The sequence below is a fragment of the Mirounga leonina genome, unplaced genomic scaffold (assembly GCF_011800145.1).
Source record: "Mirounga leonina isolate KUSES-001 unplaced genomic scaffold, KU_Mleo_1.0 Mir_170, whole genome shotgun sequence".
Taxonomy (NCBI): domain Eukaryota; kingdom Metazoa; phylum Chordata; class Mammalia; order Carnivora; family Phocidae; genus Mirounga; species Mirounga leonina.
The window spans coordinates 32095034-32379239 of NW_023270433.1; the positions used below are offsets into that span (position 1 = coordinate 32095034).

Here is a 284206-nt window from a genome sequence, read left to right on the forward strand (position 1 = left end):
AGTTTTGTAGATCTCCTCACATAGATCTTATACATATTTTGCTAGATTTATACCTAAGAATTTTATTTAGCTTTTGGTAAAAATGCAAATGGTGGTGTATCTTTAATTTCAAATTCCAGTCACTCATTTCTGGCATATTGGAAAGCAATTGACTTTTGTATACTAACCTATGTCCTACAACGTTGCTATATAATTGCTTATTAGTTCCAAGAGGTTTTTGTGGGGTTTTTTTGTTTTTGTTTTTGGTTTTTTTTGACTCTTTGGAACTTTCTACATTGACAGTCATGTCAACTGCAAAGAGATAATTTTATTTCTTCCTTCCCAAACTGTATAACTTTTATTTCCTTTTTTGTCTAATATTTGTATTAGCTAGGGCTCCAAGTACAATCTTGAATAGGAATGGTGAGAAGGGGACATTCCAACCTTATTCCCAATCTTAGAGGGAAAGTACCCACTTTCTCACTATATTAATGATGTTAGTATATTACTTTTTTCTCAAAGAGAGTGCCTGTGTGTGTGTATGAAATAGTTTGAAATAGTTCTGCTGGCCAAAGCCAAGGGTGACTTTGGGGAGGTGACAGGAAAGACAAATGAAGATGTGGTCAGAGCCTGGTTGTTAGGGACATTATGTGCTAAACAGAGGAGTTTAAACTTCAAAATTAAAGACATTCAATCACGGAAGTGACATGATCAAGTTTGCCGTGGCTGCATGGTGAGAACAGATGGAGGGGCGAGGCTGGAGGCCCAGAGATGGCTCAGAGATGGTTTTTGCTATAATCCGGGCAGGAGCTGATGGTGACCTAAAGCAGGGCAGTTGCAGTGGGAACAGGAAGAAGTGGATGGCTTTGAGAGAGATTAAGGAAGCAGATATGACAAGACTCGGTGATTGATTGACTCTAAGGGGTGGGACAGGGAGGCAGCAAGGGCAATGCCCAGATCTCTGGGTGGTGGATGGCAGTCCTGTTCACTGAGGCAGGGTGCAGAATAAGGAGCAGGTTTGGGAGGGAATGTGAGGGTCTCACTTCTGGGCAGAGGGGCTCAAAAGATTGAATACAGAGTCCTGGAGCACAAAGGAGTAGTTTGTCCAGTGACAGAGATGGGGACGGAGGGCAGTTAACACATCAAGGATGGAAGCTGTGGGAATGAGTATAATCACCCAGGGACTGGGTGCAGTAAGAAGTGAAGATGTCCTGACTAGAGCCTGAGCAACCACAGAGCACTGATGGGGACAGAAGAAGCCTGGGAAGGGAATTTTGAAGTGGTGGTCAGGAAGGAAGGGAGTAGCCAGGAGAGAGAGGTGCCTATGCACAGTGGGCATTTGAAGGAGGGGGAGCTCTGAGACAAGTGCCACAGACCAAGGCAAGGACCGACAGGTGCACCCCCTTACTTGGCCCCGGGCTTAGTGCTCCCACACTGCATCTCAGCCCTCCCTCCCTCTGCTTTGCGGCATCTGATGGGAAGATTGGCTGTTTCTGCATTTCAGATAGAGCAGGTGTGGGTAAATCTGCCAAGGATGCTAAAAGGGGTTTTTTAACTATGATTTGTATTCTCGAGAAAAAGGGAAAACACTCATTTTTGAGTACTACTCTACTAGTGGTGATAGTGAGTAGGTGTTATATACATGGGTCTGGAGTCTGGGGAAACATGTAAGCCTGAGATGGGAACTTGGATGTGGTCAAAATATAGATGGCACTGAAAACCTTGGATGAGAGCACTAAGATGGTGCTTGGATGAGGGGTGGGGCATACAGATGGAGAAGGGAAGGGGACCAAGGACAGACCCTCAGTCACTCCAGTGTTTGGACATCAGGAAGGTGGGAGAGAAACAGCAAAGGACCTAGAAGGAGAAGCCACCGAGATAGGAAGAAAACCAGGTGAGTCTGGTGTCTAGGAGACCAAGTGAAGAAAGTGTTTCAAGAAGGAAGTTTCGATCAAGTGTGTCAAATGCTGCTTTTAGATCAAGTTAAGATGAAAACCAAGAATTGACACTGTGTATATGTATCCATACACACACACCCATATGGGATGTTTTTCTTTTCAGGAAAATAATTTGAGATAATTTCCCCCTCAAGTAAGAGCAGTGTGTACTAATGCTGTGAAGATAGCCTGTGAATCTAGTGGAAGGGTTGTTTGGGTTTTTTCCCCAAGCCTTCCTTCTACACCAGGCCACCTCTTACACTTCCACTTGACCGCTCTGAAATGGTTTGGAAGTGAAGAGAAAATGGCGGACAGCACTAAAGGTCGCTGAATGGTGAACACCCCACAGAGCCTCAGGGCAGCCACTGAGGCAACATCCTGAGACCACCTGCCCTCCCTAAAGACATCCCCCATCTGCTCCCAGGCAGGTTGCAACAAGAGGTGGAATCGTGTGCAGTCCAGGCACCCATGGGAGCCATGTGTGTGGTGTTTATTTATGGAAATGGTGAAAGGCTGTCTCCACAGGCTGCAAGCCGCCCACATCGAGAATTCCCAGCACTCTGGGTTCTGTGGCTTTCTGGCCATTTGGGCAGTAATCAAGTTAAGGGCAGTCTGGAACGGAGGGGTATTTCAAACTTCCCTCCACGTTCCATGCTTTTACCATCCTTTTTGCGGAAGCAAACCCAGGGCTTTAAAAGTCATAGACTACACTTGGCTTTGAAACTGGTGGCTTATTCCAGTATGTTTCTATGGCAACGGATATTGGAAGAGGCAAATACATAGAGTTTTAAATAATTTTAAGTCTTATCTTCTACACTCCCTCCACAGTTGCTCTGCAAAAAAAATCCAATCATAGAGCACATACTTTCTGGAAACATCTGGTATCCTTATAAAGCTTGTCCAAGTTCCATCTCACACTATTCATTTTGAAATAAAGAAATACTGGGACGCCTGGGTGGCTCAGTCTATTAAGCGTCTGCCTTCAGCTCCGGTCCTGATCCCAGGGTCCTGGGAATCGAGTCCTGCATCCGGGTCCTTGCTCAGCAGGGAGCCTGCTTCTCCCTCTGTCTGCAGCTCCCCCTGCTTGTGCTCTCTCTGACAAATAAATAAATAAAATCTTAAAAAAAAAAAAAAAAAAGAAAAAAGAAACGAAATAGATACCAGAATGGCCAGGGTGAGGGTAGTGCTAAGCATCAGGGTCCACTCTGCTCTATGGGTTGCTCACAGGTGGCCTGGTGGTCCAAAGCTTTGATGCAAAGGGTCACATTCCAAGCAATGGGTCATCACTGCCAGCCCTGGACTGTGGGACAGGTCTTTATCATCCATAGTCATCCATGGGGTCCTGGATGGCTGGGGCCCCGGCCAGATTCGAACCAACTCCAGGCAGGGGAGTGGGACCCCACGAGGACCTCTGGCAGAGTCTGCTAGCTGAGGGCTGCCCCAGTTAGCCTGACTACTCCCCGGAGACAGCTACACCACCTGAGCTTCTAGCCAGTTCGTTCTCCCGGTTCAAATCCTCCCCATCAGCTAGAGGATGAAGCCCACACTCCTTAGCAGGCCCGGAGGTCCTCAACGTTCTGACTTCATTTGCCTCCCCATCTGTGAGCCCCTCCTTACTCCTTGTGCTCAGCTACCCTGAATGATCGGCGCTCCTCCAACACATCACACTCTCTCTTCCCCCACACCTTTGTACGTGCTAGTCTTTCTACCCAGAACACTCTCCTGAGCACCCCAAAATGCCATCTTCATGCAAAAATTTCCTATTTGACCTTCAAGAGGCAGCTGGAAAGCATCTTCTCCAGGAGGCTTTGGAACATGCAGACTGCCTTGGATGTGTCTGCCTAGGCCCCTTCTCCCGTTTGCCCCCTCATTCCAGTCACAACACTGATAACTGACTGTCTGTGCACCTGGCCCCCCAGGTCTGTGACCTCCTCGGAGGGCAAGGCCATCTGTGTGTCCCCAGTACCTACTCACTGGCAGGGCCTGGCTCAGAGTAAGTAGTCAGTAAATATTTATTGAATAAATTGTTTCCTCCACCTGGAACTCTCTCCCCATTGCCTCCATATGTCCAAATTCAACCCATCTGTCTGGGCCCATTAAGCCGGCTTCTCCAAGAAATGTCTTTGCTGAGTTGCAATTTAATTTAATATTACACTCTCACCTTTTATCAAGGGCCCACTTATGGGGCTAAAGCTGCCAATTGAAGAATGATTCAGCATCTTCTCTAAAGGACTGTTGTTCAGTTTGTGACTTAGTGCCCCTGAGATGAAGATCCACAGGCTAGATCCTTACAGAATTTAGCGCCAGGAAATGGGTTGTGCTCTCCCCGTGAACTTGAATCTACTTCCTTCCTTCGATCAGGCAGTCGTAACTGAATAAGCCACTCCGTTTTCTTTTTAACCTTGGCTGCCAGAAAGTAGGAGCCAAATTCAACACTCTGGCTGCAATAACCATCTTATCTCAGGTTCCTGGAGGATTATCTCGCTTTCGATCATGTGTCTTTATTTTTAACTGTCCTGTTGTGTTGGGGCTTTTATTATGTGCTGCCTCAGGCCCTTTGGGAGAGCAGGCAAGGTGTAAATTCCAGATTAAGTTATTAAAATGAGAATGCCGAGCAAGATTTAATTGGAATAATATGCCAGAGAAGTATTGAAGGATGTCCACAGACACTCGCCTTCTGGCATGGGTCCCGGCTCAGCCCCAGTTGCAGTCAGCACTGCAGGCCCCATGTGTGGACAGACGGACTCTGCTGGCCACAGCCGCGTTTCTGGAACATCTTGTATCATCAGAAGGCATCTTAGAGGGCGCCTGGGTGGCTCAGTCGGTTAAGCGACTGCCTTTGGCTCGGGTCATGATCCCCGAGTCCTGGGATCGAGTCCCACATCGGGCTCCCTGCTCGGCGGGGAGTCTGCTTCTCCCTCTGACCCTCCCCCTTCTCATGCTCTCTCTCTATCTCATTCTCTCTCTCAACTAAATAAACAAAATCTTTAAAAAAAAAAAAAAAGAAGGCATCTTAGATAGATGAGAGATTAGTCTATCTCATCTTCCTTGTCGGCTTCCCTTTTGCCTTCGGGAGGCACTTCCAGAGGCCCCTCAGGACACAAAGCAAAAGACACAGAGCCACCAAATCAGGGCACAGCCCTGAGGCTAGAAATACTCTGGTCCCTCCCGGACCAGGTGGCGCTGCTGGGGGGGGGCGGGGGGTAATGATCTGTTTACTAGAAATTCTCAAACACCTGGAACAGAATGGCTGGAAAATTGTCTGTGATACTGGCATCTTCTGACCACTGTGTGTCTTGGTAAAACCATTCCAGTTCTTGAGCAAAAGGAGCCTTTAGATTTTGGTGATTTTTTTCCCCAACCCCACACATCCATGTCGGCAGAAACATCGGCTGTTGCACCCACAGAGACCTTCCCTCTTTTTAGTGGGGAAAATGCCAGACAACTTACTCTTCGTACTCTATGTGTCGGCGGGAGGTCTCTGCTGGGTTGGGGGGGGGGGGGGGGGTTGGGGAGCCACTGTGTGTCCTGCTCAGGCTCCCTTAAGGACCGCACAGGCCGGTGGGCAAGATTAGATACACACAGAGACATACACACGCAGGGGGTTGTCGCCAACGGTATCTCCTCTCTGACACAGGCCTCCAGATTCTCGGTTTAAAGTTTAAGTGACAGTACTGAGAGACTGGGCTTCCTTTTCTAAAGTAGGAGCCAGGACTGAGTTTGGATTTAATGGCCCCCAGAGGATAAAAAAGTAAGAGAGAACCTGTATTAGTTAGGGTGTGAGAGGTTTTGCTATGGCAGGAAAAAAACAAAAAAACAAACTCTGCACTAAAAATAATACTCTTTACTCATCTGAGTACTTGTCCATCAAGAGCCAACTACAGCTTCTCCCATAGGGTCCTAACTCCAGGACTCAGCTGGTGGGGCAGTTTCTGTGGCAAAGGGAAAGAGTACATGGTAAAGCGTGCACTGACTTTTAGAGCTCCCACTCCCGAGGATCACATGTCATTTCCGCGCATGTTTTAGTGGGAAGAGCATGTTAACAGTGCATGCCTGAGTTCAGTGGGGCAGGGAAGAGCAGTCCTACTATGTGCCTAGGGGAGAGAGAACCAGGTGCTGACATACAGGGTTCTCTGTATACAGTACAGTGGCTATAGTACATGCTATAGGAATGAGTCCAGCACATTCCATCCAACTTCCTGTTGCTGTAACAAACACTGCCCCATCCTAGAATGTGAGCTGTGCAAGGACGTGGCAGGAGGAAGTGTTGTCTTTTAGTCACTGCTGGATCCGCAGCACCTGGAAAAATGCCCAGCACATAGTACACACTCAACGAAGAATAGTAATTGAATAATTGAATGAACTCAGCCTTAGAACAACTGTATGAGGACATCAGTGGGATATTCTCTGAGAGGTTTTGTACTAATCCTGCAGACTCTACTACTGCCAAACCCTCTCCTAACCCACCGCTCTGTCCACCTCCACGGCTACCACCGAGGCCCAAAGCACCATCACCTGCTCAGTGTCTGGCCTCCCAGGAGGGGGCGCTATGAGGCAAGGCCGCTGTCGACACAGTGCCCAAGAGGTGTGATTAAGTGGAAGGCACTGAGTTGTTGTTTATTGTTGTTATCACAAGTTTCTAAGCGGGCTCCCTGCTCCCACTCGTTGTCACTTGCAAGCCATTCTCCACACAGCAGAGAGATTTATGTTTGATGGTCTATTTTGAGATGTAATTTAGATGCATAAAATTCAGTTTTAAAACGTATGCCATGGTGGCTTTTAATACATTCATAAGACTGTGTGAACATCCCCACTATCTAATTCCAGAACTATTTCATCATCCCCAGAATAAAGCCCTCTCCTTTGGCCCATCACCCCAGATTTCCCCTTCCCTCCAGCCCCTGGCAACCACTAATCTACTTTGTGTTTCATGGACTTGCCTGCTCTGGACAGGTCACATCAGTGGGATCGTACAACATGCGGCCTTTTGGGTCTGGCTTCTTTTACTTAGCATAAGGTTTTTCAGGTTCCTCCATGTTGTAGCGCCTGTCAGCTCTTCACTCCTTTTATGGCTGAAAATATTCCCTTCTATGGATAAACACATTTAGTTGTCCGTTCATCAGTTAATGGATATTTGGGTTCTTACCACATTCTGGCTGTTATGAATAATGCTGCTGTGGACATCCGTGTACAAGTTTTTGTATAAACATATGTTTTCAGTTCTCTTGGGTACACACACACGCACACGCACACGCACACGCACAGTAGAATTGCTGGGTCATATAAAATGCTGCTTAACATTTTTAGGAACACGGTGGCTGCACCATTTTTCTTTCCCAGCAGTGTATGAGGGTTTCAATGTCTCCGCATTGTTGCCAAAAATTTTATTTATCTGCCCTTTTGGTTATAGCCATCCTACTGGGTCTGAAGTGGTATCTCATTGGGGTCTTGAAGAGAATTATTACCAAATAACTAATTATGGTGAGCATCTTTTCATGTGCATGTTGGCCATTTGTATATCTTCCTTGGAGAAATAACTCTTCAAGTCCTTTGCCCATTTTTGATTATTTGTCTTTTCGTTGTTGTTTGTAGGAGTTCTTTATGTATTCTGGATATTACTAGATCCTTATCAGGTATACGATTTGTGAATATTTTCTCCCATTCTGTGGGTTGACATTTCACTTTCTTAGTATTGTCCTGTGACATGCAAAAACATTTTTAATTTTTTTTTAAGATTTTATTTATTTATTTGACAGATAGCGAGAGCAGGAACACAAGCAGGGGGAGTGGGAGAGGGAGAAGCGGGCTTCCTGCCGAGCAGGGAGCCCGATGTGGGACTCGATCCCAGGACCCTGGGATCATGACCTGAGCCGAAGGCAGACGCTTAACGACTGAGCCACCCAGGCGCCCAAAACATTTTTAATTTTGATGACGTTCAGTTTATCTATTTTTTCTTTCGCTGTTTGTACTTTAGATATCATAACTCAGAAACCATTGCCTGATCCGGGGTCATGAAGATTTATTATACTAATGTCTTCTTCTAAGAGTTTTATAGTATTAATTTTACATTTAAGCATTCTATCTGGGTTTTTCTTTTCATTCTATTTGTTTTGAGTTAACTTTTTATACAGTGTGAGGTAATGGTACAAATTATTTCTTTTGTATGTGGATATCTAGTTGTCCAAGGACAATTTGTTAAAAAGAATATTCTTTCCCCCATTGAATAGTCTTCTAACCCCTATACAAAATCAATTCACCATTGATGTATGGTTTATTTCTGGATTCTCAATTTTATTCCATCCATCTACATGTCTGTCCTTATGCCAACACCACACTGTCTTGATTATTATCGCTTATGGTAAGCTTTGAAATTGGGAAGTATAAATCCTGCAACTTCATTATTCTTTTTCAAGACTGTTTTGACTATTCAGGTCCCTTGATTCCATTAGAATTATAGGATCAGTTTTTCCACATTTGCAAAAAAGACTGTTAGGATTCTCATAAGGGTTGCTTTGAATTTGTAGATAGATTTGGGAAGTATCAACACGTTAACTAACAAACCATACATGGCCCCCAACATTCTGTCTCACCTCATCCTGTTTTTCCATCACATTATTTATCCTTCACTCCCTCCTCTGTTTTTGTCTTCCTCCACTAGAATGTGAGCTCCATGAAATCGGGTCCTTGCCTGTCTTGCTCAGTGCTCTACCCCCAAAGCCTAGCATAGGGCCTGGCAGGTACATAGTAGGTGCTTAATATATGTTGGTTAAATAGACACGTGAATGATGAGCAAAGGAATGCATGCATGCATGAATGAATGAATGAATGGCACGCCTCCCTGGCATGCTTCTTTTCAGCTTTGGCGACCTCTTGACCAGGTGATGCAGTTGCTCAGCAGCTGGCTTAAATTATTGGGTAAATATGTTGATACTGACAAGAAAAATAAGTACTATTTTAAAGGTGGGGGAGGAAGATTTTTCAATGGTCTTAAAGATAGGCTACATTTGTGGTTCTCCATCCTGGCTGCATCACCCAGAAAAGATCTTTTTTAAAATACTGGTGCTCAGGGCACACTCCCCAGAAAATCAGAATTGGCAAGGGACCTGAGCCTTAGGATTCTTTTTAAGTTGTCCTGGGTTCTAGTGTCAGCCAGGATTGAAACCTTCTGGACTAGCCCCTCACCGAGCTCTAGGAAGAGCCCAGGACGGCACTGTGAATGCCAGAGTTAGCCTTAGGACAATAAAGTTAAGGCTAAAAAGGTAAGAGAAGAAAAACCTGAATCCAGAAAACCTGAAGTCCAGCTGGTCCCCTCCCAAGCCCCACCCTGCCCCCCAGCCAGAGAATGTGATAGTGACAAAGGACATGCAGACTCAGAGGGCCACCTGGGAAGGCGCATGTGTGTGAACCCCACAGCTGAATGAGCTCCTCCAGTCTCATGATTTTCTGAAAATCCTGTATCATCATGTAAATAATTGTTTCCCCCATGGAAGAGAGAGAGCGAGGAATAGGAAAAAGGAAAAGCCACAAGATTTCTGTTTCTGCCATATTTTTCATTACAGTTGAGAGGCAGGTGGACAAGTTCCAGACCAAAACTTTAGGCAGGTTAAAAAAAAAACAAACAAAAAGTGCCCTGCAGTCACAGGGAGCCACCAACCACAGAACCCAACAGGAAGGCAAAGGCCAAGCGGACCGCAGTGTCCGGGCAACTTGGCATTCACAGTGGCTCTGAAATGGACCCATCGGCCACTCGGTGGATGTTTGTTATTTTGGGCCACTTTGGCCCTGAAGTTTCTCTCTAAAGCAACAGTGGATTAAACTTCACATGCTGAATCATTTTGACCTTGACATAGGAAGGAATATCTTACGTGACCCAAAGATGCTCAGTGTAGTTCAGAGGACCCTGACACAAACTGTGGGCGCCCCCCGCCAAGAGCTCAGGGGGGAGCAACATAATCTCAAGTCCTGCCCCATTCTCAGTGCTCAGTCCACACAATGTCCTGCCCTTCTGTGGACGGGGGCCCTGACCCTAGGCCTGTCCCACCTGGGCACAGGCACTCAACAGTTGGCAAACGCATACTGTAATGACAACAAGGCCTCACATCTCCATAGTGTGGCACAGTTCACAACACACCTGGACATCCCCATTTTAGAGATGAGGAAACCAAGGTTGGAGAGGTGAACTGTCCATAGCCTGGGCCATGTGGTGTCAGAGGACGTGGGATCTTTTCTGCTAGGATGGGCCTATTGGTCTCCGGATCTTCCTGCCTTTTTCTTTTTCTCTTCACATCAATCCTGTGTTTTACTTGTTTTGTTTTAAAGAAATATTTTCTTCATTGATGATTTCAAAATTATTAGCATCCATTGTGCATAGTGTTCTCTTATCAATGTTTAAATCTCTTTTACATCTGTGAATTGTTTCGTGCGTGTGGTGCACTTGTGAGCAGATGTTCAAACCCAGCAAATTGAGATCTGAGAGCTTTGTCTCCCAGTCCAGCCTCAGTAGCATGTGCTCCGCCTTCATGCAGGATTCCGACTCAGCTGTGTTGTCTTGATAATAACAACAGCAAAAACAGTAACACCAGCAGCTGTTGGTGAGTGCAGACTATATGCTAGGTGCTATTTCAGATGCTTTACTTTGCCAGCCCATTTAATCCTCACGACAAGCCCAGGCAGTACTCACCATGATATTCAGATGAGAAAACTGAGGCACAGAGAGGTTAAGTGACTAACCCAGAGTCACACAGCAGGTTAAGTGTATAGCATATGGCCCGTAACAGTTAAGCAGATGGACTCTGGAATTAGGCTTAGCTTCAAATCCCAGCTAAGCCACATACTGTGTGAGGTTAGGGAAGTATAGTGGGTGGAATTGTGGACCCCCAAAGATATATCAACATGCCCGCTCCCAGAATCTGTGAATGTAACCTTATTTAGAAAAAGTGTCTTTGCAGATGTAATTGAAGATCTTAAGAGACAGTCGTCTGGGATTACCTAGGTTGGCCCTAAATCCAGTGGCAAGTGTCATTATAAGAAACAAAAGAGGACAGACACAGAGAGGAGAAGGCCATGGGAAGGGGGAAGCAGAGGCGGGGGCAATGTGGTCACGAGCCAGGGACCTGCAGCCACAGAGCCTTCAGAGGGGGTGAGCCCTGCCAACGCCTTGCTTTCAGACTCCTGGCTTCCAGAAAGGTGCAAGAATCAATTTCTTTGTTTTAAGGCACCCAATTTGGGCCAATGTGTTACAGCAACCCTGGGACACTAGTACACATCGTGAGTGACAACTTCCGAGGGCCACAGTTTCTTCATCCATAATATGGGTCTCCATTATTAATAGGACCTACTGCCAAGGGCTTTGGGGAGGATTAGAAGGCCTTACCCTGTGCCCAGCACATCAAGAGTACTTGATGAAGGTTAGCTATCGCCTGGAGCAATATTGATGACCTGGCCCTTGGCCACCCTGCCCCTGAGCCCTCTGAGAACTAGTCCCGCATCTTGCCATTTTCCTGGGTCTGACTCCTTGTCGCTGGGCCCCCGGAGCCCAGACCAGCGCGTCTCCTGGCTCAGGAACCTCAGAGGAATCGAATCTGACTCCCAAACCCAGGCTGCAGAGCTGGCTCCTCTGAGCCATCATCCCCAGAGCTGCCAGAGCGAGACGATGAACATCCACGCATGGCGTTTTAATATTTCACCCAAGAAGTCATTTTCTTACATGAGTCAGACACAGAAGGCTCAGAGAATTAAATCAGAAAGGTAACTCTGGGCCAGAGTGATTTCTGCCAATGGGTATGGAGGATCTTCCTGTGTCTGCTCGGCTCTTTCTTTCTTATCTGTGTCTTACAGCAGACTGGAAGCCAGCTGACCAGAGATTGCACGTTCATACCAATTATTAAAAATATATGGCAGCCTTCTGGAAATTCATTCACATGCCAAGGAAATGGAATGCATTCACAGCCCAGGCTCCTGCACTGTGGGCTTTGGGGGAATGATGAGGTAACCATAGACGCTACAGTCCAAGGTTCTCCTCCATACTCTGCCATCTCCTAGCTGTGTGGCCTTGGGTGAGAGACTCACCCTCTCTGAGCCCCAGTGCCTACTAGGAAAAATCCATGCCTCCCTCAGGTTTACCAGGAATATTCACTGGTATAACATGTTCAAGGACCTAACACTGACCCTGACCTATAAAAGGAGTTCGATCACTGTGACTTTGTTCTCACTCCTGACTCCGTACTTCCTGACTCCATAAGGAAGTGAACACAACTCCCCTGCCAGGGGTCCCAGGGAGGTCCTGAGGAGCAGTGCTGCGTGGGAGGTAGATTAATACATTCCAGCGCACTTCTACCAAAGTGCACTCACTTAATCCTTACCGTCACCCTGAGCAGAGAGAGTCCTGCTCCCATTTTGCGGTGAGCACCTGGAGATGCCCAGAGTCAGGTGACAGGCTCTGGACCGTACAGGTGGCTGGTGGGGCTCAGAGGCACGAAGCCAGGCCTGCTGCTCCCCAAAGCCAAGCTCTCCCTCCATGCTCCATGCTGATTCTCACATGAGACCACAGATGGGAAATTACTTCAGAAGTAGCAGAGCTCCAGCCCAGGGTGAGGCCCGTCTCCAGCATTTGTCTGTCGCCGGGCATCCTAACGGCTCTCTTGTCCATGTTTACTGTCCTTATGCCTCTTCTAGGCATAAACCAGTTGGATCATCTGGCCCGTTGCATGGTTGTCTGTAAACTTCTGCACGTGTGGTCAAAACGCATCCACGCACGCACATTCCCCGCCCCGGGCCTTCTCACACACCCACACCCCGTGCCCGCCCACATGCCCTCACTCCCGCACAGGGAGGCTCTCAGCACAACCTGCCCTCGGTTGTGAGAGGCCCTTGTGATGCTCAGCTGCACCAGGAGGCTGCTAGAGAGACGGGAGCCATTCATTCATTTGCCAGAACCTCATTTGCTGGGCACCGCTGCGTGCCAGATGCCGGGGCCACGGTGATGGGGGAGGCACAGACCCTGCTCTCAGGACTGTCCCAGTCCCTGTCACCCAGGGGGACAGAAATGTTCATGGGCAATGGCAGGATAGGTAGAAATTCTGGAACAGCTTAGCCCCAAGCCCTATGGGATCACAAAGGATGGGGCTAATCATCCTGCCTTGAGAAGTATTTTCCCCAAAAAAGGAGAGAGGGGACTTTTCTCCCTGAGTCTTGAAAGAACAATTAGGACTTGGATAGTTTTGAAAAAAAATGGGAGCTGTGTGAAACAGTCCGGTTATTTCCTCAAAAAATTAAACAGTACCATGTAACCCAGCAAATCCACCCCTGGGTAGACACTCAAGAGAAATGAAAATGTGTGCATTAAAGGAAACAACCCACACATTCATCAGCTGATGAATGGATACACAAAATGTGGTCTACCCAGGCAATAGAATATTATTCGGCCATAAAGAGGAGTGAAGTTTGAATACACACAACAGGGATGAACCTCAGAAACATTATGTTCAGAGAGAGAAGCCAGACCCTACAAGGCCACATACTGTATGATTCTGTCCAGATGAAGTGTCCAAAAGAGGCAAATGCACAGAGAGAGGAAGTAGATTAGGGGCCAGGAGAGGGCGATAGGGAGTGACTGCTTATGGGGTTTCTTTTTGGAGTGATGAATATGATTTAAAATTAGATAGTAGTAATTGTTGAACAACATTGTAAATATACTAAAAACCACTGATTATACACTTGAAAATGGTTAAGAGGATGCATTTCGTTATGTGAATTTTATCTCAATTTTTTAATAAGACAGGTAAAGGTAGACAGGGGCACTCCAGGTGAAGAGCATTCCAAAGTGAGGGTAGGAAGAGTGGGAAATGCTTTTGGGGAACAGCAAGTTTCCGATCCAACTGGAGCATAATGCATTGTATTTTTCTAATGTTGCTTCACAACTTTAGACTAAGTGATTGTCAGCCCTAATCCCTACAGTAGCCATTAAGATATTTTCCATTGCAAGTAACTTAAGTTGGAGTGCATAATAGAGACCACCTACTGGCATCTTGGAAAGGTCCAGTGGCAATGTGGACCTCAGGCACAGTTTGATCAGGAATCCATTCCATTGCTCCATGATTCTTTTGTCCCCACCTTCCTCCATGTATGAAATTGATCATCACACTAGCTTCCCACATGTTATGGAGATGTGAAAAGAAAGATGCATTTCATCTAGAAAGAGCTTAGAAATCTTGGGCAAAATATAATTTTAGCTTTAAATAATGGCCAAAACCTCAAGGAATAGATCTTAGAGGCAGTGGCATTCCTGGTAGATGAAAATCCTTGAGTAGGAAAGTGTAGGCTATGTCTGGGGAAGAGTTCAAGAATCAGTTGCATCTGGCTGCTTTTTAGTTGAAAGTAGGACGGGGCTGGAGGGAGCTTGGACTTTAACCCAAGAGGCAACTGGGAGCCATTAAAGGAATTTAGCAGTGGACCAACATGATGAGCTCCTTATCCAAGTTCACTCTAGTTATCAGATTATATGATGGCATTATTATTACTTTTCTTAGGTATGATCATATTGTGACTGTGTAGGACAAGGTACATTTGTGCTGAAATGTCATGCAGTCTGAAATTTACTTTCAGATGGTCTGGGGGGTAGAAACGTGTGTGTATGTGTGTGTGTGTGTGTGTGTGTGTGTGGCGAGAGAGAAAGCAAGAGAGAGAGAAAGCTGTCATCAGGGAGTTTTGGGGGGGGTAGATTGCAGCAGGGCAGAGGGGGGGAGGGCTGTGTAACAGTAGTAACAGCTGGCCCTGATGAGCCCTTCCCCGAGGCCAGGCACTGGTCTAGGGATTTTCCACATCATCAGTCCATTTAAACCTCAGTCCCATGAGTTAGGCACCATGTTTGCACCCATTTCACAGATGGCAACAATGAGGTTAAATCACTGCTACAAGCTTCCATCATTTGCTAGTGGCAGAGTTGGGATGGGAATTCAGGCAGTCTGGCCCCAGGGCCGGCATTTTTAACCACCTGATATCGGTCTCCCGTTTTAGACTAAGGCACTTCCTCAGATTCTCAATGACTGGCTGGCTGATGGATGATTGATCTGTTTATTTTGCCAGACAGAGGGTCAACAGCAAATTTTGGTCCCAGCCTCATTGGTATTTTTGCAGTAAACCAAGACCTATTTATTACTCATAGAGTATTTTGGGGGTCCGTGGTAAAAAAGAAATGCAAAACTTAATTTCACTTCTCTGCTACACTGCTCATTCTTTTTTAAAAATGCTCTCTTATCAGCCTCCTGGCAGCTTTTGCGTTTCCTGTGCATGTTAATTTCTTTATTATTAACATTGGTATCTGTGGTTCGGCCCAGCATATCTTAGTGCTTTTTGTTTCCAGCGTGCACCCATTTTGCCTTGTTCATTGGCATATGTGGGCCCAGTTCCTGTTTCTAAAAGGGATCCTTTGAGCCTCGGTAAACACATGGCTTTCAATTAGTCGTGCAATCCTCATTCCCATTTTCATCCCAGCCACGTCACTAATAGAGTGTTCTTCACATTCCCCCAAATGCAGGCTGTCTTGTGTCAAGCTTCTGACATTGTTCCTCAACCATTGTCTTCTCTCCAGGTCACAGCTCAGAGAACCCCACAGCCTAGCATATGACAAACAGTAAGATGTCCGGAGGTTGAACCCTGGGGGAGACGGAGACAGGGGTTTGTGAGATGAGCTTGGAGGCTGATCCGGGACCAAATCAAGGGAGGACCTGAGTGTTAAATTGAGAACTTCAGACTCTATCCTAAAAGCCAACATCTTCCCAAAGTATATGACATAGAATGCTAATCCCATTAGGTGTCCCAAAATAAAAGGGAATGGTGGATTTCATGGTACAATCATTTAAGAAATCCCAGAAACTATACATCTGCTTCTTGGAAATGTACAATAGGCTTTAGCATGTTAAAGCCTCCAAAAATTCCTGCAGTTAAAAGAATTGTTTAATTATGGGGCTCCTGGGTGGCTCAGTTAGTTAAGTGTCCAACTCTTGGTTTCAGCTTGGGTCTTGATCTCAGGGTTGTGAGATGGTCAGGGTTTGAGCTCAATGCGGAGTCTGCTTAGGATTCTCTCTCTTTCTCTCCCCTTTGCCCATCCCCCTGCATACATGCTCTCTGTCTAATAAATATAATAAATAATCTTTTTTTAAAATGTATATTAAACAGGGGCGCCTGGGTGGCTCAGATGGTTAAGCGACTGCCTTCGGCTCGGGTCATGATCCCGGAGTCCTGGGATCGAGTCCCGCGTCGGGCTCCCGGCTTGGCGGGGAGCCTGCTTCTCCCTCTGACCCTCTCCCCTCTCATGCTGTTTCTCTCTCGCTGGCTCTCTAAAAAATAAATAAAATCTTAAAAAAAAAAATGTATATTAAACATTTTAATATTTAATAATAAAAAATTTAATTGGCATTTCCAAAACTTCTTTGGCCATGGAACCCTTCTTTCATGGAGCATATTTACATTTACATATTCTGCAGAATATAATTTAGGAAGTGCTGCCGGTGGGGATGAGGAGTCTTTGTGGGTTTCAAGCAGGAGGGAGCACGCTGAGGCTCAGTTTTAGAAAGGTGGCGCCGGCCGTCAGTTGCCACGGGGGAGCCCGGAGGCAAGAGGAAAGGAGGCCCCTGTGCAGTTCGAGCCAGATGAAATAAGGATCTAAAGCAAAGGTTTCAAATGTTTCAGTGTTTCTTTCTCTTTTATTTCAAGCTGTATTGTTGTCTTAAAATTGGAAAATCAGTGTTGCTATAATAAATCATAGCACAAGGATTTTACTCAGGCATAAAATCTGAATGAGAAAAGCAATCTGTGCAATCTTGCATCTTCAAAGGAAGCATTTAGCCCAACAGGGTGTTGGAACACAATAGCCATCTGCTTCTGCAGATCACAGGAGTTCATCAAGGCTTTCCAATCAGAGAGACCCAGATTCGTGTCCCAGGTCTACACCTTCATGGCTCTGTGACCAGGGGCAAGGGGCTGCACTTCTCCAGGGCTCTGTTTTCCCACACTGTAGAGGGGAGGAATAGTAACCCTTTCCTCACTGAGCAGCTTCAAGGACTGCCTGCGGTGACACGTGCAAAGTCCCTAGCACGGAGCCTGACACGTGGTCGCAGAAACACGGATGTCATCGCCCTTCTCTGTTAGCGGGGATAGGCTGAGCGGGGCTGCAGTAATAAAGAAGCCCTAAATCCCAGCAGCTAAATCCATCAGAAGTCTATTTCTCACTCATTCACAGTCCACCTGCACATCCGCGTGGTCTCCAGGGTAACTGGCTTCCCGGAGGCAGCTCAGCGATCTGGGCCCCAGCGCCGGGCGGGCGGCTTGCGGGTCCTGCAACAGGTTCGAGGCTCCAGCCCACGAGGGGCCGATGTCACGTCCCACACAGTGCACTGGCCAGAATGGGCCATGTGGCCCCCACCTACTGGTGAAGGGGCTGAGAACTGCGGACCAGCAGCCGGGGTGTCAGGGGAGCCCCTCTGGTCCGCCCACGCCACCTTTCTGAGCCTGTTGCCTCATCTGCGACACAGGGCTCACGCTTCCTGCCCTATTCTACGTGGGATTGTTAGAGGGGCATTTTCCCATAAGTACGTGGAAAATACGAAGTTAATGTGAGAGGTGGTTGTGGGCTTACTTTCCGCTGGGCCAAAGCCATGTCACTTTCTTTGGTTCACAGGAAAAGCGTACGCCTTCCACCCTCCTTATCCCTAGGCTCCTCTTATTCCCCACACCGCACCCTGTCTCTCATTGCTCACTCCCTCCTCTCATTTGGGCCTTTGAAATTATTTTTCAGTTACATCGTGAAGGTCACCTAGCAGTAGCCTTCGGTGGCTGAGTTTTGGAGTTGCACAGTAGGGCCACACATCCTGCGTGGAGAGGGACCCCGGAGTATCGTGAGGGATGACGGGGGCAGGGGGGTCAGCGGTGCATTTCTTCCGGACAGCAGAGAGAACGCTCGGGGGTTCTGCATCATGGGATCTGTGGTTTCTTAGATCCCTAAGGGAACACCAGACAGGTGTGTGTGTGTGTGTGTGTGTGTGTGTGTGTGTGACTATTTCAAGCACCAGTATTCCCTTAAACGTGGATAGTGACACAGTGGACTGCCAAGCTCCATGCTGTGCTTCAGCTGTCCAGAGCAAGCTCAGGGGACAGCCCAGGTGAATAGGGCTCTGGTATGGAGAGGGGACCACACTCTTGCCCTACTCAGATCCCCTGGGAAACTTGTGTTCTTGTAAGGGACCCAGACCCTATGCAGAGTGACAAGATGAAGGGTGGCCAGGACAGGGAGAGGGCCAAAACCTGTGCCACGTAGAAAGGATTGGCATCAAGCCAGCAAAGAGAGGTCTCAGAGGAGCTGCCACGGAAGGAGCCACGGAAGGAGCCACGGAAGGAGCCATGACCTGCAGGGCCCCAGAAGGCAGAATCCAGGACCAGCAGGGGGAGGTTCTGGGGATGCAGATCTCAGTCTAGGATGGGGAAGAACTTTCACGTTTTAAGGTGATCTATCCCAAAATGAACTGGGCTGTCTCCCGGGGTAGTGTCTCGTCACCAGAGGTGTGCAAAGAAAGGTTGGAGGAACCCTCGGCAGAGACTACACAGGCAGGCCTGGAAGGGAAAGAAAATGTTTGGGCCTCTTCAAACCTAAAAGGTGTATGAGTCCACACACTAGAACAACGTGATCTCAGAAGACTTTCTACGTGTATCTATAAAGAGGAGAGAGAGAGGGGGAAGGAGGGAGGGAGGGAGGGCGAGCGCACTGGCAAGGCAGAAGGAAAGGGGCCTAGGAAAGCGAGCAGGCTGCGGGGTGAGGAAGGGGGCGTGCCCACGTGCCAGGAGCCTGTTGCTGCCCAGGGATCCCAGACTGGTAGCAGCACCACCAATGACTACATCCTATTTTGGAACAATCTTTGCAGCATTGCACTTTGGGGGCTCCCAATCCTCCTGCCTCCCTGAATGACAACAGGAAAATGGAACGGATGCATTGTTCTCACTTACATTACCCTGGGGCCTGTGTGTCTCTGGGCTTTGTAGTCTTTTATCTTCTGTGCTCTGGCTGGATGCTCAGAGCAAGCCTCAAAGCAGGGGACTCTGGCATTTCTCAGAGGAGAACCTGGGGCTCCGAATGGGCACGTGACAGAGCTGGGGCAAGAACCCTCATTCAGAGGCAAGGCCAGTGGCTGTCCTTCATCCCAGGGCACTGTGGTCCCGCCCTCCTGCCTCTTAGCCAAGGGCAAACAGGAAAATCTGAGATGCAGCGGGGAACAGGGGAGGGAGCACTGGACGCTCTCCCAGGCAGCCACCTTCCTTTCTCCTTGATGAGCTGGGACTCCCAGAACTAGGCAGAGTTCCAGGGAGGAGCCCAGAGCACTAGAAAGGGCCCTGGGCTAGGAGTCAGGACGCAAATGTGTGCCCTGGGGTGAGTTACAGCCTGTTCCTGGGCTCTGTGTTCTCTATGCAAAATGGGAATGAGGCTGATGGCCCTACTAAATTTTTAGGGTTGTTAGGCAGATCGAATGACATTGAAAACCATAAAATTGAGTGCACGTGCACAGCAGTGGTGGAATGCTCTGTCCATGATCCCGCTTCCTCACACCTAGAGCATTCTCGCACCCTAGTTCTGTCCCCTCCCTGTTCACGCCAAACTGGGCATGGACTTGCCAGCAGGCATGGCCGTGAACCATGAGCCAGGCCATGCAGCAGACCCCCATGAGAGGGTGATGAGACACACAGCACCTGCATGGCCAGGCCAGGGCTGAGTAGGGCTGGCTTGGGGGCCTTGAGTTCTGAGCTAAACAGGAGGGATGCCAGTGCCCCCAGGGATTGGGGCTGGGAGCTCTACTCAGTTCTGGGGCCACAGACCTCTCCCCGCCCTGGCAAGGGGCAGTTACCCCCACAAAGAGACCCTTTGGCCTGAGGGGTGCGGGCCTAGAGGCAGGATGAGGGTGGGCCAGCACTTCCGCAGGCAGGCCCAGGCCAGACTGGAAAGTACAGGAGAAGGGGCTTTGGCCAACTTGGGCCAAGACCAAGTTTAGCGTAGGGCAGGGCCCCAGAGCGGCCACAGAGGCAGCTCATGGCCAGAGGTGCCTGGCCATCCGTGTGCCCCGAGGCCGGGGAGAGCACCATCTTGGGACACTTGAAACCCATTGCTGACACTGTGGCCTAGGCACACTTTGGCATAGTTCTGGATTTGGGCTTTAAAGCAAAGGTTTGGGAAGTTGGGCACACCGGGGTGCAAGTCACAGCTCCATCATTTAGTGCCTGCGAGACCTTGGGCACACCACTCAGCCTCTCCACGTCTCATTCAGCATCCCCTAAAAAGGGCTCACTAGAGCTCACTCCTGCAGTGATCTTTGGGGATGCAACGGGCAGTGCATAGGACGCGCTTAGCTCAGAGTCTGGCACACGGTGAGCAGGCAGGAAACGGGAGGGGGGGGCACAGAGGAGATACAGGTGGTGGAGGGGATGCTGGGTGGTAGTGGAGGGGGAGGAAAGGTCAAACACAGTATGTCCCACACAGGGCGGTGGTCCTCCCAGAAGAGAGGCAGGAAACACGGGGCCTCAGAGGAGCCCATGCAGGGCAGGAGCCCCTAGGAAGATTTCAGAGACAGAAGAGTGGGTACTATTCACATGGTGGTGAAGAAGGGGTGTCCCAGGACCCAGAAGGGACATTATGGGGCCTGGCCACAGATGGATGAGGCTGGTGATGGGCGTCAAGGCCCATTGCAGAGGGTCACGATGCTGGAATCATGGGTCAGGGTGTCTTTCCTGTGGTTTGAGAAGCTGTTGAAGGTCTCTGGGTTGGGAGCCGGGGTGGAATCAGAAAGGAAGGGACGCCCAGGGTTCTGGTCTCACTGGGGTGGATAGTGGAGCAGTTCTCTGAGCTAGCCAAAGTGGGAGGAGGGGCGGCTTTAAGAGAGAGAGTGATGAGTTCAGACTAGAAATGTGAGGTCGGAGGCCCAGGAACGTCGAGGAAAGGGATGCCCTCTGGAAGAGGAAGAGCAGTGAGTAGAGGAAGTGGAGAAGGCCCCAGCGGAGAAGGGCAAAGAGCCAGGAGAGGGCAAGGCCCGGAGGTGAGGGGAGAGAGCCTGTCCACAGCCCTTGAGGGGACCGCAGAGGCTAAGGGCTTGCTTGCCCCATGATGGCCAGCAGACTTGCAGCTTCTACAAAACTCAGGCGACTGTGTGACTAGTTAACCCATCCTCTTGCATACCCCACTGTCAGCTGGGCCCTCATGGGCTTTGAGATCTGGGAAGAACTGGACGAGCAGCACAGATGTGGGCGGGCGGCAGACAGACCCGGCTCACACAGGCAAGCCCCGTGCTGCCTGGTGTCTTGTTCAAGGGAAGCCAGAAATCTAGGTGTTCCTGTGAATCACCTGAGTTTTAAATCCTGACCATGAAGACAAAAAATTCTAAGCCCTGTGTAGCTTGAGTAAAACCCATCCATGGCCCGCACACCGCCCCAAGGCCACGAGTTTCTCTCTGCTCTAGAACGGCGGGAAGACTCCGCACCCTGGCGCCCAGCTGTGCCCTGGTGACTCTCTCTCGAGGATATGCTGCTGGGTCATCATTCCAGCTGGGGAGGCGTGTGTTTGGGCACCGATCTCATTACCCAGCCCCATCAGGCTTGGGGAAAAGCGCATGATGCCAGCATCCTTGTGCTGGGTGGGCACTGCAGACCATGAAGCTGACGCCCATTCACAGTGTGCCTGGTAAACCCCCCCACCCCACCCCCACTGTGATCAAGCACCTCTTGGCTTGGGGTTCTGTGAGTTCTTCCTGCTCCAGGCTTGCCCCAGAGGCCTCCGATGCAGGCCCAAGGAATATCAGGGCACCTTGGAAGGCCCCCCTCCCCAGGGAGGGGAACAGAGCCAGGCCACAAGAAAGGACAGAAGGTGCGACACCCCTGCTCTGCAGGGAAGAGGGCTGGCTTGCCTTTGCCTCTGACTTGCTATGTAACTTTAAGTAAGTCTCTTGTCCTCTCCAGGTCTCGGTTTCCTCACCTGTAACAAGGGTATAAAATTCCTGGCTCCTTCACCAGACTGCCCTGAGGTCAAAGTCAAAGAGAGATTCTCATATGAATATACATGGGCTGCAAAGGGCTAGAGATTACTTTACTTGTCCGCCCTTAGCTTCCCCAAGACGATCCTCACCCCAGCTGTGACCCTTATACAACCATGAGATTTCCCACTAATTCCAAGGTCAAACTCAGAAAGCCTCTCTGAACAGGACCAGGCAGGGGGCTTGCTGTCCTACTGGGGGCCTGATGCTGACCAGGGCTCCTTGCCCTCCTCAGCCAGGTCCCTGCCACCTACCCACCCTCTCCCTGCTACCGCATCTCCCCTCCACGAAGCAGGACTCCGTGAGGATGTGGCCAGCGGGCATCGGGTGAGCGGCTCTGGGACCCAGGCGTGTTGCTCTGGGAGCTGTTCCAGGTGCACCCGAGCAAGGGTGCATAGCACCAACAGATTGGATGCATGCAGAAGCTAGCTCCAGGGGGCTGATGGGGCACTGCCAAGCGCCCCTGAATGGTAAATCCCCATAAACGCTGGCTGGTAAGCAGCCCAAAAGGCTGGCCCCTCCCGTGCCAGCCCGCAGCATGGTCCAGTACACCGGGCGTGGGACCAGGGTCAGGATACCTTTATCTGGGTCTCCACTCAGTCACCCACTTGGTATGAGTCCTCTTCTGGGCCTCAGTTTCTCCATCTGTAAAAAGAGGAATTGGACTAGTGCATGATCCCTTTCGTGTTTGGAAATGGAGAGCCAGGGGAGGGAGATTTGGGCGGTCACAGTGACCAGGAGACACTCCTGGCATTTAGGGCCCACGGTCTAGGGGCCTGTCCCTTACAACGAAGAATCGTGCCCCCTCCAAAGAAAAAATTGCAGAAGCACCCGTGTGGAGAAACCCTGGTGGGTGATCTCACAGGTCCCTTCCAAAACTGGGATTTGGAAAAAATTCACCCAAATTCATAATCATTCTAAAAAGAAATTCTTACCTTGGAATGACAGCTTCTAGCTCTGCCGCCTCAGAGACGTGGGACTGCCGCTGTTGAGCTAAGCAGCCCAGCCTCGGAGGGATCCAGAAGGTTCCTCCTGGCTCCAGGGCTCTGTGACTCTGCAGTTGGAGATAATGACGAGGGTTTACACATAAGGAGCCGGCTTTCCAGCCTCTAAAGCCTGCTAAACACACCGTTTACTGCCTTTGATCGTCTTGCCAACCCCAGGAGGTTGCAGATGAGCCAACCACGGCTCAGAAAGGCTTAGAGATGTGTTCAAAGTCACACAGCTGGCAAGTGATGGGCCTGGGGTCTGAACCCAGTGCCCTTCCCCCTCCCTGCCCAAACTTCCTTGATGGGACTCCCTCACCATCTCCCCCAGAAAAGGCAGTGTTGACTCACCTGCCTTCCCAGGAAAAGAGAGGCATCTCGGGACTCTGAAATGCAGCCCGGAAAGGCCAGGCATCCTCCCCTCCCCTCACCACACACACTCAAACTCAAATTGACACACACACATATACTCACCTCCAGTAGGAAAACCTACCAATTTTACCACAGATTTCAAAAATCAACTTTGAAATTAAAACGAATAAAGAAGCAGCACGAAAGGCCCAGGGAGAAAGTTCTGAGAGCCAGCTTCTGGGAGCTGGTCAGAAGGTAGAAGACACCCCCTCCTTCCAAGAAGCACTGGCCAAGTGGGGCTGGGCACCTGAGCCCCTCACAGCAGCGGAGCATGAACGGTCCGAGGGACCAAGAGCCCCGTGATCCCAGGTGCGGCGTGTGACCCCCTTCGCTCCCGACACCCGGACTCCCCATCCTCCCTGCCCAGACCTGCAACGTGGCCAGCCCTAAGCGCCCTGGCCAGCCCCACGCAGGACACACAGGAACACAGTACTACCGGGGTCTGATCTGGGTTTAGAACATACAGACAAGCCATTCAAGTCTGTGCTTGTGCTGGGCTGTCACTCTGTGTCACGGGTGTGCGAGTGACAAGAGAATCTGCATTTTTAAGCAAAGATCTGCTAAGCTGAGGACCAAATGTCACTCCGTTGTTTAAGATCCTTTAAGGCCTTGCTGCCCGAATGGCAGTCCCGGGACCAGCAGCATCCTGGGCCCCACCCATCGGCGCCTTAACAAGCTCCCTGGGGGCTTGTGTGCACGATATCCAGCGGGAAGCAGGGCCGGCCCCTCACTGACTACAGGCCAGCCACACTGGCCTCTTTTGGGTTCCTAAAACACGCCAAAGCCCTTCCTACTTGCTGGGCCCTGTCTCGGGAACGCTGTCCCCCTAGGTTCTCACAAGGCTGGTCTTCCTCTGCCTTTAGGCCTCAGACTGAATGTCCCCACTTCAGAAAAGCCTTCCCAGACCACCGGCTCTGAAGCCGATGCCCCTCGTGGCCCTTCTCAGCGTGGCCTGTAGTTCTCCATTTACAGCACGGATCGCTGTTCAAGTCACAGCTGAGCTGTGTGATCTGCCCTTGCCAGAATGCCCAGTTGGCCTGACACACGTGGGCCCAGCGCGGAGCACGGTGCAGGGCACACAGCAGGCACACAAGCCTGAGTGGAGCGAGTGAGTGTAGGACCAGTACAGTCATGAAATATAGGACGACTGTCGCCATCTCACCATTATTCCGGCTCACCTTAACTACGCCGTAAGTTAACCCTCGGACTCACTTTGCAAGTGGGAAACTGAGGTCTAGAAAGAGGTGGGGCATGCCACGGTCACCCGGCCAGTCTATAGCAGAGCAAGACCAAAGCCTTTGACCTTTCAGGACTCAGCACCTGCACCCACGCCCGGACCCCCTGCCTGTCCGTGTGCGCGGCCGGACAAAGCAGGATGTGTGCAGGGGCCGCTGACCTACATTGTGAGTAATTGCATTATGCAGAGGGACTCTCAGGCCAGTTGCTCTCCTTCGGCTGCACAGACGGGGGAGGCTTGCCGGGCAGCTTCTGCAGGGCTCCCGCTGGGCCGCGGTCCGGCCAGGAGGCAGGTGTGAGCACTGCCAGCCGGCGGCCGGCACGGACCGGCGTGGCCTCCCCTCCGGGCACTGCGCCCCGTCAAGCAGGAAGAGCCTCTTACCAGCTTGCGTTCGGCTTGCGGCCCCAAAGCACGACCTTCGCAGAGCTCTGGGGGCTTCCGAGGAGGCCTCTATGGAACACGTCGCAATGAAGTCATTCCTCCCACAAGCAGCCCCTCCCAGTTTCTACAGCGGGGTTCTAGGGTTATACTCACTGTCCCCTTGGAATGTGACGCGGTGCTCGAGAGAGGCAGGGCAGGCTGGGACAAGCACCTAGTGAGGGAGGAAAGACCACTGGTTTGGGAGGCGGACAGACCTGGCTTTGAACCCTGCTCCAACATTACTGCCTGGAGATTTGGGGCAAGTTCTTTCTGTGCCTCCGTATTCTCATCTGTAAAATGGATACAACACGTTGTTGGATTCTTACGAGGCTTTGACAAGACAGCATAGGTAGAGTTAGCAGCTTCGCATCTGGTGCATTGTTGTCACCCGTGACAAGCGCCCTCGGTGTTCTTGGGGCGGCTGTTATTGGGTGAGGTCGACTCATTCGGCCTCTGAGGCTGTCTCTTGTGGAATTGTCCTGATCTTGCCAGAATGGAAAAGCCCTGAGGATGGGGCTGTGTCCATCCTGGTGATTGCTGTATTACCCCCTGCCCAGAACAGAACCTAGCAGATGGTAGTGCTTCGTGGTTACGTTGGAACGAATGAATGACTACTTAGGTAATTGCCCAGGTGGGCAACAAGTAAGGAAGAGAAATAAAGAAGAGGAAAAAAGCCGTTCGAAAGCTCTTATAGGCCAGTCGTCCATGGAGATTGATTTAGACCAGGGGAAAGTCTGTAGTCCCCAGTCATCTGGAGAGGCAGGGCTGACATCCTGGCTCAGACCCTGAGGGGAGACCACAGCATGGCATCTGCAGGGGTCTGTGCCCTGTATGTATGCTGCCGGAGCGAGCACTGGTCAGTGCCTGGGATCACTGGTCCTGGGCTGCACGTCAGGGCCACACTGAGAGCAGGATGAGGGTGGGGTCAGTAGGCCTGGGTCCTCCAGCCCCACGTTCCCCAACATCCCCTACCCTCCCACCTCACTCCCACTGTCTGGAAGGGGTGGGGCCGGTCCTCCAAGGTGCCTGGAAATCTGGCCTCCTTTAAGACCACTGGGTGCCTTCTAAAGTAGCACAGGATGCTGCTGAGGGCTTTGCGGCCCCACTGAGCCACAAAACTAGCTCTGTGTCCTCAGCAGAGGGTGATCCAGGGCCACTGGGCCAGACCCTCCGTGCAGGTCTTGGGTGCCCTCTAGTGGCTCTTTGCTGTGTGACAACGTCTCCAAGTAAGCGCTCAGGTGGCGGCGCCTTTCCCCACCCCCACGGTCCTCCCTCTCCATCCCCCCCACAACCCACCCTTTGCATCATCGAGTGCATCTCTCCCCATGTGTGTGACTGCTCAGACCACTCTGAACTCCAGTCCCAGGCATTATTAGAACAGATCAGAGAAGAAAAGCCATGGCTTTTATAGATGACTTTGAGATTCAGTACAGGGGTACTGACTGACTGGTCAGACTCCTCATCCCCAGCCCCAGGAGTACCTGAACCTCATCACTCCTAAAACCACCCCAACCCCTGCCACTCTGATCCATGCACAGTGTGCCCAGACATGGGGTTGTGTGAGGGTGATGTTAATGATCAGATTTTTGTGGCTTCTTTCTGGATCAACACCGTAGTGGGAGGATAGCGTAGAGGAGGCTCCGCCCAGCCTCGGACCACTGAGTTCTCTGAACTCTGGCCCTTGATTTTTTGCTGCCCTCCCACCTTTGCTTAAGCTTAATGAGATGGGTGGGGGTGCTAAAAGACCAGATGTACGGATTAGGATTTCAGGATGGGGGTCAGAGCATACCAAGATGGGGAGCATGGGCAGGGGGCTATTAACAAGTTAAAAGATAACCTGGTGGGCGCCTGGGTGGCTCAGATGGTTAAGCGTCTGCCTTCGGCTCAGGTCATGATCTCAGGGTCCTGGGATCGAGTCCCGCATCGGGTTCCCTGCTCAGTGCAGAGCCTGCTTCTCCCTCTCCCTCTGCCACTCCTTCTGCTTGTGCTCTTCTGTCTATCTCTCTGTCAAATAAATAAATAAAATCTTTAGGAAAAAAAAAAAAAGATAACCTGGCTACAACGTCAGCTGCAGAAGGGGGAAGACAGAGTAGCCGCAGTTGGAGGAAAACTACCTCATGGAGTCTTAGTCAACCATAAGGAACATATAAATCACCGGTGGAAGATAGTTGTTTAGAAAGCCGAGGAGATGGGGCGCCTGGGTGGCTCAGTCGGTTAAGCGTCTGCCTTCAGCTCGGGTCATGATCCCGGGGTTCTGGGATCGAGTCCCATGTCGGGCTCCTTGCAAGGAGTCTGCTTCTCCCTCTGCTGCTCCCCCCGCCCCACTCATTCTCTCACTCTCTCTCTCTCTCAAATAGATAAATAAAATCTTAAGAAAAGAGATTCTTTAAAAAAAAAAAAAGGAAAGAAAGAAAGCCGAGGAGATGTGGAACAAGGGCACAGGCAGACTCGCTCACCACCACCTGGAGTGTTGAGCTCGATTACAGGCCTATAGATCGATGGTAAACTCGAGCAGGTTGAAGGACCAGGCCGACTCGTGGCAGGAGGCGATGTGTACCTTCACTGCAGCTCTTTTCCTCCTGAGAAAGGGCGTGCAGACGCAAGGAGAGAGCTCGGGATTATTCTGAGGACCCCAGAGGAAAGGCAAGGGCTAGTGGGGTGGACGCACAGAAGGTTCTGGGTCAGTAAAAGAACTGTGCAGCCACTCACCAGGAGTGGGAGGGGGTGGGCTCCCTGTCACTGGGGATGTAAGAGCCCGACAGCCACTCTCGGCTTCCCGTGAATAGACTTTTCATAACATTGAACAATGGTGTATGACAGCATCGGTCCTTTATACACAGAGAATCTAAGAGTCCATCATAAATTATTGCCTTTCATTGTAGAACAACAGCTACTATCATCATTAATGAGTTTGCTACTCATGCATGACCGTAATGGGCTTGTGCTCCTGCATTCTGATGTCTGCTGGGTTGTCAGGCATTAGGGAAGCTCCTCCTGCTTCCGTGTGAAAGCACCATCACTCCCCAGACCACAGGAGCCCAGACCATTGTCTGCCTCAAAGGCCAGGCCAAGAGAGCAGGGCCAAGAGAAATAGGGTACCCATTCCCTCTTACCTGAGGCCTGCTTTCCACATCCCCGGATCCTACCAAAATGTCCCTTCTAACTGGTGAGTGACTCTGGGGATGCGTACCTCTTACCCTTAGGCCTGTGGCTTTACCTTAGGCCTCTGTAGGACAACTCCATCCTGGACACAGTTCTTTGATGAGATACCCTCAGTGGGTATCTGTTCTAAAGACAAATAGATTCACAAATATATCTTCAACTTGACTTTGCAAGTTTGTTATTGGTAGTGCATGGATGTAGAAATTCTAAAACCATTTTGTGTCTATTTAATATTGAGCAAATGAGTGACTATTTTGATATTGTGGAAAACCAGAGATCTCACTATGAGAGAAGGAAGATGCAAATATGGAATGGGAAGAAGCAAGAACCCTGTGGTGTAGGATTTTATCTACATCTATAAACAGATGGTAGAGAGACAAGGATAGATACATAGAATGATGATGGATGGATGGATGGATGGGTAGATTAGATAGATAGATAGATAGATAGATAGTAGATTAGATAGATGATAGATAGATAGATAGATAGATAGATAGATAGATAGATAAGGAAGGAAGGAAGGAAGGAAGGGAGGGAGGGAGGAAGGAAGGGCCTAGAAGTAATGATACCGCACATCTAGAGCCCAGATCTTGGTTTCTAAATATCATTCTCCACCAAAAAGAACCAAGACTCCTCAGAGAAATGGCTGAATCTGAGGCTGGGAAAAGGAAGCACAAAGAAGTAGAAGTACTTTTTGTGCCAAGACATAGGAAAGTGCTCCCAAAAAGTGTGAGGATGTATTGGAAAAACACATGAGACTGCACATGGGAGTTTCCAACTGACCAAATCTGGGAAAATTTGAGCATCAAAATGAATGATAGTAATGGAAATGAAAAAGGAAGCCCTAAATGCATACTGATATACATAAATAAATGGGAGGAAAAGAAAGATCTGTTTACAGTGGTGTGCCAAGTATTTAAATGAAATGATAGAGTTAAAAAAAAAAATCACCTGGGCGCCTGGGTGGCTCAGACGGTTGAGCGTCTGCCTTTGGCTCAGGTCATGATCCCAGGGTCCTGGGATCGAGTCCCGCATCGGGCTCCCTGCTCCTTGGGAGCCTGCTTCTCCCTCTGCTTCTCTCTCTCTCTCTCTCTGTCTCTCATGAATAAATAAATAAACTCTAAAAAAAAAAAATCACCATTTTTCAGCCACCAAAGGAATGTGACTCAGGTAGAAACCATCACTGGATGCTGAAACCACTGAGTTGACATTTGTGGGGAAACGGGACACTCACACAGTCTCAAAGTATCTCCCACAGAGTATTTATTAATTACAAGGGGGAAATGGTACCTTTGAAGTGGTGAGATCTGGCAGACATCACTGAACCAAATGATCACAGTTAACATCTCCAGTAATGGGACAGAGTGCCATCAAGTGCCACTGAGATGAAGCTCCAAGGAAGCAAAAACATCACTTTACATAGGATTCCCACCATGAATGCATAACCCCAATCTAATCATGAAAACACATCAGACAAACCCAAACTGAAGGACATTCTACCAAATAACTGAACCAGATTCTTCAGAAATATACATGACATAGAAGACTGAAGTAGGCTGAGGAACTGTTGAAGATTAAAGGAGACTAAAGACGTGACAAGTAAATGCAGGACATTGTCCCAGATTGGACCCTGCTTTGGAAAAACCACAGTTGTCTTAAAGGACATTATTGAGTCAATTGGCAAAATTTGAAAATTGATAGCATATTAGATACTGTATCAGTTAAATGTCCTCCATTTGGTAAGTATATGTGGTTATATAAGAGAATCTCCTCATTCTTTTTTTTTTCTTTTATCTTTTATTTATTTATTTGAGAGAGAGAGAATGAGAGACAGAGAGCATGAGAAGGAGGAAGGTCAGAGGGAGAAGCAGACTCCCTGCTGAGCAGGGAGCCCGATGCGGGACTCGATCCCGGGACTCCAGGATCATGACCTGAGCTGAAGGCAGTCGCTTAACCAACTGAGCCACCCAGGCGCCCCGAGAATCTCCTCATTCTTAAGAAATACTTGCTAGATATTTAGGAGTGAAAGGTCAGGATGTCTGCAACTTACTCTTAAATGGTTCAGAAAAAACATATGTAGAATATACTTTTTTTTTTTCATTCTCTGGGTGTGTTTTTCTCCTCTTTCCACCATGTGGCTGATTCTTGCCCAGAGTTTCCCAGCTCAAATTCCTGAGAGAGACCATGTTTGGGTAGGGTCCTCTCCACCATCCCTCTTTGAGCAGAACACCACACTAGAAAACCTCGTAAGTCTCTGACCAGACTCTGGATTGGCTACTGTGGGTCAAGTACCCACCCTCTATCCAATCAACTTTGGCCCAGGATAGGTCATGTGGAATAACACATGGCTGCCCCCATTGTTCCCTCACTGGGGGTGATGGGCAAGAAGGTCTCCTTAGAAGAGCTCGGCAGGCCCCAAGGCTGGCTCAGCCAGCAGTTATTGGAGTTAATCCCAGAGACACCTGAAGGCCTCTTGACATAACTTGTGCCTTATTCTCACCTTCATTCTTTCAACAAACATTACAGATGCATGCTCTGGACCAGGTCTCATGCTAAGTACTAGAAGCACAGGAAGTGACCCACTCTCCACCCTCAGGAGATCTGACTCATGTTTGAAAGGCATGAAGAACACAGATAACTAGAGTGCAGGGCTGAATCATGACTGACAAAGAGAAAGCAGCCTCGTGGGAACATAGGAGAGGGGTCCAAAAGGCCTCCTGGACAAGGGACTGGCTGTAGCTCACGGGAGGGCAAGTGGCCATCAGATGGGGCCCTGGCTGCTGAAAAGGTGCCCAGTGCCATCCCTGGGTTTCTGTTTTCTCTTTGCACAGCCGGACCCAGCAGGACGAGACATCTCTATCCGCCCACTCCTGGAGCACTGTGAAAACACGCACATGACCATCTGGCTTGGCATCGTCTATGCCTACAAGGGGCTTCTCATGGTAGGTGTGGAGAAGAAGGCAGAGGTTGGGGGGCCGCTTCTCTGTCAGCGCTCTCTCTCCCAGGGGCCTCTGTGAACATAAAAATAACAGAGCCCCCAGGACGAAGCACTTACTAGCTGCCAGGCCCCGTGTCTGCCACGTGTTCTCTCGATTCCCACAACAACCCTCTGAGATGGGTGCAGATAATGCCCCATTTCACTGATGAGGATGCTGAGGCTTGGTTTGCCCGAGGTCACTCAGTAGTGAGAGGCAGATTCAAGAGCTTAACCACAGAGTAACCCCAAAACCTGTGAGTGTGCCTCAGGGCAGCCACCGTAGCGCTCCCAGAACGGCAGCCTGTCAACGTCCAGCGCACGTTCACATCCCCCATCTTACTGCGTTCTCTCAAAATCTGTGGGAGGTGACTGGAATCATCCTCGTCTTACAGAAGTCAGGCTCAGAAAGGTTAAAGGGCACTCGTAACCTCCAACCTCCGAACCCAGTACTCTTTCCACTCCTCCCATCTGTTAGAATCAAAGATCACATACCAAGCCCGCCCCACACGTCTGGAAGGACTTGAAAGGGCAGCCACACCCCACCTGATCCCATGTTGACCCCTGAATCTTCTCTCCAATCCTATGCAAACTGTGCCTCCACTGAAATCCCTCCAGGGACAGGAAACCAGCCCCCATTCCCCCCTCAGGTCTTTCCGCAGGCAAGCTGAGCCGCCATTCGCTTCTGTGTGGCCTCCACTTAGAGGCCAAGAATGAAGCCTTCTCCAAAGGTCAGATAAAGAGGGATTTCTTGTACTGCTCAAATGCATCCTCACCTTCTGCTGCTTCGGAGAACTGTTTCTGAGGGGCCACACCAGAAGGGCATGTGTTGCGTTGGTGGTATAGTGGTGAGCATAGCTGCCTTCCAGAAGGGCATGTGTTAGGGGACCCTAGGCAGAGAGTGTCCCCCACTTTATACTAGTTGAGACTAGTTTCCCTAGGGATTCTATGAGGACCAGTGGGCTGCACTCTGGGCCCCACAAGGTGATGACCCTGAAGGTGTCCACAGGAGGTACCCAGAGTGGAAATGGGACTCTGAGGCCAGGCCAGTGGCCCTGGGCTTGGAGAAGGGCACTCAGGAGACATGGTCACCGGAGCTGTCAGAGACAGGTGGCATAGACCCGAAGGCAGATCCGTCGTCAGAGGGCAGCTTTGAAGTCCACATTAGAGAAGGATTTTGTACAACAGAGCAGTGGCCGCCCATGTGGTGGCGCCCCCTAGGAAGGAAGGCGCTCCCTTCGCGGGAAGCAAGCGGTACCCGTGACTCGAGGCCCCCAGCCCTTGCTGAATAAAGAGCGTGAAACCAGACTCCCCAGGACCCCTCCCGCTCCACGCTCCCTGATCTGAGACTGTGAAATTAGATTATGGGGAATCCAATTGACTATTTAAGCTGCGTTCATCTGTAATGTTTGACCCTCCGTTATCTTCGGCACTTACTTGCAAAAGTGGTTGGAGGTGACCACATCTCTTCCAGTGAAGCTAGAACCTCCAGCCCAATGGGGCAGCAAAAGCTGAATTTGGCAGCACAAGTGCCTTACTGTTTCCAGTGTGCACAAGGAATTGTCCTCCGCCCTCCTGGCTCTTAGGGTTTGTGGACTAAAACTCTAGCTCCTAGTGCCTGCCGCTCTGAAACCACAGAATTTCAAGGCTGGAGAGAGTATGCCCAGCCCTGTCGGCCCACTCCCCTGTCAGAGTTTCAGCACTTCCAGCCCCCGCTGGGCATCCCCGACAAGCATTCCGTCACTCACCGCTGCCATACCTCCAGAGATGGGGAGCCCCCCCGCCTCAGAGTGGCCTGTGGCACCCGTGGATGGTGTATCAGTGTCTGTGGCTGCAGGAACAAATCTCCACAAACTGGTATGCACAGACGGGCTTGAAACAACACACTTTTATTCTCTCACAGTTCTGGAGGCCAGGAGTCGAAAACCAAGGCTGAGCTGTGCCCCCTTCAAAGGCTCTAGGGAGAATGCCCTCTTGCCTCTGCACGGCAGCTGATGGCTCCAGGCAATCTCCAGCTCCGTCTTCACATGGCCATTTCTCCTCTCCACGTCTCTCCTCTGTGGGTCTCTTGTAAGGACACTTGTCCTTTGAATTAGGGCCCACCTGGATAATCCAGGCTGATCTCATCTCAGGACCCTTAGTTATGTCTGCAAAGACCCTTTCTCCAAATATGCAGTCCCCGTGGATTCGGATATGGACATATCTTTAGGGCCACCGTTCAACCCACTATAGTTGGGTTGCTTTTCTAGAAGGTTCTTCCTTATCCTCAACTAAAATCTGCCTTGATGTACCTTGTGCCCATGAACCCTCATTCTACTCCTTGAAGGCCTAAGAACGAGTTGCTATCCGTTTCCTCCTGACACGCTTCAGAGATTGGCAGCCAACCACCAGGTCCCCAGACTTGCCCACATTTTACGATGGGTAGAGACTCTCGTGATGGTTTGGTGTGGGCCCCTCGGCAGGGCCAGCCTCTGCCACTTCCCCTGGAAGACATGGACGGCCAGGCCCGGCTGGCACAGCCCCCACTGTGGGACTGAAGGGAACACACATGAAGAAACCAGCACAAAGCAGGCTTTCAACACCCGCTGGACTCTTTCTCTCCTAGGTATCTGCTTCCTGGGCTTCTGGCTCCCCATTTTAAAAGACATCTTTAAAAAATACATCAGTCTAGGGCGCCTGGCTGGCTCTGTCAGTGGAGCGTGTGACTCTTGATCTTGGGGTTGTAGGTTTGGACCCCACATTGGGTGTAGAGATCACTTAAAAACTTTAAAAATTTTTTTAAATAATAATAATAATAAATCTGTCTGTGAGATAATACGCTTAGAGAAAAGGAGAGGAAAGCAACCATGGTTGTATATATAATACCATTTAACAAAATAACTTTTAGCCAACTCTTATACCGGGCACTTCGGTTTACAAAATGCTTTCAGAGCCATCCTCCCATTTCATCTGGATACAAACCCTGTGAGATGGTGTTATTATTATCCCTATTCCACAGACAATGAAACTGAGGCCTTGAGAGGCGAAGTGACTTGCCCAAAGATTCCAGATCCTCCAGCCTTGTGCCAGCCACCCTTCTAGCACAGGGCATCGTGCTACCCTACTAAGTCAAACCTGAAAACAGAAGCCCTCAGTGTGCTATTAAATGGATCATGCAGCTTTGGATGCCCTGAGCTGCAGTGGTGAGGTCGGAAGGAAGAGGGGCCTTTGAGGAAAGACGTCCTAGAAGGGCTGGACTGCAGCCGATGGCCCTGCACGGTCAGTGGTCCTGGTCAGCTCCTCCCCCACCCACCCACACCACCATTCTGCCTGGCATTCCATCTGTACTTCCTCCGCAACCTGCCCTCCCCTTAGACCACCCATGAAGGCTAAACCCTCCACACCCTGCTTCAGATCACATTGGACCTCTACCTTGTCCATTTCTGTTGGGAGATGTATCAGTTAGGAGTAGAGCTACAAGTGACAGAAAACCCAAAATAGTAATGGTTAAAGAGATAGTTAACTTCCTTCTCAGATGAGCAATCTAGGGCTGGTGGGGGCTCCCAGAATCTCAGCTCCTTGGATCTTGTGGCTCCCCCCGTCTTCACCGTACAGCTCCCACATTGTAGACTCAGATGACTTTTTGGTTTAAGATGGCTGCTCAAGCTCCACCCGTCACACTCCACTCCTTCTACTAGGAAGGAGGGAAAGGAACACCGTTTCCCTTTATAGATACTTTCCAGAACTTGTACACACCACTTCCACCTACCTGGCACTGTCCTGAACCTACTCATATACCACACCTAGATTCAAGGACAGTTAGGATATGTAGTCTCTATTCTGAGTGACTTTGTGCATTGAGAGGAAATAGAAGTCCCAGACACAGGGGCTCTGCCTTATTTAGTAGTAAAAAACACTGGACTGAAGTTCTGGAAACACAATCCACTTTTGCCACTGTATGACGGTGTGGCCTTGGACAAGCCCCTTCCTCCTCTCTGGGCCTCCATGCTCTCTCTAGAGTGAGGGGAGGTGGTCCAGATCATGTCTGCCCTTCCCACCATGGCCTGCTGTACGTGAACCGGTTGTGGGACAGAGGAGAACAGACGCCATAACACCCCCAGTGTGCATTTCCTCAGCAGGACTCCCCCCAGGGCCACCAGTGGAGACCGAGGGTGACATCCAGAAGACCTGGCCCACAGCAAAGCCCCCAGCCCCCCTTCTCAGAGCAGCAGATGTGTGCCACCCCGTGATAATGTCCACCTCCCCCTTCTGCTCATCATTTCAGTTGTTCGGTTGTTTCCTGGCTTGGGAGACGCGCAACGTCAGCATCCCTGCCCTCAATGACAGCAAGTACATTGGGATGAGTGTCTACAATGTGGGGATCATGTGCATCATCGGGGCCGCCGTCTCCTTCCTGACCCGGGACCAGCCCAACGTGCAGTTCTGCATCGTTGCCCTGGTCATCATCTTCTGCAGCACCATCACCCTCTGCCTGGTGTTCGTGCCCAAGGTACGGCCCACCCCCTGCATCCTGCCCTCTGGCCTCCGGCCCTGCACAGGGGACTGCTGGTTTCCTCCGCTTTCTAGCCATTTTATGCTTTCTCTGCTTGGGATGATTACAGTTCACATCATGGAAAGTTTAGAAAATGCAAACACGTAAAAATCAAATTTTCCAGAAATCTCAGGGTCTCACCACCCAAAAACAATCACTGGTAACGTTTTTAGTTTTTTACGAAACTATGTATTTTTGATGTGTTTACTTCCAGTCTTTTTTTTTAAGATTTTATTTATTTATTTGAGAGAGAGAGAGTAGGGGAAGGAGCAGAGGGAGAGGGACAAGCAGACTCTCCACTGAGTGCAGAGCCCCAATGCAGGGCTCGATCCCAGGACCCTGAGATCATGACCTGAGCCAAAATCAGGACTGAGCCACCCAGGCACCCCCCACCCCGCGGTCTTTTTTAAATGGTTAGGCAGTGGTGCCTTCTCAGTTACAGCTGTGATTAAACCCACATATCGTTTTGTAGTTTGCCTCTTCCACTGTGAATTTCTCCTTTGTGTTTCTCAGTCATAACCACCACTGACGGGGGATGTTCCATGTTTTCTTGTCCACTCAATTCCCTTACTGATGAGCATTACAGTTGTTTCCAGATTTTTTATATTATAAATGAACTTATTTTCTCTACATAACACATGATCCCCATTTCTGGCTATACCCTTCAGATGGAGCCTCAGAAGTAGCATTAGTGGGTAAAAAGGAATAAATAACCACTTTTAACAGCCATTCATCTGAAGCCCTGACCTTCAAGACCAGCCCAAGAGGGTGTTTTTCAAACCTTATCCTTCCCAGCAGCGGGCAGGTGAACCAGAGGCCTGGGTATCTTGGGAGCCCCTGCAGTAGGCTGGTCTCAGCATCAGAGAAGAACGGGAAATAGAGAGGGTGGGAGAAATTATTGGCCCAAGTGGGGTAGGGTGTGCCTTGGAGTACGGGGGGACGAGAGATCAGTCGGGGTCCACTGTGCCCTAAACAGACGGCCCATGGCACCTCCATGCAGTGAGTCGCCAAGCGGTGACTTCCCTGGAGCACTGTTACCCTATATGCCTGCCTTCTCTGCTTGTCAGCGCGTGCCCAGGCTCCAGGCCAATGCCAAGACCTCTCTGCCTGCACTCTGACATTCTCTCACTCTGGTCAAAGATGCCGGATGCCTCCAAGCCCAGCCCTGACCCTGTCACTCTTCTCTGTCACCCTCAAGAGCTCCTCATTGCCCTCCTGGCTCCAGAATCAAGTCCCCGATACCAGGCTGCCTTTTAGGACCCTTGAGTCTCCTCCAGTCTCCCCAAAGAACCCTGCCCACCATCCAGACTGCCCTTCTCCCTAAGTGCCCTGAGCTCCAGGCCCCCTTGCTTTCCACATGCCCCTTCTTCCCCCCTAGAATTCCCTTCCCTCACCATCCTTCGGGCCCTCCACAGAGCCCAGCCCAGGCCCACAGCACCCACAGCCCAGCCTGCCCTCAGTACTTCTGGGCTCTGGACCGTGGGGTCCTGGAGGACAGGGGCCCTGCCTCACCCAGTCCCTGCTCTCCAGTCCAGGCCCAGAGCCTGCCTCAGACCAGAAGTGTTTCTTGAATAATTGAGTGAGATGAGGATCAAGTAGCAGCCTTTTCTCTTCTACAGCAATGCTTTTGTCCATGACCGAGCTAGTCACAAGTCTCCTCAACACTCACCAATGGTTCTAAGAAGCAGAAGCCTTCCCTTGCCTCCATCCATTGTCTTCCAGTGTCACCTCGGGGTTATTTTCCATGTGGAATGAGGCCCAAGGCAGAGTGAGGCTCAGCTGGAATCAGGCCCGAGAGGCGCTGGTGGGCTCCGAGGGGTGGTTGGGATACAGGTGGAGTCAGGATCAGGAGACCAGACTTCTGCTGACGAAGAAGGAAACTGAGACTCAGCATGGGGGGGGAGGGGCCTGCCCAAGGTCAGTGGCAGAGACAAGCCTGAGCCCAGGGCTCCGGGCTGCCAGCCTGGGTCCGTGTTGCCTCCAGCACAGAACCTGCTGTGGCGGAGTAGATGGGAGATTGTAGGGGGAGGACCCCGCGCTTCTCTTTTCAGCCATACCTTGTCCTTTCAGCTCATCACTCTGAGAACAAACCCAGATGCAGCAACCCAGAACAGGCGATTCCAGTTCACTCAGAATCAGAAGAAGGAAGATTCTAAAACGTCCACCTCAGTCACCAGCGTGAACCAAGCAAGCACATCCCGCCTGGAGGGCCTGCAGTCTGAAAACCATCGCCTTCGAATGAAGATCACCGAGGTAGCTCCCCCAGTACCAGCAGCCAGGGCCCCAGCCTCCCAGTTGCATCCGTCTGCCTCAGGGCAAGACTTCTCAGGGCTGCCACTCCCAACCTGGACCCCCCACCCCGGGACACCCCCTGCATCAGGCTGTGCAGTCCCATGTGCTGGGGTCACAGCCGAGAGAACAAGCGGGGCCATAAACCAGACAGAGGCAGTTCATCGGAATCCACTCACCTGGCCCAGGCTCGTGGAGGCCAGACATGCCCCGATTCCAGACATCCTCAGAAAGAAAGTTCCTGAAGATTTGTGAGCTCCCAGATTATAGGAGCTTCCTAAGTGTGCGGGGACCCCCCGCCCTTGATTTTTCACTCTCCCAACCCAAAAACCACCCTCATCCATGTGATGTACAGCAAGACAGGAGGGAGTAAAGAGAAACTTTCAGGGAAGAAAGTTTGCTGAGACCTCACTGTTGTCTTGAGGGTCCTTAACTGGTTCTTCAGCATTCCAGAGAGGCCATAACTAGATTTCTCTAAGCCAGACCTCCAATTCTGGACTTTCTATACCTGGAATGGGGGACCAAATTACCTTCCCCTTCTTCCCCTCTGTCTTTGGGTCCAGAGGTGTGACTGGCCCATGATCTGCAGGCTGCATGTTTCCCAGAGAAACCCTCATTCGACGAGTGGAATGGGGAAGACACAACGAAGAGCATGTTAGTCAGGATAACTTGCTAAGTTGCTGTAACAAAGAGACCCCAAAATGAAGTGACCCAGAGAAAATATTTCTCTCTCACCTAATGGTCCTGAGGAGATGGGTCCTGGCTGGCCAGCAGCTTTGCCTCCATGGCCATGACTGGATGAGGCTCATTCACTCCTGCTCTCTGCCACTCCCCAAGCTGCACTCCTCACCAGGACGGTTAAAGCTGGGAGGGGGAAGGCATGTCCTGTTCTCAGTCACAGGAGGGGAAGAAGAAGTCCACACAAGGGATGAGCAAGTGGTACAAAAATTGTGCACCTTTTGGGTCTGCTGCAGTCACCTTGGCAAGAACTCGCATGATCACACTTAGACACAAGGTAGGCTAGGAAATGTGCTCTCTACTGTTGAACCGGGAGGAAGAAGTGAGATACAGGGTGCCCCAGGGAAATTTGAATTTCAGGCAATCAAGCATACTTTTAGTATGAGGATGGCCCATACAGTACTTGGGATCTACTTGCACTAAAAAAAAAAAAGATTCATCGTTATCTGAAATTCAGATGGGACTGGGCATTCCATATTTGTATTTGCTAGATTCCAGTAGCCTTTTGGGGAACTCACATTAGTCTGTCACAAAGATCCACTACACAATTGTCTGTGCACCTAAACCTGATTGCTTTAGGATGGGATAGCCCCCCACTGGTCACCAGAGCAAAGTAGAAAAGGTTTCTGTCCCTCAAAGCCCATTGCTGATTTCCGTTTTAATCTCAGACCTTTCTCTGACTAGAACGACCATGACTTGACATTTGACTTCTACTTGCACACTCCAGCAATAAAGGGTTCACTCACTTCAGGAAACCTGAAACCGAAGCCATTGTCAAAATCCATAAAATGCTGGGTGGTTTTTCCTGGACTCGAATCACAATCTGGCCTCCTTTGTCCTAGTCCTGCTGTTTGAGTCACACAGAAAAAGGTCTCTCTCTCCTCCTCCACGTGAAAATGCATTTAAAAATTAATGGCTGTGCTCTTGACATCAGAACAACACTTTACAGTTTATAACTTCCTCTCCCTTATGCTATAGTAGAATGTCCACTGCTTTTCCCAGTTACCACCCCTCCCCAACACACACATGCACGCACACACACGTGCACACACACACGCACCAGGCTTCTCAAGGGCTAAACTGCCCCAGGGCCTGCACCTGACTTTTCTGTAACTGAAGGCAGCTGCAGTCCATCCTCTAGAGGAGCCCCTCCTGTGCTAAGCTTCGTTGTCCATGTGAGGCTCACAGCTGACTGGAGGACAGTCCTCCCCTGCAAGAGTGCTGCTAGGTATCAGTAACCATAATTATAGTACTTTTACTGTAGTGGCGGGTTACTCTTACAATGTGTCAAGGATTGGGCTAAACTTTCAGTGCATTGCCTCGTTTAATCTCCACAGTAACCACAAAGGTAGTTACTGTTGTTACCACATTCTGCAGATGAAGGCGTTGAGACTCAGTCTCACAAGCCAGTGCACAGACAGCAAGGGGCAGCCTGGGTTTGCCCCAAGGCCTGTCCAACTTCAGAGCCTGCGCCCTGGCACTCTCCTGCCCTGCCTGCCCCGGCTCACCCAGCTGCTCCGCCAAGGCTCCAGCCTGCCCTGAACACATCACTAGAGCGCCCAGGCCCCTCCCCTCCCGGCCCCTCCTGCACAACCGCCAGCAGGGGCCCTCCGCAGCTCTTCCCCAGCAGGCAGCAGCCTCTCTGGCTCTGGGCGCCCTCCCGAGGCCCAGTCCCGTGACCCTGTGAGCTGGGCTGAAGGAGCTGGGCCCCGGGGCTCTAACTCAGCTGGAGCCTTTGCCTTCTAGCTGGATAAAGACTTGGAAGAGGTCACTATGCAGCTGCAGGATACACCAGAAAAGACCACCTACATTAAACAGAACCACTACCAAGAACTCAACGACATCCTCAACCTTGGGAACTTCACTGAGAGCACAGGTAGGAGGAGGCGGGGTCCCTGGAACGTGGGGACCTGGGTATCAGACAGCAGCTGGCCATCTTCCACTTTACCGAGGAAGGAACTGAGGCTCAGAGAGGGGGTGGGGCTGACCTGAAGCCACACAGGCAGAGCTGGAGCACCTGGCATCCACAGTTCGGGCCCCGTTTGGGGTCCTACCCTGCCTAGAGCCGGGGCTTCTGTCCCTCGGTCTCTTGGGTTCCAGTGGCGCACGTACATGACCTGGCCAGCATTCCCGGGGTTCTGATTGGGGGTACAGTGTTCTTAGTGAAGAGTTTACCTTACTTCTCCCAGTGACATTTCACGGTTTCAGATGTGCCTTCTCGATGTATGGGAACAGAATGGTCAGTAAGCTATGACATGACACTCTATCTCACCAACCACTTGGGAAATGCAAGCCAAAATAACACAATCTGGTTTTTGCCTACATTTCAGCAAAATTTTCAAAGATCACCGGTGTTGTTAAGAGTGTGTAGAAATAGGCATTCTCCTGCAATGTTCTGGAAGTCAGTTGGGCACATCCATATGTTAGATGTTAAACCTCTTTTTTTTTTTAAAGATTTTATTTATTCATTTTGAGAGAGACAGAGCACAAGCAGAGGGAGAGGGAGAAGCAGACTCTCCGCTGAGCAGGGAGCCTGATGCGGGGCTCGACCCCAGGACCCCAAGATCACGACCCAAGCCAAAGGCCTAACCATCTGAGCCACCCAGGCGCCCCTAGATGTTAAACCTCTTAATTAACAACTCCATTAGCAAGATCTTGCCCCTGGGAAATACTCCCACGTGGGCGAAGATGTATACACGTGGTGCTCATCACCATGTTATTGTAGGGGAGAAAAACTGGAATTAATGTTCATCGTGTAGGGCAGTTTCATTCATTATGACACAATCAAATAAGGCACATAATACAGCTATTAGAAAATGGGATGGATCTGGGGCGCCTGGGTGGCTCAGTCGGTTAAGCGGCTGCCTTCAGCTCAGGTCATGATCCTAGGGTCCTGGGATCAAGCCCCACGTCGGGCTCCCTGCTCAGTGGTGAGTCTGCTTCTCCCTCTCCCTCTGCCTGCCTCTCTGCCTACTTGTGCTCTCTATCTCTCTGTCAAATAAATATATAAAATCTTTAAAAAAAAAATGGGATGGATCTATCTGTGCAAATATGGAGAGCTCTCCAAGTGAAAATAACAAGATGAAGGCTAGCATTATGATATACATAAATGCACACACACATGCACACGTCTGTGTGTGCGTGTATTAAGTGCATTTTTTTAAAGGTTTGGAAAAACAAACACCAAATTGTTAACAGTATCCACCTGTGTGAAAAGGAACACTGCAAAGTGAGAAAGGATTCCTTTGACATTTAATATACTTCTCTGCATTTTGTCAGCATTTGTTCATTAATTTGCTATAAAATTATTTTTTAAATCAATGAAAAATCTTTAGGTTTTTTTATAGTTTCTTATAGAAGTCATAAGTATTATTATAAAAGCAAATTATAAAATTCTTACTATATAAGTTGATTGCAAAAAATTTGAATTGAGATAAGTAACAAGTAAACTGAAAGAATAAAAACTATTCACAGTAATATAAGTATCTGGTAAAGATGGACATTTCAAATTAGTGGAGGGAAATGAATTATTCAATACATTTAATGGGGATAAGTGCATAGCCATCTGGAAAAGAATAAAGTTAAATCCCTATGTCACACCTTACACAAAAATAAAGTCCAGATGGATAAAAGATTTAAATGTAGAAAGTGAAACCATGAAAGAACTAAAAGAAAGCACAGAAAGCACAGGAGAATTTTTTATATATATATATAATCCAGAGAGAGGAAAGCCTCTCTCAGCTTGATGCAAAACACAGAAACCACAAAAGAAAAGGTTGATAAATTTAACTATAAAAAATTTTTTTAACAATACAAACCCATCATAAGTAGTCAAAAAATCCAACAAACCAAGCCAAAAAATATTGTAACTCAGGTAATGAGCTTATTTTCTTAGGTATAAGGAGAAATTTTATATAATTTCTATGACATATATAATTATATGCAAATTAATTTAAAAAAAAACCAACAACACAGAAGAAAAATGGGCAAAGGAGAGTTCTCACAGAAGGAAGTGCAAGAGGTTCCTATGTTTATGAAAAGATGCTCAAGCTCACTCTTTATTAAAAGAATGTAGATGAAGGGCACCTGGATGGCTCAGTTGGTTAAGCTAAGCCTCTGCCCTCAGCTCAGGTCATGACCTCAGGGTCCCTGGAATTGAGCCTCAGGTGGGCTCCCTGCTAAGCGGGGAGCCTGCTTCTCCCTCTCACCTTCCCTCTCCCGCTGACCCTCCCCCTCCCCACCACTCATTCTTTCTCTCTCTCTCTCAAATAAATAAATAAAAACTTTTTTTAAAATGCAGATGAAATCTTTAGTGAGATACCATTTTCACCAATGAGACTGGCAAAGACAGATCAGAAAGTTACAGAGAATTTGAGGACACAGTTGGGGGAATAGGCATTCTCAAACTTTGCTGGTTGAAATAGAAATTGTTCTGACCCAGCAGGTCCACTTTTGGAATTTATCCTAAGAATATGCAGTCAGCTCTCATTATTCATGGTGATTGTGTTTGATAAAGTTGCTGTGAATCATGAATTAATTAGTGACTACCGAACCACTGCTCCTGGGGGGAATACAGGGTTTGGTTCCTGCGAGGCTCTCTCGGGTTGACATTTTGGTCAGTCAATACATAACTTTGTTGTATGTGTGTTTCTGCTTGCAGACGTCTTATTTAATATATAGTGTTGATTCATTAACATTGACCTCATGGTCAACAGCACTATAACGCATGCCTAAGTGCAAGAAGGCTGTGATGTGCCCGACAGAGAAAATACACGGGTTAGGGGCACCTGAGCGGCTCAGTCGTTAAGCGTCTGCCTTCGGCTCAGGTCGTGATCCCAGGGTCCTGGGATCGAGCCCCGCATCGGGCTCCCTGCTCCGCGGGAAGCCTGCTTCTCCCTCTCCCACTCACCCTGCTTGTGTTCCCTCTTTCGCTGTGTCTCTCTCGTCAAATAAATAAATAAAATCTTTAAAAAAAAAAAAATACACGGGTTAGATGGGCTTCATTCAGGCATGCGTTATAGTGCTGTTGTTGACCATGAGGTCAATGTTAATTTTTCAACACTGTGTGTGTCAGCAAATGACCTTGAAAGCATTAGCAGTATTGATTTGGGGTTACAAATAAATTTTAGTGAGTAGGCAAGTTCACAAATACAGAACCCATGAATAAAGAGGATCCACTGTACTCACATGGGGGCAAAATGACATTCACAAAGTTACCCACTGCAGAAAAACAACTAAACAGCAATGCTCCTGCAGATCCCTCAGGTGGGGGCCAGGTTTTTATATTTAATATTTCTTTAAGTCTCCTTAGATGGTTCTGAAACTTAGAGGGTTGAAAAAGCATCCACATCATCGCATTTTGTGGCTACACAGTATTTCTTTGAATGGAGCCCCCATACATACATGAGTATGTAACTAATCTATTATTACTGGAAAAATTCAGACTAGTCCCAACTTTTTTATATTATAAACAATGCTGATTTGAACATCTTGTGTATAATTTCACACACACCCTTCATTATTTCCTTAGGATAACTCCCAGAAGTAAAAATTCTGGGTAGAAGATAAGCACTTTTTTTTTAGGGTTTGATGCCTATTGACAGTGACCCCCCAGAAAGATTATGCCAATTTATACTCCCACCAGCAGTTTACTGACTATTATTACTCTTTTCTGTCTTTGGCAGTCTTATTTTTTACCTTGGAGGGTTATTTCCTTTGTCATTACATTCCTGAGCACCCATGAAACAGGCCTTTATGTTAGAACTTTTCATTTCCAAGTTATGTGACTTACATTGGTTGACTTGATTTTCGCCCCCCCTTTTTTTCTTGGAGAAAGGGAATCCCCAGGATGCCATTTCCATCCTTGGGTGGAAGCTTTTGGGTTCACTGCCTTCGGCCCGAGAGAGGTACTACAAAAACCACAGCTCTGGAGGGATAATAGGCTCTTTTTTTTCTCCCCTAAATTTTTTTTTTTTTAATTTTATTATGTTACTCACCATACAATACATCATTAGTTTTTGATGTGGTGATCTACAATCCATTGTTTTCGTATGACACCCAGTGCTCCATGCAGTACGTGCCCTCCTTAAGGGTATTAAGGAGGACACGTGATGGGATAATAGGCTCTTTTGCATTCTCTCTCCTTGGGCAGCATCCTAGAAAGACTGCATTTTTTTTTTTTTAAATGAAGTTAACAGAATGTGTTGTGATCTTGTTATTTTGCATTCAGATGGGGGAAAGGCCATTTTAAAAAACCACCTCGATCAAAATCCCCAGCTACAGTGGAACACAACAGAGCCCTCTCGAACATGCAAAGATCCTATAGAAGATATAAACTCCCCAGAACAGTAAGTACTTTCTCCTTGAGAATTATTGCGGAAGAGCGTGTTACTCCTGCACAGCAATTTCGATCTGCACCGCGTTTTTGCGTGCATTATTTTATTTGAACCCCACTGCAACCCCATGATACAGGTCAAATTACAAGGCTCATTTTACAGATGAGAAAACGAATATTCAGAAAGGGCAGGTGACTTGTCAGTGCTCCCCCAGTTTCTAAGTGCAGGAGATAGGATTTGAACCCAGGTCTGTCCACCATCAAGCCCACTGAGGCACAGTGCCTTCATTATATATAAAATTTAACCACTCCACAACTATTCACTGACACCTACTGTGTGTCAGACAAGGAAGTGAAAAAAAACAGACAAAAATCCCTTCACAGAGCTTATATTCTATCCGGTGACACAAGAACTTCATTAAAAAAAGCAAAATCTAGTGTATTACATCATAGGTGCTTCGGAGAAAAATAAAGCAGGGCAAGGGGTGAGGGATTGTAACCTTAAATAGAGCGATCAGCAGCGATTCAGTGAGAAGGTGACATCTAAGCTCTGTTAGCTGTGTTCCCACTGGCAACTGTTAGATCTTCCTTGCTTATGGCAGCTTGGAAGCAGAGGTCAGAAATGTCAACACTGGTGGTTCCGTCGGTTAAGCGTCCAACTCTTGATTTCGGCTCAGGTCATGATCTCAGGGTCGTGGGATCAAGCCCTGCCTTGGGATTCTCTCTCTCCCTTTGCCTCTGCCCCTCTCGCTCTCTGAAATCTTAAAAAAGAAAAGAAATGTCAACACTGAAACTTGCTCCCTGGAAAGCGACAAGCAGCAAAGACAGCCAAATCACCAACTATAGTGTAATTTGGGGCCATTTAGTGTTAGAGCCAATAGCTTCTCACCCCAGTTAGCTCTAAGGCTTCATTGGCTTACACTCCAGAATAATTATTATGGTTATATGGCAGTTGTCAGTGCTTTGCTTATTAGTACCCTCCACTAGAGTGTAAGCACCTTGAGGATAAGGGGTGAGCCCCTCCCGTGTCCCTTGGACTGAATGCAGGCTCCGGCACTGATAGGTTTTTGGCAAACGTCTATTAAATGAATGACAGTGTAAACAGGACCCCACTACCAGACAGGAAAATGCCACGGCTCTGAGAGCCACAGACAGATGTCCACCTGGCCCAGGCCCATAGGCCTTCCCAGGTTAGAGTTTATTCTCCAGCCTCCCTTTACCTGGACTCTTGGCCAGCACCCTCTTGCATTAAGGAGTCAATCGTAGCTCAGGTTACACACACAGGTTCAACCTGAATTTCAAAAGGAGAGCTCCAACACGCTAACCTCATGAGCACCTGTGAGGTGTCCTTGGTAGAAACTCTCCAAGGCACAGGTCCTTTGGGGGAGGGGGACAGCATTGCGTCTGTCCCCATCCATCTTGGGATCCTTCAGTGCCATGCATACACACCAGGGGCACACCTGTTGGGATGAGGTGACCCCTGTGAGTTGATTTGCCCTCCTCACAAAGCACTGTGGTTCCCCAGAAGAAGCAGGAGACGCACCTTCCCCAGTTCTGGCTTTGTTTCCATTAGCAAGTTACTTAAACTCTGTACCCTTCCCTAGTCATTATAGTGGGACTAGCAATACTTCTTTTACCTACTGGGTTTTTGTGAAGATCTGGGGGTGGGGGGAAGGTCCTCACCTGACCGGTCAGGCACTGAGGACACAGGAGGCCTAAGGATACCGAGACTGCAGCTTCCCGGGTACAAGAGAGAACCACACAAGATGCAGCTGGGCAGAGCACAGCCCCCCCAACACACACACACTGCCAGGAGTCACACACCACTCCTGCCTCCGTCCTGCCTCAGGCTTTTCTGGCTGTGCTTCTGGAATTTACCCAGAACTCTGGGAGCTCAGAGGACGACGGAGCCCTCTCTGAGGAGTTTAAACTGGATAGTGAAGGGGAAACAGGTAGGAGGTAGAGAGAGTATTCCAGGCTGGGGGAAGAGCAGGTGCAAAGGCAAGGAAGAGTTGGCCCTGCTAAGCAGTGATTTAGGGGAAACTAGCCGCCTGAGGGTAGGTTTTGGGTGGAGAGTGGGTAGAAGTTTCACCTGGAGAATTAGGCAAAAGATCGTAGGCAGCCCTGCATGTACTGCCCCAGAGGTGGAAAGATAACACTAGTCACCAAAGAAGCTGAAAGACCAGGAAGGAGTTTCTACTGGAATCAGCCCAGCAAGAAGGGCTGAGGTCCTGGGCAAGGCAGGGGCAGAAGGGCCAATGAGGAAGGCCAGAGCAGCGAGAAGCCTCTCAGTCCATTTGGAGGCTCTCGAGAGTAGAGTGAGAACGGTCTGTGTCAGCAGCAAAGCCCCGTGAGATGAGCAAAACCTGTGCTTAGGAATGGCCACACTCTCGCTCAGGAAGACTGCGTCACCTTTGCTTAGTCCATCTCCCTGGTTATTCCCAGGGCAGTCATTGGCAGGGGTAGGCCCGCATTAAACACCTGCTAGGTGGGTGAATGGTTAGATGATGGGATGGACAGATCTTGGATTCGGGATACCCATTCTCCCACCATCAGCTTCTTAGCCAAAGCGAGTCCCAGGAACATTCTGGTGAGCAGCCAGGTAGCCTTCACTAAAACTCCTCTCGCCCCCTCCCTCCCTTGCCCTCTCTCTCTCTCTCTCTCTCCCCGTGCTACAGCATCCAGCGCCGGCTGTCCCTCCAGCTCCCCATCCTCCACCACGCCTACCTGCCGTCCATCGGAGGCGTGGATGCCAGCTGCGTCAGCCCCTGCGTCAGCCCCACCGCCAGCCCCCGCCACAGACACGTGCCACCCTCCTTCCGAGTTATGGTCTCTGGCCTGTAGGGGTGGGAGGCCTGGGGCCGGGGCCTCCCCCATGACCGAACCTCACGGAGCAGAGGCCACGGGAACACTGTCAGCTCTGGCTGCGGAGCCGCTGGGCGCCACGGCTGGCCTTGTGGGGCTGCTCGGTGGCACTCACGTGGACAGGATGGGGGCACTTGGCACCTGACCTCGCGCCTTATTTGTGAAGTTTTTATTCTTTCACAAAGAAGAGGAATGGAAATGACTTCTTCCACGATGTCTGCAAAGGAGGAGGAGCTGGGATATTTGAAACTTTGCAAAAAACAAAACAAAACAAAACAAATCCTAGACAAGGAGAGAATCACTAGAACTCCAGCTAGAAGTCACCGAGTGTCCCTGAGCAGCCTTGAGAAGAGGCGAGGGGCTTCTGGAGAAACCGCCTCTGCCTCTGCACACACATCCCTGGCTGTGCCCCTCCTCCCCCCCCAGGCCAGCCCCTCTGCCCTCTGGGGAAGGAGGTGGGCAGGGCAGCCAGGCTCCCAGCCGCCAGTGCAGCCACCCCCAGCCTTCCTGGAACAGGGAGTCTGCAGGGCAGCCAGGTGGCCCGAGGGCTGGGCTACGGGAGCAGGCTGACTCCCATGCCTCCCGGTGGGACCTTACTCTCTGATAAATGCCACACATTAACACAATAACACCCGTTCCGGGACCGTGGGGATTTAGGGCACGTCACTGCAGACCCGCGCTGCAGCATTCACCGACAGTCGGTCATGCACCCACCACGTTGGCCATGTCCTTGTGTTTGTATCAGGTGTTCCAGTAATCAGGGGGACCACCCGAGCTAATCATGGAATGTCTGTTCCCAGCAAACACGCTAAAGAAAGACTGTGCACTTTAACCTCTCATCAGGGCCCAAGGGCTGGCTGGGGTTGGTTTTTTTCCCACTGACTTTGTTTCTGACCAAAGTGAATCAGGCATTCTGCTAGAAGACATCCCTGTAGTCGTAGGGAGAGAGTTGCTAGCCGAGGGCTCTCCTTGGCTTCCCGAAGGTGGCCTTCCATCTGGACAAGCCGGGGAGCTCGCCCTTGGGGGTCACAGGGGTGACCAGTCAACACACTGGTTCTCATTCATAAGATCACTCTTCCCTCTCAACCGAACCCCAGAGAGCACTGGCCTGGGAGTCAGACGAACCTGGGCTCAAGTCCTCACTCCATGGCTGACTCCCTCCATGACCTTGGGAAAATCACTAGTGTCTCTCTGAGCCTCCGTTTCCCCTCCCCAACAAATTGGGGTTGAAAATAACCCCCGTCCTGCCTACCTCACAGGGTCGCTCTGAGGATCAAAACTTGATCTTGTCCGGGAAAGCTTCGTACCAAACCATGAAGCAGCCCTGACCCGTGAGAAATCAGGATGACCATGACCTTCGGCCCTCACGACCACCAGGGGTTTGGCTCAGAGAAGCTCCCAGCACAGCCCTCTACCAAGATAACCTGGTGGAGAGAGGCTCCCAACGACTTTTGTGACATTCCTAGACAGGTTCCTTCTTTGCTAAAGAAAGGCCTGAAGGACAGCGTCCAGGACGTCTGCACAACTGAGCGGTTGCTCACTCCCTAAAGAAACCTAATGGCAGCTTTAACAGGCAGGCAATAATCTCTTCCCCGACCACTGAAGTCAGGAATATACTGCTGTCACCACCAGACTTTGACAAAAGGGCCCACAGGAATCCCACCATCGCCAACATTTCAAAAACACCCTGTTTCACGTAGCATAGCTTCCCCCTCCCCTCCCCCCAAGAGAGGTTATGGAGGTACTGTAGCTTTTAGGGGAAAAAAAAAATGTCAACACATCACAGGTCCAATTGAAGTCATTGTCGGTTTTAGGCACTACAAATCGGTGTTGTCACTCACTGTGTATTACCAGTATTGACTTGCTTTCTTGATTTCACCAAAACCAGATTTAATTTAAAGGACCACTTAATTTTTCCAAGGGAAGGAGACAATTCATTGTACATAATGTATACACACACACACACACACACACACACACACAAATATACCTGTAGAAATATTATTCCAGCATAGCAGGAAACAGAAACAAAAAAGTATCAGACAGTCGGAGGTGAGTGTGTGTGTCCGTAACCCGTTGTGACCCCTGACCGTGCTCAGTCTTCTAGGTTCACCCACGAAGTACATTTTCTGTCTTAATGATACTGTAGGTTTTCCCATTTTTTTTTTTAATTTCCCTGCAAATAACAAGACCCACAGAAGTGACTCTAGCTATCTAACGGTTCTTTTATACGCAGCAAACACACCGTACATTTCCGAAGAGGCTTCAGCCTGAAGGCATTTTCCAGTGACGTTAGTGCACAAATGCTTTAAATTAGACCGGGACTGCCAGAATCAAATGTAAATGAGGAATTTCTCGTACCCCTATTGCATGGTATCAATTTTTAATAAATTGTTGCAAATTTGTTTTTATGAATAAAAGGGGAAAAAAAAACCCGTCCTCTTTAATGCCTCCTCGTCCCAACATGCAGATCTGAGCAGGTCTTATTCCTCTGCTCAGCAACTCGGGGGACAGTTCTGGGGTGCCTCCTCAGCATCCCTCCCTTCTGCAGACGGTAACAGAGCAGCCCCGGGACCATGTTACCCCAGCTGCTGGATCCCACGGTGGGGACCTGACCCGAGCCCGGCCAGTATGTCCCTTCCCCAGGATTCCTCCACATAAGGAAATTGAGCCGTGAAAGCGAAAAGGGAAGCCGATATGGAGAGAAATAGGATCAAGAGATGGGTCCTGATGGTGTCTGAATAGCCGGTCAGCTGTTCCTGAAGGGTCCTTCCTCTGCTGGGAAGGGTTCTCAGTTCTCCAAATAAATCACCCTTTTTGCCTAGTTAAGTTCAAGTCCAGTTCCCATCTGTTGCAAACAAGAAGTCTCTAACTAACCCAGAAGCCTCACCGCTGCCCAGGCCCAACTCCCCCTCCAGGCCTGACAGCCTGTGGCTTGGCCCCATTCTCCTTTTGAGCCTCCTCACCTAGAGAATGCATTTCCTGCACCATGATGCGCCCTCGGCCTACAGCTCCATCTCAAATCCTGCCATCCTTCAAGGTCCCATCCAAAACACCCTCCTAGATCCCTCCACATGAAATTCTCTCTTCTTTTCTGTACTCAGGACACTGTCTCCCTCTTGTGGCACTGGGCACATGCTCATGCTGGCCCCTTCTCCCCACCCCAGGCCAGGGGCTCCCTGAGGATGGGAGTCCTATCTGCCTCCTCCATGTCGCACCCAGCAGCAGGCCCTCCCAGTGGCTCAGAACAGTCTTCCTTGAGACTTTCGCAGAATTAAACATTTTGGCTGAGGCACGATAGAACCAAGGCAAGGTGGCCAAAGCACGCTGGGGAGGCCCGAGGCCATGTGAAGGCACGCAGGCCCCAGAAGAGGGGGGCCTGGCCCCACAGACTTCACTGGAAGGCTGGTCCCAGGTAGGAGCTTGCTAGTGCCGGATCCTCAATGATGAGCCTGCCGAGAATCAGACCTCTTGAATCCTGGCCTGGAGAGAACTCTGCTCCATGACATCTAGGTTATCTAAGTACCAGGCAACACTTTATCCCACAGAGCCTTAACTCTCAAAGATCCTGAATGCAAAAGTAGAAATCTTAGAAGGCGATACCAGTAGCCAGTAACACAATGGTCACCTGGATCACAAAAGCAAGTGCACGCTCAGAGCTTTGGAGGGTAGTGAACCTGGAGGAGCTGCTGGCCTGCAGACTCCGGTGGTGGTGAAGAGCTACTGGCTTGGCCCTCTTTGCTCTTGATGTCTTGGCTGCTATCTCGACTCCGGTTCCTCACATCTCTAACTGGAGAGTTCCGGCACTCATGGTGAGTTAGGGCTCTGTGTCAAAAGGAAATACCTTGGATTCCCTCCGTCTGAATTCCAATGCAAAGCCCCCAGAGCAGTGTTTCTAAAACTGACCACTGGCTTTTAAGACACAGTGTCGACTTGAATTGTTTTTAGAAAGTTACCTAAATTTGTGCAAACTAAATATAAGCTCATGCTTGCATCTTTCATATAAAGGCAAAACAAATTTATAACTTCAATGCAAATAAAATGACAAAACCAATAAAAATCATATTAACAACATTGATTTGATGGGATAGATGAGGTTTTTGCAGAAAAATAAATTGCAGCTCCCAACAACAGCACAGCACCAACCGCTCCCGGGCACACTCCTTTGAGCTCAGCCTGCCTGGTGTGATGACTCAATTGTCACACTGCTTTTCTTTATTTAAACCACTGTGAAAACGTCATTTATTCGGCACTCCATGATATCATTTGGCCTTCACTTGGCTCTCACACATCACTTCTCTCTGTTAAATCCACCTTTGTGTTTTTCTCATGAGCCATTGACAGAGATGGGGCTGCCCAGATAATACACACAAATCAAATGGTGATTGCACGCTAATGTTCGCTGAGCACTAGGCGAAGTGCTTTGCGGGCATAATCTCATTCAGATCTCACGGGGACCCCAGAGTAGGAACGATGATTGCTGTCCTTTTGCAGCTAAAGGCACTCAGGCACAGAGGATGACGAGTGCTGTCCTGAGTCACACAGCTGAGATTGGGGGTGGGGGGGGCGGGGGGAGGAATTTGAACAGGGATAGCCCCAGAACACATCCTCTTCACCACTTCCTTAAACTGCCTCATCAGAAGTAACTGGATTCCGATGACCCGGAATATGCCTATTTAATTTGTTTTAGATTATCTTGAAATAAAAGTACAATCTTGTTAAATTTTATAGATTTGCACACCTCTGGGATTCATCCATGGCATCGCCTGAGACTCTAAACCCAGCCTGAGCGCCTCTGGCTGGACAATGTGAGCATGGCGATCCTTCACTGTACTGAAATGCAGGCAAGCCAAGAGACAGAACTCTGCCCAAGTTGCCCATTGCCCAGATCCACCCCCCAGCCCCCAGCCCTGACCACTGAATCAGCGCCCTCAGGCCTCCAAGATCTAGCAAGACTGCCAGCCCAGGGCAGAGGAAGCAAGATGGAAGATGCTCACCCTTCTGGGGAGAAATGCCAGCCTTGGATATGATATTCACTGCTTTAAAATGATCAGGCTGATAAAATAAATGGAAAATAACCAAATACTATCAACAGAACAGGAAAAAAAAGTGATATATGCACAAAGTGGAATATTATTTAGCAGTGAGAATGGGGAAAAAATTATAACTATGTGTGATAATATGAATGGATCTAAAAAAACATGCAGACTGAAAGAAGCCAGACATAAAGAGGACATACTGTAAGATTCCAATAATATCAATTTCAAAAACAAGCAAAAATAATCTATTGGACATGAGAATAGTGGTAGTTACCCTTGGTGGGGATGGATAGTGGGAAAGATGGTATGAGGAGGGCTTCTGGGTGCTGGTAATGTTCAAGTTCTTAATCGGAGCACTGGTTACAGGGCTGTGTTCAGTTCACAGAAATTCTTTGTGCTGTACACTTATGCGTGATTATACACATATACATATATGCATATTCAGATAATCACACACATAATTATATATAGTCACATATGGTAAGTATATACCTCCATAAAACATGCCTTTTCCTGGGCAGGAAAAAAAAAATCAATGTAGGGCGCCTGGGTGGCTCAGTTGGTTAAGCGACTGCCTTCGGCTCAGGTCATGATCCCAGGGTCCTGGGATCAAGTCCCACATCGGGCTCCCTGCTCGGCGGGAGGCCTGCTTCTCCCTCTCCCACTCCCCCTGCTTGTGTTCCTGCTCTCGCTGTCTCTGTCTCTGTCAAATAAATAAATAAAATCTTTAAAAAAAAAAATCAATGTAGAATCTATGAAGATTCTGCAGCATAAAGACAAATAGCACACAACACGCTAAGCCTGAACGTGCTTTGGGAAAAGTTGTCCTGCAGGACACAGAAGTAAATGTCAAATCTCATTCAATCTATTGTCTCAAGAAAAAAAAAACAGTCAAACCTGGTTTCTGTGACACAGATATCGATTTATAGATACATTGGGGAGGCAGTGGGCTGAGAAGAAAAGGAGAGAATGGAGAAGGGGAAGGCAGGGAGGGAAGATTCTGGGATCACGGTGGTGTCAGAAGCCCACACATTTAACTCCTCCCCCCTTCTAATTTCTTGCTGCAGTGGCCCATCCCATGGGGGGGAAGCCATGTGACAATTCTATCTAGACCATTTCTTAAACTAGAGAAAGTGTTTCACCACCCCCCCGTCCCCCCAAAAAACTCCGTTTCCACCGCCTGGGAAAGAACCGGGGAGGAGAACACCTACAGGCCAGCCTCGACCCACCACCTGTGGAGAAGGCCACTTGGGAGTAAATTTGAAGTCCGTAGTAAGAAAGCCACTGGAATGTTACCAGTTTCTCTGGATTTGGTTTCAGAGCCTCCGCCCTGAGTTCTAAAGACCACCAGAGGTGAGGCTGTATTCTCAATGCAGGACCCGCAGGAAGTCGTGATTTCGTGTGATTTCTGCAGAATAGACCGGCGACATCCACCTTAATTCCCCTCAACCCTGTACATACAGCCTGAAGCTGGGGGCAAGGTGAGCTTTGTGGGTCAAAACTAGAGGAAGCAAGAGGATGTGGAGTCCAGAGACCAGTAGCCATCTCTTTCTCATCCCCTGGGAACAGGGTGAACATTAGACAAGTTCTCCTCCCCCATAAGATTAGGGGCACCCGAAGTATTCCTCCATACCCTCTCCCCAGCACCACATAAGGGACTGACAACGACCGTTAGCTGAAAACTTCAGAACCACCGGACTGCCTGACGCCCAGGGCTGATGCTCCTGAGGTGTGGAGGAAGGGGCCAGAAAGAGATGGCCCAGCCGAGGAGAGGAGGGGTCCATGGGTGGCCAGTGGCATTCCCAGTGTGGCTTGACAGGAGATGTGGGGTTCCCATGGGGTGACTGGATACTGAGGAAGGTGGTCGGGGGTTCAGTCAGGCTAAGGGAGTGGTCCACCTGTGGTCAGGCTGAAGAGGAAGGAGAAGCCTGAGCCTCCAGAGTAGGCTTCTGTATCTCCTTGCTGTTCTCAGAGCATCCCGAGGCCCCAGGTTAAACACAAACACAGCCTGTGTCATCTCCAAGGAAACTCCTTCCCCTGTAAAATCCTTCCACTTTTCCACCTGGCTTTGCAGAAGAGAGATCTTTCTTTTCCCCATCGTCCGCTCTCTTCAAAATAGATGTCGAAGGGGGAAGATATGACTTAGCAGGACAGATGTCCCCATTTGCTTGGCATCTTGGAGATGAAAGTTACAAGGGGTCTGCATGTATTTCCCTGCCATCATACCTTCAGTTCCAGTCATGCGGTTTCTCAGGGGCAGTTCTGGAGGAGGCGGAACTGGACAGGGACAAGCCTAGAAATCATGTCATGGGGATGCAGTTCAAGGAAGATTTGGGGGCAGTGGGAAAGCATGGCATGACAACGATTACCTTCTGTGGGAAGCCATCACATGTAAGGTGCTGTCTTACTCCTCATTGCTCCAAAGTGACAAAGGAGGACAGACTGCAGTAAATTCCAGGGAGACTATTATGTCTTGTCTCTGCAAACATAATAGTTTGCATAATGGAATAGAGTGGCCACCCCAACTCTAGAAGGGTTCAAATGGGGAGGCTGGAGAGGGACTTCCTCCACTGGGTGAAAGGTTGGAATGGATAAGCCCAAAGACCCGTATTTCAGTGGTTGCAGACTGACAACATGCATGTCATATGGGGGAATCAGATGTGTTTGCTTCGGTTAGCACAATGTTCGCCTATGAAGGGGTTTTTATCATCATCATCATTATTATTTACATAAAATCTGCATTTCTAGTTTCTTTCAAAAAGTACAATAGAGCTGATTAGAGGTACTCCTTTATATGGGTCTTAGGTTCTTTAGTTCCCCATAGCCACACCACGCCCTATTATTACCCAACATCAAGGCCAAGTGTCAATTGATATTTACCATTCTGCTTGCACTGCGGGTTTTTTTCCCCTTATACCCAGCCCACTTCACTCATGTGTATCACTACCTATCTTCTCTCTATAGGCATTTGAGTGGATGACTTTTGCTATATTCTACGGCTCTCAACCTTCATTTGAAACAATGGCATAGAGCTATGTTCATCTCAATTCCTCTCTCCCCATGCTCCCTGGAGATTTGCAGTGCATGTGAACAGCACAAGAAATCACCCAAAGTCCATCTTCACCCAGTCCTGGAGCTAGTAGGCTCCCAATAACCCAATGGAAAGAAAATAGGCAACCCCTGGTATTTGCTTCAGGCTGGTGGGTCATGAAGCCACAACACCTCTTCAGGACTACAGTCATTTTCCATTGTTAAAGGGACATTATTTCTCGTGCTCGCTTTGGCAGCACATATACTAAAAAAAGGGACATTATTTCTCATTAGAGAGAAGGAACATTACTATCTAGTCAACTTCCATTTAGGAGACTCAGGGCCCCGTGACTTAAATGAAACCAACAAGAAACAGAAAAACCTTTTTGTCTGCGAGCCTGAAATAAAAATAACAGAGTATGGGCAATGACCTGGATCAAATGCAGGTTGGGAGGTCCCTGCTAGCTCAAAGGACCTATGATTCCTAGAATTCCTTCTGATATTAGTAGCTCGCACTTCTTAAATGTTTTCTATAGCCAGACACTGTGTAAGCACTTTATGTGGTATATCTCACATAATTGTATAATAACACTACAGGAGAGGTATTATGATTATCCTCAGTTATATAGATGAAGAAACTCGGGCACAGAGAGGTTAAGTAACTTGTCTGAGGTCACACATCTGGTGATGATGGAGCCAGAATTCAAATTCAGGCCTTCTAACTCCAGAGACACTAAAAGAGTGATGAAGATACCACCAAGATTTGATACTTAATGTCCCAGTGGGATTTCTTCTACCCACCTATTAAATGATGTTGCTACACTTCTTGCCAAGCATACCAAGAACATAAAACACAGACCCCTCATTTTCTTTTCCTCTGGCTTATAAATTTGTGAAAATTAAACTAAAAATATTCTCTCATATTATTTGAGTCTTTAAAATATAAAATAATTAAAAAGCAAGTTTCCCTGGGACCAAAGTTTCTTTGGCAGAATATGATTCACATTCAAATTCCTTGAATTTGAAATGAAATATAATATAGAGTTTTCAATGTCTGCAGTGTCCAATCATTCCTTCGAGATTTTTTTTTTTTAAGATTTATTTATTTGAGAGAGAGAAAGAGAGGGAGCCCACACAGAAGCAGGGAGACAGGGGCAGAGGGAGCAGGAGAAGCAAACTCCCTGCTGAGCAGGGAGCCCTCAAGGCTTGTCATGGAGCTCATACCCAGAACCCCAAGATCATGACCTGAGCCAAAGGCAGATGCCCAGCCGACCGAGCCTCCCAGGTGCCCCTCATTCCTCCAAGATTCTATAGCTAAATGCTGTCAAATGTGTGCTTGACATGTGGAGCTAAATCTCCATTATGTCCAGGCATGCAAACTTTGACTGATGGGGTGAACATTCGTTACAGTGATCCTGCCAGGTAAGTGGGGGGCCTATTTTGACCTCTGAGATTTCATTATATGAGGAGGTATGCATGCAAAACTAAACATTTTTTCTCTAACTCAGTATTTTACAAGAAATCTGCCTGAGAATCCTATCTGCAAATGACTTACAGGTTTAAATGAACCTAACTCCCTTAAAAAATTACGTATCTGAAAATCATATGTGCCAAATAAATATGAATTCTTTGGGCTTATTATCAATTGAAAATTATATTACTCAAAAATAGATCTCTTAGAAAGGATATGATGATGTTTTGCTGACCAGAAAGCCTAAAATTTTAAAAACATATTTTCAATAAGACTGTACTCCTTCCTTAATAAGAGAACTGAAATTATCCCGTAGTAAGAGGAGGAAAAAATTTGACAAGGAAGACAACTCCAAATAATTTGAAGCATAATGTTCATTAGTGCATGTAATAAACCCTTACACTGAGCACAAAGAAATACATGATTTTGTTGATAGAAAATCCATTTCTCTTGCCCTCACTAAATAAATGGATTGAAGGGATATGTAAAATATATTGACCTCAGGATGTCAAATTATTGGAGTGCCTAGGTGGCTCAGTCGGTTGAGCGGCTGACTCTTGCTTTCAGCTCAGGTCATGATCTTGGTCCTGGGATTGAGCCCCGGGTCAGGCTCCATACTCAGCAGGAAGTCAGCTTGGGGATTCTCTCTCTCCCTCTCCCTCTGCCCTTCCCCCTGCTTGTTCTCTCTCTCTCTCTCAAATACATAAGTAAATCTTTTTTAAAAAGGATGTCAAATTATTAACCTGCCTGTTTTGGATATATTGTAGGGGAAAAGGGTATTGTTTGGTGCCTCTTTTAAGCCCTTTGACAAAACTGAGAACACCCAATATACCCAGGGGCAGTACAGAACAAAGGCCACAAGGCGTCGCTTTCTGACAATGTCTTGCTTGGCAGTTAATATTCTCACAGAAGGATGGGAGGGGAGGAGAGGGATGTTAACTATATTTTGATGTAATAAACCGAAGTGCATTTATTAGAATACACAGCAATTAATGTATCTAGATCAAAGGAAATTTCCCTAAACTGAAAACTTAAATCTTTTTTTTTTTCTTTTTCTTTTCCTCTGGAGCAAAACCAAGCCTGTTGGTATTACTACAGATTAGGAATACTGACGTGAAAATTTTCCATCATTACCTCTTGGTCTTCACAAACATTCAGTGGGATGTCCTGGAGATGGATTATGATCCCTGTATTACAGATGAAGAAACCAAAGCCCAGGAAGGTTGTAATCGGCCAGTGGAAATTCCAGTGGCCAGGTTTCCTGACACCTACCACCCCAACTGGGAACTGTATGTCCTGCCCCTCCCCACATCCTTCAGAGTGGAGGTGCTTGGGAGTACAGTGTGACTATTTTGCTTTTTGGAAATTAGTGTAAATATTTTAGACAAAAGTGTCTGATATGAATTTGTATTTGTTTATGTTTATAAAAGAAGGCTTCAGGGAGTTTTCATGGGTGCTCTAAGCCACTTTGGGCTGTGTCTTGGATGGGTTTCCAAGGAAGCTCATTTTGTTGTTAGGGATGTGTGTTTGTTGCTGGGGCTGCCAAGCAAAGTACAGATTGGGTGGTTTAAACAAGAGAAATTTATTTTCTCACAATTCTGGAGGCTAGAAATCCAAGATCAAGGAGTCGACAGAGCTGATTTCAGCTGAGGCCTGCCTCCTTTGTTTGTAGACAGATCTTCTCTTCTTATAAGTCAGATTGGAACCTCATTTTACATTAATTATATCATTTACATTAATTACGTCTTTAAGGGCCCTGTCTTCAAAAATAGTCACATTCTGTGGTACTGGGGGAGGGGGCCGTTAGGGCTTCAACATATGAATTTAGAGGAGACACAATTCAATCTGTAACAAGGTGGAAAAGTTGAGAGACCTGCATTACCCCTTCCAACTCTTTACTACCACAGTGAGAGTGTTCTAGACTGTGTCCTTAATCTACAACTCCCAAGAGTTGGATGTTATGTATTTCTTTCTCTAAGAAAGCTCCTTAGCTTAATCTGCTTTTTGTATGTGACTCTCTTGATTGTTTCCTATAGGAGTAGAGATTGGAGAAAAGGTTTATGATCTCCATTCTTTTACTTTTTTCTTTAATGCTCTCCACAATAAGTATAGTCACCATCTGTCACCATACAAAGTTATCACAACACTATTGATGATATTCCCCTTGCTGGACTTTTCATCCCCGTGACTTCTTTATTTTATACCCAGAGGTCTGTATGATCCCCATTCTTGAATTAAGGAATTATATTCAACTTTGGAGCAACTTAAAAACAGGAACAGATGTGTACTTATGAGTACATTTTTCTAAAGATTTAAATTATATTTTTTAAACTGTGGAAAATATAGAAAAGCAAATAGAAGAAAATGAAAATTATTCTTCATCTTACCTCCTAGAGAAAATGCTACCAACATTATGCATCATCTTTCCAATATTTTATACACATACATATGTAATACATATATAAATACATATTTAAATTCTATGTGCTGTTTGTTTTTAAGATTTTATTTATTTGTCAGAGAGAGAGAGAGAGAGAGAGAGCGTGCGCATGCATGAGCAAGGGAAGTGGCAGGCAGAAAGAGAAGCAGTCTCCCCACTGAGCAAGAAGCCCAGTGCAGGACTCGATCCCAGAACCCTGGAATCATGAACTGAGCCAAAGGCAGACATTTAACCAACTGAACCACCCAGGCGTCCCTGGGTGCTGTTTTTTGATGTGTTCATAAAGGTCTTTCTTCCCTTGATCCAAGATTATATAAATATTAGCCTTTACTTTCTTTGAGTATTTTATGGTTTCATTTAATTTTTTTTATCATTTTAACCATTTTTAAGTGGCAATTCAGTGCCATCAAGCACATTCATAGTATTCTACAACCATCACCACTATACATTTCTAGAAGTTTTTCATCATCTCAAACAAACTCTGTACCCATTAAATAGTAATTCCTCATCTCTCCCTCCTCCAACCCCTAGTAATTTCTATCACACTTTCTCATAAAGAAATTTGCCTATTCTAGGTAATTCATGTAAGTGGAACTATACAATATTTGTCCTTTTGGGTCTTGTCTATTTTGCTTAGCAGAAATTTTCAAAGTTCATCCATGTTATAGCATCTGTCAGAATTTTGTTCCTATTTAAGGCTGAGTAACACTCCATTTGATTGTATATTATGGTTTCATTTTTATGCATACTTTTCTAATCTACATCAATACTATTTTGATATAACGTATTAGGTGAATATCTAAACTAACTTATTAAATATTTCATCATGTCCCCCACTGATTTGAAATTCTAACTTCCTCTTACACTCCAATACCATGAATTCTCAATAGGGACATCACCCCCAAGGGTTTGAAAATTGGCTCTTGGGGTACAAAAGAAAATCCCACTCTTTTTTATGTATAAAGCACAGACAAACATGCAGTACATAAAGAGATACATATTATATCTGTGGTAAAATTTTATGGGAGGTGGTGATTAGGGGAAAAGTCTGAAAAGTTTCCTTTAGGGATAATAATGGTAAAAAGGGTTGAGAAACCCTGCCCTGTACTACATTCCTACACTTATTTATATGTTTTTCTGAATTTACTCCATTATGTGCCTGTCCCTGTACTAGAAAACACTAAATTCTTTTGTTCTTATCATTGTTCATTTCCTTCCTAGAAAGTATGAGAATCTGAGGTCACCATGATCATTTACTTGTTTACCTGTCAATGGCTTGTCTCCTTGGACTAGAATGACAGCCCAGTGGGGTCTGAGGGTTGTCCTGTTCATCACTGTGGCCCTGCATTTTAAATGGTGCCTGGCAGAAGGCGCCCACGAAATACTTTTTGGTTGAATTAAAAATCTGAATATCTAGTAGGCCAAATCCTTTTTAATTGCTTTTTTCTTCAAAGATTTGGCTACCCTAACCTGTTCACTCTTGGAAATGAACTTCTAAAAGACTGTAAAAAATCCTATCAACTGTGCCCCCACACCCGCCAGAAGGTGGAGCTTCTTGTGGTGGAGACTCAGTGACTCTATTCTGTTGAGGTAACTTTATAGCCATGAAACCTGGCAGAAACCACCTCGACTAAGTGATGGAGGTACCATCACCATATGTATATCACATAGCTGGATATTATGAGAGGGGCACTTCCCCTCTGTGGTGGTAGTCTCCCCCAAAACCTATCACCCCAGTCTATCATGAGAAAACGCCAGACAACCCCAAATTCACAGTATTCTACAAAATAGCTGACCCAGTACCCTTCAAAAATGTCAGGGTCATAAAAAAAACAACAACAAGGAAAAGCTGAAATATGTCATAGTTCGGAGGAGACTAAGGGAACATGATGACCAAATGTTGAATCCTGGATTAGATCCTGGAATATTAGTGGGAAAACTCTTGAGTTTTTCAGTCGTAGGTCGTATATTTGAAATTATTATAATTATTCTTTCAAATATCTAATATTTAGCTAGAAAAATCTAGAACAGGATGTGCTATTTGTTTTATTAAAAAACTGTGAAACATTGTGTGCCAACTATATTTCCATAATAGACATTTTTAAACTTCAGAAATAGATGTTGAATTTGATCACGTACCTTTTTAGAAAATATTAAAATGCTTGTTTTTGCGCTTCAGATGTAATTTTTTTCTAGTTATTAAAATACCCCTGCATCTCTAAAATAACTCCTTCTAGATGTACTATATAATTCTTTGTAAAACACTAGACCTGGTTTGCAAATATATTACTTAGTTTTTCAGCATCATCACTTAGCAGCAGCCGGGCCTGGGCAGATGCACGGAGTCCGCGGCGGGCAGCGAAGAGTCACCAAGGTGCTAAACAAACGCCGGACAGAAGCCTGCGGGAGGGGCCCCAGACTCGTGAGCGCCCAGAGCTGCGCCGGAAGTGGCGTCATCGAGCCGGCGTCCCTCTCAGCCAATGGCCGCGGAATGCGCCGTCCGATGGTAACCCTCACCGCACCTGCGGGTAAAGGCGGACGCAAGAAAGACCGTCCTTCTACGTTATTACGCGAGTTACCAAGGCAGCTTAGTTAGGGACAAGTGTCTCTTCCCGCTTCTCTGCCGCCAGTTAACCTAGCTCAATGACACCACGCCTTCAACCTGAGGGCCCCCTCACGCGCCGCAGCGACCCTCACTAACGATGGCTGACAGGCGTGGAGTAAAAGCCGGAAGCAGGCGGGATGGGCGGTGCTGGCAGAGGGCGTGCCGAAGGCGTGGCCTGGCTGCAGTGAGACCGGGAGGGGCGTGGCCAGCCGCCCCACCTGGGCTTTCAGTCAAAGGCGCACTTAACCGCCGCGGTCCGCGTTCTAGCCGTCTCCGGAGGGCGGGTCGCTACTGGCCCCGCCCCCGCCCACATTTCTTCCTCTTGGGAAGCACCCCCTGAGTCTCCGAGATTGGGCCGGAGCTGGCTGCTGGCTTCCAGAACGTCGGCGGTCTCTAGCGGCGATGGAGGGCGCCCACGAGAACCCCGCAGAGTCTAGCTCCTCCGTCCCCAGGTCCGAAGAGCCTGCCGGCTCGGCCGGAGGCCCCGAGCTGTTGCCTGCAGAGGAGTCGGAGGGCTGCGCCCGTCCCTTGGAGGCGGCCCCCAAGAAACTCTGTGGCTATCTAAGTAAATTTGGCGGCAAAGGGCCCATTCGGGGCTGGAAATCCCGCTGGTTCTTCTACGACGAGAAGAAATGTCACCTGTATTATTCGCGGACCGCGCAGGATGCCAGTCCCTTGGACAGCATCGACCTCTCCAGTGCGGTCTTTGACTGCAAGGCGGACGCCGAGGAGGGGACTTTTGAAATCAAGACTCCCAGCCGGATTATTACTCTGAAGGTAAATGGAGCAGTTTTTTAATTTTTCAGCCAGGGTGAGTTCCCAGGGCACGGCTGGGCACGTGTGGGTGGTCACAGTAAATTTACTGGAACAAGGATCACAGGCTCTGATCTCCCCCAGTGAACCCTGGGTGGCCAGGGTTTAGTGCATTCCAAAACGCAGTCACACCCATTTCCTCATTGGGCTCCCACGACAAAAGCTGGGATGATGTACCCATATTAGAATCAAGAAACAGAGTCTTGGAGAGGTGAAGTGACCAGCCAGAGGTCATGCATCTCCAGAGTGGTGTAGCCCACACTTGAAATCCCTGAGTCTTTCTACCTCTCAGTACTGTATCAAAACTTACTTTTTGGTGTGCCTTAACAATGCAATTACCTTAACTTTCTTACTTGGGGCTGAAATATAGTCAAAATATGAATTGTGCAATCCTCTCGTGGCCCGGATTCTGAATCACTTTTCTTGACATTTTGGCCAAGAGGAGTGAATGCTTAGCAAACATTGGCGGGGATTGGGAGATAAAATACTTTGGTTTTTCAGATCAGCCTAGAATGTTCATAGAGGCGTGTCTTAACGTGTTTTACCATCAGTAGGTTTTGTTTTATTATCACCTTTAACTGAGAAGGCCTGAAACAGTGGAAAGGCCATGTGCTTTGAACTCAGACAGGCTTGGATTCAAATTCTACATCAGCTGCTTACTAGCTGTGTCACCCTGGGCAAATTACTTAACCTCTTAGAATCTAGGTAGTTTGTGAGGTTTAAAACAAGGTGTGTAAGCATCTGGCACCTACAAATTGTTGAATTAATCCCAGCATCTAGATACAGCCTAGCACCTAGTGGGTGCTCAATAAATTCCTATTTAATGAACCCACATGGTGATAGAACCAAGGTCATAATGTTCATGTCAAGAGTGGAAAGACAGGGCGCCTGGGTGGCTCAGTTGGTTGGGCGACTGCCTTCGGCTCAGGTCATGATCCTGGAGTCCCTGGATCGAGTCCCGCATCGGGCTCCCTGCTCGGCGGGGGGTCTGCTTCTCCCTCTGACCCTCCCCCCTCTCGTGTGCTCTCTCTCATTCTCTCTCTCTCTCAAATAAATAAATAGAATCTTTAAAAAAAAAAAAAAAGAGTGGAGGGGCGCCTGTGTGGCTCAGATGGTTAAGCGTCTGCCTTCAGCTCAGGTCATGATCCCAGGGTCCTGGGATCGAGTCCCGCATCGGACTCCCTGCTGGGCGGGGAGCCTGCTTCTCCCTCTGCCTCTGCCTCTGCCTCTGCCTCTCTCTCTCTCTCTCTCTCTCTCTGACTCTCATGAATAAATAAATAAAAAACATTTAAAAAAAATTAAAAAATTTAAAAAAAAGAGTGGAAAGACAAATCTGGGCTAAGAGTTCTGGGATTCACACTCATCAGAGAAGACTGTGCCAGGAGACAGCCTCCCCGACCCCACCCCGTCTTCTGCCCCTTCACCCCCACTCCCAGCCAACTGGACATCTGTTGAGCCTCTGGATGTAGCCCATAGTTTCAGTTCCCCTTTAATGGCTGGGCTTGGGTGGTGACCAGGCTGGGAAAATCAGATAAAATAAGGCAAACCTGGAATTCCAGGCCAGGGAAGGCATTTTAGAGGTTATGGGTCATGTGTCCCCTCCCACAGAGGCTGAGTGCTGTCTACTGGATCTCCAACACATGTCTCTTACTGTTCCCTTGATCTGTTTGTGCCTGGCTCTGTGCTAAGCACTGGGGCATGGAGCCAAATCATACCTGCCCCCAGGTTCTCCAACAGCTTACTGCGGGGATAAGGGAACTGAGGGAGACTGGCACACACAGTGAAATGTTCTGTAGATACGCTAGGTCTGTACCAGCAAAGTGTGGTTCTACTGAGCGGAAGGGTCCACCCAGGAGGGAAGCACAGAGGAGGAGATGACATCTGAGGCCTGAAAAAGGGATTTGGTTTTCTACGAGCAGACAAGAGGGAGAAGGGTATTCCTGGCCACGAGAGCCCCATGGGCAAAGACAGGAAACATGATACAGCCCAGAGTGTCCTGGCCAATCACAGGAGCCTGGGGTACAGAGGGGCCCAAAAGTTGGAGTGGGAGAGCAGGGGCCGCAGCATAGGGCATTTGTGAGTTAGGCCTGGGAGCTTGGACTTTGTCCTGTGGGCTGTGGGAAATTGTCAAAGAGCTTTAAGCAAGGAAGCTCTGTGAGATTAAAATGTTTAGAAGGCTCAATGTGGCTGTGGGATAGAGAAAAACTTAGAATGCAAGGGAGGAGTCAGGGGTGGCTGACTGTCCAGCTGGGCCAGTCACGACCGAGGGAGGCCGTAGGATACCCACCCAGTAGACTCTTAAGTTCCAAGAGGATGGGACCATGACACGTACAGTAGGTGCTTAATATACACCTGTCCAGTGAATTAATAAAATGGGGCATTTGGGTATGGGCTGGAGCTTGTTAGCACAAGGTCATGGTGAAGGCCTGGGAGGGGCTGAGGGTCTCTCAGGGAGAGTGTATAGAATGAGAAGACTGGTGGGCAACATTTTATTTTATCTTACGTGGTACCTCTCTGACAGGCCTAGGGCCTCTTTCATGGAGCCCCCTGGCCTCGTGCACACCTTACCTGTGGACCACTCAGAAGGGGGAGCCTGCCCTGGTTGCCCCATAGCCTGCCGCCTGCCGCTGTTCTCACATGGCCTTGTAGGCAGCTCTGTGAGGCTTACCATCCACTCCCAGCCAGCTGCCTGGCTTCCTTGGCCCAGCTGATCCCAGGCCTTCTCTAGGTAAGCCACAGTCTGGGCCGTAAATGACCACAAAGCTCTGGTCCAAAGGGGGAGATCCACGTTCTGGGACCAGCTCCGCCACCACCTGCCTGAGCAACTTCAGAGCCTTAGTTCTCCATCTGTAGAAGGGCTGGTCCCTCCTGGAGGATCCAGCAACAGAATAGATGGGAAAGTAGGTATTTGGATCATCCAGGGAGACTAATGACCATCATCAACCATTGCCTTGTTTGGGGTACCTGAAGGGTGCCACTGTGTCGTTACTGTGTGCATATGGCTTTCCAGTCCCCAGTCATATCCATGATTTTGGTGCGTCCCCAAAACAGAGGAGGGTTTCTCTCCATTCCATAAAAAGTCAGTCTTTTAGGTTTCCTGGACCCAATTCCAACGTGGGACATGGAGGGTCCCCATACCACTGCCCCCCCACAACACCAAGCAGTTCTCTCTCTCTTTCTCTAGGTAGGCTCCATGCTCAATGTAGGGCTCAAACTCACAACTCTGAGATCAAGAGTTGTGTGCTCTACCAACTGAGCCAGTCAGGCACCCCCAACTCAATTCTAACAATGTCTACCCAGAGACAGCCTCAGATTCCACAGGTTGAGGGGCTTAGGCCTATAAGACTTCTCCCACACCTGGCTTCAGATGCCAGTGGCAAACTCCAGACTGTTACTTGTGTGTCTGACAACCGGCTACAGATTGGAGTTTCCACTGACCTCCTCCTTAAGTTCCATTAGTCTGCTAGAGCAGCTCCCAGAACTCAGGGAAACACTTACATTCACCAGTTTATTAAAGGATGTGAGAAAGGATACCAGTCAACAGGCTGATGAAGAGATGCACAGGGCAAGGTCTGGGGAAGGGCAGGAGTGTTCACACCCTCTCCGGGTACGCCACTCTCCCCACATTGCCATGTTCACCAGCCCAGAAGCTCTCCAAACCCAGTCCTTTGGGTTTTTAGGGAGGCTTCATTACATAGTTATGTTGACTAAGTCGTTGGCCATTCTCCCATTCAGCCTCCAGCCCCTCTCCCCTCCTGGGAGGGAGGCGGATGGGACTGAAAGTTCCAAGCCTAATCACATGATTGATTCTCCTGGCACCCAGCACCCCCATCATTAGGTTACCTAAGGGCTTTCTAAGAGTTACTGTATTAAAACAACAAAAGTCATCTTTATTGCCCTTATCCCAGGAAATTCTAAGGGATTTAGGAGCTGTGAGCCAGAAACCATGGACAAAGATCAAATACATATGAAAAATATGCTTTTGGTCATTTGAATGACCAGATATACGTTTCTTATAAATCACCATATCACAGTCAGTTAAGACATTGAGATGTCGCAAAGGGAGATGGTAATGGTGCCAGCCCCCCCGCCACCAGCCCAGACTTTCAAAGTTCTCTCCCTATCTCTTACCGCCCCCAAAGGCCCTTGTCCAGGGACCCCGTTTTGAGCACCTGCAGTGCGTCAGCTACTGTGCTGAACGCTTCACCTTCCTTACCTCATGGCTGTCGCCGTCCTAGCACAGATGAGGAAACTGAGCCCCAGAAAGGTTAAGGGACCTCAGGGTTTGGGACCGGTCCTGATTCTCTTCTGTGGCCAAGAAGCGGGTGGTGTTTCAGAGGTGGGCACCCATCGGCCGTGACAGTTTGTTTGTTTTTTTTTTTCTGGGAGGGAGAGAATTACCAAGCCTCCTGGGACCTTCCCGCGTCGCAGACCTAGTGCCACGTGAGGGCACAGGGCCATACCGATTAACCCTTGTGCTTCTCAGGCTGCCACCAAGCAAGTGATGCTGTATTGGCTGCAGCAGCTGCAGATGAAGCGCTGGGAGTTCCACAGCAGCCCGCCTGCGCCTCCCGCCGCCCCCGATGCCGCCCTGGCTGCCAATGGGCCCGCCCTGCGCCTCGAGCTAGGTACCCAGTGGGTTCGCCTCCTGCCCGCACCCCCAAGGCTCGTGGTGACCAAGCCTTGCCCCTCCTGCTGGGAGTGAGCGGGGGGAGCCTCTGCTAAAGAAGCAAAGAGCCGGGGGGGGGTGAGTCAGGATCAGTTAGGACACAGTGTAGCCTCGAGGGCAGGAATAGGGGCTCCGAGGCCAGGACGTCTGGCTTCAAATCCTAATCCTGTGCGCTTAGTCTTTCTGAGCTTCAGTTTCCTTCCGTATAAAATGAGCTTCATAAGCCATACCCACTTCTTAAGGTTATTATGAGAACTCAGTGAATCCATGCACCTGGAGTGGTTGAAACAAGGCCTGCACGTTGTCCGAGCTCAGGAAACGGCAGCTGCTAGTTCGATGACTGTTGCGGGAAGTTCTGGAGAGACTCGCACAGGGTTGCTGTGAGGAAGGTTAGTGAGAAATGCAGCTATTGTTGCTGTTCTGACACGTAGGCTTTTGTGCTGCGAGTTGGGTAGAGCAGTGGTTTTATCCGTGGTGGTCCCGTAAGCAGAATCCTTCACCCCCACGTGGGCCGCAAAGGAGGTTTCTCGGTCCCAAGTCCTAGGACACCCTCAGCGTGGAGGAGTCCTGGAGATCATACCCTCCCACCCCACGCTGGGGCGTGGCTGGCAGTGTGCTTGGCAGGTTGAGAATCGGGACAGAGCACCCCCGCTGCCCCCGTAAGAGCTTGGAGACTTGTCACAGCTCCGCGCTGCGGCGTGGTAACAGGGAGGCCGACGAGGCCAGGGCACGACTTGTGGCCAGGCACCTCTAGATCTCTGTACCTGGGTGTTCTACCTGTGCCGGACCGAGCTCATCTGCCCTTGACCCTCTGCTCCCCCAGTTTCCTTCCCCCCTTGAAATGGCCCTTCACTTACCCGGTTGCTGCCGAACAGGGCGCCGCCCTCCCCCCTTGCCCCTTCGGCAGTCTCGGTGGTGAGCCAAGCCGGTCTGTCACCGTGCTGGCCGTGCCTGCCCTCCGGCCCCTGCTCACTGCCAGTGCCCCGGGTCAGGCCCCAGCTCCTAGCGGGAAAGCCCCAGCAGCCTCCTCGGCCCTGGCCCGTGTCCCGTGTCGTGGCAGCCTGCCAACTCGGACCCATCCTCCCCACTGCGGCCCGAGTGGGCTTTCTGAAATGAGTGCTGGAGCCCCGTCCCCTCGCAAGGCCCCCTACCACGTCCCAGGCCCAGCTTTTCAGCACAATGCTCAGGGCTCGTCCTCTCTTGTCTCACCTCTGCCTGCTCCCCCCAATGCCCACCTCATGCCGTGAGCTTCAGCAGCACCAGAAGCGTGTCTGCCTGGCAAATTCCTGCTTGTTCTTTATAGCCACGCTCCAGTGTTGCCTCCTGCTCTTGCCAGCCTCCCCTTGGAAGCCCCCCAGCACTCTGCCAGCTGGACTCTGTATGAGCCCTCAACACTTTGTTCACATGGTTCTAACAAGGCCTGTCACGTTGTGTTCTCATTATAGCATCCTTGTCAGTCTCTGCCCCCAGGGGCGGGGGCCATGTCTTTGTCACTTATGTCCCTGGTACCGGGTGCCCTGCCTGGTACATTGGATATTTGTGAGCAAATGCATTGGATTTTATTATTAAATGAGGAAGGGAACGTAAAACCCTTAGCCTAATGCCAGGCACATAGTAATTGCTCAATGCATAGTAGCTGTCCTAATAAGGTGGTTGTTACATGTGTACACGTACATAATAACGGCTGTTGTTTAGTGTTAATAATAATTATCAGTCATTTCCTCCAAGAACCTTCTGGGTGTTTCATGCTTGTAAGGGCTTTCTTTGGGGAAGGATTTGTTTGTGCCTCTGTACTTCCATTCCACCCTCTAGTCCCCATCTGCCAGAGAGCCAGACACCCTGGCTGAGTGCAGAACTGCAGCCTGAGTGAGCACAGTTGCTGGAGATCAGCCTCAAATTAGAAGCAACGAGACACTCTCCTGATAACCGAATTCTTGTATGTCTGGAACTAAAATGGCTTTGGGATCCCACAGGTTCTTCTACTGTGCTGAACTCTTTCCAAGCTCTTGAATTCTGTGGCTTTGGTTTAGCACACCTAGTGGGCCTCTTCTGGGCCAGCCCCTGCTGGGGACATGGCGGGGAGGACGTTGTCCAAGGAGGACACTGGTGGGAGACGCAGGAAGCTGGGATGTGGGCCTCTCCTGAAGCCTTTCTCCTCCCACGGCAAGCCTTCACCCTCCCCGACCAGGTCCCTGCAAAACCTTCCCCAGCCCACCCAGAAAGACGTTTCTGGACTTGTGAGCAAGCTGGGAGGCCCTGGATTAGCTGTCTGGAGCAGGTTGCCCCACCTCCAGTCTCCACCCTTCCTGGGAGGAAGCAAAGCCTGCTTCTAGAGCAGTGAAAACCAACTGACTCACATCTGACTTTGAGTCACAGACATTTCATCTTGTAAGAAGTGCCCTATCACTGCTGTTGAGCAATCTGCAAGTCATGTTCGCTTCTCTACAGCTTTTAAACGTTTATACCTTTATTTTATGCTTTACCGAAACATTGGTCTCCACAAGAGCTGAGAAAGATCAAGGGCAAACCAATTTATAATTTATATGTTGCCCAAGTAGGACCCAATTTACATAAAATAGCACTCTTGTAAGTATATATTATCATAAAAATATGCATACCACTTACACTGTCATAACACTTTACACGCATCACGTTATCTAATCCTCACATCAATGTTATAAGGTAGTGTTGTTCCCATCTTACAGAAGAGGGAACTGAGGCCCACAGAGGCCAAGGGAGCTGTTCAAAGTCACAGAGCAAGGAAATGTCAGCACTGAAATTTGAACCCTAGTCTGCAGGCTCACAACCCTCTCCTCGTGCTGAGGAAGCACCTGCGGACAGGGCCCGGCCGGGATGTGACCTGCTGGCCCAGGCCCCTTTCACTGGGCAGTGACTTCCTACTGGTGTTAGAGCAGTGCCTGCAGCTCAGGCACAGGGAGAATTACAAATAAATGCTGCCGAGAATTCCGTGTGTGGTCTGCTCACTGAGGGTATTTCTCCTCACTGAGGGTATGCCCAGACCAGAGCCTTGGGCAGTCAGTTCTGTTTCCTGCAGGAAGTGCTGACCTTCACTGTGGCATCACCACCGTAGCTGTCCCTTGAAGACCTCCGTGCACTGGGGGCTGGTGCCTTCCGGGGGCAGCCCCTCCCTTCTTGGAACCGTCTGCCTGTCACAAAGCCTGCTCTGACAAGCCACATAGTTTTAGTGGCAAAGCAAGGAACTGTGAGTGCGCAGCTCGGCTGCCGGCTGTGTGACCCTGGCCACCAGAAGCCTTCTGAGCCACTGTTTCCTCCCTGGTGAATCCAACCAGCGGTGACATTTACCGCCAAGGCTTAGTTGGTGTGACCTCAAAGGAGATTTAGGGCCACAGGTGGAAGTTAAAACAGATGTTGGCAGTTAGGGGAAGTACTTGCCAAGACATTAAAATCTGAGACACATTGTACATGTTTTTGCTCTGAATGAGGGAGAATAAAGATGGTTAAAGTATTAATAAACCAGAAGACCTTAATTATTTTGAAACAACTCAAAGTCTGGGTTAAAGACTACTTTTGAAAGATGCAAGTCCACAGAATGGGGCTTTATGGTTTTCTAAATATGTTCATATCCTTGATCTCTGCAAGAGACAGGGTGGGGAGTATCCTTCCCATTTTAAAAATGTGGAACCTGAGGGCGCCTGGGTGGCTCAGTTGGTTAAACGACTGCCTTCGGCTCAGGTCATGATCCCGGAGTCCCGGGATCGAGTCCCGCATCGGGCTCCCGGCTCGGCGGGGAGCCTGCTTCTCCCTCTGACCCTATCCCCTCTCATGCTGTTTCTCTCTCTCTCTCTCTCTCTCTCTCTCTCAAATAAATAAATAAATAAAATCTTAAAAAATAAATAAATAAATAAAAATGTGGAACCTGAGGCTGGAAGAGAAAATGTGATTTCCAGCCTGGTCATAGCACCCTTCCAACAGAACCATGATTTGGCTTCAGGTCTTCCAACTCCACAGCTGTAGGCCAGATTCCTTGGGGCTTCTGTTGAATCCCCCAGAGGGCCCTGTGGGTCCAGCCAGATGAGCTCCCCTCTTAGCACTCCCCTGCCCATTTGTCCTTCCGAGCCTTGTCTCCTCTGGTCCCTCCCAGCATCCTCAGCTCTGGGCCTGGAACCCCTTGCTGCTGCCTGTACTTACACACCCAGAAAGATCCTCCCTCACTCCTTCGGCAGGTCAAAATCCTTTCCTGCCCTCTAGGCCCTGCTCCAGTGCCCTTCCTCCAGGATCATGGAGGATCATGCCTATTCCTTGTGTTCTTAAACATTCTTCATTAGCATCCTTTTAAACGGCTGAATAATATTCTGTTTTCTGAGGGCATCGTGATTTATTTAACCTCTCCCCAGATCTTTACTTCCAGTTTGAGGGAGTTATTTCCAGGTTGAGGCCAGACAGGGCCAGGATGAACCTCTTGGTTCATAAAGTTTTATCTGCATCAGATAACTTTTTTAGGATGGATTCTCAGAGGTAGAAGTATCTGCAGTTCTGCATATTTTAACGGAGTCTTCAGGAAGACTTTCTCAGCAAGATGCATCATTTTCCTGGGAGAACATATGATGAAAAGCCTGCCTCTTTGGCTGCTCTTAACCTACAAGGAAGGCTTGCTCGGGCAGCCCCCGACTCCAACCTAGGAGCTAAGCCTGTAGCACCTCTGTCTAGTGTGTCCAAGTGCAGTGACCCAAGTGGATGACTGCCCTTTTCTTCTTTCCCCAGAGCAAGAGGAGGCAGAGCTGGAGGACTTCCTGTGCCCTGTGCGAACACCCCCCGGGGTTGTGGGTGTGGCGGCTGCCTTGCAGCCCGTGCCTGCCATGCCCTTGGCCCTTCAGAACATTTCCCTCAAGCATCTTGGAACTGAAATACAGTAAGTACGGTGGGACTGAGGGGCTGGCCAGGCTGCACACACCCCCTTCTTTGGAGCTTACAATGATCTGGTGTGATCCCTGCAGGGAGGTGGGCCTGGGGAGAAGGTTAGGGGCTTCATTTTTAATTCATCACCTCATTACTTTAAAATATTACATTTGTTGGGCGCCTGGGTGGCTCAGTAGTTAAGCGTCTGCCTTCGGCTCAGGTCATGATCCCGGAGTCCCGGGATCGAGTCCCGCACCGGGCTCCCTGCTCGGCGAGGAGCCTGCTTCTCCCTCTCCCACTCCCCCTGCTTGTGTTCCTGCTGTTGCTGTCTCTCTCTGTCAAATAAACAAACAAACAAACAAACAAACAAATATTACATTTGTTGTTCTAGCTTTTTTTTTTTTTTAAAGATTTTATTTATTTATTTGACAGAGAGAGACACAGTGAGAGAGGGAACACAGGCAGCGGGAGTGGGAGAGGGAGAAGCAGGCTTCCCGCCGAGCAGGGAGCCCGATGCAGGGCTCGATCCCAGGACCCTGGGATCAGGACCTGAGCCGAAGGCAGACACTTAACGACTGAGCCACCCAGGCGCCCCTTGTTCTAACTTTTTAAAGTAGTGCATATTCTTTTTTTTTTTTTTTTTTAAGATTTTATTTATTTGAGGGGCACCTGGGTGGCTCAGTCGTTAAGCGCCTGCCTTCAGCTCAGCTCCTGATCCCAGGGTCCTGGATCGAGCCCCGCACTGGGCTCCCTACTCGGTGGGAAGCCTGCTTCTCCCTCTCCCACTCCCCCCTGCTTGTGTACCTGCTCTCGCCGTGTCTCTCTCTGTCAAATAAATAAATAAAATCTTTTTTTTAAAGATCTTAGTTGAGAGAGAGAGCGAGAGAGAGTGGAGTGAGGGGCAGAGGGAGAAGCAGACTCTCCGCTGAGCAGGGAGCCCAATGCGGGACTTGATCCTGGGACTCCAGGATCATGACCTGAGCCAAGGGCAGATGCTTAACCGACTGAGCCACCCAGGCACCCCAAAGTAGTGCATATTCTTTGTAGGAAATTAGAAACATCTCGAAAGGTACAGATTTTCAATTACCCATGATCCTATCACCCAGAGAGCATTCTTAGCATTTGGTATATCTCTTATCTCTGCATTTTCTATATACATATATGCATACCTGAGATCATACTGAATGTAACGTGATAATGGCATCACAAGTGTCTTCATATGGGAAACGCATTAGATTATTCACTTTTTTTTCCAGAGTGACTGTATGCAACCCACTTTTTAAAAATTTTTTTACGTAAGTTTTATTTTATTTTCATCATGTTAGGTGTACTCTTAAATCTCCATCACCTATTTCACCCATTCCCCCACCCAGCTCCCTTCTGGCAACCACCAGTTTGTTCTCTATAGTTAAGAGTCTTTTTCTTGATAGCAGGAGGGGAAGAATGAAGGGGGGGACATCGGAGGGGGAGACGAACCATGAGAGACGATGGACTCTGAAAAACAAACTGAGGGTTCTAGAGGGGAGGGGCATGGGGGGGGATGGGTTAGCCGGTGATGGGTATTAAAGAGGGCACATTCTGCATGGAGCACTGGGTGTTATGCACAAACAGTCATGGAACACTACATCAAAAACTAATGATGTAATATATGGTGATTAACATAACAATAAAAAAATTTTTTAAAAAGAGTCTTTTTCTTGGTTTGTCTCTCCTCTCTCTCTCTCTTTTTTTCCTTTGTTCATTTGTTTTGTTCCTTAAATTCCACATATGAATGAGATCATATGGTATCTGTCTTTCTCTTATGACTTAGCATTATATTCTCTAGCTCCATCCATGTTGTTGCAAATGGCAAGCTTTCATTCTTTTTATGGCTGAGTAATATTCCATTGTGTATATATACCACACCTTCTTAATCCATTCATCTGTCAATGGACACTTGGTCTGCTTCGATAATTTGGCTATTGTAAATAATGCTACAATAAACATAGAGGTGCATGTATCCCTTTGAAATAGAGTTTTTGTATTTTTTGGGTAAATACCCAGTAGTGTGATTACTAGATTGTAGGGTAGTTCTATTTTTAATTTTTTGAGGAACCTCATTACTGTTTTCCAGAGTAGCTGCACCAGATCACATTCCCACCAATGGTGCAGGAGGGTTCCATTTTCTCCACATCCTTACTGACACTTGTTGTTTCTGTGTTGTTAATTTTAGCCATTCTGACAGGTGTGAGGTGATATCTCATTGTAGTTTTGGTTTGCATTTCCCTGATGATAAGTGATGTTGAGCATCTTTTCATGTGTCTATTGGCCATCTGGATGTCTTCTTTGAAGAAATGTCTGTTCGTGTCTTCTGCCATTTTTAATAGGATTATTTGGTTTGGGGTGTTGAGTGGTATCAGTTCTTTATATATTTGGGATACTAATCCTTTACTGGATATGTCATTTGCAAATATCTTCTCCCATTCAGTTGGTTGCCTTTTAGCTTTGTTGATTGTTTCCTTCACAGTGCAGCTTTTCATCTTGATGTAGTCCCAATAGTCTATTTTTGCTCTGTTTCCCCTGCTTCAGGAGGCATATCTAGAAAAATTTGCTACAGCCAATGTAAGAGAAATTACTGCTGTGCTCTCTTCAAGGATTTTTATGGTTTAAGGTCTCACATTTAGATCTTTAATCCAGTGATCCAGTTTCACTCTTTGGCATGTAGCTGTCCAGTTTGCCCAACGCTATTTGTTGAAGAGAATGTCTTTCCCATTGCATATTCATTCCTCTTTTGTCGAAGATTAATTGACCATAAAACTGTGTGTTTATTTCTGGCTTTTCTATTCTATTCCATTGATCTATGTGTCCATTTTTTTGCCAGTATCATACTGTTTTAATTACTACCACTTTATAATATAACTTGAAACCTGGAATTGTGATGCCTCTAGTTTTGTTTTTCTTTTTTAAAATTCACTTTTAACGTGTGTAACTTACTGTACATTGATCATATCTCAGCCACTTTTTCATTTGTTTTTCATTATTTATACAATTTCCCACTAGTAAAATTTGTTTTAAATAGTTCATAAGAAGATAGCAGTATGTCCTGAGCTTTGGAGGCAGACTGCCTGGACTTGTATCAGAGGTCCACCAGTCAGCGGCTGTGCTGCCCGTGGCAACTTGTTTGATTTCTCTGTGCTTCATTTAAATTGTTAGAGATGTAAATACAGTAGTGCCTGTGGGTCAGTGCATGCAAAGTGCTTTAAAACTGTGCTTGGCAATGGTATAAGCACTTTATAAATACTGTCTGGTGCTATTGTCATTAATCTAACTGAAGAAAAGGAAGCTCTTGGGAATTCAAATGGTACCCAATACTGATCCTGTTGCGGTGCTTATTTTCTGCGTGGACTTCAGATAGACTGGGACCTCTTAAGGAGCAGCTTAGATTATTCCCTGGACTTGGATTAGAGATCCCTGGCTCTGTGTGACTCAGACACAGCATTTCCCTGCTGGCCTCAGTGTTTGAATTCCCTCAGGTAGCTAGAAGGGTGGTGATGCTGTTTCCAGGAGAGAAGCAGGTTTTAGAGAAAAGACGATGAGTGTCCTCTAAGGCCTGCTGGCCCGTGAGGCATTTGGATGGAGGGGCCTGGAACTCAGGAGATTAATCTGAGCTGGAGGGAGAGACTTGGGGGATGTCAGGCATGGGTGAGCCCCCCAGGGTGAGTGGACAAGGAGGGTGCCCTGCAGGGGATCTTCCCTCAGGGGGAGCTGGAGGGAACTGGGTGCGTTGGGAGCCTGCTGTGGGGGTGAAGGGGCTGAGAAATCCAGCCATCCAGCCAGGATATATCCAGTGTGGTCTCACCAAGCTTAAGCCAGGTTTGTGCCTGATCGGCTACAAACAGAAGTGGGAGAGAGAACATGCAGAGAGAGAAAGGAAGGAAGTTTCAGAGGATCAGTTGGTTACTTCCCTCCTGACATTTGTAATAATCCACAGAAAATGTGAGGGAAAAGTGCAAGAAGTGGGCTACTTGCCCTGGGCTGCTGAGAGCCCTGGTAGGATCGGGGGTTGTTCTTGTCTCCTGCACCCTGGGCCCTGGCTGGTCTTAGAGCCTGGGTCATACTCTGGGGAAGGGAGTAGGAGTGCTTCTAGAGCACTGTGCTAGGTTCTTTGTACCATCACAAAGTTGTCTGGACAAACCTGTAAGGTAGTGTCATAACATTTTAGCTCTTAGGGCATAGAGTCAGACGTCCGGGTCTGATGCTGTCTCCCCACTTACTAGCTCTGTGGCTTTGGCTACTTATCCTTTCTGAATCTCTGTTCTCTTCCGTGTACAATGGAGGTGATACTAAGTCTCACTTCACTGGGCTCTTGTGAGGATTGAATGAGTTGAGTGACTAGTGTCATCTTAGTGCCTGACCCATGGAAGGGCCCAGTCACTGTCTGTTGTGGACATGTTCTTCATCCTCATTGCAGATCAGGAAACCCAGGCTCAGGGAGGTTAAATGGCTTGCCCAAGGTTATCTTTCCAGAGCAAGTCTTTATGACCACTTCCCTGACACTAACCAGGCCTTTCAGACTTAGAGCTAATCCTACCCAGAAAATGACCTATGATCTGCTCCATACAAGGTCAATAAATTTATGAAGTGGAGATACCTCTTCCAGTGTAATAGTTTGGCTGGTAGTGGCCCACTGGGTTGTGTCAGTAGTGAGTGAGCACCCTGTCCCCAGAGGAGATGTGTGCTAGAGCTTAGGAGGCCCTTTGCTACCCTGGAGTTGGGGTTTCTATACCCTCCCCTACCCCAGGGATGACTGCTTGTGAGCCCCTGGCATTAGGGAGGCTGTACTTCCTGGGCAAGAGGAAGCAGAGGCAGCAAAGATGGTCACCCCATGCAGCCAGCACCTCTAGTATAAGAATGTGTTCCTCTCCAGCTGTGTGCCTGTGATTTGTGAGATCCATTAACAGGGCTCAGCACAGGATCCAGCACAAAGAGGTACTCAGTAAGTAGTGCTCTTCATGACCACCATTTTCTTTTTCATATGACCACTACCCTTTTATCTGTGGATGGGGAAAGTAAGAACTGGGAAGGGGAAGTGAGCCCGAGGAGTCCAAGGCTCCATACAGTAGGATCTTAATAATAACAGAGCAGGGGCGCCTGGGTGGCTCAGTTGGTTAAGCGACTGCCTTCGGCTCAGGTCATGATCCTGGAGTCCCTGGATCGAGTTCCGCATCGGGCTCCCGGCTCAGCAGGGAGTCTGCTTCTCCCTCTGACCATCCCCCCTCTCATGTGCTCTCTCTCACTCTCTCTCTCTCAAATAAATAAATAAAATCTTAAAAAAAAATAATAATAATGACAGAGCAAAAGGAGCCAGAAACCAAATTTCAAAGTCAAGTGTTGGAAATGCTGAGTTCTAATTTCTTCTCTGTTCTTTATTTAAGAGATCCATTTTTCCATCCATCAGTCAGCTATACTCTTCATTAAAGTACAATCTTATTTCTTATTCTGAACCCAACTATGCCAAAAAACTGGATTTTGTTTTAAAAATGAATTTCAGATCAAATCATGGTTCTTTGAAAAGATCAACAAAATTGACAACCCTCTAGTCAGACAGACCAAGACAAGACATGAGATTCACATTACTGAAGTCAGGATCAAAAGTTGGAATGTTACTACCGGCCTTACAGAAATACAGAAGATTTATAAAGGAGTACTATGAACAATTCTGTGCCAACAGATTAGATAACGTAGAGGACATGGACAAATTCCTAGAAAGACAAATTACCAAAACTGACGCAAGAAGAAAGAGAAAATCTGAGTAGACCTGTGACATGTAAAGTGATTAAATTAATAAAAAACCTACCCCCCCCCCAAAAAAAAAACCCAAACACACAAACAAAAACCTAGGACCAGCTAACTTCCCTGGTGGATTCTACCAAACATTTAAAAAAAAATTAATACCAATTCTTCACAAAATCTTCCCCCTAAAAAAGAAGACGAGGAAATACTTCCCCATTCATTCTAGAAGGCCAATGTTATCTTGACACCAAAACCAAACAAAAATATCACAAGAACCTGGAGCCTTCACCTAGAATGTCCTTGTGTGGTTTTGGCAGCAGGCCTGTTTTTTTTCCTAACTCACCTCTTCACAGGACTCCCAGCTGTATGCGAGAATTTCAATTTCAACTCTGCAGTTTGTATGGGTCCAAAATTGCTTTCTTTCCTCTCTTGCATTCTAGGTCTCTGGTATCAACTGTTGATCTATGATCACAAAATCAATCAATCAATCTTGTAGCTGTGTGTGGTGATGGATGTTAACTAGACGTAGTGTGTGATCATTTCACACTATGTTGAATAAATATGTTGTACACCTGAAATGAATATGTTATGTGTTAGTTATATCTCAATTTAAAAAAAACAGACAGTTGACCCCAGAACAAACTCATGTCCTAAGTCAACTTTCATAGTGATAATGCTGCAGACACACATTTCAAAATTCAGTGTCATATAATAAGCATTTATTTCTCACACATCTGGATTCAGCTGATATAGACTAGGTTCACTTCACATTACTGGTAAGATCTAGGTCTGCTCCTCGTATTCCTCATCTTCCATGGACCAGCAGCTGCCTGGGGCAAGTTCTTCAAGAGGGCAAGCTCTGGGGGCACCTTCTCAGTTGGTTAAGCATCTGTTTTCAGCTCAGGTCATGATCCCAGGGTCCTGGGATCGAGCCCCACATCAGACTCCCTACTCAGCAGGAAGTCTGCTTCTCCCCCTCCCCCTGCCTGCCACTCCCCCTGCTTGTGCTCACAAGCTCTCTCTCTCTGTCAAATAAATAAAATCTAAAAAAAAAAAAAAAAAAGAGGCAAGCTCTGTATGCAAGGACATTTTAAGCCTATGTTTACATCACATCTGCTAACATCGCTCTGAACAAAGCAAATCCCATGGCCATGCCCACGCCAAGAGAGGAGGTACTCTGCTCCTGAGGAGGTGGTGGGAAAGTAGTAAATATTTGCTAAGGAGTAGTCCAGTCTACACATTCACCTTCCCACTTGAAGTTCACCTTTTCATGTTTAGTCCCCAGGAATTTCCCTTCCTTTCCTGAATTCAGCTCAATACTTTTGAAACATGTTTGGTATTCATCTAGCATCTAGGTGTTTATGAATAAGGGTTTTTCAGGGTAATTTCCCACTATACTGCTAGAAGTATACATTGCACATAGGGATGATACAGCAAAGCTAGGACTCCATCACGGATCTGTAGACCTTCACGTCCCCTTCTCTTTTTTCATTTTTTTTTAAAGATTTTATTTATTTGAGAGAGAGAACACAAGCTGGGGGGAGGGACAGAGAGGGAGAAGCAGACTCCCTGCTCTGCAGGGAGTCTAATGCGGGGCTCAATCCCAGGATCCTGGGATCATGACCTGAGCTGAAGGCAGACACTTAACTGACTGAGCCACCCAGGCACCCCTCCCCTTCTCTTTTAACCACACTATTGCTGCCTCTTAAGTAAATGACCTTTGCATTTTTTTTCAAACTGTTGACCACCATCACAGTAAGAAATACATTTTATTTTATAGCTCAGTGCACATATATATAATTTAGAAAGTATTAATCCTTTCTAAGTGGAGTACATTCTGATATTTTCCATTCTATATTTTATTTTATTTATTTAAATTCAATTAGCCAACATATAGTACATCATTAGTTTCCGATGTAGTGTTCAGTAATTGATCAGTTGCTTTTAATACCCAGTGTTCATCACATCACATGCCCTCCTTAAATCCCATCACCCAATTACCCCATCCCCCCACCCACCTCCCCTCCAGCAACCCTCAGTTTGTTTCCTATAGTTAAGAGTCTCTCATGTTTTTTTTCCCTCTCTGATGACTTCCCATTCAGTTTTCCCTCTCTTCCCCTAAGATTTTTTGTGCTATTTCTTAAATTCCACGTATGTGTGAAACCATATGATAATTGCCTTTCTCAGATTGACTTATTTCATTAGCATAATACCCTACAGTTCTATCCATGTCGATGTAAATGGTAACTATTCATCCTTTCTGATGGCTGAGTATTATTCCATTGTATATATATACCACATCTTCTTTGTCCATTCATCTGTCGATGGACATCTTGGCTCTTTCCACAGTTTAGCTATTGTGGACATTGCCACTATGAACATCGGGGTGCAGGTGCCTCTTCAGATCAATATATTTGTATCTTTGGGGTAAATACCTAGTAGTGCAATTGCTGGGTTGTAGGGTAGTTCTATTTTTAACTTCTTGAGGAACCTCCATACTGTTTTCCAGAGTGGCTGTACCAGCTTGCATCCCCACCAACAGTGTAAGAGGGTTCCCCTTTCTCCACATCCTGGCCAACATTTATTGTTTCCTGTCTTGTTAATTTTAGGCATTCTGACTGGTGTGATGTGGTATCACATTGTGGTTTTGATTTGTATTTCCCTGATGCCAAGTGATGTCCAACATTTTTTCATGTGTCTGTTGGCCATTTGCATGTCTTCTTTGGAGAAATGTCTGTTCATGTCTTCTGCCCATTTCTGGACTGGATTATTTGTTTTTTGGGTGTTGAGTTTGACAAGCTCTTTATAGATCTTGGATATTATTCCTTTATCTGATATATTATTTGCAAATATCTTCTCCCATTCCATACATTGCCTTTTAGTTTTGTTACTGTTTCCTTTGCTGTGCAGAAACTTCTTATCTTGATGAATCCCAATAGTTTGTTTTTGCTTTTGTTTCCCTTGACTTTGGAGACGTGTCAAGCAAGAAGTTGCTGCAGCCAAGGTTGAAGAGGTTGCTGCCTGTGTTCCCCTCAAGGATTTTGATGGATTCCTGTCTCACATTTAGGTCTTTCATCCATTTTGAGCTTATCTCTGTGTATGGTGTAAGAAAATGGTTCCGGTTTCATTCTTCTACATTTGGCTGTCCAATTTTCCCAGCACCATTTATTGAAGAGACTGTCCTTTTTCCATTGGATATTCTTTCCTGCTTTGTCGAAGATTAGTTGACCATAAAGGGTCCATTTCTTGGTTCTCTATTCTGTTCCATTGATCTATGTGTCTGTTTTTGTGCCAGTACCATACTGTCTTGATGATGACAGCTTTGTAATAGAGCTTGAAGTCCGGCATTGTGATGCCACCAGCTTTGGTTTTCTTTTTCAACATTCCTCTGGCTATTCAGGATTTTTTCTGGTTCCATACAAATTTTAGGATTACTTGTTCTACCTCTGTGAAAAATGTCAATGGTATTTTGATATGGATTGATTGAATGTGTAAATTGCTCTGGGTAGCATAGACATTGTAACAATATTTATTCTTCCAATCCATGAGCATGGAATGTTTTTCTATCTCTTTGTGTCTTCCTCAATTTCTTTCATAAGTGTTCTGTAGTTTTTAGAGTACAAACCCTTTGCCTCTTCGGTTATTATTATTTATTATTATTCCTAGGTATCTTATGGGTTTTGGTGCATCCATTCCATATTTTAAATGCAGGTCACAGGGCACCTGGGTGGCGCAGTAGGTTAAGCGTCTGACTCTTGGTTTCAGCTCAGGTCGTGAGCTCCGCACTCAGCATGGGGTCTGCTTGAGATTCTCTCTCCCTCTCCCTCTGCCCCTCCTGCTTGTATGTGTGCGCACTCTCACTCTCTCTAAAATAAATAAATAAATAAATAAATAAATAAATAAATAAATAAATATTTTAAATAATGAAATAAGTTCTGGTCATGATACTAAACTGATTTTACAACCTACCAATGGTTCACAACCTGCAGTTTGAAAAACACTGACTTAGTGAACTCCTTTAATCATCTTCTCTTCCTCATTATTAATTCTGGAATATGTCTACTTTTATCTCTTTGCAAAGGGAAAATAAACTTTTCCTTGTCCTTTCATCCAACTCATTATGAATTTCTCTGTGGTCTGTGGTCCTAAGCCAGCCTTTGGTGCTACCTAGTTCCTTCTTACAAACCCAACATATAATGAGCCTGCACTCTGGGCATGTGTGGCCCAGTGCCAGGGGCCAAGAGGCATGCAGGCAGGTTAGTGCCCAGCTCTTGAAGAAACGATACCATTATTCAGCCTAGACAAGTACTTGGTCAAAGGGTAGCCCATTGACAAAGTTCAGTAAGCTCCTTGGAGGCCATGAGCTGATTAGTGAAGGCCTCAAGGAAAACAGATCTGAATGGGCAATGGAAGCAAGGGGAGAAGGATCCAGGGTTTGGAGCTTTCCTCAGCAGAAGTAGGGAGGCACCAATGATTTTTGAGCCAAGTAGATACAAAACCAGATGAAGGTTTCAGGAAAGTTAGTTTGGCAAGTCCACTCAGCCTTCGTTCAGCACATATACTGTAAGTGCCCTCTATGTTGCAGGTGCCGTGCTACACATTCAGAGTATTTTGGTGAACAAAACAGGCAAATATCCCTGCACTCAAGAGAACTTACACTCCAAGGGGTGCCTGGGTGGCTCAGTTCGTTAAGCATCTGCCTTCAGCTCAGGTCATGATCCCAGGGTCCTGGGATCGAGACCTATGTCAGGCTCCCTGCTCAGCGGGGAGCCTGCTTCTCCCTGCCCCTCTGCCTACCACTCCCCCTGCTTGTGCTCTCTCTCTCTGTCAAATAAATAAATAAAATATTAAAAAAAAAAAAAAAAAGAACTTACACTCCAGCAGTGGGGCTGGGGGCAGGGGAATCAAACTTGTATTGTTTATTAGCAATAGCATGTGTGGAAGGTGGTAAGTACGAGGAGAAAATGAAAAGGAGAGGGTGAGGGGGTGGGGAGTGGCTCGGGTGGGATGCATCTTGCAGGGAGCCTGGAGTCCGGCAGACTGCTCGGGGCATGGCTGGGGGTGAGGAAGTGGCCTGAGCCCCAGCAGTGGCAGCAGGGAGAGCCGAGGGGCAGGAGGGCAACCTCATGCTCCTGTTTTCCTTTCAGAAACACAATGTACAATATTCGGGGCAACAGGCAGGCCCAAGGAACAGGCCACCAACCTCCAGGGGAAGATCCTCCACTGAGCGCGGAACCTTGGAGGACGGAGCAGCCCGTACCCTCTGACCCTGGTGCCCCAGGTGAGCTCTGCTTGGGTTTGGGCTGTCTTCAGAGACCAAGTGAATGCCCTCTTTATCCTCCCCAGAGATCAGCATTTATGCTTTTTGTTTCTAACCTGAAACTCTCCAGGTCACTCCTCCTGGTTTCTATGGGTCTAGTAGCAATGGCTCCTTTTTTTACTAATATTATTGTGGTAAAATACATTTGAAATTTACCATTTTAACCAACTGTAAATGCACAATTCAGTGGCATGAAGCACGTTCACAGTGGTGTTCAACCATCACCACCATCCTCACCAGTAATTCTTTCTCGTCTTCCCAAACTGATGCTCTTAGCAATGACTCCTGAAGTAATAAAAGAAAATATATCTCACTTTTTCTTTCTTACTTTTTTTTAATTTATAAGGAAAAGATATAAAAATGCCGCCCTGGGGTGATTAAAATCAGATCTGCCTGAAGAAGCAGAGCAAGTGACCTTTAGGTGTCCATCCAGCTATTCCATAGAACTTTACTGTTTCACTAAATGTGAGTGGCCCACAACATTGGTGGGGGGATGGACTTTTTTTTTTTGGAAATTGGTATGGGTGCCCTTAGGACATTTTGTAATCTGGAAACAGTTGGAAGAAAACTGGCTGAGGCAGCACCGTGGGGTCTTCTAGCCGGGAGGACCCCTCGACTGTATAGAAGTGGCTCCAGAAAGAGCACCCCTTTGGAACAGTGCCCGGCGAGTCCCCGCGGATCACAGTGAACAATGTGCGAAGGGCTCAGTACCCCATCGAATCAGTAGTAATGGAACCAGCACTCTTATATAGCAGTTACTTTGTGTCACGGCTACTCTAAGCACTTTTTTTCCTTTTAGTAACAGTTTTATTAAGATATAATTCACATACCGAACAATTCACCCATTTGAAGTATACAATTCACCATAACCAATTTTAGAACATGCTTATTATCCCAGAAAGAAACCTCGCATCCCTCCAGCTCTAGGCAACCACTGTTCGACTTTCTGTCTCCGTGGATTTGCCTGTTCTGGATAGTTCATATAGATGGAATCTGCAATATCTGGTCCTTTAGGACTGCTCCTGTCACCGAACAGAATCTTTTCAAGTTTCTTTTATGTGTTCCAAGCACTTCACCTGATTTAACCTCTTTGACCCTTCCAAAAACCTGAGCAGTAGCTTCCATTGGTCTCATTTACTAAATCAGGGAACCGAGGATAGAAAAGTGGAGTGACTGGCTCATTGCTGCCAGGGGGTGTGGAACTAGGAACTAGGGTTCAGGCCAAGGCTTTAGAAAAGCCTCATTTTCTAAAGCAGTGATTTTTCACACAACCTTTTTATTGCCATGACACTTTGACCCCCATAAAAAAAAATCTAATATACAGTGCATATCAAAGCAGACTTGAGGCAGGGGATGGGAGTCTGGCCTCCCCTTGGCTCCTCCTACCGTCTTCCCGTCCCAGTCAGCCCTGTGGCACCCCCATTAAATCCTACAGCACTGACGGAAAACCACTCTCCTAGGCCTCGTCTTCACCAACTGTGAAATGGGTGCAGTGATCTCTACCTTGCCTGCCGTCAGGTTTAGTGGAGAGTAGTGTTATCAGAGGGCAGCAGGGCTACATGGAGCGCCCCCTGCTCTTCTATACCCCACGGCAAGAAAGAGAAAGAAGCATTGCTGTCCTTTGAGCTCTGCAGTTGGGTTTATACCCAGTGCAACTGAATTTCTTTTAAGTCTAGGACAAAACCATTCTGTTCTTGTATTCTCAAGGCCAGGGAGGTTCTGATTCCTACTAGAGTAGTTTCTTATCTGTTCTAGATGGTTTGGCTGGCCCCAGAAGAAGCATGCTAAATTATTCTACTCATCCTCTAAGTCCTGCCTGTCCCCTCACCTGGGATTCCATACCACGTCCTTATTTTTTTAACACCCTAGTCCCAAAAGGATTGGGGATAGCTTATTAAAATACATATCAGGGGGGCGCCTGGGTGGCTCAGTCGTTAAGCGTCTGCCTTCGGCTCAGGTCATGATCCCAGGGTCCTGGGATCGAGTCCCATATCGGGCTCCCTGCTCGGTGGGAAGCCTGCTTCTCCCTCTCCCACTCCCCCTGCTTGTGTTCCCTCTCTCGCTGTGTCTCTCTCTGTCAAATGAATAAATAAAATCTTTAAAAAAATAAAATAAAATACATATCAGGGGAAAGTAAATGAGTAATTTGGGCTAGGAAATTTAGATAAGACCAAGATAAGATCCTATAGAATAGCTAAGAGTGGGCAGCAGATACAGCTCTGAGCTTCTCAGTAGCCAAGGCAAAGAGGGAAATGCAAGTGTTAGATTATTTCCAGTATCTGTAAGAATAAACATGTTTTCTTAGAAAAAGCAAAGCCTTTTCTGGCACAGAGCATTGAGAAAAATTTCTTCTGCTCGTACCTTATGATGGGCATGATGTGTATGTACCATGTAGACAAGATTCTCAAGGTCTTTTGACTATATAATCAGGCCATTAAAATGTCCCTGGATGCAGGCTGATGGCAGATCCCTAAAGTATAGGCTTGGGGCAGGGCAAGACAAGGCATCGGGGGTGGGTGAGTGACTGTGATGTTGAATTTGATTTAAGAAAAAATAAAAATAAAACAAAATAAGAAATTCAGTAATGGTTGGCAAATGTTTTCTATAGAGCCAGATAGTAAATGTTGGAGGCGTTGTGGGACATACGGTCTCTGCTGCCAGTCCTCAACTCTGCCCTTGTGGAGTGAAAGCAGCACAGATAACGTACAAACAAATGTGGCCGTGTTCCAATAAAACTATTTACACAAGCAGGCTATGGGCTGGATTTGGCCTGTGGACCCGTGGTTGCTGACCCTGGCTCTAGAGGAAATAGAAGGACTGTGCAGCCTGAGGCAGTCAACTGTGGGAAATGTGTGCCCTAACTTAGCTTGTAATAAGAATCCAATGAGAGTCTGACTTACTCTCTGGGGCAAGAATGCAGAATACAGATATTCCATACTCCTGTCTATGGACAGATCTCTGTACTTTGAAAATTGCCCAGAGGGTAGAGATGGGATCCTTAAATAAGAAACAAGACATCCTGCCAGGGCTTGTGCCTGAGATGGCCCCTGGCACACAGCAGCGGTGTGACGTGAGATAGCCCATACAGATGGGGATCCGAGAGTGGGGGACAGGCACACGTCAGAGGATGGGCTGAGGGACCCAGCTAGTACAGTGTAAATAACGTTTATATAGCTCAAGGGTTCTCAAAGTATGATCCGGGACCAGCTGCAGCAGCATCACCTAGGAAAGTTTTAGAAATGCAAATTCTCAAGCCCCATCCCAGACCTATTCATGAGAAGCTCTGGGAGTAGGGTACCACAATCTGCATTTTACTGGGCCCTTCAGGTGCTTCTGCAGCAAGCTCAATTTTGAGTACCACTGAGGCCACTGATCATAACCTCTGTGTTCCTCCTTTTGAGCAGGGAAAGATCCAGCGGATTCTCCAAAGTCTACACCCAAGTCCTCTCTGACTGCCCATCTCATTCAGAAAGCCAAGCGCCAGAACAACACCTTTCCGTTCTTTGCTGAAGGACTCCCACGGACCCGAACTGCCCAGGAAAAGGTTCTGGCCTTGGAGCAGCAGGTTCTGATGCTCACCAAGGAGTTAAAGTCTCAGAAGGTGAGCTCTGGCCCCACAGAGGCCCCAAGCTCCAGTGCACCCCTCTGGGCCTAGAGCCTCTGAACAAGCTAGACATGCTACGTTAGCCCGGCCAGGCATGTGCCAGTCTCGGTCCTTAGCAGACAAACTGGTGGTGGTGGGAAATCCTGTGCTGTTGGTTACTAAGGGCCATGTGGACGCTCAGCCTGGGTGACGGAAGGCCTTCCAGGGCAGGATCTCTGGGACCTACTTTGTATTGCTCTTGGACTCCTCCTAGAAGACTGTGCCTGGCCTCCCCCCACACTGAAGAGAGGCAGCATTTGGAGGAGGGGGATCTGGATGCAGGGTCCTGGGAAGGGCCCCCGAAGGAACTGGCAGCTGGTAATGGTGCAGATCGCTGAAGGACGATCACAGGACAGAGAAAGCAGGCAGGTCTGTTGTAGCTCTGGGGCTCAGCCAGGCCCAACAGGGGATAGTGACGAGGAAGATTTAGCCTTAATAGAGAAGTTAATTATAGCGGTTAAAAAAAAGAGTGACATGGTCATTGTAGAACACAGATCACATACATATACAGGCATTAAAATCATCCCCAAATCCTACAAGCCAGGGAATAAATCATGTTCGCTTTTTTGGGGCAACTTTGTGAAGTAGTGAGAATCACATGGCAGGGAGGTGAGGGGGACTGCATCCCTGGGCACAATAAAAGTAGTTAAACTAGCACAGTTGTTACTGAAAATCCCCAGGGTGGTACCTGGTGGGGCCCCCAGGGGTGGGCCCCACTGAGAATCCAGGCTTCTTTTCCTCCGAGGGGAAGGCCCAAATCTTCATGTTTGAGGTTTGGCTGCCCTCAGTCTTTTCCTGCTTTATTTCCCAGCTCTATGTACTTCTGAATAATCTCCCTCCTCTACATTTCTTGTCCTCCTTTCTGCTGCTCTGTTTTTGAAGACAGTCCAGAAAAATGCTCTCCCTACCGAGTTTTGCCCCTTCTCTGCCTTTCTTGCCCTTAAGCAGATATTAAGGGAGACTTCTGTCCTGGCAGGTCAGGGCATACATTTGATGAAGCAGCTCGTGATTAGAGTCCTCCAAGGAGGAAGCTCATTCGTTCATAGGTTCGCACTTCAGTTGTGTATTCACCAGGTTTTTGTCGAGGGCCTGTGGTGTGCATGCAGTATTCCAGGCGCTGGGAACAGTGGGAAGAGACACGGGCCCTGCCCCTGCAGAGGCTTGCATGTCACAGCAGAGACAGGCGGTAAACACCCCGACACCCATGTACAGCATTACAGCGTGTGAAGTCCCCTCTGCTGCCACTTAGCAGCCCAGCTTCTTTTTCTTTGGTCATCTTCCCATCCTGCGGTGGAGCTGCTGGTGCTCCTGAGAGCCCAGAGGGCATCTGGCTGGACTGCAGTACCTCCCCGATCCCTGGACCAGTACAGAGTAAGGCCCAGACCCCATCTGGCCAGGAAAAGCAAGCTGGATGTGAACACCGCCTCTCCTTTGACCCCACCTTCCCCTTCTTTCTAGGAAACCTGGGCAGCCTCCCTGGGCTTGGCCTTTGCTTCCAAGGTGTCGGGAATTGTCCAATGAAGGAGAGAGGCCCGGGAGACCGAGATTTCCTTGAGGTTTGCCCCCAGTGGCTGTGCCGCCCTGGAGGATGTGGCATCCTCAATAAATGAAGGCAAGCTCGTGGAGATCAGTCAGGGCTCCCCAGGCTGCTGACAGCTTCCCTGCGATCAGAGTGAAAATGGCAGGAGGAAGTTGTCCAAGCATTACAGAACCTGGACTTTCTTACTGGTTCACTTCCCAGCAAAGCTTGGCCTGGCCTGGTACCGATGGTCAGGAGGAGAGGAAGGCCTGCGGTCCCACTTTTGCCTCACCAGATGAGTGCTGTGCGTGCTGTCCAGCCCATCTCACAAGTGTGCTTTTGTCTGGTGGGCATCTCGGAGCACAGGCCTTAAAGTGGAAGGTGCCGTCCGCAGTTCTGGCCCTGAGCAAGTTTCTTAACCCCTAAAGCCTCAGCTTCCTCCTGTCCCTGGAGTTATAGCAGTGCTTACTGCAGAGGCCTCTGTCCGGATGCATAAAGCCCAGTGCCTGGCATGCAGCAGCCGCCCGCCAGATGCAGGCTTTGGCTGCTATTATGGCATTCCCTGCCCTTCTCGTTGATTCCTTCTGGCTTTACAAGGAATGGCATGATCCTCTGAAGGGCTCTAGGAAGACAGATGGGTGCCCATAAGGGTCTCCAAGAAATGAGTGGCATAGCAGCGATGGGCAGAGGTCAAGTCTTCATCCCACATTAGGCAGGGGGAGCCCCAGCCCTACCAACTCTGGCGTTTTACCTCCAGCCCAGATACCAAAACCAAAGAGGGGAGGGAGAGAAGATTGACTCTTGGCCCAGAGGTAGGACAGAGGAGGCCTGCAAAACCTTGGGGTGCCCAGTGGTGTCCCAGATGTGCAGAAATGCTGATTGGAGGACACTAACTGTCCATCTGAGACCCTCCGAGTCCAGTTCCTCAGCTGGGCAGACAGTTTCCCGGACTTCCCTGGGCCCACACCTATATATATATGCCTTCCTGCATCTCTTCAGTGGAAGGCACTCTCTTTCTGCCTGAGGCTGCAGGAGGACATGGGAACTGGGAGGTCTTGTCCTGGCTCAGCCACCTGGGTGGTCATTGCCAATAGTGTTAATGATCCTTGAAGAATTTGTATCTCAAACTCTGTCAGATGCTGTGGAGGGCACAGAGGTACACTGGGTCCCTGCTGTCAGGTGGGGAAGAACAGATAAGAGCATACATAACTGGTGTTAGGGGTGGCCCTAGCTGTGTGCTCGGGCTTTCCATGCATTATCACTAATCCTTACAACAGTTACTAGCCCTCTTTTCTTGAGGAGCAAACTGAGGCTCTGAGAGCATGCCCAGGGTCTCCCAGGAGCCAAGACCAGTTTCAGACTCTGGTCTGTCTGCTTCTAGAGCTTCTGCCCTTTTCACTGCCATGCTCAAGGAGCTCAGAGATGGTGGGGGCCTGCCCTGAGGTCACACAGCTGGAAGAACCAGGAGAGGCCCAGGTCCAGGACTCATCCCAGCCTCACCGCCGCCTCTGTGGTCTCCCAGTACGGCCCAGCATCAGACATGGGCACATAACTGCTTTTCAGAAAATACAAATGCACTCCTGTCTGGTGTCATATTAAACCACAGGACCACTCCAGTCCCCATTGAGCCATTATTGTCCCAGGCCCTTGCAGCATGCTGGTCCCCCAGGAGATTTGGACCCCTGGGGATAGCACCAGATGGCTGCTTGGCTGGGTGACTCAGGCTCTCAGAGTTGACAAAATTGCACCCAGCCTGAAGGCTGTCTGCTCTGGCAGATGGAAGCCCGTGTTTGTAGTGATGTTGGCCATCTGTTGACTGCTGGGAATGATGAACTCCTCCCAGGCCCTATCTGGGGCCAACTTAGCTCGCTCAGGGTAATTTGTTAGGGAAACTCGTTGGGGGCAAAGTGCAGCCTCTTACTTCCCTAGAACCCCAGCCAGAGACTTCAACATACGCTCCCCTTATCCAGAGTACGGAGTACAAAGACTTCAGAGTGCACGGAGGGAGGGTTGAGAGGGGCCCTGGCTGTTTCCGCTTGGGGAGGGGCACTTGCCAGACTTCCTCGCTCATCCTTGAAGTGCCTGTGCCAAGAGTAGGGAGCATGATCTCCATTTCATCTATGACAAAGCCAGAGTTCACTTTTCTAAAACACTGTCGTTAGAAACACCCTCATGGGCCTGGAATGGCAAGCAAGGCCTCCAGGTCTCCAGAACCAGTGCTCCTTCACCTGCACCTGCTGGCGCCCAGCCTCCGAGAGGCCAGGGGCCGGGCTGCTGGACTGAGAGTCTGGTGCTCTTTCCCCAGCAACATTGGGCCCACCCACCTTGATCTGAGTGAGTGATGCAAGTATCAGCTCTTTAATAAGGGAAAGGACTAATTTTTAAAAGATGGTTCGTTGGCTTTTAGAATTTTAAATAATCAACTATACTTCAATAAAAAATATTTTTTAATAAAATGATAACGTGTGGCCAGTTAAAGTCTGAAATGGGCCAAACAATGATTTGATTAAGAAATATTAGAAGTACCACTAGATCAGCTTTCTGTTTCTAAGAATGAGTCCTAAAGCATTGCTTATAGTTGTGGGAATTGGCAATACCCCGGGCGTCCCTCCTTGAGGGTGGGACGAGGACGCTGAGGTGCGACCAGACAAGGAGGAGTCCCCTCACTCTTGCTGGTGGTGGCGGTGCTCAGGGACATGCCATCATGTCTAGTAAGGCCCCGAGCAGCTTCCCTTTTGGTTTTTAATATTTCTAGATGGTGTGTATGTGCATTCGTTGTGACCTGATGTCCTCAGGCTCACCCATGTTGTAGCATATAACAGGATTTCCTTCCTTTTTCAGGCTGAATAATATTCCATCGTGTGTATATGCTACATTCTGCTTATCCATTCACCGTCAGGGGACATGTGGGTTGGTCCCATCTCTTGGGTGTTGTGAATGATGCTGCTATGAACTTGGGTTGTTTCTATTTTTAAAGAAATGGAAAGAAGTGTTTCAGTGCAAAATCTGTTAACTACACATCATGGAGAAGTGGAGGGCCCCAGATTAGGATTGGGAGTCCTCTGTTGTGGCAGGTTTTCCCACCTGTGGGGATCCACCAGCTCCTTTTAGTCCTCTTCCTTCTCCTTTCTTGGGCTTCAGTGTCCTCCTGTGACAGCAAGTGACCTGCTTGACCAGGTGGTCTCCCCGGGCCTGCCAGCCACTGGGTTTTCTGAATCCGAGGTCCATTCGCACTCCTCATCTCGTGCTTCCTGCCCTGACTCCATCCCTTCCCTGCTTCCTTTCTCCCTGTCTCATTCTGCAGCTGGGATTCTGGGGTGGGAGGAGAGCCTCCCGGGCTGGAAGTAGGAAGGGGGAGGAGGCAGCTGGATGTAATGGAATGGGCTTCAGAGTTGACTCTGCTGAAGTTGGGGGAAAGATACCTGCCTGATGCTGGGCCTCAGGAGAGCCTGAACAGTGGTATCTGCTGGTTAATTCGCCCAGGCACTTACCAGGGTCCTCTCCAAATCTCTGCCAAGCCAGAAAATGGTCTCAGCTTCTCAGTTATCCTGGAGCCACAGGAATGATGATCTCTCTCAGCCTGAGAAGCTAGTTCATTCCAAACATTCCAGTTTGGTTCACAACCACCTCCTCACCCCACCTTCCAGCCACACCCAAGAATGCCCACAGCCCCACACAGGTTCTTTCATTCCTCTGGGCCTTTGCTGGAGCTGTTGACTCAGCTCACTTGGAAAGCCCTTCCAACCTTCATCTCCTACCTACTGCTTGACTGTCTCTGGTCCTCCTCATTCTTCACGGATCAGCTTCAACTGTTCTGCCTTTCTGTAGAATATAGTGGTCTTCCCCCACCTCCATCCCAGGTAGAAGTCATTGCTCTCTGCTCTGTATCCCCAGCAATACCCTTGCTTCCCTCTTGCAGTACATCACTCCATTATAGTAGTTCACTTTTGTTCCCATCAGCCTTGGTGGTTTTTGAAGGTGAGAACTCTGATCTCCCTCCGGGCCACTGACACCCAGCCCAGGGCCTGGCACTGAGTGGGGCTTAATAACGTTTGGATGGCTGGAGGGAAGGGAGAGAACCCAGAAGAGGGCCAGTCTGTGGTCCCCAGGTTTCAGAAGTTGCATGCTAATTCGATCCTGCCATTAATTTCTCAGATAAGGTCATGATTTGGAGCAATTCTCTTCCAAAATGGAATCATTCTTAGCAATAACCCTATCTAGCTGATTCATTTAGTTGAATACTTCGGTGTGGATACAGGTAATGTGTTTCTGGGGAACCATATTCTCTGGCATGGAGCAGAGCAATGGCCCAGAGCCCCTGCCTACCAGGTCTGAGGCTCACATGGGCCTGGCCGCTGGGCTGCCTGGCTTCTGATATTCTGATCCTGGCCTTAAGTGAACCCACATCCCTGCTTTGGGACAGGACAGGTCCTGGGGAGGTTGGGGGCTTGAAGGCGTGGAGAGCCAAGCAGACCTAGAGTTTCCATGTGCATACAGTGCCCCTGCCAAGGAATAAATGGAAGTCTGTTGCTTCTGAGCTCTCTCCGCTTTCTTGCACAGGCCTGCAGGCATTGCTTGGTGGCCCGAGGGGCTGGGCACAGTGGACAGCATGAGGCTCTGTGTGTGCTTTAGCCTGAGGATTGCCCATGCGTTTCCTCTCAGGTGCTCTCCCAGCTCCATCGGTAGCGACTACTTGATGCTATATTTGGGATTCTGAGGGCTCCACTAGGCTTAGCAGGAAGGAATATTGACATGAGTCAGTCAGGTCTGCCACAGGAGCCGGAGAGAAGGGCCACGCCGGTGTGCCACAGGCCGTCTTCATGACTGACCGAGCACAGCCTTGTGATGATTTGGGATTGAATTCCACTCTACTCTGTGGGGCTTCAGTTTTCCCATCTCTGAAATGGACACATATCAGTCAGGGTTCAGGCTCAGCTGCTGTAACAAAGAAGCCTCCGAGTACTCTGGTCTAAAACAATCTGGAAGTTATTTCTCTCCTGCCTTCTCGTGGAAGAACCCAGAGGTTCAGTGAGCAGTTCTGAGCTAGTAACGCAACTGCTGTCCTCATCATACACCTTCTGCTCATGAGCCGAGGGGCTGCTCCAGCTCTTGCCATCTCCCAGCCAGAAGGAAGGGCAGCGTGCGTGGTGGTTTTAAAGGGAGGACCCAGAAGCTACCCACATAATTTCTCACATCCCATTTAGGCAGAATAGTCACTGGGCTACCCCTTGCTGCTAGCCTGGCTGGGAAATGTGGTCTTCAGCTGGAGAAAATGAGCCGGCCTGGAGGATGACGCTAGCCACCCCTCAGGGCTGTTAGGAGAGCTGGTGAATGTAGCAAATGCCAAGTCCCTGGCACCTCACGGGCCTTCCCCGAGTTCACAAGGTGCTTCCTTTCCTCCCCCAGGAGCTGGTGAGGATCCTGCACAAGGCGCTAGAGGCTGCCCAGCAGGAGAAGAGGGCGTCCAGCGCATACCTGGCAGCAGCCGAGGACAAGGACCGGCTGGAGCTGGTGCGGCACAAGGTGCGGCAGATCGCAGAGCTGGGCAGGCGGGTGGAGGCCCTGGAGCAGGAGCGGGAGAGCCTGGTGCAGACGGCCGGCCTGCAGGAACAGCAGGTGCAGGAGCTGCGGCGGCACGTGCAGCTGCTCATGGACAAGAACCAGGCCAAACAGCAGGTCATCTGCAAGCTGTCTGAGAAGGTCACCCAGGACTTCACGCATCCCCCTACCCAGCCGCCTGGGCCCCCAGGGGCTGCCGACAGGGACTTCCTGAGCCAGCAGGAGAAGATGGAGCACCTGAAGGTAAGGGCCCCTCCCCGCAGGCCCTGGGCCCTTGGGGACATGAGCGCACTGCTCTCAACCCTAAGGGTTTCCTAGATAGAGCAGGGATAAACCTTCATACCGAAATTGATATTGGTGGAAATACTGCTACGCACTTCCTCACTGTCTTAACCAGAAGGTCCGGTGCAATTTGACCTTTTCATGATATCCTAGGCTGGAAAGGGAAGGTATCTCTAGATGATTATTAGAGGTTTAAGAGCACAAGACAAGGTCAGAACCCCTGAGTGCCTGACCAGCTAAGTGCCATGCTGATGCCCTGGGGAGTCCCCAAGGTGCCTGGTGGCCTCCCCCAGCACGCAGTCCAGGTGATGTGGGGCCAGCAGGACTCGCGGCTCCTCTGTGAGACTGTGTGCTGCCCGGTGGCCACTGTCGTGGGTGCCCCGCTCGCATCATCTCATCTGATGCTCCACCAGCCCTGTGAGGCCATCACTTGTGTGCTCCCCACTGTGGGCAGGAAGGCTGAGGCTGAGAAGGGCCCGCGCGCGGAGGGGCTGGGGAGCTGGAGCTCTCTGACTCGCGTCTGCTCTGCTGCCTTCCAGTTTCTTCGGGCCTTCCCTCCTGCCGCCGCCCCTGCCTCCCCCTGGCGCAGGCGGCGGCTCTCACCTGGGGAGACCCATTGCGGCTCGGGGAGCAGGAACTTAATTTATGTGTGATGCCTGCCGTGGTGACAGGAGCTGCTGGGCCACCTGAAGGCCTGAGGCTGGGGATCGGTGCTCATAACCCCTACTGTCCTTAAAGGCAGCTGTATAACCAGGGCCGGTCCTGCCCCGAACCCCGCCTTGCGCAGCCGCACATGTATACATATGTATGTATAACCAGGGGAGCGTCCTTGCCATGGGACCAAAGCATTGCTGCTGGAAGAGGGGAAGCAGGAGGAGAAAAAGAAAACTCCAGAAGCTTTTGAAAGACCAGTGGGCAGTGTGGTACAGTGGCCGCTGCCCCAGCTGTGAAGTCAGGCCTAGGTTTGGACCCAGGCTCTGCCTCCTCCTAGCTCCTACTAACTGTGTCACCTCGGGCAAGGCCCCTCACCTCTCTTTAAAATGGCCTCACTGTCCCTACTCATGAGGTTGACAGGGGGGTGAAGGAAGATAACATGAAACCCAGATCCCTCCTGTTTCCTTCCCCATGAAAAACCACCTAACCAGTTTTTGAATCTTTTCCCTTTAAAATCAGATTCTTTTGAGTTCAAAATGAAAATAAAATCCTTTCAAATGCAGATGGAGCGAGGCTGGGGCTGCAAAATTGCTTTCATCAGATTGCTTCCCTACCCTCCTCTGCCCTGCTAAGTAAGAGTCTTCTGTCTGCCCGTCCTGCTGGAATCCACAGGTGAAGACCCCGTAGAGCAGCTCGGGGATCAGAGAAATAGATCTGTTGGGCGCTGCCAAGAGCCGACTGGAAGCCTGGGGACTCGCCGTAGGAGACAGAGTGTGCCCCTGGCTTTGTATGTTCGGGAATTTATCAGTGAGCCCAAATAGAGGAAATTCCTATCAACCAAACTTACCTTGCTGCTGATCCTCAGAGGCCCAGTGTTTGTGCCAGAAAGAATTGCATGTGCTCGAGTTCCTCATGTGTTAGCCTTTACATGTCTGATCTAGAAAAATAGAAGACTCCTCCAAAATCCATAGTCTTTCCGTTTGAGGACAGAGCAATGTTCACATCTCCCCCTTGCCCTGGGAAGGAGGACATGCGACTTTAGGGAAATGCCCCCTTGCTGAAGCTGCCAGTTTGAGAACAGAATCATTGACCTCCTGAATATCGGAGCGGGGAAGACTCAGAGATCTAGTCTTTGACATTTTCTGGCAGGGACAGCTGAGCCCGGACAGGGGTCCAGGGTCCCACAGCACAAGCAGCAGGGTTGCAGCTAGGCCCCAGGTCTCCCCACACGCAGTCCACTGCCTTCCCTACTAGCACAAGGGCTAGTCCGTGTGGCGTTTCCCAAAGAGAATTCCCGGGCCCCTGATCCCTATGAAGACAGACAGGCAGACTCTCTCCTTCCTGTCCCCTTTCTCCAGCTGTTTTCCTCCTTTGCTTGCCGGTGACTGTCGTGTGGCTTTCCTTTCTCTGAGCTCTCTCTCTTTTTCCTCCCTACAGTCCTGAGCCACGAAGAACACTCAAGGTAGGGCGATGAGCTGAATGGAGAGGTGCTGCCCAGACGCCCCCCCACCCCACCCCCACGGCTGCTCCCAGGGGTGCTCACACATGCCCTCGCATCTGGGCTGCAGGCACGGTGCCCCCGGCCATATGTCCAAAGCCTTGGAAATGACGGAGCATCTCAGGGCCTGGGGTGAGGACGCAGGGACGGTAACAGGAGGCAGAATGGAGCGGCCGTGTAGAGCGGCAGACTCTGCTGATGCGCTTTCACCCAGCAATAGTTTTCCATTCCCCTGTGGACCGCACGCACCTGGCTTGCATCCTGCCTCTCTCGCGTTCTAGGCACGTGACTGAGGAGGACTTCCCCTCTCTGTACTTGTTTCCTCATCTGTAAAGTGGGAACGATGGTACTTTAATACGTAGCGCACAGCATGGTGGAGATAAATTAACACACAATAATGTGTGGGAGGTAAACGGCTCTGGCACATAGTAGGACCGCAGGCAACGGGTCGCTCTCTTCCTCCCTTGCCTGGAAGCGTGTTGTATTTTCTCAGGCGTTTGGGAAGAATGCACAACAGCATCATATCAGAAACAATTAACAGTAATTAACTCATAGTATGGTAGTATCCAGTCAGTGTTAAAATTTCCCAATTGATCTGTAAATGTTATAAATAGCTTTGGGGTTCTTTTATATAATCTTTTTAAATAAATAAAATAAATCCATAAAAAAAAAGAACGCACAACAGCAGCGGTGGGAAGTCTCTGGGCGGGGGCAGGAGGAGTGCGGCGGGTGACAGTAGCTCTCTAGGTGCGGGGAGAACCCAGAGAAGGACGCGACACTTGTACTCACCACGCCAGCCGCCATTCTCAGCCTTTTGCACGTATTAACTAATCACATCCTCCCAAGAGTGCCTGAGGCCATGGTGTTATTGTTCCTGCTTTCCAGGTGAGGGGAGGAGGCCCGGAAAGGGCGAGGAACTCGTGCTGGGCTCAGTGGTGAAGGCAGGATTTCTACCCAGGCAGCAGGGCCCCAGGGCCCGCTCCCTGACCACTAGGCAGCGCCAGCGTCTCTGCTGTGGTGTTACTGTACTCGAGGGTCAGAGGGGTCAGACAGGCCTGCGTGCAGCCAGCCAGACTGCCGAGCACAACCGCTGAAGTGTGGGACTAGACTTTGGCATCCAGGTGGATGCCAGCGGGGCGCCGAGCTTGGGGAGGATCTTGGCTGTAAGTGCAGTGGTTGGACATGGCTTTTGAATCAGACACATCTGGACTCGGTCACCCCCGGTCTCATAGAGCTGTGTGACCTCAGACAACGTACTTGTCCTTTCAGAGCCTCGGAGACCGCATCTGAGTTCCTTTCCCGGCTGCCGGGGAGATGGAATGGGATGATGTGCTCAGCGCAGGGCAGGGGCACAGGGTGATGGTGCAGGGGGCCCGCGCAGCTTCTGTGTTCACAAATCTGTGTCTCCAGACACCCAAACGGAAGACTATCACAGGCAGGGGGAGGGGGCCTGGAAAATCCTGATGCCCACAGGAGGTGGGTCCTCGTGTGGCAAACATGAGGGTTCACACCAGGCTCACCACGCCTCCACCTAAAGGTAAGAAAATGGGGGCTGCAGAGAGGAAGCAGGCAGATGCTTGTGCACAAGAGCGGCTGGTACGCCTTGGCAGCATTTCTGAGAAAAGGGAGCCCAGAGTTTGACCTAAGGGAGACATGGTGGGAGAGTAGGAGGAAGTCCAGGCTGGGGAGTTGGAACTACCTGGGTCCAGGCCGGTGGAGAGAGCAGAGACGAGCTCAGCCTGAGGACACGAAGCCTGGCAGTCCGCGCACAGTGAGGGATCAGAAGCAGGGGTGGCCAGGGCAGGAGACACCTCGGACAGCCCCAGTGGGGTGGTGAGAGGCCATGTGTTGAAGCCAGCCGGGGGCTTTTGTTTCTAGCTAAGGAACCCTGGGAGCCTGTGGCCCTCCCACTGGGTCAACCATCTAGGCAGAAGGCAGCAGACCCTGGGTATGAATTGGAGCTTCTGGGCTGGGAAGGATCTTGGCCAGGATGCAGGCCCACCCCGGGAGGGTCAAGACAGCCTGTGAGCTTCTGTACACGTGACCCATCCCTGATAATGAGGTGCCACAGTCATCACAGGTGTGATGCTCTTAATTTCCAGATAAATCAGGGCTATCCAAGGTCACGCCTGCAATAGTGTCTCTCTCATGCACTTACAGCCCAGTACATTTCTTGAGTGGGAGCAAAAGGGGTTGAGTTTCAGCTAGTGAATGTCCTGGAATTGCTAGGTATAGCTGTGAACGTGCATTGTCCATTGCTTCTGGAATGTCCATCCCAGCGGAATGAAGGTTGAGGGCCAATGCTGTGGTTGCTCCTTTCTGCTTCTGCTTGAGCCTCCTCAGTGCTTGGCCAGCTTCTCCTCAAATGCCCCAGCAGCAGGATCTCACTCCGTCCACTGGACAGCTTGCAAAAGAAAAGCTCTAGGTGCAGAGAGGCGCATCACAGCATTATTCATAATCAAAAACCAACCGAAAACACTCAGGGCTCAAATAAAAAATAACAGGGAAAGGATTATAACTAAGGTATAGTAAATTCACCCAACAGAATAGTCATCAGACATTAAAAGTGATCACTGGGAAGCTTATGTAACATAGAGTACAGTTGACCCTTGAACAACACGGGTTTGAACTGCACGGATCCACTTAAGGCAGATATTTTCTGATAAATACGGTATAGTACTGTTAATGTATTTTCTCTTTATGATTTTCTTAGTATTTTCTTTTCTCTAGCTTCATTGTAAGAATACAGTATATACTACACATAGCATATGAAATGTGTGCTAATTGGCTCTTTGTTCTCAGGAAGGCTTTGGTCAACAGTAGGTGATCAGCATTTAAATTTGGGGGGGATAGTCAAAAGTTATATACAGATTTTCCACTGTGCAGCGGGGGTGGGGTTCAGCACCCCTAACCCCAGTGTTGTTGAAGGGCCATTGTATTTACAAGGTGACATTAAGTAAAAAATTTTTCACCCAAAATTGTTCGGTATGATTGCAAATATGTGAAAACATATGTTTATTTTTAAAACAAACACTACTTGGATGTTTGTTTGTTTTGGTCTCTATACTTAGTGTTATGACACATGTTACCTCAGGTCATCTCCCAGCTGCCCAGTGGAGTAGTATTTGTCCCTTTTACAGATGAGAAAACAGAGGGTCAGAGTTGTTCAGTGAAACCTCCCAGCCAGGAAGTCAGAACCACAACTTGAACTCCAGGCTTGACGCCCTCTCTACTGTATCATGCTGGGATCAAGATTAGTGAAGGGGCTGTCGGTAATACTACTTCTAGACTTTCTCTTCTGTTGTCATTATTAGAGATTTCTAAAGGAAGGAAGTGTTGGCAGCTCATTTGAGGGTGAGGATGAGGGAGATGTTTATGGTGCAACTCGTCAAATGCTTTGCTCTCTTCTCCAGGATGACATGGAAGCATACCGGACCCAGAACCGCTTCCTCAACTCCGAGATCCACCAGGTCACAAAGATCTGGAGAAGGGTGGCTGAAAAGGAAAGGGCCCTCCTGATGAAGGTAAGAGGCAGAATCCATCTCCATGCCCAGCCACCCTTCGGGCCCTCACCTTCTTGCCCCATATCACTCTGTCCTTATCACCTGCTCTACCTCTGGACTGTGCCCTTTACGAGCTGCCTTTCCAGCCTCAGGCATCTGTGCTCTGATTGCTGCTTCTGATCACAGAAATGCAGAGGAGGAGGCAGGCAGTCATCTCTGCACCTCCCTTACCGGCTAGAGTAACTTCCAGAGGATTCAAAGGGCTGCCACTCTTCCCCTCCCCCCTTCATTTCTCTTTTTTTCCCTCCTGTTTGGGAGCCAGATATTAAAGACTAGATATTCCAAAACAGCTTCATATATGGGGAAATTAGAGAGTGTCCGTACACATCCAGGGAAAGACTCAGAAAAGACTTGAGAGCTTAAGTTTACATCTTAGGCTACCCTTGGCACAGAGACAGCCTATAACAATTAAAAAAACAAAAACAAATTTTTCTCAAATTGGGAGAATCTGATTTCTAGTGTTCAGATGTCCAGTTTTCAACAAAAAAATCTCAGGGGATACAAAGATACATGAAAGTGTGGTCCATTTGAAGGAAAAACATAAATCAGTAGAAAACTGCCCCTGAAAAAGATGTGGTACTGGGTAATACTAGACAAAGACTTTAAAACAGTTGTCTTAAAGATGCTCAAAGAACTAAAGGAAGATGTGGAGAGTCAAGAAAGCAATGTATGAACAAAATTGAAATATCAAAGAGTTACAAAACCTAGAACCCCCCCCCAAAAAAAAATTCTGGAGCTGAAAAGTACAATAACTGAAATGAAAGATTCACCAGAGGGATTCAAAGGCAGATTCAAGCAGACAGAAGGAATCAGTGGACTTGAAGATAGGACAGTGGAAATTATTCAGTCTGAGAAACAGAAAGAAAAAAGCTTGAAGAAAAGTGAACAGAGCCTAAGTGATCTGTGAGACCCCACTAAGCAGACCAACATACCCATTATAGTATGGTTGTCCCAGAAAGAGAAGAGAGAGAGAAAGGGGCAGAGAGAATATGAGAAGAAATAAAGGCCGAAAACGTCCCAAATTTGATGAAGACATAAATAAAAACAACCAAGAAGCTCAACAAACCTGGAGTAAGATGAACTTGAAGAACTAGAAAAAGAAGAACTAAACCCAAAGCTAGCTGATGGAAGGAAACAATAAAGATCAGAGCAGAAATCAATGAAATAGATAACAGAAAAATAATAGAAAATCAATGAAACCAAAGTTGATTTTTTAAAAAGATGATCAAAACTGACAAACCTTGAGCTAGGTGGACTAAGGAAAAAAAGAGAGAGGACTCAAAATCAGAAATGAAAGGGGCACATTACTACTGATTCTGCAGAATAAAAAGGATTATAAGAGTACTATGAACAGGGGCACCTGGGTGGCTCAGTCAGTCTGCCTTCAGCTCTGCCTTCTGCCTTCAGCTCAGGTCATGATCCCAGAGTCTTGGGATCGAGCCCCGTGTCAGGCTCCCTGCTTAGTGAGAGCCTGCTTCTCCCTCTACCTCTGCCTGCTGCTCTGCCTACCTGTGCTCTCTCTCTCTCTCTGTCAAATAAATAAATAAATTTTTTTTTTTTTAAAAAGAGTACTATGAGCAATTGTATACCAACAAATTGGATCACCAGATGAAATGGATAAATCCCTAGAAACACAAAGCCTGCCAAGACTAAATCATGAAGAAATAAAAATCTGAATAAACCTATAACTAGTAAGGAGACTGAATTAGCAATCAGAAATCTCTCAAAGAAAAGCCCTGGACCTGAAGCCTTTACTGGTGAATTCAACTGAACATTTAAAGAAGAACTAACAAGAGGTCTTCTCAGGCTTTTCAAGGAGGGTGCATGCAGACTAGTGAAGGATTCAAACACAATCAAGCTGCAGTTGGGCACACAGGATTCTTTGGGGCCCAAAGAGAGGAAGAAAGTCAGGGAGGGCTTCCTAGTGGGGGTACCTTCTTCAGCTGAGTTGTAAAAGTGAGTTAGTGTTATCCAGGCAAACAGAGTAGAGAAAGGCCTTCCAAGAAAAGAGATAGCATGGTCAAGACCTGTGGACCAAGAGGTGGGGGAAGGTGGGGAGGGAGATGTGAGGCTGGAGGGGAGGAACCTTGGGACATTCTCTGAGGAAACTGGGAGTTGTAGAAGGGTTTTGAGTGGCGAGGCCCTCAATCAGACTTATGTTTTGAGAAAGCTGGGGGCTCGGTGGGCTTGTGGAGGTGGACCGGGGAGCACAGAGACTTGGGAGTCTGTAGCAGAAATGCCTGAGAGTACTGGGAGGGGACTTGGGAAGGTGGCAGAGGGACGTAGATGTGGGAGCCAGCTGGAGGGGGAGGAGAGCAGGCTCACCCGATGGCCTGGAGTTGGTGCTCAGCCAATGTTTGAAGAGTGCAGCATAATGGCAGCCTTAGCCAGGCGGCTTGCACTCTTCCACCCCAGGATGAGACAGGAGCCAGCCTGGCCCAGAGGGCACGGCGATTCGCTGAGGCTGATTCTTTCTGTCCAGCTTCCACAGAAGGAGAGTGGGCCCAGGAAAATTACCAGACTTGCTCAGCACACCCGGCTTATGGAAAGAGAAATACAGAAGTTCAAGACAGGGGCAGGGAGTACACAGGAAGGACACCGGTGGGAGAGAGGCGGTGTGTCAAAGGAATGGAAAGAGCCGATATTGCAGAGGCAGAGGCACAGGGGCAGTGGCCAAAGTTATGTGGCCATCTCCTGGGCACTGCTCAGTGTTACCACCGACAGAGAACTGCTCTAGGCCAGGTGCCCTGGGAGGGCCTTTACACACATCTGCTCATCTAATCCCCACCAGAATCCTGGGGCAGACTCTCTGTTATTTCCATTATTCAGATGAAGAAGCTAAGGCACAGAGAGGCTAAGTAACTTGCCGTAGGTCCCCCAGCCAGCAGTGGCTGAAGCAGGATGGGACTTGCAGTCCCCAGCAAGAATGTGCACTGCCCGTGCCCACCTCTCCCCTCTTTCTTCTGAATCCGGCTGCAGCCCTGGGCCTGGCTTTCTTGCCTGGCTCTCTTGCCTGGAGCCTCTTTTACCTTGCTATAAACCCTTGGGTTCAGGGCCCATCTCCTTTCCCTTAGATGACGGGCTGGGGGTGGGAAGGGGATGGGAGATGAGGCTGGAGAAGGACTTTGCTGCCTATAGCTGTTCAGGCCTCTGGGGGGGGGGGCGGCAAACCCAAGCAGGTGGCCTGACAGCCCCACCCCTCCCTCCACAGTGTGCCTACCTCCAAGCCAAGAACTGCCAGGTGGAGAGCAAGTACCTGGCCGGGCTGCGGAGGCTACAGGAGGCCTCGGGGGGTGAGGCCACTGAGTGCTCAGAGCTGCTGAGGCAGCTCATCCAGGAGGCGCTGCAGTGGGAAGCCGGGGAGGCCTCAGCCGATGGCGTGGAGCTGAGCCCCATCAGGTGAGCCCAACAGCCAGTGAGGGTGGGTCTTGGTCTGCACGACCTGAAGGTCCCCAGCCGCCCTGGTGCTGGCTCCTGCTGACCGCGTACAAGCACTGCACGTCCCTTACTTTCTCGTATCTTCAGACAAACGAGCATGTGCTTGGGATGAACCCCATATTACAGTTGAGGTGATGCAGGCTCAGAGGAGGCCGCCCCTTGCCCAAGGCCACACAGCGTATTCATGCAGCTGACCTGGGTCTGCCTCCAGAGCTCCATTTTTTTCACTTCCCCAGGCTGCCTCCCCAAGGTGTTTGTCAGAGGGGGGAGGAGGGGAGAAAGCCAGCTGCCTTCCCTGAACCAAGTCCTTGCTGAGCACAGTGAACATGGGCAGTTAAATATAACAGAAGGGGCTGTGGCTTGGGTCCAAAGGCCCCTGGAGGCTGGGTGGCCAAGGGGAAGGAGCCCAGGCTTTGGAGCCAGACTGGGCTCTCTCACTATGTGACCTTGGACAAGTCACTTTACCTTTCTGGGCCACGTATTAGCCTCCGTCAGATGTGGGCTAAGATCCCTGCTTTGCAGGATAGTAGGACCAAATGAGAGAGCACATGCAGAGCACACAGTAAGGGCAAATAACTGGAATCAGTAAAAGGCCATCTGGACTGGACCCCTGGTTCTCCCATCTTGCTTGTCATTGATGCTGCCTGCTCCCCATCCAGCCTTGGGCTTACTCTCTGCCCAGGTGGGATTCTATATTGGCAGTGCCGACTGCTTGAGCCTAAGGCTTCATGGAGTAATAAGAGGGTCCTTTATATTTGCACTGAACACACTTACTATGCACTTACGAGGCACCAGGCACTGTCTAGGCCCCCAGCATTTTACAACAGAGGAGGTCAATGGGTCTTCATGAGGCAGAGCAGGAATTCTTCTACCCATTGTGAAGAGCAAACTGCGGTTCAGAGAACTGACGTGACCTGCCCAAAGCTGCATGTCACCCACAGTGAAACCCAGGCAGGAACCTTGCCTGGGGTCCCCCCTCCCCCTCCCTGCCCTGCCCCTTATCCAGGGAAGGGCTCTGCGACATGCTGCTAACATAGGCTTTTGCTGGCAGTGAGTATGACGAGTATGGCTTCCTGACGGTGCCCAACTTCGAGATGGAAGACCTGAAGCTGCTGGCCAAGATCCAGGCTCTAGAGGTGCACTCCCACCACCTGCTGGCCCACGAGGCCGTGGAGCGGCCGCTGCGGGAGCGCTGGGCTGCCCTGGGTGATCTTGTACCCTCGGTCGAGCTCAAGCAGCTGCTGCGGGCAGGTGTGCCCCGGGAGCACCGGCCGCGTGTCTGGAGGTGGCTGATCCACCTCCGCGTCCGGCATCTGCAGAGCCCCGGCCACTACCAGGAGCTGCTGAACCGGGGCCGGGTCCGCGAGCATCCTGCCGCCCGCCAGATTGAGCTGGACCTGAACCGTACCTTCCCCAACAACAAGCACTTCACCTGTCCCACCTCCAGCTTCCCCGACAAGCTACGCCGGGTGCTGCTGGCCTTTTCCTGGCAGAATCCCACCATTGGCTACTGCCAGGGCCTGAACAGGTAAGCATCAGAGCCCTAGTGAGGGCACAAGGTTCTTTAGAGCCTCCCGAGAACCTAGAGAGGTGAGTCCAGGAGGCTTGATTCCCACCATACAGATGGGGACAACATGGACATGTTCAAGATGGGGACAGGACAGGTTCAAGATGGGGGGGACCTCCTCATGCTATGTTCTCTCTTTTGACTTGTGCTCAGTACCACTCATACAGAGACCCTGGTGAATGGCCCCCTGGAATTTTGTAGTGCACACCTCAGCTCACATATTGCAGAACTGCCTGGGTCAAGGATCATTTACTTTAAACAAAACCCATTCAAGGGAGCCCAAGAAAATGAGAATTGGTAAATGCCACAATAGAGGTTCATAAAGGCCAGGAAACGAAAATAGAGGACAAGACCAGATGGTCATTAGAAACCAAGGCATCTCCTCTCTCCAGCAGGGCCACAGCACTACACAACCCCAGGGGTGCCATGGGGTCAAGTCCCTGAGGCTGGGCAGCACCACGGTCCTGCTCTGCAGCCCCCTGTGGGGCCGCACCATCCCTGGCCTCTCTCGTTCTACATGTCTGCTTCCTTTTCTCAGCAGACTAGCCTCTGTCCGTCGTCATTCCTTGGACATTTAGGGCCCTCGAGGCTGTCAGAATGGAGACCTCAGTCCCTGAGTCTGGAACCTTTTCAGCAAATCTTCCCACTTGTTGACACCCTCATGTCCCAGGCAGAAATTCCCAAAGGAAGGAATGTGACTGGCCCAGCCTGGATTCATTTCTGCTTCTGGTCTAATAGCAGGACGGAGGGGACTGGGGGTGGAGGTGAGATGGGGTGACCTGCTAGGGCTACCCCCTCCACTACCTCAGGACTCTCATGGATGCCCCCCAGCTATCTCGATAGAGGTTACATAATTTCAGATAGTCCCCAAAGCAAGTTTTGACTCACTTAAATTTAAATGCACATATACTCAAGCAAAATTTACATAAGACATTCTGCTCTCTCCCCCCAGTAGGTGGTGTGTGACATTTATTTAACACAGAATAAGCATTCAGGGAGTCCCTACTCAAATTTGAATGATTCCTAAGGGTAGAGATTTTTGATACTGACTTCCAGCCTAAATTGGGTGAAACTGAGCATACATACGTGTTCAGTTACTGGAAATTCAGAGTTAAACTACAGCACAGCTAATATAAGGGGGGGGACAAGGGGAAATCCTGTAGCAGGAAGGGTCTTGAGATAAACCTCCCAGAAGGAAAGAAGCTTCTCCCTGTGTGGAAAAAGGCAGCACAAAGGCTGTGGAGGGATATGTAGGAAAAACAGACGGAGAGAGGGGGGATGACGTGACCAGGAGTATTTCTTTAACTCTTTCTCTGAATGCTTTTTTCTTTCTTTCTTTCTTTCTTTTTTACTGATAATTGATGTTTAGGCAAATATTCATATTATTGCTTAAAATCGAAAGTTACTTATAATGGGAAGAGCCCCTTCACAAGTGGAGAGTGGGGCCCTTCAACCCCACCCTGCGGGCCCCTTTCACTTGTCTGAGCGCCGCCATCTAGTGGCAGCCGGTAGAACTGCGTGCATGGTGTCAAGACAGACCCTGCTTCCGTGCAACAAATCAGCCTGTTTAAAGGGTGACAGATATCATAGTAATGATACAGTGCTAATTTAGGGCAAAAACTTTAAAGCGAATTCTCTTTAAAATATAAGGGGAGTGCATTAGGAGTAGCTGTTTCTTTCCCATATCACCACGCTACCTCCTTTGTAGACCCACTTGAGCCTGAATGCCTTAGGTTGGAGGCTGGCTGTAGCCCGGGGCAGTTGGTAAGCCCTAGTTGGTACCAGCAAACTCTCACTACTGACCTTGCAATGTGTGCAAAAATCTACGCTGGTGCCGGCAGCCAGCTTCTGGACCGAGCACGTCCTGAGGCTCCAGCGGGATAGGGTAGGGTCGAGAGAACACCAGGCTGGACTTTGGGAGCCCCGGGTTCTGTCTCCACTCTGCCACCAACTGAACGTGTGACCCTGAGCAAGTGACTTCTGCTTTCCAGGACTCGGTCTTCCTATCTGCAATAAGTTTATCTAGACCAGGGTTGACAAGTAGGAAGCACCTGCCTGGAGCCTTGTCTTGTGAGTTTCTGAGGCAGCCTCCAGAGTCAGTGGGAAAGAGCACAATGATTAATTAGTTATGTCTGCCCTGGACATAGACAAAGGGAATGTTGTCATGATTCACTAGTTATGTCTGCCCTGGCATAGGCAAAAGAGAGTGGTGGCCAGTGTTTCACACATTTGCTATCCCTGAACTAAATGACCTCAGAAGACCCCCTTCCCCAGCTTTGAGAGGGGAGAGCTTCCTATTTCCCAAGAGACCTGTGACTCTTCCTTTCATCCACTCAGCTCAGACCCAGGAGAGTTTGTACAAATATTTTAGAGTGGAAAGAAATTCCTTCCCAATCCTGGGGAGAGAAAAGGGGTTTCTTTTTTCTTCTTTAAACAGTGTGAACCTCAGAAGAGGCTGGAGATCATGAATCCAGTCTAGTAAGAGCCCAGAGAAGGATAAATAGCTGGACAATGAAATGTGTTCTTTAAGCCCATCAAGAGTGTGAGGCTTCACAATACTATAAGGTGGCATCTCCCTAAGGGTGTTCAGTGGGTGCACTGTACAAAAGGGGCTCCATAACTCCACTGGACAGCCTTGGGTTAGAGTCACTGCAGAATTTCTGCACGGGCTTTTAGTAAGTAAATTCTGCAGTCACTGTTTTGTCACTGCAGAATTTCTCAGAGGCTTTTAGTAAGATGTTGTGTATCATCAGCCTCTAAAAGGGGGCTAGAGGGGTGCCTGGGTGGCTCAGTCGTTAGGCGTCTGCCTTCGGCTCAGGTCATGGTCCCAGGGTCCCGGGATCGAGCCCCACATCGGGCTCCCTGCTCCGCGGGAAGCCTGCTTCTCTCTCTCCCACTCCCCCTGCTTGTGTTCCCTCTCTTGCTGTGTCTCTCTCCGTCAAGTAAATAAATAAAATCTTTAAAAAAAATAATAAAAGGGGGCTAGAGGATGTAGCATTTCCCAAACATTTTTGTATTTGGGACCTTGTGTTCACCTAGCATCTTTAGAGACCACTGCATTTTGGGAAATGTATTCCTGGATTGACAGTGGGTGAGACCTGCCAGGAAAGATAGGAGAAGTAGAGAAAGCAATACTTCTTCTAGGCCGACATCCCTACTCAACACTGTGGGTTTTTTCCTTTCTTACCATGATCTCATTAGAGCCCTGCGATAACTTTGGAGGGAGTTCAGGAAGCAAAGGGGAGAAAGAATTCTGTGTAGTGAGCACCTGCTGTATGCCAGATAGTTAGCAAGGCGCTGTAGGTCTGCCTTCTCGCTCAAAATGCCACACAGCCCTGGGAGGTGGAGATTGTTAATCCCACTTCACAGATGATGAAAGTAAGGCTCAGAGAGGTTAGCACACTTGTCAAGGTCTCAAAGCCTGTGGATATTAAGATGAGGATAGCTAACATTCATTAAACACTCACTACATGTCAGGTATTGTGCTCAGCATTTATCTTGTGTTAACTTCATTCATCCTCATAAGAGTCCTGTGATTATTATGAGGAGGCTGAGCCACAGAGAAGTTTAGGAACTTGCCCAGGATCATCCAGCCAGGAAGCAGCAGATCCAGAATTCATAAGACCTGAGCAACGGACCCCCAGAGCCCTTCCCTAGAGACTCAATTCTCCCCATTGCTCAGAAATCTCCTCTGTAGTCCTCCCCCAAAGCATGTTCATCTCACCCCAGGTGCCAGAACACTAGCCTGGTTTTAGGGAGTAGGGTTGGGAGCCAGGGATCTATCTCTACCACCCTTTGCCTGGCTGCAGCTTCTACACCTCACCCCAGGCCTCCTTTCCTCCCATTCCAGACTGGCGGCCATCGCTCTGCTGGTCCTGGAGGAGGAGGAGAGCGCCTTCTGGTGTCTGGTGGCCATTGTGGAGACCATCATGCCGGCTGATTACTACAGCAAGACACTGACATCATCCCAGGTGAGCAGGGCAAGGACGGACGGGACTTAGGGGCCATGCAGGGTGGTGCCCCTTGAGTGGTTCCTTCAAGCCAGTGAATCTCAGAAGAATCAGGACGCTCTCAGGCCTCCATTTCTCCCTCTGTACAAGGGGCCAGTAACCTCTCCCTGGGACTCCTGGGAAGTTCTGGTGAGCTGATGGCCTTTAGAGTTGTGGGGGCCCTGCCCCTGGGGTAGATTGCTGTTATGCCAGTGGTGACACTATGTCATGAGAAATGGTTGGGGGGGGGTTGTTTGTTTGGTTGGTTGGTTTTGGTTTTGTTCTTTTCAGAAATGGTTTCTTGGGGAGGGAAGGAGAAGAAAATCTAGAATCTCTTGCTTTTTGCCAGTAAAGAATTTCAAAACAGAGGTCAGGTGGGTGGAAGTGGGACTCAGGGTGGGAGGTGGGGACGAGTCTTCACACAAGCTGGTCACGGCCTCCGGAGAAGCACAGCTGCCTGCACCCTCACCGCCTCGCCCCCCTCTCCCTCTGAGCCCCGGCCAGCCCTAGAGTCAGGCGCAGCTAGTCCAGAGCCCACCTCTCCCCCAGCCAGCTGCCTGGCCTTGCGGCATCCCCTCTCTGAACCTCTGGTTTGTCTGCTTTGGGATGGGAGTACTTCTGCTTGGGCTTGATGACAGATGTACACGCAAAACCATTTCTGACCTCCCATCTCCTCTCTTGCTTCACCCCTCATCCGGCTCCTGGTGCATCCGTACTGTCTGCTTTATGCAGAGAGGCCATCTGGAGGGGACTTTCTCACTTCCCACCATAAACCTATCAAGTCATTTCCTGCCCACCCACTCTGTTCCTCTCCTTTCCTATCATGCCCAACACGAGAAAGATTGCCCAACACTGATGCCTCCTGTGGGACACCCACCTGGGCGGGGAGGTCAGCAGACAAGTGGGTGTCCCATGTGAAGGAGGGAGGTCAGGGCCGGAGATCAAGACTGAGGAGTCGTCAGGGAATAGGTGATGAGTCAGGAAGGGCGGCCCAACCTCACAGTGGCTCAAGGGGCGGCTCATTTTTCCCAGAGAATGACAAAGCTGAAGTCCCCTTAAGCTCTCTGCTCTGCCATCCCTCACATATTGCTGTCAGCCCCCTGCTCATGGTCACAGGACAGCCATACCACCTCCGGCACTGTGGCCGTGGTCGAGGCTGGAAGAAGCAGAGGGTGCAAGGCAGGGGCTGGCTCCGCCTCCCACAGCTTTCCCGCCCAGCAGGTGCTGCTTACACCTTATTGGTCAGAACTGTGTCACATGGCACCCCCTCACTGCAAGGCAGGCTGGGAAATGTTCCATATTTTATTGTCATGCTTTAACATCTCCGAAACTGAGGTGTGTTGTAAAACCAGTGTATTGTTGTGGGGTTGTTGGAGGGTTTTTTCCTCATTTTTTATATAGAAAATTTTGAATGTACAAAAAATAGAGAAAATAGTATTTGAACCTCCATGTATCTATCACCCAGTTTGAATTATCAACACAGGCACCCAACTGCTGTTCCATTTCTATCCCACCCACTCCTCCTGCTTTGGTGATCTTGAAATAAATCCCAGACATCACGTCAGTAAATCTGTGACTCCTTCAGTAGGTTCGGTGACATCTTAGGTTCAATGAGTTACCCTCAGTCTTGAGCTGGATGCACTGAGCATCTTTTATGTCAGGTCCAAAGTGGATATAGAGAAGTGGCCATGGTGTCGGTGGATACAAGTTGAACTCCTGCTTGGCTTCGGGTTCAGGAGGACAAATGGGCCAAAATACCACTGGCTAAGAACTTAGCCTACAGAGGCCTCCACACCAGAGCCCAGTGCTCCAGCCCAGAAGACTGCTGGTCTGTGCTGTCTCCTGGCCATGGGAGGCTTTGGCTCCTCCAGGCACTCCGTGCTCCCCGGGGCCAGGGGTGGGGGGGGTTGGGGGTTGACTCCGGGACTGTGTGTGGACGGGCTGGGTGGGAAGGGCAGGCAGGGAGGGAGGCAGCCCCTTCTCTAGGGTGGCGGCTAACAAGCCCTCTCTCCCTGGCTCCCAGGTGGACCAGCGGGTGCTCCAGGACCTCCTCTTGGAGAAGCTGCCCAGGTTGATGGCTCACCTGGGGCACTACCGTGTGGATCTCTCCTTCATCACCTTCAACTGGTTCCTCGTGGTCTTTGCAGACAGTCTCATCAGCAACATCCTTCTCCGGGTCTGGGACGCCTTCCTCTATGAGGGTACCAAGGTAGGGCACCATCAGGGGTGAGCAGGACAGTCCTGAGCAAGGCCCTGCAGCCCTCTGGGTCTCGCTTCTGCCCCTGGAGAATGGGAAGACAGTGCTCCCCTGTCAGGGCTTTGAGGACCTCTCATGGGAGCATGGCTTTGTAAACTAAAGTGCTTTGCAATGTGAGGAGAAGGGGTGGTTCTGCCTCTGAAGATGTGTCTTAAAGTTTGGGGGATTTCCTTTCCCTAGGGAAGAGGCATGACTGTGATCCAGGAAGCCCATCCCTATTCCCTCCGCTGCCCATCCAGTCACCTGGGCCCCTGCTTCTCTTCTTCCTGTTTGGACTGAGCCCCATATTGGGAGGCTGGCACATGGGTGTGTGGTCCCCCTTTGCCCCTTGCCTTTCTAGGAGACCCTGGGCAGACCTCCCTGTGACCTCCACCCCAGTTTCCCCACGGTGGTTGATAACGTACCACAGTTTGCAGAGCACCTTCGGATCTGTTATTCCATTTGATTCCTACTGATGCCTCATGTAAACAGTATTACCCCCATTAGGTCCAACATGGTAGCACCTCACCCAGGGCCCCGGGACAAGTGAGGACAGAGCCAGGACTCAGTCCCCATGCCCAGATTTCACACTGTGCTCCCTCCCCCTGGGGTTTCCCTGTCTGCCTCTGCCCCTCGGCCTCCCCACACTCAAGTTGTCAACCTCTGCAGCCTGTCCTGGGGGCATCAGGGAGTCCAACACCAAACCTGCCGAAGGATTCACAGATTTCCTGACGTGTTGTCTGGGATTTATTTCAAGATCACCAAAGCAGGAGGAGTGGGTGGGATAGAGATGGAACAGCAGTTGGGTGCCTGTGGGGGTTTTCCTCCCCCTGGGGATTACCTGCCCTGACCCCCCGTGCCCCACCTGAGCCCCCACTTTGCCCCCCAGGTGGTATTCCGCTATGCCTTGGCCATTTTCAAGTACAACGAGGAGGCGATCCTGAGACTGCAGGATGGCCTGGAGATCTACCAGTACCTGCGCTTCTTCACCAAGACCATTTGCAACAGCCAGTGAGAACCCACTTCTGCCCCTACCCTGCCTGGCCAGCACTCCCACCACCCACACATGCCCCAGGACACATAGCAGAGGATAGGCAGGTGTTTGCTGAGTGGAGATTTGTTAGTGATGCTGATCCTCCATTACAGCTTAGAAATCTTTAGGGACATTCCACTGCCCCAGTGGTCTATCTGCCCCTTACCGTGGTATTCAAGACCCCTATGCAATTTTGTTTCTTTCCCACCTTTTCCTGCCCCTAACACCCATGCCCTGTCGTCCTGCCAAATAATTATTTGAGTTCCTAGCTCAACACCAACCTCTGAGATTTTGGCCTTGCAGTTTCTTCTACTTAGAATGCCTCCCTGTCACCTCCACCACTGCCATCTTTGCCTGGCCAACCCTACTCATTCTTCAAAACTCTGCTCACATGTCACCTCTTCCAAGAAGCCTTCCATGATAAACCTTTCCTTACGGAGTTAGAGCTCCCATAGCCCTAAGCTTCTTCCTGCCTCAGTATACATCACTTTGGGTGGAAGTTGTCTTCTTATTCACTGTTTCCTTCCTGGAAGGTGAGCTGCCCATGGGCAGGGGCCAGGGCCTCAGCCACATGGACAGAATGAATGGCAGGGTGCCCCGGAAGGCCCAGTGAATGTAGACCCAGTGGGGCCCTGGCTTTGGGCTAACTGTGCTCTCCCCCCAGGAAGCTGATGAACATCGCCTTCAACGACATGAACCCCTTCCCTATGAAGCAGCTGCGGCAGCTGCGGACGGCCCACCGGGAGCGGCTGCAGGCTGAGCTGCGTGAGCTAGAGCAGCTGAAGGCTGAGTACTTGGAGACTCGGAACTCCCAAGGCCCAGCGGTGCCAGAGGGTTGCACCAGTGAGGACGAGGGGGAGGGGGATGCCTGACTTGGCCACCTGCCCTCCCCAAAGCCCTTTCTCCCCTTTGGCTGTCAGGCCCCCGGGATGGCGGCCGTGGAACAGTGGTCCAGCCAGTGAGCCACAGCACCGCGTGTCGCTGGGCAAGTCCCTTCCCCTCTCTGGGCCTCAGTCTCCCCATCAGAACATTGTCTGCTGTGAAGCCCTTGTTTGGGACTCATAAGCACATACCCAGGGATGCCACCCCTTTCTCACTTCTCCCACAGAGCACTTTAGCACACAGACAAGCAAGAATGCTGGCTTACTGGGTAACCTGAACATTCTTTAAGTTTTATCTGTATAAAACAATGTAAATATTGGAAATAGTTGACAGGCTTTGGAACTTGAATGATTCCCAGTAACCAACTCCTCCTGGGTGGGCCCAGGGCTCCAGGGTGTCCCATCACTGGGGCCTTCCCAGCCTGGGACATCCCTGGGTTCTGCTTCTGTGGGCGTCTCTGCAGGGCCTGCCGCCCTCCTGGTTTCCTGAGGAGCGAGGGCCCTGTGCATTTGGGGTGTGTCTTCCTGGGCCACAGCACCTCTCCAGCGCTGGTTCTGCTTCCGTCCCAGGCCCAGCTCCCATCTACTGAGGCCTGTTTCCTGAGCCTTGCACCTATGCCCGCCTTTCCATTCACAGCCCGTTTGGGGGAAGGGGTTCCAAGGAAAAGCCCTGCCCACACCAAGAGAGCCCTGGGTCAGCCGCCCGACGCCTGATCTCGCTCTGCCAGCCTCATGGGCCCAGGCAAGAAGAGTCCCCTCCTCTCTGAAAAATGGGCAGCTGGAGGGTGAGGAAAAGGTGGTGAGAGGGACACAGCTCCAGCCTGTCGCCAAGTCAGGGCCAGCTCTTCTGGCACCCACTGTGTGCAGGAGCTCAGTTTCAGTTCTTCTGGGCTCTTCTGGGCCCTTCCTCAGCAGTCAGAGCCGCCTGCCCCCACTCCCCCAAACGCAGGGGGTCAAGGCTGCGTAAGTGATTTTGGTCGCTCATTTCTCAGCGAGCCCTTGACTGTCGGTATAGGCTCACGCTGGGTAGTCTTTGGTAGGCAGGACTAGGGGTGCGGGATTCAGGCACGGAGACTTCCCGCTCTGATCTGAGGTTCCTGTCCAGGGCTGGGAAGGAAGCCACACCTGTCACTGGGGACTGGCCTGCTCGCCCACAAGTGTGAACTCTGAGGGGTTGGCACCCCAGGCACCCAGTTCCCTGACACTGTGCCCCCTACACAGCTCTGGGGAAGAGACGTGCAGAGTTCTTTCTTCCCACGTGACAGGGGCTGCTGGCTGGCCCCAGGGCCCCGGGTCTGCTGTGAGCACCCCACATAGGGTCTTGACGACCTTCCTCATTTTTGCCAAACTTACATCTGCTGAGATCCTTTCACCACTAAATGGCATCTGTGAGGCGTGATGGTGGCCTGCGGGGGTCCTAGCTGCACCTCCAACAGGCTGGGTGCTGCACCCCTAAGGGCATCATTGAGGAGACAAGGGGGCCAGCCTCCTGGAGCTCCCAGGAGGGCTAAAGGACAGGACGCTGGTGCCTGGCACAAAGTGAAGCACCACCACTGGCCAGGAATGGCCTTTTTATGGAGAAAAGTCACCCAGAGGGCTTCGAAAAGGCCCAAGGCTCCAGGACAGATGACGGAGCTGGACCTTCAGCTCCAGCCTTGAAATTCAAATTCCCTCCTCAGCAAAAAATAAACAATCCCAGATCAGACAGAGGCTGTCAAGATACATGACACCCCCCTCTCCCTTCTTCCCTTCCTATCTCTCCCCTGCTTCCTCTCCTCGTCCTGCTTCTTTCCTCTCCTTGTCCTGCTTCTTTCCTCTCTTTCCTCCCTCTCCTCCTTCCCTCATCCTTCCCCTCCTCCTCCTGCCCGTTCTCCTCACCCTTCTTCCTTTCTCCCTCTTCCCTCTTCCTCATCTCCCCTCCCCACCCCCAGGCTGAGAAGAAGCTCTGCCCACAGCTCGGTGCCTCCACCTTGCCCCTCCTGGACCAGGGGAAAGGGGTGGTGCTTTGCCGTTGACCCAGCAATGTAACCTCTGCTTTGTACCTGGCTGCACCACAGAATCACCTAAGCAGCTTTTAAAGAATATCGGTGCTGTGTGCCACACAGAGCCTGTTGTGGGGCATGGGCATTCTGATACACCAGGAGGGCTGGAGACCACAGGACTGACCCTGGTCTGGCTTCCTCCAGCCCTGAAATGAAATGCTGGAGCTGGAGCCAGGAATGAGAATGGCCTGTCCTAGAGCACTGCTCACTCCATGGCGCGCTCAATTTAGAAACAAGAAGATGAAGCCTCAGAGAGGTTAACTAACTTGCCCAAAGCCATACAGCCGCTGAGTGGTTAAGCCATGCTTAAGCCTTAGAGATGCTAACGATAAGACCAGGGAGGGTTCATTCCAGCTCACCTCAACTTCTCGGGAGCCTAAAACACCAAAGGATCCAGGGGAAAGAACAAGCCTGGCCTATAGCTTCCTGAGTGATGTAGGGCCCCATGGGAGAGCTCCCGGCAAAGGAAAATAGAAGAACCATCCACCTGACAGGGAGGCTGTAACAGGGACTGATGGAAGTGGGGGTGTCACACCTCAAGAAGGTCTGTAGCTGCTGCTGCCTTCCCTCCCTCCCCCTTCTTCCCCAAAGGCGTTGGGAGCCCACCCCTGGTGTCAGATTCCTGGCCCTGCACCACAGCTGTTGCCCCCCATCCCTAGGGGCTGCTGCCTTCTAGGGCTGGAGGATCTGATCCCTCACAGCCCCACCCTCCTACCCCAGGGGATGGGACCTCTCAGCTCAAAGCGTCTCTCTCTCTCTCAGACACTGGGCCCCCAGCAAGCTGCCATCCCTGCTGCACTGGATAGGGGAGGGGACAGGAGTTGCCCAGGGAACCTCCCTGGGGCAATATCCCCAAGAATAAAGGGACTCCTCAAAGGAGGAGGAAGGACCTGGAGGGAAGACTCCCCCATCTCCACCCCAAAGTGGGAGGTGCACACTGACTTCTACAGAATGCCTGTACTTGGCTAACGTCCCCCACGCTCCGAACCTCACCCCCCAGGCACTGCCGTTCCCTCATTCTTAGTTCAGTCTCCCAGCGCACGGCCATATTGCCCAGAAAGCTCCATGTTGGGCAGGTAGATGAAGAATTTGCCACCCTTTCTCGCACACATTCTGGTCCTGCACAAGGCATTGGCCCACACGTGGCAGATTAAACAAAGCTGGCCATGTTGACACATAGGGAAGGAAGGGGATGGTGGTTTCCTGGCCTGTCCCAATCAACCAAGACCCAATATAAGATGCTGGCAGATGGGCCCAACTTTGAGGCCACACCGATTTTGTGGTTTTCTAACTAGGGACCCCCGGGCAGGTCATCCCTGCTCTGGCCTCAGAATCTGTGTGCAATTCATAGGATGGTTATGGGGGGTGGACCGGTATTAGGAGGAGAGATTAGGGTCCTTGTTCTAATCTCAAAAGGACCTTCCTCAAAAGGATCAGGATTAGGAGGAGAGATTAGGGTCCTTGTTCTAATCTCCCCCCCCCACACACACACACAGGTGTACAGGCATGCACATATGCAGCATCCCCAGAAAGGGTCCTGGATTGTGTCTACTGCAGAGGCCTCCAGTGACCTCCCAATAGTCCATATACCCATGGCCCCCAGAGGTCCCTGCCAAACCCGTCTTTCCCCAACACAGTCCCAGCCACCCACCACCATGGTGCAGGGGGGCAAAGATGCAGACACAAGGCTGAGAAGGCACATCCTCGGGGCATGTAGGAAGGCTTCCTGGGGAGGTGATGAACCTGGAAGGAAGGACACCTTGGTTTAGAAAGACGGAGATGCTGTAGGAAGAGACTTCCTGGCAGAGCAGAGCATGTGCACAAAGGCACAGAGGTGCGAGTGTGTGGGGGTTGGGGGGACACCCCCGAGATACTGGCCCAAGCCCTAGGTGAATTAGGGCATTCAGATGCCTTAGCCTTGGAAAGGTGGTGGTGTCCACCCCCAGGAGTAATTAAAAATAAAGGCAATATTAAGCCATAAGTATAAGGAACTCCCACAACATTCTGATTTCTCCATATGCTTTTCTGAAACATCAAATATCCGACTCATGTTGATATCTGAAGCTCAAATTCAGTCTGAGCAGTGTGTGGGGGGGGTGAAGGGGGCTTTGAAGGCCACACAAAGTGGGGATGGGGAGTGGGGAGCGGACTCTGAGTGGGGAGTGGCCCAGTGAACAGTGAATGAGTTGCAGGCTTTGGCCCTGGCTATTCTTTCCAAGGAGATACTCAAGAGCCCCCACTTACTTAGCCACTCTAAGTCTCAATCTTCTAACCTGTAAAACGGGGGTAATAATAGCTAAATAAAAGGGCCACTAGAATTAAATGAAATAATACATATGAAGTACATAGTATGCTCTGTTATTCACTCAGAATTGAGCTGGCTAGTGTTCTAGGTGCTCTGAGATACACAACTGAGCAAAACAAAGAGCTCTTCTCAAGAGGGGTGGTGTGGTGAAGTGGCTCCGAGCTTGGGCTTGGGAGCCGTGCTGCTTGGGGTTGATGACTAGCTGTGTGATCTTAAGCGAGGTGCTTAAACTGTGTGTGCCTCAGCTTTCTTATTTGTAAAATACGTAATAGTGTAACCTCACAGGCTTGTGTGACGGTAAAGTGAGTTAATGCATTTAAGGTGCCTAGAACAGTGCCTGGCTCACTAAGTGTGAGGTGGTAGTTTTATTAAAAGGAGGGGCCTCCGCATCTCCTCCCATTGCCTAGTGTGCTCAGGACCCCAGAGCCGGCGAGACCGGGCGGCAGCGCCCCCTCCTGGCTGCCGAGAGAACGGAGTCCTCCCGTTCCTGAGCCGCCCTCCCTGCTCTTTTCCTCCCCGCCGACTAGAAGCCTCAAGAATTTGTCTACCAGCCGGGTTTACCAGGCGCCACCCCCGTGGTGGGCTCTGCGCGCGCACTTTGCCGGGCCGGTAAATTAAGTCGTCTCCTCCAATTCTCAAACAGCTCTCGGGCGCAGAAACAGTTACTGTTTCCATTTCGCCAAGGGGGCAACGGAGGCTCGGGAGGTCGAGTTCCTTGCCCCGTGGCACGCAGCGAGGGAGCGGCGGGTCCGCCTGTCCCCAGCCTCCGCTCGGTCGCCGGGCAGCCCGCCCCAATCACTGCGGCGTGTGCGCGCCGGTGTGCGCGCCTGTTCTGTGCGCGTGCGCGCGCCCGGAGACGGGTCCCGGGGGCCAGGAGCGCGGTCGGGAGGGTGGGGAAGGAGGGGTGGCCCTCGGACCCGGGGCGCGCGGGCGGGGCTCGTGCCCGGCCCCAGCCCCAGCCCCGCCCCTCGGCCCCGCCCTCCCGGCTGCGGGGCGGGGAGGAGGCGGCGGCACTGCGCGCGGGCCCTCGGCTGGCGGTGAGGAGCGCGGAGCCGGAGCCGGACGCCGCGGCCGCCACCGCCACCTGCGCGGTCGTCATCAAGGTAGGGCGGCCCGGCGCCGTCGGCCGTGCCTTCCCGGTGCGCGCGAGGTGTGCGCGCTGCGCCTCCCGGCTGCAGCGCCCTGGGAGGGATGCTGGGCTCGGCGCGCCGCGGGGGACCCGGCGGGGCGCTGGGGGACGAGGCTTCCGGCACCCCCGCGTGACCTTACAAAGCACCGCCCCTCCCCAGGCCTCAGTTTCCCCATTGGGATAGCCCCTTCCGCTCCGCGCTGTTGGGGGAGGCCGCGCTGAGGTCCAGGCTCCCGACGGCTCGGGGCTGGGATCGGCACTGTCTGCACCGCCCACCCCTCCTGCCCGCAGGGAGGGCCGCTCACGCTGGGTGTGGCGAGCCGGTCCCGACAGGGCCCCCCTGGCGGCCTGGGTGCCCCCGCGGGACCCGTCTGGACCCTCCCCCTCCTGACTGGGTGACGGGCAGGGCCTCAGCTTCCAGGTACGGGAAACAGGAGGGGGCGACAGCCCGAGGTCCCCATTGAGCCCGCCTGGGCATGCAGGGTGGGGCCGTCGGAGCTGGCCAGCCAAGTCAGCCTTGCCGGGGGAGCCCTGAGTTGGGGGTGATGGGACCATCAGCTGCAGACTGGCCTGGACCAGACCCATGAACCCACCAGGGTTTAGAGAATGGTATGGAACGTCCTCTTCCCCGTCCCTGCCCCGCCAGGAATGATAGGGCTGGATCAGGTTCGTGTGTGTAGACCTCCAAGGAGGGACAGTGCCAAGAGAGCTGTGTCTGGGTGGGGTTGGGTCTGGGACAGAGCACGTGTCTGAGGGACTGTGGCTCCAGGCTCTCAGGGTAAAACAAAACAAAACAAAACAAAAGACCTCTGGCATCTGGCCCAGTGGCTCTGTAAAATCCCCTCTGGAAGGTCTTGCTGCCCCCATTACACACCTCCTATGATGGGGATCTTATTAACTCTAAACAGTTGGAAGCTGCTGGTCCTGCTCTGGGCACACAGACATCTTCCTCCTCTTCCTCCACCGTGGGGCAATCATCTGGTCCCTTCAGTCTGCTCACTTCCAGGCCCAGCAGCCCCAGGCCCAGCACTTCTCCTGCCAGAGCCAAAGGGAGCGAAGGGCAGAGGCTGGAGCTGAGGTGTCTGCCCCAGGGCAAGCAGCAGTAGGCCCGGGGCTGGTTCAGAACCTACCGGCATCAGGGCTGGAATGTGGGCTCTGCACTTCCCGCACCTGTGGAGCGCCTTTGGGTTAGCAGCGCCTTAGAGGTCTGGGGGGAGGGGAGGAGCCAGAGGAGCCCCTCTCCAGGCCCTTCGTCCTGCCTCCAGTGCCTCTTCCTCCTCTTCTGTTGCCTGCCCTGATGGAGGAAGTATTTCTGAGAACCACGTCTGGGCCTTCTCGTCACTCTTGTCCACTTCATGACCTGCCCTCACCCAAGAGCTTTCTTACTGCCTGGGCCAGTGGTGGAATGTGAACAGAGGCTGGATGAGCACTTGGCTGGGGGTGAACTACCTTTGACTGCAAGTCTGGGATTCTCCGTCTGACTAACAGTGTGACCATGACCATGCCCGCTGGTTATGGTGGAGCCTCACAGAACCTGGAGCTAGACCACAAATGAGTACTGTTACCCCCTTGTAAAAGCAGCCCAAGTATATGTGCTGTCCCTCGAACGGAGCTCCAACACACACGCTTAAGTGCTACCTAAGTTTCTTGTCGTCTCTACATATGTATAATCTGGGCTCTGTTTTCCTGCTCAGCATTTTGGCCTGATTTAGGGGCATGGCAGATTCTGGCTATTACAAAGTCATCCTATGCTAATAATTTAAAAATGTACTATGGAATTATGGCATGTCCAAGCTGAAAGGGATCTGAAGAAATCATCTCTTCAACCCCCTCATTGTCTAGATATGCATCCCCTAGCCCCAGAGGGGACATGATTTGTCCAAGATGACACAGCAAACCAGCAACCAAGACCAGAGTATTTGCTTATTTGTTGGAAAACACATACCACATAGTAAGTGAAAGCAGTCTGTATTTATTCCTATAAAATTAGCAAAAATAAATACAAAAGGATAAACCTCTCTGCTGGCAAGGCTGTGGGAATTCTCCAGCAGCATTTAATTTTGCAGGGCAATCTGGCAGCCTGTTATAAGAGTCCAGGGAAATGATTCTAACTGCCCTTTGCCCCTAGACTTCTTACTTTGAGGACTTTACCCTGAGGAAGTAACTATAGAGAGAGATGAATGCAATGCTGTTATTTATAACAAGTTTTCTCATAGTGAAGCTCTTGGTGTTTTATCTGAGGTTTAATAAACATTTCATTTGAAAAGTACAGCTTAAAAAATAGTAGCATTAAAGCTTCCGTTGCCGGAATCTGGCCAACATAAAAGCAACGTGGTCCAGAGGAAAGCTCACAAGATTAACGTCAGTAGGCATAGATTCCAGGATGAACTCTTCATGTACCCTGCTGTGTGAGCTTGGTTCAGTCCCTTTCCCTTTCTTTTTTTAAAGATTTTATTTATTTGAGAGAGAGAGCTGAGCACGAGCAGGGGGCAGGGGGCGCGGTGTAGGGGCAGAGGGAGAGGGAGACACAGACTCCCCACTGAGCAGGGAGCCCCTCGAGTTTCTCGATCCCAGGATCCCGGGATCATGACCTGAGCCAAAGGCAGCCGCCCAACCTTCTGAGCCCACTCAGGCGCCCCCCGCTTTCCCTTTCTGACCTCACTTTCCCCATCTGTGAAACGGGATAGGTTCAGTGATTGCTGAATTTCTTTCAGCTCCGACAACCCGCCTTGGGGATCTAACAGATCTCTGTAACTAAAGCCTATATTGGAACAGTGAACACGGTGATAACCAAAGAATGTTCTAGCCTTCCTCCCCCATCATTAAATGAATCCTCTTAGAGACAGGCAGCTAGTCTTTTTTCCCTGGGAAGGGGCTTCTTTCAGCATTAAACTTTTGTTAGTTGCAAATGGCCAGAACCTGGATTGTTATATAAGAGTGGAGTGTGGTTTTGTTTTTATTTTTCTTTGCCAGATATCAGGGGACAGAGATTTTTCAGGAAGACCAGAAAAGAGTGCAGCAGGATCTTCTGTTTGTTATTTTAAGGCTACAGGCTGTGCCCTGCCTCCTTCAGACCAGATTAGAGGTGCTTTGCAATCACACCTACTATGAAGGGCCAGGAATAGGTGACTTGACTTCTGTGAACAAACGTTTATTGGGCACCTATTGTATACTAGGCCTTGAGGTGCCTCCTAGGGTCCTGCAGGTTGCCATGAGAAATATATTAGGTTAAACTATGTGAAATGGCCAATATCTGACTGTTTTTGACTACAAGAAATGACAATTTCATTCAATTCAGTCTAAATGGAAAAAGATAGAATTAAAGAGCCCTGTGCTCTCTACCATAATTGAGAAATTGGCAGGGTGCAGTGGAGGCTAGGACAGTGTGATTATAAGCTTGGAAAAGTCAAGGAGGAAGGGCATGGGAGCCTGACCTTGAAGAATTAATAATAATAATAATAATAATAATAATAATATTGAGTACTTCCCACCTGCCCGATTCTGTCCTAAGTGCTTTACATTCATTCATTTAGTCATTTAGCTGTTCGTTTATTGAACACCTACACTGTGCTCTGTATTTTCTGGGGTGGAGGCAGGTATCTTGACAGTAAATAAAATAGACCCAAGCAATCTGTCCTAAAGAAACTTACAATCTGATAGGGGGGAAAAAGACAATAAACAATAAGTAAAGCAAATGATGATAAATGGGGTGGAAGAAATAAAAGACAGGGGTTATGTTTCGGGCATGTGAGGGGGAGTGGAAGGACTGGGTTGGGATTTTAAATTGGGTGGTTGGGGGGATCATTAAGTGGGAGACTTTTGGGCAAAGTCTTGAAGGCAGTGAGGAAGGGAGCTGGGCTGGTTTCTGGGGAAGAGCCATCCAGGTGGAGGGGACAGCCAGTGCAAAAGGCCTGAGGTAGGACCGTGCCTGACACGTTCACAGGCAAACAGGCCAAAACAGAGTGACGGAGGAGGCAGGGGAGACTGGTAAGAGGTGCCACTGGTGGTCGGGTTGTGGACCCTGCCCTGTACATCATGGCATCCTCTAAGTTTCGGGGGGGGTACTCTTTTTTTTTTTTTAAGATTTTATTTATTCATTTGACACAGAGAGAGCAAGTGAGCACAAGTGGGGGGCAGAGGGAGAGAGAGAAGCAGGCTCCCCACTGAGCAGGGAGCAAGATGCGGGGCTTCATCCCAGGACCCTGGGATCATGACCTGAGCCGAAGGCAGACGCTTAACCGACTGAGCCACCCAGGTGCCCCCTTTTTTTTTCTTTTTTTAAGTAAACTCCACGCCACACTTGGGACTCAGACTCATGACCCAAGATCAAGAGTTGTATGCTGTACTGACTGAGCCAGTCAGGTGCCCCGAGGAGGGGGCACTCATTTTACTCCTCTTTTTCAGTTAAGAAAACAAAGATACGGAGACATTAGGTAGCTTGCTGAGACACCGTGTCTCACAGAGGAGCTAGGGCTTTTAGTAGAGGGCAGGGAGGAGCTGTGGGACGGGGCCAGGGCATGGCCAGATCTGAGTGTTAGTGCGCTTCCTCTGGGGTGCAGAGAGAAGCTGTGGAAATAATCCAGGCTGGGGGATGAGGTGGACCCAGGCAGTGAACCAGTGAATGTGGGGGCAGAGGATCTGCCGAGCTTAGTGCTGGGAGTGGGGAGGGGGGTCCAGGCCAGGTGAGCAGGAGGAGGAAGAGGAGGAAGCCAGGCTGGTCTTAGGCTTATTTATTTATTTATTTATTTATTTATTTATTTATTGAAAGATTTTATTTATTTATTTGAGACAGAGAGAATGAGAGACAGAGAGCATGAGAGGGAGGAGGGTCAGAGGGAGAAGCAGACTCCCCGCCGAGCAGGGAGCCCGATGCGGGACTCGATCCCGGGACTCCAGGATCACGACCTGAGCCGAAGGCAGTCGCTCAACCGACTGAGCCACCCAGGCGCCCTTAGGCTTATTTATTGAACAGACACTTAATAGCACTTCTGCTCCAGGCACCATCTAAGATTTGACGTACATTAACCCATTCAATCCTCAAAGCATTATGGAGGATAGATACTCTCATTTATTATTACTACTTTTTAAAATGGGTGTATTCTATTGTATGTAAGTTATATCTCAATAAAGTTAATTTACAAAGAATGTTTCTTTCTATTATAAATACTTGATGGTAATGGGGAATTTAGAAAAAAAGGAAAACAGGGCGCCTGGGTGGCTCAGTTGGTTAAGCGACTGCCTTCGGCTCAGGTCATGATCCTGGAGTCCCTGGATCGAGTCCCTCATCGGGCTCCCTGCTCGGCAGGGAGTCTGCTTCTCCCTCTGACCCTCCTCCCTCTCATGCTCTCTGTCTCTCATTCTCTCTCTCTCAAATAAATAAATAAAATCTTTAAAAAAAAAAAAGGAAAACAGAAAATGAATTATCCGTATCTTCTATTTTCATCTCAGATAATCAATATAAGTATTTTGGTGTATTAACTTTGTCTTTTTTTTACTATTTTCCCCATTTTTTAAGAGATTTTGTTTATTTGACAGAGAGAGAGAGCACAAGCACGTGGAGGGCAGAGGCAGAGGGAGAAGCAGACTCCCCACTGAGCAAGGAGCCCGATGCGGGGCTCGATCCCAGGACCCTGGGATCATGACCTGAGTCAAAGGCAGACACTCAACCCACTGAGCCACCCAGGCGCCCTATTCTCCCCATTTTACAGATGAGGACACTGGGGCCCAGGGTCAGCCATTTGAAGCCATGTCATCTGGCTCCAGTGTCCAGGGTCTTCATCTCTGTGCTGTGCTACCTGGAATGTCAGTTGGTGGGTCCCATGGAGACACCCCCCCAACTCCCCCCACCCCGGCATCAGTTCACAGATCGGGCAAGTGAAGCTCAGTGAAAGGCAGGGCCTTGTGTCGCATCTCTCACCTAGTTGGGAGCAGATACGTGAGGGCTCATTCTAAGAAGAAAGAGGATGCTGAGAACTTGTGCAGGGTTGATGTGGCAAGTGCTTTTGGTCTGGCCTTGAGCCCAGAGTTTGCAGGGGGCTGGCAGGTGGCATGACCCCACCCCCAGGGAGTGCCCAGGACCGCCGGGCCGGGCTGCCGGGGCAGGCCCTGCCTCCCTGAGCTCAAGAGTCTCAGCCTTCCTGCGGGCCCTGGGTGGGAGGTGGCCAGGAGATGGGGAGGGAGAGTTTGGGGCTCTGCCAGGCCTGCAGGCCCCCTGGGAGTTGTCTCTTGTACTCTGACTGTGCATTTATTTCTGGCTCTGGGGCCAGCAAACTCCTGGGGCCGCCTGCTGCTAGGGATGCAGTCCTGGCATCTGGTCCCAGCACAGCGACCAGTTGAGCCTTGCGCCGGGGTCTTCCCCACCCCCCCACCCCGCCCCACCTGCAAAATGGCATCATAATGGTGCCAGCTGCAGGGTGCAGTGAGGTGTAGGTGGAAAGTGCAGGCCCACGGAGGTGCTCAGTAGATGGGCAGCTACTGTTGCTATCCCTGAGGCTACCCCGGGCTGTTGGCTCAGGCCGGGGGATTGAGCCTGCCCCAGCCAGAGCACCTCCACAACACTCCCCTTCACACCTGGCTGAACCAGGTAGGGCCCAGCCAGCGCCAGAGAAGACAGAAATGAACCTGGGGCAGTGGCCTGCAGTCCAGGATTGCAGACAACAAAAGACGCAGTGGAACGAAGGAAGCCACGCCTCTGAGGAGGGAGACCTGACCTGGCCAATAACGTGCTCTGTAGGCAAGTCCTGTCCCTTCTTTATGCCCCTTGTTCTCACCCATAAAGAGGGGAGAATATTTCCTGCCTTGATGATTGTAACAATCTTCATCCTAGCAGCCATCTACCGAGGCTTCCCTGTGCTTGGGGAGTATGGATGGAGAGAAACCAGACGCTTCACTGCCTGTAAGGGCACGCAGCCAGAGGGTGGGGGCGGGGGACCCCAGCTCTGATAGGGAAGCCCAGGAGCCGTGGCCCTCAAAGAGGGGCATCTAACCTAGCCTAGGGTGGGGCTGGAGGTGGGGAAGGCTCCCAGAGAAGGTGCCGTCTGAGCTGGGTTGTTAGTGGGATGGGAGTCAGCCAGACACTGGAGGGGAGGAAAGCAAAGAAGGTCATTGGGTAAATGGCCCACCTCTCTGAGCCCCAGCCTCTTCATCTGTAGGATGGCTCAAAAGTAAATACTTGCTTTGCCTAATTTATAGGGTGGTTGTGAGGCTTAAAATTGGATAAAGAGCATGGAAGCGCTTTTGAGCTATAAAATGTCAGGCACCTGTTCGTTGTTTATTGTGATGTCTGGAGCCCCTGGGGGTTTGGGAAATACAGGACCAGCATCCTTCTGGGTCTCAGAGAACATCTGGTCTGTTTTAAAAGGCCTCAAATCAAAGCCAACAGGGACAGAAAGCCTCTATTCACCTCATACCCCTGATTTAAGAGCTCAAGAGTATTTCTGTACCGGGGTGTGGCTGTGCTTAGAGGGGGCCAATCACAGCCCTGTCCCGTGGAAGAGGACAAGTGTCTGCAGAAAGCCATCGGGCCGTAAGCACAGGCCAGGCCTCAGGACCTGGGTGAGAGGGGCTAAGGGACATGCCAAGGGAAGGGCGGGGACGACGGGAGTGCCATGAGATCACTGAGGAGAAACAGTTCTGGGTCGAGGAGGTCCACGAGGTCACATTAACTGGAAAAGCAAGGCAGAGAACAGTATGTGGGCACTGAGCCTGCTAGGGTTTGGGTTTGGGAGGAGAATGTATCTACACCCTTGCGGATATGGAAAAATATGCAGAAAGACACACATCAAGCTGGTTGATTTTCACTATCACTTTTGTCTTTTCTATATTTTGAAATTTTTGCATGCATTTGACATTTGTTTCTAGAACAAGTTGTCCGTATGTAATATATGTGACAGTGTAATGAGGACGGTATAACAGTCTGACATCAGCAGGCTGGAGGGTTCCAGGAGGCACCCATAGCACAGAGCCATGGGGGGGGGGCCTGGATGATACCCCCCGGGTGGCCCTCCAGGACAGTCGAGAGCAGAGGCCAGCGATGGCTTGAGGGAGGCATCACTGAAGGAGAGGTCTCTGGGATAGGTCCTAGGACCTTTCTTGGACAGAGACTGGGGTTAGAGGTGGCGGCAAGCACCGTCAGCATGGTGGGCAGACTGTCCAGGCCAGGGACCGCAAGCTGCATCAGCAGGAGCACAGCGTCAGATCCAGAAAGATCAGAGTTCTCCTGGCATTTGGGCCACCCCCGGAGTGGGACTAGGACAGCAGGGACAGGTCCAGTGGGCCCGCTGGCTAGGGCGGGGCCTGTGCCTTCAGATTCTGTGATGCTTCAGGGTTCCGCCTCAATATGCCAGACCCCAGCAGACCCTTTTCCCTCAACCGTGCACTTTCTTGGGGCTCTCACACACCTTCCCACCTCTTTGCAATGGAAATGAAGAAACTAAGCTACTGTCATATTTTCTTGAATGCAGGGTACCATCTGTTGTGAGATACACCAGATATACTGGTGAATCCCAGTTTCAGAGATGTTAAATGTTAAAAAACTGTGTCTTAGAATCAATCCGATATAACATGCAATAGGCCCCATACTAGACTCTTAATGTACGTATACTCATTTAATCCTCTATCAACCTCCTGGCTAGATATTCTTGTCCACTTTTTATAGATCAGGAAACAAGGGCCCAGAGAGGTTAAGTGATTTTTGCAAGGTCACAGAGCCAGCAAAAGATAAAGCTGGGATTTGAACCCATCCATCACTTCTTCCTCCTCCAACCCCACAAAGAAAAGACTCCTAAGTGCTGGCCCTTAGGAAGAAGAAAGTGTTCGTGCTGCAGAGTGAACATAACGCCAGTTCAGAGTTCAGAAGTGCCCCACTGGACTGGTCATTAAACTCCCAGGACTATAAGTAATGGGGGAAGGCCTGGAGGGGAGCGGGGGAGATAATGGACAGGAAGGAGCTCTGAGAGCTTGTTGGCTGGTTCATTAGCCTCATCCTTGTTACGATCATTACCAAGAGTGGGTTGACCTATGGCCCACCCTGGAGAGAGACCACAGAGACCTGCCCCACACAGATTACCCTAGAGCCTCACCCAGAAAGGCCCATTCATTCATTTCCTACGAAGTTATTTTTCAATTTACTCTTGTGAATGAGACCTTTATCCATGTATGGGTCGCTGAGTGCCTTTGAAGCCCGGCTTGATGCTGGGGATGCAGAGCAGAACAGACCTAGGTGCTGCCCTGGTGGGATCGCAGACCACAGGAGATGGGCAGCAGTCCTAAAGTCTCACAGAACCTGCCACAGGTGCCTGAAGGAGAAGGGAGGGCCTGCAGAGCAGAGAATGTGCTTAGTTCAGGGTCGCTGCAGAAGGCTCTTCTAAGGGAAGGATTTTTTTCTTTTTCAAAGATTTTATATATTTATTTGAGAGAGAGAGAGATTGAGAGAACGAGTGGGAGGAGGGGCAAAAGGGGAAGCAGATTCCCCGCAGAGCAGGGAGCCCGATGCGGGGCTCCATCCCAGGACCCTGGGATCATGACCTGAGCTGAAGGCAGAGGCTCAACCGACTGAGCCACCCAGGCGCCCTAAGGGAAGGACTTTTGAGCTGAGATCTGAAAGACCAGTAGGGAGTGATCAGGTGAAGGGGGGAAAAGGAGCCTGTTGGACAAAAGAAACAGCCCCAAGGCTGAAGGAAATGGACCATTGAGGACTTAAAAGCACTGAGTGTCTCCAGCTCTGATTCCTGGGCAGATGAGGCTGGAGAGGCGGAGCGGGCCAGACCCTGTGGGTCCTGGAGCAGAGGCCGGGGAGTGACATGCTCAGATGGGCATCTTTGGAAGAGGTTGGGGGCAAGATGGTTGGTAGGTGTGTGCAGGTGCGAGCAGCTGGGAGCAGGGGGCATAGAGATCAGTAGATGGTTTACAAGGTGTTGGGGGGGGGCATTCATGATGGATTGGCTGTGAGTCCAAGGATGAGGGAGCCACCCAGATGACCCGGGGAGAGAAGAGCTGTAGTGGTAAAGCTGTCATCCCGTTGGTACCTCCTGTCCTGGTTTGGGTTTTGTCCATTTTCTTCCCCAGCCCTCCTTAGGTATCCTGGTTCATCCAGCACCAGAGTTTTGCTGGATAATGGGGGAAAGAAGTCAGCGGGTGAAGGTTTCGGGGTGAGGATGAGGTGACGGACCTCATGGGAGGAGAGAAGGGAGGGGCAGACGGGCAGGGATGAGGTAGAGGAGGCCAGTGATGGGCCGCCTCACAGGGGCAGAGCTGTGGGAAGGTGTCCCAGGTTACTGGACACAAGAAACAGGCCTCACAGCAGGTGGTTGTCACACAGCCCAGACGCCATCCCTGGAGTTGGCCTCTCAGAAAGGCCGGATCCAAGCTTGGCAGCAGAGTCAGGGCAGTGCCAAATGGGTTATGTCGCCCCGGAGAGCAGTCTGTGGTACCCGGGCGCTCTCCTCGGGCCTGAACCTGTTTTATTGCTCCAACAGGGGTGCCGACAAAGGCCCGGTCACATCTGGCAGATGACAGGAAGCAGAAGGTGCGGAAGGTGCAGTCAGCAAGGGGGCGCTCGAATTAGTGACTTTGGAAGCAGGTGGAACATTTTCACATGATGACAAAGTGCACGGTGTGGCCAAGGGAAGGGGGTGACTGAGGACAAGGAAAGGAGGGTCATCTGGAGATGAGTTGTCCTTGCACAGGGGAAACTGAGGCTGGAGAGGATCTGGGACTTGTCTGAGGTCACGCAGCCAGTCAGTGGCTCTGCTGGTGTGGTTTCCTGTGCTGTGGGTTCCAGATTTCGGAGGGTGGTTCCTCGGTCTTCCTTGGGAGATGAGAACCTGATGCCGCTGGGTCTGCGTACGGCCCGGGCTAGGTGTCAGGAGGCCTGGGCCGGGGGCTGTGGCCAGCCGAGGGGTGGACGTGGACGGGAGTGCTTGCGGGAAGACTGAAAGGGGGAGCAGCTGAGCGCGCAGAGTGCTGGGAGGGACTTACCGGCGAAGGAACCAATGCGAGCCGGGGCTGCTGATGGGAAGCGTACCGAGCCTCTTTGGGATGTGGCGAACATACAGGCCAGTTTTTCTCAGTCTAGGGAATAGTATCAGGTCCTGGGCGCTTGCCAAGGGCGGGGGAGGTGGGAGCAGCCTGGCCTGGCAGTGGGGAGAGTTTCTTCATTGACACTGTGGAGAGCTGCAGGCATATCATGATAATAAAAAGTCACTTTTAGTCGGTCTTATTATTGTTTTTAAGTTCTCTATAGAAAATGCACCCCCTTCTTGTCTGCACCCAGGCCTACTGCCCTTGTCCCCCCACCACCACCTCCCACGGGGCCCCAGCTCTCTTCTTGGTTTACTCCTGGGCCACACCTCAGCTTTGAATGGCCAGCGGAGAGGCCGTTGAAGGTTTTGGAAGAAGGGATGCTTCTGTCTCACGGTTGCCCAAGTGGGACTCAGCTTAGGAGAAGTCAGGGGGGGAGGTTAGGAAGACAGCCTGGAGTAAGCGAGAAGGATGTGGGAGATGAGGAGGATGAGAGCAGGGGAGAATAGAGCCGCAGAGAGACAGGAGCAGGACTTCAGGCATGCCCCAGAGGGCCCGGGACCCATAGCCACAGCTGTCCGCCACCACACCAGGCCTGGGCCGGCACATCGGGGGGACCACCAGGCTGCAGGGGCTCCAGGTCCTGCGGTGTCTAGAGCTGTGGTTGGCAGTCAAAGGCAGACTCCTTAGGCTCTAGGAGCACCCCCAGATCTCACCCCCTAAACAAAACCTTCCAGAGTGTGAGGACAGCAGTAACGGCCCTCAGGGGTTAGTTCCCAGTCCGCAGACATCAGTGGGACCTCATGGGTATCCAAACAGCAAACCCATGAGCTGGGTTTGATTAGTCCCATTTTACAGCTGAGGAACCAAGGCTTCAGAGTGAAGGAGAGTAACTCCTGGAATCGTGGCCTACTGATGGCTCCATGTCCTGCCCCCCCATCCTGATACACTTGTAACTTGACTGGGACCCACACCTCCATGCCACCCTCAGCCACCCTCAGAGCCAGTAGGTGACCTCATGACTCAGGGGATACAGCTGCAGAGGGCTGAGAGGTACAGGGACCCGAGAATGGCCCAGTAAGGGGCTGGACTGTGGCCGGGACACCAAAGAAGCAGCTGATTTTAGCATCAAGAACTAGAGATTTTCGTTCTCCCTGGGATCTGCCACTGACCAGCCAGGTGACCCTGGACCAGTTACATCCCTTCCCCACTCCTTGTTTCCTCACCTGAAAAGTAAGGGGGTTAGACTAGATGATCTCTACCATCCTGTGCAGCCTGAAAATCCTGAGAGTCTCCCCAGCTTCTATTCTGATGGCCTCCCAAGTGAGGTATGCAAGACGCTCGTTGGGGTGCAGGGAAAATATTGTCTCAGAGAGAATCATTCAGCTTTGCTCACGTTTGCAGACCCACTGACACCCACACCCAGGCCGTCAGGCAGCCTCGTGTCCCGTGTCTCCAGAAGTCTCTGGAGAGAAGGGGAGAGCACTCTGAGAAAGGATGGCAAGGACGCCCCTACTCTTTGTTTTCAGGAGTTCAGTACAGTTAATTTAACCTCGTTAGTGAATCCAGGTTCATCCAGACTAATTAATCCAGATTGGATTTGTGGATTATATTAACCAGCTTGAACTAGACTAATCCTCACAAAATGGACAAGTGGTTTTAGAAGATCCCTATCTGAACAGTGGGTTCTTAGTGCTCCTAATAATATGAGTACGAGTGGACAAGAAATTAACACTTGGGTTTCCGGGCGTGATCCCATCGGCAGCCACAAGACAAGGGGGAAAAAAAACAACAAAACCAGTGACAAGGTAATCAAGTCTGAGAAGTCAGCCCAAGATGTTTTTCAGTTGGTGGGGGGCACTGTTTGAAATACAGATGTAGAGTCACTCTGGTAAACGATGAATCTCGCCTTGTGTATATGTTGTGCCCCATAGCTCCTGATGATAGTTACTCGTATAAAATATTGGCGGGGTGGGGCTCATTTTTTTTTTCTCTTTGGAAAGAGTATAAACGATAAAGAGAAAACGTCCCCCTGCTCTAACCTGCTGGTCCTTCTCTATGTAGCTGCCATGTCGGACAAGTCACCGTGTTTGTGATCGAACTTTGTTCCAGTGGGGTGTGATTGCTCCATTTTTCTACCTGTTCCTAGGGCAGTGACCCCGTGGCTACCTCTGGGCCCACAGAGCCCAGCACAGGGGTCTGTCCGCAGCTGGAGACATGGAAAATGTAGGGTGAGGCGATGTGCCCCGATTTACCTTTCCCAGTGTGGGACTGCTGCCGAGCTGACCTTCCTGGCAGCAAAGACTCGGGGTCTGTCTCCCCTCCTGACCCTAAGGAGCCCCATCCTTCCCAGCCTAAACCACAGTCTGGAGAAATGCAGCCCACCTTTCAAAGGCCTGCGTCTCAGGAGGGTCCAGCTAGCGTGAATGATCCCCACCCCCACCCCACCGCCCGCCTCACAATTAGAAGACTTCTTCCCCCAGCCATGCTTGGAATTTGTCCCTCTGAGAACGGCAACACAGATAAGGAAAAAATATTTGGTACTGTATCCAGGCACAGGATCAAAGGAAACTTTGTTCCATGTCTTAGAGGACTCTCCCGAGCTGGGGTGCCAGAAATCCAGATCCCATTCCCGGTTCTGCCCTTTAGGGATGTCCCTGGACAAGTGGACTCAATTTCCCTTTTTGTACCCCATGAGCCCTTGAGGTCTGGCCAGCGCTACTATTCTAAGAAGTGAATCTGGGATCTTTTGGGGTACCTGCTCTGCCGAGTGGTTCTCAGCCCCCATCTGGAGGAGTTGAGTATGGTCTGGGTTCCAACCTGGGTGAGAGATGGGGTCAACTTGGAACATGATGGGGAGGCGAAGAAGATGGGGAGACGATGGGAAACTTAGTTACACAAGAAACTCCCCTGCCTGAGTGGAGCCATCGCAGGGGCAAGTGGTCGGCGGCCTCAGATCCTCTGAAAGGTTGTGTGGGGCGATGGCAGTGGATGCCGCTGGTGGGGCTCGAGGCAGGGCAGGAGGGGAAGTGTGGATTTCTGCTCAGTAGAAGAAGGAAGTCTGACAGCTGAGCTGCTCTGTCCCCGGAAGGAGTGAGCTTCCCATCACTAGAATGGTACAAGCCAAGACCCTCAGACTTTTCAGACAGCGTGGTGTGGAAGGGAGGACAGAGAGCTGGGCTGGATGTCCACCTGGATCCCTGACGCTGGGCCGTCCTGAAATATTTGTTCTGTTTTTTTGCCCCAGATGTAATAAGATCATTTGAAAGCCGGAGTTAGCCCGTCTGGCTAAGAATTAGATTAGATAAGAATTAGAGCTTTAAATCAGCACAAAGGGGGTGGGGGAGGGGCACAAGGCTTTCTCTGCTGCCAGCCTGTTAAGGGAGTTTAGGTGCCTCCCAGCACCCAGCTTGCCTTCCACCCCCAGATCTTTAGATCTTTCAGTATTGCCACTTGGAGGAGAAAGGACATGGACACTTTGTGCTTCTGGTTTAATCTGTAAGCCCTGTTTACCTTATGCATTTTTGCTAAGTGTTCGTTTCAACCCATTAATACAGTTAAATACCATAGGGCAGTGCCTAGTTCACGGTGAGTACTCAGTAGAATGCTATTATTACTTATTTTGAATTTATCTTGGATTTGCCGTGTGCCAGGCTGTGTTCTAAGTGCTTGTCATATATGAACTCATTTACTACTTTAGGATGACAAAACCTGAGGCCTGGCGAGGTTGACTAGCCTGCACAAGGCGTCCCAGCGGGCGTGTGCTAAGACCAGTGTCCGTGTCTGTAACCATCTCTGCGCCTCGCTGTGTGGTCACATCACGCAAGAAAGAAACAAAGCATGTGTGCCTTCGTTCTCCCTTCAGAGCCTCCCTAAAGCCTCAGGATGGTGGCAAGCAGAGATGCACATTCCCATTGTACACATGGGGCACTGGGGCCCAGAGACGGACAGGGACTTGAGCAGGGTCACACAGCCAGTGGGGGCTGGAGCTGGGCCCCTGGTCTCAGAACATCTGTGTACCTTCCCTGCGCAGAGCCCCATAGGAGTCCCTGTGAGCAGGCGCCGCTCCCTCAGGGGCTCTTCCTTCACCAGGAGCAGCCAGAGTCCCACAGAGGGACAGCAAGCCAGATGGAAGGGGATGGGAAGAGTCAGCCCTCTGTCCAGGCACAGATCCTCCAGGCCCTTCCTGGAAGTGCCCGGGAAAGTGGTGAGGACGCTCCCCCTACAGCAGGGCCTTCTGTCCAGGGAGGCGTGGGCAGAGAAGGCCCTGAGTAGCCCGGCTAGCCCGGAGTGAGAGGGAGAGGGAGGACCTGCCTCCCCAGGGAAAGTAGAGCACAGGCAGAGGGAGGAGCTGGCTGATGGCCCTGCGGGAGAGCCGGGCCCTGATACCTCGGTGCTGCTCGCTCTTTTCTTCCCTTTTGGGGCAGAATTTGCATAACATAAAATTTACCACTGTAACCATTTGTAGTAGTTCTGTGCCCTGGAGTATGTTCACCCTGTTTGTACAACCAGCAGCACTGTGATTTTTAAATTTTGATCTCACAATAGCCTATTCTGTTCTTTAATGGTGTTGCTGACATGTATTCGTGAAACGTGTGCGTTGAGTGCTGAAATTTTCACGCTTGACAAAAAGGACCATGTGTCGGAGCTTCCCCCATGCCAGGCATTGCCTTGAGGCATTGTAAATGAATAAACTCATTGAATCCGTACCATTTCCCTGTAAGTTAGGTTGTGTCGTTGACCCCAGTTTACAGATGAGAAAACTGAGGCGCAGAGAGGCTTAGTATCTTTCCCCACATCCCTCCCTGGCTCTTGTCCAGGCCCACCAGTTGCTGCCGTTTATTGAGGACTCACTGTGCACCAGGCTAACTGCGCTGTTCAGCCTTGGAGCCATTTAATAGCAGCCTGGCAAGAGCCAGGTGCCCATGTGGGTTGCAAGATCTAGAGAAGGAGAGTCTGGGTTTATATCTGGGTCTCCGACTCTGAAGCCTGTGTCTTGGCCTCCTGACCTCGACGCCTGCTCTTCAAGACAGGGAGGCTGGCATCTGAGCCCCCGCCTGGTTCTTGAGGGCTGGCCTGAGCCACGTTTGTGTATTGAGAATATTTGCGAGATGGAAAGGCAAAGAGTCACAGCCCCAAGTGGCCCCGAGTTAGGAAGTGGTTGTGTGCTCATGGAGCCTTTGGAGGACAGGTTCCTGCTGCCTGGTAGTGGTGTAAGCTCAGAGAAGTGACTCCATTGCTCTGAGCTGAGCACAGCTTGCCGTGCCCATGAGATGGGGTGATTCTCATGGTGGCTGTGAGGAGTAACCTGAACAGTGCACAGGAAGGACTCTCTGCAAATCACAGAGCTGCGTTGTAGAGCGGTGGCTCTGCGTGGTCCCCAGATCAACTGCATCACTGTGCCCTGGGAACTTGTTAGAAATGCACATTTTCAGGCCCCCTACTGAATTGCTAAATCAGAAACTCTAGGATGGGCCCAGCAATCTGGGAGTTAATCAGCCTTCCAGGTGATTTCTGTTGCACCCTCAGGTTGAGACCCGCTGTTGGAAAGCTGCACGCAAAATGTTCATGAGATACTGTCACCAAACCGAGCAGAGAGTCAGACTTGGGCCAGAAGGGCCTCCTCAGCCTGGGCCACTGACATCTTTCCTGTACTCTTCAGCCTCCGTGGGGCCTCCTGCCCTTCCTGGCCCACGGGCCCAGTCTGAACAAATGATTGGGGGGAAGCTCAGGGAGGCTAGAAATGGGGACACAGTGGCCTCGCCGTCCTCCCCCGGCCCCTGTTGCAGTTGCTACCTGAAGAATTGATTAGGGCTGAGCATTATGTCCGTGGTCTTAAGCTGGGGAGGGAGAAGCAGGAAGGGACCGCCCAGTGCCCTCCAGTGTGTCCGGCCGGGCTAGGATCAGAGTGCCGGGTTGCCCAGGCAGGAGGAGGAAACAGGCAGGCAGGCCCTCAGTCATATCTGGGGACTCGGAGCACAGGGAAATGGGTTGAGGGAAGAAAGGAAACCATTTTCTGATGTAAAACCCCAGCTGCTGAGATGTGGTCTAGGAGCCAGGCCTCCCGGCTCCACGGCTCTCTCGAATTGCTAGGACCTGTGGAGACAGGTCAGCCCTTGACTCCTGGTTAGCAAATCCGAGGCTCTGCCCTCCTCTAATCAGGCACACTTTTCCTCCTGAGCTCAGACAAGTAAGGCCTCAGAATCTTCCTCCTTCTCTCCCTTTTCATGCTCCACAGCTCCCCTCTCCAGCCAGCTAGAGCCGGGCCTAAAACAGAACCCACTCACCCACCTATTTCTTCCTTAGATACAAGCCCAAAGTTGAGGAAAGAAAATACTTTCTCCGGCCAAACATTCTAACTACTTAATAGCTGGGGCCACATTCCCAGCAGCCCTCACCTCACCACACCCCTGGTTTCAAACTGACATCTTCCCGTGGTCTCAAGTGCCAAGGCCTAGCCAGATTCAGAGCGCTCGCCAGTACCTGGCTGCTCCCTTGCATGTGCCCAGACCCCAGCCAGACCAGACCCTTGTGGTTCCCTGGCTGTGTCTTTTACTTCCTCCCCCTACACCACGCACCCTTACCCCCTTTGCTCTGTGCTCAGCTCACCCGACTCAGCCTTTCAGGCTGGCCTCAAACAGACCTGCCCCGAGGCTCTCACCCACTCCCCGGATTTCCACCTTCCCACTGCAGCCTGTTCAGTCCTGTTCGCCCCGAATTGAGCTCGCTGGTTCCGTGTTGGACTCTCCCATCAACCTGAGCCCCCGAGGGCAGAAGTCCCTGCCAGGTCATCCTTGCCTCTCCCCCACCAGCACCCTGCAGAGGCCAGGCTCTGGGAGGGCCCCAGGAATGCAGGTTGAAGTCACACTGGGCCCCAGGGTCCCTGCAACAGGGCAAGGTGGGAGCTGACTTGTGGGCCAGAGGTGGGGGCCCCCCCAGAACTGAGACTGGAGGGCTTCCGCTCAGTGTGGAATCCTGAGCCAGGCACTCTCCCTGTCCGGCCCCCTCTGTCCAAAGACAGACTCAGAAGCTCTGCTGGGAAATGAATGGTGAGGAGGAAATAATACCTCTAGATTTCAACCTCCTGCAGCTGGCTTCAGAAAGTCCCCAGTCACCCTTGTCTCTTGAAACTCTCAGATAAGGAGATTGTGGGGCAATAAAGTTGCATGAAGTTTTGGTCTGGGCCTGATTTAGGGGAATAAACAGGAAGAAGCTGGGTTCTGTGTCTCCAGGGAAGCAAGACAAGAAGGGCACCAGCCCTGCAAGGACGGGGACAGCCGATAGGTAGACAGCTCTGTCATCCTCACGGTCCCGGGTTTTGGTGCATGTGGGCTGCAGAGCATTCAGTGGACCACCCTAACAGTTGGGCAAGGTAAGAGTATTACCTGCCTGAGAAAACAAACCCTGAGAGGGGATGAGATTTGCCCAAGGTCATGGAGCAAACTGGTGTCCGAATCAGGACTCTCCCACCAGACCAGCACACCTGCCATGAAAATGACAGCCCTCCCCCATTCCTCGTGCCCAAAGAGCGGGTTCAGGAGAGGCTGGTGGCGTGAGTGGAAGTTAGTCCAGGAACCAGGTGGCACCCCGCCCCCCCTCCAGGTACCTGCTTGTGGGATCTGGCCTGCGTGTGGGCAAAGCAGAGGGGAGGACCATTCAGACTCGGCGGTCTGATGGGTGGATGGCTGGATGAATGGATGGAAGGAGCAGGCAGGAACACGGGCAGCAGGACTGGGGGAGGGAAGAGGGCAACCACAGCTGAGCTCTTTAAGGTATTTTGTAGCCATTATCTTGTTCAGTCCTTGGCAAGCCTCTGTGAGGTAGATAGTAGGGTACCCTTTTACAGATGCAGATGCTGAGGCCCAGAGACAGGTGGAGTTTCAGGATTTGAATCTGATTCTCCTCTTTCCCTGCCCCGGGCAGCCTCATAGCACAGAGAGAGCTCAGGCCAGTGAGCCAGGGTGGCTCCCTGGTGGTGGTTCTTTGGGGTCCAGGAAGGTGGAGGGAGACGAGGAGCATCCTAGGAGCCCAGCTAGGTACTTCCGTGGGGCTGCTTTGCTTCCAGGCAGAGAAAGGGGCATGAGCAAAGATGGCGTGCTTGGGAAAACACAATGCTTTGAGAGGAGAGCAGATAAACCATTTTGGCTGAAGGACGAGTTTGTGGAGATGAGACACGGCCAGGGGCAGTGTGGGGCCCCACACCCCAAGTCCAGCCGTGGGCTTGCTCCTGAGGACAGAGGGGACCTGGGGTGGTGGGTCTTAAAGGGAAATGACGGTGTCAGAGGGAGGTCAGGGAAGGAGCCCCTGGCTGGCGTGGGGCAGAAAGGGAGTCGCGCAGAGAAAAGGCTGCCCAGGCTTTGCAAGACTTGTGGGAAGGGGACAGGACAGTTGGGGGCCGTCGGCCAGGGGAGGTCAGGCTATCACAGGAGGTCCCCTGCCCCTCTTCGGTGCCGGGGACCTGGCTCTGGGCAGTGTCAGATGTCAGGAGGAGGCTCTCCCTCGGGCCTAATCTCATCAGGAGGAGAGAGGCATTTTCCTGGCTCTGTCTCTGACTCAATCTGTATTTCCTGTGGGCCTGCGGGGGAGGCATCTGTGCCGGACCAGAAGGACCGGAGACCTGGAAGAAGGGAGATGGGGGCAGAGGAGGGCCCCCACGGCAGAGAGAACCTGGAGATAGGGCTGTTTTTAGTTGCTGGCTGCAGGGCCCTCTGCCTTCCCTGCTGATATGGCGGGGGGGGGGGGGTGGAGGGGGGAATTGGAGGCCTGGTGGAGGGTTCCCCTGAGGCAGTATCCCTGATTTCCTGTGAGGGCTGTGCTGATGGAGAAAACCAGAGGGCTCCCCCTGTCTTGCCCAGCACGACTCCCATCCCTACCAAGAGCCCCAGTCCCCTCAGCACGGGGCTGAGCGAGGCTGCAGGCTTCTACCCTGAGGATCCCCGCCAGAGAGATGCACACATACACTCTTCGGGTTCCTCTTGACCAAGAGGGATTATTAGTTAGCTTTTCATGGGTGCTTGTCTGTTCCCTCCATCGATGTGGTGAGCACCAGGGGTCAGAACTCTGTGCCTAGCGGGGTGCTTTGCACTTTCTGGTTTGGGATTTTTACTCAGACCTCCAAAACGTTGGGCCGTCAACACATAGCTGTCACGTACGAAATCAAATCTTAGCGTGCTATAAACATCGGGACCACGACAGTCTTAACAGCAAACATTTGTTGAGCGCTAAGTATGCACCCAGCATCACTTCATGTGCTGTGTGGATTATCCTATTTAATTGTCCGGGCAGCCCTGTGAGAGAGTGTGGACCCAGGACTGAACAGCTTGGCTTCAAATGCCAGCTAGCCGCCTACTAGCTGTGTGATTTTGGACACGTTGCTTAACCTCTCTGGGCCTCCAGTTTTCTCATCTGTAAAAATGGGGTGATAATAGTACTTCGGGGATTGCTGCAAGGATTGAGTTAGTACATGGAACATACTTCATGCATAGTTAGTTGTTACTATGCCAAATTTTGCTGGTGAAGAAATAGCCACATTAAGTCACCCGCCCAAAGTCACACAGGTGTGGACATGCTCTGTAATTACACTGTTAATTGGGTATCCAGTAGCCACATGTAGTTACTGAGCACTTGGAACGTTGCTAAGGTGATGGAGAAGCTGCATTTTACGTTTTATTTCCTTTTACTTCATTTTGACTTTAATTTAGAAGCCACAGGGCCCCCGTGTCAGAGCCGGTGCGGGGGTCCCAAGGCCAGTGGTCTGATGTCAGTGATGCTCATGTGCGTTCGAAGTTGGAGCCCGCAGCCCTGTGCTTTAGCAGTTTAAGATCACGCCATCTCCAGCCTTCCTGCTCTCGGCCGTCTCCCCGAGCATGTGCAGAGCAGTGATGGAACTGCCCATCCTCGCCCCTGCACCCCAGTCCCAACACGGGGCCTGGCCCAGAAGAAGCACTAAGCCAATAGCGGATGAAACTTGCTGATTGAATTAAGCCAGATTCACTTCCCTTTACAAACCTTGTATTCTTCTGCTTTGAAATGTTCTGTGCTCTGGTTCAGGATGTTGGGCTCTTTAGGAAGTCCATTCTAGAGCCTTCTCTTTCACAGAGCACGTTGCCAGAGTCAAGGTTACAAGTGACTTAGAATCGTTGTGTGTGAATTAGATGACAGTTTTCTGGAGACCTCTGCAGTTGGTGGGGTGCCCGATTTGCCCCTGTTTGCCTGGGACTTTCCCAGGCATTTCCCGTTTTAGCATCGGGAATACGTAGTCCCCTCACTCCCCTCCCCACATCCCAGGCAAACCAGGACAGGCGGTCCCCCTGCTTCTGTGGAGAGCGACAAGGCCTCCTCTCACTCCGAAGGAGGGAAGAAGACTAAGCCAGTGGGGTGAGACCCTGAGGCCCCAGTTTCCTGCATCCCACCATGTCACTGCAGATCCTGATGCTGGCCCATGGAAGGCAAAAATAGACACCTTGTGCCAAGAAGTGACAAGTAAACCAGGGCCTGGCCTCAGATGAGCAGAAACGACTGTGGATAAAATTCTCACTAGCAGGAAGTTGCTAAGACCTGTGGTTTCTTCTTTCTGCCTGGTGAGAAGGGAAGCCTCCATGGGAAGCTGGTTAAGCAGAGATGGGTGCCATAGCAGGGCAACTTGAACTCACTTGGGCCTTCCTTCCTGAGCCAGAGGTCCTACGTCCTTCTGGGGTGGATCAGAGGCCCTCATAAGGATTCAGGACGAAAGAGAAAGAAGCTTTCCTGTCAAGTTGGGAGCCAAGGTCAGGATCAGGATAAGCCCTATGATGGATAATAGTTGGTCAAGGATTGGAGTCAAGGTGCGGGACCCGCCCATAATTAGGTGTTTGTGGTGTTAACTCTCGGTCTTTGTGGATCACCTTCAGAGTGTTCTTTACTCTTACAGTAGTCTTTTTTTTTTTCATTTTTTAAGCCTAGGAAACTATGGTTCTGATTCCCCTCTGTTAACTACCTTGACCTAAGTGTGGTAGTTTCAACCTTCTCCCGAGGCATGTAGAGGGCAGCTCACATGGCCACGAGGTCAGGTTTTAAGAGAGCAAATTAAATAAAACTGCAAATATTAGATGAGGAACCACAAACTTACAAAGGGACGATCGTAGCCAGCAGCACCAGACCCCTACCCACCCCTGAGTCTAATACCAAATTAGGCAATGTCATGCTTTCCCTGAGGCCAGGAACAGGCAATTAATGACTAATCTATTATGCTGGTTTGTACCACTCCCAGTCTGGGTTTGGTTTCTTTCACCCCGCAGCTAACCCTTGGCCTGCAATGATGCAGGGCTGGGCTGGGAAGGCAGGCCTTTGGGTGCAGGCAGAAATACATACACACACACACGTGTGTGTATATATGTATATGTATATATATGTATATGTGTGTGTGTGTTTTTCTCTCTGTGTGTCTCTCTCTCACACACACACAGACACACACACACATCAGAGGGGAGCGCATAGCAGGAAGAGGGCCATTGGCTTCTGCTTCCCACCTCCCGTTGCTCCTATTAATGTCATCTTGGTCAAGTCCCTTTCCCAGCACCTCAGTTTTGCCCTCATCAAATGGGACAGCAGTCTCCACCTACCTGGCAGGGTCACTGGAAGGGATGGGACAGGCAGCAAGCCATTCACCTGTCAGGCATTAAGAACTAACTCAATGGGATGTTAAACCCAGAGATGACTAAATCTTTTTGGGGCGCGGGGAATTTGCAGCCTGCAAAGCCTAATCCCATGGCATCAGGCCCGCTAAACACGCATGGGATAGCAGCAGGAGCCCTGCCACCCCCCACTCGGTGCCCCAGCGGGCTGGCCCGCCACCCCTAAGAAAGCATGCTGTGACTTTGATGTAGGCCCCGCTGGATGGCACCAGGCAGGACAGGACTGGTGGCCTGGGATAAACCTGGCCCAGACCGGCCTTTCTGGCCCAGCCCATGGGCGAGGGCCCTCGAGGCGCTGAGGGCCCACTGCAGTCTGCATTTCCAGGCAAGTGCCTGCTTGTGGGGGAAATAAAACTCCTGCTCTCTGAATTGCTGAGTCCTTAAACTCATGCATGCACGGATACACACATGCACGCCCAGATGCGTGCACACACCGGTGCGTATGATGAATGCAGTGCTCGGGCACAAATTTGCACACCGCGCACACACATCTGCACAGACTTCAGCCACATACATGTGTGCACGCTCCCATACTGCGGGCAGAAAGAGAGACGGCCTGCCTGGCTTGGCCCCATCCCCCACTTCTGTAAGTTTCCTTCCGTGGCAACAGGTCTGGAAGCACTTTGGCAGGGGAGATAAGGTGCCAGGGCAGGGTAGGGTGGGGAAGAGTGGGGAGTGGAGTTGGGGGCGAGGGGACAGAAGGTCACTAACACAGAGTTTTAGTTTTCTGTCACTGTTCCACAGCCGCTGGCTTTATCAGTGGAAGCAAAAAGCCCTCTTTCCAGAAGGTGTCCACTTAGTTTCCTGAGCCTTGTTTTACTTTTCTGTAAAGTGGGGGTGAGAACGGTCATGATGCCTCCCCTTCGGGGCTGAGGTGAGATCGAGCGTGTGGTGGGTAGGAAAGAGGCTTCCTCATCCTGGAGCTGGAGGCTCTGGAGGCTCCAGAGGCAGGGCTGGGGTCAGCCCCCAGCTCCAGCTGGCTAGCTGTGTAACCTCATGTGGGTTCCTTCGCTTCTCTGCCTCAACCCCCACATCTGTACTGGGGAGCAAGGTAGCACCTGCCTGTTAAGGGCATACAGGGAAAGCACTGGGAATGGCACCTGGCACGTAGCAAGCACCCAAAAACTGAGTTGTCATTGCCACGGAGGTGACTGAGCTAAAGGAGAGCCCTTGCCTCTTGGGGCCTCCTGCCCCTGCCACTGGGCTGGGAGCCATCCCTCAGGTGTGGGGCCGAGGCCCGGTGCTGTGAAGGGAGAGCACCAGGAGTGGCCGGAGGGGACAGGATGGGTGATGCCGCTCAGGTCATGGTGATTTCGGCAGCCACGACGGGCCAGCCCTCTTACCCCACAGCCCATAGCCCTTGACTCTTACCCCCCTCCCAGGTTTTCCACTGACATGTCCTCTCTTCTCTGTCCTGTCTGCCCTACTTCACCCAGGTGATCCTCACCTCTCACCTGTTCCATGCTGTCTTACTCTTGGCAATCAAGGGAATCCACCTAAAAGTGAGCTCCGCTCCTCGAGCCCCAGTTTTCATCCCTGCAGCAGCTCCCGTTGCCCTCAGAGTTCACGTTCTTTTCCGTGGCTCCTGAGGTGATCTGGGTCATGGTCCTGCCTGCCCACCTCTCCCCCGCGGGTTCCTGTGCTCCAGCCACACCGAGCACAGACAGCCATCGCCAGTCTGCCATTGGTTGGCGCTGCACGGGGCAAGGTGTTAGTCAGGATGCATAGACTAGTCTCCGTGACAAATAGCCTACGTGCTCAGCGGCTCGCTCTGCGAGTTTATGTCTCTGTCACACTGTATGTCCAACAGGTCTCTGTTAGGGGGAGGTCCTCTGTTCCACGCGGTCCCTTGGGGTCCCAGGATGATGGAAGCTGCATCATCTAGAACACTCGGCCTTCTCTCCCTTTGTCTAAGGTCAAGAGTTCTGGAGGGTCACGGGCAGGGCTTACGTGCTCCAGCCTGGAAGAGGCACACAGCATTGCTGCCCCCGATCCACTGGCTAGAACTAATACCGTGGCCGCCCAGTGGCAAGGAGGCTGGAACGTGGGGGGAGCATCACCACTGGCCACAGACAGATGTGCACCCCCCCACCGCTGCTGCTGCTGAAGGTGAGGCAGAGTTGGGGGGCCTGGATCTGAGCCTGCTGACTTGCCCCTTACTTTCCTGCCCCCAGCCCTGGCCCAAGGCAGTTCCTCAGCTGCCATCTAATGACCAAGACCCTAGGGACATCTTGGTCCTTGCTGTTCTTTTCTAAGAAAACCCCCCAGGACCCATTTCCCTGAGGACCCAGCGCAGAGAAAAGATGGGCTGCTCCTTAGCAAGTGGTGGCTTGTATCTTACACACACTGACTAAATCCCTTTCTGATTCAGTTTCCCTTATCAAACTGGCCACTAGGAGGCTCAGACTCAAGTCTGAGGTGCATCTCCACTGTGTAGAGGACCTGACAGCGCACGTTCAGTAGCTTAGCTCCCCCCGAATATCAGGTGATCTCTTTATTCCTGCATTTTTCCCTCTGCCCCCATGGCCTCGCCGTGGCTTTTCCATCTGCTTCCATCTTGTGTGCTCTCCATTTCTGTAAGGCTTCCTACCTCCTTTCTGGGATCAGACGGACATTAATTAGTCTGTCCCTGCATTCTGGGCCGCTTTCTATAGCTCTGGCAAATGCAGCTCCCAAAAGGAGAGTTGAAATGTCTGAGCTTCACAGGACAGACCTGTTCCAGGAGGCTGGTGGGCTTCCTGTAGAGGGTTTGGCTCATGTGTGGGACCCCTGATCACTGTGACTTCTTGAGGTCAACAGTCTAATCTTGTGCCTTTGAACTGATCACAGAGCAAATGCCTTCTTTGTCCTGACCCTGGGGGTGCCCAGCCAAACGTGCCTGCCCTTGGGAAGTTCTTAGGGCCTGGGGCTGGGCAGAGCTCTGTGCTGGGCACTCCTGCAGCAGAACCCCCGGCCTTTCTCTGAAGAACCTGCAAGCAGCAGAGAAGAAGAGCCCTGACACCAGAATCTGGAATCAGGGCCAGCAGTGTCAGGGGCCTGAGGGCAGGGAGAAGACGCAGCTGGTGGGGGGTAGGAGAGAGGAGAGGACAAGAGCTCTGCTACTCGGGGTGGCAAGGAAGACTCTGGAGAAGGAGCCTGGGAGCTGGGGGAGGGAGGGTTTGGATTTATGGAGATGGGTACAGGGATTACAGGGCTGGGAAGGGCAGGCCAAGCAGAGGGGAAGGCAAGGGACTGGAAATGTAAGAGCAGGTACAAGGGAAGCTGGATGTTCTTTATCTGGAAAGTACATTTTAGAAGATGAGCAAGAAAAGGTGAATCCTGGAATATTGGGGGGGGCACCCCACCGGAAGGCCTTGAATGCCAGACTGGGTTTGGCCTTCCTCCTGCAGGGCGGCAGTGAATCAAGAGCATCCAAGGGTGAACTCAGCTGGGGGAGGAGTGAGGAATACAGCCAGGCTTGGTGTCCAGAAGGCTCTCTCTGGCCCAGATGAGGAGCATGACGGGCAGGCCCGGTGGGGTCAGAGACTGGGGTTAGGGGTTTGACCCGGGCAGCGGTGGCCACATGGTGTCATGTGTTTGGCCACTCATGAAGCTGAGACCATCTTCTGCCATCCATGACCTAGCCGTGCTCCCCCTCCAGCTTGTGCTCTCTTCACTCCCATCATCCCATTTCCATGTTTATGTGTGTATATGCATATATATTTTTTTCTTTTTCACATTTCCTTGCTAATCTTACTAAACCATGTGTAATTCTCCAAACATTCCATGTTTGCTTCTCTCTCAGGGCCTTTGCTCAGGCTGTTCCATCTGCCTGGGACGTTTTCCCCCCACCTTACCTTTGTCCCGCCAACATGGCCAACTCCTACTCATCCTTCAAATCACAGCTCGCTTGTCACTTCCTCTGGGAAGCCCTCCCGGACTGCCATGTACAAACCTTTATTATTACCTATAGTACACTGGGTCCCAGTGGCCCACCTTCCCCTAGTGGCCTCACTCACAGGACTCTTCACTTCTCTAAGGTTGGGCTCCTGCTTACTCTCTCCAGACCCCCAGTGCCAGGCACAGGGCCTAGTCACACAGTGGTGCTCAGTAACTAGAGTGAACAAATATGGGGCTGGATGAGGAGCTAGGGAAGCTCAAGATGCCCAGATGATAATAGTGGTAGTAATGATGACTGTAGATCAAGGGACCTATTATTTAGTCCTGACGACAAGTCTATGAGACAGATGATTTTGTCATCCCCATTTTACAGATGAGAAAACTGAGGCCGCAGAAGTTAAGTCACATGCCCACCCAGCCGGTAAGAGGCAGAGCTGGAACTGGAGCCCAGGCAGGCTGGCTCCAGAGGACACAGTGTGACCCACACAGCTGGGCTGAGTGGGGTGGGCCGATAGGGAGGGAATCTGAATTTTCTCTCTGGTGTTTCTGCCTTTTGGGTTGACACGTGAAGAGATGACAAGCAAACAGGTCAGTGATAATCATACATCATCTCACCAGATCCATAGAAGTAGCCACAATGATGGCCTGTTCGTTCGGTTGCCCTTGATTGCGCCCTGTCCATATAGAACCGACCACTGCCCTGGTCCTGCCCTCTCCAGGGGAGCTCCCCAAGTGTCCCGCTGCCAGAGCCATGAGCCTCATGGGCCCCCCTTGTCCTGTTCGTTTCCCGCAGATGTCATGGAATCCCCAGTACCGGAGCTCCAAGTTCCGCCACGTCTTTGGCAAACCAGCCAGCAAGGAGAACTGCTACGACTCGGTGCCCATCACCCACAGCGTCCAAGACAATCATTTCTGTGCTGTGAACCCCTATTTCATTGCAGTCGTGACTGAGTGCTCCTGTGGGGGGGCCTTCTTCGTCATTCCCTTGAACCAGGTAAGGACGCCGGCTAAACCTCAGGCCCACACAGCCCTCTGGAGGCAGTGCAGACAGAGCGGAAGTAGAAAGAGCCTGGCTTTCTGGTCTCATGTGTGGGTTCAGATCCTAACCCTGCCTCTTACCAGCCATGTGACCTTGAGTCCTTTCACTTCTTTGAGCCTTGGTTTCCTCATTGGGAAAAAAAAATACGTATCCTGGGATTTCTGCTTCTAGCAGTTGCCTAGCTACTCCTAAGACCTGCCCTCCACCCCACTGCAAAATAATTCACTCCTGAATAAAATATCCATTTGTAATGCATTGCTGGGCTCACAAGACATTGGGGAAATCTCCAAAGCCACCTCCCCTCCCCAACAAAAGGAAACAAATCTTGAGCGAAGAATCTAACTGGGGGAGGTAAACAGTAAGCAAAGAGAAAGCAGCAGCTTGTCCTGCAAGCAAATGTTAACAGTATAGTTTAGACCATATGCGATTGCTGGTTATTTAACAGTTTTTTAACCCCAAAGTGGTAGTTTCATATAGCTTAACCGAATAGCAAGCCTTTTCAGGATGCCAAGCCTGAGTCAGCTCAAGGCAGAACCTCCAGAGGGGCTAGCGGCAACCTGGCTGGTCGTGCCGCTGGTTCCCAGCAGAGGCAGATAGGAGGTTTCTCCAGAGGAAAGCATCCCACATGTGGACAGGACTCCCACAGAGTAAGATCAGGCAAATTCATGATCTGAGGTCACCAGGCATGTGAGCCACCATGAAGAAGAGTCAGCAGAAACAATAAACAACAGACTTAGACACTGCTCCCCCTACCCCCGACAAAGGACTTCAGAAGTCCCAGTCATAAATATAAGATGAAATCTCACAGACCGGGTTTTCTGATCCGAATGGAATTGAATTAGAAATCAATTACAAAAGATAAATTTTAAAATCACATTCAGGAGTACCTCAGCAGTAGCCCGCAGTGAGATTCCCCCACAGCCACCAGATTGGCAAAAATGTAAAGATCTAAGAATAGTGAGTGGCAGGGGTGCCTGGGTGGCTCAGTTGTTTAGCAGCTGCCTTCGGCTTGGGTCCTGATCCCAGGGTCCTGGGATCGAGCCCCACGTCGTGCTCCCTGCTTGGCAGAGAGCCTGCTTCTCCCTCTCCCTCTCCCTCTGCCTGCCGCTCTACCTACTTGTGCTCTCTCTCTCTCTATCAAATAAATAAATAAAATCTTCAAGAAAAAAAAAGAATAGTGAGTGGCGGTGAGGATATGTGCCATGTAAACTCTCAGACACTTCTGGTGACGGTAAACTGTCGCATGTGTTTTGGAACAAAATGTGACAGTTTCTAGTAGAGAGGAAAATACACACACCCTCTGACCCAGAGATTCCATTACTGGGTATATGCATGCAATGGGTTTATGTGCACCAGAACACAATTACAACAGTGTGCATAGGACTCTTGTTCATATTGTCACCAAACTGCAAAACCTCAAATGTCCAAGAATTACATGAATAAATTATGATATATCCATACTATGGAATATACATAATCATGAAAAGGAACAACATATATATGCATACCACAACATAGATGAATCTTTTTTAAATATTTATTTATTTATTTATTTGAGAGAGAGAGCAGGGGGAGGAGCAGAGGGAGAGGGAGAGAGAATCTTAAGCAGACTCCCTGCTGAATGCAGACCCCCCAACACAGAGCCTGACCCGGGGCTCAATCTCCTGACGCTGAGATCAGACCTGAGCCAAAACCAAGAGTCGGACGCTCAACCGACTGCACTACCCAGGTGCCCCAACACGGATGAATCCTAATGACAATTTTGAGGGAAAGATACCAAACAAATTACAAACTGTCTTATTCTATTTACCTAAAGATAGATACAGACTAAATTAAACTCTGCCTTAAGGGATGTATAAGTAAGTAGAAACATTTTAAGGAAGAGCAAGCAAGGGACTATCAAGAAAACTAGGATAATTATCACCCCCTGAGGGAAAGGGGAGTTATGACTGGAAAGTGTCCCATGGTGGAGGGGTCTCCTTTGTGTTGGTAATAGTTTATGTCTTAACCTGAGAGAGTGGCAGATAAATGGGCAATTTATTTTCTAGCAATTCATTAAGCTGAACACTTACATTTTATGCTTTTTTTTTTTAATATGCTACATTTCACACCAAACACATACATAAAGATGATACTATGTTCATGTGGTTTTATAGGCAATTTCTATATAACTTCCAAGGAACTGATTATTCCAATCTTTTGAAAACATTTCTGGAGAATAGGAAAAGAGGGACTACTCCCCTCTTCGTTCTGTGAGCCAGTGTAACCTTGATTCCAAAACCAGACAAGGACAGGACAAGAAAGGAAAATGACAGGCCAGTTTCACTCAAGATGTATGTAAAATGGCTAGCAAACCAAATCTAGCAGTGAAAGACCAATATTAAAGATGACCTAAGTAAATGGAAATGAATGCCAGGATGAGAAGTGTGAACTGTATTCTAGAGCTGAGATTTTTCAAGCTGGGGAGGGACAAGTGTAAAATGGGATTTATGGAAAGACTTGAAGATCAGAGCTCAGAGGTCCCCTAGAGATGACCCATTTAACTTGTTTCTCCCAAGCTCTGGGTGCTTTCAAAAGATCCTACCCACCAAACAGACTGTATTCTCAATTAATTAAATAATTAATATATTTTTCAGATTTTTATTACTCAGCCTCTTTCAGAACTGTCACAGTTTCTAATAGAGTGAACTACTGAATATAAATAGGTACTAACAACTGATTTAAGAAAATAAGTTGCTTTGATGTGATGGAGTGGACCTGGGTGGGGAGAGTAGACCTAGTTTAGAAAGATAGGATGATCAGAGAAGGCCTTTCTGAGGAGGCAACATTTGAGCAGAGATCCCCTTGAAGTTCTAGAAGCAGTGTTCGGGAAGAATAAATAGCAAGTGCAAAGGCCCTGAGGTGGGAATGGCTTCGGTGTGGGCCCTGGGTTTGGTGTGTTTAAGACACAAATTGGTACAGGGCACCTGGGTGGCTCAGTTGGTTAAGCGACTGCCTTCGGCTCAGGTCATGATCCTGGAGTCCCTGGATCAAGTCCCGCATCAGGATCCCTGCTCGGCGGGAAGTCTGCTTCTCCCTTTGACCCTCCCCTCTGTCATGTGCTCTCTCTCATTCTCTCTCTCTCTCTCAGATAAATAAATAAAATCTTTTAAAAAAATTATAAAAAAAGACACAAATTGGTACAGATTGTCACAGGGGCAAGAGTAGTGGGAGGTAAGGTCAGAGAGGGGGGCAGGGCTGGGACTGGAAAGGCCTTGGAGGCCAGGGCAGGAGTCTATTCTGAGTCATTATAGGAGACCCTATTCTGAGTGAGAAGCCACTGGGCAGTTAAAACTCACTTGTCCTGTGCAGCCTGATCCTAAGTAAAAAGTGTGATTCCCTTTGGGCTTTTTGAAATACCATAAACAGCTCAAGGACACATGTTAATTGCTACGGTCACCGACTCCTAGGAACCCAAGCAGGACGGGAGCTGGAAGCCACTAATCAGAGCTCATACCTGAGTGTCAGAACACAGATTCTGATTCGGTGGGTCAGAAGTGGGGCTGGGCAGTTTGCATTCCAGCAAGCTCCAGAGTTGCCGGATAACACACAGGATGCCCAGTTAAACCTGAATTTCAAATAAACACCAGGGCACCTGGGTGGCTCAGTTGGTTAAGCGACTGCCTTCGGCTCAGGTCATGATCCCAGGGTCCTAGGATCGAGTCCCGCATCGGGCTCCCGGCTCAGTGGGGAGCCTGCTTCTCCCTCTGACCCTATCCCCTCTCATGCTGTTTCTCTCTCTCTCTCTCTCTCTCAAATAAATAAATTAAAAATTAAAAAAAAAACAAAAACAAATAAACACCAAATAACTTTTTTTTGGCTTATTTTTTTCTTTGTAATTAAACTTTTTTATGTTGAGCATTGTAGATTCATATGCAATTGTAAGAAACAACACATAGAGATTTTGTGTACCCTTTGCCCAGTTTCCCCCAACGATAACGTCTTGTAAGACTAGAGTACAGGATATTGACATAGGTACAGTCTAGAAGCTGAACATTGCGGTAGCCACAAAGATCCCTCCTGTTTTTCTGCCTCCTTCCACCCCCACCCTCTCCATGACCCCTGACAACCACTCATCGGTTCTCTTTTTCTATCCTTGTGCCTTTTGAGAATGCCACATAATGGAATCATACAACATGTAACCTTTTGGGCTTGACTTTTGCCACTCAGCATAATCCCCTAGAAATCCATCCAGGTTGTTGCATGGATCAATAGCTCATTCTTTTTATATTGCTGAGCAGTATTGTATGGTGTGGATGCATCAGCTGTTTAACCAGTCACCCAGTGAAAGCCAACGTGATTGTTTCCAGTTTGGGGCTGTTAGGAATAAAGCTGCTATAGACATCCATCTACAGGTTTCTGTGTGGACGTAAGTAAGTCTCCATTTCTCTGGGTAAATGCAATGCCCGTGAGTGCAATCGCTGGGTCCTAAAGTAGTTTTACATGTTTAGTTTCACAAGAAACTGCCAAGCTGTTTTTTAGTATAAGTAAAATTATTGCACGGAGCGTACTTATACTGAAAAATTTGTCATTTACCTGAAATTCAAATATCACTGGGCATCCTGTATTTTTATTCATCAATACCGGCATCCCTACTCCCAGGTGATGCTGATGCTGCTGGTCTGCAAACTATGTTTTCAGTAGCTAGGCTCTAATCTGGTTCTTTTTATAATTACAAAAGAATTTCAAACACAAAAGTAAATAAAAGCAATACTATGAGGGGCGCCTGGGTGGCTCAGTCGTTAAGCGCCTGCCTTCAGCTCAGCTCCTGATCCCAGGGTCCTGGTATTGAGCCCTGCAAAGGGCTCCCTGCTCGGCAGGAAGCCTGCTTCTCCCTCTCCCACTCCCCCCTGCTTGTGTTCCTTTTCTCGCTGTGTCTCTCTCTGTCAAATAAATAAATAAAGTCTTAAAAAAAAAACAATACTATGAACTCTTTTATACCCAGATTCTAGAATTTTCAAGGCTTTGCCACTCTTGCTTCATCCATCCTTTTTTTTTCTGAAGCATTTTTTTAAAGATTTTGTTTGTTTGTTTGTTTAGAGCACGAGAGCAGGGGGAGGGGAAGAAGGAGAGGAGGGAGAGAATCTCTCAAGCAGACTCCACGAAGAGCCCAATGTGGGGCTCGTGGGGCTCAATCCCACGACTCTGAGATCATGACCTGAGCTAAAATCAAGAGTCAGATGCTCAACCCACTGAGCCACCCAGGCGCCCCTCCCTGAAGTATTTTGAAGCAAATCCTGGACGTTTTGTCATTTTACCCCCATAACCTGCAACATGCAATTCTAAAAACTAGGGTCATTTTCTGACACACCCGCAGCGCCGGGATGGCAGCATTGACAAGAGCTCCTGTGTCACCTGATTCCTAGTGCATGTGGAAATACCCCTGATTGCCTCGTAAATGCCTCTTTGTGCTTGGTTCCTTTGAATCGGGGTCCAGAAAGGTGCACGCATTGCATTTGGTGGCTGTTTTCCTGGGTAAGCATGTGCAGTGTGCTCGAGTAGGACCGGAGGAGAGAGGGAGAGGATGTGCGTGCTGGGCCTTTGACCCAGCGCGTCCCGGCGGACAGCCCTGCAGGGTTAGCAGGAGCAGTGCTTACGTCCATGCCTTCGTTAGCCCTCTACAGGAAGTATTGCCCCATCCTGCAGATGAGGATGCTGAGGCTCAGGGAGATGACGTCAAAGGATCCCGAGCCCCGAGGGTGAGGACCAGAACGTGGCCCGGCCCTGGGTGTGGCCGTGGGGCCTCGCTCTCGATTCACTGGCCTGCGTGCGGCTTCTCGGTTTGGGCTCTGGTTTCTAGGGGCCCCTTGTCGGTTACCAGGGATTACATCCCAGCCAGGCACAGAAAGGTGTCGGTAAGCTGGTGCCGTGAGAAGGGAGGTTCAAGCTAGCTAAGTATCTAATGGAGCATATACGGGAGCATCAGTGTTGGAAGGTGCCTGGCCTCACCATGGTGTCCTGGAGGTTATTCTCAGCAGGGCCAGGCTGCCCCAGGGGCCAGGTGACTCTGCAGGCAGCCTCCTTCCTCCCACCATGACCCGGGGCCGGCCTGTTTGGAGGGAGGCTCCCACAGCCTGGGCAGTGCTCGGCAGGAAGGTCTGGGGGTGGGCGAGCCTGGGGCCCTGCCTGCAGCCGAGCCCCCCCGAGGGGGTGTGCAGGGTGGACTTTGCTGCGAGGTGTGGTGGGTGGGGAGAAATGAACGCAAAGGCAGGCAGAGCCCTGGGGATTGGCCCGGCGAGTGGACCGCGTTGAAGGGGGCCAGACTGACACTGTGGCCTCCAGGTGCGTGGGGAAGGGGGTGTTGGAGAGCCAAACTGAGTTTTTCAAGCCCGTGTCTGACCATGTCACTCCCCGGCTCAGTCCCCTCCCAGAGCTCCCCATTGCCTGCAGACAAATCCTGCCTTCCTCGTCAGGCTTCCATCTCTGGCCCAGCCAACATTTTGAACCTCAGCCTTCCATGGAGCACACTTTACTCCCTCCACACTCAGATTCTCCTTCTAGAAAGGCAGGGTGTGGGCCAGTATGGCATGTTGCTTTCTGTCTTATTTTTTTGAAAGTCTCTTCCAGTTCCAGGGAAGTCCTCTGTGAAAGTGGCGCATGACGCCAGTGGTAACTATGGCCAGAGGCAGAGCAGGCAGTGAGAGGAAATATTCCCAGGTCTCAGGGCTCTGCCGCCCTTGGCACATGACTGGGAACCCCTCTGCTCTTCAGCTGCCACATGTACGTGGGGCTTCCGCGCGGGGTGGTTGGGAGGCAAATCAAATGTGAGCGAAGCACCTGGCACAGCGTCCCTAAATTACGGTTCCTAAAGAACAGCATTTGCACACCTGTTCCTACAGGCATGAGAATGTGCTTGAGTTCCTTGATTGGAGCACGATCTAGGCGTGGCTTTATTCACAAAGGGCACCGTGGCGCGATCGCCCATCAGTTGTGTCGGGCGACATGGGAGTCCCCTGCGGAACAGTTTGGCCTCACACCGAGTACATCCCTGGGCCCCCCGAAACATTCTGAGCGACAAGAAAACCAGGTCGTTGTAATTCGCTCTAATGAACTTGCACTGGCGAATTTCCTGAGAGCTTGCCGTGTACCAGGCACCATCTTAAGTGCTTTACTTGTAGAAACTCACGTAGTCGCTCACACCCTGTGAAGTCCTACAGTAATTGCCATTTTGTAGATAGGGAAACAGGCACAGAGAGCTGAGGTCACTTGCCCAAGGTCGCAGAGTGGTAAGTGCCGCAGCCGGGACTCAAACCCAGGAAGCCGGAGTCAGCCCGCCCGCCTAACCTCTTCCACACCATGCAGCCTACCTGTGCTTGTGCCTCTCAGGCCCGCCTCCCGTGTCCAGCTGGGCGGTCGGAAGGGTCCCTGGAGGCCGTGACACTCTCGGGGGAATGGCTGCACCCCTGTGAGCGCTGGGGGTAGTGGGCAATGGCCTCACAGCTGTCCCATCCCAGCAGCTGAGGTCTGCCCCCCGCCAGAGTGTCCCCCACCTGCCCAGCTCTGCCCTCTGGGTCCCACCGTCCCGTCCACTCCATCTGCCTCAGGGCAGCCCCCCTGAGACTGGGAAGTGGCATCTCTCCAGGCCCTGCCCCCAAGCCCGGGCTCCCGGCAGTCTGCAAGGAGAACAGGTGTACCTCCCCAGCTTTAGAGCTGTGTCCCCCTTAAATCAGAGTCCTAGTGGACTGAAAGGTGGAAGTGGTCTCCTGATTATAAATGTCCCTGTCGGGGCGCCTGGTGGCTCAGTTGGTTAAGTAACTGCCTTCGGCTCAGGTCATGATCCTGGAGTCCCGGGATCGAGTCCCGCATCGGGCTCCCTGCTCGGCAGGGAGTCTGCTTCTCCCTCTGACCCTCCCCCCTCTCTCATGTGCTCTCTCTCTCTCTCTCATTCTCTCTCTCAAATAAATAAATAAAATCTTAAAAAAAAAAAAAGGGCGCCTGGGTGGCTCAGTCGTTAAGCATCTGCCTTCAGTTCAGGTCATGATCCTGGGGTTCCGGGATCGAGTCCCACATCGGGCTCCCTGCTTGGCGGGAGGCCTGCTTCTCCCTCTCCCACTCCCCCTGCTTGTGTTCCTGCTCTCGCTGTCTCTCTCTGTCAAATAAATAAATCTTTAAAAAAATAAATAAATAAATAAAAATAAAAATAAATGTCCCTGTCATGACAGGGCTTTTAGCAGCTCAGTCAATAGCCCATGAGACTGGCTAATGATGTCTGTTAATGTCGGACCTCAGCAGAAAACCGTTAGGCAGAGCAGCCCAAGGTAGGGGAGAGTAGTGGGGGTGGGAAACCAGCCATCTCTGAGAAGGAAGAGAAGTTGTCTGCGGCTGGATCTCTGTTTGGGAGGCCTGGAAGGAGTGCTGGCCCGGCTGAGCCATGCCTGGCCCCGAAGCATCTCCCGAGTCTGTGGCTCAGCCGAGTGTGAATGCGGCTGGCCTCCTATCAGCCAAGGCCAGCCTGACCATTAGCTCTTTCCAGAAACCTTCCGGACAAAAATTAGGGCAGGGCTCTGGGCCAGAGAGCAATTGGGTGTGCCAGAGCAAAAGATCCAGCACTGCTCATGCCCTTTGAGCCAGGAAATGGCCTAAGGCAAGGCAAGGCTGTGGGCAGAGGGCGGGCAGGACACTGACTCAGGGCTGAGAGCCTCCAACACAGCAAGTGTGGTGCACTCAGCCCCTGGGAACCAGAGCCCCGGGCTGCAGCCCTGCTCCGCCCCCCACGTTCCCTGGGACCCTGAGCGAGTCCCTCCAGGCTGGGGCCAGTGAGCGTGCTCTAATCCATTAGTGATGCCTGCCACCGGGGCAGGAGAAGAGAGTTTTGCCGAGTTTTTACCATTCCCGGTCTCTGAGAGCCTTTCAAGATCTGTAGTTTTTACAACATTTTGGGCTAATCCAGGAAGGACCCATCTTTTCAGAAAGTTTGGAGTTTTGTGTTAAATGCCTTTTATTTATTGCAAAATCCACAGTTTTATAGAAAGTTTGGAAAATTAAAAACGAACACAGAAGATGATTAAACTACCCATTTTCCCGCCATCTAGAGATAAAACCATGAATAGCGTTTTGGTGCATTTCCTTCCAGTCTTTTCTCATTTTTGATACACATGGGCATGCGTACACACACACATAACAAAAGCTGCTCTTATTTGAGTGCTTCACTGTTCGGCTTTTCATGCATTTTACCCTCATAACAATCCTGTGAGGAGGAGGTTATTATTCACATTTTACACATGAGGGGAAAAAGCTTGCACAGTTTGAGCTGGTGCACAACACGATCAGACTTTAATTTTTGAAAGCTCACGGACGACAGCATGCAGAGGGGCCTGAAGGCTAGGCGAGAGGCTGGAGGCTGGAGTGGTGGTCCTGTGGAGACCTGGCCCAGGGCCCGCAGGTGCATGTTCTTCCTCTAGGGCCTGGCTCCAGGTGCGACCCACTGCAGGGGGCGGGGATCCTGTACCTCTCTTCCTTGTTGAGCGCAAATGGACCTCACACATCACTCAACCGACACAAGTCCAAATCCTTTCCTTTTCTCTGTCTGATTGTATATGTGAGGGTGTAATTTTTTTCTGATGCATTTGAGGATAAATTACATATATCTTTGACCTTTATCCCTAAATACCTGTGTTTCCTGAAAGTAGGAATATTCTCTTATGTTACCATATTCCATTATCAACTTCACGAAGCTTAACATTGCAACAATACTATAACCTACCTTTCATGTTCCAATTTATCAAATAATGCCCTGTATAGAGTTTCCCCTCCAGCATGGGATCCAGTAAAGGGTGAGGTGTCTACTAGCCTTTCCCGAAGGGCAAGAGCTGAACTGGGCAGAGTATTTGTGAAGGGGAGCCCAGGACCACTACGTCTGTTTGCAGAGCTACTAAGACGCACGTGTAAGCCCCCGTGAACCAGGGTCTCGGTGTCCGTGTTTGCTAGGTTGCCAGGGTGACCCGGAAGCGCCGTGTCTGTTCCTGGGGCAGCTGTGGCTTCGAAGCCTTATGGAGCCGGGTCGGAGACACCACTGCGTCTTTGCTCTGTCTCAGTGGGGCACCGTCTCGGTGGTTTCTGCAGAGTTGGGGAGGTGAGGGAAGGAGAGATGGTGGGTGTTCCTTGAGTCCGCTCTGTTCTTGAAAGATCTTTTTTAAAGACCCCGAAAGCATTGATGAGCTGCCAGCTCACGTACTACATCCTGTGCCCCCGCCACCTTGCATAGGGCCTGTCCCCTATGTATGTCGTGGATGTTGGCCAGTTTTCTTCTCAGCTGTCTCTTCCCCGTAGATGGAAAACTGGGTTGCAGAGCATTCATTCTCTGGGGGGGCGGGAGGCGGCTTCAGCACCTGGGGGAGGTGGTGGATGTGGACGAAGCCTGCGTTGGTTGGCAGGCAGAGGGCCTGGGTCCTGGTCCCTGTTCTGCCAAGCCATGCAGTGCGATGTGTGAAATGAGGGTGCTGGTCACTGCCAGCTCTAGGTTTCTGTGACTGAACGGGCGCGGTGGTCCCATGACCCAGGAAATCCAGGTCTGTGTGCGGAGCTGCAAGTCTCCGCTCAGCGCACCTGTCCTCCCAGCACCCACACAGCAATTCTCAGCAAGCCAAGGGGAGGGGAAGGAGATGCTTTTTCTTTTTTTTTAATTGAAATGTAATTCACATACCACAAAATTCACCATTTTAAAATGTACAACTCAGTAGGTTTTTAATATAGTCACATGCTTGTGCAAACATCACAAAATATTCAAAATAATTTCGTCACCCCACAAAGAAACAGCATACCCATTAGTAGTCACTTCCTATCGCCCTCCTCCCATCCCCGCTCTACCCCCCCGGGTCCTGGGCAACCACTAATCTGCTTTCAGTCTCTATGGATTTACCTGTTTTCAGGTATTAGTCAGCATTCTGAAGACTGGGTACTGGAAGATGTATTAATTTGCTCTTAACAATGAAACCACGTCTGGTACCACATCTGGTCATTTATGTGGAATCCTGCAATGTGTGGCTTTTTATGTCTGACTTCTTTCACTTAGCGTGTTTTTAAGGCTCGTCCATGTTGTAGCATGTGTTGGTTCTTCATTCCTTTTTTTTTTTAGCCGAATAATATTCCATTATATGAATATACCACATTTTGTATATTCATTCATCCACTGATGGACATTTGGGCTGTTTCCACCTTTTGGCTATTATGAATAACGCTGCTATGAGCATTGGTGTGTGAGTTTTTTTGTAGGCCTGTGTTTTCACTTTTCTTGGGGATATACCTTGGGGTGGAATTGCTAGGTCACATGGTAACTCTATGTCTGACCTTTTAAGGAACTGCCGGACTGTTTTCCAAAGCGGCTGCACCATTTTTGCATTCCCACCAGCAGTGTGTGAGGGCAAATATCCTTGTACTGAATACCTACTATGTGCTAGGCACTGTGCTAGACCCTTTCCACACCTCATCTCCTGTGATCCTCATGTGAACCCTGGGAAATACCTATTATTGCCTTCATTTTACTGAGGAAGACATAGAGACTCAGAGAAGGGATGTGACTCCCCCCAGCATCACACCGAGAATGGTGATCGGGCCTAGATTCACACCCCGTCTGTCCCTTACGTTTTCCTGTCTACTCAGTGATTGCTGACTGCCAAGGGACCGTCCAGATGCTTAAGTGGAGTTAGCCCCCTCTTCTCCCCAACACTCCTGGGCACTGTTTTGCAGACGGGAAAGTTGGACCCCCACTACCCAAGGGTCTGCGGGCACAGAGGGAACGTCTTAGACATCAAGTGGAATCCTTTTAATGATTTTGAGATCGCCTCCTGCTCTGAAGATACCACAGTGAGTGTCAGTGCGAGAGGCGGTTCCCGTTCCCGAGAGGAGGGGGCTTGGGGTGCGGGGAGGTGAAATGGTGTCTGTTCTGGGCTCAGATGCTCCTGATGCCCTGATCCTTCATGAGGTGAGGCCACTGTGGCAGGGAGGGACTCAGTGAGATTGTGCGGGAGAAGTTCTGGGCTCTAGGAGTTGGGGCACCACCCCTTTAGATCTTCTCTCTGGACCTCAGTCCCACTACCTCTAGAATGGGCATAATAGCTCCCAACTATCTAATGAGGATCCAGTGAGACTCATAGTCCAGTGGAAAAGCCCATCTTCTGGGGGAACTATAAAATGCTTTGAGGAGCGTTTTTTGTTGTTGCCAGAAAATATTGTGACACTTAATTTCACAGACAGTGGGGAAGGGAGCTTTAAAAGGGTAGAAGTGGGATCCTTATATGAATGTGGGCACCACAACCATCCCCAAAGCTTCAGCCTCACCAACCTTTTGAGCCCCTGTTCTGTACCAGGGTCATAATCCCTGCTTCCCACAATGTTCGATGTTATTTATTTATAATTTATTCTTTGCCCACCTCTAAAATGCAGTGAGTATGGCTTAAAACAAAAGACACAGCCCACGGTCCTGACTCTCACTATTTCACCCTGTCTTTCCGGCAACCCCACAAGGTAGGATATTTTTCTTATGGAGAACCTGAGGATCTGAGAGGTTCAGCAATTTGCCCAAAGTCACACAGGCTGTGGATGCTGAGCAAGGCCTCAGACTAAGGCTTGATTCCAGAGCCCAATATATCTCCACTGAGCTACGCCCCTTCCCTAAATAGCAGTAGCCACGGATAGAGGAATTGAAGAAATGATCCTTGGGACGTTGGCTGTGAAGGGTTGCAACTGCTGAGCTCCAGGGTTAGCTCAGAGCTGCCTAGCAGTCAAGGCGAAAAGGGAAATAGAATGTATTGCGGAACCCTCACTGTCTGATGAAAGGAAACAGAGCAGTTCCTCAGGAGAAGCAGGTAGAAAATTCTAAGAGGACTTGTGTCACTTTGCACAAGGGGATGCCAAGGAGCATAAAAGACAGTGTCTGCTGAGGTAGTTTCACTGAAGATGCGGTCAGGCCCTGGGAGAATTGGCCTTGTCTCCAGGGGCGGATATCCAGTATCGGAGTCTGTCCCCACTCCTAGAATACCTGCCTTTTCAAGGCCTGCTTTGAAGACTCCCTTCAGGGTCTTTATGAAATTCCTAGCTATCCTCATCTCCTGCCCCCATTCCTTCCCAGATGCCCCGGGGGCAGGAGGAGTGCACCTAGCTCTGGGGGGTGGGGGGTGGGAGTGCCTAACCCCAGGCCCTCCCATGGAAAGTGCTCTGCTGTGTCCTCCCTGTCCCCGGGACCCGTGGGGCAGGGACGGCCCTCTAGCTCTGAGGAGCATGGGGGATGGTGTCTGCACACAGACCTGCCCAGAGTCCACCGTCCGGCGGCGGCCAGTCCCGTGCAATCATAGCGTTCACCCAGCGCCTCATCGGGAACCTCTGGCACTCGTGGGCTTGCCTTCCTGGGGTTAAATCCAGAGGACCAGGGAGTGAATATGTGTTGAATTGAAAGCAAAGTCTACCTGAAAACCCTTGTATCTCTGAGGGAAAGGGGATGTACAGTCACCTAGGGGCCTGAGAGCTCTGAAGGACGATAAAGAGCATCAAGTTTCTGCCATCCCCTCTGTGTCACCCCCCCCGCCCCCCCAGTTCCATTTGTATGCCTCTTTAACAGGAAGCTTACTTTCTTCTGTGGAAGCCCCTTCCTTCCTCGACAACACTACTCTGAAAGGAAGCCCCAGCTCCTCTTCCCAGACCCTTCCTGTGAAATACAGGCCATGACCCCATCCAGCCTGTCCTTCTGGCCCTTCATCTTTCCTCTTTGAGGCCATCCAAGGGGGCCACTCCAGAGGAAAGAGCTTGGTCCCACCCTGTCCTGCTCCAGAGACTGCACTGGCTCCCTAGTGTTCTGATGACAGAGCACAAACACTTGCTCCGGCATTCGGGGCTCTAGGCTGAGCCTTTGGGACAAGGAGGGGGTAGACGACTGTACTTTGAGGGATATTCTAGGCTGGGAGGTGGATTTGATCTGACATCCAGCCTGGGAGTCAGGCCTGTGGCCCGCCCAGCTGCCCATGACACAGGCCATTAGGATGGCAAAGCTTATTACCAGGAGGCAGATTTGGAGGCCGGGGCTCAACTCTGGCAACGCCAGCCCCTACTTGGGCCGGAAGACCTTGGCAAAGCCTCTGGCCCTCTGAGGGTTCCGGGTGCGCCTCCGTTGAGTGAGAGATGTATACGGAGAGCGCTCCCCTGGCCCTTCTGCTGGGCACTGCCAGTTCTGTGGCTTAGGGTGGCGGGGGTACCGAGGTGACCTGGCTAACAACGCGCCTACCCCTGCCTGTGTCTCCCCTGAAAGATTAAGATCTGGGACATCCCCAAGCAGCTGCTGACAAAGAACCTCACAGTCTGCAAGAAGGAGCTGATGGGCCACACCCGCAGGGTGGGCCTGGTGGAGTGGCACCCCACGGCCGCCAACATCCTCTTCAGCTCTGGCTACGACTTCAAGGTGGGTCCATGCACTCATTTCCTGGGGCCGCCCTAACATGACCAGACTGGGCACTTAAGACAACAGAAATTTAGGGGCGCCTGGGTGGCTCAGTCGTTACGCATCTGCCTTCGGCTCAGGTCATGGTCCCAGGGTCCTGGGATCGAGCCCCGCATCGGGCTCCCTGCTCCGTGGGAAGCCTGCTTCTCCCTCTCCCGCTCCCCCTGCTTGTGTTCCCTCTCTCGCTGTGTCTCTCTGTCATATAAATAAATAAAATCTTTAAAAAAAAAAAAAAAGAAAAGAAAAAGACAACAGAAACTTATTCTCACATAGTTCTGGAGACCAGAAATCCAAAATCAAGGTGTCAGGAGGGCCGCACTCCCTCTGAAGACCCTAGGGAAGCACCCTCCCGTGCCTCTTGTAACTTCTGATGGCTCCCTGGCCTGCACCTGCACCACTTCAGCCTGCCTCCAGCTTCACGTGCGTGTCCTCTCGTCTCCGGATAAGGACACCGGTCATTGGATGTAGGGTCCACCCGAATCCAGTATGACCTCATCATAGCTAATTACATATGTGAAGACACTGTTTCCTAATAAGGTCACATTCTGAGGCTCCAGTGGACATGAGTTTTGGGAGAGACACTATTCAACCCGTTAGTCCTCCTGGAGGGGATAGGCTGGGTCCTATCCAGAGAAGCTTCCCACTGCCCCGTTGACTGCGAAGCTGGCAGTCTGTGGGCCCTGGGGATTGGGAAAATTCATAGTAGAGGAGCCCTAGATTCTGCCTTGCAGTAGGAACTAGGAGAGTCCCTTGTCTTCCCTAGGCCTCAGTTTCTCAATTTGTACACAAATGGGGTTGGTGTGACCATAGCCATGGCTACTCTCCCCTTCACAACATAGGGCTTTATAAAGGCACTTTGGGCACCTCTGTAATCGATAAAGGGTGGGATGGGAGTGGTTGACAGAGCCTCTGACCCCCTTCTGATCAGAAGCACTCTTTTATCCGTTTATGTAGGATGTGTCTGCAGGGCTACCGTATATGGTTGTGCAAGTTATTCTGCACACAACTCCACGGGGCGCAGGTCACGTCATGGGCTATGGGAAGGGATTGCCCTGGAGCTGTGCAGTGCACAACTATGCAGCTGAACATGGCAGCCCTGTTTATCTGTGTAAGGTGGAAACTGCTGCTAATAAGTGTGTGAAAGCCCCTGGACTAGCTCGTCCCCTGGGGTCCTCCCAGCATGGATGGTTTGTTGCTCCAAAGCAGATGGTGTTTTCTTTTCACCGCCAGACAGCCTGACTCCCGGCTTCCCCTCCTGCCACGTGGCAGCTTCAGCCGGCAGATCCATCCTCCCACCCGAGGCTTCTTGGCCAGACTGCCATCTGCGGCTTCCCTCCTGGGGATACCGTGTTTCACTGCAGCCTGGCGGGCGTGCGACTGTGGGAGCCAGGGGCAGGGTGGCCGCTGTGCTCAGAGCCAGCTCATTGCTGTACAGGTAATGGTCTGGAACCTGGACACAAAGGAGTCTATAATCATGAACCCCGTGCGGACGATTACCTGCCACCAAGGCACGATCCTCTCCATGTCCTTCAACACCAACGGCAGCCTGCTGGCCACCACCTGTAAAGACCGCAAGATTCGGGTTCTCGACCCCCGGGCAGAGGCCGTCCTCCAGGTCGGTGCTGGGCTGGGGTCTGGCTTGGGGGCAGAGGAGCGAGGAGTGGTGAGGGGCTGGAGGAGGCTTCGGAGAACAGGGTGGTAATGCTGTCAGCATTGTGGCCAAGCCTTCACGTGTACTAGCTCTGTCTGTCCTCTTAGCACTGCTGGGAGGTAGGATATGTCACCCCCATTCTTCGGATGAGGAAAACGGAGGCTGAAAAGAGGTCAGGTGACTTGCCCACCTTGAAAGCTGAGCTTTGACCCTGGTCTAACTCCAGAATTTGTCAGTGTGCCTTAGCTCTGTCAGGAGGCATGTCACTCCTGCCGCCTGCTGTGTGACCGTAGACAAGCACTTCTGTTCTCTGAGCCTCTGCTTCCCCATCTGCAACAGCGGGTCATGAGTCCTTCCTCCAGGAGGATCGAACGAGATAACGCAGGTGACAGGGCCCGCCCAGCCCCAGGCCTTGCACACAGTGAGCGCCCAGGCATCTTTCAGCAAGAGCATGGAGCTCTATCCTAGCTCGGGAAAAGAACTCTCAGCAAAAATAGTAGGAGCGACTCCACGTGGATGGGAGGGTCTCTGCAAGGCTTCCGGGAGGTGGTACCTCTGGAAAGATTCTCGGAGCAGAGCTAGGTGGTGAGCAAGGAAGGCATTCTAGGTACCGCAGCGACAGCAGCAAAAGCAGGGAGGCCAGAGCCCCTAGCTGCCACCCGCGAGCCCCTGACCGCACGTGTCCGTCCAGGAAGCCAACTGCACGGAGCACCGGGCCAACAAAGTGCTGTTTCTGGGGCACCTGAATAAGCTGCTGTCCACGGGCACATCCCGATGGAACAACCGGCAGTTGGCCGTGTGGGACCAGGTGAGTCTCCTGTGCAACCCCGCCCTGCCCCTCGCCGTCGCCTTTTAGCCGAGTGCTGCCTTCATTCATTCACTCTTTCATTCATGCCCTACTCATTGCTCAAGCATATACTTAGCAGAGCCTGCCTGGTGCTAAGGATGCAGGGATGAAAAACGGGGGGATGCCAACAGCCGGAGGGAGCGAGCCCAGACCTTGTGCATCTTCTCCTTCAAGGAGGGAGTGTCGGGGTTGGGGGAAGGTGGCCACTCCGGGGACCAGGACAGGGCGGGGGGAGGGGGGAGAGAGAGGAGATGTCCCTCTGGGCAGAAGGAACAGCTGGAGCAAGGGCTTGGAACCGAACACTAAGGCAGGTGGGCAGGGGGAGCGGCTGAGGGCAGTGAGGGTAGGGGCCAAGCCAAGCAGTATTGATTTGAAGGAGCCCTTGGCTAGAGTTTCAAAGACCGGACAAATCGCTTCCTCTCTCTGAACCTCCTCCTTCATCTTTTACAACAAATAAACAGGCGGAGGGCTGGCGTGCGAGCAGGTGTGTGAGAGGTGATGGGTTGAAGGCAAAATGCTGGCAGAATAAAAGGTGGTGGTCTCTTTCCCTCTGTCTCCTTCCCTCTCACATGCACATGCACATGCATGCGTGCGCACACACACACTCACACTCACCCAGAGCCCCCTGGCAGGCATTCCCATCTCCGAGAACACCACTGAGGACCTCCAGGAGTGACCCACAGGCCTTCCCGGTCTCCCTTTTCTTGCAGGACAACCTCTCCCAGCCTCTCTCAGAGATGGACCTGGATGGCTCCTCGGGCGTGCTGTTTCCCTTCTATGACGCGGACACCAACATGCTCTACGTGGTGGGGAAGGTCAGCCTGGCATGGGAGGGAGCAGGGAGCAGGACTTCCCCAGCCTAACCCTACCGCTAGCCAGACAGCCGCCGGGGGCTCTTGGGATGCAGGGCAGGGATAGGGACGAGCAGGAATCTCCCTGTGGTCAACACGGTACCCCATCCCACCGTCCTGGCTTCCGGGGAACACCCAGGGCCAGGGCTTTGGTCAGACATCCCAAGCTTGTCGCTCCTCAGTTCTGGGGCTAGATGAGGAGGCACCGTTGGTGTTTCTCAATAGGGGTACCTTCGAATTTGGGGTGGAGCAGGTTTTCATTGGGTGAGACCATCCTGTACTTGACACCGTAGCTCCCACCCACCAATGCCTGGAGCAGTGCTCCCTGCCCCCTACCCCTCCCCAGTCACCAGCACAGCGACAACCAGAAATGCCCCAGCGGTGAGACCCACTGGATGATCTCAGGACCCCCCACTCCTGACCTTTATGTGCAGCTGGGAGTGGGACTCAGGCCTGTGCTCCCAGAGCTTCTGCTTTGGAGGCACAGAGGTGGGCTTTGGGTCATGGTTGGGGGGATCGAGTGTTAAAATGAGGACCCCTGCTGCTTTGATGACAGCTCCCTGGTGTTCTGTTGTGTGGAGTGGCTTTGCCACCTCTTCTGTCGCTGTAACACCGGGTTTCTGCTGCATGGCCGCGGGGGCCGGGAGGGGGCTGATGGGAAGCGGCTCTGAGTTGTACCCTCCCCCTCCTCAGGGAGATGGAAACATCCGCTACTATGAGGTGAGCGCCGACAAACCTCACCTGAGCTACCTGACAGAATACCGCTCCCATAGCCCACAGAAGGGGATGGGTGAGTATGGAACACTGAGGCCACATGGGGCCTGGGGAGACAGGACCGAGTCAGATGAGGGCCCCGCCCTGGAGGGGCCCCCATTCGGGAGGGCAGATGGCGGATCAACACTGACTCTGTGGGAGCTCTAATGGCGGTGTGCAGGAGGTTCTCTAGGAGCAAGCAGCAGGAAGTCAAGGAAGGCTTTCCAGAGGAGGCAACACTTGAGGAGCCAAAAGGGGAGCAGAGCACAGCATAGGGAGAGCATGAAGGCGTTCTAGGCCAAGGTGGAGCAGTTACAACAGTAGCCATGACATAAGAGAGACTGACCTAGGAGAGCCCCTGCTTTAAAAGTGTATCTGGGGATTAAAAAAAAAAAAAAAAGACACGTCTCCACGTTGTCTATAAGAAACCCACTTGACCATGAAGACACAGCTAGATTAAAGGCAAAGGGAAGGAGAAAGACACCATGCTAGCACTAATCAACAGAAAACAGGGGCAGGAGCTCTGTTCAGAGCAGCTCGGGCACAAGTGAGGGGGTGGTGAGGGAGGGCCTTGAGCAGAGCACGCTTCCCGTAAAGTCTAGCTAAAATCACTGAAGTCCTTGGAGGTGAGGACTTTAACCCCATTTTCCCAGCACAGGGCCCAGCCCAGCATAGGTATTTGCTCATGAACTGTCTGTAGAGGGAAGGGTAGTGGGAGGAGGGTGCTCTCTGCTCATGCCCAGATGTGCAGTCTGGCTTTGCCACTCACCCTGGGTCCCTGTGACTCCAGCCCAGCCGGAACCTCTGAGCCCTCCTTGGCCATCTGCCCGCAGGTGTCATGCCAAAGAGAGGTCTCGACGTCACCTCCTGCGAGATCTTCCGCTTCTACAAGCTGATTGCAAGCAAAGGCCTCATTGAGCCTATATCCATGATTGTACCCCGGCGGGTAAGGGTGGCGTGGCCATCTGTGAGGGAGGCGGGAACCCCTCCTGGAGAGCACAGGCCCTGGCACCTGGAGCCCAGAGCCCATGCCCCTGGGGTAGCAGCAAGGAGGCTGATGGCCACTCCTCAAGGGAAAGGCCTTTCTCATTGTCCGTGCAGTGTTGCTGGGAGCTAAGGGTCCCGAGTCCCACCCCATCTCTGCTCCTGAGTTGCCGTGTGACTTTGGGCATGTCCCTTTGCTCCCTGGGCCTTCGTTTCTTCAACTCCTAGGTGGGGAAAGCCTGGACCCCAGATCCCTGAGGGCCCTCCCATCTGGGCAGCCCCTTTGCCGCCCAAGTCCTCACTGTCCTGGCTTCTCCTGCAGTCGGAGTCTTATCAAGAGGACATCTACCCACCCACGGCAGGAGCCTGGCCGTCTCTGACAGCCCAGGAGTGGCTCCGTGGCATGAATAAAGGTGAGGGGGGCAGACAAAAGGCCCCGAGCGAATGTGAGGGGAAATGGGAGTGTCCAGTGGCCCCAAGTAGCGGAGAGGGGCGTGGCCTATAGTTGTATTCGCCCATAAGCCCAGCCAAATGGTCCTTGACAGTCAGTCCCCAGTGCTCACTTCGGCAGCACATATACTAAAATTGGGACAGTCAGTCCCCAGTGGCTAGGATGGTCACATACGGGTCAAAGAAGGGAGGGGTTGTCCCCAGTGGCTCCGGAAAGTCTTTCCAAATCAAGGGATTTTGCTCCATGGAAAACTTCCTGAAACTCCAGGCTGTGCGGAGTGAGTGGATAGTCTCAGTTGGGTGCCCTTGCCCATCCTCCCATACCCACCTTTTCAATTACTTTTCTTTTTTTTTTTTAAGTATTTGTTTATTTGACAGAGAGAGACACAGCGAGAGAGGGAACACAAGCAGGGGAAGTGGGAGAGGGAGAAGCAGGCTTCCCGCCGAGCAGGGAGCCCGATGCGGGACTCGATCCTAGGACCCTGAGACCTCTCCCCCTCCATGTTCGTTTGTTTTGTTATTTATTTATTTATTTAAAGATTTTATTTATTTGACAGAGAGAGAGATAGCAAGAGAGGGAACACAAGAGGGAGAGGGAGAAGCAGGCTTCCCGCGGAGCAGGGAGCCCGATGCGGGGCTCGATACCAGGACCCTGGGATCATGACCTGAGCCGAAGGCAGACACTTAACGACTGAGCCACCCAGGCGCCCCTTCAATTACTTTTCGACCTAAGAGACCCTCTAGGCAGCAGCTCCCCACTGCCCGCCCCCGCCCCAGGCCCTTCTTCCCTGTGCTGACGCCCTCCTGGTCCTGTCCACCTAAGGGCCAGCCCAGGGGAGGCAATGTATGCTCCTCGGCCCCACCCCGGCAGCTGTCTCTGTGCCTGGGACCTCCCTCTCCTTCTGCCTCCCCTTTGGGTAACACTTGGTCTGCTCCTCTCTGGGCCTCTTGCCTCTTCTGTGACTGATAGGTTGCCTCCCCTGCTTCTCAGGGCTGTGGGGAGGATTCACGAACCGGTAGATGGTGGAGCGCAATGTGTATGGGACTGTCCCTGCAAAGCAAGGACGAGGCTTCACCGGAGGCATTTGCCATGTGTGGGGGCAGCTCCAGGGCGTGCACTCTGCTGCCCCTGCAAACCAGGCCTCGCTCAGATGATCACATGAGTGTGTGTTTGCACCCTGGTTGCCCCAGTGTGCGGGCTGGCTCCCGTCTGCATGTGGCCAGAGTTCCACTCCTGTCCCGTGGCCCTGTGCCTGTGTGTGTCGGCATCTGCTCATGAGCACTCGGGCCTCACACAGCCCTTTGCTTCCCTCCCAGGGCCAGTCATGGTGTCCCTGAGGCCCTGCTCCGAGCTGCTGAGCCCCCAGCCACTGCTCCCAGAGAGACCCCCCTCCGTCCCCACGGCCCCCTCCAACCAAACAGGGAAGGTGGTTGTAGAAGATGGCCGGAGATCCTTCTCCCTGCTGGAGGAGAAGGTGCCCAGGCAGGCAGCAGCTGAACACAGGCCAGAAGAGAAGACAGCTCGGCTCACCAACGGCTTTGACATGGAGTGTCCCCCACCAAAGACAGAGAACGAGGTGTGAACGAGGAGGGTGGTGCCTGCACTGGGATGGTGGGGAGAAAATGAGGGGTGACAACGACCAGCTCTGGGGCCTGGCCTGGCCGCTTGACTCACTCTGTGACTTCATTCACCAAATAGGCAGTGAGCGCTGTATGTCTGCCAAGATGGCGGGTTTACATGCAGATGGCGGAAGACCATCTACAAGCTGCAGAGGGTTTGATTTGGTGTTCGAGTCCCTCCCAGTTCTGACCCTAGGATTTTCTGCTTCAGAGTCGACATTTGTTAAGTGCCGACCGCGTCCCAGGACCTGTGGTGGGCACTGTGGTATATCCCCTGACTGAACTCGCCCCCCATCCCTGGGAGTCAGTATGGAGTGGCTAAAAACTCAGGGGCCGCCATCTCACAGAGTTCTGAGCCTGCCTCTGCTCAGCATCGGTGACGGGAGGCCCTCAGAGCCAGGGGCTGGATCATTCTTAGCTTCAGCTTACACAGTGGCACAGGTGGGGGTGGGGGGCGGGGCTAACACCCCCCTCGTAGGGGTGTGGTGAGCATGCAGAGGCTTCTCGAACATCCTTAGGGGGAGCGCCCAGTCTATGGCCATACCACCCTGAACGCGCCCAATCTCGTCTTGGGAGCGCCCAGCATCTGCTACGATTCTCTACAGCGCAGCAGTGATGCTAATGCCCAGTTCATTTTCTGACCCCCAGTTCCTAGAGGAGGAAATTGAAAGTCAGAGAGGATGAGTAACTTGCCTGCGGTCACATAGTTTAGCTAGTTTAGTGGTGAAAACTCCAGTCTCCAGACTTCAGGGCCAAGCATCCTTTCCTCTAGTCCACGGGGGATCTAAGGAAGCAAGAAAAGGTCTGAAACATCGAGTTGTTTAAAATTTCCATTTATTGGGTGAAGAAGAGGGTTTATAAAGGCCCGCGCAATGGTCGCTCCCTCGAGCCTCAGCCGTGTTCATCGCCTCCACCTTTCTGTGTGAAAAGGGGGCAAGGTTTGGTCCTTTCTACTGGTGTTCTGACCCCTCACATCCTGGGACATGGAGTGATCACTCCCTCTCTTTGTGCTTTCCCAGCTGCTGCAGATGTTCTATCGACAACAGGAGGAGATTCGAAGACTCCGGGAGCTGTTGACCCAGCGCGAGGTGCAGGCCAAACAGTTGGAACTGGAGGTCAAAAACTCGCGGATGGGCTCAGAGAGGTTCTGAGCAGAGACCTCTGCCTTCCCCGCCCTCAGGGACACCACTCGGCTCCATGGGGAGGTCCAGAACCAAACCACAAGTCCCCCAAGAACAACCACTATTTCTATATTTTTTACCAGAAAACGAAAACTCTTGGTTGCTGAAAGATTCTAGTGGGAGGGATGTGGTGCCGTTTTTCTATTTGCCTTCTCAAAACAAGTGTCTGAATTGACTCTTTTTAGACAATAACTTGCCTTCTGTTAGAGCTGGAAGGACCTAAGAGGGGAAGCTGCCTGTGATTTTCAGACTGTGGTCCGCAGAATGGGAGGAAGCCTAAGCAGAAGGGCCATGCCCCCCCTCCACCCTGCTCCAACCAGACAGTTCCCTTTCTTTCTGATTTAAATATTGGCTTCTGTGGAATACATAATTCTTCTTCTGAAAAAACCTTTAGAAGTTTGAAAAACAGTGATCTGGCCCAACTTCCTCATTTTACAGGTGGGGAAACTGAGGCTCAGAGAGAGACAAGTGATCAAGATCCGCAGAGGGTTCATGACAGGGCTGGGTCAAGCCTCTGGTCTGCAGGGTCTGTCTTTCTGCTGTTTCTGGTCTGATGCAGTCTCAGCCCACAGGGCAGGAATCCGTTTATTCTGGCCTCGGCTGTGCCCCTGATTTGTGCAGTGACCTCTTACAAGTCCTTCCCTCTCTGGTCTCAATTTCTCCATCTGAACCTGGGGTCGCTGGGCTGTGCTGCCCTCTACAGGACCTGCCACCTGCGATGAGAAACCTTGGCCGTGACCTGAGGAAAACTACCTATAGGGTGATGATCAGGGTCTGCTGTAGGAACTCACAAGACATTGGTGAACGGGCAGAGGAGCTTTAACTGCGGGGAAATAAGTCAAGCTTTGGCCCAGTGCTAGAACACAGATAGGAGGCTCCCACACCATCCTCTCTTCAACCAGAATCAGCCAAGTATGGGCAGACACTATCCCTTATGTGGGGGAGCAGACATCAGAGTGGTTCCCATGACCACGGACTGCCACCCCCAAAGCCCTCAGGCCACAGAGCCTGCCCGCTTCCGGGGGATGTAGGCAGATTTTGGTCCAGGAGGGAGGGAGCCCCAGCACTGCAGGATGCCAGCAGAGCCCCATGGCCACCCACTTCTGGAGAGGGAGGACTGCACTAGGCAAGGAGTAGGGCCGGATGACCCTGAAGTTCCCTTCTAGCCTGAGAGTTTTTATATGTCCCTCCTTTGGGAGTCTGTGTTCTGAGCCTATTCGCTAAGGTTCTTTCTCAGTGGTCAGTACAGCAGCCTAGCTAGAGATAGAGAATGTTGGAAATTAAATGTACCCCCTCCTTACTGAGGAGGTGCAGGCAATGGGGTTTTGCCCACTGCACAGGGCAGTCCTGGAGCTAAGATTGGGACGGGAGGAGGCCACCTAACCTGGTAGGTTTCAATCCAGGCTGTACATGAGAGTCCTCTTAGGAGGGTTCGAGAAATACAGATGCCCAGTCCCAACCCCAGACCAGTTGAAGCTGCATCTCCAGAGTAGGGCCTGGCTTTGTGTATGTTGTTATAAGTTCCCAGGTATTCTGCAGTACAGTGAGGGTGGAGAGCCACTGGGCTAGCCCATCTGTACCTAACTGCAGTAGAGACAAGGACAGTGAGCATCAGACAGGCTCCGGGACTCCAACCCCATCCTCTGAGTCCAGGTTGGAAGCGTCATCCCATGTCTCTCTGGGACCCCTGGCTACAACTCGATGAGGGCTCTGGACCCCTGAGCGCCCCCTCCCCTAGCCATGGTTCTGACCCCTTGTCTGCCTCCACACGCCAGACACCCTCATCCCCTATCTTGTTGACTTGGTCACTGGGGCTCACCAAAGGCCAAATCCCAGGGGTTGTGAGGGAACAGAACTCCCCTGGATAGGGTTCCCTGGCACACCCAGCTCTAATTCTAACATGGGCCAGGCAGGCATCATCCCCCTAGTCAGAATAATGACACTATCCCCATGTCATTCTCAGAGAATGAAGAAGTATCCCTCCCACCGGCACTGGCTGCAAACAGGAGGTGGGGGTGAGTCTGGGGAGCATCCCGAATGCCTCCTCCACACAGAACCTTCTCAAGCTCTCCCTACCCCTTAAGGGACCCAGACCTCATGCTTAAAAACAATGTGAAGGCATCTGTGAACAGACTTGTTTTTTGGGTTTGCTTTTTTTTTTAAACTAGAATAAATTATTTAAATTATTTCACAGCAAGGGAGAGGGATAGGTAATTTTTATCGAATATTTTTTTAAGCCATTTTTTAAAATTGCCTTTTTGTTTATGTTCTTGACTGATGAAGTAGAAGTTGCCCAGCCAGCATCTGTAGGGCCCGGCCCGCACACTCAGGGCAAATAGAATGTGCACTCATCTCTTTACTCCATACTCTGGGAGCCCCCTGACTGTTGACTCAGGAGCTTTCTGAGAATGAAGACAGCACTGGGAGATGAGCATTGGGGCTTATCCTTAGCTCTACAATAAATGTTCTTCCTGAAACTAAATTTAAGATTATATCATAGAGGGAAGAAGGAAATCAAAAATAGATCTATGCTTTTAATATGAAACCGTGCCTGAAATAGTTTGATTGTATTAATGTTTCTGAAGTTCCTTTTACCTTTGTAAAAAAAAAAATTAAGAAATAAAAGTGAAAATAAATAGATGTGAAATCGTACAATGTAAAGAATGTAAGAAAATAATAAACAACATCTGCCTAGACATTTTAATACCTGGAGCTTTCCTTTTCTTGATTTGTTCTACAAATACCAGTTAAGTATCTACTTGTTTGGGGGCGCCTGGGTGGCTCAGTTGGTTAAGCGACTGCCTTCGTTTCAGGTCATGATCTCAGGGTCCTGGGATCGAGCCCCGCATCGGGCTCCCTGCTCGGCGGGAAGCCTGCTTCTCCCTCTCCCACTCCCCCTGCTTGTGTTCCCTCTCTCACTGTCTCTCTGTCAAATAAATAAATAAAATCTTAAAAAAAAAAAAAAAAAGTATCTACTTGTTTGGGCCAGAGACCAGGCTGGGAAATAGATAAAACAGACTTGGTCCCTGCCCTCTGAAGTTTTTAGTTATGGTTGGAAGGAAGAGGAGGGCCAGGATGGGGGAAGTGTGGGCTGCTCTGGGAGAGAAGCAAGGGAGGCTTCCTGGAGGAGGTGATAGTTAGGCAGACACCTGAAGGATAAATAGAAGTAGGTAGGGAAAAGGGTATTTGGGGAAGAGAGGTCCCAAGCAGAGAAGACCGCCTATTCCCTGGTCTGGAAACAAAAGGTAGAGAGCATAGACAGGGCAGGGATCAAAGGTATTCAAGAGCCAAGGATAGGAACTGAGAATTTTTTTTTCCAACTTTATTAATGATTGACAAAAGTTGTATATATTTAGATGGTACATGACTTTTAAAGATATACAATGTGATGATTTAATATATGTATACCTTCTAAAATGATGACCACCAAGTTAATTAACACATCTATTATCTCACATAGTGTGTGGTGAGAACACTTGAGATCTACACGAAGAAAATTTCAAGTATACAGTACAGTATTATTAACTACAGGCACCAGGCTGTACCTTAGATCCCCAGAACTAAGGCATCTTACAACTAAAAGTTTGTACCCTTTACCCCACCCCCAAAGCCCTGGGCAACCACATTCCACTCTGTTGCTAGGAGTTCAACTGTTTTTGTTTTTGTTTCTTTAGATTCCACATATAAGTGAAACTCAACAGTATTTGTTTTTCTCTGCCTGGCTTACTGCACTGAGCATAAAGTCTTCCAAGCTCATCCCTGTGGCAAATGGCAGAATTTCCTTTTTTAGGTCTGAATAACATTTCACCGTATATACACACAGCACATCTTTATCCATTAATTCCTGGAAGGACACTGGTTGTTTCCACGTCTTGGCTATTGTGAATAATGCTGCAGTGCACCCAGGAGCGCCGATACCTCTTGCAGATACTGACTTCATAATCTTCTCATATATACCCAGAAGGGAGACTGCTGATCATGGGGTAGTTCCATTTTTCATTTTTTGAGGAAACCCCACAGTGCTTTTCATGTTGGCTGTACCAATTTCCATTTGGTGGACGCGGAGACAGCCCGGGGCAATCAGAGTTTCCAGAGTGATTCTGACAGTTGCGGGAATGGTGATTTCTCCTGGGGAAAGGGCACAGAGAATCAAGGGGAAGTGAGAGGTGTCGGTAACGCACACCACCGGCGGAGGCCACAGCCCACGGGGCTGCAGTTCGCCGAGAGGGACGGGCCTCGCAAGACTGCGCGGGGAAGCCCCCCTCCTTTAAGCCCCCTCCGGGAGCGAGCCCCACTCCGGCTGCCGCCACCTCCGAGCCGCTAGGCGGGGCCCGGCCCTCGGCGCCGCGGAAGCTGCCGGGGCAGAGGCGGCGGGCGCGCAGCCCGCGGGGCAACATGGCGCCGAGCCGGCCGCTACTGCCGGCCGGGCACGCGCAGCCCTCCTTCCTGCGGGAGCTGGGCCGGCCCGGGGCCGCCCCGCCCCACCGCCCAGCTTTCGATTCTCCGCGGGAGCCCCTCCCCGCACCGCGGCCGCCCGGACCCGAGCCCGAAGGCTGAATGGCGGGCGCAGGGGCGCAGAGCGGGTCACCTGGGGAGCCGGGCCCCGCGGAGCGCGAGGACGCGAGCGGCTGGCGCTGCCCGGAGCACGGCGACCGCGTGGCCGAGCTCTTCTGTCGCCGCTGCCGCCGCTGCGTGTGCGCGCTCTGCCCGCTGCTGGGCGCGCACCGCGGCCACCCGGTCGGCCTGGCGCTGGAGGAGGCGGTGCACGCGCAGGTGGGGACGCGGGCGGCGCGCGGGGGGCGCAGCGGGCGGGGAGGGGCGTGCCGGGCTGGCGGCCGGGTCCTGGTTAGGCCTGGAGGCGCAGGGTTGTCGCGAACGGGCAGTTAAGCCGCAGAGCAGGTGGGTTTGGGAGTGAGAACTTGGGAGCCCCGGCTGACACGCACGTGTCCTTGACCTCGTCCACCACGGCGGGTCCACCACACTGCCCTTGGGTTGGAAGAAGGTCTGCCCCCCCTTTTGTTTTAAAGATTTTATTTATTTGACAGAGAGAGAGAGAGTGAGAGCAGGAACACAAGCAGGGAAAGCAGGAGAGGGAGAAGCAGGCTTCCTGCCGAGCAGGGAGCCGATGCGGGGCTCGATCCCAGGACCCTGGGACCATGACCTGAGCCGAAGGCAGAGCTTAACGACTGACCCACCCAGGCGCCCCAGGTCTGCCCTTTAACGCAGATGAAAAGCCACACAGACATCTCTGGTTTTCTCTCCTGGAGTTCACAGGCGGGGGCTGGGGAGTGCTTGATTGCTTGCCCTAGGAGCCGCCTCCAGCCACCCACTCCGCCCTTCCCCTCCACCCTGCCCCCCTCGCCCCTCCCCCCCCCCAGCCAGTTCCTGTTCCACGCATTTAACAGCCTGTGGGGAGCTGTGACAGCCATTTTATTGATAAGAAAAGGAAGGTTCTGGAAGCTGAGGCTGGCTTTCAGCCCAGGACTCCACAGCTGGATTGCCCCCACTGGCCTATTCTCACCTTGGAATCCTCACCCGTGCGGAATCCTAATAGTGGTCAGGGGCTCTAGACTTTTGTTCCGCCCTTGGGGACAACTTGTTCTGTGGCTCTGGTCAAATCCGTCTGCCTCCCTGGGATAGGCAAGGCCCTCCTGTCTCTGACAGATGTAGATTCTACCCCTTCCTCCTCCTAGAAGTCTTCTGTGATTAATGACCTTTCTCTTCACATTATGACAACCTTGGAGCTCCAGGATGAAAAAGGGCACTGTGGGGGCTGGTCCAGTTGGTGGAGTCCTGGGTTTCAGGCCTGCCTCTGCCTCCAAGGTCTTCCTTTTCTTATCTATATAATGGTTGTAATAATAATAGCTCCTCAGAGGCTGTCTCCAGAGTTAACATGGCTGCTTTCCAGAGATAGGGCTTGGGTGTCTCACGGGCAGGTCCACCCACCCACCTACCTACCTATGAACTCATTTTGTGTTCACACATCTACCCACTCACCTGTTTATCCATCATCCTTCCATCCACTCATCAAACATCCATTCAGCACATACCTTGTGCCATGAGCTAAGGAATAGATCAATTCTTCCCTCATCTGGAGGAGTTCACTGGCTGGTGGGGTGAGAACAGAGGGTGACAATACAGTGTGGTAAGTATTGTAATTGGGAAGCCAGAGAGAAGACAATGTGAAATAGGAAGAGGGAGCCCAGGAAGACTTCCTGGAGGAGTGCCATTGGAACTGTCCTTGAAGGCTGAGTAGGATTTTACCAGGTAGCACTGACAGGAGAAGCATCCTGGGACTGGAAGGGTGATGGACAGCAGCTAGACTTGAAGGCTTAGAAATCACAGTGGGGTGAGGACGTGCTCCTGGAATTTGAGGCTGTGGCTTGTACTTCGGTTACCATTGTGTCCCCATCCCCACCCACTACCTAGAATACAGCTGCCCACAGCAGCAAATGCTTGTTGGATGTTACAATGACAGTAAGAACTCTGTCGAGTACTTAGTGCCTGCCAAGCACTGCACCCAGCGCTCTGTGTACTTCTCATTCTCTGTGGCGACGCTGTGGGGTTAGCTCCATGTTTATAGCTGAGGAAACAGGTTTAGAGCGGTGAAGTCACTCACCCGGTTCCCATGAAGGGGGAACCAGGACTCAGATCTAGGAGGTCCCGTGTGACCCTGGGGCTGGTGCTCCTCACAGCTTCCTGGGTGCCTCCAGCTGTCCACTCGAAGCTGGCAGCCCTTGGTCATTGTGTTCAATTGAGCAGATGCTTCTGGGTCACTCCCTGGTCCCTGGGGGCAGAGCCAGGAATGGAGCAGGCCTGCCCTCAGAAAGCTTTCCGTTGGCTGGGCAGCCAGACCTGGGCCCCGCAGCTGAGTGTAAGGCCAGCCGTAAGAAGGCCCAGATAGAGGTGAGGTCAGACCTGTGGGGAAGAGGGTCGCAGAGCACACCTATGGAAAAACAGCAGTCGCAAAACAGAGATATGGAAGGGAGCCATTTCAGGTGGGAGAGAGATGGGAGCATGAACCCCCACAGACCTTACACATGCAGGTTTTCTGAACCCCTGTCCAGGCCAAAGGGCCACAGGCTCCCTGGAATGTACGTTCCACGAGAGCAGCCCCTATGACAGGGCCTGGCACATAGTAGGTGCTCAGTTAATACTGACTCTGTAAGTGAATGCTCTTCCCCTGTCCCCAAGCTGTTTGCCTTAAGGTCCTATTTGAGAAAATCAGGTCATAGTAGGATTGTTCTAGAAAAAAGGGAGGGGGCATCAAGGTTTGAAGAATATCTGACGTGGGCTTCTGAGGATCAGAGGGACCCTAGTTCCAGCTCATCTTCCAGTTTGCCCTGTGACTCTGGTCCCAGTCATCTCACCTTTTGAGTCTCAGATACCTCAACTGAAGCAAAATACAGGGGTGGGAGATGACCCCCGGGGTGGCTTGTTATCTCAAGAGTCACAGTATTAATTTTTCCTAACTCCTTCACATACAGAAACTCATCCAAGAATGTTTAAAGCAGTTGGAAGCCAAGAAGCACCAGCAAGTTGGCAACATAACCCAAATAGAAGACGCTGCTGAGAAGCTCAAGGCAAGTGGACATTTCTTCCTTATTCTAGTTGAGATGTCCACACTTCCCCTCGGACACAAGGCTCTCCTCAGTGTGGAGCCAAGGGAAAATAAAAACCTCAAAGGGGCAGATCCGGTTTGGTGGGGTTTGGGACTTCCAGAATTTAGGGAGGTTCTTTTGAAGAAAAAGAACACAAAATCAGGTGTAAGACCATGAAGGGGCCGGGCCAGAGAGGAGCCTGAAGCTTCTGTGTTGTTAGCTTCGTGTGGATCTACCTCTGCCCAGCGCCCTAGTCTTGCCCCATAGCGCCTCACAAAATGGAGGAACAGTCTTTCCTGCCGCCACCACCAAGGCCATTCTCTTAGAGGGACTAGTTGTCCATCCCTTGTACCCCAAGTCACCTTAAACAAAGCAAAATGCAGCATAAAGAAGGTGCAAATAGCTCTTTGGGTGTCACTGCTTTGTTGAAAGAACATAAATAGGGTATAAATATATTTCCATAAGTAAGTACTTTCTTCAGGCTTCTCCTTTCATAGCACTGTTTATTTAAATGGATTCTGTTGTGGGAATGGGAAGTTGGGACTGATGTTACCATCTGAGCTGCCATTTGACTCTAAAAAAGTTGTTCTGGGTCTTTTGGTCCTTTTATGCGAACTGAGTTGGTCCCTTGCCCTCTCAGCCTCAGCTGCCCCATCCTCAAAATGGGGGCTGGAGTGGGATGCCCTCCCAGCGCCTCTCGCCCTGAGGGCTCTGTGAACCCTGGACCGACCCCCACAGTCAGGCAGAGAGACTGGCTCTGGCCTGGGAGTAGCTGGGACCCAGGACGCCCTGAGGCCAGGCCTGCAGCAGAGTGGAGATGCCGATGCCCAAGCCAGGCCACGGGGTTGGCCCCCTGTTGGCCCAGCATGCATGGTCTGTGACTCCATGCCCCAGTGTGCTGGGACAGTTGTGGTTTACACCTGTGGCCCCAGCCGCATTATTAATAGTGTCCTTCATGTTGCCAAGAACATTTTTCGGGGGCTCAGGCAAATACATCTATTTGAAAAGATTCAGGAAGGGATGGGGGAGGTGCTTTGGGCCGCTCAGCCAGAAGAACAGAATCCTGGTATGGAGTCACTGTCTGCAAATCTCTCGGCAGATATGGTTTGGGGGCCCTCATGGAAAGAATTAGGACCCGTGTGCAGAGCCTAAGGGGGTACATTTCAGCTTCATCTAAGAAATGGGATTTTCTTTCTTTGAACCTTTTCCCCAACTTTTAAACTTTTATATTGAAATAATTACAGATTCACAGGATGTTGCAAGGGTAGAACGGAGAAGTGTACCTTTCCCCTAGCTTGCCCCAAGGGTTAGATCTTCCCTAACTCCACTGCGACATCAAAACCAGAATTGATGGGGTGTGTATATAGTTCTATGTCAATTTCTCATACTGGTAGATTCGGGTAATAGCAACCAAAATACAGAACGATTCCATCACCACCAAGATGTACCTCAGGCAACACCTTTGTAGTCATCCCTGCCTCCTCCCCCACAACAGTCTCTAACCCCAGGCAATCACTAATCCGTTCTCTATCTCTATAATTACGACATTTAAGAATGTCATAAAAATGGAATCATATGGTGTATGACCTTTGAGATATTTTTCGCTCAACATAATGCCCTCGAGATCCATCCAAGTTGTTTTGTCTATCGGTAGTTCATTCCTTCGTATTGCTGAATAATATCCCAGCCATCCAGTAGTACGCACATGCCGCTTTTTTTTTTTAATTTGAACCTTTCATCTATGTTCGGACATTTTAGTTGTTTCCGGTTTGGGGCTATCACAAACAAAGTCGCTTTGAGGAGTTGTGTACAGGTTTTTGTGTGGACGTAGTTTTTTTTTTTTTTTAAGATTTTATTTATTTGACAGAGAGAGGCACAGCGAGAGAGGGAACACAAGCAGGGGGAGTGGGAGAAGGAGAAGCAGGCTCCCCGCTGAGCAGGGAGCCCGATGCGGGGCTCGATCCCAGGACCCTGGGATCACGACCTGAGCCGAGGGCAGACACTTAACCGACTGAGCCACCCAGGCGCCCCTGGACGTAGTTTTCATTTCTCTGGGATAAATGCCGAGTGCTGGTTCAGGGTCCTATGGAGCTTGTATGGTTAGCTTTTTAAGAAGCTGCCAAAACATTGTGCAGAGCGGCTGTGTCATCTTACATTCCCACCAGCAGCGATGAGAGATCCAGTTTCCGCTCTTGCTGGCCCACATCAGTATTCGCACAGGTTTGTATTTTAGCCGTCCTGGCAGGTGTGCAGTGGTCCTCATTTGCATTTCCCCAGCGGCTGGTGATGCTGAACACCTTTCCGTGTGCTTAGTGGCCGCCTGTCTGTCCTTTTTGGTGAGAGGTCTCCTCTCCATGTTTTTTTTACCACTTCCAGATTGGTTTGTCTGTTTTTTTTTTTTTTTTTACTGCTGCGTTTGGAGAGTTGTCTGTCTATGCTAGATAGGAGTCCTTTGTCAGATATGTGGCTTACGGATATTTTCTCCCAGTCTGGGGTTTGACATTTCATTGTCTTCACAGGGGCTTTTGCAGAGTGAAAGTTTTTAATTTCAAAGAAGTCCAGTTTATCCATTTTTTTTTCTTTTATGGATTGTGCCCTCGGTGTCATGACTAAGAGCTCTTTGCCTAGCCCTAGATCCCAAAGATTTCCTCCTTTTTTTTTTCTAAAAGTTTTATAATTTTACATTTTACATTGAAGTCCATGATTCTTGTTGAGTTACTTTTTTGTACAAGGTGTGAGATTTAGCTCAAGTTTTTTTTTTTCCTCCTCATGGATATCCAGTTGCTCCAACACCTTTTGTTGAAAGACTATGTTTTCTCCATTGAATTGCTTTTGTTGAAAATCAGTTGGCTGTACTTGGGTGGGGCTATTTCTGGGTTCTCTATTCTGTTGCATCGATCTAGGAGTCTCTCCCTCTACCATTATCACATGGTCTTGATTGTTAGAGGTGAGAATAAGCCCTGAAATAACTGATGCCTCCCACTATATTCGTTTTCAAAATCCTTTTAGCTGTTCTGGTTCCTTTGCCTTTCCATTTAAATCTTAGAAGGATCTTGTCTATAAGCTCTACTACTTTGTTGGGATTTGGGAAGGATTGTATTCAGCATGTAAGAGGTGACATCTTTACAATGTTATCTTCCCATCCGTGAATGCATATCTCTTCATTTATTTAGATTTTTGTTTTCTTCCGTCAGCATTTTGAAGTTTTCAGCATACAAATCCTGCACACGGTTTATTAGACTTACAGTTCAGTGACCCTCAGAAGGTACTAAGAAGAATGAAATTAGTGGTCAGCATTTTAAAGCTGGGACTGATTGGTTGGTTGGTTGGTTGATCTGTAGAAAAATTTAAATATAGAAAAGTAGGAAGATGTGGCTGTCCTAGGCCTGCACTCCCACATGGGAGCTGTCAGACCTGAGCAGTGGACACCCCCACAAGAAGGGTACCTGTCTCCAGGTCTCCCAGCCCCCACCTGATCACCTCCCTCACTGTTACCAGCCTGGCTCTTGGGGGCATTTATGTTTCCATTCCTGGTCAAGAAACAGAGATTTAAAAATTCAGCCATACCCCTTCTCGGATATGTCATTTGCAAGTATCTTCTCCCATTCAGGAGGTTGCCTTTTGATTTTATTGTTTCCTTTGCTGTGCAAAAGCTTTTTATTTTGATGTAGTCCCAACAGATTATTTTTGCTTTTGTTTCCTTCACCTTACGAGACATATCTAGAAAAATGTTGCTACAGCCGATGTAAGAGAAATTACTGCTTGTGCTCTCTTCTAGGATTTTTATGGTTTCAGGTCTTTAACATTTAGGTCTTTAATCCATTTTGAATTTACTTTTGTGTATGATGTAACAAAGTGGTCCAGTTTCATTCTTTGTCACAAAGCTGTCCAGTTTTCCCAACACCATTTGTTGAAGAGACTGTTTTTTTCCCATTGCATGCATATTCTTGCCTCCTTTGTCTTAGATTAATTAACCGTATAGTTGTGGGTTTATTTCTGGGCTCTCTGTTCTGTTCCACTGATCTATTTGTCTATTTTTGTGCCAGTACCATACTGTCTTGATCACTACAGCTTCATAGATTATCTTGAAATCTGGGATTGTGATACCTCCAGTTTTGTTCCTTTTCCAAAATTCTGTTGGCTCTTTGAGGTCTTTTGTGGTTCCATACAAATACATAACTTGTACAACTCAACCCCCCCAGAAAACAAAAAATCCAAATAAAAGTGGGCAGAAGACAGGGGTGCCTGGGTGGCACAGTTGGTTAAGCATCCAACTCTTGGTTTCCGCTCAGGTCATGATCTCAAGTCATGAGATGAAGCCCTGCATCAGGCTCTGCATCAGCAGGGAGTCTGCTTGAAGATTCTCTCCTTCTGTCCCTCCCCACGGTCCTGTATGCACGCGTGCTCTCTCTCTCTCCCAAATAAATAAATAAATCTTTTTTTAAAAGGTGGGCAGAAGACATAAACAGGCATTTCTCCATAGAAGACATCCACATGATCAACAGACGCATGAAAAGATGCTCAACATCACTTTACCCATCACGAAAATGCAAATCAAAACCGTAAGGAGGGGCACCTGGGTGCTCAGTTGGTAGAGCATCCAACTCTTAATCTCAGGGTCATGAGTTCGAGGCCCACTTTGACTGTGGAGCCTACTTAAAAAAAAAAAAAGAAAAAGAAAACCTACGATGAGATACCATCTCACACCCGTCAGAATGGCTTAAATCAAAAACACAAGAAAGGGGCACCTGGGTGGCTCAGTCGGTTAAGCGTCTGCCTTCAGCTCAGGTCATGATCCCAGGGTCCTGGGATCGAGCCCCGCATCGGGCTCCCCACTCAGTGGGGAACCTGCTTCTCCCTCTCCTTCTGCTGCTCCCCCTGCTTGTGCTCTCTCTTTCTCTCAAATAAATAAATAAAATCTAAAAAAAAAAAAAAGACACAAGAAACAGTAAGTGTTGGTGAGGATGTGGAGGAAAAGGAACAAACTGGTGTAGCCGCTGTGGGAGACAGTATGGAGGCTCCTCAAAAAATTAAAAATAGAGGGGTGCCTGGGTGGCTCAGTCGGTTAAGCATCTGCCTTTGGCTCAGGTCATGATCCTAGGGTCCTGGGATCGAGCCCTGTGTCGGGCTCCCTGTTCAGCATGAAGCCTGCTTCTCCCTCTCCCTCTGCCTGCCTCTCTGCCTACTTGTGCTCTCTGTCAAAAAAATAAATAAATAAATCTTAAAAAAAAAAATTAAAAATAGAATTACCATATGATCCAGTAATTCCACTACTGGATGTTTACCCAAAGAATATGAAAATACTAATTCAAAAAGATATATGCGCCTCTGTGTTTATTACAGCATTATTTACAACAGCAAGATATGGAAGCAACCCAAGTGTCCATCAACTGGTGAATGGATAAAGAAGATGTAGTATATATAGAAGGAATATTATTGAGCCATAAAAAACAATGAAATCTTGCTTTTGCAATGGCATGGCTGGATCTAGAGGGTATTATGCTAAGTGAAATAAGTCAATCAGAGAAAAACAAATACTATATGATTTCACTTGTGGATTTTTTTTTTTTTAAAGATTTTATTTATTTGAGAGAGAGAGAATGAGAGAGAGAGCACATGAGAGGGGGGAGGGTCAGAGGGAGAAGCAGACTCCCCGCCGCGCAGGGAGCCCGATGCGGGACCCGATCCCGGGACTCCAGGATCATGACCTGAGCCGAAGGCAGTCGCTTAACCAACTGAGCCACCCAGGCGCCCGGATTTTTTTTTTTTTTTAAGATTTTATTTATTTATTTGACAGAGAGAGAGACAGTGAGAGCAGGAACACAAGCAGGGGGAGTGGGAGAGGGAGAAGCAGGCTTCCCGCTGAGCAGGGAGCCCGATACGGGGCTCGATCCCAGGACCCTGGGACCATGACCTGAGCCGAAGGCAGACGCTGAACGACTGAGCCACCCAGGCGCCCCTCATACGTGGAATTTAAGAAACAAAGCAAACAAAGGAAAAAGAGACAAACAAAAATACAGACTCCTAGCTACAGATGATAAATGTGGTTGCCAGAGGGGAGGGGGGTGGGGGGGTGGGGGGATGGGTGAAATAGGTGATGGGGATTAATAGTGCTCTTACTGTGATGAGCACTAGGCGATGTGTGGGATTATTGAAGCCCTGTATTGTACACCTGAGACTATAACGCACATTCATTATACCGGAATTTAAAAAAAAATCATTCTTCAAGCAGACCACTATTCACATTTTGAGGGTGTTTTTTGTCTGTACAGGTATATGCTTTTCTATAGTTTGAGACATATTCTCTCTACAATTCCATACAACTCCAATACAGAGACATATCTATACAACTCTACTATCATCTCTATACAGTTCTAATATACAAATGTTCCCACTTTGGAGGTAAGGCCTGGTGGTTCATTTCCTTGTGTGATTTGTCGTTTGTATCCTCCTCTTGTCTTCAGCAGGTGTTTTCCGTGGCATCCTGTATGCCTAGGGTTGTGAGAGCACAGCCTGAGAGCCCTGTGGCTGGAGCTCCTGCAGGGCACTCTGTCAGTTTCAGTAGTTCCAGACCTGTTTTATATGAATTTTTCAGTTTTTGCTTTTTTAAGATTTTATTTATTTATTTGAGAGAGAGAGTGCACAAACAGGGGAAGCGGCAGGCAGAGGGAGAAGCAAGCTCCCCCCTGAGCAGGGGGCCTGATGTGGGGCTTGATCCCGGGACTCCAGGATCATGACCTGAGCCGAAGGCAGACGCTTAACTGACTGAGCCACCCAGGCGCCCCTGAATTTTTCAGTTTTGAGGGTCCATGAACTCAGACTTGCATTCTTCTCAGTACAGTCCTGTTGTTTGGTTTATTTGTTTTGCTGGTGACTCTCTTTTTGCCCATGACCCTAGGTGGCTGACAAGATTCCTTGCCCCTGGGGCGGCTGGGTGGCTCAGTCAGGTAAGCGTCTGCCTTCGGCTCAGGTCATGATCCCAGGGTCCTGGGATCGAGCCCCACATAGGGCTCTCTGCTCAGTGGGAAGCTTGCTTCTCCCCCCCGCCGCCGCTGCCCCTGCTTGTGCTCTCTCCCTCTCTCTCTCTGTCAAGTGAATAAATAAAATCTTTAAAAAAAATAAAAAGATGCCTTGCCCCTTTCCCAGGCCAGTGGGTGGCGTTTTTCCCGTGCCTGGCTCATGGATGACGCGGTGCTGTGTGCTCCTGGCTTGGTGCAAGTGGCAGGTCCCCAGAGCCCCCTCCGAGACAGCCGGGCCCCCAATGTGTGGAGTGGCTGTCATACACTCCACCCTGCCGTGGTCACTCAGCTCAGCTTCTGCACGGCCCTGCCAGCAAGGACCCTCTTCGTTTTGGGCAACTAAGGATTTCTGCTTTTCATCCTTTGTGGGTTTGCTTTTTGTTTTTGAGCTTAGTCATGTAATTTAAAATTTTGCCCATTGTGTATCAGCATTTCTGTGTGTTTGAACGAGCAAGGGGGATTCCCCACGTCAGCTCCTTCTCCCCTTATCGACCAGAACTATATGTCACTTTATATATGGAGGTTTTGTTGTGGCTTAAGGTCATAATACTTCCCTGTGTCATGGAAAGTTCTTTATCAGTGTCAGTGTTAGAGACTGTATATTCCATTATACGGATCTACCATAATTAAGCCATTTTCCTAATGTTGAACATTTCGATCATTTCCAGTTTCTCACTAGCATAGAATAACACCGCAGTGAACATGTTTTGTTTATTCCCTTTGGACACATCCCTGTGTGGGCTCTGTGGGCACACACATTTAGGACTGTCATGCACTCTGCCGAACTGTGACCCATGTACTTTGTAGCAGAGAAGTCAGGGACAGCTGTGTTGCTCCATGCTTGCCTGCGGAGAGGCGGTGCCGGGGAAAAAGGCCATGCGCCTGGAAATTAATCCATGAAACACCTCTGTAAGCAAACGAAAGCCAATAAACTCGTGGTCCAAAGTCCGCTGTTCAGAAGCCGGTAAACAAGTCCTCACCAACCACGTCTTTGCAGAGGACCATCAAGAAGGCCTATCCTCAACCAACACCCATGAAATTATTTTCTCTGCCGTTCTTGTTGATAGGCTGTTTCCTTCCCCATCATGGCTCCTCAGAGGGCCAGGGCATGCAGGTGGACGGGAAACTCACCCCTTGCCTGCTACCCTAACTCAAACAAGGATCAGGTGTCAGGGTAGCAAAGTGGTTTTGTTCTTCTGGAATCTTCCCACATTTCCCCAGGGAGCTTTTGATACTTTTATAAGTGGGGAAAAATTGTATAAATATATGTACTATATAAATAAATATATAGATAAGTTTGGCTACTGTCTGTCGAACCCAGACCTGGTAGGGAGCTAGGATGTGCATAGACTGGCAGAGCTGAAGTGGCCCTCGGAGATGGGGGCACCCAGGAAGAGAAGTCATCACCGGTCCCACAGGAAGGCAGAGGCGGACCTGGGGCCACAGTAGTATCCATCAAGGCCCAGCCAGGAAGACAGAAGTCACTTTGAGGGTTTGGGACAGAGGGGACGAATGCAGGGAATGGTGACACAGCGTGGGAGAGGCAGAGAAGCCGGCCAGGGGTGGCGAGGCGGGAGCACAGGTGGGAGGCACCTTCACCCCTGGTCTGCGTAGACGAGGGAGGACGTGGGGTGACGGAGAGCAGGGGGCCGGGGCCACCTCGGCAGGAGCCGGAACCAGAACCAGCGCAGGCCTGTCGTGCGGGAGCTGGAGGGTAGAGGGGACGCGGGCCTGCAGCCTCTCGTGGAGACCCTGTCTTGGTGGGACGGACACCCTGGCTGCTCCTTCCCTATCACTTCTCTCTAGTTCCTCCTCCCATTGAGCAGACGCAGCCTGAAGGAGGAGCCTGGAAATTCATGTGCAGGAGTCAGCCCCTCTCCCTGGCGAGCAGGGCTGGGGGAAGGGCAGGAAATGGACCTGAGGCACCGAGGCCTAGCCTGGCACCCTGGGGAGGGAAACCAACAGCCTCCGTTCCTGGCTCTGTGCCTTTCCCTGGGACCCACCAGAGCTGTAGGGACTGAACCACAGCATAGGGTCAGGGGGCCCGTGATGGGACAGACGGCAGCCGTTGCCACGGTGGGAATGGGAAGATGAGGACTCGGCCGGGCCGTGCTGCTGTTGACGCTGATGGTGCCACCCATCTCTACCGCCCCCACCGGGCAAGGCCACGGCCACCTGCCCGAGTCGCCAGGACATCATAGCGAACAGGGACAGGGCAGGGTTGGGGAGCAGTGGGATGCCCCTGAGAGGCGCCCATAGAAGCGTTGTCCAGAGTCGCACTGAGATATCAGCAAAACCGCTCTTTCCATTCTCGCGGGCTCCTCACCCCCCACAGGACCCAGACAGGCCTCCGGCGCCCTGGGCCCAGATGGAGTCGCAGCAGCTGGCACTCCGGGTACAGAATCCCCCACTCTCCCATGAGTGGACTTCGTCGCTGCCCAAGTTCCTTCTGTCCCCAGTCCCTGACCTTTTCAACTAGACTATTCAGGCCCTCACCTGGCCCCGGCCCACTCCAGTGTGGGATCCATTTTCACTTGGAATCAATGTGGCCCAAACCACTAGACAACATACTTCCTTGTTTCTTTGCCAGAATTCCCTCCCTTCCTCCCATTCTCTCTCTCTCTCTCTCGTTCTTTTTAACTATTTGCATGATCAGCCTTAAGCTTACACCTTAAGTCTTCTTGTGGATGTTTCCAAACAGTTATTCCTGGACTGAGAGTTATAACAATGTGTTGTGTCATTAAGCTGATTTTGTGCATTATTCTTTACGAAGTGGAGCTGTGGAAACTGGCCAGGAGATTATTTGCTCTCTTGGTTTCTAGAAAGGTGCTCCAGGGTGCCTGGGTGGCTCAGTTGGTTAAGCGACTGCCTTCGGCTCAGGTCATGATCCTGGAGTCCCAGGATCGAGTCCCGCATCGGGCTCCCTGCTCGGCAGGGAGTCTGCTTCTCTCTCTGAACCTCCCTCCTCTCATGCTCTCTATCTCATTCTCTCTCTCAAATAAATTAAAAAAAAAAAAAAATCTTTAGAAAGGTGCTCCATTGACATACATTGCCTCCAAAATGTGTCTACAAATCAAGAGTTTGGCACACGTTTTCTTTCCTTCATTGGGTCGTTCAGTAGAGATATATCTGTGTCTATGTTCCCTGACCCCTAGAAACCATGTTATCAAGGTAGACTAATTCCCAGGCTAGCCCAAAGCCAATTTAACCGATATTACATGTGGCTGGTATCAGCTAGCCTCAGAACCTAACCACTGTATAGGAAACAGACTTGGGGAACTCCATAGATCATGCCAAACCACATATATAGTTCCTGCCCCACTAAAAAGAGAACATGACATCATGGGGAGCCTGTCCACCAGGTACCAGGGGCCGTTCTGTTGTGTGGGCTGATGTTTGGGCTGAGGAAAGAGGCTGACCTATGTTTTGCTTTTATTTATTTTTTTAATGATTTTCTGTTTTATTTTTAAATCGCACTAGTAGTACATGAACACGTTCATTTTTGTTTTTAAAGTTCACAAGAGTATATTAGAATACAGTATAGAACTATAGAAAATGCAAAATGGGAGTACCTCTTCACCATCCCCCCAGTCAGGTTTTCCCAAACATGACCAGAACTAACAGACATTTAAATGCACTTGCAAGGGCCCCTGCGTGGCTCAGTCGTTAAGCGTCTGCCTTCGGCTCGGGTCATGATCCAGGGTCCTGGGATCGAGCCCCGCATTGGGCTCCCTGCTCAGTGGAGTCTGCTTCTCCCTCTACCCCTCCCCACTTCTTGTGCTCTCTCTCTCATGTCCTATCTCTCTCAAATAAAAATCTTTAAAAAAATAAATGCACTTGCAAACATACAGATGCATAGACAGGTTTCCCCCCGCTATCAAAAAATAGTGATCTGTGAAACCTTTTGTCGGTAGAAAGGGCATAAAGGAAAGAGCATTCCCTGCTTTTTTAAAATTTGAGTTAAGCCACTTCACATTTAGAAAAGACTTACATTAATATCTCTTTTCTAACTGAGGGAAACCTGAAGAGGATTTTCGCTTTTAAGACAAAAACCATTACCAGGGGCGCCTGGGTGGCTCAGTCGTTAAGCGTCTGCCTTCGGCTCAGGTCATGGTCCCAGGGTCCTGGGATCGAGCCCCTCATCGGGCTCCCTGCTCAGCGGGAAGCCTGCTTCTCCCTCTTCCACTCCCCCTGCTTGTGTTCCCTCTCTGGCTGTGTCTCTCTCTGTCAAATAAATAAATTTAAAAAAAAAAACAAAAAACATTGCCATACTAATGTAGGTCTTTCTTTTTTTTTTTTTTTTTCTAATGTAGGTCTTTCTAAAAGCAAAGTGGACCAACGCAAACTTTCAGAAGGCCGGCATACCTGTATCCGTATATAATTTTTGTTTAGTTATCTTTTACAAAAATAGGATCATCCTATATATATATTATTCTGTAGCTTGCCCTTTTTCACGTGATGTCTTGGAGAGTTTTCCATGCCGGGGTGTATGGGTCCACTGTGTTCTGTGTGTGTGTGTGTGTGTGTGGTAAAATAATACATAACGAAAGTTACCATTTTAACCATTTTTAAGTGTATGATTCAGTGGGACTAATTGCATTTACAGTGTTGTACACTCACAACCACTGTCTGTTTCCAAAAATTTCCCACTACCTCAAATATAAACTCTGTAACTACTAAGCAATCGCTTCCCTTCCCACCAGCCCCTGGCAGCCTCTCATTTACTTCCTGTCTCTGTGAACTGGCCTACTGTACATATTTCATAAAAGGAAATCATGGCTTATTTCACTTAGCATGACTTAATGGTTCATCCATATTATAGCATGTATCAGAACACTGCCTTCTTTTAAATCACTACCTGTTATTTCATTGTATGAATGCCGCATAGTGTATATAATAAACATATATATACTTCCCATATCGAAAATTTTGCCCAACTTTATCACCAACAGTGCTGTAGTGAGCATCTCGGCACACAAATGTTCATGCATGTGTGAAAACGTTTTCTGAGATCAATTTTTTTTTTTTTTTTTTATCCATCTAGCCCTGGACTCTTGTTTTTTGGGAGGGTTTTTTTTTTTTATTATTAACAAATAATGTATTGTTTCAGGGGTACAGATCTGTGATTCATCAGTCTTACACAATTCACAGCGCTCACCATAGCCCATACCCTCCCCAGTGTCCATCACCCAGCCACCCCATCCCTCCCACCCCCCTCCCCTCCAGGAACTTTCAGTTTGTTTCCTGAGATTAAGATTCTCTTATGCTTTGTCTCCCTCTCTGATTTCGTCTTGTTTCATTTTTCCCTCCCTTCCACTATGATCCTCTGTCTTGTTTCTCAAATTCCTCATATCAGTGAGATCATATACTTGACTTTCTCTGATTGACTTATTTCACTTAGCATAATACCCTCTAGTTCCATCCACGTCGCTGCAAATGGCAAGATTTCATTTTTTGATGGCTGCATAATATTCCATTGTATATATATACCACAACTTCTTAATCCATTCATCTGTTGATGGACATCTGGGCTCTTTCCATAGTTTGGCTATTGTGGACATTGCTCATATAAACATTGGGGTGCAGGTGCCCCTTCGGATCACTACATTTGTATCTGGGGTAAACACCGAGTAGTGCAATTGCTAGGTCGTATGGTAGCTCTATTTTCAACTTTTTGAAGAACTTCCATACTGTTTTCCAGAGTGGCCGCACCAGCTTGCATTCCCATCAACAGTGTAGGAGGGTTCCCCCTTCTCTGCATCCTCGCCAACATCTGTCATTTCCTGACTTAACTAATTTTAGCCATTCTGACTGCTGTGAGGTGGTATCTCACTGAGGTTTTGATTTGGATTTCCCTGATGCCAAGCGATGTTGAGCACTTTTTCATGTGTCTGTAGGCCATTTGGATGTCTTCTTTGCAGAAATGTCTGCTCATGTCTTCTGCACATTTCTTGATTGGATTATTTGTTCTTTGGGTGTTGAGTTTGATAAGTTCTTTATAGATTTTGGATACTAGCCCTTTATCTGGTATGTCATTTGCAAATATCTTCTCCCATTCTGTCGGTTGTCTTTTGGTTTTGTTGACTGTTTCCTTTGCTGTGCAAAAGCTTTTTATCTTGATGAAGTCCCAATAGTTCATTTTTGCCCTTGCTTCCCTTGCCTTTGGTGATGTTTCTAGGAAGAAGTTGCTGCGGCTGAGGTCAAAGAGGTTGCTGCCTGTGTTCTCCTTTAGGATTTTGATGGACTCCTGTCTCACATTTAGGTCTTTCATCCATTCTGAGTCTATTTTTGTGTGTGGTGTAAGGAAATGGTCCAGTTTCATTCTTCTGCATGTGGCTGTCCAATTTTCCCAACACCATTTGTCTTTTTTCCATTGGACATTCTTTCCTGCTCTGTTGAAGATTAGTTGACCATAGAGTTGAGGGTCCGTTTCTGGGCTCTCTATTCTGTTCCATCGATCTATGTGTCTGTTTTTGTGCCAGGACCATACTGTCTTGATGATGACAGCTTTGTAATAGAGCTTGAAGTCCGGAATTGTGATGCCACCAGCTTTGTTTTTCTTTTTCAATATTCCTCTGGCTATGCGGGGTCTTTTCTGGTTCCATACAAATTTTAGGATGATTTGTTCCATTTCTTTGAAAAAAAGTTGAGGTATTTTGAGAGGGATTGCATTAAATGTGTAGATTGCTGTAGGTAGCATGGACATTTTCACAATATTTGTTCTTCCAATCCATGAGCATGGAATGTTTTTCCATTTCTTTGTGTCTTCCTCAATTTCTTTCATGAGTCTTCTATAGTTTTCTAAGTACAGATTCTTTGCCTCTTTGGTTAGATTTATTCCTAGGTATCTTAAGGTTTTGGGTGCAATTGTAAATGGGATCAACTCCTTAATTTATCTTTCTTCTGTCTTGTTGGTGTATAGGAATGCCACTGATTTCTGTGCACTGATTTTATATCCTGCCACTTTACTGAATTCCTGTATGAGTTCTAGCAGTTTTGGGGTGGAGTCTTTTGGGTTTTCCACATAAAGTATCATGTCATCTGCAAAGAGTGAGAGTTTGACTTCTTCTTTGCCGATTTGGATGCCTTTTATTTCTTTTTGTTGTCTGATTGCTGTGGCTAGGACTTCCAATACTATGTTGAATAGCAGTGGTGATAGTGGACATCCCTGCCGCGTTCCTGACCTTAGGGGGAAAGCTCTCAGTTTTTCCCCATTCGCTGTGGGTTTTTCACAGATGGCTTTTATGATATTGAGGTATGTACCCTCTATCCCTACACTGTGAAGAGTTTTAATCAAGAAAGGATGCTGTACTTTGTCAAATGCTTTTTCTGCATCTGTTGAGAGGATCATATGGTTCTTGTTCTTTCTTTTATGAATGTATTGTATCACGTTGATTGATTTGTGGATGTTGAACCAACCTTGCAGCCCAGGGATAAATCCCACTTGGTCGTGGTGAATAATCCTTTTAATGTACTGTTGGATCCTATTGTCTAGTATTTTGGTGAGAATTTTTGCATCCATGTTCATCAGGGATATTGGTCTGTAATTCTCCTTTTTGATGGGGCCTTTTTCTGGTTTTGGGATCAAGGTAATGCTGGCCTCATAAAATGAGTTTGGAAGTTTTCCTTCTATTCCTATTTTTGGAACAGTTTCAGAAAAATAGGTATTAATTCTTTAAATGTTTGGTGGAATTCCCCTGGGAAACCATCTGGCCCTGGGCTCTTGTTGGGAGATTTTTGATGACTGCTTCAATTTCCTTACTCGTTATGGGTCTGTTCAGGTTTTCTATTTCTTCCTGGTTCAGTTTTGGTAGTTTATACTTCTCTAAAAATGCATCCATTTCTTCCAGATTATCTAAATTGCTGGCATAGAGTTGCTCATAATATGTTCTTATAATTGTTTGTGTTTCCTTGGTGTTGGTTGTGATCTCTCCTCTTTCATTCATGATTTTATTTATTTGGATCCTTTTTCTTTTCTTTTTGATAAGTCTGGCCACGGGTTTATCAATCTTACTAATTCTTTCAAAGAACCAGCGCCTAGTTTCGTTGATCTATTCTACTGTTCTTTTGGTTTCTATTTCATTGATTTCTGCTCTGATCTGTATTATTTCTCTTCTCCTGCCGGGTTTAGGCTTTATTTGCTGTTCTTTCTCCAGCTCCTTTAGGTTTAGGGTTAGGTTGTGTATTTGAGACCTTTCTTGTTTCTTGAGAAAGACTTGTATTGCTATATACTTTCCTCTTAGGACCGACTGCCTTTGCTGTATCCCAAAGATTTTGAATAGTTGTGTTTTCATGAATTTTTTAAATTCTTCTTTAATTTCCTGGTTGACCCATTCATTCTTTAGTAGGATGCTCTTTAGCCTCCATGTATTTGAGCTCTTTCCCACTTTCCTCTTGTCATTGAGTTCTAGTTTCAATGCATTGTGTTCTGAAAATATGCAGGGAATGATCCCAATCTTTTGGTACCAGTTGAGACCTGATTTGTGACCCAGGATGTGATCTCTTCTGGAGAATGTTCCATGTGCATTCAAGAAGGATGTGTATTCTATTGCTTTGGGATAGAATGTTCTGAATATATCTGTGAAGTCCATCTGGTCCACTGTGTCATTTAAAGCCTTTATTTCCTTGATGATCTTTTGCTTAGATGATCTGTCCATTTCAGTGAGGGGGGTGTTAAAGTCCCCTACTATTATTGTATTGTTGTTGATGTGTTTCTTTGATTTTGGTATTAAGTGGCTTATATAATTGGCTGCTCCCATGTTAGGGGCATAGATATTTACAATTGTTAGATCTTCTTGTTGGATAGACCCTTTAAGTAGGATATGGTGTCCTTCCTCATCTCTTATTACAGTCTTTGGTTTAAAATCTAATTTGTCTGATATAAGGATTGCCACCCCAGCTTTCTTTTGAGGTCCATTAGCATGGTAAATGGTTTTCCACCCCCTCACTTTCAATCTGGAGGTGGCTTTGGGTCTAAAATGAGTCCCTTGCAGACAGCATATGGATGTGTCTTGTATTTTTATACAATCTGCTACCCTGTGTCTTTTGATTGGGGCATTTAGCCCATTTACATTCAGGGTAACTATTGAAAGATAAGAATTTAGTGCCATTGTATTGTCTGTAAGATGACTGTTACTGTATATTGTCTGTGTTCCTTTCTGGTCTATGTTACTTTTAGGCTCTCTCTTTGCTTAGAGGACCCCTTTCAAGATTTCTTGTAGGGCTGGTTTCGTGTTTGCAAATTCCTTTAGTTTTTGTTTGTCCTGGAAGCTTTTTATCTCTCCTTCTATTTTCATTGACAGCCTAGCTGGATATAGTATTCTTGGCTGCATATTTTTCTCGTTTAGTGCTCTGAATATATCATGCCAGTCCTTTCTGGCCTGCCAGGTCTCTGTGGATAGGTCTGTTGCCAGTCCAATGTTTCTACCCTTGTAGGTTACAGACCTCTTATCCCCGAGCTGCTTTCAGGATTTTCTCTTTGTCTCTGAGACATGTGAGTTTTACTATTAGATATCGGGGTGTTGACCTATTTTTATTGATTTTGAGAGGGATTCTTTGTGCCTCCTGGATTTTGATGCCTGTTTCCTTCCCCAAATTAGGGATGTTCTCTGCTATAATTTGCTCCAGTATACCTTCTGCCCCTGTCTCTCTTTCTTCTTCTTCTGGGATCTCAATTATTCTAATATAGTTTCATCTTTTGGTATCACTTATCTCTCAAATTCTCCCCTTGTGTTCTCTTTTTCTTAGCTTCTTTATTCTCCATCCTTTGGTCTTCTCTATCACTAATGCTCTTCTGCCTCATTTATCCTAGCAGTTAGAGCCTCCATTTTTGATTGCACCTCATTAATAGCCTTTTTGATTTTGACTGGTTAGATTTTATTTCTCCAGAAAGGAATTCTCTAGTATCTTCTATGCTTTTTTCAAGCCCAGGTAGTATCTTTATAATTGTCATTCTTAACTCTGGTTCCGACATCTTACTAATGTCTGTATTGATTAGGTCCCTGGCAGTTGGTACTGCCCCTTGTTCTTTTTTTTGAGGTGAGTTTTTCCGTTTTGTCATTTTGTCTAGAGAAGAACAGATGAATGAGAGAACAGAATGCTAAAAGGGTAACAACGACCCCAGAAAAATATACACTAAACAAATCAGAAGAGACCCGAAACCAGGGGGAAAAGAAAAAAAAAGAAAAAGAGTATGATCAGGCTGGTGAGTAGAACAGAGCCACACACTAGATTTTGGGTGTATTTTGGTCTGTTAGAAGAAACTGCCTCACAAAATTTTAAAGAAAGAAAAACATATATATACAAAAATAAGGGTAAATACGATGAAGGGATGGAATATGTAAAAATGAAAAAGATTTTTAAAAAGGAGTTAATAAGAAAAGTTGGTTGAAAAAGGAAAGAAGAAAAATTCAACTAAAAAAATAGAAAAAGAAAAAATAAAGAAAATTTTAAAAATTAACTTTGAAAGACTTAAAGAATCATGGTAAAAAAGCCATGGATTCTATGTGCTGTATTCTCCTAGCCCTGGAGTTCTGCCGTTCTCATTGATCGGTAAATTTGGTCTTGGCTGGCTGTTCTTGCTGATCTTCTGGGGGAGGGGCCTGTTGCCATGGTTCCCAAATGTCTTTGCCGGAGGCAGAATTGCCCCGCCCTTGCCCGGTCAGGGCTAAGTAATCTGCTCAGGTTTGCTCTTGGGAGCTTTTGTTCCCTGCAAGCTTTCCGTTCGGCTTTGGAGGCCGAGAGTGAAAATGGCGGCCTCCCAATCTCTGGCCCCAGAGGAGCTGAGAGTTTGGGGCCCCGCTCCTCAGTGAGCCCCCAGAGAAAAGCCATCAGTCACTCCCGTCTCCCCGGTCTCCGGCCGCACTCCGTGCTCACCCGGCCTGTGACCGCGCGCCTCTATCTCTTGCACCGACCCCGTGTGGAGTCTCCAAACCCAGCAGATCCCTGCGGTGCGCTCCTGCGCGGCTCCTCCCAGGGGAGGAAGGTGGGTCTCCCCGGATCTGCCGCTTGTTGGGTCCCTGCTGGAGGAGCAGTGGCCCGACTGTGCCGCGGATCCCGGTTTATGGCCACCCCGAGCTGAGAGCCCGCGCCTGGGCTCCGCCTCTGCAGCCGGCTTCCCTGCTCCGATACCTGGGAGCTCTGCCGCACTCAGGCACCCCCGGTCTTTCTGTGACCCCGAGGGTCCTGAGACCACACTGTCCCGGAGGTTCCACCCCCCGCTTAGCCACCAGAGTGACGTCCCTCAGCGGAGCAGACTTATAAAAGTTCCGATTTCATGCTCCGCGGCTCTACCACTTGCCAGTAGCAGCAGCTGACGGAGGCCCCCTCCCCCGCCGTCTATCCTCCCGAATATCGCCTCGGATTCACTTCTCCGCACGTCCTACCTTCCAGAAAGTGGTCGCTTTTCTGTTCAGAGAGTTGCTGCTAGTCTCTTCTTCCATCTCCTGTTGAGTTCATAGGTGTTCAGGATGATTTGATCCCTATGTAGCTGAATTCCTGGGACCAGATGAAATTTAGCTCTCCTACTCCTCTGCCATCTTGCTCCTCCTCCTCTGAGATCAATTCTCACAAGAGGAATTGCTACATCGAAGGATGGCTGCGTTTAAAATTTTGATATCATCACATTGTCCCCTAAAAATGCAGTGCCAAGAGACACTGTGACCCGCAGGGTAGGTAAGTGCCTACTCCACACATCACTCGATACTCTGTTATCTTCCAGGCTGATGGCCAGAAGGTATTTTCTGGTACATCGCTCACTTCCTTGACTGTTTGAGAGGCTGCGTACCCCTTCATCCAGCTATTGGCACTTACATGCATTTGGTCCGTTTTAAATCAAATGATTTCTTTTTTTTACTGTATGTGATGGATGATAAGCCTGTGTAGTTTGTTACCTGTCGTGGAACCGTTGTCTACAGAACCTTCCCTCTTAGGAAGAGTTTCATTTTTTATCTGATCAAACCCACTATGGCTACCTTTTAGCTATCTGAGTTTTAGGTTCCTCTTACAGAGGTCTCAAATTTTTAGAATAAAATTGTTTTATATTTCATTCTGATAGATGGCTTTAAATGTGTAGTGCTTTAATCTATGTGGAATTTGTTTATCTTTTGTTGTTGAAAACCTCAAGCATACCCATTTATTTAGAAGCAAATACCAGACATGCCATTTTATCTGTAAAAGTTTAGGGTATTATTTCTACAAGATGATGCTTTTTTTTTTTTTTTTAACATGCACAGCCATGTTATCATCATCACACCTATGAAAATTCACAACAGTTCCCTTATATCATCCAGTATCCAACCAGTGGTCACATTCCCAACTGTGTTATAAATGTCACGTTTTGTTTGTTTGAATTAGAAGTGAGATAAAGTTTTCAAAATGTATTTGGTTGGCGTATTTCTCAAGTTGATGCCTGTCATGTTCCTCTGTTCTCTGCACGTCCTCTAAATTGGATCTCTAAAGTAAATTTAGAGTTACCAGACACAGAGTCTCATTTTTTTGGCAAGACTACTGCTTTGGCAAGGTGGGGTTCTGTTTGCATTTATTTTTATATATGGTATAAGATGAGGATCTAACAAAATATTTTTTCAAATACATGGTTAATTGCATGTTGTACCAATACCATTTATGGAATAGTTCACTCTTTCCTCCCAGTAATTTGAAGTGCCACCATTCTCTCTCTCTCTCTCTCTCTCTCTCACACACACACACACACACACACACACAGTTCATTTCTGAACTCTTTTGGCTCTTGATCGTTGTCTAAGCCTAAGCCACAGGGTTTTAAATCGTGTAGCTTTACGGTTTGTTTTCATATTTAATAAGGCAGCTCATCCTTCATTGATCTTTTTAAAAGAAGTTTTTGGCTTTTCTTGTGCTTATTCTCTGCCATCATAATTTACCATTTGTTTAATCCACATGTTAAGACTGGGATTGCAATGACTTTGTAGACTATAATGAATCTTTCTAGCCAGGAATATGGTCTTTTCTTCTACACATTCAGAGGTTTGGTGTTTTTTTTTTTTAATGTCTTTTTAGTGCAGTTTTATGCTTTTCTTTATGTAGTTCATTACAATTTTTGTTAGGTTTATTTTTTGGTATCTTGCTATTTTTTTCCCACTATATTTCTCCATGCATTTTCCAGTTGGTTATAGGTGGTACTTGGGAAAGCTGGAATTTTTACAAGCTGATCTTACACTTGCCCGGCCACCTTCCTGAGCTCACTTTTTAGAGGTTGTAATAATTTGTTTCATGTTGATTATTCCGGATTTCCTCGTTGGTAGTGATATCATCTGCAACTGGTTTCTTTTCAGGCTCATGCAGAGTCAAGTAAAACCTGGCTGACGGGAAAATTCACTGAACTCAGAATACTACTTGATGAAGAGGAAACGCTGGCCAAGAAATTCATTGATAAAAACACACAGCTAACCCTCCAGGCGTACAGGGAGCAAATCGAATCTTGCAAAGAGCAAATAGATGGCATGCACAGTCTCTCCAGCAGGGTCTGGAGTATCAGCCAGGAGCCCGATCCCATATTGCTGCTGCAGGTAATGCTGGACTCCTGCCCTCACAGCGGACCCCTGCTCTCCACCCCCCCCACCCGCCCCCGGCATTTCATTTCAGTTACTGTGGCATTGAACACAGGGTTTATGCACTGAGAATTGCCTTGTCAGCATGCAGGCTTTCTTGCCCCCACACAAGTGGTAAGGAAATAGGCATTGTTAGCAAGAGTATATACATCTTAGACTAACGACATAAAATGAACAGCCGCCATTTTGGGCGGGGGGGGGCTCTATGTTCCAAGCACTTGATGCTCTCATATTTACTAAAACTCTGCAAAGTGGATGTTCTCACGCCATTTTATGAATGAGCAGTTGAGGCCCAGGGAGGGTGAAGTGACTCGTCCGAGGTCACAAAGCTAATAGGCTGCAGAGCTGTGATCAGAACCCAGGTCGGCCTGACTCCAGAGCCACCAGCACGGCTCCCCGGCCCTCTGCCTGCGCACTCTTACTCGAGACCCCCTCCTGGAAAGGCAGGGGTCCTTCCAGCTACCGAGTTCACACTTTGAGCAAAGTGACTCACACTTTGCTCAAAGGGGAGAGAAGGATGGTACTCTTTGGCCACTGGGCTCTGTTGGAGGCTATTACCTTATACTGAGGGAGCATCTAGGAAATAGCCCCTGTGATTCATTGCTATATTAGTGAACACATGTTGTTGAGAGTGGTGTTCCTGTTCCCAAGGAACCACGGGAGAAACTCCCCTCTTGTGCTGATCCTCCTGCTCGGCCCCCTGTGCACTGGGATGGCTTTCCTACTCACATAACCCTCCCATTTCCTTCTTCGCCCTGGCTTCTGGCAACCTCAGAGCTACATAGGTTTCAAATGGCTTGGCAGGGACTTGGCGGCATACACTTTGTTCCTCCTCTCACTCTGGCTTCCAGCTTACTTTCTTACCCTGGTGTTCTCTTGGCTTACGTTTTCTCGCCGTAGAGGAAAACTTTGCTCTGTTAGATAACCTTTGTAAGATGCTTTACAGGCTTGTGGGACAACTAAATAAAGGTGTCACTGAGTCTAATCACAGATTAGCCTTTGACTGGAAAATAAGACCGACAAATAAATCAGGCAGTACCAAACGAGTTAAGCCAGTCCACGGCAAACATTTCTAGGCTTGTGCGTGTATGTGGCCTTAGTTCAGCCTGTGTGTCTCATTGTTAGCTAACAAAAGAATACACGTAACAATTCTGGGTGAGGTGCTTTCCTAGGCACATTGGATATTATACTTTGAGAGGGGCAAGGTGCACAGAGGGGTACATTTGTTTGTTTCTTTAAAAATAATGGTACTTGGTAGGGATATCTAATACAAAGGGATGCTTCCATGGAGAAGAATGTTTTTCTTGTATCATAGATTCAGTTTCAGGGCTTTATCATCTTTTTTCTTTATTCTCTGGTGCCAGAGCTACTGATATTCATCATTCATCATTCCTCCCTTTTTCTTTTTTTTTTTTTCTTTTTTAAAGATTTTAGGGACACCTGGGTGGCTCAGTCGGTTAAGTGTCTGCCTTCAGCTCAGGTCATGATCCCAGGGTCCTGGGATCGAGTCCCACATCGGGCTCCCTGCTCGGCAGAGAGCCTGCTTCTCCCTCTCCCGCTCCCCCTGCTTGTGCTCTCTCTCTCTCTCTGACAAATAAATAAAATCTTAAAAAAAAAAAAAAGATTTATTTATTTGACAGAGAGAGACACAGCAAGAGAGGGATGCGGGGCTCGATCCCAGGACTCTGGGATCATGACCTGAGCCAAAGGCAGACGCTTAACGACTGAGCCACCCAGGTGCCCCATCATTCCTCCTTTCAATTTGCTCACTCATGTATTCTTCAAATATATACTGAGCAAGTTGCTTGTGCCAGGCCCCTGTTTGACATTAAGAGCTTCAGGGTGAGGAGACATGCTCAGAAATAGTTATTTACAACGCAGCCCAAGCGAGCCAGCAAAAGTATGTCTATGAAGTGTCCAGTTCTGCATGGCGGGTGTGGGTCAGAAAAGACTTCTAAGGGGAGGTGCCCATGGAGCTGGGTGTGGGAGCATGAGGAGCTCACCAGGGATATACAGAGGGACAGAGCAAAGAGGACATCCCAGGCAGAAAGGAATCATGTGCACATGAGGGCCTGGCAGGCTGGAGAACCGCTAGGGTTTAGCCTGGCTGGAGGCAGGGCAGGGGTACAAGGGAGGAGGGGTTGTTGGGAGATGCAGCTGGATCCGGAGGGCCATATGGTCCTGGCCATGGGTTTAGACTGTCCTGTAAAGATTTGGGAGCCAGGGGAGTGTTTTGAATTGGGGAACGACCTGGTCGGCGTAATGCTTTTGGAAGGTCACTTTAGTGACAGGGAGGATGATGGACTGCAGAGGCCAGGGCCAGCGGACAGGCATCAGGGTGAGGAGAGGCAGGCAGGTTTGAGATGCAGCAGGATTGGTGAGTGGAAGTAGGGGGAATCCAAGATGATGCCCAGCTTCTGGCTTGAAATATGGGTGGCGAGGGAGCTGTTCCCTGAGTTGGCAAAGGTCAGAAACAGGTGTGCTCAAGTTCATTCCTTATTCTATTATGAACATTTACTGAGACCTCCCTGCTGCCCCCGAGACTGCGAGCAGCTGTCACTGCCTCACCAGCACTCCCACACCCAAGCCTCGGATTGGAGGAGCCTGGTCACATGCCTGCACCTCGGTGCAAAGGAGGCTGGGAGAGTGAGTTTTCTAGCTGCTACTTAGCAAAGCCACACTTAACCCAGGAAGGCTATTTAAAGGGTGAGGTCCAGGCTGTAAACAGGACAGGTCCTCACGGTGGGGGGCACATGCCCTCAGTCGGCATTCCAGCTGAATTTCCAGGGTCTTTGACTTCCCTCCTGGAACGTGGTTTTCCTGCTCCCTCCTTTGGACGTGCCCAGAGGGCTCTTTCCCCAGGAAAACTGGCCCGTCGTTCCTTTCATCCCCCTGTACGTCAGGCAGAGCCCTGTGGCAGTGTCTGGAAAGTTTCAGGGCCCCTTGCAAGGTGGTGAGCAACTTAAGGGCGGGTGCAGTCAGCCAACCTCCTTCCTTCCTCTGCCCCTCATGCCTTGAGTAGAGCTCCAGGAACATGGAAGGAAGGGAGGGAGGGAGAAGTCAACAGTGCAGTCTCACCAGAGCTGTTTCCGGGAGCTGTTTCCGGGGCCGGGGTGGGGGCCACCCTTGCTGGCCCGGGTTTGTCCCAGGGTGCGGCGGTGGAGCCTGGGACAGCATCCGCTGCTCCCAGAGCCACCCTGACCCCCCGCACACCCTCGCAGGAGTACAGGGCCACGGAGCAGGAGATGCAGCAGCAGATGAGCCTGGGAGAACTGTGCTACCCCGAGCCCCTCTCGTTCGAGCCCGTCAAGAGCTTCTTTAAGGGCCTCGTGGACGCCATGCAGAGCATGTTACGGACGCCACTGGACGTTCGCCTGAAGGAGAGTAAGCTGCTGCGTGACCATCCTTGTGTTCTTAATTCCCTAGTACCCTTTAACCCAGAGGCGACTGCGAAGACCTAACTCCTGTCTCTTCCACACAAAGGCCCATGGCTGGGTGGTGGAGGACTCCTGGGCCTAGGCCCTACCCACCCTGCAGACTTCACCTCCTTCCTCTTCTGAGACCCTGTCCTGCCTCTTGCAACCATCCTGCTCTGCTTCTAACTCCTAAGTTGCTCCCAGGATTCTGCTGCACCTTATCTTTGCCTGCTCTGGGCTCCCAGCTGGAATAGCCAACTCCCCTCCTCCTCTCTCTCTGTTTGGCCAAGTTCCACCATCCCTGCGGGGCCAGCCCAGCGGTGCTCACCTGGGAAGCCTTTCCACACCACCCGGGGCCGGCTCTGCTGGCCACTGCTTCTCTCCCCCTTCTCGCCCTGCTGCATCTCCGGCCTGGGGCTGTCCCTGAGCTGGACACCAGAGCCTCCCCCTGCCTGTCGTAAATGCCCAAAGGGTAAGAACCACTTTGAGTCCTGCTCCGAGGTCCCTGCAGGGCCTAGCACAAAGCAGGCGCTCAGAAACCTTTCTTCCTTCATTCATCTCCGCTCTTAATGATTCCTCCAGAACGTTTACTGAGCCCCTCTTCACTGTTAGGCACGGCAGCGTACAAAAACAAAGGTCTTGCCTTCGTGGGGCTCCGTGCTCTGGGAGCGAGACAGACAGTAACTGAGTGTGTCAGCAGTAAGTGCTCTGGAGAAAAGTACAGCAGGGTGAGAATTCAGGGTGACCAGGAGGAGGAGCTGGATTTTTTACGGGGACGTGGGGACGGCATCTCTGAGAAGGGGACGTGCATCTTCCCCGCAGTCCGCTACTGCTCGACTCCAGGCCGCTCCCAGGAAACAGGCCCTGGCTCGTCCGCCACTGCAGCAGTTCCTCCCCCGGCCCCTCTGCCGGCCGGCCTGCCCCACTTCAGGCCTGAGCCTCCGAGCGGGACCTCTGCCTCCACGCTCACCCTGCCCCATCCACTCCCCACCACAGAGAGCTCTGAAAGTCCTGCTCGGGTCTGCCTTCTCGCAGACACCTTCCATGGCTCCCCAGTTTAGGTGCCACTGCGACCACCTGCCCTTAATGCCTGTGCTCCCGCCCAGACCCTCCGGCTGGGAAAGCCTCCCATCCTTTTCTCTGGATGTCCAAATCTTCCCTGTCCTTCAAGGGCTAGCTGAGGCGCTTCGTCCTCCATGATGTCTGCCCTGATTCCTCTCTCTCCTCTGTGACCTGGAGCACTCCGTGCCTTGGCGGGTAGCTCAGGTGAGCCCACTTCTCACCTCTTTTACTTGATGGAGCTGTGGAAGACAGGGACCATGGCTTGGGTTTCCCTTCAACCCCTCGCACTGGAATGAGACCTGGACAGGACGTTTTCTGATGACCTAATTTCTCAATTTCCATTTTATCCCGGAATTTGTATGTCTGCCAGGCAGTTGCCCCCATGCTTGACTGTTGAATACATCGTTGACTCTCCCGGTCCTCCTTGAGCCTGCTGTCCTGTCCCCGGGTTCGGGGCTCACTCACACTGGCCTGAATTCACTTCCCACCCTCCGAACTACACTTCTCCTTAGCCCCGAGTATTGTCCTAGAGTATTCCTGTCTGTCTCGAATTCCTGAATTTGCATTTACTGCTTAAATTTGCATGCGCCTCTGGGGGAGAGAGAATGCGAATCTCCAGTTTTGTAGTATTTTTAGTACGTTTTGTAATTTGCTGTGCTTGCATGAGCACCAGGCACTCATTTCTCACAATCTGTTACAGACACGAACTGCCAGCTCTCGGGCTCCACGAGCACCAAGCTAGTTTCCCTTTTGAAAACAAGCCCCTCACCAGAGCGATCACTCTTCTTAAAATGTAAGCCCCAGGGAGCGGGGAGCAAAGGGAGGGTGGAGAGGGCCGGGTGCATGGGTAAGCGGGGGGGAGGTCACAGAAATGGAGGTCACGCCCTTTTTTCTTAACACACCCAACTTGGGTTTTTTCAACCTTTATTGCTAGTTTTTAAATAACAGAAATAAGGAGCACCTGGCTGGCTCAGCTGATAGAGCATGCGACTCTTGATCTCAGGGTCGTGAGTTGAGCCTCATGTTGGGTGTAGAGATTATTACCTAAAAGTAATAATAATAAAAAATCTTAAATACAGAAATAATACATGTTCATTGTAGAAAAACTAGGGAACAAAAACAAAAATTTTTTAAAGAAAATCACTTTCCCATAGATAACTACTATTATTGTTTGCCCTGTTAGCTTTCTTTGGTTTCTCTATACATACAAGGATATATTTAATATATATATTTTTTACAAACATGGTATCATACTATACATGCTGTTTTGTAACCTGTGTTTTCATTTAGTGATACATTGTGAAAATCTTTGTTCCCTGAAAAAATTACACAGGTAATGGATGCTTCTTACAGAAAATTAGAAATTAGATTTAAAAAAAAAGATATATTAAAAAAACGACCCCAAAGAAAAATGCTATTAATATTTTGGCATACATTCTTTCAGACATTTTAAAAACATATATGTATACAGATTTTTTAAAGTGGGATCACATATTCTGTAAATTTTTTATTTAACGGTATACCTTGAACAATTTATTTCAATAGATTTAAATATTATCATTATTTTTAAAGGATGCATGGTATTCCATTGATTGAATAGGCCACATTTAACCAATCTCATAATGCTGGGCATTTAGGCTGCTTTACATTTTCATTTCTGTAAACAATGCTGCAATAAATGTCCATTCTTGTACATATTTGCTGAATTAATAAGTGAATGGTATATACCTTAGCTCATTTTTTAAGAGTAATTTTTCAAAGTGGAATTACTGGGCATGTGCCTTTTAAAGTAAACTTTGAAATATAAAATACATAAAAGTACAAAATCAAAGGGGTGCTGCTCAATCATTTTTTTAAAGATTTTATCTTTTTAGAGAGTGAGAGCAGAGGTGGGGAGGGGGAGCAGCAGAGGGGAAGGGAGAGGAAAAGGGAGGGAATCTCCAGCAGACTCTGTGCCAAGCATAGAGCCCAGTGTAGGGCTTGATCTCACGACCCTGAGATCATGAACTGAGCCAAAACCAAGAGTTGGAGGCTTAACCAACTGAGCCACTCAGGTGCCCCAATCATTTTTTAAAAGTGAATACAGTCTATAACCTCCTTCAGACCAAGAAATGGAAATTTCCAGCTCCCCAAAAGCCTTCCTCATGCAGCCTATTCACTACTCCCCCAAGGGTAACTGCTCTCCCGATTTCTGACACTGTAGATTAGTTTTGCCTGTCTTTGGCCTTTATATGACTAGATCATTCAGATTGTACTTTTTTGTGTCTTGCTTCTGTCACTTAACATAATATTTGGGAGATTTATCCATATTATTGTGTGTAGAAGTAGTTTGTTTTCACTGCTGTATATAGTATTCCATTGTATGAATGTAGCACACATTGTACTATTGAAAGACATTTTGGGTTTTGTTTCCGGTTTGGCCTGTAGTGAATGATGTTGCTATGAACATCCCTGTGCATGTCTTTTTGATGCACATATGCATGCCTTTCTGTTGAGTATTTACCCAGAAGTGGGAGAAAAGGATGCCTACCATAACCACATTTCTGGATGTCCTGTACAGTGCCTTGAGGTAAGAAAAAGAAGTGAAAGCTATAAGGATGAGATGGGGGGGGAGATCCTTATTCATAGATGACATGATTACAGAAAATCTAATATAATCAAAAGATAAATTAGAATTATTAAGTGAATTGAGAACAACTGTTAGATGTAGTACCAGTATACAAAACACATTTCTATATATTGGCAATAAACAATTAGAAAATGAAGTTTTAAAAACATTTTCGGTGACATTTTCAAAAAATCAGCAATAAATCTTAACAAAAGATGTGCAAAACCTTGCTACAGGAAACTCCACAAACGATTCTACAGTATCGACTAAAGCAGAACGTCCACATCCCCTACCATCTAGACTTTGGTTTTCGTGCCTACAGATGTGGTTTAATGCAGTAAGAACAATTATTGGGAGTTAAGTCAGCACCACATTTCTGGGATACAAGTTAGCAGTATTTACCAAAGGCCTTAAAAGCAAAATTACCCATCTTGATCCAGCATTTCCTCTTTTAGGAATGTATCCTCAAGCAATAATCAGATGCATAAAGAGGTAATTATATTTGTGTTTTCAAGAGCTTTTTTAAAGCCTAAATACTGGACACCCGGGTGGCTCAGTTGGTTAAGCGTTTGCCCTTGGCTCAGGTCATGATCCCAGGGTCCTGGGGTAGAGACCCACCTAGGGCTTCTCTGCTCAGCGGGGAGCTTGCTTCTCCCTCTGCCTGCCACTTCCCCTGCTTGTGCTCTCTCTCTGACAAATAGATGAATAAAATAAAAAAAATAAAGCCTAAATATTGAGAAGAGGGAAGGACAGGTTAAAGTATAATACATCCAACACATCAAAATCTTAGGGTCACCATTAAAACGCTCTGATAAAAGAATATTATTTGTTAGGGGAAAATATCATAAATACATCAACAAATTTAAAAAACCAGATTACCCAAAAGCGTGTATGGCATGATACCAATAAAAAGTATAAAGTGTCAAGATAAAAACTGGAAGGGTATACACCCAAGCATGAATAGGGACAGGATTTCTTAATTTTTTTAGAAATTGGCAACAAATTCCATGGCACAAAATTCAGTGAAATTGTCCCTCCTTCCCATGTGCCACTGCCACCTCCCACCTCCTCGGAGGCAATCAGGGTTAAAGGGTGGCGTTTCACTGATCCACTGGCGACTCCGGGTGTCTCGTTTCCTACGGTGAAGTTGTGAGGGGGGGGGCGGGGACAGGAGCCCCGACTGGTGCCGGGGGCGCCGCGCTGGCCCCGCCCACCAGGTGTGCCCCGCCCACCACATTGCCCCTCCCCCCGTAGATGCGCGCACGCCCACCCTGGAGCCGGACACGATGCACGCACGCCTGCGCCTCTCTGCGGACCGCCTGACGGTGCGCTGCGGCCTCGTGGGCCGCCTGGGACCCACGCCCGCGCTGCGCTTTGACAAGCTGTGGCAGGTGCTGGGTCGCGACTGCTACGCCGCCGGCCGCCACTACTGGGAAGTGGACGTGCAGGAGGCGGGCGTCGGCTGGTGGGTGGGCGTGGCCTACGCGTCCCTGCGGCGCTGCGGGGCCTCGGCCGCCGCCCGCCTCGGCTGCAACCGCCAGTCCTGGTGCCTCAAGCGCTACGACCTCGAGTACTGGGCCTTCCACGACGGCCAGCGCAGCCGCCTGCGGCCCCGCGACGACCCCGACCGTCTCGGGGTCTTCTTGGATTACGAGGCCGGCGTCCTCTCCTTCTACGACGTGTCGGGCGGCATGAGCCACCTGCACACCTTCCGGGCCACTTTCCAGGAGCCGCTCTACCCGGCCCTGCGCCTCTGGGAAGGGGCCATCAGCATCTCCCGGCTGCCCTAGGGGCCGAGACCGGAGTGACCGCCCTAGGCCTCCCACTGCTCAGGTCTCCCCACCAGACCCAATGTGGCTGGGCTACTGCCAGCTCCCAAGCACCCCCGTCTTCTCCCCCACTAGTCCTGCCGGGTGCTTTGAAAAGGCTCCTCTCTCTGGCTAGTTTCAGACATGCCCTAAACACAGGTCCTCTACCGGGTCTCACTGGACCTCTCCACCACCACCAGCGCCCTGCCACTACACTGCTTTTTTTCCAAGTGCCACCCACAAGAGAACCTGAGCACCCTGACCGTGTCAGAATAGGTCAGCCTCAGCCTCAGGCCTCTCCCTCATAGAGCAGTCAGCAATGCCTGGCACTTAATAGGCGCACAATAAATGTGTGAATGAATGAGTCATCCAGCCCTTTCCCCCTAATGTCCCTTTGACCTGCCTCCTCCTCTCCACTCCACTTCAGCTTGTCCATGTCACTTTTCAGAGCAGCCACAAGAGCATCGTAACACCTTGGGGCCTGAACCCTCTCCCATTCTCATCCTCCTCTGTACAGCCAGATTGCTGTGCCTAAAACCTCATTTAACCTCTTAGAACTACCAAGAGGTTCCCAAGGACCTCAGGGAGAAAAAAGGCACTTTACCTTAGCATTCAAGGCTTTTCTAGTCTGCCCCCAAACTCCTTATGCTCATCTAGCTTCTACTGCTCTTTTCAGAGACCCTCCAGTCAGAGCTTTCGACACCTTTGCCTTTGCCTGTCTCAGCCTTCCCCTGGCTTAACTGCCCCAGGAAGTCTTCCCAAGCCACACTAGGAGAACCACACATCTAGGACCTTGCTTTCCAGCTAGGTTGGAAGCTTTCCAAGGGCAGCTATGTCCTGTACCCTCCCCACCCTGAAAAGGTCAGGATGTCCCTTTCCCTCCCAGTGACCAGCAGCTGGCTATCATTGAAGCAAAGAACAGCTGAGCTGAGAAGTCCTCATGAATCACCCAGCCTAACCTCTCTGTACATTTGGGGAGACTAAGGTCCTAAAAGAAAGTTCCTTTAAGTTGGGCCATGCCCCAGCCCCAAGGCAAGTGTTTTACTTGCCCTGTCCCAGCTCTTCAGGCCCAGCTTTCAATGTGGGAGATTTTACTGCTTATTCATTCCTCAAGGGATGTTGGGAAGAAACCAGCGGGCGACCGTTGCTTAGCAACCACAGGCAGTTTTCCCAACTGTCTTGGAACTAAAAGAGGAGGAGCTAAGAGTAAAGTCTGGACGGCCCAGAGAACCCCATCCTCCATCAAGAAGTGACAAATAGAAAAGGCCAAACCAGGAGGACCTCACAGGCCAGCTCCTCTAGCAGGAAGGGGAAGGCCTCTTTTCTGGGTCTGTGCCTCCGGTCTGAAGATTTAGCATCATTATTTGTCAAATTCCCTAGATGGTCTTGAAATCATACTGTGTTAAATTACCTTCTTAGGTGGTTGGCAAGAGGGCAGTGGTAGGGTGAAGAAGATGCAAAGCTGAAACCCACTTACGGTTTCAGGGCATTCATTAATTTGAAGTACATAAAAACGCCAATTTCTAGTAGTTTTCTGACCTAAAAATGCCACTTTCATACAGGGCAATGTAATACAAGTGGAAATCAAGGCAGAAGGAACCTTAGAGTGCCTTTGGTTGTAACCAAGTCACTTAAAACTCTAGCTGGATAGAGAGCATAGCGTCTAAGCACACTGCTCCGGGAATCCTGAAAAGAGGGGAATTAATTCTACTGGGGATGACCCAGAGCTGAATTCTGACAGGGCCTCCCCGACAGAAGATGGATGCGCCTGACCCTGCATCTCTGTTTCTCCCTGCAAACAAAGACGTATTTCCAGACCCATGGCAGTCAGGGCCAAGTAATAAGAGCACCTGTTTTGTCAGGCACTGTTCCGATGCTTTACAACTATTAACTCATTTGATCCTGACATCATCCCTAGGAGGTAGAAAGTTACCCCAATTCTACACAGGGCAAAACGGAGATCCAGAATGAGTAACTTGCTCAAGGTCACAGAGCCAGTGGTGGGGTTGGGGTCGTGCTCACGTCCGCCAGGCCATACTGTTCAGGTGAACACGGCTGGTCTCTGGCTGGTGCCTGCTCGCTCCTGTTTGGCCTGTGATGCTTCACTTTGGCCTACTGAGTCTGCCTTCGGGTAACTTTCCTTGGGCTGAGATGAGGTCCTGCACCCGGAGAGGAACTTGAGTTTGGAATTCACATAGCAGAGACAGAGCTGGACTATACAGGACAAAAACTGGCTTTGACCCAATGCCTACTCTGTATCAAGACCTGTGCTGGCCAGAAAACGGTGGTTTCGGTGCACAGTCATGTGACCTCAGGCTAGTCATTTCACTTCTGGGAGAGTCATCTGTAAAATGGGGGTAATGACCCTGCCTGCTAGTGTTGGGAGGCTCACGTGAGCCAGTGGTTATGAACTTGCTTTAAAAACCATACAGCACTGTACCATGCGAGCACCCGTCAGCATTCCCAGCAGACAGCCTGCAGTAGCAGGATAGTCTCAATACAGGACTAGAGTTTCCTTGGGGTCTGTGACTATAAAAATCACTTAATTCTCCTTCAGATTTATACTTACAGAAATTTCTTAATACAGCAAACTGCTTGCAGATATTTTTTAAATGACCTTAATTTTATAAACTGTGGTTTGTTTTAATAAATATGAATATATCCCTGGTAACCATGTTCTTCACTGGGAGTTCATGTTGCTTCAAGTACACGGCACTGAGGCCTGGACAGGACTTCACTCACCTCCCGTCCCCTCCACAATTTCTTGTGGCAGTCAGCTGGTCCCAGGTTGAATAGGGCCAGTGATGGGGAGTTCACCACATATGACTATAACTGAGTGCTTGCCTACGTACAAAGAGGCACTACCTTCTAGCTGTTCCTACCCAAGACAGTACTGCGTAGCTTTTGGCATCTTTGTGATCATCCTTTAGCAACATGGAAGCCATCTGTGGTCACTTACTGGTTCTTAAGAGATTCCAGGACCCTTCCTTGCCTATTGATCTCTTCTGTTTCTGCAATTCTACTTTGTCAGGGAGCAGGGGATCGTGATGTCAGCCTAGCAGAGGATACGCACAGGTGGGCCTGCACAGCCTGGTCCTGGTGGGCAGGAGTCTGTACTATGGAGAGGGGACAGCCTGCCCAAGAAGCCAAGCTGCATGTGAGGTGAAGTTAGGGGTAAGCATGAGAGTGGGGGGCCAGATCTGAGTCCAGCATATCCCCAGAAGCCTTCCATGGTTCCCTACCACCAATAGAATAAAGTCTAAACTCTGCAGGCTTTTAGGCCCTTGCTTCCTTCCTTCCCTTTTTTTTTTTTTTTTAAAGATTTTTTTATTCATTTATTTGAGACAGAGAGAATGAGAGACAGAGAGCATGAGAGGGAGGAGGGTCAGAGGGAGAAGCAGACTCCCTGCCGAGCAGGGAGCCCGATGCGGGACTCGATCCCGGGACTCCAGGATCATGACCTGAGCCGAAGGCAGTCGCTTAACCAACTGAGCCACCCAGGCGCCCCCCCCCCTTTTTTTTTTTTAAGACTTCCTTATTTTAAAGAGAGAGCACGAGCCCAGAGGTGGGGGTGGACAAAGGGAAAGGGAGAGAGGATCTCAAGCAGACTCCACACTGAGCGCAAAGCCTGACGTGGCGCTCAATCTCACAATCCCAAGATCATGACCTGAACCGAAATCGAGTCAGCTGCTTAACCAACTATGTCACCCAGGCACCCCCCTTGCTTCCTTTCTGACCACCTTCAAAATCCTTCGTCCCCATGGAGCCACTCCCTGCCAAACCATCACCTGCATGTCCTTGGACACTCTGGCACCTCCCAAGCCTGTGCCTCAAATCCCAAGATTCCTCCCTCTGTCACTTCTCAACCTACAAGGCTGAACTCAAGTGCCACCATGGGGCCTTCCCTGGCCAGGCCTCCTCTCCTATCCCTAATCCCAGGATTCCCATCCATGGCTCCATGACCTTTAGAATAAACATCGCAGCGATTCACACATGTGGGGTACAGTTCGTAGAGGTGCCTGCACCCCACAGGCCAGGAACTCTCCAACGGTACCCGTCTGTGCACCTCCCACCTGGCAGGTGGCCAAGGATGTCCTCTATACCTGAGCTTCCCAACCATAGTGGACTAAAGGTACGCTGGGCTGTCAATCCTTCCACCCTCAGGTCGGCCAAGTGCAGCACGAGGTAGCCCGCTGCTACTGGCTATGGGCACACTGACTACCCACCCATGTCATATGCCGGTGATCCTTTTCAATCACACTTCAATTCTCAGCACATCAATTTGACGCATTCTCTCTTACACATGAGTACAGCCCAGGATTCCCTCCCCACCCCACCCCGAAACTTACAAATATCAGTGCCTCAGGGCACCTGGATGGCCGAGTTGGCTAAGCATCTGACTCTTGATTTCTACTCAGGTCATCATCTCACGGTCGCGGGATTGAGCCCCGCATCGGGCTCTGCGCTCAGCACAGTGTCTGCTTGAGATTTTCTCTCGCCCTCTGCCCCTCCCACTCCGCTCGCTCTGACATAAATCTTAAAAAAAAAAAAAAAAAAATCCGTGCCTCTGCAAAAACTGCTTTGGGATCCACAGGGGAGGGAGGCTCTACACTCACAAGTAAAGAAACTTCAAAGGCTAAATAATTCTATGCATCTGAAGAGAGACTCAAGTACATACTTTGAAACAAGGCGCGATAGTGAACAAGGTCAGATAAATATGAATTCCTATAAATAGGAATCTGGAAGTATATCTGAAAAGAATCATTCATCTCAGTCTTGGTTCAGAAGGACAGAGGGGTGTCTGATACTGGCTGGCTGTGAAAGGCCCACACTGCTCTTCCACAAAGGAAAACACTGCGGATCTGTCTTGTTAGCTGGGTTTGTAATTTCATTATGAGTAGGGAAGGGCTGTTTTCAGCATTACCACCACATTTAAAGGTCACCACCAGCTACAAATACACCAAACCCACACTCCCCGTGTCCCTTACACAGCCCTGTTTCCCCCCATTGCACATACCACCTTCCAACTTACTGTGATTTACTTACTATGCTTCTGGTTTGCTGTTCCTCTGTCCCCATCTGAGTGGAAGTTCCGTGAAGAGGAAACGTGGGCCGTTCACTGCTGTCTCCCAGTACCTAAAGTAGGGCCTGGCACACAGCATATTTTCCACATTGTGGAAAGGAGGAATGAATGTCCTTTCTCTCTCTTCACTCATAGAGCTGTGCAGGCTTTCAGCGTCTCTCAGCCTGCAGGCTGCCTGGCCAATCCCTTCTCTGATGCCCAGTGACCACTATGCAGCTCCCTGGATACAGAGTCCCCGGGCGGGGAGGGAAAAAGGACAATGGAGAAGAGACAGGAGGTCTAGAGGGAAGGGACATTTCAGGTCATGTGGATTGGCTTTACAGGCAGGATGAATGAAGGCTTAAAGAAGAGGCCCTTGTACAGCCAGCTCTCTCTCTCTCTCTCTCACACACACACACACACACAAACATACACACCTGTGTAGCCACACAGCAACTGAACACCCCTTCTGGGCCAGCCAGCCCGAAGCAGAGACTGACATGTTTGCTCTTTGTATCCCTCCTATGGGCTTGCCAGTGCCTGGCCCAAAAATGTGTATCTCGGGAGGAGCAGCAGATGAAAGCCAGGTTTCTAGAGACCACCACTCCTATCCCACCTCACCCAAAAGTACCAGCAAGGCAATTCAGAGAATGGCACTTTATTTTAAGACTTGATTTTTTTGCCATGATTTTCTACCGATTCTTCCATGATGGTGTCATCTTCTTCGACAGTGACCAGGACCTTCTTGCCCACCAGACTAAAGATGTCTTCAGGAGGGTAGCCTTTGGGCTCACCCACCTTCACCGTGAGCATGTCCAATGTTAAAACAGTGCCTTCCGGAATTTTCACTTTGGCCACCACGGACTTGCCCAGCTGTGGATAAAATTAAGACTCAGTGCCAGCTTCATAGAAGTTAACTGGTTCATGTTGTTTTATACCCAAGGTCCCTGACCAGTCTTCACAGGTACCCTCGAAGCAGGGACTCTGTTCTCCCCTCAGTGCCTAGAACAGTATCTCACACACAGGGCCTTGGCCAATGTGGGGTGAACGCAGAGGCTCAAATGAGGGGCCTCCGGATAAATGGCACAGGAAGGGGACAGGTTATACGGCCAAACAGAGCCAGGTCCAAATCCCCGTTAGGTGGGTACAAGCCTGGTGGAGTTTCTCTGTAAAATGGGAAATAACAGTACCTCCAGCTTGTGAGACAACTGTAAGGATTAGCGATAATAATGTATGCAGTCTGCCTGGAACACAGAGTGCTCCCAGTAAATGAAAATTACTTTTGTCATCATCCAGCTCAGTATCTCATTTTAAACACGGGAAACTGAGGTCCACAGAAGGCAGATAACTTGGTCTAAGTTGCAATGAACCGGGATCCTGAGTCCTGGCCCACGGCCACCCTGCTCGGTAAAGTAAGAATATGGAGGACTCACAAGACTGAGTATGCTGCTACTCAGAGGATGGGAAAGGGGGTCACCTACAAAGGGGGAGACAGGACAGGCAGGGGAGGGGAATAAAGGGTACCGGAAGTATGACAGCCTTTCTAGGTCTTGTCCATAAACGCTGCTGAACAAATCCGTTTCACTCGACATCCTCCACGTAAGGGCCAAGGAATCAATTCTAAAATTTCGTGCCAGGACCAAAGCTCTGCCAGTGGATGTTATCAGATGACGCATCATCCTGCTGTAGTTACTGTTTGCCCAGGGAGCCGCGAGCCTCAAAACCAAATTAAGGGCTCAACTCTCCTTCTGCTCTTCTGGTGCAATTCCCTCCCCTTTTCCTCGGCAAAGATGCCTCGACGTATCACAGGCCCTTCTCCCACCGCCTCACGGAACCCCTCTGCCTAACTGTTTCTCAAGGCTTACCTACCCCAAGGGAGTAGGACTTCACCACCCAAGTGTCTCACGAGGCTACCCCCGCCCCCTGACAGCCCCTGGAGTCTAGAGCACTGGAGCCAAAGGCTTGAGAGGCTAAGTGGGAAACTGCAACAGGGTCCTAGGAGGCCGCAGAAACTGCTGACGCTCCCTTAAGTGACATGCTTCTCCCGCTGCTAACCCAAGCCCAGACCCCGAGGCTCAGCCTGGCCTCCGGCAGGTGGTACAGAACCCACCTTCTCGTTGCAGGCAATCTCACAGGGCAGCAGCCGCTTGGTCGGGGAGCCCATGGCCCTTTCCACAAGGCGCACGGACCGCACCAGCTCGGCCAGCTCTGCAGGCTCCAGCGAAGCCGAGTGGTCACTGCCCTTCCAGGTCTTGTCCAAAGTTATGTGACGCTCCAGCACCTTGGCGCCCAGAGCCACGGCGGCCACAGATACCGCTATGCCAGTTTCATGCCCAGAATACCCCACGGGGATGTCAGGAAAGGCCTTCTGATACTCCTTTAGAATAGGAAAAAAAGGAAACCGGTTAAATGTTGTGGCACTTCAGGCACACGGTGCAGACGCAGGCAGACCTCGGACGGCGTCCCAGTTTGGCCGCTCGCTGTTTGCGCAACTACGGGCAAGAAGCCGAGGCTCTCTGAGCTGCTCCGTCCTGGCGGTGCCTGACTGGTGCCTGTCCAGGACTCCTCCAAATGCGTGAAGAGCACTCGGCACACTGGACTGCCCCACAGCAACGGCCACTGTTAGCGAGAGTGCACCCTAAGAGTGCCTCACACGGCACAAACCACCGGGAGGAGCCACAGAACTATAACCGAATGCCTAACCCCATTCAAAAAGCACCCGTCACATTTAATTAGCCTGAGCCGCCGGAAGCAAGCCTGCTGTACGCACAAATATCGTCCTCCGTAATATATACAGCCCAGTCTCGAAACGATCCTTCGGTGGAAACGCTAAATAATTAATTAATCTGTGATCTATAATTCACTGAAGGCAGCAAAAGACGTTCGTCAAGCGAGTCTTGTCATTGAGGGGGACCAGAAAGCCTAAGTGTAGCAGAAAGACCCAGATGGGATTTAATAAAAGATTAGGACAGCTGATCGGCAAAGGCCCCGAAAACCAGGCCGGAGGGCGCGTAATGGACAAGGGGATGCAGGCTGCAGGGTCAAACTGCTGGAATATGGGTGGGCCGGGCCTGAGATGGGGTGGGTGGGCGGGCGACCCTCACGGTGCTCCAGTATCGGGAGGGGACAGGACGGCACCCTGGGTGAGAATGAAGAGGAAGGGGGGCCATCTCCACAGAAAGAAAATCAAGGAAAAATACCTGGAGTCACATAAGGCAAATTGCTGATGAGAGTAATCTCTGTGGGATGAGATTACAGAGAATGTTTATATTTCAGAGCTATTTGAGTTTTTAAAAAAGAAATGTTTAAATTTTTAAATGACATGATTGAGAGATGAGCTAGAAATGGAGAAAAAGCTACCACCTGGGAGAGACAGAAGTTTGGGTAAAAAGGTAGTGTCAGTTTTCAAAAAAAGCTAATTTTTTTTAAGTTAAATATGAAGACTTTGTAGCAACATATACAAAAGCTTACACTATCGTGGGGAAAAAAAACCCAGGATGTCAAAATACCAAAAGGAAAATATAAAAGAAAACTGGTTAATTGCAGTATCAGGATTATGTGTCTGGTATATTTAGAATTTCACTAATATAACTACAATGGTTTTGTAGGATAATTACATATACATATTTCTAATTAAGTTAAGCTTCAGGTGCTACCAAGAGAAAGGGATGGAGGTGGCCTGAGACAACAAGAGACAAAGGATTCTAGTCCCAGCTTTGCCACCAAACTGCTGTGAGATCTCAGGCAAGTAAGGCCTTTTCCCTCTGGGACTGGATTTTGCCATCTGTGAAATGACTTGAGGTAGAGCAGACAAAATCCGGTGGGAGAGAAAGCTCCCTCAAGGCTGTCACTATAACCACTTTGAGCCTCACGGAGGCTCAGAACTACAGGCAAAAAATAACAGAGCTGGCAAATAGCAGAGAGCAGAAAAAGCCAGACATTTCAAGGTCTCCTGCAACTCAATATGAAGAAAACCCGACAGTTGTTTGTATACCCGTGACTTTAGCAGCCTTATTCAACAGTAGCCAGAAGGTAGAAGCATCCCAAATGCCTATCGACGGAGAGTAAACAACATGCAGTACATACACATGATGGAATATTACTCAGCCTCAACAAGGAATGAAATCCTGGCATGCGCTACAACGTGGAGGAGCCTTGCACACGGTGTGTAAGTGGAAGAAGACAGACACAAAGGACACCTAGTGTGGGATTCCACTTATATGAGGCCTCTAGAGGGGTCAGATTCATGGAGACAGAAAGCAGAATGGTGGCTGCCGGGAGCGAGGGGAATGGGGAGTCCGTGTTTGATGGGTACAGAGTGTCAGTTTGGGAGGATGGAAACATTCTGGAGACTGATGGTGGTGATGGTCGCACAGCCATGTGGATGTTCTTAATGCCACTGAACTGTACATCTAAAAATGGTTAAAATGGTAAATCTTCTATTTTACCACACACACACACACATACAAGAGACAACATACTAAGAAACGATATGAACCAGCAATTCACAGAAGAGGGACCTCTAATGGCCAATACACATAGTACAGAAAACGTATACAGACAATTAGGAGAACTCACACCTTAAATCTCATAGTAGGAAAAGTTAAGAATGGTTTTAAGAAAAATTAATTTACAATCACCCTCTTTAGAATGTAAATGATTCCTTAACTTCACAGCTGGTTCTAATTTGTCAATGGATGTTCAGATTACATGAAGCATGTCAAGATTGGTTAGAATTTTGGCTACAAGAAAGGCCCCAGCTTTCCCACAGGAAATGGCTCAAGAAACGCCATTTCGCTGTGGCCAGATCAGACAATGGCCTGCTCACCGCGATGACGCGCAGGTTGACGTCCTCGGGGGCGAGCGGGTATGCACTGGTGCACTGGAGGAAGCAGAAGTTGGGGTTGAGGGGCTTCACAATCTGATAGACTTGCTTCATGGTGTCCATCGACTGCATCCCGCTGGAGATCACCATTGGGCGGCCTGAGTGACCCAACACCAACACCATCATCACTTTCTCCTTAGGGGTTCTGACTCTCCCTCAAGCATCATACCCCAACTGCTGGTCTCATCATTCAGATGAACTCCACAGGCATCTCTCAGACACTGTACCAGCCACTGTGGGGGAAGAGGGGAGCTTGGTGGACTCCTGCCCTCGACTCTGAGGAAATGCAGACTCCCCTCGCCCCCAATATTATTGTTTAGCGAAGTGAGCTGAATTCAGGAGGCAGAGGAATGTCACACTCCTCGGAGAAAGATGAGCATCTCATTGGATGAAGAGGCTGCACAAATGCTAGGGTGAGCACGGCCCCCAACTCAAGGGCATGAGTAAATGTGAGGCCCAGAGCTGCCACCTCCCGGCTCTGTGGTCTCGCATGCCTCATCTATGAACTCAGTATAAAGCAGCATAATCCTGTAACCTGCTTCAGTCCCAGGGTTGTGAGGAGGGCCAAATGAGATGATTCATGTTACAAAACCACTTACAAACTGTAATATGCAGAGGTTGGATATTACACTGTACGTACAGACTATTTCTCAAAGTCAAAACTTTCTCTAAGAAGTTTTATATATACTGCCATGGGCTCAGTTTCATAGAAATAAAAATAATAAAATAATCTTTAATTTAAAGGGTTCTTATAAAAACTGACTTATCCTTCATTTCTTTCAAGTCAGCACATGGAAAAATAGAAGTAATGCTAACTGAAAAGAGGTTTCTAATGTCTGTCTTCAAGAGACTCCTTTAGTGGGCTCTACTAGAGTAAAAATGGGAAGATTTGGACACCCTCATTTTAGGGCAAAAATGAAACACTTACCTTTTTTGGCTGTCTTCTCCAGATAAGGAAAATTATTAGTGTCCCCAGATCCAACTTTGAAAAACGGAACATTCAGCTCATGCAGAAACTCAACTGCCATCTATAAAAATCAAGAGGGAGCTTTTTTTCACCACTGTTCAAAATCACTGTCCTTAAGTCAGGCGAGGAGCCACAAACAAACAGAAAAACCCCTCCTCTTTGCCCAGCCCGAAGGACTCTCGCCACAACCTGAAAGCAGGGAAAGATGTGTTATGTCAGTCATTTCATTCAGATTCAAACTTTCATTCATAGCCCCCCTGTCCATTTGTCCAACAAACACTGCAGGCTGGCCTGTCCTGGCTCCGAGGTCTGCAAAAGAATCAGAACCCAGGCCAGACCTTCCTTCCCAAGAAGTCCAGGGCCCCAACACAAAAGGGCCAGGACCTAATCTTGATCCAGAAAACCAGGTGGTGAGAAAGTGAATGTCCCTCAAAGGCCTTACCCTTTATTCAAAACCAAACAGCCAGGAAAAGAGGCCATTTCAAGCCTGGCCACAAGTGAAAAAAATGGAGCATTTTATGGCCCAACCCTGACACAGTGACCCACAGCTGGTAGGTAGGCCCATCAAACCCAAACCCTCGCAGCCCCCAAACCATGCGGCCTACAGGGAAAACAAATCTCGTTCACTTTTTTTTTTTAAGATTTTATTTATTAGAGAGTGTGGGCACACATGAGAGAGAGAGAGCAGGGGCAGGGGCAGAGAGAGAAGCAGACTCCCTGCTGAGCAGGGAGCTTATGTGGGACTCCATCCCAGGACTCTGGGAACATGACCTGAGCCGAAGGCAGACGCTTAACCAACTGAGCCACCCAGGCGCCCCTTGTTCACTTTTTTTTTTTGGCATGACATCACTGCTCATGGTTACCTGTCGAGGGCCCCTCACTATTCTTCACCTCCACAGGGGTTTCACTAAGACTCAGGATCAGGAAATTGGGAGGGGTCAACAAACGCTAACAGAACCAGTGGGCTACAAGTTTTAAGAGTAAACTCTCAGCTTGTTATCAAATTACAAAAACCCCCAAAACTACCTTTTATTACTATTTTTAAAAATTGGGAGTTGGAGGGCGCCCGGGTGGCTCAGTTGGTTAAGCAACTGCCTTCGGCTCGGGTCATGATCCTGCAGTCCCGGGATCGAGTCCACATCGGGCTCCCTGCTCAGCGGGGAGTCTGCTTCTCCCTCTGACCCTCCTCCCTCTCATGCTCTCTGTCTCTCATTCACTCTCTCGCAAATAAATAAAATCTTAAAAAAAAAAAAAATGGAGTTCGAAATGAGAAGTGGGAAGAATCAAGGTCTCAGTGTTTCCAAATACTTAAGTTCAATCTATTGTAAAATGCTGCCTGGGTTTCAGAAGTAGGTTTGGAAGGCCTAATCGGCAGGATCACTGCTTCTCCCACTTTAATATGGTACACGGCTCTCCCAGGGAGCTTGCTCAAATGCAATGCAAATTCTGACTCTGCCGGGTGAGGGTGGAGCCTGCAGGTCTGTGTTTCTCTTAAGTCCCTGGGTAATACCACCACTGCTGCGCCATGAATCCTATTTTGTAAGAAGCTAGGTCACCATGCCTGGAAACCCAGAGGGCACAGCGGTGGCGAGAAACAGTGTGAGAAGGTCACTCCACCAGCAGGCTCTTTAAATCAACCCGCTGCTGCCTGAGCGTCCTTCCATCTTGCCCGCAGGGGATAAGCTACTCCAGTCACTGGCTGCACTCAGAGACCCACTTTCCTCATCTGTAAATCCTCTAGTATCATGAAGGCTAGAGCTGCCGGAGAGCCACACTCAGTGGGTAACAAGCCAGTGAACCGTTCACAGGCAGTTCACCAGCCCCTGGGTCCGAGAGACACTGTCCAGCGTGGCCCGAGTGCCCCTTACTCCCAGGCCTGCTAAGCTGCCTTCGCCGCAGTTCTCGTGCGTGGTCTTCCCTGTGCGGGATTTCTCCCTCGCCTCTCTTGTCCCGTCTGTATCATTCTCTCTCACCTCTCCTGTTTATGTGTCTCTCACACTGTAAGCCAGCCCCAAGATGGAAGTGAAAACATTCCTTCTAATGGGTTTATCGAACAAAGTCGACTTCTCCCACTTTTCTCATTCTATCTGGCAGATGGAGAGTGTTTTCTACTGTAAGAGGGCAAACCCTAGGCTAAGTTCTCTTCCTTACGATGTTCAGCTCCGGAGAGAAGGGGCTCGTGATGACAAAGTCATCCCAAGGGCATGAATAGGAGAGGCACAGGGCGAGCAGGAGCAAGGAGGGACCAAACGCAGCAGAAACACTGTGCAGAAGCTCACCTACAGGGGTTGGAAAATCTGCATGGAGTTCTAGAGTTTTCAAGTGAGGAAAAGGGGCCAGTCCGCCCTGGAGAGCCAGCCCCACCTAGCGGCCACTCCCAACACTGCCGCTTTGGATTGATCTCTGCAGAGGGTGCCAACCGCAGCAACGGGGCAGACCCTAGCAGACCCTAGGCTGTGCTGCCGTGCCCAGGGCCCTCAGGCCGGGTCAGCGCCGGTGGCCCCCCGTTCTCCACGGACTCCCTGGCCTCCCCTAGGCCTGCCCACCCCGCTGTCCATCCCTTTTCCATGCAGGGGTACCGTGCAGCCGGGCAGCCTCACAATTCTCCTCGCTCCCGCCTGCCCCCGCACAAAGGCTCGCAGCCTGTCGGAGAGGAGCCGCGCGTCCGCCGGCTTACACACGCAGGACGGTCCCGCCTGCAGCCCGCTTCGGTGAGATGCTGCACTGCTGGAGCTCCCTCCTCCGGGGCCCCAGTGAATACACTTGTCTAGCTTTTGGTTTTTTATCTTACTCAACTCAGAACCCTTGTTTATTAGGGGGAAGCGCGTGGGGGAGAGGCTTTATTACCAGTAGTTGGTAGTAATTAATTATTATTTTTTTAAAGATTTTATTTATTTATTTGAGAGAGAGCGAATGAGAGACAGAGAGCATGAGAGGGAAGAGGGTCAGAGGGAGAAGCAGACTCCCCGCTGAGCAGGGAGCCCGATGCGGGACTCGATCCCGGGACTCCAGGATCATGACCTGAGCCGAAGGCAGTCGCTTAACCAACTGAGCCACCCAGGCACCCTGGTAGTAATTAATTATTAATTAATGAGGATCGACAATGTGTGTCCACAGAACCCCCTTTCCGTATCCCGGCCCACTGATCTGAGGGGTAAAAGAAGCAAGAAGAGGAGCTGGGATTTTTCTAAAGCCCCTTCCCCTCCCCTCAGCGTTTGAGATCCTGTGGAAAAGGGAAAAGAAGCCCGCAGTGATGAGCCGGGGAGAACACAGGGTGCTGGAGAGCTGCGCAGCATGAGAGAATGAGGAAGGGGAAGCACGGGACAGGACAGTCCGGGTGGCCCAGTCAGAGCACACCACGGCTTGGGTAGGGGGCACCCTGCTAGCAGGGCTGGCAAAGGAAAGAAGAGAAGAGGAAAGAGGGCACCCCAAAGGGCAGCTCTGCTAGGGCAGGACACTTGTGTGTGAGGGCAGCACGTCCCACAGGGGCCACCTCGATGGTCATGGCCTCCATTTGCTTTCTCCACAGAACTCTCCATTTAGACCAAAGGAACTCCGCTCATTTCAGCCCCGTTGCAGGTGCCTCTCTGCAAGGTTTTGTTTTGTTTTTTTTAAAGATTTTATTTATTTATTTGACAGAGACACAGCGAGAGAGGGAACACAAGCAGGGGGAGTGGGAGAGGGAGAAGCAGGCTTCCCGCGGAGCAGGGAGCCCGATGTGGGGCTCGATCCCAGGACCCCAGGATCATGACCCGAGCCGAAGGCAGACGCTTAACAACTGAGCCACCCAGGCGCCCCTCTGCAAGTTTTGACCAGGTGCCCTGGTAGTTCTCTCAGCCTTGATAAAATTCCACCACACTGTAACCTTTCCTCAGCATACGAAGAACACCCTAGGACAGTGCACGGAGTGGAGAAAAATGAAGCACTCGATAAATGGCTACCGTCCACAAGGAAGTTAGGGTGGGTAAATACTCGGAGCCACCTGCCAGGTAAACAGAACAAGGGACCAACCCACTTCCAATCGCCGGGCAGACCGGACATGCTGGTTCAGAAAAGGGACCGGGCCAGCAAATTAACTCTTGTAAACTCTTAACTCTTAAGAATGCCTTTGCCCTGGCTGCCTATGCCCGGGTCAGCTAGGAGGATACCTGGGAACAAACAGCATTCCTAGGACAGAGCCGCCGCCCTGTCCAGACAGCGTGAAGCAAAACCACTCCAAAGGGCTCTCAGTAACAGAACAGCTATCACTCGGCGGACGCAGATCCTGCACGGTCCTCACACCCAGCCCCCCACCCCCCCATAGCCAGGTGGGCTGCACATCTTTATTACCCTGTTTTTACAGATGGGACACCTGGGGCTCAAAAAGGTTATGTGGTGAGCCTGAACCCACAAAGGGTCAGCACCAGAACCCGAACTCAGAGAGTGTGGCCGCAGAGCATGCTACACACACCACACAGCAGGGCTTCCTGGGGAGCAAAGGGAAAGGCACCAAAGGGTAAGGCCGAGAGGCAGACCCCAAGCACTAACACCCAGGCTCTTCTCCATCTCCCCGCTGCTCCTGCTTCTACCCCAAAGCCACCTGGGAGTGAACGACCTAAACAAGTAACCTTTCCTAAGCACGCCTCGCAGATGCGTGGGGCCCTCTCTCCTTCAGAGGCCACATCCGGGAGCTCAGGTGCCTGGCAGCATGGGCTGAGAAGGAAAGCCCTCATTCCGGGTGCAAGTGGCCTTAGTCGTATCTTCCCTGGCTCTGCATCGGAGCTGGGAGAAAGCCTCTGGACGGCAGCTTGTTCACACACAAAAGGAAACGGAGGCCCAGGGAGGAAAGGGACTCACCAAGTTCACACCGAGATCAACTCAGAGCAGAGTCAGGGCAAGAAGCCAGATGTCCTGACGCTCGGGCCAGGTTGCCCTCCTTAACTGTAGCAAACGTTTGCTCAGCGACAGCTGTGTGCTATGCTTTATGTCAGTAATCACGGATAATCCTCACAACAACCTTGCAAGATGGGTTCAGGTACTAACCCTGCTCTGCAGGTGTCCCCCATCCAAGTACCAACCAGGCCCGACCCTGCTTAGCTTCCGAGATCAGACGAGATCGGGCGCGTTCAGGGTGGTATGGCCGTAGACCTGCTCTGCAGGTGAACAAACAGAAGCACAAAGAGGTGGAACGACCTCCACGTGGACTCAGAATCTGACCCCAGAGTCCTCGAGCTTAACTGTGAAACCATACAGCCTGGATGTGCACCATTCAGCATGGGGCCCCCAAGGTTTGGGTGTTTACACTCTTAAAAATGACTGTGGACTCTACAGGGTTTTTGTTTATGTAGGTTCTATCTACTCATATTTACAGAATTAAAATTAAAACTAAGGGATTTGTGGGTTTTTTAACTTTAAAGTTTTTATTTTGAGATAATTATAGCTTGACATGAAGCTGTCAGAAATAATACAGAGAGGGGCGCCTGGGTGGCTCAGTTGGTTGAGCGACTGCCTTCAGCTCAGGTCATGATCCCGGAGTCCTGGGATCGAGTCCGCATCGGGCTCCCTGCTCAGCGGGGAGCCTGCTTCTCCCTCTGACCCTCTCCCCTCTCATGCTGTTTCTCACTCGCTCTCTAATAAATAAATAAATAAATAAATTCTTAAAAAAAAAAAAGAAAGAATACAGAGAGATCCTCTGTACCCTTCAGCCAGTTCCCCCCTATGGTGACACTCTGCAAAACTAGAGTACAAAATCACAACTGGGAAAGGGACGTTGACAGTCTATGACCCGATTCAGGTACCACCGTTTCTACATGTATTCCTTTGTGTGGGAGCGCATCTAATTCCATGCAGTCTGACCAGATGCACAGACCGGCGACTACCAAAGTCACAATACAAAATCGTGCCATCACTCTGCTAGCAGGGCTGGCAAAAGAAAGAAGAGAGGAGGAAAGAGGGCACCCCAAAGGGCAGCTCTGCTAGGGCAGGACACTTGTGTGTGAGGGCAGCACGTCCCACAGGGGCCACCTCGATGGTCATGGCCTCCATTTGCTTTCTCCATAGAACTCTCCATTTAGACCAAAGGAACTCCGCTCATTTCAGCCCCGTTGCAGGTGCCTCTCTGCAAGGTTTTGTTTTGTTTTTTTTAAAGATTTACAGCCACATCCACTCGCCTCCCTTACCCTCCCTAACCACTGACAACCATTCATCTGTTCTCCAACTCTGTAATTTTGTCATTTCAAGACTGCTATATAAACTCAACGGTATAGAACGCAACCTTCCGAGGCTGGCTTTTTCACTCAACACAATACCCTGGAGAGCCCTCCAAGCTGTAGCACGTATCAGCAGTTCACTCCTTTTCATGGCTGGAAGCGTTCACCTGCTAGAGAACTCTCTGGGTTGTTCTAGTTTGGGGGCTATTACAAATAAAGTTGTCATGGACCTGCATGTACAGGGTTTTGTGTGAATTTTAAGTTTTCATTTCTTTTGAGATAAATTACCAAATGACACCTGGCGGGCTACATGCTGAGCACATGTCTAGTCTGTGGTGTTTTTTTAGGTATGCAAATGGTTATTTTTTATTGAGCTATAATTGACACCTAACAGTGTATTAGTTTTGGGTGTACAACATGATTTGATATATACACTGTGAAATGATTACCATAATAAGTTAACAGCCATCCCCACAGATGCAAAATTTCTGTGTGTGTCCAGTTTATAAGAAACTACCAGTATACTCTGAGTGAGTGAAATGTGATATGATACTGCATGTGAGCTGTATTAAAATAAGGTTGGGTTTAGAAAAAGGAGGGTGCCGTATTATTCTGCAGAGTGATTATACCTTTCTACATTCCCACCAGCAGTGTATGAATGATCCATTTTCTCCGCATCCTTGCTACCATTTGGTGTTATCGTCACTTTTTGTTTTCGCCAGAGTGATAGCTCTGGAGCGATACCGCATTGTGGTTTAAAACTGAGAAATTTTTTTTGGGGTGCCTGGGTGGCTCCGTCGTTCAGTGTCTGCCTTCGGCTCAGGCCATGATCCCGGGGTCCTGGGATCGAGCCCCGCATCGGGCTTCCCGCTCGGCGGGAAGCCTGTTTCTCCCTCTCCCACTCCCCCTGCTTGTATTCCCTCTCTCGCTGTCTCTGTCAAATAAATAAATAAATAAATAAATAAAAAGTCTTAAAAAATTAAAAAAAAACAAATTTTTTTAAAGATTTTATTTATTTATTTGAGAGAGAAAGCATGAGTGGGAGGGCAGAGGGAGAGGGAGGGAGAATCTCAAGCAGACTCTGTGCTGAGCAAGGAGCCCGACGCGGGGCTCGATCTCACAACCCTGAGGTCATGACTGGAGCCAAAACCAAGTCGGACACTTAATTGATTGTGCCACTCAGGAGCCCCTAAAACTGAGAAATTTTAGAACAGACAAGCACAAAAGAAAAAACATGAATTGGATGTCATTAAAACTAAAGATGTTTGTGCTTCCAAGAATACCATCAAAACGTGAAAAGACAACCCAGAGAATGGGAACCATTTCTGCAAATCATGTATCTGACTAGGGACTCATATCTGGAATATATAAAGACAAATAACCCAATGAAAAATTGGCAAAGGATCTGACAGGCATTCTTCCAAAGAAGCTATACAAATAGCAACAAGCACATGCAAAGATGCTCAACATCAGGGAAATATGAATCAAAACCACAATGACATGCCATTTCACACTTGCTAGGACACCTAGAATCAGAAAGTCAGATCTTAACAAAGGTGAGGATGTGGAGAAATCCGGAAGCCCCTACACTGCTGGGAGGATTATGAACTGGTGTAGCCACTATGGAGAACGGTCTGGCGAGTGCTCAAAAGTTAAACACAGAGTTACCACGTAGCCCCAAGAGATTAAAAACATGTCGGTACAAAACCTGCACCTGAATGTTCATGGAAGCATTATTCCTGCTAGCCAAAAAGTGGAAACAATCCAAATGTCCATCAACTGATAAGCGGGTAAATGAGATGTAGTACATCCATACTAGTGACTGGTACTCAGCAAGAACGAGGAGCGAGGCACGTGCACAACACGGACGGGCCTCGAACACGTCACTACGTGAGAGGCCAGACACACAGGACCGCGTGCTGTCTCATTCTGTTTATACGCAATGTCTAGAAAAGGCAAATGTACAGAGACAGGAAGCAGATGAGAGGCTGCCTCGGGCTGGGGGGAACGGAGGGGACTGAAAAATGACTAGGAATGGGTACATGATAAAAATGTGCTGGAGTCGACTGCGGTGACGGCCACCACACTCTGAAGGTACTAAAAACAACTGAATTGTAAACTGTAACTGGTGAATTGTGTGGTCCGTGACAGGAGTTGTTACTAAAGTAAAAGAGCACGCAGCACACCTTTCCTTAGCCACTGCCAGGGGAATGATGTCATCACACCACACAGCCTCTGGAAAACTCCACTATACACCTGGGACAGAATGACAGTGAAGAAGGCAAATCCCATTTGAGTATCGCTATGAAAATAGTTTGGAGCTGGTGGACCTTCTGAAAGGTCTCCCCATCCCCCCAGGGGTTCCTGGACCACACTTTGAGAACCACTGCCATACCCTTCCCATTACTCTCATCTGTTATTGTTCCTTTCAGGTGTCACTGCAGTGGAATTCCCATGTGATCTTTCTTCCACTTCCCCTTTCTTTGGTCAGGTTTTAGGAAAACTGTCCTGGGGAAGCAACTATATGGTGGAGGATGGGGAAGTAATTCCACCACTAAGGCTAATTATTTTTATTTTTTTATTTTTTTAAGGATTTATTTATTGGGGTGCCTGGGTGGCTCAGTTGGTTAAGCGTCTATCTTTGGCTCAAGTCATGATCCCAGGGTCCTGGGACTGAGCCCTGCATTGGGCTCCCTATCAGTGGGGAGCCTGCTTCTCCCTCTGCCTCTGCTCCACTCGTGTTCTCTCTCGCTCAAAGTCTGCTCTCTCTTTCTCTCTCTCAAAGAAAGAGACCGTGTGCTCTCTTTCTCTCTCTCAAAGAGAGAGAGCACATGCACACGCAAGCTGGGGAGAGGGAGAGAATCTCAAGCGGACTCCCCACTGAGTGTGAAGCTCAATGCAGGACTCCATCTCACAACCCTCAGCTCTCATGACCTGAGCCAAAATCAAGAGTCAGATGCTTAACTGACTGAGCCACCCAGGCGCCCTGAGACTAATTATTTTTAACAAACAGGTCAGGACTTAGTCCTCCAATGAGTGTACTTCTCAAATCTGTTATTCTGGGAAAGGCTGTATGCCTATTCCAAAGACAACACTAGAGATCCAGAATACTGGCATAATCTTTGCAAATTCTCTCCAGAGCTTTGCGGGCCCTGTCTCGTTACTGACTCATTACTAAGCCAATCAGACCAAAGTTTCACATTTATTTGGCACAAGAAGGATTAGTAGTTTCCCAAACCCAAACCTGCCCTCTTGAGGACAAGGGCTTGGCTGTCTCTCAGTGCTTGAGTTCTAGAGGATTGCCAAAGAGCAATCCCAAAATGCTGTGAACTCACAGTACATGAAACAAGTACATAATGAAAACAAATGTCACTTTCTAGGTGTGATCTTCCTTCCACCGAGGCACTGACTCAGGATGTACTAAGATCAGGATGTACTAAGTGCCAGGATCTGGGTTCACAGTGAACACACAGACAGGGTCCTATCTTGAGACATGTACTTTACATATATGGTCTCACCTGCTCCAGAAGACAAGCCTGCAAGTTAGGTATTTTAATCAATGCCTTGCCCTTTCCCTAAGAGGAAACAGCCCCAGGGAGATGAAAGAAGAGTGTGGTCAGGAGGGTGGGGTTAGCTGATTAGTGACTACTGACATCCTCCCTGTGAAATGGGGATAACTGTGCTATTTGAAGAGGTTAAGAAGAGTAAATGAGTTGATATGTTTAAAACACCTAGCATAGGACTTGGTACATCATAAATACTCAAGAAATGTTAGTTAATGGTAGAACCAAAAACAACACCCAAGTCTTTCAGATCCTAAAGTACATGCTCTTTCCTCTTAAACTTTTTTGATTACAGATCCTTTAAGAATCCAGTAAAAACCACTAACCCTCTCTTTTGTTTGGCTCCTTCATTTACTCCTTCAACAAATGTCTCCCAACCACCGACCCCTGGTCAGACACTGGGGATGCCGGGGATGCCATGGGGCTAGCAGTCTGGGAGGGAGATGAGATAGTTAACACACAATTATACAAGTAACGAGCACCAGGAGAACTTAACAGAAGGGGCCTGAACCAAGCTGGGGAACAAGAAGAATTCCCTGAGGAAGTGTTCTCTAAGCTGGGATCAGAAAAAAAGCCCAGCAACCTCTTTAGGAACACTTTCCTCAAAAAATCTGTCTCCTAGTCCCCAGAGCAGCTCTTGGGTCCAGAAGCTCTCCAGCCACCAACATCAAGGTGGGAAAGAGCAAGGGGGAAGCCCAAAGGCTCTCTGAGCTCCACGAAGCCACACACACCTGGACTGATGCCCAGGAAGAGTTGTAGGACCGGAGAAAGCACACTGCACCTTCGAGACCCATTTCCTAGCTATGTGACTTTGTACAAACTTCCCGGTCCCTCTGAGCCTCCATTTCTTCATCTGCAGAGTGGGGCAGAGGAGGGATAAAATATATTTACTGTAAGTGAAGATGCTCTGTAAGCAATAACATATAATTCAAAAGTAGGAATTTATGATCATCAAATGCACAACTGGATCTGATGACTGTCATGCTTATGAAAGCTGTGAATTAAGGGATGAATCTGTCCTACAGAACTGAGGCCTGGACTTGTCTCCCAAAGATGCCTAGATTCTCTGCCTCCCCGCCCCTGTTAAAACTACCAACAGCCTAGACTAGACTTATGTTTCTTTTCAACTCAATTTACAGACATATTTTGGGATTGGAATAGGGACACAAACGGTCAGGGAGGCCTACAGAATGAACTGGAATCGCTTCAAATATTCTAAATGACCAAAAGCATTCCAAATGTTTCAAGGGCCATAAAAATGCTTGTAGGTTTCATCTAATGATCTATTTCTGCAAAGCTATCCTAAGGAACAACACAAAACACAGAAAAATGATGTTCATCTCAGCACTATTTATAAGTACAAAAAACTGAAGGGAACCTGCGTGCTCAAAAGTAGAGAAATGGTTAGGTACATTGTAAATCCTCAAAAGAAGGATTTCATTGCTGGGGCACCTGGGTAGCACAGTCGGTTAAGCATCTGACTCTTGGTTTCGGCTCAGGTCGTGATCTCGGGTAGTGAGACTGAGCCCCACGTCAGGTTCTGAGCTCAACACAGAGTCTGCTTAAGTTTCTCTCTCCCTCTGCCCCCAACCTCATGCACGTTCTCTCTCTCAAATAATATTAAAAAAAAGAAGAATTACATTGCTATTAAAAACTTTAAGCATAGGGCATCTGGGTGGCTCAGTCAGTTGGGTGATCGACTCTTGCTTTCAGCTCAGGTTGTGATCTCAGGGTCGTGAGATCGAGCCCCACATTGGGCTTTGCACTGAGCTGAGCGTGGAGCCTGCTTAGAATTCTCTCTCTTCTCTCTCTCTGCTCCTCTCCCCCCTCCCCCCAGCTCACTCAAGCCTGTGCGCATGCATGCAGGTGGTCTCTCTCAAAAGATAATAATAGGGGCACCTGGGTGGCTCAGCGGTTAAGCGTCTGCCTTCAGCTCAGGTCACGATCCCGGGGTCCTGGGATCAACTCCTACGTCGGGCTCCCTGCTCAGCGGAGAGTCTGCTTCTTCCTCTCCCCCCTGCTCATGCTCTCTCTCTCAAATAAATAAATCTTAAAAAAAAAAAAAAAAAAAGAGGGGCGCCTGGGTGGCTCAGGCGTTAAGCGTCTGCCTTCGGCTCAGGTCATGATCCCAGGGTCCTGGGATCGAGCCCCGCATCGGGCTGCCCACTCAGCAGGAGCCTGCTTCTCCCTCTCCCGCTCCCCCTGCTTGTGTTCCCTCTCTCGCTGTGTCTCTATCAAATAAATAAAATCTTTAAAAATAAATAAATAAATAAATAATAAAAAAATTAAAAAAAGATAATAATAAAAGTTTAAAAAAGAAAGGAACTAAAGTTGTGGGGACTTATATGTCAATTATATCTCAGTAAAGGTGGGAAAAAAAACCCAGATGTGGGTAAAAGCTTACGGCATAATGTTAAATGGGAAAAGCATGCACAAAACTAAATATTCACAAATGTAGCAACCAGGCAATAAAACATGCACATAAAAGACTTCAGGAGGAAATCTATAAAAAGAACCACCATATAGGGATTATGGGTTAGTTTTTCCTGTTTCTAAACTTTCAATGATATTTATTATTTTTACAATTGTAATTTTTACATTTGAAAAAGAGTACATGAAGGAATCTCAAAGAGGCAGGTCACAGAGCAGGACTGGACCCTTCCAGGACGTTAGCATGACATTCTGTGAGCCGCTCAGGATGACTACCAACGCCCCCCACCCAAATCCACCAAGGCCACTCAGCAAGAGGTGGATCCCTATTAGAAGGGAGGTTTCCTGATCCCTAGTCCAGGCCACTTTCCGCTGGGAGAAAACTGGTCCGATAGGGGCCTCCCACAAGCTTGAGGGACTCGGGGATGTCAGTGTGGCTGCCCCATACTCCCAAAGACAGCTTGTCTGGAAACTTCTGGTACTCCTCTCACAAAATCTCACTGGGCCTCTGCTCCTCCTGGCCTTCTATTTAGTTGGGCATTGATCCAGTTAATGTGATTGGGAACTCTAGCTCTAGAAAGCACAATAAAAGTCTCAGGTAAGCAATGGCTGGAGCTGACTCTAGGCCAAATGCCACCGGGCCGCCTGCTATCCCCTAGCCTTTAAAATGAAACCAATAGCATCTACCACATTGTGTTGTAGGAATGGAGTGAGATGGTGCATTTAAAGCAGAGCGGCTCCCATGAGGACTCACCTCATCCATGCCGGAGGCCGTGAAGAAGATGCCAACCTCCTGGGCGTAGCTCTGCAGCTCCCTGTACTGGGCATGGCTGAACTCCAGGTGGCGCTTGTGCTCCCCGTACGTCTTCCCCCAGGAATGCTTAGACGTATAGGGCCTCTCCAAGGCTTTCCGATTAAACTTGTACTCCAGCTCACTCTTCTGGAACTTGGCACAATCAGCCCCACATTCCTGCAACACACAACAGGGCTCCTTTCACTGACCTGTCGGGGACTCTCAGAGAAAAGGGAAATGCTGGGACAACTGCTCTGACATCAGTATCTTTAAAAATAAGGCTGACTGACAGAGGCAAAGAGGAAAAGGAGAAGCAAGAAAGTCTCAAAAGAAGAGAAGGCTGGAGATGGGGCTTCCCCCTCTTTTTCCCCCTTAAAATGCAAAAAGAAAAAAAAAATGGCCCTTTTTTTCACTTTGTTTTATATTAAAAATAATTAAACATCTAAAGAAGATTTTAAGTTGGGTAACTCAGCAGAGGATAACAAAATGAGCACTGGTCCAGAATTGAGGGGAAGTCAGGATCTGACTCTCACTCCTGGATAAGTCACTCCAGCTCTCAGACTCAGCATCTCCATCTCCATCAACAGCTGCTCTGGGCTTGCTCCAGGACCTGTACTGTTCTGAGGAGCCCCTCGTGGGGCAGGAAACAGACAACTCTGCTTTAGCTCTTCTGTACTTGTGCTTTTCAGTATGGCATCTCGTTTGAACAAGAGGTTCTGGGGCAAAAAGTACACAAACAAGACTCAGAAAGGCCCAGGCCTTACTGAACAGAAGCTATAACATAAAAGCTGGATTGTCCAGCTATAAGAGCTATAATACGATTGCCACTCAGCCCCCGATCTCTCAAAATTGCTTTTATTTTTTTTTTTTTTTAGATTTTATTTATTTGTTTGACAGAGAGACAGCGAGAGAGAGAACACAAGCAGGGGGAGTGGGAGAGGGAGAAGCAGGCTTCCCGAGGAGCAGGGAGCCCGATGCGGGGCTCGATCCCAGGACTCTGGGATTATGACCTGAGCCGAAGGCAGACGATTAACGCCTGAGCCACCCAGGCACCCCTCAAAATTGCTTTTAAAAACTACTCAATAGAAAGATGGAGGAAAACCCTCTATCTAAAGTCTCCGGCTCGCTGACATTTCTGTAGACAGAGTTATTCGTGCTGCTAAAAACCTCACTTCCAGAAATATCTGTGCTAAGGGTACTGCTCCCACTCCCGGAAAGACCACAAGATGGCACGGTCAGGAAAGTTTAAAGAACATGAGAAGTGGGGGCGCCTGGGTGGCTCAGTCGTTAAGCATCTGTCTTCAGCTCAGGTCATGATCTCAGGGTCCTGGGATGGAGCCCCGCACCGGGCTCCCTGCTCAGCGGGAAGCCTGCTTCTCCCTCTCCCACTCTCCCTGCTTATGTTCCCTCTCTCGCTGTGTGTCTCTCTCTGTCAAATAAATAAATAAAATCTCTAAAAAACAAAACAAAAAAAGAACATGAGAACTGAAAGTGACCTTGGGCAACAGCGTTCTCATTGTCTAGAGGAAGATCCCCAGGCCCAGAGTAACCTGAGCACTGTTGCACAGTGAGTCCCGGGCAGAGCTGGACAGATCGCTTTGCTAAGGCTGCTGAGCACCTGTCTCCTGGCCCATGACTGCCACCCGGATGCCGCCTACAGCCAGGCCTCCGGCAAACCAAGGGGGAGGCCTTCACAGGGCACTGCTTCCTGCTCCCTTTGCTTCTCAGCTCTAGCTCAAGGAGTGAAAGAGCCCGTCTGTTCTGGGCAAACCTTTCATTTACAGGAAGAAGGTAAAGGTGAAGTAGCAGAAACTACTAAAGACAAGAGGTCAGGTTCTTCCTCTTCTTTCCTCAAACTGAGTGATTTCTCTATCTGTTTAATTCTATGGTGAACTCCAGGGTCAGAAAACACAATCACTGTCCCCGTTTTACTACAATGCTGATGGTTTCTTTGTTCAAGTTTTTTTTATTCTCTCCTGGCAAAAACAAAAAAACAAAAAAAAAAACAAGCAGCAAAACTCCAAGATGGGCAAAGGTATGATGCTCCCTTTGCTTCAAAATTTGGAAGTTAAAAGTATATTCAATTAATAAATCTCTAATTGTAATACATTTATAGTTGATATATATTATATAATTATATTTTGCAAGAAAATAAAAATAATTGAATGAATCCAAGTTTTAATATTGCAAATAGATTCATTTCATTGTACGAGCTACTCTGAGTAACTAAACATGGCAATGTGACTTTATCTGGCAACAAAGACTAAAAAAATCCTAAAATACAAGGATTTCACAAGATTCCACTGCTTTAAGTTTAAAAACAAACACACACACATTATAAAATAAGTGAAACTGAAGCCTGAAGAGGAAAAGTCACCTGCCCAAGATTATTCAGCTAGTAAGTGGTATCTTCACACCAGGACAGTGTCTTTCCACTGCACCACAGGCTCAACCTCTTCATTCTCCTCCCCTCGCCCCAGAACCAACTTCCAAAATTAAGAAAGAAAAAAAAAAACAAAACTTTGTTTCTCTGGCTTCAATATCTGTGGGTATTTTTACAACCTCAGCATTCAGAGGTCGCACCTCCACAAACAGATTGTTCCCTACTTAAGAGCAGGAATTTCCCCCCTAGAAAACAATGTTACACGCAAAGGCTAGCACTCCCTGGTTAGGAGCAAAGCTCTGAAATCCAGTATTTACTGTGTGCCCTTCGGCAAGTCACTTCTCTGAGCCTTTAAAATGAAACAAATAGCATCTACCACATTGTGTTGTAGGAATGAAGTGAGATGGTGCACTTAAAGCATTTAGTACAACTGTCATTCTTTAGCAGTATTTTTTATGATCCAGTAGGCTTCCATAATTAAGCAGAGTTAGTCCTGAAAGAAGAGAAAGGTAAATACCTAATCACAATCGATGACATTAGGTGAACAGCTTTCACTGAAGGGAAGGGGGGAAAAAAGATGGAGTGAGCTAGAAGAGAGCAAGAAACTTGGACAGTGACAATGCAATTCGATGGGAGCAGTGATAGGGGCCCAGCCTTGTGGGGAAGGATTGGAAAAAGCATCCAAGCAGACCTGTACATGAATACAGGTTTGAAGAGAAATAAAATTTGCCAAGAGGGAGCACTGAATAGTCATAAACCTCCTATAGCTAATAGCTAACATTTATTGAGTCCTCTCCAAGTACTGTGCTAAGAGATTTACATAAGTCATCCCATCTGGTCCAACTCTGAGATAAGTACTACCATCAACCCGATTTTCAAATGATGAAACTGAGGCTCACAGAGGTTGAGTAACCAGGCCAGGTTCACACAGCTTGCTAAGTGGTGGCGTCTGAATTTGAACCCAGAGCCCTGGCATTTTAACCGTTTCATTTTCCAAACACAATGAATGGCAAGTGAGAGACCACAGCAACTTCCAGGAACTCCAGAACTTGCTGGACGTAATTCAATGTCGCTGAAAGATGTCAGAAATGAAACATGATAGGCAGGAAGGAACCGGGTCATTAAGGTCCTGAAGGTCATGTTCAAGGGTTTCGACTCTACCCTTGGACAGAGGGGAACCACTGAAGATGTGAGGCGGTACGACGTGGTCAAACCTGTGTTTTAGGAAGATCATTCTGCCACCAGAAGGGGGCAAAGTTCGGGTTAGGCGGCACCTGCAGGAACGCAGACAAGTGAGGAAGGTGGGGAGGGATGAGGAGGAGTCCAGAGACAGAAATGGTACAGGCGAGCTGGACGCCAGGCCGCACGCGGGCTACCGAGAGGCAGAGGAAGGTGGTCCCGGCTCCCCGCCGCAGGCTCTCCCGCGGCCCCGCCTCCCGGCCCGGGCCCCGCCCCCCGGCCCGGGCCCCGCCCCCCGGCCCCGGCCGGCCTCCTTCTCCTCCCGGGCTCTGCCCTCACCTTGGCCGTGCGGATCATGCGCTTGGCCACTTCTAGGTCGCCCTGGTGGTTCTGGCCGATCTCGGCAATGATGAAGCACGGGTGCTGCCCGCCCACCCAGCGCCCGGGACACAGCTCCAGCTCCAGCGGCATCGCGGCGGCTCGCGTCCCGCCGCCCCACCGCCTTTCTCGAGTCCGGTCCGCAGCCCAGTAGGGACTACACGCCGCCCTGGCCACGTCAGCTCCGCCGCGTTAGCCGGCGGCCGCGCAGCCAATCCGCGGACCCCAACTCGCTCCCGCCAGCCAATCGAGGCAGGGGGCGGGGCCTCCCGCAAGGCGGGCGGTGCGGCGGGACGAGGAAATCCAGCTTGGTTCGCTTCAGCTGGGCTCGTTTCCTGGCCGGGTAGGCGAGCCACTGATGGTCGCGGCCTTCCTGCTTCCCCCGTGAGCCTCCATTCTCCTAAGGGGAGTGGGAGGGGGAAGACGGCTGCCTTGGGCGTGGGGAGAGCGCGCCCTACGGTGTAATGGAAAAAATGGATTATGGAGTTGGAATTACAGCTGGTTTGAGCACAGGTCCTCCCACTAACTGGTTCTTGATCATGAATACGTTAGTCTTCCTGAACGTTATTTTCCTTTTCCCCGAAATGGGAAAATTATATAGGTTCGTGAGATGATGTATAGAAAACACTGATCACGGTACTTAGCCTGTAGTAAGGTTTCAATAAGTGGTCTCCAATCTTGTTACATGAGAGACAACGTGTTCAAAAAGTTCCACTGACTTACCCAAAGCCATCCAGAAAGCCAGAGCAGAGCTGGGACCAGGACCCTGGTCTGCCTCCCAGTCTAGGGCTGTTGCAGTACGCTGTTAGGTTGCAAAGTTCAGAAATAAGAGGCAGTTTAAAGAAAAGAAAAAACACTGATTTCCAACTTGACTTACCAGAACTGATGAGCAAAGTAATAACAGTAAGAGAAAGGCAGGGAGGAGGCACCTCTGGGCGGAAGGTGAGAAGAGTAGGGTTTGGACACGTTGGTATAAATATGTAGGTGAAACTGCCCACCAGGTAGGAGAAAAGGCGGGTCTGAGGCTCAGTCGAGGTCTGGGCCAGAGAGACACCTGAGCCATTCTGAGTGAGGACAAGACCAGGGATAGTTAGATCGCTGTAGGAGAGAGTGTGCAGTGGGACGAACAGCGTGGAGGAATGAGCTTGGGCAGCTGCCACGGCAGAAATAGAGAAAAGAGGCTAGAAGCAGGTGACAGAACCAGGGTGGTCTTTAGGTGGGGAGACCCACAAGGTCAAAGGCCCAGAGCAGTCCAGGAGAATAAGAAAGAAGAGACCAGCGGACTTGGGGACCAGGGAGCCGCTGGAGAGAGCAGATTTGTTGGCCAAAGGAGGTGAGGAAACAAAAAGGACAAAAATAGACCTTTTCTGGGGAACATTTGGTTGTTAAAAGCAGATGGAAAATAGATCCTGGGCTAGATGGGGTCCCAGAGTTGAGGGGTTCTGGAGAAGGGCACCTTTGGAGGCCAGGAGGAAGCAACTAAAGGAAAGAAGGGGATTGTAGCAGGGTTCACTTATCTGTTATATGTGGGCGTGCTAGACTGGATGGCACCTGCGTTCTGTCAAGTTTAACTGGCACTGGACATCTGAGGCTGAGCAAAAGATCCTGCCTGAGTCCAGAGAAAATTAAACCCAGCACTAAAGTAGCTCAGTGCTACTTGTGCTAAAGAAAACCATTATGGTTTTGAAAAATTTGTGAATAAGTGAAAGTTAAGTTTAAAAGGAAAAAAGGAGAAATCACATTTAAAAATACAACCAGGGGCACCTGGGTGGCTCAGTCAGTTAAGCATCTGACTCTTGATTTCGGCTCAAGTCGTGATCTCAGGGTTGTGAGATTGAGCCCTGTCGGGCTTGGTGCCCAGTGTGGAGTCTACTTGAGATTCTCCCTCTCCCTTGCCCAGCCCCCACCAGCTTGTGCTCACACTCTCTCTCTCTCTAAATTAAACAAATAAAACCTTATAAATAAATAAATAAAAATACAACCATCCCACAAAAGCAAGTTAGGCTGATGGTATTTATGATTAAATAAAAGCTTTCAGTAAATTAAAGTAGTGCTGTATCTTACTATAGAAAGGAGGAAAAGACGCAATTTTCATTTCATGCTCATTCTTTTTTTAAAAGCCAGTTTCCAGTGCTTTCTGTTGCTTTTTCTGCTTGGATAATGAAGCCATGCTCAATATGTAGAAATGCATGAGAGTAGGTGGGAAGGTCTTAAAAACGAATTAAAACCAACAAGGGATTTTTTTTTTTTTTCTGGTATTGGCAGGAGAGGGTAAGGAAGAACTTAGTTATAGAGAAACTAGGATAACTCAGAGTGCTGGCTCATGGGGATCAAGGTAGAGAGAGGATGGAGACCCAGTTCCCGGACCTGAAACCCTTGGGTCTGAGGCCCCTGTGGTCAGCCCTACTATGCTAATCCCTTCCTTAAGTTGGTTCCTATAAAGCTTCCTATGACCTGGCACTCCTACCTAATCTTTTGCCATTCTGTGCTCTAGCTTTACTGAACTATTTTGAGTTGCCCTGAAGGATCATGGTCTTTCACCTCCAGGCCTTGGCATAAGCTTTGTCTGAGTCTCCACTTCTCCACCTCCACCATACTGAGCCATGTCTGACCACCTTCTAGTCCATTAGTATAGAAGTCACTTCCTCTCAGAACCTTCTCTGATCTCCCCAACAATCTTCTCTGGGCTCCCATTAAGACTCGTATTTGCCCACTTAGTACCTTTTATGGTAACTGCCCCTTGTCTTGTCTGTCTTCCCTCTAGGCTGTGAACTTCTCTGGGTCAGGAACCACCTGGGTCACCTACTCAGCACTAAACCCAGGGCAAAGCTTTAGGGATACCATGGTGAACAAGACAGACCATACCTCTGCCCTTAAGTTGCTTAGATCCTTGTAAGTGTCCCGCAGGGCCAGGAGCTCCTTGAGAGCAGACCTGGACTGTTTCCTACTGTATCCCTCGCACCAAGCACAGAACTTAGCATGTAATAGGTGCCAATAAATATTTGCTCAATGCACAAGTGCAGAAAAGGAAAAATGACGGTGAATACTGAGACATAACTGACTTCATATGTTTACTCAGGCCACCTTCAATCTCTTAGGCAAACATGACTGTTGCCCGAGTTGCTCTTGAAGTCAGCTTTCTGGAAAGTTCCTCTGAGGAAGAAGTGAATTGTTGATCCACCCAAGTTTCCCAACCCCAGCTGCCAAGGACCTGCCCTGGTGTTAAGGGGCCAAGTTGTCTGATTCTCCCAAGTTTCTCAGTTGTTCCATTTACAGGCACCCTTGTTAGTCCCTCACCCACACCTACTTCCTGCTTCCTCAACCTTGGGCCTCATTCCTGTAACATAAACATCATTTTTATACTGTCCCTGAGAAAATAAGCCCACCATTACACCCTGGGTGCTCTGGAAGGTGAAAGTCAACTCATACTGACTCCATCGGGGGATTTTGATCTGTGTACACAACTTACCTGCCTCCATTTTCCAAACGGGACCTCACTCACCCAACAAATAATTCTGAGTGCCTACTGCGTGTCAGGCACCAGGAATAAAATGGGGAACAAAAGAGTATGGTCCTTTTCTGTAATCTGTAGTTTACAATAAAAGTAAACTATATTCACACATCGATATTGTTAAATAACAAGATTCAACCAAGTAAGTGTGAAGATCTAGGTGGCTTTATTAAATGATTTATGAATTGAGCAGCACCCCATCTAGCAAGTAGAGAGGCACTCCGAAGAACTGTACAAAATGGAAGGTTTTTATAGACAGAGGGTGGGGGCAAGAAAGCTATTCACAAAAGAAAAGGATTGTTCCAGAGGAGTCTGTTTGCTAGGGAAAAAGATAAGGTATCCTATCCTGCAGATTCCCTCATCTTTCTCTCTCTCTCTCTCTTTTTTTTTTTTTAAGATTTTATTTATTTATTTGACACACACAGAGAGAGAACACAAGCAGGGGGAGCTGCAGGCAGAGAGAGAGAGAGAAGCAGAAAGAGAAGCTTCATGCTGAGCAGGGAGCCTGATGTGGGGCTCGATCCCAGGACCCTGGGATCATGACCTGAGCTGAAGGCAGATGCTTAACCGACTGAGCCACCCAGGTGCCCCAACCCCACATCTTTCTTTGGGGGATGGAGAGGATCCAGGTGACAGAGTCATTGGCTCTGATGGAAAGAAAAATTTCCTGAATGACCTGTTAAGGCCGCATTTCTGGGGGAGGTTGCAACTGCAATTAGATTGGGTATTAAACCCCAGTTTGGGAACTGGGTCTAAGTGACACCATTTGGGGCCTGACGTTTTCTTTTTTTAACAATATAAAATCATGAGTTATAATAAGGACAATGATAGAAAACAAATTGAGTGCTGTGTTGAAACTAATAAGAGGAGCTCCTTTTCATGGGTAGTCAGGAAGAATCTTTCTGAAGAGTTGACATTTAAGCTGAACACCCCCCGCCCCATCCCAAATTCCTTCCAAATGAAAAAAGCACAGAGTTTGGAATAAGTCAGGCCTGGGTTCTCCCCGCTCTGTCCCTGCTGAGGAACTTCTCAACTTCCTGTGACAGGCAACCACCACCAGAGGGCAGTAGTCTGGACTGCACAAGAATCGGTGTGTGAGACCCCTAACACCCGGATTCTTGTCCTGCCCGGAGTGGAGACTTAGGGATGGATCTCGTTCCTAAACTCTGGCAGGTACAGACCTGTGTACCTGCTGGGTATACGCCACTGCCCGCTGGGACCTTGCCTACCCTCAGACCTCACCCTGATGGTCCATGCCTATCAGCAGCCGTATCTCCTTCTCACTCTGATAGGTCCTGTCCCACCCCACACCCGAATTAGGAGAGCGGGCCTCTATGATGTGTCTCCACCTGCTCTTCTCACCTTTAACTTCCAAGAGTACCCAAAGCTTTAAGAACTTTACTTCTTGGGGTGCCTGGGTGGCTCAGTTGTTAAGCGACTGCCTTCGGCTCAGGTCATGATCCCGGGGTCCTGGGATCGAGCCCCGCATCGGGCTCCCTGCTCAGCAGGGGGTCTGCTTCTCCCTCTCCCACTCCCCCTGCTTGTCTGTCTTGCTGTGTCTCTCTCTGTCAAATAAATAAATAAAATCTTAAAAAAGAACTTCTTCTCCCCTCACACTTAGAAATGCCAGCAATCTCATCTACTCACAGGGCTTCAAGATCTCCTGTGTCCTCATGGGCAACTCCCAGACATTCATCACCAGCCCAGACCGAGTTCTCTCCCTGGTTGTCTGCTCAGTTCACAGCCATTTCTAGAAACAGCCCTATAGCTCAGAATGCCCCGCAGCAACCCTGTCTCAACCATGTGATACTGCCAACCTGAGGCCAACCAAATGGATCTACACATGTGTTAAAAGATAATATTCCAGCCAATAAGCACAGGAAAAGATGCTCAAATCACTGCCACCGGAAAAATGCAAACCAAAACCACAATGAGATTCCACCTCGCACTCGTGAGGATGTCTAGAATCAGAAAGATAATAACAGGGACAGGGAGACATTGGCGCCCTCGTACACTGCTGCTGGGGATGTAAAATGCTGCAGCTGCTTTGGAAACCAGGTGGCAGTTCCTCATAAGGTTAACCATAGAGTGAACATTTGCACCGGCAATTCCACTCCTCGTATATACCCAAGAGAAATGAAAGCATGTCTACACAAATATAAATAAAATGAATAAATAAAATGTAATATAGCCATACAATAGGATATTATAGCAATAAAAGGGAATGAAGTACTACTAATGCATACTACAACATGGATGAACCTGACCTTGGAATCTCATCACAACTTGCAAGAACATTCAACTGAGAGGGGCACCTGGGTAGCTCAATCAGTTGAGTGTCCGATCTGATTTCTGCTGGTCATAATCTCGGAGTAGTGAGATCGAGCCCCGTGCCAGGCTCCGAGCTCCACGTGAAGTCTGAGATTCTCTCTCCCCCTCCACCCCTCTCCCGCTCCCATGCTCTGGCACACGCTCTCTCTCTCTCTCTCAAATTAAAAAAAAAAAAAAAAGAATATTCCACTGAGATAAATTGTGAGGAAGAGATGTTGGGGCTTGGGGGGCATGATGGATATCATCAAATATTTACAGGACTCTATTTAAAAAGCTGAATTTGGGTTTATTCCCGCCCCCCCCCCCACCTTTGTTGCACCATGGGGCAAAATAGACCCAAGAATGTTATAGGAAATTGGATAAATAAGAGCTTTTTAAAAAGATTGTTGACCTAACTAACAATAATAAAACAAGATAAAGCTGCCTTACTATTCTAAAGAACTTTGTTTTTCTAAGATGGAATGCATTGCCCTATAAAGAGTGAGCTCCCCATCATTGAGGTATCCAACAAAAGTCAAGTAGGCATGTTGCCACGGGCGGTCCAGGATTAGTAGAGGGATTCAACTAGAAGAGAGCTGGTTTCTTTTAGTTTAGGGAGCCTGGATTTCCCTGCATTTTGGAGGTTTCCACGGGTGTCTGGAGATAGAGAACTTTGTTAGCTCCAGATTGGTGGGTTCTGATTTTTGGGTCTCCAGACTTTCTTGTATTGATTTGTATTTATTTGCTGCCACTTTGGCCCTTTGCTCCTCAAAATATACTCATTTTTCTGGTAGGGTTTGAAGGGGAGTAAAATAATTAATGTGAATTAGTATGGTTTGAGAGAGAAATGTAGTTTGAGATAACTGTCTTACCCAGGAGCACAAAGCTGATCAGAGGCAAACCAGGATTTGACTCTGCTCTCCAAAACTGAGTCCCCAGGTCCTCCTTTTAATCACATTGCTTGTATGTCCAAACACCCAATGGGGCGGGGTGGGGGGAGGAATTAAGCACCTGACAGCCATTCTCTGCCCAGAGGTTTTCACAATTCCCTCCCTTGGTGTTATGAGTTGAATTGTGTCCTCCCCAAATGCGTCTGTTGGAAGTCCTAACATCCAGCATCCTCAGAATGTGACCTTGTTTGGAAATAGGGGTCTCTGCAGATTCAGTTAGTTAAGATGAGGTCATTAGGGTGGGCCCTAGTCCAAGGTGACTAGTGTCCTTATAAAAAGGAAAAATTCCCACACAGACACGCACACAGGGAGAGCTCCATGGGAAGAGGCACAGGGAGGAGATGGCATCTATAAAGCAAGTAGAGAGGCCTGGACCAGATCCTTTCCTCACGGCCCTCGGAGGAACCAACCCTGACACGGAGATTTGGGATTTCTAGCCCCCAGAACTGTAAGACGATAAATTTCTGGTTAAGCCATTCGGTTTATGGGTATTTTTTCATGGCAGCCCGGGACACTAATGCACTTGGTCATTGAGGCAACGTGCACAGGGTGCTAGCGTGTAAGGCACAGCAGAGGGAATCAGACACATGGCCCGAGTGCCCACTGTCTGCAGGGGAGGCAAGACAGGGAGCAGAGCGGCTAATGCCAGGACGGGGAGAGCAAGTCATCAAGCTCATCAAGGAGGAGCCGTCCGGGAGGCTAACAGCTCTGTGTTGGCTCTTGAAGATGGGGTGGGTTTTGCTTGTGCAGATGGAGGAAAAATGAACAAAGTCAAAGTGGAACATGCAGGAAATGTGCGGATGGCTGGCACAGGTAGGACATGTGGGGACTAAGGGACAGGGAGTAAGTCTGGGAAGGTGGGGAGGTTTTGTGTGTGTGTCTGCGGGTCGGAAAGGTCACTGGAAGTTCCCGAGTTGCATGAGGAGAGCCACGCTGTGAGGAGATCCCTTGAGCAAGGGTAGGGATGACAGGTCCTGGGTGGGACACTGAAAGGTGGGTCCAAGTGGCCCATGGTGTGGGAACGTGGATATCCTCAGCTTCATTTCTTCTTTTTCTATCTGCCACCTGCTGAAGCACCTGTATTGTGCGGAGCTCTGGCTTTCAGAAGTTCCCATCCACGTGAGGGACCCCCGGAGAGCAGCTTCTCCCAAGCCCAGTAGACTTGGTCCCATAACCCTGTTAGCTCTCTCACCCCGGCCGAGTATTCTCTGGGAAGAGCACAAAGTGGGAAGTGAAGTTGGCCTTGCTCTGCACTCTGGGGTCTTCCAACAGTCCCCCCGAGCCTCAATTCCCTCATTTGAAAGATGGGGTCAGAATCCTTACACTGCCTCCTTTGAGCCAAATTGTAGTGTGCCAGGGACACACTGGGACCAGTCTTTCTTTTGTCAGAAGTGGGGCTCAGGACAGGTCAGACTGGAGCTGGTGAGGCCTGAACTTGGCAGGGTGGCTGTAGGTAGGGTTTGGACAGGTAGCTGCGGAGGACACAGGGTGGCTACAGAAGCGGGGGAACAATGGGCCAATGTCCCAGCAGGAGAACCTAAGGGCCAATCAGAGATAAGGCAGAAGATGACCCACTTGGGCGCCTGGGTGGCTCAGATGGTTAAGCGTCTGCCTTCGGCTCAGGTCATGATCCCAGGGTCCTGGGATCGAGTCCTGCATCTGGCTCCCTGCCTAGCAGGGAGCCTGCTTCTCCCTCTGCCTCTGCCTCTCTCTCTCTCTCTCTGACTCTCATGAATAAATAAACATTAAAAAAAAAAAAGGAAGATGACCCACTTACTGGAATGGACAAAGCCAAGGGCCTAACAGGCGTTCCCAACCCCAGGGGCTGGCTGGGGTCCTGTGGACTTCTGAAGTTTCTGTAGGGTTCTGCCAGCCACTCCCAGAGTCCCCCAGTGCTAGGCCAACCCCCCCGCTAAGATGCCCACTTCTCACCTACCTTGCTTGCAGGTGCACAGCTGTGTAGAACCCTGGTCTCAGTTGTGCTGGGTGGGACTTAGTCCCACTAAGCTTAGCTTAGTCTGCCACCAACAGAGGTCACTGGCCTAGGCCATTCCCAGCTCTTCTCAAGAAGTTACCCCTCATGGGGGTCCAGCACTTTCACATTCAGCAGAGGGAACAGGCAAGGCATTCCCAATTTACAAACGGGAAAACAGAATTCCAAAAAGCAAAGGGTCTTTTTCAAGTTCACCAACGTGGTATATGGCAGGGATGCCTCCCACAATGTGAAATCATTAATAATGGTGATTGTCAGTATTTACAGAAGGCTCAGTTGCCTGTCCCCCTAAACGCTTCATGGTTTCAACTCTGAAAACTTTAGCTGTTCTCTGTCCTGAACCTCCAAACTAACAGGGTCCGGCTAGCCAGCTTCTACTTTGCTCCCAGAGCGAAGAGGAAGAAACATGCCCACTTGCTCATCAGAACAGAGTCAGGAGCCAGAGGGCCCTAAAGGGGCGCATTCATACAGAGCAGAAGCTTTGGATTCAGGCAGAGCTGGATTAGAATCCCAGCCGGGCTGGCTATTTACTGGCTACGTGACTCTGGGTAGGACACTTCACCTCAAATCCCTTCAGTTTCCCCATCCGTAAAATGGGGATTACCGTGTATTTTTTCACAGGGGCTAGAAAGAATCCCTCTCAATAAATGGCCATCTGCTCCTCTCTGACTGGAAGCTGTAGTGCCCTCTAGTGGCAGATATACATTCTGCTCATGCTAACGAGTCTGTAATGCTACCAGAACGCTCACGAGTCTGACTGGTAAGACGGTTTACTAATATTGCTATAGCAGTTTTTGGAAGACACCTCACTCACAGTCAGTCCTGGGGTTGCCCACTGTTAGGTCTCCTCACTAGTCTCCTGCTACTGGTGTAGTCCTTTTACTCCGTGAGCCTAAAACACGGCTGACCTTTCCCACCAGCCCCAACAAACCCTTACCTACTCCGCGGAAGGGCTCTGGGGTAACTGGGAGTAAAGCATCCATAACTGACTACTAGCATCCCTGTTGCTGAACAGAACTTGGGAGTGCACCCCATTCCGATTTGTACAGCTGGAACACAGCTGTAAGCTCATTTAGCTCAGGCCCCATACTGGAGACTCACAGAAGGGAAGTGTGCGGGAGGGGGTCAAATACCAGCCAGCGGCCAGGCTGGGGCTAAAACAGTTCTCCGGAGTCCCAGTGAGGCCTTCCTCATCACACTCCACTCCTGCCTCCCCAGGGCTGAGGTGGGGGTGTGCCATAATGAACACCCGGCCTCCTCACAAACCCCTCCTGACCTGGGGTGAAGTCCCTTTCGTCAGAGTAACTCCAAGGGTAATTTTTTGTCTGTATGCCCTCCCAACACCTCTGGGGCAAGTTATAAGATACTTGGTCAGAGGTTATGAGGCTGACCTAATTGGCTCTGGGAAGAATCTCTACACTTGCTGCAATCTTGGGGGTTTTCCTGCAGAGCAACTGTTTGGCCAACCTAAGCTTAAGTCTAAGTCAGCTGGTAACTCGACTCCCTTCTCAAACTGTCAACACAGCGGTATCATCCACCTCATTAAAATTGATGTCAGCACCACTCGACAGGGATGGAGAAAAGGGAAGGTCATAGCCTAAGCGTAGAACTACTTTCGTGGTTCTGTCTCACCTTTCTCTGGGGGTAGGGTAGTGTAGCCCAAGTAGGAATGCCAGAATGGAAACATGGACTCTGCTTAACTACCCTCATGCGGGGGGCGCTAGTCAGGAGTCCCTGTGGTGGTGATGGGGTAGGGGCTAGCATCTCACACAAGATGGGTCTGCGTTCCCATCAGAAGTGGCTAGCACTCTCAGGGGCGCCTGGGTGGCTCAGTCGGTTAAGCGGCTGCCTTCGGCTCAGGTCATGATCCCAGGGTCCTGGGATCGAGCCCCGCATCGGGCTCCCTGCTCAGCAGAGAGCCTGCTTCTCCCTTTCCCTCTGCCTGCCGCTCTGCCTACTTGAGCGGTCAAAAAAAAAAAAAAAAAAAAGTGGCTAGCACTCTTGGGCAGAATGAGGAAACTGAAGGTAAGGGCACCACGTTGAAACCAGGGCCATATGGTTTCGAGGCTAGGTTCTTTCACTTCACCAGGAAACCTTTGGGCCAGTCCTTGACTCACCCTCTCCTGTGCCTCAGTTTCCCCATCTTTGCAATGAGTATTGGTTCCCTTGTATTTTTAAAGGATAAATGCTTCAGATGCAATCGTGACATTCCAACATATCACACACGGAGAGCAGCTGCTGTGGCTGGAGGGCAGGTTTGTGGAAGAGACACCCCCTTACACCCCACACCAGCCATCCAGCCCAACACAGCTCCCACCCAGCATAGACAATACATTTGTAACTCAGATATTCACTGCAAAAGCTGGAAGCAAACCCGCTCAATGAGGGTCTCCTTCAGATGGGAGACAATTCCAGATATATGGTCCACTCTGTGACCTCATTACCACAAAGCTTGCTTCTCAAGAATTTAAAAATAGTCTTTGGTCAAGAGCAGCTGAGCCTCAAGGCCCTTCCAGAGGTCAGCATGTCATAGACTTCTGGAAAACCCCATCTTAAAAGAAAAAACAGGGGGAGCCTGGGTGGCTCAGTCGTTAAGCGTCTGCCTTCGGCTCAGGTCATGATCCCAGGGTCCTGGGATCGAGCCCCACATCGGGCTCCCTGCTCGGCAGGAAGCGTGCTTCTCCCTCTCCCACTCCCCCTGCTTGTGTTCCCTCTCTGGCTGTGTCTCTCTCTGTCAAATAAATAAAATCCTTAAAAAAATAAATAAAAATAAAAGAAAAAGGATGGAAATAAACACCTGGCTTGATAATTTTCTAGACATCCTCACTGGCTACATGTAGTAGGTCAAAGTGACATTTTACAAAGTGAATGCCCAAGAAAGGTTTGACCTTCAAAGGCCTTCTAGAAGGTCCCAAATTTACTGCTCCAGTCTCACCTGCCATTCCCGCATTTCCCATTCTCCAGGCAAACTTACCTGTTTGAATCTACATGTACTCAGCAGCTGCCCACCTCACACCCCAGCTCAGTCATGCTCCTCCCTCCTTCCCCCAATTCCTATTCTAAACCCTATTTTATTTCTAAACCTGTATTGGCACGTGCAGCTCAAGTATTTTCCTTCCTAGGGAGTCCCCCAATCCTCCTAGTTGGATGCTCTCTTTCCAGCCTCTGAATTCCCCTGACACTTACTGGACCTCTAGTTCCAGGTCCTAATAAGTATCACTCCTGTCTTCTCTTTCCTACTAGTTACTGTGAGCGCCCAACAGCTGGCTTGTCTCCATCCCAGCCCTCTCCCAAGGAGCCTGGCCCAGCCTAAGTGCTTGGTAGACACTGCAAAGCTCTGTAAACGTGAAAAGGCAGGAAAACAATTGTCCAAAGTCACTGTTTGATATTTGGCAATACATGCAAAACCCAGTTACAGAAGAAACTGCTTCATAATGTATTAAAGATTTGCCAAATGGCAAAGGCCTTGTGTCTGAGGAAAATATAGTACCTGTTAAACCAGAAATCAAATTTAACTTTTTGGACTTTCCTTTGCAAAAAGCAAATTCCACTTTAAAGCCTAGAGACTTCAATTTTAAAGTACACAATCTGGGGGCACCTAACGGTGCCTTATGTAGAAAGGCTACATAAAAGTTATGTAGAAAAACTACATAACTTTTTCTAGATATAAATTCAAATTAGATTCCAGTCTTTAACACTACTTTTATGCATAAAAACCCTACTCATTCCGGTGGCTTATAGTTTAAGATTTACTAAAACAATCCTTAATCTTCTACTACAAAAAATATTGACAACAAAGTCCTGCATCTATTAAATGGTTGAGCCATTGAACACACAGACTGCAGAACATCTTACCCCTCCCCCAAATCCCTTTAAGAATAGAGAAAATTTCCATCTTCTGGAAAGCCGAGCTGACCTTGGGCAGTGCCTACCCGCTTCCCTGGCAAGGCTTTTCACATGTCATTCCTCCTTAGCATGCCTGTCTTGGTAACAAACCATACCCTGTTCACTTGTCAGTCAAACCCTACATGTTTCAGCCTTGATGCAAAGCCCATTTTTTTCTTCAGACCTTCCTGTCAGTGAGGGTCACAGACCACCAGTGCTACAAGAGACTTCAGAAGCCATTTGGTCACACCCCCTCAATTTTACAGACTGGGAGGTGATCTAAAGGTCAATGCAAGGTCACACAGGAAATCAGTGGCAGAGGCAGAATTAGAATTAGGATCTCCCAGAACCCAGGGTAAGGCTTTTGCTTTATACTATCCTTTTTTTTTTAATTCATCTATTACTTGAATCTAACATCTTTTATTGGCTTTCAGGGGCTCCAGAGCACTGAATTTCAGACTTTGTTTAAAAAAAGAAAAGTCAACTCCCCTAGTAGAGAAATGAGGAGAATCAGGTAAGTGTTCAAAGATCCTATACACTTGTGCATTTCCTCTCAACAACCATTAACATAAAAATGTCAGAGAAACCAGTTCTTTAGTGTTTTAACATGAGCTTACAATTAAAGTCTAATTTAAAAATGTAAGCATACAACTAGGCTTTACCAAAGAGGAACGTGTTTATTTCACTTAAATTCTTAAAAATACTTTTTTGGCAGTTGACACATAAAATGTCCTAATGTAAAAAAATTCATTAAAAAGAAAAGCATGAAAAAACAGACCCAAAATGTTAAGATTTTATTTACAAAGCTTCTTTGTTGTACAGAAAGTAAAAATGCTGTTACAGTCTCGGTGTAACTGGTAGCCACAGATGGCCGGCTCCCCAATCACAGCTCTCCACACTACAGCAAGTCTGACATGAAAACCTAACAATGCTTACAATTTTGTTGGGATGAAGTCCCCAAGCTTGGTGGTGAATTTCCAAGAGGGGCTAAATGGAGGAAGGTGGAATGTCACAGGAACTATTCTTTGGCTCTTTGGGTGGGTGGGTGTCCTGGGGTTTGTATCACAGCTACCTTTTTTTTTTTTTTTAACAGCTACCAAATCCATATGAGCAGTCCAACCAATACTGAACAGTTCTTTCTTTCCAAGTTATTTGGGGTCTTAATCATCTTCTCCTTCATCGTCTGTTTCTCTCTTCCTCTTTTCACCTTTCCCACTTTCTTCCTCTTCTGCACAATAACAAAAATTCACTTTGAGACAATCAGAAAGGTATTTGCCTAAGTTATTCCTAATGGAAGTAACAACAATGAACTTTTTGATGGTTGGGAGGTTTTAAAAAAAAAAAAATGTAAGCTTGATTAGATTGGTAGGCTGCTGATTTTAAGAGGTTATTAACTAAAAAGCATAAATAGCAACCATTTAATGAAGAAGGGCAAAATGCACAGCAGCATATCAAATGACAGCAAAGTTAACCCAGTTTTCTCCATTTTTAACTTGCTCTCTTTAAGTTGACTCAAATTGTAGCAAGTGAATATTAACTCAAAAGGTATTTCTTAGAATCCTTAGGTATTTGGGCCAAGAATACCTACACATCATCCTGTTTTTTCCAACTAGTAAAAATTCATCACTATGTCAATGAAATTACCTAAACGTGCAGGATGTTCCAAAAAGCTCCCTAAAGGCAGGTACTGATCCCTGCCTATTGTTGTACTAGTGTAAATGTAGTCCAGTGCCTGGCACAGAGAGCAGACGCTGAGAAAGCATGAACCAATGGAAAGCAGAGCAAACAATCTGGTACTCTGAATCCCACACAGGTGTGAGAATCTATACTTCCAATGACTAACAAACAAATAGATGTTTCATTGGTTTTGTTTGTGGTAGGAAAAGAAGTAACAGTAATAAAGCTGGAAAGGTGCTATTATTACATTCTGCAAAAGTTATGATCCAGTTATTAAGACTTTTGTGAAAGAATTCCCAAACCAAAAATCTCATGTGTGGCAGTAATCCAAACGATGGAGTCTAAAACCACAGTTCAAGTGTGGCACCGAGGGCGGCCTCCTGTCTGCACGCGGGCATTACTGCCGGAGAGCAGGAGGTTTCACCAGCCTAGGCACGCCGACAGCGCTTCAGAAGCGCCTGTGAAGGCCACCAGGGGGGCAAAGAGAATTTTATTTTGTTCTCTGTAGTTTCAAATTCTAAATTAATGGACATTTCCCCATGATTTTTAACTGAGGAGGACCTAAGTGCATGCGTTAGACTCACCTTCATCTTCATCTTCATCCTCATCGTCTTCGTCTTCATCAACTTCTCCATCATGTCCAAATTCTTCTTCCTAAAGAAATAGCGAGTGCTACTGGATTAATTTGCCAACTTGAGAAGTACAGAGAAAAAGATAATTTGCCAATGTTAACAATTCATCAAGGAGGAAACTTTTAATATTATCTTTATCTACTTTAATGTCCTGAAATCTGTTCATTTTTCTGAATAAGCTTCAATTAAAATTTTCTTTAAAAACTGCTTCTCAGAAGTAAGCATTTTATTTGCCAGACATGTTTAATTAGCATAACAATTTATAACGGATAATTCGAGAAATGTTTAAAATCTTGAATTTCAGAAGAGGATTTTCTATATGCCCATCCTCATAAAAAGCTTCTTTTAAGAACTTAATTTCAGGGCGCCTGGGTGGCTCAGTTGGTTAAGCGACTGCCTTCAGCTCAGGTCATGACCCTGAAGTCCCTGGATCGAGTCCCGCATCGGGCTCCCTGCTCGGCAGGGAGTCTGCTTCTCCCTCTCCCACTCCCCGTTTGTGTTCCCTCTCTCGCTGTGTCTTTCTCTGTCAAATAAATAAATAAAATCTTAAAAAAAAAAAAAAAAAAGAACTTAATTTCATTAAACACCGATGAGATTACACAAATTGCTCAGCTTTACTTTTTTTGTACTACAAAGCAATGTGCTTTTTTTTTTTTTTTTTAAAGATTTTATTTATTTATTTGAAAGAGAGAGACACAGCGAGAGAGGGAACACAAGCAGGGGGAGTGGGAGAGGGAGAAGCAGGCTTCCCGCGGAGCAGGGAGCCCGATGCGGGGCTCGATCCCAGGACCCCGGGATCATGACCTGAGCCGAAGGCAGACGCTTAACCGACTGAGCCACCCAGGCACCCCAGCAATGTGCTTTTTGATGACATCTCATTTTCTTTGCCTGTTTTCACAATTTCCTTTGAGGTTTGTCAAAGTCAAGTCACTCCTTTCTCCTGTCCTTCTATGGCATTCAGCTCCTCAGAGATACTGTATCACTGGGTGCCCCATAAACTAGACTACATGCTCTTTCAAGACAGGACCATATTATGGGTTAACTTTGCATCCCCAACTCTTAAACAGCAGGCATAGGATATATTTACTGAATTAAGCTGAACATACGAGAACAAGTTCAGACTTGGTAAACATATCCTTCAACCAAGGAACAGACATACCATCAGCTCTCAACACTTCCAGTTTTCCCACCCTATGGAAAGGACACTCAACTCATTACTTCCTCCCAATAAGCTAAAGGGTCAAAACTTATCCTGCAGAGCCAAGCACTGTGTCTAATTAGCATTCTGTAAGCATTCCGCTTAGTATTTACTAAAAGGGGGACAAGAATTAAATCAATCAAACCGTTATTAGTCTATTTACAAGTTTACTACTTTCATCAGAAGCCCTTTCTTTTCTTTCCTTTTTCTTAAAAAAACCAAAAAAACCCTAAAAAAAAAAGACCTCCACATTATAACTACAAATAGGAAACAGAGCAGCAGTTACACCAACCTCCCCACTGACTTCGTCTTCATCCTCTTCCCCTTCTACATCTTCGTCTTCATCTTCATCCTCTTCATCATCAAACTCTTCCTCCTCACCATCCTCATCCTCCTCGTCCTCCTCATCTTCTCCTTCTGGAACAGTCCAAAGGAATTCATTAAATACCCTCGATGGCCCACAAGGCACACCTGCTAAGGTGCTGGGGTGCTTTAGGTCTGTCCATGAGACAAATGCTGGGCTACACCAATGCCGAGGACACCCATGCACCACACTTGCCCCCTTTCTCCCAGGCGGCTACAACTCAGTCCCTCTGTCCAGCAGAGTCCCTTCACATCTGGAGGCCAGAAGTCCTGATGGACTAGCTGTACACTCTAACAGTTACTGATGAAAGGACAGAATTCCTGGGATTTGCTTCAAAATAAGGAAGGGGGAAGTGGGCAGGAGTGTGTACATATAAGATCAACCGTGAACCAGTAATTTTTTTTTTTTTTAAGATTTTATTTATTTATTTGACAGAGAGAAAGAGACAGACACCGAGAGAGCACAAGCAGGGGGAGCAGCAGAGGGAGAGGGAGAAGCAGGATCTCTGCTGAGCAGGGAGGACCCTGAGACCATGACCTGAGCCGAAGGCAGATGCTTAACGACTAAGCCACCCGGGCACCCCATGAACCAGTAATTGCTGAAGCTCAGTGATGGGAATATGAAGTTAGTTTTACTATTATTTCTATCTTTGTCTATGTCTGAGAATTTCCATAATAAGTTATCACCCCTGCCCAATAAATAAAGAAGTGAGCTCCTTCTCTGAGGTAAGGGTACCACCACAAAACCAGATACCAGATGAGGAACCTGAGAAACACTCATAAGCCTGTGATGGGAGGCTCAGGGTGGGTGGGGAACAAGCAGCAGGCTGAGAGGCACCTGCAACCTCTGTGTCTCCACTCCATTTGGTGCAGGCCTGGAGGCAAGTGGTTCTTACCTTTCCTGGTCCTGGAGTCTGGGTGCTGTCTGGCTTCCTATTCTCTGCATGCTCTTTCTTCCCTTTCTTCTCTGCTTGGCTAACACTGATTCAAACCTTTGGGTCTCAGTTAAACATCACTTCCTCGGGCAGACTTGCCAGACCTCCTAATCCCAGCTCATACACTCTCACATGAGCACCTGATACTTCTCTATTATCACACGCTTTACTCACTTGTGATTACTTAACATTCTCAGTAGACCGTAAAGACCAAGAGGACAGGAACCATGTCTGGTTTTTACTTTCAAAACTATATTCCACAGTGCATGGCACATAAAAAATGCTCAAACTTGTTGCTTGACTGGTACTCCCTCTCAGGAGCTGCTCTCCCCACTCTCCAAGGAATTTCCTTACAGGCTCTTGCACACATGGCCATTCGACCTGTTTAAGGTGAACTTAAATAGACAAGAGGCACAAGGGTTTTCAGGACTACCTGAGAACCTTCAGTGAAGGGCGTAAGGATGTACACCATCCTACATCCCCTCCTATTTTGTGTTGTCTCAAATCTGCTGTAAATTGGCGAAGATTCTACCACTGTATTACACCATTAATTGCACCCAAGCTGCCTGATGTTTTCCTCCTCTACTTTTCTTGACTATTTGTTTTGTCTATTTTCATCTTTAAAGAAAAGGTATTTAAACTAATGCTTCAAATACAGTAATACCACAAATTCCAGCAACATCAGGAATTCTAGGAGTAACTTTTCTTCGTGCTGACTTTTGTGAAAACTGATCATTCTGCTTCCTCTAAGCCACTAGAGAGGCGAGAAACTATTTATCCTGAGTGGCTCAGTCAGTGAGTCACGGTGCAAGGAGAGCACAAGCTCATCAGAAAAGCTATTTTATTTACATTTGGATATAATGGACATGTACCTAGTATCTACGAAGTGCTAGGCCTTGTGAATAAAGATGAGAAAGACCATTCCTACCCAAGAAGATCATCATAGCATAGCTGAAAGGGACAAGAATAGCAGAGAGTGACAGGTTATGAAAGAGGTAAGCGAGGAGCTGCTTTAGCAGGCACAAGGAACCTAACCTAGCTCACGGGCATCAGGAAATGCAATCTGGGAGTGTTGACAAAGCTGAGTTTGTAAGGATTAAGTCAGACAGTAACCAAGAAAGGGGAGTAACGAATAAGGCAGGGAGACACGAGATGATGGTCCTCTTAGTAAACGGAAACCACAAATATTTCAATGTGTGAGGGCACAGTCTCCAAATTCAAGGCTAACCATTTTTATTTTGAATCATTTGAAGGCTTCAATGTCCTAAGATTAAATAGAGGTTCCAGTTCCAAATTTAATGGAAATGTCTATACACATGGATAGTCATTACTGTTCTCAATAGCAAGAATATTCAATAGCTTATCATGACCTTTGATAGGCAGAATTAGGTTCACTGCATGTTACACCCACTTACCTTCATCCTCCTCTTCTTCATCCACACCATCCACCTCAGCATCTGAGTCAGGGGCTTCCCGATCCTCCCGATCATAGCCATCCAGGTAGGTCAGCTGGGGCAGGAGCTTGAAGACACTCTCTCGGTAGTCATTCAGGTTAGTAACCTCACAGTTAAACAGATCCAGGCTTTTCAGATATTCCAACTTTTTCTGAAGAAAAGGATTAAGAAACAAAATTCCTAAACCAAAGGAACATAAGCAACAAAACCCATCTCCCGAAGAGGTAAAATTCTAGGCTCTGTATTCATTTAGCTGCTACCAACTCAGCTTTATACACAGGAAAACATTTCAAGTCCTTTGCAACCTTTATAATAATAGGTCACTAGATCTTAGATTCTATAATCTACCTTCTACCTCTACCTTCTCAGAGAACTTTCTTTTTCTGGCAACATTAGTAGTTTTAAGAAAAATGAATTTGAAAAAATATTTATTAAAACTGAATCTTCTCACAGTATGAGACAATTCAAACAGAATTTTAATAAATTTGGTTCCAAACTATGTTTTAATGTTCAAGTAATCAAATGGCCAACAAGAACTTGCTGGATATCAAGCCTAGTCTTCAAAGCTCTGGGGTGGCAGGATGGGAAAAAAAATTCATTCAATTAGTCAATGCAATCAATCTTGAAGTACTTGAGATTTCTATTCAAAGACAAAGATGTGAAACACTAGAGAATGGCATATAATAAAGCAAGAAGTGTAGTGATACGGTTATTCTCCAGGAAGAGAGGAGTCAGTACAGGCTGGGGAAAAGGAAGGGGCACTCAAGAGTTGAAACTTCAGAAGGAGAGAAATACTTTTTTAATTTGGGGAAAAGGATCAAGACCATTACCAGACCTTTCTGATATAAATTTCTTCTGACTTTACCAGACCCTGAAATTTTGTTGCAATACCTCATTTGTTTAGAACTTTGGTTTAATCTACCTAAAATACAGAATACAAAAGAGTTGGTATCTAAAAGCTTGGGCTGAGGAAGGTTTTCTGAGTAGCCAAAGTGGGTAAGAAAATGTCCATGTATTTTACTCAGAGATTCATTTGTTATTACAATTGTGTACTAGTATTTCAATCCCAGCTCTTGTAAGTTGTAACTAAGGGTGAAGGGAGACACTGGGAGGGCAGAGGTAGTATATTACAGGCAAGTAGGAGAGAGCAGCAGGAAGTCACAGCAGACCCTCTTAGGAAGGAGAAGAGGGGCAAGTGTTTAAAAAGGAAACACAAAACATCAAGTAGTATGTAGCCTTGTGCCCTCTAGAATAGGGCCAATAAGCCTGGAGGGCATAGGACACATAGCTTCATAAATGTCACTTTTAAGCGTTCTGAATCAGGAGAAAAAACTTGGTATTCTCTGAGAAAGTAGTACTAAAACAAACAAAGAGGATCTCTGCATGAAGTTGCAAAAAATAAACACTGTTCAAAGGCTTTGGTGCTTTATTGGGAAAACTATTTCAACATTCACAAGCACCCAGAAAGAAATGCAGATGAAAAAAACCTTGTCTTCAGGACTTGAGGTATCTTAGTGATTCAGGACAGTTAGAAAATGATTTAAAAATCTTTACCCTAAAGCAGGGCTTGGCAAAAGACGACTGGTCCATCCTGGCCCACTGCCTGTTTCTGTAAAGTAAGTTTTATTCTAACATAGCCACTTCATTTGTTTATGTACTATGTACAGCTTCTTTCGTGCTAGAATAATGGCAAAAGTGAGTAGCTACGACAGACCATATGGTCTACAAAGCCTAAAACATCTATGTGGTCCTGCAGAGGAAGGGTTGCTGACCCCTGCACTTACAGAATCTTCATCTTCCTGGTCAAAGAAGAGGTTCCCACACTTGTTTTATTTTCACTGAGCAGCCCTTGGGAACAGAGAGCCAAGCAGGGAACACAGAGCAGGGTTACAGCAACAGGCAAATGCACTCCTCAAAACACCAATGTACAATGATCCAAGAGTCTGGGGATCAAATAATGTGCTTATGTAAGTTAGTCCCCTGAGGTCTTAAGAAAGCTGTCCCCAGCCCTTCTAATCATAGGGAGAGCTGCTTTTATGTTGTGTAGCTTTCAGATTAGGTTCCCCACTGGGCAGGCGCTGACCTCCAAAAGCCCAGGTAGGACTTCTTGCCAAAGAGGGAAAAAATGTTGAAATACCACCCCAGACAACTAGCTGGCGACCCTGGGAACTCTTTTCTCTTCCACAGAAGGTTGTCTCTATACCAGCTAAGATACGACCACAAGTAAATTTAGGCAGCTTTCCCAAAGTCTAAAAATTCATCACTCAAGGGAATGAGCCATTTACTTCTCAAAATTATTCCCTAGGAACAGATGCACAAAAATGCATACAACCCCTGATCTTTCACACTCTACAGTGCCTCAAGCCCCTTCTCTAGTTCGATCTCCTGTCACAGTACACAGGACCCCCAAGGCCCACCTATTTCTGAAACCATGAATCTGTGAGATTTCGGCTACTTCCTGAGAAAAGAACCCATTATGAATAATTCAAACATGCCAAACAGTAGGCTAGAAAATGAAGTGAAAGCAAATAAACAACAAAATTCCAAGTAACTGTAGTACTCTAGAACTGTTTAAAGTAATAAAATTGTGCTTTAAGGCCAAAATATACTACCCACAGATTATTCAGGACCCCAATGTGTAAATACTGCTAAAAAAAAAAAACCCCAAAACCAAAAAAAAAAAACAAGAAACAAACAAACAAAAAAAAACGCCCAAAAATCAGAATGCTACCACACCAGAAATGTGGCCTAAAACTAATAGGCTAGCCATAATACACATTAAACATTTTATTAACAATAATTTTGCTTGCCTTCTTAGAATTTAGAAGGGCTTTGGGGGATGGTTTGGATGGCCCAGGTCTCTTAAAAAAGGTGTCCAAGGAAGTTTGAATTGATGCCTTCTTTGTCTCTCGATTAATATCCCTGTAGCAAGCAGAGGCATTCACAATCATTGCAATGACTGTAAGAACTGGGCTCAAAGTAGACGGTGTTCAAAATGTACGTGGTTAATGAGGATGAGGATGGTGTTCCCACTGAAGAATACTTTCAGAAAGACAAAACGGACCCAACATTCCCCCCCTTCACCTTCTCCTACAGTTTTACTTTATTCCAAGATATAACTTCAGGAGACCTACCTAGCACCCCCAGGCATCTGAACAGCAAGTTCAGGAGAATAGCGAGAGGTCAAGCCTTTCCAGATGGCCCTGGGCGTGTAGCACTGTGGCTCTGTTACTGGCCTAGCCAGGTGTGTGACTCTGGACAAGGGATTCAGACTCTCCCAAGCCTCAGCTTCCTCATGCATAAAACGAGGGCCATGTTATTTCTTATTCTCTTTGTAGAAATGTTTTTTGAGGATTACTAATGAAATAGCATACATAAAGCATCTACTACAGTGTATGGTACATAGCAGATCCTCCAAAAATGGTAAATACAATGATTATTTCCCACTCTTCACTGTTCTAGGGTACACAGACTTTCACTGCCTCCAAAGGGCCCTCATACATCACTGACCAGGTCAGTTAACGCCCCCCAAAAAACAACTCCCATATAACATTTGCTTCTGCTCTGCCTCTGTGCGCTAGGACATGGACAAAGGCTTCTGGTGAAACACCAAAGAGGACTGGGGTTGACACAAGAATTAGGCAACAGCCAGTGATCCAGCAATGGGAGGGTACTGCGTGGCACTCTGTTCTAGAAAAAAGGGGTTCTTATGCTCACAGTGACCCTGAATCGACAGACCTATCATAGACACATAAACAATAAAGAAAGGTTCAGGGTAGCCTGTCTAGCTGGGAGACACCAGCACTCAATTTAGTGCTCCTGTTGGAATTCCCAGTTTAATGTCAATTCGGGTATGGAATAAATACGAAGGCAAAAAGAACAGGTCCCAAAGGCAGTGGAAAGAATGGTAGTTGGATTTGAATCTCTACTTTGCCATTTATCCTGTGGCCACTGAGTGATTATTTAAGTTCTCTGAACTTGGTTTCCTCATCTCTAAAAGGGGGACAGTAGTTCTCTTTTCTCTGGGTTACAGGAGGATACAATGGGCCAATGTTAATGTCCTTGAATACAGCAAAACTCACTAATGTTTGTTTCGACACTGGAAATGGGGATTGGGTTAGAGGAAATGAACAGAACTAGTAAAAAGCAAGCAGCCCAAGTATCTGGGTGTACCTATAATGGAACAAAGGGGCAAATTCAAGAAGCAAAGGTGAGAAACAGGCTCCCAGCATTTGAGAAATAGGAGCTAAACGTGGCCCACTGAATGAAACATAAAAATAAAGGGACTCAATAAAAGGTGATTTAACCTATATTGGAGCAGAGCCTTAATTATTGATTAGGAGGAAAAAGCTGCTGTAACTCTGGCAGGAAGTCCTCTTTGTTAAAAGAAGTCACAATTTAACTCTATCTTCCCTTGAAATATCGACAGAGCATTCTGTACAAGTTAGGTGAAACCCAAATATTTTAATGTACTGTGACACCAGAATAGATAACGATAGTAGAGAAAGATGCCTTATCCTCTTGGGTTTTGCTCTTCTGGATCCTGAGACCACTCAATATCTGCTTGCAAAACCCTCTCCCAATTAATGTTTGCGAGATAAGTCAAATGGAAACACTGACTTCATGTATATGTAAAAACAGAAAGAAACCGTAAGTTTCTTTGGATAGTGTGAAACAAGTTGGGAGTTCCATTAGCTTATTAAAATGGAATTCAGTCTCAAAGCCAAATTTATAGAATGTCATATTTAGACAAATCAGTCACTTAACAATCTTGAATTCATAGCACTTTCCAGGTGGCAGCCACACAGAACAGCCTGGGAGGCTGCCCCACACTTTACATTAACCTGTCCCTCCAGCTCTTTTCTGCCCTACAACTTCCACGTGGACTGGACCCCCATTAGCACAGCTTCCCAACTTACAGAGCAAAGTTAAGTGCATTACCTTATTTTATTCTGAGAACTCCTAAGTAAAGTAAGACAAAGCTTATTATCCTCCCTGCTTCATAAGTGAGGAAACTGAGGCCCAGAGAGAAGAAGCAATTTGCCCAAGGTCACACAGTAAGCCTGTAACCCAACTGGCACTTAACTTTTTACAGCTTATCCCATTATGAAGAATGAGGATTTTGGGGTTCCCATGCAAAACTTAAGGCAACAGTGATCCAGCTGGGGCACAAGATCAATTAGAAGACCTAAAACTAACTGGAGCTGTCCTTGGACTGTTCATCTGCAATTCAGGTATGCCATCCAGTATGAACAGCTTTTTCTGTAAAAGTATGAAAGTACAGAATAGCCTGGCCAGTTTGAGAAAAAAAAATTTAAGATAAATATTTAAGTCTATGGTCAATATATGAAAGTTAAAAAGGACCAAAAAAGAAAAGAATTCCCCTTTGAAGGAAACCACCACAGTATCAGGCAGGGAGAGCAAAGCCACAGGAACACATAACTAGAGAGGCCCTGATCTTTAAAACTTCTATAGAAAGTATTATAATAAAAACCACCACCTTCTTAATCAATTATTATTTCCAAGCATTTCCCTCACTATAAGAAATATGAAAATGAAAATGACCAGTAAGTCCTGGTTTCCAAGTTCTCACTTACTTACCAAAGGTTCCAAGGTGCTGATATCTTTCAGTTTATTTCCACTTAAGTTTAGATGTGTAAGATTTGGAAGTTTTTCTGCTAACATGTCCAGACCTCCAAAGATTCTATTGTCACTGAGCTCAAGCTGCAAGAGAATATACAATACACAGAGAAACACTTATCACTAAGGTGTTGTAAGTAGCAAATACAATTCTTAAATACTTATCAAGATCAAATAATCTCTGTTCCTATTAGGGCATGTTTGTTCATTTTGTTTGATTAAAACCAGATAAGTAGTTTACAGATCCCAAGAACATTTCAGGGGAAGAGAAACAGGATGGATAAGAGTTGCATTTCCTTAACCAGCTGCTAATAGTTTGCTCAAGATCTGGCCCCTAACATCTGTGAATCCGCTTTCTAACCTAAAAAGTGGGTCAAGACAAATTAGAATTCTTTGAGAAGTTGCAATGGTCTATACCTGCCAGGAAGGGTAAATGGTCTGTGCATTCTAAGCAGCTTATTCCTCGTGCCAAACAAAGCTCACTATGCCCACTTGAAACCTGTTCTGGTTCTGTATAGTTCTGACACACTGGAAGGTTCTCTACCTGGAAGCCACCAGAGAGTTGCTCCAAAGGCTAAGGGAAGGGAAGAGGTCCCAAAGCAAGCCCTTAAAGAAGCTCCATGACCTCAGGAAAATGAGTGGGGAAACAGCTTCAGGGTTGCTGAAACCAACTCCCCAGAGGCCCTTTCTTGCATAAACCCGGCACCAGCCTTTATGAGAACCTACTCTAATTTCTTAGTGGCAGGTCAAGTAGCACAGCAAACGGTGTGCCAATGAAGGAATGAGCCTTCACGGAGGAATTAGAATCTGAAGTGAAAAGAAATTGGAGCCGGAAAAATTGGACAGTAGAGCATATAATTCAAACTCTTCATTTCGCAGATGAAAAAACTCAGGCCACCGAACTGGTTTCAATTCTCTAGTTTAAGCGCAACAGCAATGCCAACCAAATCTAACTCTTACACAGTATTTAAGTGCCAGGCACTGTTCGAAACACTAGGAATATATGAGCTTATTTGCTCTTACAACAAGCCTATGCGGTAGGTAGAATTATTACCTGCATTTACAGATGAGGACAATGAACTGTAACTCTATGACTTGCCCTAGATCACACAACAGTTACAGAGGTGACCAAGGACTTGAAGCCAGGCAGACTAGCTTCAGAAAAATTCGCCCTTCCCACTATGCTATGTACTCAGAATAGCAAGAAAACTTCATGTACTTTAGTCTTTAGCATGCAATGAAATGAACTACATGATGCAGAACAGAGGAACTTTTAAAAACTTGCATATTTGTTAAAAGAATGAGTTTAAAAAACAACTTAAGTACTACTTAGGTGTTACTAAATATTTCAGAAGAGGAAACAAAACATTTCAAAACATTTTTTTCCTTCCCATGGGATATTCCAAATTATCTAGTCATGCTCTAGATTTATAAATACAAGTCTATGGGCGTCTGGGTCGCCCAGTTGGTTTAAGTGTCTGCCTCTGGCTCAGGTCATGATCCCAGGGTCCTGGGATGGAGCCGGAGTCAGGGCCTCTGCTCAGCAGAGAGTCTGCTTCTCCGTCTTCTTCTGCCCCTCCCCCAGCCCATGCTCTCTCACTCTGCTCTCAAATAAAAAATCCTTTAAAAAAAATACAAGTCTATCAATCAAGACTCAAGTGTTAGCTTTATTGAGATTTCAGTAAATCAAAACAAAAACAGAGACCACTTCCCATTTCCCTTGATTGGTTAGACTATCACACATATATAATATTCTTATCCTTTCAACATGAATATCTTAGGGCATAGAGATAGCAAGGCAATCTGCCAAAGCATTTAATGGCATATTTATTTTGAAATGAAATCAATGTGTAAATTTAGGAAACCTGTGATATTTACACACTAAAAATTCTTTCAGAATTCTGTTTCTTTTTTAAAAAAAAATCTATGCTCTAGGGTAGGAAGAAAATAAAGTCTGTATCAGTTGTGAGAACGTCTTATCTGCCTTTAAGTTTGATTTGTAGATCTCTCCACTCCTCCCTAACTCTGCAAATAAGTGATTAACAAGGCTTCAGAAGGATTTGATAGCGCCTTTATATAGATGGTCACAGATTCACTTCTCTCCTATGTCTGATAGTACAGACCATAGTAAATCAGGAACATGTATCAGGATGCTAGGAAAACAGAACGCGAAATACACTAGGATCATACTAGCATCAAGTTTATGCAGATACATGCTAGAAAGCCATCAGTTGTTTAATGGGTTAATCAGAGCTCCCAGTGTCACCAATAACCATGTAAATATAAAAGGTTTACACTTGAACCTCTAAAGTAGATGCTTAGCAGAAGAAAGGGAACAATATACTAATTTAAATATAACAGGATTATTCTTTCTGATAGGAAGATAAGTTACCTGAAACTCATGAGGACTGCCTAAGCATTTATTACCTAAATAAGGCTATGAATAAAAAAAGCTTCTGGTTTTTAATTCATGTACTTAACCCATAACCATCTCCTCAGAACTCAAGCAAGCTACAGAACAGCCTACCTGCATTTTGCCTAAATCTGATTACAGATTTCTAAGTGTACCTTTAGATAAAAGTTCTGCTTAAATTCCCTAATAAAGTGAACACCAAAGCAGTGGAAAAGTCTGCAATACTTACACATACTTTTCATTATGTAATAGAAAAAGTACTGGTTTAGGAAATAGGAGATACGGGCTCTAGTTCTGGCTCTAGTACTAACTTCTTTTGTAGGTGGCTTTAGGCAAATCACTGTACCTTTCTGGGTCTATTGCTATGCCTATAAAGCAAGGGACGAGGCTGGAAGATTCGAGCAAAGTTTCTTCCAGTTTGACATTCTGGAGCTCCGAGACAGTTACATGTGCAAGGACATGAGAACACATTTTTCTTGAGGGTTTTTAATTGGTAGTGTGGAGGGTGATTTATAATTAGACCAATAAAGTACTAACAATAAGCCATCAGCTAGGATGGAAAATATAGCTTTGTTACAATGAATTCTTGCAGTCACAACCACACTTTAAACTTTCTAGTCATTAAGAATTACACAATGGGTTTGAATTATCATAGACTACACATCTGAAAAGTCTTTACTGAAACTCACCCTTAACCAACAAACATAAAACATGAAGAGTGGGAGGCACCTGTGGTTCCTAAACCAGAGCACACTAAGAAAAAAACACAACTAACATTATAACATATAGCAATTAACCAGCAATAGCTTAGTCACAAAATAATTACTTTTCGTAACTATTTATTGAGCATCCAACATGTATTATTTCTTTTTTTTTTTTTTAAAGATTTTATTTATTTGACAGAGACAGCGAGAGAGGAAACACAAGCAGGGGGAGTGGGAGAGGGAGAAGCAGGCTTCCTGCCAAGCAGGGAGCCCGATGCGGGGCTCGATCCCAGGACCCTGGGATCATGACCCGAGCCGAAGGCAGCGGCTTAACCAACTGAGCCACCCGGACGCCCCCAACATGTATTATTTCTAAACATCACAGCAGTTGTGTAAGGCTGGGTGGTATGGTATCACCAGTTTACAGGTGAGGAAATTGAGCCTTAGAGAGATTAAGTAACCTGCAGAAGATCATCCATCAGGGAACTGGTGGAGCTGGAATTCAATCCCATATATGCCCAGGTCCAAAGGCCACTTGCTTTCTGCTACACTAACTGCTTCCTTACAGGCAAAATCATGTATGCTTCCCCTTCTCAGGATGTGCTCTCTTTTACTGCTAAAGAAAAAAGTACTTACCTTTTTCAATTTAGGTAGTTTGGGGAGATTTGAAACTGAAATCAAGCCTACATTTATTAAACTGAGGAACTCTAAGTTCACAAATTCAGCTGTTAAGCCCTCAATTTTCCCATCATTTGATTTGCAATTATCCAGGACAAGTTCTCGCACCTGTGGATGGCAAAGGGGAAAAAGGAAAAAATAAGCTTTCAGAACCATACATAAAACAAAGAACAAAGCAAAACCTACAACCATAAACACCCAGCAAAAACATCCACATACAGGGGCAGCCTCTACTTAGACCTAGATTACAGTTATAAATAAATGAAAAATGATTAAGCCTTTAGTAACAGTATGCTAATAGATATCAAGGATGGGATTTTACACCATGGTATAAAGATTTAAACTCTTTACTTTCCAGAGACAGAATTAGAGTTCTTAAAATATAAGTGAAGAAACTATACCCCCTTATTCCTTTTCCCAAGTCTGTTCCCCAAGAAGGGGGCTTTAACTATAAAAGCAGAGAAAACACCTCCCGCCCCCATCCCACTGGCTGAGTCTCTCTCAAGGCCCAGGGGACTGACACAAGAAAAAGGAAAACTTTACTTTTCCTATCAAATCCCTGAGAGATTTTGGCAACAGTATACATTTCCACTTTTGGTTTTATTAATCTTCACTAAGATTATCTTGATAATCAGAAGGGGTCAAGATGCAAGAGGCCTTAATTCAAAACAAAGATCAATCTGGGTTACATGTGAAAGATATTTCCAGGGGAGAAAACTGTTAAATTAGGTTCCTTTTTCAGGCCAGAAAATCTCCTTTGTGGGTCCTGAAATTCAGAATTCCAATCCATCCAAGGGTATCACATCTGAAGATTTTATTTGTGTTTATTATTTTAAAGTAAGATCTACACTCAGCATGGGGCTTGAACTCTTGAACCCAAGATCAAGAGTCATATGCTCTACTGACTGAGCCAACCAGGCGCCCCACAATTTTAAATACTGATCAATTAATAAACAGTCTACTGTGTATCTACCATGCTAATCCCTACTTCCATTCTTGCTCTGTGGTTGACTCTGAAACTTGCAACTTTTTAACAAATTTTGGGCAATTTACAGTGATGCAAATTAGAGCTAACGGCCAAAGGCACTCTTGCAGTAAATCTATGTTAAATAGCATTAATCAAGCATGTATATGGAAGGGAGACCCTCATAGTTCTAAAATGAGAATATAAGCTAATGTCTTCATCCTCCCATACAAAATCCAAGGATACTACTCTAGTAATTGTTACCATTAAGGAGAATTTACTCTTTATTCTTTGCACCACCACACCCTCCCCCATTTACAGAGAAGGAAACAGATTTAGAGTCAGTGATACCCACACCACCACAACTTCTCACTTGCTTCTTCACTACTTCTCACTACCCTGTCTACTTCCTCCTCTTAAGCCCTGGTTACAGTTAGGATACACGCAGGCCAATTACACCTTTTACTTCTTTCCTTCCTTCATTCTACATTCCTTTACACACCTCTGCCGTTTTCCCCTTTTCTGCAGAAAATCACATCTGAAATCTTAAGGTGCCAAGTGAGGAGGGGTGGGCTCTATAAACAGATGCCCAAGGTCTTATCCTGGCTCTGCCACTTACAACCTGTGTGACCTCAGAAAAGTCACGTAACCTCTCTGTGAAGGGGAGATAATAGCATTCATGGCATGGAGTTGCAGAGGAGTAGCACCTGGGACATACCAAATGCTAAAAAAAGTAACCTCTGGGGAAAGTGATGAGGGGAACAACAGGGACCTCTGCTGTTTATTCATATCTGTACTGAGCTTTTTATAAGCATGTATTTCTTTTGTATTTAAAAAAAAAGTACAACCAACAAACCATAAAAATAAAGTCAACCAGGGGCACCTGGGTGGCTCAGTCGTTAAGCGTCTGCCTTTGGCTCAGGTCATGATCCCAGGGTCCTGGGATCGAGCCCTACATCGGGCTCCCTGCTCAGCCAGGAGCCTGCTTCTCCCTCTCCCGCTCTCCCTGCTTGTGTTCCCTCTCTAGCTATCTTTCTCTGTGTCAAATAAATAAATAAAATCTTAAAAATAAATAAATAAAGTCAACTGTAATTGCCCACACATCTAATACAGCAATACAACTAAAAGTTCTCATTTGGTTCGGGGGATTTTCTATGAATGTAGCTCACAGAGAATCCAAATTATTATAGAGAATGACACTAATATGCCAAAACCCAAGTGAGGAGGGACTAGAGTTAGCCATATTGCCTCCCAGCTCACTGGGAGAAATCACCTCTTGGGTATTTCTTTCAACTGGTAAAATTCCACTGTAACTAGGGTCATCATAAACCACCATAAAGGGGTGCCGGGGTGGCTCAGTCGGTTAAGCAGGTGCCTTTGGCTCAGGTCATGATCCCAGTCTCCTGGGATCGAGCCCCCATCAGGCTCCTTTGCCCAGTGGGGAGTCTGCTTCTCCCTCTCCTCCTGCTTGTGCTTGCTCTCTCCCTCTAATTAATAAATAAAATCTTAACAAAAAACTACCATAAAGATTCAAATGTGAACTAAAACAGGTTTGCTGAACCAACAGCAGAATAAGAATTAAGAGGAAGGAATTGGAAGGGGAAAAAAAGGTGTTAAATGGTTCAGATCTGCAGGTTTAGTTGCTGGGTATGGAAGATGATGGAGGGGAAGCTGAAGTCTGGCTTAGAGAAATGGGAGTCATGTAGCTAGATGGAAATAAGTAGGGAACTGCTTTCTGAGGGGCAGATGTAATGAATACTATGAGGAATATTGAGTTTAAGGTTCCCTTGGGATGTCTGGGTCCAAGTATCTCCAGACAACTGGACATGTGGTCTGGGGTGCAGAGGAGGGTTGTCAGTTCTGTATTTGGAGTCATCAGGGCAGAAAAAAAGAGTGGAAGGATGGAATCCCTAAGAAGAGGACCAAGGACAGAACCCTGGGGAATGTGCAAAAAAGACTGAGAAGAATCGGGAGTGGTACCAATGGTGAAGCATTGGTTTCAAACACCTCTAAAGGCTTCTGAAATAAGGCACAAGAAGTTATTGAGGAAAGAATTGAAAAAAATTAGAAAACAACTTCAAATGCCCATCAACAAGGGACTCATTTCCAGGATACACTGTGGGATGAAAAATGTGCAGAACAGATTCACTTTCTTATATATACAGAAAATCTCTCAGGAAGAGAAAGTGAGTGGCTGGGAGACCTTCCTATATAACCTTACTTAGCTTAGCGGGCACCTGGGTGGCTCAGTCGGTTAAGCGTCTGCCTTTGGCTCAGCCTGTGATCTCAGAGTCCTGGGATCAAGTCCCGTGTCAGGCTCCCTGCTCAGTGGGGAGTCTGCTTCTCCTTCTGCCCACCCCCCACTCATGCTCTCTCTCTCAAATAAACAAAATCTTTAAAAAAAATCTTATTTAGCATTTCAATGATGATAATATTAATTAAAGGAATAAAGATTTAAAAATCACCACTAGACTTCAAGCTTCATGATGGGCAAGGTCATGTCTGTTTCAGTCACCCCTACACCCCAGTATGAGAAAGAGCTTTCACAACTGTTAAATGATGAAAACTGGTCACAGGCTTGTCAGAGTACTGCCTATGGGTTTGTCAGGATTGTAGGGGATTGAGTAGATGCAGCAATAGAAAACTTGGATATAAAAGAGAACCTCTTTCTGATCACAAGCATTATCACATCAATGTAAGAAGTACTTTTGCCACTGTTAATATTTTGGTATATTAGCTCAGTCTCTGTATATTTCATATATAGGTGAGATAAAACTCTATTACTTAGCATACTTTAACAACTCTTGAGTATTTTTAATGGCTACAGAAATTAGAGTATATGGATATACCACAAATTACAATCCTCCCTGTTGAATATATTTCCAATTTTCCCTTTTATAAATAATGGCATGATATCTTTTTACACAAAACTTCTGTAATCAGGATTCTTTCCTCAATCGATTGCTAGGTGAAAGAATAGAGACATTTGAGTCTGTTATTGAGTTCCGAGTTCTTTATCTAAAATGGCAACCAACCCTTGTTATTTTTGTGACCTTTCTTAATATACAGAAATTTTAGGTATTTGCATTAATTTATCGTTTTCTCAAGGATACCGTTTTTACCTTGAGAAAGAAAAAAAACCACCCCGAAGAAACATGGGACAAAAAACAGACAAGCCAAAAAAAAAAAACCAACAGATCACATTAAAAAAGTTGATGTGCAACTACAACAATAAAAGCTACATATTAAAAATGAGATAGATCATCTGCTATGGAGAAAGCCAGGATGGATACAGGTGTAGGTGAGTTTATAAGTGGGAGAGCAAGAAGTTCACGGAATGCGCACCTGAGACCTTTAAATCTCCACGAGTAGGAGGTAACAGAATTCACTGGGGTGAATCAGGCAGAGGACTGTATGGCTCAGCAGAGAAGGCATGCCCCTTGCCTTTTCCAGGAAGGCTGAAGTAGTAGTAAAGAAACCTGGCACCCCCCGGAACAAAGAGTCAGAGGCACAGTAAGAGGATAAGCCCCTGGGGAAAATGCACAGAACAGAGTGGGACTTACTGAAGAAAGCAGAGACCACAGGGTTCCACTTGGGGCTGTGCCCGAGGACAAGAGGTCTGGAAAGCCAGCCCTCAGCAGGCTTCTTCTAGCCCGTATAAAGTTCTAAACAGGAGCACGTGAAAGGTGTTTGCTCTCAGGCACTGGGTCAGCAGCATTTGAGAAAACTAAGCCTTCCCCCTGCCCTATTCCTAGCTATGGAGGGACCCTGACTTGCTTGCAAGGGATAGAACTGTGAGAGAGGGGACAGAGGGCAGCGAGTTGGGGGTACATAACCCCATGGCCTCCCAATCTAGTCCCAGAATAAATGAGGGATTCTAATCAAGAAAAAATGGCCCCAGTTTCTCCTTCTTATGTTCCAAATCCTCACAGAGCTACTACCTAAGGAGGTAAGGTTGGGCAGGCATTTGTACATTTGTGTGTACAACTCAGGGAGCTATTTAGTCCAAGAAAAAGTTAGCTGGCCTTCTGCTTGAAGACAGTTTAACTTTAGAGACCAAATTTACTCTTCATCCTTCATTTTCCAATTAAACTAGATTTTTTCCCAAATATGAATTCAAGGTAAATACTTAAAAACTAAAAATAATCCATATTATTTCCTATTTAACTCTTGTTTTTGTTTTCTGCAACTATCAGAAAAGCAATACTATTTTCTACTACTTTTTAACCGAAAAATCTGAGAAATATACTGTAGTCAAGTTATGGAGATTGGTGCTAAGGGCCACAGACAAAAATCAAGCAATTTTCCTTTCATCCTCTCCAACTTGCTCTCACTTTACACTCCCCTGGCTACTCAAATCAATTTTACCTAACTGGTTTGGAACTGGTTGCGTGATTTTCCCCAATTAGAATGGTTATAATTGTTATAAGAGAGGGGGAAATGTATGGAGGAATTATAGATCATTTTGAATTATCAATTCCTTTAGTTAAATTAGAAAAGTAATACATGGTTATTGCAGTAAGTGAAATAATCCAAAAATGTAGAAAAAGCAACTCCTGCCATCTTTGTCAACTTTCATTCTTGAGTTAACCAATGTTCAAACCTTCCACCTTACCATTATTTTAAGTGTTCTCAAAATGACAAAATAAATTTATATTAATGGTTCTCAATTGTATTTAGATGACAGGACTATCAGCATGAAAGAAGGAAACACCCATATCCTATTGGTGGGTAGGTAAAGAAAGGAACCATTCTAAACAATTTGACAGAAGACAGGTTCACATTACAAGATGGTCATTTCAGTACTATTTAAAATGGCAAAAAGCCTTCTAACCACCCCCATAAATTAAATTATGATCTATGCAGACATTAACGAGACTGCAAAATAATAGTGACACAGATAAAGTTTACTGTATTTATATAAATATATGCATTAATAAAATTTGAATTTGGAAAAAATTAAATATTTTGGCAGACTATATACCCGAATGTCTAGATGGTAGAAATCACACACACACACACCCATCCTATTTTATTTTTGTTTATCTACACATACTATTTTTGGCTTACCTGTACCTATTTTTTCCTTCAATTTAGATATAATACTTAAAAAATGAAAAAACCAATTAATTGCTATGCAATCAATTAGAATATCCCATTATGCTAAAAATTACATTAATACACACAAGATGACAGAAGTTGGGGAAAAAAATTTTAAAGGCGTAAAGTAGAGGAAACTGAAAAGTGTCTCCTAAGACAACTCTTATTTATAGGAGAGGAGTGTCTAGTCTTCGCACACAGCCCACCAGAGTCCCACAGAGGCATCCACTGAACCATAGGAATTGCCTGGCTTTCTAACCGAATGAAAAACTCAAACAGCTACCATCAAGGCTGGCTGTCCCTGGATGCATAGTCAATAAGGTGCTCATAATAGACTGCCATGTTTGGTGCAATGGAAGGATGACCGCCTCACATAAACAACAGCTATTTTTTTCATTTTGGAATATAACTAAATTATATCTCACTAGCCCCTATCAGTGTCTCATTTCAAATCTGAAAATACCACCAACTTCTGTGATGTATATGGTGTGTTCTAGCACTACACAATTTGTTCTCAGTGAAGTAACTGACAACACAATATTTTGTATAAAATATTTCTTATCCTTGCCTGTATTTTAAAATGGTGATCTCCATTCTTTATGTAGATTTTTAAATGCCATCTTAGGCATTTTCCACTATGAGAACACACCTGATATTAAGAGCTGTTTTGGTCTTAGAAAAAAACCTGAAATACACATTTCTTTGCAAGTCCCCTCTTAAATGTTCATACTTGTGTTTATAAGGAGTAAGAATATAGTAATATGTGAACTGAACTTATTATCTTGGTCTCGCATACGCTGGCCAAGGAACACAAGAAGGTAAAAGTGTTGCCAGGGTCATCTTCGCACCTCAAAATAAAAACAAAAAAGCCACACACATAATAAAAGCCCATCTGGTCTTAAGAAAAAAAAAAATTACAAAAAACATTTGTGATCAAACCTCTACCCTCCTCAAACACTTAGTTCTCACTTGATGGCATTAAGTCAATCATGGAATGCATGTATGCATTTTAAGAGCCTCCTGTCCATATTCTAACTGTAAATCCGAAGAAGAAAAGGTTTTCTTTTCCCAAATGACAAGTCTGCAGGATCCCAGAGGCCAAGCCTACTCTCTAACAGCTGGCCCCCCAAACATAAGGAGCCATGTGACTGTGTTTGGTTTTAAAGGAATCCTCTTCGAACTTTTCATTTGCCTCAAGGATGATTCTTTTGTGCAAAACACTATTTTTTAGCTTTTTTAGAATGTCCTTCAAAACCTACAGCATTTTCTCCCTGGAAAGCCTTCAATTTAAGATCAAAGCTTTCCTCTCTTAAAAACCTAACTCTTGGGGCACCTGGGTGGCTCAGTCATTAAGCATCTGCCTTTGGCTCAGGTTATGATCCCAGGGTCCTGGGTTCGAGCCCTGCAGCATCGGGGCTCTCTACTCAGCAGGAGGCCCGCTTCACCCTCTCCGCCCCCCCCCCCCCCCCGCTTGTGTTTCCTTCTCTGTCAAATAAATAAAATCTTAAAAAAAAAACCACCCAAAAAACAAAACCAAAAAACCTAACTCCTGTTGTCTCAGTCTCCTCCTCAGGGTTCCCAGGGGAGCCTTTCTTTACCTGTCCCCCAACCTTAGCAGGCTTCCAGGATGCTCCCAAAGCCCCTAAATTGCACCAGTACAATAGATACCACCGGGTTCTGAGGCTCCAGGATGGAAGGGATTGCTGTCTAGTTCACCCTGCTTTTCCAGACCCTGCCATACTGCTGGTACTCAAATATTTAATAAACCAGTGGATGGCTGTAGGCTAGTGCTGTCCAGTAACAGTAGCCTAGTCGCCCGATAGTGCAACTGAAAAACTGACTTTTAATTTAACGTTCATGAAACAATCACATGCCTGACCTGTCTTTGGCAAGAGCGTAGGGCCTAAGTTGATTTTACTTGAAAAGTTCACACCTGCTCCCATTTTATTTAAGTATTTCTGAAAATATCCTGGTTACTGCGTATGTGAAAAAATTCCATAGTGAGAACATCAGCCCAGGTGTGCTTCCCAGAGGGGGCAACATTGCTCTTACCGACTACTTTAATAGTACTTTACTTTTCGCACAAAGAATTGAAATTCTAGATTTTAAAGTGCCTTGAAGATCCACCTGCATACTTTCGGAAATTTTGGCTAAATCTACTCCACATTCTATTGACTCGCAGCTACGCAGCAATAATGCAAAGGTCTGAAGTTAACAACTCCTCAAAATGAGAACACAACTCTTCAAGTCTTAGGGTGCGAAAAGGCTTAACCATTCAATACACTAGCACGTGGCCGACACAAAATGTCTGACTGTGGACGGATGGGACTGCCGTGGTCGAACCTCAACCTGAAAACCCAGGGGACCAAGTGGAGACGCCAACCCCTCCGGTCCTCCAGGGACGCGCGGGGCGCTTCTCCCCGTACCCCATTTGTGGGGACACCAGGAGAACGCAGGTGGATGAATTTCCACAAGTTGGCAACTTGTTACCCACAGCTACCTGACTGCACGAAGCGCGCCCATCGTTCGACCGGGGCAGGGTGAGAGGACGTCCCCTGGGCTTCCCCACGGCGAGGGAACGCCACTCACCCGAGGCCCGGGTCTGGCGGAGGCGCGGCCGCCGGGGAACAGGGCCCCGCGCCCGGCAACGGGGAGGGCAGGATGGAGAAGAAAGAGGCGATTCTCAAAGGCCCGCCCGCCGCTCACGCAGCCGCCGCGGCGAGTGCCGGCCTCCCCGGAGCACGTGCGGGGGCAGAGGCCGCCGAGATCGCGCGGCCCGCGAGCCAGCCGAGGCCCGCCCGTACCCCCGGCTCCTGGCCCGGGCGAGGCGGCCGCCTGGCGTTGCCCTTTTAAGAAGGGGGAGGGGGACGGCGGCGCGCCCGAAGAGGAGTCGAGCCGGAGGAGTCCGCGGCGGCCGCAGCGTGCGGCTCCCGCCAATGCCAGCCGAGCCCCGGCGAGGCGGGCGCAAAACAAGCCAGGGGCTCGGCCCGGCAGCGGTGGCCCGAACCCACAGGCCGGCTCACGCGGCGGAGGGAGACGAGCGCCCGCCAACATGGCGCTGTGTCGGACCGTGGCGCGCCCCGGCTGGCGCGAGGAGCCGCAGCCCGCCCACACCGAGGGACCAGACTCCGGGCAGGGGCCCCGGGCTCCGCCGCCACGGCGCGGAGGAAAGGCGAAGCCGCCGCCGCCGCCGCCACAACGGCTGGCCTGGGCCGACCGGGGCGCGCCCTGGGAGGCCGGGAGTGGGAAAAGCCCGGAGGACGAAAGGGGAGCGAGAGAAATGGGGGAGAAAGTTTTATTTTTAGGCTTGAAAAATGGCGGGAACCGCGTCCTTTTTTTCAAACTTGGCCTCGGAGGGGCGGCGGTTGCGCCACCTCCGCGGCCCGGCTCGCCCCTCCCCCGCTCCGCGCGCCAGGCCGCGCCCGCCCAAGCCCCTCAGCGCGCGAGGGGGCTCGTCGCCCCCCTCGGAGGCCGACAGCCCCCTCCTCACCGCACGGCCCCTGCCCTCGGCGGCGCCAACCGCGAGGCCCGACTGGATGAGTACCGCCCCGCCCGAGCCCCTTCCGCGAGCGGCCCGGGGCGCGCGGAGCCCCGGCGGGCCGAGCCCCGGCGGGCCGCGCGGCTCCTCGGCAGGCCCGGCCTCCGCCCGGCCGCGCATCCCGAGAGGCTGCAAACATGGCTCCCAGCGTTACACAACCCCCTCCTCCCTCCCTCGCCGCCGGCCACACGCACACGCGCTCCTCCGAGGAAGGACCCCGGCGGGCGAGGAGCTCAAAGTTTGCTTTCCCCCACCCCACCGCCTTCCCCAGACGGCCGCGGGGGCCCTCGGACGCCAAAGAGTTAATCCCCGCGCGCTCGCTCCCCCCCTCCACGCCCGCCCGCCCGCCCGCCTTCCCTGTCCGAGCCCGCGAGCTGCGCCCTTCTCCGAGCCGGGGCCGGCGAACCCGCGGCCCGGGCCCCGCAGGTGGCCACCATTACATGCAAGTCATCCGGGGTGCGGGGGGAGAGGGCGCCCGACGGGGGTTCTACTTACAGCTGCCGGGGTCCGGTTCCTCAGCTCCAGGTGGATCCTCCTCTTCATGTCCATGTTTCCCTCTTCCCCCCTCTTCAAACTTAACTTTCCGCGGCGGGGGCGGAGGGGGGAGAGGCGTCCCGGCCTGCGCAGCGAGGGCCGTCGGAAGGGGTCTGCTGGCGGTAGAGGCCGGCGGCGCGGTCCCAGGCGGCGGGCGGCGTGCGGGCTGGCGAGCGGAGCCCCCCGGAGCCAAGTTACTCACGGGAGCGGAGAGAAACCATGGAGGGAAAAGGGGGCTGGAGCGCAGCGCTGGTCTCACTACCGCCGCCCCCGGCCGCGGCCCCGCACTGCGCTTAAACCGGCGACGCGGCGCGGGCGGCTGCTCGGCTCGACTCGGCCCCGCGCGGCGCTGCTCGGCTCGGCGGCCGCGGCTGCACCAAGGACGGGGCGGGGAGACGCGCGGCGGGAGGGGCGGAGGCCGGGGGGGCGGGGGTAAAGGCGCAGCCCGGGGGACTGGCGCGACTTCCTCCCTCCCTCTGCACGTGGGGTGGCTGATGTAAGACCTTGCTCGGGGGGCTTCCCCGCCCGCCGCCGAGCCCAGACCCCCGGGCCCCACCTCGCCGCGCTTGGAGGCGGGTCTCCGGCCCGCGCTGGGAAGTTTGCTCGCAGGGCTGCGGGGAGCCGTAAGGCCAAGTCCGTTCTCGGCGGCTCGACCAAGCCAGCCCGACGCCCGCTAAGTCGGGAGACGTGAGGGGAGCGCGGGGCGGGGGGTCGCCTTCTGCGCCCTCACGCAGTTCGAGGCCAACAATCCCAACTCCGCGCTCCATGGCCGGGCCGGGGAGGGCAGTGCTGCGAGGACCCCCCGTCGGGGGCGGAATCGCTGCCGACCCGCGTCGTACCGCGTGGCACCGGGCGGAGTCGGCCTTCGCGGCCTGCGGGCACCGGACAACCCCGGCCGCCCGCCGGAGCCACAGAGGGGCCGAGTGTCCCCGAGCTTAAGAGAATCTCCGTGGGTTTTTTCCTAACATTTAAATATAGGCTAGCAAGGCAGCAATTAGCATTTCTACTGGAGTCTCGGAGTTTTACAGAGTTTTCCCGCAGACTTTTATCTCATTTATTCCTCAGGGCACCCCTGTGAGGTGTGTAAATTCTCGGTGGGCTCTGTTTCGGCGGAGCTTGGCAGGTAGCCTTTGTAATCGTCTGGCGCGGAGAACAACCACTCTGAGAGCCAGGGTTAGAGCCCTAAGTTTGCAGACCTCCAGGGAGTCACGTTAGGGTGTATTAAGCTTAAAATAAGTAAATATGTCATGTGTCAAATCAGATGCCATCTTCATAGAGGCTCCAAAGATTGAGAACTTAGGAATAGAGAAAAACTGCACAATTGTATGCAATAACCTAAGGTTTTCTTTTTCTTTTTTTTAAGATTTTTATTTATTTATTGAGAGAGAGAGCACATGAGGGGGGGGGAGGGTCAGAGGGAGAAGCAGACTCCCCGCCGAGCAGGGAGCCCGATGCGGGACTCGATCCCGGGACTCCAGGATCATGACCTGAGCCAAAGGCAGTTGCCCAACCAACTGAGCCACCCAGGCGCCCAATAACCTAAGGTTTTCTTGAGGTAAAGAAAGACTCCCCATTTTACCTGAGTTCATTTAGTGGCAAACAAAACCGTCTATATCAATTTTTTAAATATCCTATTAAAATTTCAAAACAAAGTTTTAGAAGCATTTTGGGGAAAGGCAAAAACTTTATAGTACGTTGTTTCTCGAGTCTTGTATTTAAAATGTTAGTCTTGGGCGCCTGGGTGGCTCAGTTGGTTAAGCGACTGCCTTCGGCTCAGGTCATGATCCTGGAGTCCCCGGATGGAGTCCCGCGTCGGGCTCCCTGTTCGGCGGGGAGTGTGCTTTTCTCCCTCTGACCCTACCCCCTCTCATGTGCTCTCTCTCATTCTCTCTCTCTCAAATAAATAAAATCTTTAAAAAATAAAAATAAAATAAAATGTTAGTCTTAGCCTACATCACTGATGGAAAATGGTGAGTAAAGTGGTCTTCACGATGTCACAGGAGGTCTGTAAATACAAAGTTATGAGATCCACAAGGCCATGAGATAAAGGCTTTTATGAAAAACTAGCAAATCAGTTACATGAGCTAAGGGGCAATTACTGAGCCATCCGCTTTTAGGGTTTGAATGATTTAATCTTCAGACAACGCTGTGAAGTAGATTGTACTTCAGTCATTTTACAGATGAGGATCTGAAGCACAGGGTCCTTAAGCTGCAAGGCCAACAAGAGGTGGAGCTAAAACTTAAACCCAGATGGGTCTGACTCTAAAGCCTGCCATCTTGTCTGCTACACCATCAGCTAACTGGAATGAAGTCATAGCACGAGGCCGCCTTTGGTACAGTAGATTGAGAGCAATTGTAGAGGGCCTTTAATACCAAATGGAGCACGCAGGTGCCATCTTGCAGGTAAAGGAGAGATGCTGAAGGAGCCTGGAACATGGTAGCTCTGTGCTAGAGAGAGTGGTAACCTGGTGGCTGGTGGGGGAGGTGGTGTTGATCCTTAGGAAGAAAAGGGGCAAATCTTGAGATCCTGTCCTCTTTTTATAACCAACCCGAGGGTATGAAGGACTCTTTCCCCATGATACATAGTTCACAGGATAAATGTCTGTTTTATAAGATTAAGCTACAAAGTAATTAATAAACATAGCCACAATGTGCAAGCAAATAAAAAGAAAGCAAAAGAGCCAAAGGAGGAGAGACTACAAGCCCGGTACTGTCCCTTCTGACACAGCCGGTGCTGGTATGCACCTCTGTGAACAAAGAGCATGTGTTCCAGTGACATGCTTCTTTGTCAGGGGCTTCACTGCCAGAGGCATAAATAACACAGGCAGAACAGGGTGTGTCTCAGCGCCCTGCCAGCATCTTCCACTGCACTGTCAGTCCACAGGCCTGAAGGGGCTGTTGTCACAGTGCCCCGGTTTTGAATGTTGCTGCACTTAAGTGCATCTGGCTGTGAAAAAGAAGTAGAATATATCATTGTATCTAATCCACAATTACTATCATGTCCAGAGATTTCTGGATTTGAACAAGGGCTGGAAGAGATTAAGGAAAAGTAAAAAACACTTTCTTTCTTAGGGAGTCTGAACTATGGGCGAATCTATTTTTACTCCCATTAATGTTAATGTATATATATATTACATATAATGTATAATGTGTATATATATATGTATATATATATATATATATATATATAAAATAATGCCTGATTTGGGCACTCCTTTGAGTCTTAAAGCTGCCTGTTAACCAGAATGTGTGTGTATTCCAAAAAGCTCCAAAATGTCAGAGAACACTCTGAGCTAATTTGTAACTCCTTGGACCTGCTATCCATCCCACTGCCTCAGCAGCATCATCAGATGACCCGAGCCTTCCACAAACTCTGTGGCTGTGAACAGAATTTAATAAATCTGAAGGTGAGAGGAAACAGCCCCACTCAGGCATTGGTTTAACTGACTCTGCAACCAGTTTAGCAGAATGGGCACATTTTCTCTTTAGAAAAGACAGTATATGAAGCTGATGCATAATATAGGATGAGCAGATCATTATTCTTTAAATACTAAATACTTCCATTCTTCCCCTCCTCTCCCATGCATATGTGCATACACTGGTAAATCTGCCTTTTGGGTTTCCACAACACATGTGTGTACCTGTTACAGCAGTTTGACAACAAATGGGAGTTGAAGGATCTAAATTCTCAACTGGACTGTGAGCTCATACAAATATTTCTGAGGATATGAATGGAAAGTAGAAGCCTGGGGCCATCTTTAGGACACAGGTGCTCTGCAAACGTGTGTTATGTTGAAAATAATGTCACATGTATTCAAAGATACTGTCTAAGCTGCTGCGATTATTGAGACAAAGGGAGAAAGAGAAGCAAATAGGTGAAAATGGGGTAAGGAATGAGATCCTATTAGTCTCCAGATGGTAAAAACAGGGGAGGAGAGAGTGTCAGGTGTGTAGACAGCTGCAGGTCTAGTAAGGGGCCCCTGCCAAGGAAACCAGATTCCTTTCTGCTCTCTGAAACAGCTGTAGGTGCTAGGCCTTCCTGGTGCAGCATGAAGAGCTATGACTAGTCAAGTTTAATGTTTATTAAACATCATCCTTATGCCAAGTACTGTGCTTGGGACTTTCATGTACGCTGCATCTCAGTTAATCCTGGCAACAGCTCACCGGGACAAGATTATAATCCCCTTTTATTGTTTAGGAAACAGGTTCAGTGAAGCCAAGTGGAACTCACATAACCAGTAAGAACCTGGATTTCTCTGTCATTAAGGTCTCACTGTAATTCACTCCAATTACTTTGATCCACTAGTCCTCACAACTGCTTCTGAAAAATTTTTTTGTTTTCTCTGCTTTAAGAAGATTTACATGCTCATCATGGAGGAGGTGGAAAGTTAAAAAAAAAAAGCAAAAGCAAAACACCAAAACCGAGAAAATAAAATTTAAAAATTAAATTCCTAGCAATGAGACTTAGCCACCATTAAGGCATATATTCTTGCAGCTTCTGTCCACCTGTGTATTTTTTTGTAAAAAAACAATATTTATATTTATCATGAGTATTAATTCTGCTCAATGTTTTTCCCTTTTCAGAGAGGGACTCTACTGAGTTAGGAATTCTGTTCCATTACTTATTGGCTGTGTGCTTTTGAACCACATAACCTCTCTGAGCCTCAGGCTGCTCATCTGGGGACTGTTGCAAAGATTAGACATGGTCATGTGAGTGAAGCTCCTGCCTGGCACAGTGCCTGGCATTCTCCTCTGTGCCCTGGGCACAGTCACCAAAAGCCCAAGTCCCTCCCTTACCCTAAGCAGAGGTCCAGAGTTCGCAGACCTCCTCAGAGGCTATTGAAGTTCTGCTGTGGCCATCAGTCCTTCACCTCCACTCCATGTCCTCCATCTCCTGTAGGGGTCCTACCCCTCTGCCTGAGGGAAGGGCTCACCCAAATCAATATATGTTTTCACTCTCAAAAGGGGCAGGCTTATTTTCAGTTTCACTCAGTCCGTGGCCTCCCTTGAGGAATTGGGAATGTGTTCCTGAGCTAGTCTGGAAAATATCTGAGTGGCCCCACAGTGTTGAGCATCCCTCTCCTCCATAATTAGCCATCGTCCCCACCATCTGGACCCTCTCCTACCTCACAAGGATTTCCTTGTCCATACAGTACTAAAACTGATCTCCGAGTCCTGCTCCTGTTGACTGAACTTTCCATCTGTTCTCAAGCTTGCTTTGCCAGCCCCTGCCTGGCCCAGGGCCCCTCAGTGGGCATCCAAGCTACTCCTCCCTCACTCTAGACTCAGACACTACTCAGGGAATTTATGTGCTCCCCAATTTGTTAGGCTCTATTTTGGTAAAGGCCAGGAGTCTCAGGTACCCTCACACTCTACTTCTTCCTTGAAAAGCAGGTTCCCTGGTGATTTTTTTTTTTAATGTTTATCTATGCATGTACTATAGAAAACTTGGAAAATATACTTAATGAAAGAAGAAAATAAAAATCTCAATTCAGGGCTAAGCCCAGCTCATGTTTTGGTGTCTATTCCTCCAGTCTTTTCTCTACCCACATATGACACTTTCTCAAGTCTCAGGTTGCCAGAAGCATCATCTCATTAATAACATCTTTTCAGGGGGGCAGGGAGGGGAGAGCCCACTACATTAAATATTCATAAGGCTTATAAGAGACATCCTTATTTCAGAAATAGCAAGTAGTGAAAAAAAGTATCATAGTACCTAGGAAATACCATATATATTATATAAAAAATTTTTTCGTAAGTGGAATGATACTGTAACCTGATTTTTTTAGTTAACAATATATTATGAACATATTTCCAGGTCATCAAATAGTCGTTTACAATATATATTCCTTGAGGACATTCTTCTACAAAATGAAAATAGCTTTTCTCTTTCTGAATATAAAGAATACATATTCATGTAGCAAATTCATGCAATGCAAAAAAGTATAAAGAAAAAAAAGCCAGCCAAAATCCCATTACCTAGTGGCCACCACTGTTAACATTTTTGTGACTATTTTCTGAGTTATCTCTATGAGTGTAGAAGCATATGTAAAATATATAATATTATATAAGTGCAATCCTACTATAAATGGTGCTTTGTGACATGCTTTCCTTTTTCTCTTAGCAATAGATTGCTCCAAGCCAATAAATATAGGTCTCCATTGTTTTATTTACTTATTTATTTACTTATTTATTTATTTATTTATTGGCCTCCATCATTTTTAAAGTCTGCATCATATTTCATTGTATGGATGTAGCATAATTTATTCACATGGTCTCCTACTCATGGACATTTAGGTTACTTCCAGTTGTTCACCACTATGTATACCAGCTTTGTACAATTAGCTCCTGAAAATAAATTCCTAGAAGTATGATTCCTGAATCAAAGTATATATGTTTCAAATTTGGATGTGCATGGCAGATTGCCCTTCAGAGGATGTACTTCTTTTATATTCCCATTAGCACCATGTAAGATTTCCCCTTACCCTTTCCTAAATTAGGTATTATCTTTCAAAAAATCTTCAGCCAGTCAGTTTCCAAGTAATAACAAGGTTGAAAACCTACGGGCGCCAAGACAATTCAATGTGAAAAGAGTAGTCTTTTAAACAAATGGTGCTGGGAATATTATACATCCACATGCAAAAGAATGAAGTTGAACCTGTACCTCACAGGATAGACAAAAATTAACTCACAATGGATCACAGACTTCAGTATTAGAGCTAAAACCATAAGATGCCAAAGAAAAGAAAGGAGTTCATCTTCATGACCTTGGATTAGGTAAAGCTTTCTTAGATGTGACACCAAGAGCACAGCATGCCAAAGGAAATTGAAAGATAAATTTGGCTAATCAGAATTTTAGAACTTTGGGTTTCAAATGACACCATGAAGAAGGTAAAAAGACAATGTGTGGGATGGGAGGAAATATCTGGAAATCATATATCTAATAAGGGACTTGTATTCAGAACATATACAGAACTATTAGAATTCAACAACAAAAAGACAACCCAATTACAAATGAACAAAAAATTTGAACATGTCTCCAAAGAAGGTATACAAATGGCCAATAAGCACATGAAAGGAGCTCAATATCATTAGGCATTGGGAAATGCAAACCAAAACCACAGTGAGATACCACTTCACACCCACTAGGATGGCTATGATAAAAATGATGGACAAAAAGTGTTGGTGAGGATGTAGAAGCATTGGAAACTTAGTGCATTGCTGGTGGGAATGTAAAAAGATACGGCTGCTCTGGAAGACAGCTTGGCAGTTCCTCAAAAAGCTAAACAAAGCCAGCAATTTCATTCCTAGCTATATACCCAGGATAATGAAAATATATGTGCACACAAAATGTGCACATGAATGTTTATGGTAGCATTATTCATAATAGGTATAAATTGTAAACAATGCAAATGTCCATAAACCAATGCCTGGGTAAACAAAATGTGGCATATCCATACAATGGGATTTTTTTCAGCCATAAGAAGGAATGTGGTACTGATAGATGCTACAACATGGATGAACCTTAAAAATATGCTAAATGAAAAAAGCCAAACATGAAGGCCACGTATGATTCCATTTATGTGAAATGTATAAAATAGGCAACTCCATAGAGGCAGAAAGTAGGTTAGTGGTTGCCAAGGGCTGGGTGTAATGGGGAGTGAGTGCTAATGAGTATGAGGTTTCTTTTGAAGTAACAGAAATGCTCTGTAATTTGATAATGGTGAGGGACTTAATTCATATGCTTCTTGCCATCCCCTCCCAAATCCTTAAAAGTATTTAAAAGTAAGGTTGGGGAGGGGCACCTGGGTGGCTCAGCCAGTTAAGCGTCTGCCTTCACCTCAGGTCAAGATCCCCAGGTCCTGGGATTGAACCCCACGTTGGGCTCCCTGTTTAGTGGGGAGCTGCCTCTCCCCCCACTTGTGCTCTTGCTTTCTCTCTCTCTCTCAAATAGATAAAATCTTTTTAAAAAAGTAAAGTTGAGGAAATTTTCCCAGAAAGCAGAACAAAAAGACCAAGAAATACTGAAGGAAAAATAAAATTAAAGGATAGCCCAGGTGGTCCAATATTAAATTAATGAGAATTCAAGAAAGAAGAATAAAATGGAATTAATGGAAGTCTACATCCCAAATGGAGAGATACCCTTCCAATTCCCCTTCCAGAAGGCTACTAACTAATCTCCAAAGGCAGGAGATTGGAGAATTCTTTTCAGGGGAAAGTGACTGATTTAAGAGAAAATATCTAAAATAAGCAGATTTATTTTTTCTTAGCTATATTTCTAATTTCCAAGGGCTTTCTCTTGTTCTTTATAACTGTTCATTTTTCATAGCATCCTGTTTTTATTTCACTGATGTAACATCTTTTCTTTTTTTTTAGATTTATTTTTTTAAAATTTTAAGATTTATTTATTTTATTTGAGAGAGAGAGTGGGGGGTGCTGGGGGGCGCCTGAGGGAGAGGGAAAAAATCTCAGACTCCCTGCTGAGTGCAGAGCCATTCTGGGCCTAGATCCCATAACCCTGAGATTATGACCTGAGCCAAAATCAGGAGTCCGATGCTCAACCAACTGAGACACCCAAGCACCCTGAAGATTTTTATTTATTTATTTATTTATTTATTTATTTTTAAACATTTTATTTATTTGACAAAGAGAGACAGCGAGAGAGGGAACACAAGCAGGGGGAGTGGGAGAGGAAGAAGAAGGCTTCTTGCCGAGCAGGGAGCCCGATGCGGGGCTCGATCCCAGGACCCTGGGATCATGACCTGAGCCAAAGGCAGACGCTTAATGACTGAGCCACCCAGGTGCCCCAAGATTTTTATTTTTAAATAATCTCTACACCCAACATAGGACTGGAGCTCACAACCCCGAGATCAAGAGTCGTATGCTCCACCCACTTAGCCACCCAGGCGTCCTGATGTAACATCTTTTCTATCTTTGAAGAGATAAAGTTTTATTCTCATATCTGAATTGTGTTCATTTTCTCCAAATTCCTTTTTACTAACTCAGATTTTTGGCTCTTGTGTTAGAGTCTTTCCCCAGTATCCGATCATTCTTGAATATTCATTCATATTTACAAGAGCGGCACTAAAAAGGTGAGTGGAAACTGTGTGCACCGGTAGGTCTGAAAGACTAATGGGCATCATGCCATGGTGATCAGGAAACGAGCTGGCGCTTTCACTGAGAGACCCTCAAATGTCAGTCTTTTCAGTACTACAGCTATAAAGGATGAACTTACTGAGCAATGATACAACACAGTTCCTTTGAATTTCCTGATTGAAATGGCCCACCAAGTCACATTGTAATGAGATTTCAGAAAACCAGAAATCCTAAAAGTGTCCTACGAGGCAAAAAAAGTCATAATGAAAGGATCAAAAGTCGAATGGCATGAGACTTCTCCAGAGAACATGGGAAACTAGAAGACAGTGAGCAATTGATGCCTTCTGAGGAAAAGGATCCTCCTCTGAGAACTTAACACACAGCCAAACGATCACTCAGGATGAGAGAAGACTACAAATGTTTTCAAACATTCAAGATCTCAGACTAGTAACCCTCCACGCACCCTTGCCCAGGAAGCTACTGGAGAATACCGTCCCACAAGGGTAGCTGTACAGCAGGCCTGGAGAGCAACCCAGTATGAATGGAGCAAGAGGTCAGAGGGCTCCAGAAGGGATGCTGGAAAATAAAAATGAGGATTACCTCCCATGTAACCACACTGAGAGGTCATTTTACAGCTCTGAATGAGAAATGAAAACGACGGAAAGAGGTAATTCTTAACTCGAGGAAAAATAAAAAGTTGTACGAGAAATACAGGTACATAGCTCATCTGTAAACATGAAGTCACACTAACATAAATAACCAGGACTGAAAGGACGGTAGTCAAAGCTGGGCGGGAGTGAGGGTGGAAGAGAAGGAAATTCCTCTTTTTCATGGTAGGAAGTCACTAGTTAGTGGTAGGGGCACCTGGGTGGCTCATCTGCCTTCAGCTCAGGTCATGGTCATGATCCCAGGGTCCTGAGAGCCAGGCCCCCCCCCCCCCCCCCCAGTCCCGGTCAGGCTCCCTGCTCAGTGGGGAGCCTACTTCTCCCTCTGCCCCCACTCTGTCCCTCCCCCTGCTCGTGCTTTCTCTCCCTTTCTCAAATAAATAAATAAAAATCTTAAAAGAAGTTTAATAAAAAAAATAGTTAATGGTAACAGTTAATGTCTCAAATTTTAAAAAAAGCTAAAGAGTACTATATTAGTTATGTAAAAGGAGGCAAACACCTCAGAGGCAAGAGCTAAAAGAACCTGAATCACTGTCTGGGGAGAAGGGGGGTGAGGTGGGAAGGGTGGGACAAGAGCCCCTGTTTGGGTAAGAGCTCTGTAGTCCTATTTGGCGTTAAAAACTCTGTCCATCGAACCATGAGAGACGATGGACTCTGAGAAATAAACTGAGGGTTCTAGAGGGGAGGGGGGGTCGGGGGATGGGTTAGCCTGGTGATGGGTATTAAAGAGGGCACGTTCTGCATGGAGCACTGGGTGTTATAGCAAACAATGAACCATGGAACACTACATCTAAAACTAATGATGTAATGTATGGTGATTAACATAGTAAAATAAAATTTAAAAAAAACAACTCTGTCCATGTATTGTATTAACTCTGAAACAAATGAAAGTTAAATTAAACAGCAAGCGAGCTGGCAGAGGAGGCTCCTGGCCGCAGCTGTGGATGCTGAGAAAAGGTGTTCGGGCTGCCTCAGATCTGTTCCCAAAGGGCTGGATGTCCCCCGAGTGGCAGAGAGAGGACAGGTGGTGTGGGAGGGGCCCAGGGGCTTCATACCTTTTCTCAGGCATCTGCTCAGGCAATGGAAGTGGTAGGATACGAGCTCAGATTGGGTCAGATTTTCTTAATCCAGCTGCAACATGCACTTTAAAAGAGAAGAGATGATGCCAAGACTCTGGCATTGCATTCCTGTCAGATTTTGCATGGTGTTGAGAGATTCCTAATTTCCCCTGTTCTTCAGATGTTCTTTAGTGAGAAGCTGAGAGAGGGCTGGGGTCTCCTAGGAAGCCACTGTTTTTCACCGGACGCCCGGGTTCTTCTTTCCACAACAG

The 284206-nt window shown here is 48.8% G+C and overlaps 6 protein-coding genes across 11 annotated transcripts in view; 4 read left to right on the forward strand and 2 right to left on the reverse strand.

Moving 5' to 3' along the window:
• GABBR2 (gamma-aminobutyric acid type B receptor subunit 2) overlaps nt 1–48147 on the forward strand; it is a 233141-nt gene extending 184994 nt beyond the window's left edge. The window contains exons 13-18 of the mRNA XM_035016224.1: nt 31024–31134; nt 35431–35655; nt 37768–37950; nt 40471–40600; nt 44954–45071; nt 47737–48147. Coding sequence (XP_034872115.1) covers nt 31024–31134; nt 35431–35655; nt 37768–37950; nt 40471–40600; nt 44954–45071; nt 47737–47902 — 933 coding nt within the window. The 3' untranslated portion in view covers nt 47903–48147. The remainder of the gene's footprint in view (nt 1–31023; nt 31135–35430; nt 35656–37767; nt 37951–40470; nt 40601–44953; nt 45072–47736) is intronic.
• A 13938-nt stretch (nt 48148–62085) lies between these two features.
• Nucleotides 62086–114155, forward strand: TBC1D2 (TBC1 domain family member 2). Of its 2 annotated transcripts, XM_035016225.1 has the most exons (13): nt 62086–63285; nt 67808–67949; nt 72734–72881; nt 83788–83921; nt 87365–87561; nt 94529–94924; nt 100529–100639; nt 103890–104077; nt 105168–105644; nt 109534–109654; nt 111696–111881; nt 112798–112919; nt 113606–114155. In XM_035016225.1, the coding sequence occupies exons 1-13, from the start codon at nt 62911–62913 to the stop codon at nt 113811–113813; spliced, it is 2805 nt and encodes a 934-aa protein (XP_034872116.1). In that variant the 5' UTR covers nt 62086–62910; the 3' UTR covers nt 113814–114155. The 2 variants fall into 2 exon arrangements, with proteins under 2 accessions (XP_034872116.1, XP_034872118.1); XM_035016227.1 differs by lacking the exon at nt 67808–67949 and having other exon boundaries at nt 63239–63285.
• Nucleotides 114156–119200: 5045 nt separating this feature from the next.
• CORO2A (coronin 2A) lies at nt 119201–172359 on the forward strand. The gene is made up of 12 exons (XM_035016228.1): nt 119201–119272; nt 146662–146862; nt 158632–158748; nt 161183–161332; nt 162807–162986; nt 163714–163830; nt 164580–164684; nt 165414–165510; nt 166307–166419; nt 166780–166870; nt 168225–168484; nt 169547–172359. The coding sequence occupies exons 2-12, from the start codon at nt 146662–146664 to the stop codon at nt 169676–169678; spliced, it is 1563 nt and encodes a 520-aa protein (XP_034872119.1). The 5' UTR covers nt 119201–119272; the 3' UTR covers nt 169679–172359.
• Nucleotides 172360–174100: 1741 nt separating this feature from the next.
• Nucleotides 174101–208749, forward strand: TRIM14 (tripartite motif containing 14). 2 transcript variants are annotated; one of them, XM_035016229.1, is made up of 6 exons: nt 174101–174481; nt 177196–177291; nt 197639–197872; nt 201136–201298; nt 203093–203185; nt 206255–208749. In XM_035016229.1, exons 1-6 carry the CDS (start codon nt 174266–174268, stop codon nt 206788–206790), a joined length of 1338 nt encoding a protein of 445 aa, XP_034872120.1. In that variant the 5' UTR covers nt 174101–174265; the 3' UTR covers nt 206791–208749. The 2 variants fall into 2 exon arrangements, with proteins under 2 accessions (XP_034872120.1, XP_034872121.1); XM_035016230.1 differs by lacking the exon at nt 197639–197872.
• A 3763-nt stretch (nt 208750–212512) lies between these two features.
• Nucleotides 212513–234871, reverse strand: NANS (N-acetylneuraminate synthase). Its single transcript, XM_035016231.1, has 6 exons — nt 234598–234871; nt 230658–230873; nt 217684–217783; nt 216699–216853; nt 213981–214247; nt 212513–212743 (listed from the first exon to the last, which is right to left on the reverse strand). Exons 1-6 carry the CDS (start codon nt 234727–234729, stop codon nt 212534–212536), a joined length of 1080 nt encoding a protein of 359 aa, XP_034872122.1. The 5' UTR covers nt 234730–234871; the 3' UTR covers nt 212513–212533.
• A 13192-nt stretch (nt 234872–248063) lies between these two features.
• ANP32B (acidic nuclear phosphoprotein 32 family member B) lies at nt 248064–273438 on the reverse strand. Of its 4 annotated transcripts, none has more exons than XM_035016235.1 (7): nt 273077–273438; nt 262938–263087; nt 259146–259268; nt 253506–253695; nt 251085–251209; nt 249547–249616; nt 248064–248513 (listed from the first exon to the last, which is right to left on the reverse strand). In XM_035016235.1, the coding sequence occupies exons 1-7, from the start codon at nt 273128–273130 to the stop codon at nt 248446–248448; spliced, it is 780 nt and encodes a 259-aa protein (XP_034872126.1). In that variant the 5' UTR covers nt 273131–273438; the 3' UTR covers nt 248064–248445. The 4 variants fall into 4 exon arrangements, with proteins under 4 accessions (XP_034872126.1, XP_034872125.1, XP_034872124.1 ...); XM_035016234.1 differs by having other exon boundaries at nt 248064–248534; XM_035016233.1 differs by lacking the exon at nt 273077–273438 and adding an exon at nt 272534–272715.
• Nucleotides 273439–284206: the final 10768 nt, after the last annotated feature.

What these genes read in the sequence shown, in the direction of transcription:
- CORO2A (XM_035016228.1), top strand. Translation starts at nt 146,662, where the DNA reads ATGTCATGGAATCCCCAGTACCGGAGCTCCAAGTTCCGCCACGTCTTT. An exon ending in CCATGATTGTACCCCGGCGG is followed by an intron (nt 166,420 to 166,779) that starts GTAAGGGTGGCG and finishes CTTCTCCTGCAG; the next exon opens with TCGGAGTCTTATCAAGAGGA. An exon ending in CACCAAAGACAGAGAACGAG is followed by an intron (nt 168,485 to 169,546) that starts GTGTGAACGAGG and finishes GTGCTTTCCCAG; the next exon opens with CTGCTGCAGATGTTCTATCG.
- TRIM14 (XM_035016229.1), top strand. Translation starts at nt 174,266, where the DNA reads ATGGCGGGCGCAGGGGCGCAGAGCGGGTCACCTGGGGAGCCGGGCCCC. An exon ending in AGGAGGCGGTGCACGCGCAG is followed by an intron (nt 174,482 to 177,195) that starts GTGGGGACGCGG and finishes CTTCACATACAG; the next exon opens with AAACTCATCCAAGAATGTTT. An exon ending in ATCCCATATTGCTGCTGCAG is followed by an intron (nt 197,873 to 201,135) that starts GTAATGCTGGAC and finishes ACACCCTCGCAG; the next exon opens with GAGTACAGGGCCACGGAGCA.
- ANP32B (XM_035016232.1), bottom strand. Translation starts at nt 272,701, where the DNA reads ATGCGCGGCCGGGCGGAGGCCGGGCCTGCCGAGGAGCCGCGCGGCCCG. An exon ending in TCAGCACCTTGGAACCTTTG is followed by an intron (nt 253,696 to 259,145) that starts GTAAGTAAGTGA and finishes CCTTTTCTTCAG; the next exon opens with AAAAAGTTGGAATATCTGAA. An exon ending in TGAAGAAGAGGAGGATGAAG is followed by an intron (nt 251,210 to 253,505) that starts GTAAGTGGGTGT and finishes GGACTGTTCCAG; the next exon opens with AAGGAGAAGATGAGGAGGAC.
- NANS (XM_035016231.1), bottom strand. Translation starts at nt 234,729, where the DNA reads ATGCCGCTGGAGCTGGAGCTGTGTCCCGGGCGCTGGGTGGGCGGGCAG. An exon ending in GCATGATCCGCACGGCCAAG is followed by an intron (nt 230,874 to 234,597) that starts GTGAGGGCAGAG and finishes TGTGTGTTGCAG; the next exon opens with GAATGTGGGGCTGATTGTGC. An exon ending in TCAACCTGCGCGTCATCGCG is followed by an intron (nt 214,248 to 216,698) that starts GTGAGCAGGCCA and finishes CCTATTCTAAAG; the next exon opens with GAGTATCAGAAGGCCTTTCC.
- TBC1D2 (XM_035016225.1), top strand. Translation starts at nt 62,911, where the DNA reads ATGGAGGGCGCCCACGAGAACCCCGCAGAGTCTAGCTCCTCCGTCCCC. An exon ending in AGGAGTTAAAGTCTCAGAAG is followed by an intron (nt 87,562 to 94,528) that starts GTGAGCTCTGGC and finishes TTCCTCCCCCAG; the next exon opens with GAGCTGGTGAGGATCCTGCA. An exon ending in TCCTCTATGAGGGTACCAAG is followed by an intron (nt 111,882 to 112,797) that starts GTAGGGCACCAT and finishes TTTGCCCCCCAG; the next exon opens with GTGGTATTCCGCTATGCCTT.